Source organism: Myotis myotis, unplaced genomic scaffold (genome assembly GCF_014108235.1).
Source record: "Myotis myotis isolate mMyoMyo1 unplaced genomic scaffold, mMyoMyo1.p scaffold_m19_p_6, whole genome shotgun sequence".
Classification (NCBI taxonomy): domain Eukaryota; kingdom Metazoa; phylum Chordata; class Mammalia; order Chiroptera; family Vespertilionidae; genus Myotis; species Myotis myotis.
This window is the reverse complement of record NW_023416368.1, coordinates 85293257-85568891: the sequence shown is the minus strand read 5'-3', so window position 1 is coordinate 85568891 and position 275635 is coordinate 85293257. Positions and strand designations below refer to the sequence as shown.

The window sequence follows — 275635 nt, the reverse complement described above, 5'->3', positions numbered from 1 at the left end:
TGTATGTTTGATGTATGCTCATGGCAGGGGCCGACCCCATCACCATCTTGGACTCCAGTTTGTTTATATTAAACAAGAATCTAGCCTAACCTGGTTTGACTCGTTGGATAGAGCATCAGCCTGAGGACCAAAGGGCCCTGGGTTCAATTCTGGTAAAGGGCACGAACCTTGGTTGCAAGAGGCAACCAATCGATGTGTCTCTCTCACATCAATGTTTCTGTCTTTCCTTCTCTCTTCCACTCTCCCTAAAAATCAATGGAAAAATAGCCTCAAGTAAGGATTTAAAAAAATGTTTTTATGAGGAAGTGAGTGTGTTCAATAAATAATAGTTCTGACAACAAAGTTATAAAATAAATGTTGGGAAACCGCAGTGTCATATGTGAACTTGTTATGAATTAAGTGTCAATTGCTAGTGCTGTTCATCTCACCCATTCTTCTGTATACATATTTGGGATGTTTTAGGATTCTGTGGCCTTTGAGGATGTAAGTGTGAAATTCACCCTGGAGGAGTGGGCTTTACTGGATTCTTCACAGAAGAAACTCTACAGAGATGTGATGAGGGAAACCTTCAGGAACCTGGCCTCCATAGGTAAGGATGACAACTTCTTTCTTACTTGTCGGGAGCCAGTCCATGCTTGCTGTTACAAGGGACCTGGCATATATGGCATACTGTTCTTAATACGTTTGCTCACCTTCTTGGCACTATGTGTTTTAACCAAGGTCTCTGAGAAAGGTTGTTTCCCCAGGTAGGGATTTTCCCCTGAAGTTAGGGAGGGAATAAAACCTCTTAACTAAGTGCCAGGTGGGTAATTAATCACTTTAACTGGGAATAATCATGCTTAAGCTACATAATCTTTACTCCCTGGAATGGAGATAAGAAATGCCCTAACCTTTGTAATAGAGATTGATAGGATTGAATCAACTGGTATAAATACAGATGTAACAAGACAGCAAGAGTCAGAACTTAGAATACAGAGCTTAGAACACAGAACTAAGAAGACAGAACCTACACAGAACCTACAGACAGAAGAACTTCGCTGGAGAGAACATGGCAAAAGATCCTGGACTGAACCTGACTACAGAAATTGGCAAGAGAACCTGACTAGAACCTGGTGACTGAACCTGGCCAGAACCTGGCTGGAGAACCTGAAGAACCTAGCAAGAGAACATGGACACAGAACCTGGCTGGAGATCTGAAGCAGAACTTCGCTGGAGATCCAGACCAGAACTTGGCTGGAGATCCTGGCTGGAGATCCTGGATGGGCTGCTGATCAGCTGAACGCTGTCTCCGTGTCATTCCTTCTTCGTCGACTCCGTCCACACCTTTGGGGACCCCTGGACCCGCTGGGGTTGGACCCCGGCATATGGCGCCCGAACAGGGACCCCTAGGTAAGCCCCACTCTCGGGATGGATAGGACTCCACCGTAGGAAGAGGGTGGATAGTCTTCGCCGACTCCGTCCACACCTTTGGGAAGCCCTGGAACAGGATTCCCCTAGGTAAGCCCCTCCCCCCCCCATTGAGAATCCCCACACTCGGGACGGATAGGACTCCACCAGGGTACTGCAGACCCCCCTACAGAGGATAAGTAGGGTAAGAAGGTGGATAGTACAGAACTTAGATTGAGAAGATGTGCCATACTGAGTCCAAAGAAAGAAGACTCTGTATTGATTCTTAGATTGAGAAGATGTGCCATACTGAGTCCAAAGAAAGAAGACTCTGTATTGATCTTTACATTAAGAAGATGTGCCATACTGAGTCTAAAGAAAAAAGACTCTGTATTGATCTTTTAACACATATGCTTGCTAGCAGAGGAATTAAGGTTACTCCCAGTCAGACAGAACGTTTTATTTAAGAAGTATGTCCATGCTTTTCTGAGGAAGGAAAGGTAAATGTAAAGGCATGGGAGGAGGTAGGCCCAAGGAGCCTTATCCTTAACCCCACTGCAGCCTTTCCACCCTGGGAAAGTGCAGGATTGGCAAGCTCTCCCTGGGGTGATAGATCAGGACTCAGGTAATAGCGGAAAGCGCCAATCCTACTCTTAAAATGGATACAAGAGAGCATTTGGGGCTTTTCTTTTTAATGCCTGCTTTTAAAAAATAAAAAAGGGGGAATTTGCCGGGAGCCAGTCCATCCTCGCTGTTTCAAGGGACCTGGCATATATGGCATACTGTTTTTTTAAATATATTTTATTGATTTTTTACAGAGAGGAAGGGAGAGAGATAGAGAGTTAGAAACATCGATGAGAGAGAAACATCGATCAGCTGCCTCCTGCACATCTCCCACTGGGGATGTGCCCGCAACCCCGGTACATGCCCTTGACCGGAATCGAACCTGGGACCTTTCAGTCCGCAGGCCGACGCTCTATCCACTGAGCCAAACCGGTTTCGGCCATACTGTTCTTAATATGTTTGCTCACCTTCTTGGCGCTGTGTTTTAACCAAGGTCACCTCTCCGAGAAAGGTTCAATCCCCAGGTAGGGATTTTCCCCTGAAGTTAGGGAGGGAATAAAACCTCTTAACTAGTGCCAGGTGGGTAATTAATCACTTTGACTACGAACAATCATGCTTGAGCTACATAATCTTTACTCCCTGGAATGAAGATAAGAAATGCCCTAACCTTTGTAATAGAGATTGATAGGATTGAATCAACTGGTATAAATACAGATGTAATAAGACAGCAAGAGACAGAACTTAGAATACGGAACCAAGAGAGACAGAACCTAGGCACAGAACCTACACAGAACGTTCTCTAGAGACAGAAGAACTTCGCTGGAGAGAACATGGCAAAAGATCCTGGACAGAAACTGGCCTCAGAACCTAGAGACAGAACCTAGGGAGAGAACATGGCAAAAGATCCTGGACTGAACCTGACTACAGAAATTGGCAAAAGAACCTGACTAGAACCTAGTGAGGGAACATGGCTACAGAACCTGGCTGGAGACCCTGGAGAACCTAGCAAGAGAACATGGACACAGAACCTGGCTGGAGAACCTAGCAAGGGAACATGGCTACAGAACCTGGCTGGAGAACCTGGAGAACCTAGCAAGAGAACATGGACACAGACCCTGGCAGGAGATCTGAAGCAGAACCTCTCTGGAGATCGAGACCAGAACTTGGCTGGAGATCCTGGCTGGAGATCCTGGCTAGGCTGCTGATCAGCTGAACGCTGTCTCCGTGTCATTCCTTCTTCGCCGACTCCGTCCACACCTTTGGGGACCCCTGGACCCGCTGGGGTTGGACCCCGGCACTTACTTGCTTAATCGATTAGAAAAACAGTGTTGCCAAAACCGGTTTGGCTCAGTGGATAGAGCGTCGGCCTGTGGACTGAAAGGTCCCAGGTTCAATTCCGGTCAAGGGCATGTACCTGGTTGCGGGCACATCTCCAGTAGAAGATGTGCAGGAGGCAGCTGATCAATGTTTCTAACTCTCTATATCTCTCCCTTCCTCTCTGTAAAAAATCAATAAAATAAAATTTAAAAAAAAAGAAAAGAAAAGAAAAACAGTGTTGTTTGCTCATCAGTGGATTTCCAATGAGTAGAATGTGGAAAGGAGATGTATTGGTAAATAAATCAGGCATGGTCACAGCTCATCATGGATTTATTATGTAACAATTTTTCTGTAAGTTATTTTTCTTTGATTTTTTTAGGTGTGTGTTATTTTTTTTTATATGAGGTTTTATGTTTATAATTTTTCCTGGTCTGCATTTTAGGAGAAATATGCAAAGACCATGACATTGAAGATCAATATGAAAATCATGGGACAAATTTAAGGTGAGTCACACTGACATGAGAAGCAGTGTTCCATGAATCTCAGTAAATCTTGAAATATTTAAAACTGCACATAAAACAAATCAGCCAAGTTTTTTTTATTCTTGCAATATTTTCATCATAATTTTTTCTCACATGTGATTTAGATGTTTAGTGTTTCAAAATTAGTACATTTGGAAATAGTATTTTGAAACTCCATTTATGAATAAACTGTTTTAATAATAGCTATGATTGAGCTCTCTTGCAAAACATTTAGAACTTTCAAACAATCAGAAAGCACTAAACACTTATAGTTTCCTTAATTATGGTTAAAAAAAGTCATTTAATAACTATTAATATAAACACATTAATAAATAATATGCTTTTCACTTTTTACAGCACTCATATAGTAAAGAGACTGGGTAAAAATAAACAAGGTAGTCAATATGGAGAAAACTTCAGCCAAATTCCAAATCATAATCAGAAAAAGAAAACTTCTTCTGGATTAAAACTGTGTGAATGCAGTGTGTGTGGAGTCTTCATGAATCATTCATTCTTTAGTAGGCATATGAGATCTCACACTACACCCAAACCATCTGAGTATCAGGAATATGAAGAAAAGCCATATAAATGTAAGGAATGTGGGAAAGCTTTCAAGTATCGCCAATCCTTTCGAAGGCATGAAAAGATTCACACTGGAGTGAAGCCCTATATATGTAAGCACTGTGGTAAAGCTTTCAGTTGTCTCAGTTATTGTCGAACTCATGAAATATCTCACACAGGAGAGAAACCGTATAAATGTAAGCAATGTGGTAAAGCTTTCATTTGTCCCAGTTACTTCAGAAAACATGAAAGAACACATACGGGAGAGAAACCATATGAATGTAAGCAGTGTGGTAAAGCCTTCAGCTGCTTTACATCCTTTCAAAGCCATGAAAGGAGACACAGTGGAGAAAAGCCCTATGAATGTAAAAAATGTGGCAAAGCCTTCACTTGTCCAAGTTACTTTCGAAAACATAAAAGAATTCATACAGGAGAGAAACCCTATGAATGTAAGCAGTGTGGTAAAGCCTTCAGTTGTTCCAGGTCCTTTCGAAGCCATGAAAGGAGACACAGTGGAGAAAAGCCCTATGAATGTAAAATATGTGGCAAAGCCTTCAGTTGTCCAAGTTATTTTCGAAAACATGAACAAAGTCATACTGGAGAGAAACTCTATGAATGTAAGGAATGTGGGAAGTCCTTCAGTTGTCCAAGTTACTTTCGAAAACATGAAAGAAATCATACTGCAGAGAAACCCTATGAGTGTAAGGAATGTGGGAAAGCTTTGAGTTCTCTTACCAACTTTCGAAGACACATGATGAAGCACACCGGAGATGGGCCTTACAAATGTAAGGAGTGTGGGAAGGTTTTTGACTGTCCAAATTACTTTCAATATCATGAAAGCACACATAGTGGAGAAAAGCCATATGAATGTAAGGAATGTGGTAAATCCTTCAGTACTCCCAGATCCCTTCAAAATCATGAAAGAACTCATACCAGAAAAAAACCCCATGAATGTAAGGAATGCGGTAAAGCCTTCAGTTTTCCCTGTTCCCTTCAAAAACATGAAAGAAGTCATACTGGGGAGAAACCCTATAAATGTAAGCAATGTGGGAAGGCCTTCACTTATCTCAGTTCCATTCAAAAACATGAAAGAGCTCATAGTGGAGAGAAGCCCTATGAATGTAAGGAATGTGGGAAAGCCTTCATTTCCCTTTCCAGTGTTCAAAGACATATGATAAAGCACACTGGAGATGGGCCTTGTAAATGTGAGGAATGTGGGAAAGCCTTTGATTGTCCTAGTTCATTACGAACACATGAAAGAACTCACACTGGAGAGAAACCCTATCAGTGTAAAAAGTGTGATAAAGCCTTCAGTCGTCCCAGTTCTTTACGAAGTCATGAAAGAGCTCATAACTAAGAAAAAGTCTGAATATAAGGAATGTGTGAGAACCTTTTGTGGACACGTAAGAATGCACACTGGAGAGATACCCTATGTGACAAGCCTTTAGCTATCTCATTTCCTTGGGAAGCCACACCCAAAAACAGACAAACAAAAACCTCACAGTGGAAAACGTTCTAAAAGTAAACAATATAGGAAAACCTTCACTTGTCTCAAATCCCTACAAAACCATGTGAGAATGAATACTGGGTAGAAACTGTGTAAGTGAAAAAAATATAATTTTTAATTTTAATATATTTTCAAAGTGGTGTGAAAACTGCATTGGAAATAAATCATATTAATGTAACTAATATGGGTAACCTGTTAAAATGAGGTTACTATAAAATTTTCATGATATGAAATATTATAAAGGTTATACATATATGGTCTTATTATTATTAACTTATTCTTTAAGTAATACTCTGTAGTATGGGGTCCTACTTGTGTAAGTAAATATTGAAGTGAGGTAATTCTGTAGATCTGTGGGTGAATTGAAGTGTATTTCTAGCATTCATGTAGGTTAATTTTTATATAATTTTGTAATTGATCCATAAGAAAAGGACCATTGAAAAAAATGACATTTGGTATTTGTTTTTTGTTTTCCTACTTGCCAATGGTGACAAGTACTGGATATGTTTTACCCTTTATATACGTGTGTATTCCACCTTTCTTTCTTAATAGAAAACTATTTTTCATTTGCCTGAAGAGCCTTATTGTTTTTCTTGCCAATAAATACATATGTAAGTGTGCAAAGTTCATCGTGGAGTATAGTCTCATGAATTATTTTCATCTGTTGTTCCTCGTTGTTTATGATTCCTTCTGTTTGGGCTATGGAGTGTGCATTAAGAAAAGAGATCTGTGATAAGACAATAAAATCTAGACTTTGAAATAAGCCTTCTTAACTGTTATAACAACATGAGTAATGTTGTGAAATACAAATGTTGCCTTTCTGGTTCCATGTTAGAATTCACCGAAGATGCAACTTGGAACACAGAAGTGAAATAGGATTAGGCAGGTTTTGGAGGCACCTGTATAGATAAGACAGACAGATGCATAGGGCCTTTGTGAACATTTGCTTCCAGACCATTTTCTTCATTCTTTGCTCTGCCAATCAAGAATATCCTCCTCGGCCATAAAAAGGAATGAATTGATACCATTTGCTATAAAAAATGGAGGGACCTACAGGGTAATTTGTTAAATGAAGTAAGTCAGTCAGAGAAAGACAAATATTATATGATTTTACTGATAGGTGGAATCTAAAGAACAAAAGAAACAAACAATATTGAAGCAGACTCTAGATAGAATAGACTGATTGTAGCCAGAAGGGAGGGGAATTGGGGATCTGGGTGAAAAAGATAATGGGGTTAAGAAGTTCAAATCGGTACTTACAGAATAGCATGGGGATATAAAGTACAGCATAAGAAATATAGTCAATAATATTGTAATGATTATGTATGATGCCAAGTGGGTACTGGAAATACTGGGGGAGACACTTTATAAAGTATATGACTGTCTAACCACTGTGCTGTACACCTGAAACCAATACAAAATAATCTATAATAGCAGCCTAGGTGGTCGGCGCACCCTCACACATCACACCCTAACGTCGTCACAAAATGGCTGTCACAAGATGGCCGTGCGCATTGCAGAGGCAGGGTCCGGCAGAGGAGGTGGGTTGCAGCAGGGGAGGGCAGTTGTGGGTGATCAGGCTGGCAGGGGAGGGCAGTTGGGCATGATCAGGCCGGCAGGGGAGGGCAGTTAGGGGCGATCTGGTTGAGCAGTTAAGTGTCAATCAGGCCAGCAGGGAAACATTTAGGGGGCAATCAAGCTGGCAGGCAGAAGCGGTTAGGGGCAATCAGGCAGGCAGGTAGGTGAGTGATTAGGTGCCAGCGGTCCCAAATTGTGAGAGGGATGTCCAACTGCCGTTTAGGCCTGATCCCTGTGGGACATCCCCTGAGGGGTCCCAGTTTGGAGAGGGTGCAGACCAGGCTGAGGGACACCCCTTCCCCCATGCATGAATTTCATGCACTGGGCCTCTAGCATTGAGTATAGACTAGTTGGGAAAAAAAAGAATATCCTCAAAACCACCAGTGGCCGCTTGACTTCCATTTGATTTCAGCTTTTGGCTTCTACAGTTGTCTCCAAAGTTCAAAATCAAAGATCCAATGCATTTGGATTCTCCTACAAGCCTGCATTTTTTTTTATAAGGCAATAAATGTAGACTCTCATCATTGGGAGTGTTCTCTGAAACACTAACTCCACTCCAGCTAGGGCTATTCAATTATTTTTTATTGTACATGATTGAGAGAAAGTTTGTGCTTTTGCCCAAGTTGGTTTGGCTCAGTGGATAGAGCATTGGCTTGCAGACCGAAAGGTCCTGGGTTCCATTCCAAAGGCATGTACCTCAGTTGCAGGCCCGACAGGAGGCAACCAATCAATGTGTCTCTCACATTGATGCTCTCTCCCTGTCTCTTCCCGTTCCTTCCACTCTCTAAAAATCAATGGGAAAATGTCCTCTGGTGAGACTTAACAAAGAAACAAACAAAAAGTTTGTGCTTTTTTTTCTCCGGTGAATGCTTCTGTAGTTTTTCTTAAAAACATTTTACTAACTTTTTAACATTCATATGCTAAGACATATGATTGTGGTTTTTATTTCCTGAGTGTATACATTAAAATTCCATTGTAATTATGAATTTTTAGGTCAATGTGTAATTTTATCTATTTAACCTTTATATATTCTGAATCAATATTATAATGTGCATACAAATTCAGGTATTTTCTCTCAAACAAATTATTTTTATTGTTATAATTTTTGTCACGAGGCTAGTTTCTTATTTATTCGTAATACCCAAATATTTAACCATAATTGTTTCAATCCCCTCCTGCCAAAGACCACCAGATCACATCTGTAGTTAAGAGAGGTGTTTGAGTTTTAGTATGAGTAGTCCCCCTTATCTTTGAGGTGGATGTTCCAAGACCCCCAATGGATATACCAAACCATGGATAATACCAAACTATATATATATTTACTAATGTTTTTCTGTACAAATATACCTTTAATAAGTTTGTTTATAAATAAGGCATAGTAAGACATGAACAACTAATAATAAACTAGAACAACTATAGGAATACTAGAGGCCTGGTGCATGGATTCGTGCACCGGTGGGGTCCCTCAGCCTGGCCTACACCCTCTTGCAATCCAGGACCCCTCAGGGGATGTCACTGCCAGTTTCGACCTGAGGGCCTGCAGGGATCCCACTGAAACTGGCAGTCCAACATCCCCAAGGGATGTAGTAGTGCGTGAAGTGACAGGCTGCCAGGGAGGAGCCTGGACCAGGTGCCACACTGCTCCCGCTCATCCCAGCCCCACTTCACCTGCCGCTGCTGCTCAGTAGCGTGCTGCCGTGGAGGCAGGAGAGGCTTCTGCAGCCGCAGCTGTGCTCCCCAGCCGTGAGCCCAGCATCTGGTGCCCATCAGGCAGCTGAGCATTGCTCCCACTGTGGGAGTGCACTGACCACCAGGGGACAGGTCCTGTGTTGAGCATCTTCCCCTGGTGGTCAGTGTGCATTATTGCAACTGGTCAAACAGTCATTCATTTGGTTGCTTAGGCTTTTATATATATAGATACTGTAATAAAAGTTATGTGAGCCCTGGTCATGGTTCAGTGGTTAGAGCATCAGCCCACCCACAGAAGGGTATTTGGTTTGATTCCTAGTCAAAGGCACATACCTGGGTTGCAGTTCCCTCCCCACCCCCAGTCGGAGCACCTGCAAGAAGCATCCAGTCAATGTGTCTCTTTCACATCAATGTTTCTCTCTCCCTCCTTCTCTTCCCTCCACTCTGTCGGAAAAGCAATGAAAGAAATATCCTCAGGTGAGGATTTAAAAAAAAAGTTATGTGAATGTGGTCTATCTCTCTAAATATTTTATTGTATTGTAGTGACTCTTCTTGTGATGATGTGGGTGACAAAATGCCTACATGAAGACATGAAGTGAGGTGAATGATGCAGGCATTGTGGTATTGCGTTAGACTACTACTAATCTTATGACATCATGTCAGGAGAATCACCCGCTTCAGGTGATCCTGGATTATCAAGCCATGATAGTTTGATGGTTGGGTGTCAGGAGCAGAAGATGATGGTGATGAAGGGGATATTTTTGCGGGGAGTGGGGTATTGGTTTGTTTTGTGGGGGGTTTTGACTAATGTCTTTTGGAAGAACAGTGTATTCAGAAGTTGGTGTCTTTTTATTAACTCATCAAAGTGTTGCTTCAGAGGTTGTGATCTTTGGTGATCATACAGGTGATTTTAAAGATGTGCTTTATCTGAGGATTGTGTTTCATAATTTTTTCCTTTAATGTCTGCACAATTCAAAACACTTCGGCAAATTTCAGTAATACCCACATTGCTGATTCTGCTTCCGTTTTTCTTTTTCTTCTTTAGATAACAAGTTCTCTTTATGTTTTATTATTTTATTTTTAAATTTACCTTTATTGTTAAAAGTATTACAGGTCTCCCACTTTTTTCTCCCATTGACCCCCTCCACTCAGTGATTCTCTCTCAGCATGGATGTTTCTATCTCCCTCTCCCTTCCCCTCTGAAATCAATAACTATATATTTTTTTTAAATAATAAAAACACATTACTTCAGAATGTGCCTGTATTTGGATTAATGGTCTTTAAAAAAATAATTAAGGTTAAGTGAGTTCATGGGGTGGGTCCTACCTAATGTGAATGGTATTCTTACAAGAAGAAGTCAGGTCACAGAGAAGCACAGAGGAAGCACAGGTGAAGACAGAGATAAAAGGCTATCACCTACTGCCCTGGCTGGTTTGGCTCAGTGGATGGAGTGTCAGCCTGTGGACTGGGGGGATCCCGGGTTTGATTCCAGCCAAGGACACACGCTTGGGTTGCGGGCTCGATCCCCCCGAACCCTCAGTGGGGGCCAGGCAGGAGGCAGCCACTCAGTAGTTCTCTCTCATCATTGATGTTTTTATCTCTCTATCCCTCTCCCTTCCTCTCTGAAATCAATAAAAAAATTTTTAAAAAGACTACCACCTACAAACCAGAGAAAGGAGACTAAGGAGAAACCAATCCTGCCCAGACCCTGATCCCAAACTTCTAGCTACCAGAATTGTGAGAAAATAAATGTCTGTTTACACCACCTTAATGTGACACCATGTTTTGGCAGTACAAGGAGACTAATACCATCTATCAGGACACACTTTAGATGTTCCTGACAGAACGGACAGAACTGCTCACATGGCAACTCAATTGAATCATGTCGAGGTCCAACTGCCTTGAAATATTGTATCACCCTGGCTGGATAGCTCAGTTGGTTAGACCATCGTCCCTATACACCAAGGTTTCAGGTTTGATCCCTGGTCAGGGCACATATAAGAATTAACCAATGAATGCATAAACAAGTGGAACAACAAATGATGTTTCTCTCTCTAAAATCAATAAATAAAAATTTTTTTTAAAATAGAGCCGAAACCGGTTTGGCTCAGTGGATAGAGCGTCGGCCTGCAGACTGAAAGGTCCCCGGTTCGATTCCAGTCAAGGGCATGTACCTGGGTTGCGGGCACATCCCCAGTAGGAGATGTGCAGGAGGCAGCTGATCGATGTTTCTCTCTCATCGATGTTTCTAACTCTCTATCTCTCTCCCTTCCTCTCTGTAAAAAATCAATAAAATATATTTTAAAAAATAGAAAAAGAAAGAAAATTGCATCACTTTGGCAAATGACTTTCCTTATGGGACATTTTGAAAACAAGTGAACCCTAGGTCCTGATCTGGGGAGTCCTGGTTTGTGAGGTGACAAGTTGCATGGAAACCTGCAGAATGACTTAATCTCATCCCCCCTTTCTGTGTATAAACCATCCTATTAAGTGTGATAATGGGTAAGGTCTAGACTCTAGAGCAGCCGTGGGCAAACTACGGCCCGCGGGCCGGATCCGGCCCGTTTGAAATGAATAAAACTAAAAAAAAAAAAGACCGTACCCTTTTATGTAATGATGTTTACTTTGAATTTATATTAGTTCACACAAACACTCCATCCATGCTTTTGTTCCAGCCCTCCGGTCCAGTTTAAGAACCCATTGTGGCCCTCGAGTCAAAAAGTTTGCCCACCCCTGCTCTAGAGCAAACATGTCAAACTTGCGGCCTCGGCATGCGGCCTGCTGGCCACAAGTTTGACATGCTTGGTCTAGAGACAGTGGATCTGACTGCTACACAAGATACCTGGGGCAGGTAGTTCAATCAACCAAAACAACAGCAAGCCCTGGCTGGTGTGGCTCAGTTGGTTGAGCGTCATCCTGTGCACCAGATGGTTACCAGTTTGATTCCCAGTAAGGGGTGTGCAGTAGGCAGCCAATTAATGTTGTGCTCTCACATTGATGTTTCTCTCTCTCCTGCCCCCTTCCTCTCTCTAAAAAAATCTATAAACTACTCTTTTAAAAAAACACACAGCAAAATACAAGATGCTCATGGCCTAGTGTGAAGTCAAACAACATACTCTTTTCTCTAATATTCCCACAAAGATGGGAGGACTGACTTTCATGTAGCTGGTGGTGGGGAGAGTGGAGGTCCGGATTCCTTGGGGAGTGGGACATTGGGACACTAGTGGGAAAGCCAAGGAGTTCCACGATTGGAGGCCAGGTCTTGGCCTGCCCAGGTCCTCTTGGGATCCTGGGGGTACAGACCTCTCTGTGCCCACTCTCACCTTTGACCAGCTCAGACTGTTGGTGGCCTGGTGCACCTGCCTCTGTCCAAGGATGTGAAGAAGTTATACCTGTCTGCCTGCTCCTCCAAGATCTCCTGGGTGAAGCCAGACAGTGCCCAGTAATCAGGCCAAAAGACATCAAGTGCCTGCCTGGGCATCACCACAGGGGGGAACCCCACCATAAATTCTGATCCTCCAATCTGGTGTAGAGGGGCATCTGCATAGACCTCCAGCCAGGGAGGGAACAAAATGACACATCAAGGTCCCAAGGAAACTTGGTGCCCCTCACTCACTTTTCCTGCCAGCTGTGGCCTGGAGTACACACAACAGTCCCACCCACTCCCAACATCTAACAACGGTTCCTGCCCATGAAGGGCCCCACTGCACTCCTGCCGTTCACCCAAATCCCATGCACACACGAGAAGGGACAGGGGTGTAAGGCTGCCCACCTGTGGTCACAGTTGTGGCCTTGCCTGGACTGGCCTGCCCTGGGCTATCATAAAGTTACCTGAGGCTACACACGGCCGAATGACTATAAGCGTTGGAGGGGAGGTCGAAGCCACTGTCTGCAATGAGTAACACAACTTTCCTTGTAGGCTTTGCAAAGCCACAGCTTCGGAAAGTCAGGAGAGAACTGGGGAACATCCTTCTCTCTCAGCTGTCTCCAGTCAAGTGAGCTGCATAGGGGCTGTCTCTAGAGTGTGGGTACCTGGTAACCAGAGCTCTAACTTCTGTTTTGTTCTGTCACCAAGGAAGTGAGGTCACTTCTTCAAGGTTCCATTATGTGGGCCCCTTCCGTCGATCAGACCCACTGAAAGCTCTTACTGGGCTATCAGCTGCTCACACTCCTTACCCATGTAATCTTCATAAGGGTACACAGATATCCAACACAGCCCTCCCCACAACTCCCTGGGAATGTAAACCAGGGTCTGAGCTTTGAGGAAATAGAATTGAGTTCACATTTTTTGTTTTTTTCCAGTTCTGTATCCTGGAAAAGCCTTTGCCACCTCAGGGCCTCCCCTGTCTCCAACATGCACAGTGGGGTTGATGCTGGAAACTACTTCCTAGGGACATCAGCAGGTATCCTACATAATAAAAGCCTAATGCACAAATCTACCGAACAGCGGAACGACCAGTGGAACGACCGGTCACTATGATGCACACTGACCACCACGGGCAGACGCTCAACGCAGGAGCTGCCCCCAATGCAGGAGCTCACCAGGACAACCAAGGTGAGTGCCAGCGGCATACTCCCGCCCCCCCGATCGCTCCACCAGTCGCTCTGCAGATCAGCCCTGATAGCCGGCCAGGCCTAGGGACCCTACCCATGCATGAATTTCATACATCAGGCCTCTAGTATATGACATAAAACCTACAACATCTACACTAATAAAAGAGAAACATGCAAATTGATCGTCCCTCTGCTATGCCCACCAGCCAACCAGAGTGATATGCAAATTAGCTCAACAAAGATGGCAGTTAATTTGCATACACAGGCACGGAGCCTGAAGACTGAAAACAGCCAAGAAGGAAGGAAGCCAAGCACTGCAGAAGGGAGTGAAGCAGTGGAGAAGGGAACGGAGCTGAGGCAGCATACACGGGAGGGAGCCAAGGCAGCAGACATGGGAGGGAGTGAAGCGGCGGCGAAGGGAGGGAGCCAAGGCGGTGGAGACGGGAAGGAGTGAAGCAGCGGAGATGGGAGGGAGCCGAGGCAGCGGAGCGGGGAGGGAAGCCCACCAAGGCGGCTTCGCTCCCTTCTCTGCTTCCCTCCGGCCTCAGGAAGCCCTATTCTTGCAGGAATCTTCCTGCAGCGGGCCTCTAGTCTAGACATAAAACCTTCCATCGAGCCCAGTATCTGTGAGCTGGTGGCACGTGTCTGATGCAAAATTTCAGAGATGTCAGAATTGCAAAAAACGTGGGATGGAGCCTGGAATACCACTTAAATCAGGCCTGGGTTTCAGCCATGTGATCTTGGAAAGTCATACCCCTCTGGGCAATATTTTTTTAAATATATTTTTATTGATTTCAGAGAGAAAGGGAGAGAGAGAGAGAGAGAGAAATATCAATGATGAGAGAGAATCATCGATTGGCTGCCTCCTGCATGACCCATACCAAGGATCATGCCCACAACCCGGGCATGTACCCTGACCAGGAATCGAACCATGACCTCCTGGTTCATAGGTCAATGCTTAACCACTCAGCAGCACTAGCCAGGTTGGGCAATATTTTAAGGTCTTCACCTTTAAGGGGTTAAAGTTAGTAAAATTTAGTTGTCATCCATGCCATATAGCCTTCTATGAAACAGATCTGTGCCTCATGTGGGCCTACATGGTGGGAGTCTCCACAACAGCTCCAATGGTCCTAGTTTCCTGGTATGCATATCTTTGTGTCGTCACTAAGGACTTAGCAACTGGCTTCTGAAGAACAGAATACAACCAAGGTGATGGGATGTTATGTCCAAGTTTCACTTACAAATAATTTGTCACTTTCCTTATTCACTTCCTTGAGTTCTCTCACTTTTCTTTTTTAAGTATTTTTTTTTTTTTTACAGAGAGAGGAAGGGAGAGGTAGAGTGAGAGAGAAACATTGATGTGAGAGAGAAACATTAATTGGCTGCCTCCTGCACGTCCCCCACTGGGGATGGAGCTGGAATCCTGGGCATGTGACCTGACGGGGAATCGAACCTGGGACCTCTTGGTGCATGGGATGATGCCCAACCAACTGAGCCACACCGTCCAGGGCTCTTTCTCTTTTTCAGTCTCTCTTCTCTGCCCTTAGTTTATGAGAGTGACCATGGGATGTCCTCAGAGCCCTCCCAGCCTAAATATGATGTTTTGGAAGGTTATCTGTATTCATTTTCAGGAACAGGAGATCTGTGAGAAGAGATTTGGGTGTGTATGTGCCGTTGTTTCTATGCAGGGATTGTTTTTCAGATGCAGGTAAAGTAGTTTGGTTATTGGGTAAATCAAGAAAATGAATAAGTTGCTCTGGCCACTCAAGATGAAGACATAGGTAAACACAGTACTCCCACAACCACATCAAAATTCCAACTAGCCCTAGCCGGTTTGGCTTAGTGGATAGATCATCGGCCTGTGGACTGAAGTGTTCTGGGTTCGATTTTGGACAAGGGCACATGCCCGGGTTGTGATTCCCAGTGGGTGGTGTGCAGGAGACAGCCGACCAATGATTGATTCTCTCTCGTCATTGATGTTTCTCTCTCTCTCTCCCTCCCTCTCTAAAATAAATAAAAAATTAAATTTATGGGGGTTGGGAGTGGCTAGGGAGAAAGGGGGAAAAGGAAGACTCATGTAATACTTTAAACAATAAAGAATTTAAATTTAAAAAATTATTTTAAAAAATTCCAACTAAACTATAGAACAACCATCATTTAGAACCACCTGAAATCTAGCTGTATAGAAGTCCTACAACTAGGGATTTAAAAAAGAAACCACACTGAGACTAGTAAGAGGGGCAGAGGTGCGGAACGGGCTGGTCCTACACCCACGTGTGGCAGCTAAAAATTGAGAGGGATATCTCCCCTGCGGAGGTCCCCCCTGAGGAGTGAGGTGTTCCAGGCCCCCCAGCCCTGCGTTCCAGGGCAGGAGGAGAAGTCCCAATAGCTTCTGGGTGTAAAAACCAGCAGGGATGGTGGCTGAGGGAGACAGAGTCCTTCTGAGGGCCTAGGCAGTTTTTCTTAAAGGGCCTGTGCCTGGACTTACTCGGACTCACTGCCTCTGAGTTCCAGCATGGGGGCAGCAGCTCGAAAGGAGCAGGAGACATACAGAACTGAGTTCTCTGGCATCAGGGCAAGCGCTGGGTGACAACTCAGCCATTGGAGAGATGGCAGCTAGACCGGCACAGCTGGGATTCATTAAAAGACAGAGTGCTCCTCCGGCAGACACAAAATCCACACTCCCAGTGGCAGAGAGGCAAAAGCCTTTCTCAAAGGACTCTGTGATGGGAAGGCCCAAGGAGAGTCTGAAGTCCAGCCAGAACCTGCTTCCATGGAGCCCATTCAGTGGGAAGGAGGAGGCCCACCCACCCCTCACAGCCCCTCACCAATGATGTAGATGCTGACATCACAGAAGCTGTGAAGAAAACACCCAATTGCTTGGGTTAAGGAGCTTATCATCCCAAAGCTGGCAAAGAGCAGGTGACTGTCTAGGGCAGTGGTTCTCAACCTCGGCTGCACATTAGAATCACCTGGGAATCTTTTTAAAATCCTGATTTCTGGGCCTCATCCTCCAGAAATTCTGCTTCTTTGTTATGGGGTGAAGCCACAACATTAGTAACAAAGAAACAGAATTTCTGGAGGATGAAGCCCAGAAATCAGGATTTTAAAAAGATTCCCAGGTGATTCTAATGTGCAGCCAAGGTTGAGAACCACTGGTCTAGGGTTTTATGGGAATTGGCACACAGTTTCCAGAGGCTGGAGGGAGGCCGGGTGGATACCTGAGGCATTGGGCTCCTTCCCTCTTCCATTACTATGAGCTGGGACCTACAGAGTCCTAGAGACTTCTAACGCCTTAGAATACTCACTGCTGGGGGAGGGGGTGTGGTCAGGATCTGGTGGATAAAACTTGCAGAGGTAGAGGGAGTTAGGATGAGGAGGGGACAGGGACTGGGCCGGGGAAAGGGAGAAGTGAAAGAAGCAGGATATGTGACCTGCTGAGATGCTAAATGAGATGGCAGATTCTCACCGATAATGTAGAGACTGTCCTGGCCCAAACTATGGGTCCAGCGAACTGACACAATATGGGTCAGCTGGCTTTAGCTCACAGTACCACTCCCTGTCCAGCCTGGGAACCACGGAGTCAGAGTGGAGGGTGCAGACTGGGGCCACTCTGGTGGCTGTCCCATCCTCCTTGTGCCTGAGGAAGGTCGGTACAGGAGATGACAATAAATGGGATGCCTAGGGAGGTGCCTTGAGACCTCTGGGGCCAGAACAGAATGGGTCCAATAAAACGAGGAGGCTGGTAGAGAGGTGAGAAGCCAGACTTAAATGCCACGGGTGCACTGGCTTCCAGCCAGGCTGGGACTGTGAGCGGAGTCAGTGGGTGGGAGACTTCTTATTAAATTGGAGTCACCTTCATGCTCACAGCATGGGGACAGGAGAGCTCATACTTGGCGACACATGAAGAGCTGGAATTTGGGATTAAAACAAGTGAAAAAGGGGCACTTGTCTTAAAAGAAATCCTGGGAACAGAATTGAAGACAGTGAAGGAAATGCCCTCTTTGATTAAATGGAGGGGGAAAAAGGATTCAGAAGGATGGCCAGGGGTGAAGTCCTATTCTGCTGATGGGCTCTGCAGAATCTGGGGACAACTGGGGTAGGGGTGGGGTAATAATGAGAAGAGGCCTTATCCTGAAGCCACCTCCTCCTGAATGCCACCTCTGCTAAGAGCATGGACTAACTGAGCCACCTGGCCCAAGAACCACATCTTTGTTTGTTTGTTTGTTTGTTTGTTTGTTTGTTTGTGTTGTTAATCCTCGCCTGAGGATATTTTTCCATTGATCTTTTAGAGAAAGTGGGAGAGAGAGGGAAAGATGGAGAGAAAAATCGATGTGAGAGAAAGACATTGATTGGTTGCCTCCAGGCCAGGGAGAAGCCTGCAACCAAGGTACTGCCCTTGACTGGAATTGAACCTGGGACCCTTTGGTCCACAGACTGACACTCTATCCATTTAGCCAAACCAGCTAGGGCTTGGTTGCTTCTTGGTATGTGCCCTGATGGGAGATCGAACCCACAACCTTGGTGTATTGGGACAACATTCTAACCAACTAAGCTACCCAGCCAAGGCACAGAAGAACATTTTATCCTAAGAATGTACCAGTAGTTGTTTATTCATTTGCCTATTGAAACTATCCTTGTTACATCTAAGTCTTGAAAATCCAGTATAATAAAAGCATATTATGCAAATTGTCCCCTGGACTGGGAGGTTGTCAGGGAGTTCGACCAGGGGGCAGGACCGGTGAAGGGAGGGAGGCCCTGGCTGGTAGCTGGCAATGCCTCTAGTTATTAATAAAGTTCCTATAAACATTCATGTGCAGGGTTTTTTGTGAAAGTAAGTTTTTAACTCATTTGGGTAAATTTAAGGAAGCATGATTGCTGCATTGGATAATAAAAGTAGGCTTGGTTTTAAGAAACTACCTTTCTTCCAATGTGGGCATACCATTTCCCATTCCTAACAGCAATAAATGAGGGTTCTCCATTTTTGGTGTTCTCAATGTTTTTAATTTTAACCATTTTAATAAATGTCTGGTGATAATCTCATTCTTTTATTTGTTTATTTCCTGGTGACATATGATTTTGAGCATCTTTTCATGTATTTACTTTCTGTATATATTGGTGAAGTATGGGTTTATATTTTTTGTCTGTTTTTAATTGAGTTGTCTATCCTCTTTTTGTTGAGTTTTAAATGTTTTTTAATGTTTTGGATGGAATTCTTTATCAGGTATGATTTCTAAAGATTTTTTGTCAATCTGTGGCTTGCATTTTTAATCACTTATTTTTTCTTTCTTAGATATTGCTTTTGTTATTGTATCTAAAAATTAATCACCAACCCAGTCACCTAGATTTTCTCCTAGATCTTTTTAGAGTGTTATAGTTTTACATTTTATACTAAGATTGTAAGATCTATGATCCATTTTGAGTTAATGTTTGTGAAAAGCGTCTGTGTAGTTTATTTCTTGAGGGATCTGTAAAAAGCAATTTCCTTTTGTATATTAACATTTATCCTTCAACTTTCCTCTACTCTCGTATTTGCTCAGATTTCTTTGTTATTGTGGATTCTTTGAGGTTTTCTCCTTAGACAGTATTGTCATATGCCACAAAAATAATTTGATTTCTTGCTTCCTATTCTGTACACCTCTTACCTCCTTTTCTTGCCTAATTACATTAGCTGGGAATTCCTTATGTAACTAGACAAGAAAAGGAAGTAAAGATATGTATTTTAGCCCTAGCTTGTTGGGCTCAGTGTTTAGAGTCGGCCTGCGGACCGAAAGGTTTCGGGTTCAATTACTGTCAAGGGCACATATCTCAGTCGCAGGCCTGATTCCCGGCTCCAGTCAGAGAGCATACGGGGGGTAACCAGTCAATGTGTCTCTCTCACATTGATGTTTCTCTCTGTCTCTCCCCCTCCCTTCCACTCTCTCTAAAAATCAATGGAAAAATATCCACGGGTGAAAAAAAAACATTTTATACTAGGAATGGTGAGAGGAGACATCCTTGCCTTCTTCCCAATGTTACCAGAAAGCATCTAATTCTTTTAGAGGAGTCCACTTGTATGGACAAGAGCCCACCAGGTGCAGAGGTAGGTGTGGGCAGTGGGAAAGCATTTTCTAGTCCAATGACTTGGTGTCAATCTTTTATGAGCCTGTGTTCCTGGGCTTGACCTTCTGTGAGACAATAAGAAAGAGGTGTGGTCTTTGTCTGCTTGAAGCCCTTGGGATTACTTGAGTGATAAGGGTGACAGTGTCTTCTGTTGCATGAGGCAGCTCTGGGGCAGCTTCTAGATAGCTTCAGGATGGGGACTGGAAAGAGGAACACCAAGCCTTGATTAAAGACTTGGAACTTTCAGCCCCAGCTCCCAGCCTCTTGGGGAGAGAGGGGGTCTGGAGGGTGAGTTACTCACCCGTGGCCAATGCTTGAATAAATGGTGCCCATGTAGCCCTAACCGGCTTGGCTCAGTGGATAGAGTGTCGGCCTGCGGACTGAAGGTTCCCAGGTTCGATTCCGGTCAAGGGCATGTACCTTGGTTGCGGGCACATTCCCAGTTGTGGGTGTGCAGGAGGCAATTGATCGATTTTTCTCTCTCATCGATGTTTCTAACCCTCTATCCCTCCCCCTTCCTCTCTGTAAAAAATCAATAAAACATTTTTTAAAAAAAAATGGTGCCCATGTAATGAAATCTCCATCAAACCCTTAAAGACAAGACTCAGAGTGTTTCTGGGTTGGTGACCACAAGGTGGTGCTAGGAGTGCCCTGTCCTTGGAGGATGTGGGAGCTCTGCAGGCCCCCTCCACCTCCACCCTCCACTGCCCTATGCATTGCAACATTTCATCTGCTCCCGAGTTGTATCCTTTATAGTAAACCAACAATAGTAAATACAGCACTCCCCTCATTCGTGTGGGATACATTCCAAAGTGGATGGTTAAACCACAGATAGGACCTGGCCAGTGTTGCTCGGTGGTTAGAACGTTGGCCTTCGTACTGAAGGGTTGAACATGTGTTCAGTTCCCGGTCAAGGGCACATACCTGGGTTGCAGATTCATCCCTGCCAAGGTCGGGGCACTGCAGGTGGCAATCAATCAATGTGTCTCTCTTACATCAATGTTTTTCTCTTCCTCTCTCTCTCCCTTCTTCCCTCCCTCCCTGCCACTCTCTCTGAAAAGCAATGGGAAAAATATCCTCAGGTGAAGATTAACCAAAAACAAATAAATACATTAATTAATTAATTAATTAAAACCACAGATAGCACTAAACTTGGTACTGTATGATTTTTTAAGTTGAGAATTTTCACCTTTTCTCTTTTAAAAAAGCTCTTTATGCAGTAACTCTTTGCTATGTCTCTTAGTAGGGAATCAAAAAGAAAAAATAAACAAATGGAACTACATCAAACTAAAAAGGTTTTGCACAGTAAAAGAAACCATAAAGAAAATAAAAAAGACAACCTTCCTACTGAATGAGAGAACATATTCACCAATAATATATCTGATAAGGGGTTAATATTCAAAATTTATAATGAACTCATACCACTCAATACCAAAAAACAAACAATCCAATTAAATAATGGATAGAGAACCTGAATCAACATTTCTCCAAAATGGAAATACAGATGGCAATAGACATAGAAAAAGATGCTCAAAGTCACTAATCATCAGAGAAATGCAAATTAAAACCACAATGAGATATCACCTCATACCTGTCAGAATGGCTATCACCCATAAATCAATAAACCAGTGTTGGCCAGGATGTTGTGCACTGTTGGCGGGAAATCAGATTCATGCAGCCTCTATGAACAACAGCATTGAGTTACCTCAATAAATTAAAAATGGAACTGCCTTATGATGCAGCAATTTCACTTCTGAGAATTTATCCAAAGAAACCCACAACAGTAATTCGAGAGAATATTTGTACCCCTATGTTCATTGCAGCATAATTGACAATAGCCAACATATGGAAGCAACCTAAGTGTCTGTTAATAAATGACTGGATAAAGAAGTTGTGGTACATATATGATGGGGGAAAAGCACGTAATAAGACTAGAACCTCAGTTGTTTAATGATAATTCACCTTACTAACTATAGATCCGAAGTTTTCTTATAGACCCTGGGAACCTGGAGGATGTGCTATACGTAGGAAACAGGGCTGTAAAGAGATAAGACCCCTCAGAGCCCAGATGGGTCCATGACTCAGAAAAGAAAATACTTTTAAAAGCAGACCAAGGACAGGACATGCTTTGATTTGGTTGCTGTGCCTGGACCCTGACCCCCTCCAGGAGTTTGCTTCAGGAATGCTGACCATTCTCTGGTCCCAGGAGGGCTGAGTTGTTGTAACATTCAGAGAAAATTAGCCATGGTGTTATCAGACTTTGAGCTCACAGCTGCATGTAGTTATCTTATCCTTCATCGATAATCAGCCAACTGGCAAGGGGGAGGTCAGAGCAGAATTTTCAGGATGACCTCTGCTCTCCCCATCCTGCCGGCATTATTGGCATAAGCACTCATATATCATTCAACCCTGTCTGCTTATTTGGGCTCAAGGAGTGACAGGCAACCTTGGACTGGGACAGTGTCTGGTATCATATATACAGTGGAATATTACTCAACCATAATGAAAAAATGAATCTTACCATTTGTGACAGCATGAATGGATCTAGAGCAGCCGTGGGCAAACTACGGCCCACGGGCCGGATCCGGCCCATTTGAAATGAATAAAACTATTGAAAAAAAAGACTGTACCCTTTTATGTAATAATGTTTACTTTGAATTTATATTAGTTCACACAAACACTCCATCCGTGCTTTTGTTCCGGCCCTCCGGTCCAGTTTAAGAACCCATTGTGGCCCTCGAGTCAAAAAGTTTGCCCACCCCTGATCTAGAGGGTATTATGGAAATGAAATAAGCCAGACTGTGAAAGATATGTGGAATCTAAAGTACAAAATAGCCCAGCTGGAGTGGCTCAGTGGATTGAGCATGGTCCCATGGACCAAGAGGTCGGGGGTTCCATTCCAGTCAGGTCACATGCCCTGGTTATAAGCTAGATCCACAGGAGGGGGCGTGCAGGAAGCAGCCAATCAATGATTCTCTCTCATCATTGATGTTTCTATCTCTCCCTTCCTCTCTGAAGTCAATAAAATTTATGTATTAAATAAATAAATAAATAAATAAAACACAAAATAAACAGACAAAGTTTAAGCAGACTCAAACACAGAGAGCAGACTGGTGGTTACCTGAAGGGAGGGGGTTGGGGAACTGGGTGAAAGAGATGGGAAATAAGATGTACAAATTCGCCCTAGCTGGGTTGGCTCGGTGGATAGAGTGTCGACCTTCGGACTAAAGGGTCCCAGGTTCGATTCTGGTCAAGGGCACATGCCCGGGTTGCAGGCTCGGGAGCGTGTAGGAGGCAGCGAATCAATGATTCTCTCTCATCATTGATGTTTCTATCTCTCTCTCCCTTCCTATCTGAAATCAATAAAAATATAGTTAAAAAATGGGCAAATAAGCAAAACATATTTAACAGAAAATAAAAGATCACATATGAAAAAAATGTCCATCACCTTGGCAATGAGATGTCCTAGTTATGGGATCAACTGTTTATATACTGCAGTGCTTATGTTCAAGTAACGCTTATTTTACTTAATCAACGGCCCCAAAGCACAAGATTAACAATATGGCAATTTGTATATGCTGTATTTTTTTCTTTGCTTTCAATGTTATTTTGTATTAGTTCCAGGTGTACAGCATAATAGTTAGATAACCATATACTTTACAAAGTTTCCCCCCTAATGTTTCCAGTACGAACCTGGCACCATACGTAGCTATACATAGTTACTACAATATTATTGACTATAGTAGGGGCCCAGTGCATGAATTTGTGCACCTCAAAAGGAACTGTGGGCCACCAAGCTGCAGTGGGCACAGGGGCAGGTCTCAGCCCCTCCCACCGAGGCCCCCAGTCCCCTGTCTGCCAGCAGCCCCACTCCTGCCGCCACTGCTGCCCTGATCACCCTTCAGGAGCTGGGGGAGGTGGAGAAGCATGCTCCCTACTGGCAATCAAGCCTGAAAGCTGAGCATGTGCCCTTGACCAGAATTGAACCTGGGACCCTTTAGTCCGCAGGCCAATGCTCTATCCACTGAGCCAAACCAGCTAGGGTTTCTTTGCCCATTTTTTAAAAATTGATTTCAGAGAGGAAGAGAGATAGAAACATCAATGATGAGAGAGAATCATTGACCCACTGCCTCCTGCAGGCCCCCCACTGGGGATCAAGCCTGCAACCTGGTCATCCGCGCTGACCAGGAATCAGATGGTGACCTCCTAGTTTATAGGTCGATGCTCAACCACAGAACCACACTGGCCAGACTGTAGGTTTTTATAAAAGAAATATTATATTAACTATTTTCCAAGCACTTGTAAGCTAAGAAATATTACTGTTTGTTTATTTCCTGAGAGGATATATCAAATATCTCATTATAATGATGTATTTTTGAAACTGGACAACCAATGGGTCTGGGTTGCCTGTCACTACTTGAGCCAATTAAGCAGAGGCAGGGTTGAATCATATATGAGCATTTATTTTAATAATGCTGGCAGTATGGTCATCCACAAAAATCTGTTCTGCACTCCCCCCTATCTCCCCCCCGCCCCGTCAGCTGTGTATACTAGTATGGGATATAAGGACAAATATTACATGGGGAAGTGAGCAAAAGGAATAAAAAATGGGTATGCAAAAATAAAAATGGGTATTACAGGAATGGGGAAGTGGGCAAAAGAAATAGGAATGGGTATAATTGTTACAGTTACAGTTGTTAACGTAAAAAAACATTGAAACCTGTAAAGAATTTTTGTGAGTTTATTTGAGCCAAACTGTCAACATATGCCGGGAAGCAGAACCTCGATGGACTGAGATAATGCTCCGGAGAATGGCGGGTTACATCTGTATTTATACACTGCAATCAAAGGAGGGATGTAGGTGGGTTACATGAAATCCATTGGTGATAGACTAGAGAGGTGGGAGAAAGCAAAGGAGGGGGAGGGAGAGAAACCCTGGGATTGGATGAAAAGTAAAATGATGGACACATACTAGGGTGGCTGCAGGAACAATTAACATGATAATGAAGGAATTTGTGGTAACTGTCCTGGCACCCAACAAATTAGGTTGTTCCCCAAGGGGTCCAGAAAAGGGGAAGTTACAAATTATCCAGACATTTCAAAGGGTATATTATCATAGATGCAAAAAGGCACATAGGCTCAGTGAAGGTAAAGGTTGATCTTGTCAGTGAAGATACCTGCCTAGAACATAACTACCCACCATAACTGCTTTTAGTTGAAGTTTAATTTCAGACCATCCTTTGTGGTACCTTTGGGTCTCTGAGTTTGCAAGACTGCCATGCAGGCCTCCCCTGAGCTTCTCAGGTTAGCATGTGGCCCCTTTCGTCCACACAGGCAATGTGGCCTGGGGGTTTGCAAAGGGCAGGGGGCATCTGGGACTATATTACTTCCTTTCTGCAACATGGTTGTTAGTCTTTTCATGATAACGGGCAGCTCAGAGATGGGGAGGATGGGCTGAATTTCCAGGTGAGCTCCCAGGTCTCACGTGCAACTCCCAGCCAGATTAGAAAGTGCTTTTAAAATATATGTGTGTGTGTGTATGTGTGTGTGTGTGTATAATTGATTTCAGAGAGGAAGGAAGAGGAATAGAGAGATAGAAACATCAATGATGAGAGAGAGTCATTGATCGTCTGCCTTCTGCACGCCCCGCACTGGGGACCAAGCCCGAAACCCGGGCATGTGCCCTTGACTGGAATCGAACCTGGGACCCTTCAGTCCGCAGACTGATGCTCTATCCACTGAACCAAACCAGTTAGGGCTAGAAGGTGCTTTTTAAAAATCAAAACAAAACAATTACAGTTAACAGAGCATGATTAATTTTTCTTATTTTATTTTTTATAACTAAGACCTGCCTATTGATCAGTGATGCTTTCAGAGAAAGAGCTCCCCCACCCTCCCAGGAAAAGATTTTGATCAGAAGGGAGAAATGATAAAGATTATGATGAGACTTTAAACTTTTGAACTTTAAAGTTTAAGAGAACATGATCAGTCTGGAGGGTCTGTGGAAGGAGTTAGGGTTTATGGGAGGAGTTATTGCACTCTCATCCTGAGAACCCTACAGGAAGAACTCTATGCTTACAACAAAGTTCTATGTTTGTAACTACCCCTTTCCAATAGAAAGGAAAAGGGAAGTTAAGGGATGCTGGGCAGTATGTGCACATGGCTTGCCATGCCTGCATACACTGGATTGCATTTCTTTCTTTTTCCCAAATAAATCCTTTTTGGTGACAAAATGAGATAGGCAAGCACTCCACAGGTCCAGCTGTCAGGAGCCAAAAACTCATTAATCGATCCTTATATCCTTATATCATCCTTTCTTTTTACAGTCAATTAGCTGCTAGACTGAAGGACCCTGCCGTCTGCAAGTTTTACTTTGATGGGCTTACATTTTGTGCCTTCCAGTCATACATGTGCACTAGCAAAAAAGGCTGTCTTCGCCCCTTCCCTCCCTCATGACCCTCCCTTATTTAAATGCTAAAAGCCACACCCCTGGGTGGAGATTTAGCATGCTGATTAGACATGCCCTCCTGGAAGAAGCTTGTAGTTCCAGTGCAGGCCCCAAAATTCTCCACCACTCTATACTGAAATGTCACACTTAGATGTCATCTTTTCCGCCTCAAATTCCTTAAAACTGTTCCCTGGCTTTTGTTCAGAGAGCAACATTTCTCCTTTTCCCTTTAAATGTTGTCTCCCTTGGTGTACAAGCTATTTAATAAACCTCCACCTGAGCCTTAATTCTTATGGTGCACTTTGTTCATTTCTATCTTGGGATTTCCTAAAAAGCTAGGATGGGCCCTAATTCATTTGGCTCAGTGGATAGAGTTTCGGCCTGCGGACCAAAGGGCTCAATTCTGGTCAAGGGCACGTACCTCAGTTGTAGGCTCCTCCCCAGCCCAGGTCCTGGTCAGGGCACTTGCAGAAGGCAACCAATTCTGAAAATCAATGGGAAAATATCCTCACTCTAGCCCAGTGATTCTCAACCTTCTGGCCCTTTAAATACAGTTCCTCACGTTGTGACCCCAACCATAAAATTATTTTCGTTGCTACTTCAATAACTGTAATTTTGCTACTGTTATGAATCGTAATGTAAATATCTGATATGCAGGATGGTCTTAGGCGACCCCTGTGAAAGGGTCGTTCGACCCCCAAAGGGGTCGCGACCCACAGGTTGAGAACCGCTGCTCTAGTCGGTTTGACTCAGTGGATAGAGCGCTGGCCTGCAGACTGAAGGATCCCAGGTTTGATTCGGTCAAGGGCACATGCCCGTGTTTCAGGCTCGATCCCCAATAGGGGGCGTGCAGAAGGCAGCTGATCAATAACTCTTATTGATGTTTTTCCATCTCTTTCCCCCTCTCTCTTCCTCTCTGAGATCAATAAAAAATGTATTGAAAGAAAGAAAGAAAGAAAGAAAGAAAGAAAGAAAGAAAGAAAGAAAGAAAGAAAGGAAGAAAGAAAGAAAGAAAGAGGCTCTTGGGTGAGGATAAAAAATTTAAAAGAAGCCAGGATGGTTTAGTGGTAGAATTCTCACCTGACATACAAGAGCCCCTGTTTTAATTTCCAGCCAAAATTCTATATTGATTTTGGTGATCTCTTTTGACTTCTATCCTGGGAGATCACAAGAACCCAGGGTGCCGATAACAGAAACACCTGGTCAATACTGATTTCCAGTGGACGTAAGGGAATATTCTTCAACCATAAAAACAAATGAAGTATTGATACATGCCACAACAGGAATGTGCCCTGAGAAGAATGATGCTCAGTGAGTGAAGTCAGTCATGAAGACCATATATTATATAATACCATGCATATGAAAGACCCCAGTAGTAACTCTAAGGTAGATTAGTGATTGCCCAGGGGTGGGGATTGGAGAAGGAAGATGGGAAGACTGAGAGTGATAGATAAATTGTACAATGCAGTATATGTATATCAAATCATCTTATTGTAATCTTTGTAAACCGAGAAAGAAGTTTTCAAGTGCATCCCAAAGTTACATGACAATTTCTAAAAGTGTTGCTTATATCAGTAATTAAACCTTCGGGATATTAAACCCGTTGACGTGTTGGAGTTTTCTAGGGTCGCATGGAGAAACTGACTAAATTTCCTTTAGTGCCAAAGGAAATCATTCCTCTCCCTTCCTCTCTGAAATCAATACACCTGAAAATGTAATGAACACACCTCACACCACCGTTAGACTGAGAAAGTCCTTGTGTCCAGCGGGGTTCCATTTCCCACCAGCGCCAAGTGCTCTGGCTTCTTTCCCTTAAGGACCAAATGAGAGGCGGTGAGAAAGGCATAGGTGGAAGGTTCAAGGCTTGCAAGAACCAAAGACCCAAATGGAGCCAGACTCTATTACAGAAGGTCGGATTGTCTGTGTTTCTAAACCAGGGTCACAGTTCTACGAGTGAAGTCGCAGCCTTACGCCAAATCCTTGACTCCCTGCAAGACATCAAACCATCTTGCGCCAGGGCGGTCTGGCCGAACCTACTCTCTTGTCTGTACTTGCTCCATCTTGAAACTGAATCACGAATTCTCGGCGCACACCTCCGACCACGCCTTCCCACTGGGACGCTGTGGAAAAGACAAAGGAGTCAGCCCCCGGCCAGGAAAAAAGTTCTGTTTGAAGCCAATGTTAGTGGGGTAGGATGGGGGTGGGGGCGGGGTGGGGGCGGGCGTAGACTCCCGGCCCCAGACAGAAGCTAGGTCTGCGGAACCCCAGGTCCTCCCGGCGGTTGTCACTCAGGCACGCGGGGGCGCGGCCTTCTACACCGACCAATCGGAGGCCTCCCTGGAACGGATGGGTGGGGCGACGGCCGGCCCCGGCGTGGAGGTCGTTTCTCCCCTGGCAACGCTCTAGGTCGCTCCTCGGCTGCCTCACGCCGTCCCCGGTGGCTTGGGCACGGCCGGTGTCGCGCTGTGGTCTGTGCCGGTGGTGAGAGTCGTAGGCCGGACTCGGGGAGACCCAGGAAGCCTAGCCATGGTGAGTGTGCGGGCCGGGTACGGAGGAGGAGATATGGTGCGGGTCGGTACCGCCGGAACCGCCGGAACCTGCCTGGCCGGCCGGCCCCCCCAGGATCAGGTCCGAGTCCGCCTACCCGGGTGCCCCGGCCCACCGCTCGGACCCGTCTTCTCTGGCTCGCAGCGTGGGGGCTGGACCGGCCGCCGGGACCCCGGGCGTCCCGTCAGGTCTCCGCGGGACCAGTTGGGCCGGGCCTGGAACCTCCGTTGGCAGCTCTGCGCTCGCTGCCCGGCGTCTCCCCAGACGGCGCCGCAGCTGGGAGGGTCGCGGGGAGGCCGTCCGACTCCGCTCCCGAGTTTGTCTGTGGGAGGAGCTGTGGAGTGTGGCACCGGAGTCCCTCATTTCTCCCCATCGGTACTTGTTTTTTCCCTGAGTTTTGCAGATGTTGGGGGAGCAGGGTGTCAGATCCACGTCCCGGGCCCCCAGCCAAGCTCTTCCTGGGGCTGGCAAAAAAATAAATAAAAATTTAAAAAATCCCCCAATTTCCAGGTCCCTCCCCTCGTTCCCAAATGCGCTTCCCCTCTCGGATTCACTGCGTCATCATCCACTGTTTGTCATCGGTGGTGCAGCGGAGACAGCCCCAGTATTTCTCTTTTTTACCCGTTTTTCACATAGTCATGAAGATGTGTTGTTGTTTGGTCTGAATATTTTACGTGAGAGGAGGTCCGAGAATACCCACCCGGAATACGTTGTATGAAATGCCCGTTGCTCCGCCAGGAGCTTGGCCGGGCACAGGCACCTCCTGGGAATCCTTCGGATGGCGGTTCTGTTGTTGTTGTGGATCCTCTGGTGAGGCTATTTTCTCCATTGATTTTTAGAGAGAGCGGAAGGGAGGGGGAGAGACGGAGCGAAACAGGCACCTGAGAGAGACACGTCCAGTCCATCGGCCGCCTCCCGCACCTGCCCCACCCGGGGCCGGGGATCGTGCTGGCGACCCTGCAGCCCGAGGGCGGACGCTCTGTCCACTGAGGCAAACCGCTTAGAGCTGGAGGTTCTTCTTTGTTTTTTTAATATATTTTTATTGATTGAGAGAGGGAGAGAGAAATATCAATGATGAGAATCATTGATTGGCTGCCTCCCGCACGCCCCCTACTGGGGAGCGAGCCCGCAACCCAGGCATGTGCCCTTGACCGGAATCGAACCTGGGACCATTCAATCCGCAGGCTAGCTAATGCTCTATCCACTGGGCCAAACCGGCCAGGGCTGGAGGTTCTTTTTTTTTTTTTTAATCTTTTCTGGATGACCTGCTTTTCCCCAGGTTTGTCACCCTGATGAGGTTTATTGATTTATTTGCTTTCGTTTTTCAGTGGGGATAGAATGTATTTAGTCAATAGAGCAAGAAAGGCTGTAAAATAGTTCTAAAGTGGCAAGAGAGTGGTGACTTTCAGAAAAAAAAAATCCAGTATTCCCAATTTGTAAAAAATTCTGATTTCACTATTTTCTTCCCTTCAGCATGTGTAGTAAGTCCCGAGGTCTCCTCTTTACTTTTGTATGTTTTCAAATGAAATTCCAGAGCTTAGACTTGGAGAGCAGATGTGTTCAAGTGTGATTTATTATTACAAAACAATGTGTTGCCATGGAAATCATAATCAACTGACAGCTTTATTTTCTGAAGGGAACAGATACTTGGGCTTCTCTGGTTTAACTGATAAAAGTGAGTTACAGTTTTCTTTCCCCTTTCCACATTATCACTGGATTTGAGTGATTTTGCTGTATTGTTCAGAAATTGGTTTATGTAATTTAAATATCAGTGGTGGTACCAGGCGTCTCCGGTGGGGAGCAGAGACCTGTAGTCAGTAACACAATCTAAGGCCTCGTTGAGCCTGCACAAGGACTTACTAGTAATTGAAGGCCCAGTTGTTCTTCCTGGGGAGCCTCCCCTGCAAGTGTCCTTCCTACCTGCTCACACCCACCACGGACAGAGCGGTTACACTGAGAAGCAGCCCTGGAAAGCTGCGGGTGCAGGTGCACAAGGAGGGGGAGTGGGGATGGGGCTCTTTCTGAGGCTGTGGTTTCTTAAGTCTAGACATTTTTAGATCCTATGTTTTAATTTTGCAGCCACAGTATAAGTGCACTCAAAGTATAATTTTTGCACATAGAGAGTCTGTGAAGATCAGGTGGACAAAGGGTTTATGATTTGGGGACCTCATCTGGGTCAAAACATTGAACAATATCAGGCTGAGAGTTGCCTGATGTGAATGGAAGCCTGGGGGAGGGGAGCTCTTCTATGCTTATTTTAGTTTGGTGGTATTCTATCATTTTTTCCCCCTCTGTCTTCTCTTTTAGTTGTTGTTAATCCTCACCTGAGAATATTTTTTCCCATTTTTTTTTTCTTCTTAGAGAGAGAGTGAAAAGGGGAGGGGGAGAGGGAGAGAGAGAAACATTGACGTGAGAGAGATGCATTGATTGGTTGCCTCTCACTCCTGCCCCTACTGGGGCCAGGGATCAAACCTGCAACCCAGGTGTGGGCCCTTTACTGGGAATAGAGCCCGAGACCCTTTGGTGCTTGGGCCTGCACTCTAACCCAGTGGTTCTCAACCTTGACTACAATTTGAATCACCTGGGAATCTTTTTAAAATCCTGATTTCTGGGCCTCATCCTCCGGAAATTCTGTTTCTTTGTTACTTAATGTTGTGGCCCCACCCCATAACATAGGCTTTTTTAAAAAATATTTTTAAAAATACATTTTTATTGATTTGAGAGAAGAAGGGAGAGGGAGAAAGAGATAGAAACATCAATGATTAGAATCATTGATCAGCTTCCTGCATGCCCCGCAATGGAGATGGAGCCCGCAATCCGGGCATGGCCTTGACCAAGAATCAAACTGTGACCTCCTGGTTCATAGGTCGATGTTCAACCACTGAGCCACACTGGCCAGGCTTTAATAATTTTTATTTTTATTTTTTAGTGTTAAAAGTATTACGTATGTCCCCATTTTCCCCCCCATTAACCCCTCCAGCCTGCCTCCTCCCCCATCCCCAACCTAGGCCCTTATCATTGTCTGTGTCCATGGGCTATGCATATATGCATACAACGTCCTTGGTTGGTTACCTCCCACCCACCCACCCTCCCCCACTTTCCCTCCAAGATTCATAGGCTTGATGCAAGAAGCTCTACACACTATATACCATTAGAGCTGTAGCTATGATTACCTACGGATCTCTCTTGAAAATAGAGGCTCTTGTGAGTACTGAGCATGTGATTATCTGCCCAGCTGCCCATTATGCTTTTGTTCCTGGAAGCAGAACCCCATCAGATCAACACACTTACCAACACCTTCATGTGACGAGATGGAGCCAAACCTTGACCCTTTGGGCTTAAGCCACCTGTAGGAAGTTAATCTCTTCTTTCTTCAGTCCATTGAAAGTTGCTATGGTGTTGGATGAGGTCACCATTCCCCCCAACATTTCCCTCACGAATTCCTTGGGGTTAACTGAGTGTACAGCCCTGGCGAGTGCACAGACTTTAAGGACAAAGTTGCACATTTCTACATGATAGTGCTCAGTGGAGAGTTGCTGCTCTTCATCAGTTACAGAAGAACGGAGAAGAACCAAGCAACACTTAGAGAGATGGAGTTACATTTATTATTACACGTGGGCCCAGAGAAAAAATGTCTCTAGAATTCTGGGCGAAGTCACACAGGAAGTTTCCTGTATTTATACCTTTTTACCCTCTTGGTCTCCCAAATATGGGGTTTTCCGGTCCACTTTGCAAGTTCTTAAAGAGCCCCTATGTGCTGGGGCTTTGAGACGGCAACCAAAGGCTTGGCCTGGTGCCAGCACTGATAACTTCGTCTGGGGAAGGTTTAATGGCCTCTCTGAAATGGGAGTAGTCTTATTTTCCTTTTTATTTAAGCAAGCATTTATAGAAGCCAAAACGCAGGGTTAAAATTTCAAACAGCAGTTTTTATATAAGATGGATGCTTTACATCCATTAATTTGGACATTCCTGATAAAGGACCAATCCCAATGTCACCAAACATCAGGCAGTCATCTTACTAGTGGCCAAAAATTGCCCCATCTACATGTATTCATAGTTAATTTGATGATTGACTTTTAGAGGGGCCCCTTTGTGATAAAAGAACTGCAGCAATCTTTTGACTCACAGATGCCCAAATTATAAATCAGGGTAACACTTATCTCTACATGTACTAGGTCCACAATACAAGGACTCAAAAGGACACTCCTCATTCACATTGGAGTTCCAGAATATACAGTGCCCCGCGCTTTAACAGGGCTGTCAATGGAATTTTCACCCCCCTTACTGGTCTAGATTCATATAGTACCATACTGGCTTATTGAAATAAGTTCAAATGAGTTGAATGGAAAATGCCCTATTTCAGTGATAGTATCAAGGTGAATTGTAATAATTCTATCTTCATTTTTTTTCTACCACAGGTTTTTGTGGGGTTGTTGTTTTTTTTTAGAGCAACTTGAGTATCCACACAGTTTGCACGCTTTTTAAAAAAAATCTTTACCTGAGGATATTTTTTCCCTTGATTTTTAGAGTGACGGGGCGGGGGAGAAGAGAGAAACATCAATGTGAGAGAGACACATTGACTGGTTGCTACAGACTGGGGCCAGGGATCGAACCTGCAACCAAGATGCATGCCCTTGCCTGGGAATCAAATCCAAGACCCTTTGGTCTGCGGCCGATGCTCTAATCACTGAGCAAAACTGGCCAGGCAATTTTTTTTATTCTTGTATGACTGTGGTACATTTGTAACAATTGCTCAACCAGTATTGATAAAGTGCACTATTTATAATGGCATTGATTTGTTTTATCAATATGTGGGTTTTGGCAGATGGTTTTTTGTTTGTTTGTATTTGTTTTTATACCCGAGAGTGCTGGGGGCAGGGGGGAGGGGAGGGCAGGCAGCCCCTTCGCTCCCCGGCCCTCTCCCCCTGTGTCCCCTCCATGCCACTTGGCAGATGTTTAATGACATGTATCCTGTATTTCTGTATCATATCCTTTCACTTCCCAAAAAATGTCTTAAGCCCTATCTATTGTTTCATCCCTCCCCCTGACCTCAAGTCCTTTACAACCAGAGATCTTTATATTCCCTCGTAGTTTTCTTTCCCAGAATGCCCTATATTTAGAATCAAAAAGTGCGTAGCCTTGTCAGATTGCTTTCTTTCTCTTAGCAATAATAGATATCCACATACAGTACTAATAACTGTACTTTTAAGTTCCTTCATGTGTTTTCATGGCTTAATACCTCATTTCTTATCACTGAACAGTATTTCATTGCATGGATTTACTACTGGATGTTTGCGTTTTGAAGGGTATCTCACAACTCTAATCCTTGCTAATACTAATATATAAAAACCCTGGGTCTTAATGACCTGTCACAACAAAGGTTCAACTGGAAGTCAGTCCTATAGTCAGCGCTGACTGCTTCCACTGCAGGCATGGTGCCCAGCACTGGCTGCTGAGGGGGCTGTGAATCAGGGCCAGAGAGAGGCCTGAAAAGAGAAGCAGGGACTGATCCTTTGCCTCTGTGGCAGCTTTTGATCAGCACTTACGCCTGCCTCTCTCTCTCTCTCCTTCCTCTCTCTCTCTCTCTCTCTCTCTCAGTCTGGCCAGCAGCCACACCTCCATTTCTCTCCAGGCCTCCACAGGAGCTGCTGATCAGCTCTGCCTTTTTGGTCAGGCCCCATTGATAGGCTCAGAAACGCTGACTGGCATAGGAACCAACCAATCAGAACGGAATCTGGGTGCTATGAGGAGCGAATGGCAGCCTAGGAGATGGAGCTTTTAACATTGATTGACATAGGAACCTACCAATCGGAACCAGATGTGGGTGCTGTGAAGAACCAATGGCTGCCTAGGAGGCAGAGCTTATGACATTGATTGGCATAGGAACCGACCAATTAGAACCAAATATGGGTGCTGTGAAGAAACAATAGCTGTCTAGGAGGCAGAGCTGTTGACGTTGACTGGCATAGGAACCAACCAATCAGAACCAAATCTGGGTGCTGTGAGGAGACAATGGCTGCCTAGGAGGCAGAGCTTTTGATGCTGACTGACATAGAAACTGACCAATCAGAACCAAATTGGCCAGCAGAGGAGGGCAGTTGGGAGCGAGATCAGGCTGGCAAGGGAGGGCAGTTGGGGACAACCAGGCCAGCAGGGGAGGGCAGTTGGGTGCAACTGCACCTGCAGGGGAGGACAGTTGGGGGTGAAATCAGGCTGGCAGAGAGGGCAGTTAGGGGTGATCAGGCTGGCAGGCAGAGGCAATTAGGGGTGATCAGGCAGGCAGGCAGAGGCAGTTAGGGGCGATCAGGCAGGCAGGCAGGTGAGCAGTTAGGAGCCAGCGGTCCCAGATTGCCGGCAGTCGGACATCCCCCAAGGGGTCCCCAATTGCAGAGGGTGCAAGCTGAGCTGAGGGAACCCCCCCTCCATGCACGAATTTTGTGCACTGGGTCACTAGTTATGAATAAAAGGCCTACAAACATTGACGTGTAGGTTTTTGTGTAAACATAAGGTTTCAGTGCATTAGGTCAATACCAAGGTATGTGATTGCTGGATTTTACTATATGTAGTAATTAAAGCTGGGGACAGTAAAACAAGGAAGGGCTTCACATAGAAGAATCAATAGAGAGCCTAGGCAAGGCTGCTTTGACTCGTTGAGAAGTCAAAGAAAGGAGACTTTGGAGACAGGGTCAGGGGGTTAGCCCAGGATGAGCTGCTACTGCCCATTGTTCCCCTGGTTGTAAATCTGGTGGGGTCACTTAGAGTTTAGGAGATGCATGCCTGTGGGGAAGAGAGGGAAGGGCAAAGGGCAGGCATGCTCCCAGGAGGGAGAGCTCCATATTTAGTTTTGACAGAAAGTTCCTTTCTCCCACAACCTAGGTATGTGCCCTGACTGGGAATCAAACCCGGAACCTTTTAGTTTTCAGGAATATGCTCCAAACCAATTGACCCATCCGCTAGAGCAGGAGTTTTTTTTGTTTGTTTGTTTTTGTTTGTTTGTTTGTTTTTAGGAGTTTTTGATTTTAATAAAGTGAAACTTTTTTTTTGGTGTCTTATCTAAAAATGTATCACAAACACAAAGTCACCTAGATTTTCTTATATTTTAAATTCTAGGAATTGTTTTTACTTTTGCATTTTACATTTAGATGTATGATCTATTTTGAGTTAATTTTTGTGCAAAGTTTAAATTCTGTACGTACATTCATTTTTCATGTATGTGTGTGTTGTATGTGGATATCAATTATGGTTTATTTAAAAGACTTTCTTTTTTCTTATAATTACCTTTACTCATTTATCAAAGATCAGTTTACTATGTGTCTATAGGGAACCAGTTGACTTGTATATTCCTCAGTCTGGCTATTCCAGGCATTATCTCTGTTATTGTGTTTTTTCCCCAGATGTTTTACATAGACAGTCATGTCAAATGGAATAAAGACATTTTTGATTCTTGCTCCCCAATCTGTGTACCTTCTATATTCTTTGCTTTTAAAAAAATATTTTTATTGATTCTAGAAGGAGTAAGAGATAGAAACATCAATGATTAGAGAGAATCTTCGATTGGCTGCCTCCTGCACACCCCCTACTAGGGATTGAGCCCGCAACAGGAGCATGTGCCCTGACCAGAAATTGAACCATGACCTCCTGGTTCATAGGTCGATGCTCAATCACTGAGCCACTCTGGCCAGGTATATTCTTTTCTTTTAACATGGCTAGGGCTTCCAGTACCATATTGAATGGGATGGTGAGAGGATACCTTTCTCTTCTCATCTTACCAGAAAAGCATCTAGTTTTAATTATCTATAATAATAAAAGGGTAATATGCTAATTAGACTGGACGTTTTCCAGACGTCCTTCCTGATGAAGCCGGGGCCTGAGGGAAGCCAGGCCAGATTCCAGATGCCTGCCGGAGGCTGGAGGAAGGAAGCCCAGGTCCTGGGTGCCGGAGGGAAGCCGGTGCCAGCAGCTGGGTGAAGGAAGGCCTACTCTTGCACAATTTTCATGCATCGGGCCTCTAGTATTAAATATGTTAACAATAGGTATCGTGATGTTTTCTCAAGAGAGAATTTCCTCTATTACTAGATTATTATCATAAACAGATGTTGGATGGAATAAAATACCTTTTCTTGTTCGTTTGCCCTTCCTTTCACTTCTAATAGTAATTTCTATATTCCCTCTTTTCAATTATCTTGACTAGATGTTTATAAATTTTTTTCAGTGGACCAACTTTTGGTGTTTTTTTCTTTCATACTTGAAACATTTTACTCCACTTTCTTCTTGTTTGCATGGTTTCTGAGAAGAGGTCTGATTTAATTCTAATCTTTTTTTTTTCTCTATACTAAAGGATGTTTCCCCTTCTGACAAGAAGAAAGATGTATTTTTTCAATGTATTTTCATCTTTGATTTTTCTCTAGTTTGGACATGATATTCTTGGTTTGCATTTCTGGTATTTTTCATGCATAGCTTTCACTGAGCTTTTAAAAAAATTTTATTATTTCTTGATTTGAGAGTGAGAGAGAAACATCGATTTATTATTTCACTTATTTATGCATTCATTGGTTGATTCTTGTATGTCCCCTCACTGAAGATTGAACCTGCAACCTTGGCGTATCAGGACTACACTAACAAACTGAGCTACCCAGCCAGGGTAGTTCACTGGGCTTCTTAATTGTACAATTTGCTGACTATGATTAATTTTAGTAGGAAAATCTCAGTGATTACTACTTAACTATTTTTTCTGTTTGTCTTTTCCTTCAGGTATCCCCATTATGTGCATTTCAGTCTTCTGTAATTGCTCCAACGGTTCATGGATATTGTGTTTTGTGATGTTTGTTCTTTTTGTCTTTGCATTACAGGCCCTGACAGAATATTGGGGCTATATTTTAAAATGCTGTTTTATTTTCTCTTTTGCAATGTTGAAGAGAGTGGCTTGATTTTTACCTCAGTCCTCTGATAGATCTAAGAAAAGTTGTTCATTACTAGTTTTTGTTTTGTTTTGCTTTTTCTACGAGGTCAGTAATGATGGCTTCCAAGTTCCTTAAATGTCTGACCAGAAACTGGAATTCTCTGACTCCAGTTGATGATTGACAGATGACAGCTTTCCAGTCTCATCCCTCCTCATTCCCCTTTGACTCACATCTACACAAAGTGATAAGAGTTCCTTGGTGCTCCTTTCTTTAAAGGTGGCAGGAGATTTGGTTCTCTAAGGTCCTGCTCTCGTGTGTGAACCATAACTCTAACTCATCCACTAACCTCAATTTTACAAACGATCCAGGCATCTCTTTTTGCTTTCTTCCGCCATCTCATGACTACTAGAGAGGCCTGCCTTGCTTTTTCCACAGGCCTCAAGTATGGGAGTAATAAACTCATTGTACATTCTTTGCAATATGTGGTGTCATCAGCTATGGGATTTGAGATGTGCTCAGCGTTCAAGACATCATGCTGCCTTACTCCACGTGGGAGCTTGGGAATTAGAGAACTTGGGAGTGTACCCTCTAGGGTGGCTGGTCAGGAAACACTTTCTTCTGCAATTTAAAAATGGAGATTATATGACCCAGCAAGTGTTGCTCAGTGGTTTAGCGTTAACCCATGAGCCAAGAGGTCACAGTTCAATTCCCGGCTCATGACTGGGTTGCAGACTGGATCCCCAGTAGGGGGTATGCAGGAGGCAGCTGATCTATGTTCCTCTCATGTCTATCTCTCTTTCTGTCTCTCTCTAATCAATAAAAACATATTACATATATATTTTTTTAATGGAGATTACATGTTCTTTTGAAGGAAAGCACTGCTGAATCCTTCAATGTATGTTATGCTCATGGGCAAATTTGCAATCAAACCTTTGTGTATTTCACTGAATGCAGTTGCAGTTGGCAACTCTCAGTCTGTTCCTCAGGGTCAAGAAGGTGCAGGGCAGTGTTCTGTTTCTGCCGTAAAGAGCTCTTCTGGCACATTTGTTATTGTATGTTCCCATGTCTGCCAAAAATTGTCTCCATGCAGCCCTGAGGCACATGAGTATAGGGATTTCTGGTCTGAGTTAGGTCCTTTACCTAGTGTCTGAACTCTGGCTTCCAATTAATTTTATAGCCCATCAAATTGAATGGAGAGAGAAAGGCAGAGGCCAAAGCAGTACTTCTTCACAAAAATATTTCGATTTTACGAGCTGTGCCTGACTACTTCTAAAGGCCCGGGATACTTTAGGGATGATAATGGCCAGCTGTACCTTATTAAAAGTTGGATTCCCACTGGTCTCTTAGACTTCTCATGTTTGGAGATGAGAAAGGGATTCCTTCCCCCCCCCCCCCCCCCCCATTAAAATTGTGTGCAGATTTGACCTTCTGCCTCATGGAGGGCTGTAAGTGATTGTAATAATAAAGGAGATGAAGAGTTTTTCTCACAAGGTATTGATGGTCTTAAAATGATAATTTTGTTTTATTTGTATAGAATTTCTGTCACTGCTCAACATTCTCTGAACTCTGCCATTACAGAAAAATAAGATGTAATGTGATCACAGTAAAAATGTGTAAATCATTTCCATGTGCTCATCATGCTGTTAAATTTATAAGGAAGTATATTCATGTTAACCAAAGTCATCCCAATAAATTTAATAAAAATGTATAAGGAAGTGGGTATGGATAGAGAGTAAGTTTCTGATGATCAAATCATGGCATGAATGTTCGGAGATGATAAAATCATACATAAGCTTCCTATAAATGGAATATAGATGTCATGTGCAGTCTCATGCATCCTACTTTAAACATACTTGGGATGTTTTAGGATCCTGTGGCCATTGAAGATGTGGCTGTGAACTTCACCCTGGAGGAGTGGGCTTTACTGGATACTCCACAGAAGAAACTGTATAGAGATGTGATGAAGGAAACCTTCAGGAACCTGGACTCAATAGGTAAGGATGAGGACATTCATCAGTTGTCACTAGAGAACAAATACTTTTTGATCACCATCTTTTTCCCAAGGTGCAGATTGTGGAAAGGAGGACATTGGTTAATAAACTAGGCATAGACACAGCTAATAATGAACATAGAATCTAACAATTTTTTATAACTTATTAATATTTTGGAATCATTTTTCTGGGTTTACATTTTAGGCCAAAACTGGGAAGATCATTACATTGAAGATCTGTACAAAAGCCAGGGGAGAAAACTAAGGTGAGTCACACTCACAATAGAAGATAGTATCATGTGAGAATCCTGGTGTTATGAATTTTTAAAAGAAGGAAACAATAAACAATTCCTGCTTCAAATTTAGTTATTCTTAATTTTTTTTAACCAGAAACACTTTCTTTATATGTGACATAAATATTCAGTGTTTGCAAAAATAGTTTACTTGGAAACTGTATTAATAAGTCCTATATATTACTGTTTTGGTGAAATCCTCCTGAAGAACATTCACTATATCCAACTTCAGAGAATTCAGACAAGGCAGGAAATTTACACATTTCATATAAATCCTAATAAGTAATTTGAAAAGTACTGTATTAAAAAATCATTAGTAATGTGCTTCTCATTTTTTACAGAAGTCAAATGGTAGAAAGACACTATGAAAGTAAAGAGGGCAATCAACATGGAGAAAATTTCAGCCTTACCCCAAATCTCAGTCTGAACAAGAAAACTACTGGAGTGAAGCCGCCTAAATGCAGTATATGTGGAAAAGTCTTCATGCATTATTTTTCCCTTAATATGCATATCCGAGGTCACAGTGGACATAAACCATATGAATATCTGAAATATAGAGAGAGGCCATATAAATGTAAGGTGTGTGGGAAAGCTTATATTTCTTCAAGTTTATTTCAAATACATCAAAGGAAGCACACTGAAGAGAAAACATATACTTGTAAGGAATGTGGGAAAGCCTTCCGTTTTCTCACCTCCTTTCAAATACATGAAAGGGTTCACACAGGAGAAAAGCAATACGAATGTGAGGAATGCGGAAAACCCTTCATGTGGCTCACAAGCTTTCGAAGACACATGGCCATGCATACTGGATATGGACCTTATAAATGTAAACAATGTGGAATGGTCTTTAGATATCATCAGGCTTTTCAAACACATGAAAGGACTCACACAGGAGATAAAGCCTATGAATGTAAGCAATGCGATAAAGCTTTCAATTCTCAACGAGGTTTCCAAATACATCAAAGCTATCACAAAGGAAAGCACCCCTATGTATGTAAACAATGTGGAAAAGTCTTTAGATATCATCATACTCTTCAAGCACATGAAAAGATTCACACAGGAGAGAAACTCTATAAATGTAAGCAGTGTGGTAAAGTTTTCAATTCTCATCGAGGTTTCCAAGTACATGAAAGATATCACAAAGGAGAGAAACCCTATGAATGTAAGAAATGTGGTAAAGCTTTCAGTTCTCACCAAGGTTTTGAAATGCATGTAAGAAATCACAAGGGAGAGAAGCCCTATGCATGTAAGGAATGTGGTAAAAGTTTTAGTTGTTATCGAGGTTTCCAATTACATGAAAGAAATCACAATGGAGAGAAACCCTATAAATGTGAATGTGGTAAAGCTTTTGTTTACTACTATGCCTTACAATTACACAAATCAACTCATACTGCAGAGAAATCCTATGAATGCAAGGAATGTGGGAAAGTCCTCAGTAACCACAAATGCTTAAAGAGACACGAGAAATTGCACACAGGAGAGAAATCCTATAAATGTAAGCAATGTGGGAAAGCTTTCATGCATCTGTCAGGATTTCGGACACACATGAAAATGCATGCTGGAAATAGACCTTATCAGTGTAAGGAATGTGGGAAGGCTTTCATTTACCCATCAGGTGTTAGAGCACACATGATGCAAGTACATGTTGGAAATAGGCCTTATCAATGTAAGGAATGTGGGTTAGCATTTTATTTTCCCAGTACATTACGCAGGCATGAAATGACTCACACTGGAGAGAAACCCTGTGAGTGTAAACAATGTGGTAAAACCTTCAGAGATCACAGTTATTTAAAAATACACGAAAGAAGTCATACTGGAGAGAAACCCTATAAATGTAAGCATTGTGGTAAAGCTTTTATTTCTCAGCTAGGTTTCCAAGTACATGAAAGAAGTCACACTGGAGAGAAACCGTATGAATGTGAGGAATGTGGGAAATCCTTCGGTTATCCCAGTTCCTTCCGAAGGCATAAAAAGACTCACAGTAAAAGTCCTGCTGAATGTAAATAGCATAGGAAAGACTTCAGTCGATCCACATCCTTACATGTGGGGTGGGGGTAGCTATAAATATATGAGTAACATGAGAAAGCTCGATGGAAATTAATCCATGTGTAATGTTCTAGAAAACTTTTAACATGAAAGTTATAAACTAGAGGCCTGGTGCACAGAGTCATGCACTGGTGGAGTCCCTTGGTCTAGCCTGTGGGGATCGGGCCAAAATTAGCTCTCTGAAATCCCTTGAGGAGTCCCAGATTGTGAGAGGGCAGTTCTTGGGTGACACACCCCAGAATCAGGCTCCCTTCTCTCTGGATCCAGGTGCGTCGCCCGAAAAACCTCAGCTGCCAAGTCACCACAGCTTGGCAGCTCCTGTGTTGAGCATCTGCCCCCTGGTGGTCAGTGTGCGTCTTAGCTGCTGGTCGAAAGGTCAGCCAGTCACTTAGGTTTTTGTATATATAGATGTAAGTATATTGTGTTTATCAAGCCTCCTTAAAGTGCATTGTTGGACTATGGATTTCTACTAATTATTTTCCAAGCTGAATATTCAGATAACTCTGTAGCATATCATTCAGCAATAATATATAAGATTATAGGTAGTGCTTTCTCCCCTCCCTTTAAATCAGTTAATATTTCCATTTTGAAACTTGATGGATTCATAGATGAAGTGTATTTTTAATATGGAGTTGGGTTTAATTTTTTCATAATGTATTTGTTGTGTATTAAGGGAATATTGAAAAATTGAAAGTTTGGTTTTGGGGATTTTCCTATTGATTTTGTGACAGTTCCTGGATGTCCTTAGTCTATTATATATATTCTACCTTTCTTAATGAGAAAGCTCCTTTTGAGGTATAGGAGTCTTTTTTCATGTTCCACATCAATAAACCATTGGAATACATTTTATGTTAAGTATATGATAGTTTCATGTGAATTATTGTTTTCATGTGGATTTCTCCTTGGCAACACCAGGGTGTTGTGAGCTAAAAGGATGTCAGAATCAGTGGCAGAACATATATGATGAACCAATTCCCCTTAGTCACAGCTGTCACATTTTATCAGACCTGCTTTCTTAATTATTTCTACAATACTTAAAACTTGATTTACTTTAAATGAAAAAACAAATGACTCTAGAACAGGGGTGGGCAAACTTTTTGACTCGAGGGCCACAATGGGTTCTTAAACTGGACCGGAGGGCCAGAACAAAAGCATGGATGGAGTGTTTGTGTGAACTAATATAAATTCAAAGTAAACATCATTACATAAAAGGGTACGGTCTTTTTTTTTTTTTAGTTTTATTCATTTCAAACGGGCCGGATGGCCTGCGGGCCGTAGTTTGCCCACGGCTGCTCTAGAATTTGTTGAAATAAGTCACTCCATTAGTGTCTTTCTCCCCACACCCCTTTACTATAGAGGCATCCAAGAGTCTCCAAACCCATGGTGGACATAAATTCCCCAGGGCATTCTCATTCAAGAGACTTTGCTGTATACAGTAGAGCAGCCATTGCTGGCAATGACAAAATCCTTTTGTAATGGAGGCCCTCCCAGGCCTTGAGTTAATCTTGTTCTGCAGTCTGCTTCTCCTTTTGCCTTAGGTCGTGAATGGGGGACCCTCGGGCTTTCTAGCTATAGTTCTCATTGAAGAGATACTAGTACTTACAGCACAGAGCTGAAAATGGTGCCCCTGGTATATGCCACCTATAAGAGGAAGTGTGTTTCCTTAACATTAATTCAGTCTGTTTTGAAGAAGGTAACTTTTCTAGACATACTGGCCACTTTGGGAATCTCTTAGGAGCACATGAGATTCATATGCTTTATCGACAGCATGCCTGCACCACACCTGGTGGAGTCCCCTGCAGAGATGCTGCATTTTGTCGTCAGATTGAACAGGCCTGATTAAAGACGGGACACCAGCAGCAGATCTGTTAAATGCCAGACAGTTATGTTAGCATTAGAGAACATCATGGCCAGAATCGAACTCATTTACACATTTTTTGGCACTAGCCAATATCTAGCTGTCTCATCTTACCAATAGCAGTAACTCCTTATCCAATGTCACCCTTTGGCATAACAAACTCGGAATATCTTGCTTCACAGTAACCAAGTACAAGTCAAGTAATGGGTGGAAGCCTCAACACTCTAAGCAAAGATCACAATAGAGCTAGACTCGGTATTCCATATAATGAGGTCATGTTTAAATGCGCTTGTAAACCAGGATTACAGTTCCATAAGTGGCTTTGCAGCCCATGCCAACCCCTCATCCAGAAAGGACCTCAGACCCTCTCGTCCCAATCTGGCCTGGGCGCCCCTCTTGTTCAGGACAAGGGAGTCCCTCTTTCTGGAAACTGAGTCTGGAATTTCCAGCGCACACATGGTCCCACTTCAGGAAGAGCTACCAATACAGGAAGACACCACTCCCCCTCTAAGGCCACGGACCAGTTTGGGTAAAAAGGGTCTTGGGGGATGGGGAGGACAATCTCGACTCATTGGGGGGGGGGGGGTATGCCTGGGAGGGACTGTGGCCTGTGGTGTTCCCAGTCCCTCCTTTCTCCCTAGGGGACACATTTTCTCCTGAGTTTTTCCAGTGTGTGGGAAGCTAAGTCTTTAAGTCTACGACCCATTAATACTAAGATGGCCAAGCTGAGGATCCTTCATGCTTATAAATTTACTTTTGCATGCACAATTAGAAAAAGCTGCTATAAAACTAGGCAGAATGAATGGAAAACATTAAATTGGCCTCTGCTTCCATTTAGATAAATGGACCAACCTATGATGCTGTTTAAGTGCCAACTCATTTGTGTGTGTGTGTGAATCCTCAAGGATAGCAACCTAGGTACCTGCCCTTGATCGGAATCAAACCCAGGACCCTTCAGTCCATGGGTTGATGCTCTATCCACTGAGCCAAACCAACTAGGGCTCAACCCAATTTTTAAGGTATTAAAAATGACTGTCCTTATTTTAAAGGGGGGAAAGTCATGTCCTGACCGGTGTGGCTCGGTTGGAGCATTGTCCCGTACACCTAAAGGTCACCGGTTTGATTCCCAGTCAGGGAAAGCTGGGGGTGCAGGTGCATCTGGGCGAAGGGGCGAAGTAATGCCAGTGGTCTTAATCCATCACCTAGAAAGGTTCAGGAACCTGGAGAAGGTGCTGTGGGTAAATTAAATAAGAGTCCAGAGACAAAACATAATTTTGAAAGGCATTATAGGGAGTCAGAGAAGACTTAGCTAAAGGGATTAAGTTCTCCTTGTCTCAGGACCCCTTGCTATTTATTAACACAATTTGTCCTAATGCAAGGTAGATATACATCGAAGGCCAGGGTTTGTATACAGAAGCATTGTCAGATTGGGGAATTGCCTTCGGCTGTTCAGGTGTTTGGCCAGTAGGAGGCAATAACATGTAGATTGAAATGCCCTTAGCTGTCTGACAGCAATCATTTTATGCATCCTTTTCAGGTTTGGGGAAATGCCCTCAGCCACCTCCAGATTCAGCCCTGCTGACATCCTTGAATTGACTTCCAGCAGCGAAGCCCCTTCTGAGGTTTTAGTTATGCTTCCCCTGCGCCTAATTCTAGGCATATAGGTTGGAGTTTTGCATCCACAATGTGGGTGCACTCAGAGTGTCATTTGTGTACGTTGAGAAAGTGTTAAAGTCAGGAGTGTGTCCTGGGTTAGGGATTGTGAATTTGGAAGTTCATTTAGGTCAGAACCTTCAACTAAATCCAGCTGAGCACTTCCTTGCTGTGAGCTGAAGCCTGAGAGAGGGAGCGTTTCCATTATTCCCTGGGGAGAGGAGGGTGTAAGCTCCCAGACTTTATTCCTTGGGCTGCTCAGGTGTCCCTCCTCACCTTCCCCAGGGACAGGTCCACTGCAGAGGTTCTTTCTGTCTCAACCTGGAGTCTAGGATGTGAACCTTCTGAAAGTGGCTCTCCTGTCCTGTGGGAGGCAGGCTGCTCATCTGAGCTGATTCCAATACTGTGTTTCTTTCCTTTGGATCCTTTATCCACTGAATAGTGCAGGCCTTTGGCTCTAGTTTCCCTGAGAACTTGGACTCTGAAACTGTAAGATGACAAAGAGGTGAGAAAAGCAAGAAAACTGTGGAACCAAGTAGAATTTTGATCCCTTTATAAGAGAACCTGAAGAAATGAGTTGAGTTGCCCCATGTCCTTTTAGTCAGCAAGAGATTTGAAATTTTTCTTTGTATGGTTTGTACTTTTGTAACTATTAGTGTTTAAAGAATTTAAATCTTAGAATGGTTAGTAAATAGTACTGGGCACAACAGTATGTATAAATTTTTGTGTTTATTTTTTAATATATTTTTTTTTATTGATTTCAGAGAGGAAGGGTGAGGGAGAGCAAGCTAGAAACATCAATGATGAATATCATTGATTGCTGCCTCCTGCACGCCCCACACTGGTGATTGAGCCTGCAACCTGGGCATGTATGTGCCCTGAACCGGGAATCGAACCGTGATCTCCTGGTTCATAAGTCGATGCTCAACCACTGAGCCATGCCAGCTGGGCTCTGTGTTTACTTTAAATAAATCTGTAAGATAGAAAAGTCTAAGGTAAGACGACTCCCTGCAAATAATTTCTGGCCCCTCCAGCACTCTTACTCCAGCCACCCCCAAAAACAGTTTTGATCCTTTCTTGAGCCTCCTGTTCGTGTTTCTCTATATAAAACAAGCCATTGCAAGTACATATTTTCTTATGTATGTTTTTCCTTGTAATAAGCTATTAGACTCCACATTTTTTGTTGTTTGCTGACAGCTTAAGCCGCCCCCTCCCTCTTCTCTTGTGTCCACATAAGGGAATAATGGAAACGCTCCCTCTCTCAGGCCAATGAGAAAACCTGGGGCTTCCTCCTCTGGCACTGGCTTCAGATTCCAACCACACAAGCCCCGGCCTATGTGCAGAATCTTGCTCAGGCCCCACCGAACCCACAGCTGACACCCACACCAAGCTCCTTTCCTTGCTTCCTGAAGCCATTTCAGAGCTGCCGGAGAGGCACCCTGCCCTCTCCGAAGACCTCTATTATGTCCGTTGTAAGCCTTTTCCTGCCTACCTTCTGGGCCACACTAGAATCGGTCTCAACATGAGGACCACACCTCTGCAGGTAAAGGTACCATTGGGTATGTAGGCAACATGTCCCCACATGCCCACCATTGTTCATTTGTCTCTTGCTCTAACTTGCTCACCTGCTCTGCTGCCTGCTGCCTGCACTGTGGCTGCTGGGTTCTGGGGAGCTGTGCTGCCCCGTGTGGCATTGCTGAGCCTACCAAGCCTCAGTTCTATGTGCAGAGTGGGCAGTTTTGAGAAATTCTAGATATTTGGGAGCAGGAGTGTGGGGTTGAGACCCTCCTTAAAGTGGTCCTGGGTTGTTGCCTTTGCTGGAATGTATCTGTGTGTTAGAGAGAAGCTGTGACGGAGGCTGGGTTGGCCCCAACTTGCCCTGGAGTCAAGGGTCAAGGGAAAGACTACACCCTGTACGAGAGGTGGGTCCATCTCATGGTCACTCCTGAAACATCAGTTATTTATAAAGAGGAAGAGAGGGAAAAAGGTAGTCAGTAGGTGGCCAACTGAGCCCACCCCCGCCCCACCCCCACCACCACCCTTCAGTACCTCTACTGCAACACAGAACCTGCCCTTGGGGTTAAGGGGACAACACCCATGGCACCCTGTGGCACAGCCAAGCGATTAGTTCAAACCTGATTTCAGCTTAAGTCCTTGAACTCTATAAAGTAACCAATTATGGTGGAAAGGCTTCTAAACCTGACAGTGCTGGTTAGAGGCTCTCTGGAAGGAAAAAAATGATCAATGCTAGCATGCCTCGTTTATTTGGACTGCTTTATTGGGCTTTGCTTTATTGCACTTTGCAAATGTTGCATTTTTTACAAACTGAAGACAAGACCTTCCACCAGCAAAAAGATTACAACTCACTTTATTGCTATACTCACTTTCAGTGTGGTGGTCTGAAAAAGAGAGGGCACACCCTTTCCTGAAGTAGAGCAGATCTTCAAATAATGTGGTTTCCTTCAAGGTCATCTTGCTATAAAGTTGATGAGGGGAAAAGTGAGACAAAGCCGCGAGCTTCATGGGCACTGGCTCACACCACTGGAGAAGCCAAATGCTGGGTCACTCTGCTCTTTCCCGAGGGGGAGGAATCCCAGGCCCGCAAGGAGTCTCTTTTGGCAGTGAGGCTGCTGCTGCGGAGAAGGGGTGATGTGGGTAAAATGAAGCTGTTAATTCTTACTGCCTACAGTGTGTCTGTCCTCCATTAATTTGCTCAGTGTGTGCTGCAACTTCTCCACTGGACTCTCAGAAAGATACTTTCATCCTTGTGTGGTTGTCAAAATCAGTGCACTGGGGGAGATTTTAGTAGAAAACTCATATTCCACCATCTGCTGACATGTCTTTCACTTGTATTGATACCATTGATGTTTAAAGTGACTATTGAAATAGCTGGATTAATACCTACCATATTTTTATCATTTTTATTTGTTGCTCTTGTTATTTCTGATCTTCCACTTCTACCTTTTCTGTCCTTTTGTTTTTTGTGTGTGGTTGGTGTGTTTTTTTGAGCATTTTACAAGAATATATTTTTATCTTCATTTAGCATATCATGCTGTTTGGTTTTTTTACTTTCTTAGCCATTGCCCTTGAGTTTGCAATATACATTTATAACTAATCCAAGTCCTCTCTGAAGTAATACCATAGCACCTCACTGGATGTGCAAATTTCTTAGAGTGTTCCCAATTTCTCTCTCCCTGTCGTTTGTAACATTGCTATCATTCATTTCACGTATTCAAAAGCTATAGTTACTGAACATATTGCTGCTATTATAATTTTCAACAAAATGTTCTCTGTTAAGTTAGTTAAGAATAACAAAACAAATTATCTTATTTTACCTTTATTTATTCCTCCTCTAACACTCTACCTTTCTTCATCATCCACCTTCTTCCTGATGAATTTCATACATAGCGGGGGTATTGGTGACAAATTCCCTCAAATTTAGTCTCAGAAAGTCTTTATTTCTCCCTCACTTTTGAAAGATAACTTGGCTTGATACAAAATTCTAGTTGGATGGTTTCTCTTTCAACACGTTATTTCCCAAAACTCTCTTCCTGCTTTCATTGTTTCTAAGACAAAGTTCAATTTCAATATTATCTTTGTTTTTCTAAGGTTCACTCTCCCACCCTTCTTTTAGATTTTATCTTTGACTTGCTGTTCCCAGACACTTCCATTATGTCATAAACCCTTTTATATATTTCTGGCAGCATCATGTTGTCAGCCCAACCTAGAGTGGGGGCTCACCTGACCCTGCAGGTGAGCATAACAGTTTTAGAAGAGGTAACATGCTATATATTCTCTTGACAAGTACCCCAAATCTTTACATATCAATACATATAATCTGTTCTTAAAAGGTACATATGATGATACATTTATGTAACCCATTTTTCTAAATGGACACATGACTTGTGTCAGCTGCCAAAACCATCAATGAAAACTCAGATTGCCAATTTACAGGACAAACCTATGCAAATTATATTATTTGAAAAACTGAATTTCTTTTTTGTTGTTAATTCTCAGCAGCGGATTTTTCCCCCCACTGATTTTTAGACTGAGTGGAAGGGAGGGGGAGAGACAGAGAAACATTGATGTGAGAGAGACACATTCTTTGTTTGCCCCCCACCCTCACCCCCGCCCTGCCCACAGCCCAGATTGAGCTTGCAACCTAGGCATGTGCCCTTGACTAGAATCCAAATAGAACCCTTCAGTCTGCCAGGTGACAGCTTCAACCACTGAGCCAAACAGGCTAGGATAGGGCCTCAATTTCTTCTTAAAATTTTTATCATCAAATATATTCGGATAAGAACATACAAAATGCGTTACAGTACAATTTAGTCATAACAATATTAACACCCTTGGGATCAAGATTCACAAATGGCCTGTGGCAGTGGGGAGGGTCTCCTGGTGTTTCTGCCCTGATTTAGCTCTGTTATGCCCCACAGATGGCCACTGTCCTGATTCTTTATTCTTTGCCATCTATTACTTTTCACTAAGCAGTGCTCTATCAGTTTTGCCTCCTTTGACCTTTCACCAAATGGGTATGAATGGGGTTCCTAGAACAGGTTTCCGGTGGTTACTTTGCCTCATATGTTTCACACATGCTGGCATCTGGGGCTTGGGGCCTGGTCTAGGACTGTGGGCTTCAAACTTCCCTCCAGAGCCAAGTGCCCCTGACACCACAGGATTCTGTAAAGTGCCAGATGAGTGGGGGTGGGGGTGGGGGACCCAAGGGCCGACCTTTCCCCTCCGGAAATGGCCAGATATCAAAATGGACCCAGACTGATCTTTACCTATGGCGAGGTCATTTTAAAATATATATATATTTTATTGATTTTTTACAGAGAGGAAGGAAGAGGGATAGTTAGAAACATCCATGAGAGAGAAACATGGATCAGCTGCCTCCTGCACACCCCCCACTGGGGATGTGCCCACAACCAAGGTACATGCCCTGGACCAGAATCAAACCTGGGACCCTTCAGTCCGCAGGCCGGAGCCCTATCCACTGAGCCAAACCGTTCAGGACGCGAGGTCATTTTTATCATTTTTAAGAGAATGTGAAGAAGAGTCACAGTTCCTGAACGGCCTTAGGCTGCGAAGGGCAGATTGTGACCCGCTGCCAAGACAACCTGGGCTCATAGACCTGGCCTGCTGTCACTCAGTCGTGGTAGGGCGGGGCCTTGCAGCTGTCCAATCAGGAGAGTCCTTGGTAACAATTGTGGGCGTGGCGCTTTGCTACGCGGGTGGACTGCTCGCCGGTAGCTCCCAGCCCCGGCCACGTCGTGGGTCCTCTCGCTCCGCCGAGGGCCTGAGGGGGCTGGACGCGTCCTCTGTGGTGGTGGCCAGCGCTCGCCGCTCGCCGCGGGAGGGAGTCGGAAGGTGGAAGGCAGGCAGGGGGCTCCGGGAGCCGAGAAATGGTGAGTGGGCGGGGCGGGTGGCGGGAGACCCGGATGGGGAGCTGGGGATGAGGAGCTGGTCGGCACCCGCCGAGGCGGGCAGCGCCTCCCCGAGGTCCCTTCGGCGTGTGCGGACCGGACCCGAGTCGCCGGGACATCGGTCCGCTCCGGCGCAGCGCGGGGCCCGGCGGCAGCACGACCCGGCGAGTCTTCCCCTCACTGCCTCCCCCTCCACCCCCCCATTGCGCGGGGACCACGGGAAGGGCCGCCAGGGCCGATCGTGACTCAGTCCCAGGGCTCTGCGTGGCGGAGCCGTGGTGTGTGTCCCCTCCCTCTCTCTCCCCCGGGGCCTTGTCTTCCCCTCACTTTCCAAATGTTCGGGAGGCAGAGCCGCAAACCCACCCCCCTGTCCCTCAGCCACCTCCTCCGAGGGCGGGCAGGAAATCCCGACATTTCCGATCACCCCCGCCCGCCCCCCATTCCAGAGGCCGGCTCACCCCCAAGTCGCGGCCTGTTATTAACTAGTTGTCTTCCGGGCGCATTTCACACGGACGCGGTGTGGTCTTCACCCACCGGGCCGCGGGGGCTCTTCGGGAACTGATTTGTGAGTGTATTTTACCGGAGAGGAGGGTGGGAGTGGCCTCCGGGATGGGTTGGAGGGAAGGCCCGTTCCTGAGGGAGCGACAGGCTGTGGAGGCCCTCGGTGACTGCCGCGGAGACGCCTGTGGCGGGTGCTTTCGGCGCAGCCCCGGCCGCGCTGCCCCTCCCTAGGTTTGTCACCTAGAAAAATATTCACTTGAAACAGTTTTTCAATAAATTAAACATTTTTCAAATCACTCGAGCTTGGGATACGGTAAAAGTATTTACAAAGAGGCAATAGAGAGGTGAATATCAGGAAAAAAATAAAATATTTCATTGTTACATATGAGTCAAAACTTTTGTTTCCCTTCCCCTTCCTGCCCCCTACCAAATGGGTGTAGTAATATTCTGATGTCTGTTATCTTTTTTTGTTAATCCTCACCCGAGGACAGCGGTTCTCAACCTGTGGGTCGCGACCCCTTTGGCGGTCCACCGACCCTTTCACAGGGGTTGCCTAAGACCATCGGAAAACAAATACATAATTACATATTGTTTTTGCGATTAATCACTATGCTTTAATTATGTTCCATTTGTAACAATGAAATTGGGGGTCACCACAACATGAAGAACTGAATTAAAGGGTCGTGGCATTTGGAAGGTTGAGAACCACTGGCCTAGAGGAAGGCCGATGGAGGGCGCAAAGATGGTTACCTCCAGCCTTTGTTCCTAGAGAATATCTCAGTAGGCCCCTAGATGTGTGCCTTCTGGCCAAAGCTCCTGGACAAGCAAATAAGCCTCTTTCCCAGAGAGACTGGAGTGTTTTAGCCTGCTGTCGCAGCGCTGTGCCAAGACTAGTTTCTCCTTTGTGGTTCATGGGACCCAGGAACGAAAGCCCCACGAGTTAACCAGAGCTAGACAACTGGTGTGTCTCCTGGGCAGCAGCCAGAAAAACCGGGGCACCAAGTATAAAGCTCTGCAGGAGATACTGGTAAGCTAGAGCAAGGCAGAGGTAAAATGTAAGTATTGCACCTGCTGGGCTCAGTCTTTGTAGAGTATGTCAGTAGGCCCCACATGTATGTTAAATTAGATGCCTGCCTTTCAGGCTGCAACTATGAAGATAAGTTAATAGGCCTCTTTCACAGAGAGACTGGGTATGTCAGTCTGTTGCCTCTGCTGTACCCTCATTGTGGTAGCCAGTTAAGAACTCTTTCTTGATTTGTTACATTCTTTTGGGATCCTCAAGCATAAGCCCCAGAGCCAGGTAATCTGTCCACCAGAGCCAGGTGATCTAGAGTTGTTTCCCGGGTGATAGCTGCAAAATTAGGGCACATGTCCAAGGGCACAAGTCCTGCAGGATGTTGGATTGCAGGAGAGAGGCAGAGGAAGAGTGCAGACATTGCACCCACAGACCTCTGTCTTTGGGGACTATTTCAGAAGGTCCCTAGATTTTTATTAAAGTAGAAACCTGCCCCTCAGGCCAAGGAGATTTTATATATATATACATATATATATATATATATATATATATATATATATGGCTAAGTATAGCCCTAACTGGTTTGGCTCAGTGGATAGAGCGTTGGCCTGCGGACTGAAGGGTCCCAGGTTCGATTCCGGCCAAGGGCATGTACCTTGGTTGCGGGCACATACCCAGTAGGGAATGTGCAGGAGGCAGCTGATCGATGTTTCTAACTCTCTATCCCTCTCCCTTCCTCTCTGTAAAAAATCAATAAAATATATTAAAAAAATAAAAATATAAAAAATAAAAGGCTGTGTCTGTCCAACTGGTGGCTATGACGCACACTGACCACCAGGGGGCAGACGCTCAACGCATAAGCTGCCATGACGCACACTGGCCATTTAAAAATAAACAGCACCAAGGACCTGGCCCCAGCAAACCAACAGTCGGCTTCCCCCAAGTGGAACACAGGCCCTGCCACCACCCTGGAGTGACACCCCACCAAATCTCAGCCAACGCTGCCCACACCCATGGCGCAAAGTGCAACCCACAACCCAGCCCAGCCAGGAAACAGTGGCTGTGGGCACCGGGTAATGACATCACATAGCAACGCCTTGCTTCCTCTCCCTAGCAACTAGCATCTTTGGAGTTTGCTTTATAGCCAGGTGCAAACATTTCACAGTTTAACCAAATGTTTGTGAATCGTTTTCCCATGCCTCATCTCATTTGATCCTCACAGAAGTCCTGGAGTAGGTAGATAGATGTGGAATCCTATTTTCTTTTCATTAGCAAGACGCGAATAGCAATATTAAAATATTTCTTCTAATGTGCACGAATCTGTGCACCGGGACACTAGTTTAAAATAAGCAAGTAAGCCTCTTTACAGAAAGTCTGGGCAGTTTTCAATTGGCTGCTGGAAAATGCTGGTGAGTCCCCACACATGAGCCCTTTAAGAACTGTTTCTCAGTTTGCTGTAGCTTTGTTGATCTCCTAGATGCAGCCCCATTAGCTTTCAAAGGGGCGCATCTTCAGGTGCAGGCGTTAAAAGTTGAGGTACCAGATATAGGGTTCAAGACCTTTGCTCCTGAAGGAGAAGTTTAGGGTTTTCAGTTCCATCCCAATTATGGGTTTCTACAGCAGGAGTAGGGTTCATGGCAAGTTTGTATCTCAGCCTCTCCTACCTGCTCTGATGTGTTTTATTTCAAGGAAATTGTTCTGTGTGTACCTGTAGATTTGGTTGTATCTGTGGGAGGAAATGAGTTCAAGATTTCTCTTACATCACACTTTGAACTGGACTACAGTGGGGCCTTGACTTACGAGTTTAATTCATTCCGAGACCGAGCTCGTTAACTCAAATTACTCTGTCAACTCAATGCAAAAAACCAGCGAGAGACTGTTAGTATCTCAAAAAACTCATTAGTTGGGACTCTTGTAAGTCAAGGCCCCACTGTATTTTATTCTGCTTACTTTGGGTTTAATTTGATCTTTTTTATTGTTTCCTCAGGGAGATGCTTACTTCATTGATTGTAGATCATTGTTTTTCTCTAGTGTATTTGTTCAGTGCTATAAATTTTTTTCTAGGCACTACTTCTACTGCATGCAGGCAACCTCTGATATGTTCTACTTTCATTTCATTTAGAGATGGTCTCTGACTTACATATTTTCAACTTTACACTGGTGTGAAAGTGATACCCATACAACGATTTTGTTTTTCACTTTCAGTACATTATTCAATAAATTACATGAGCTATTCAATACTTTATTATAAAATAGGCGTTGTATTAGGTTATTTTTGCCCTAGTGTAGGCTCATGTCAGTGTTCTGAGCACATTTCAGGTAGGCCAGGCTAAGCTATGATGTTTGGTAGGTTAGATGTAGTAAATGCATTTTTAATTGCCGATGGGTTTATTGGGACGTCACCCCTTCATAAATCAAGGAGCATCTGTAATTCAAGAGAAACTATCATTTCTCTAGAGACCTGTTCGATCCTGTGTGTTATTTTTAGAAGTGTTGTTTAGTAGCATTCTTCCTCCGGGGAGCACGCCCACACCATTCTTCCCTCTCAGGTGTGCATCTTCTATCTAAACCCGAGGTCCCCAGGAGACTTGCCACCAGGGGAGCAAAGGGCGGCAGCAGCTTGTCCTGGGCTAACCCCCTGAACCTGTCTCCAGGGCCCCCTTTTCTCTGATTTTCAGTGAGCTGACAGCAGCCCCACCTCGGCTCCCTTCTGTCACTGTGACCTGTACTTCTCTGTGAGCCAAAGCAATCCTGCCCAGGCTCATTTCTTTCCTGTAACCTTTCTAGGGAGCCAAAGCAGCCCTGCCTAGGCTGCTTCTACCCTAGGCCCTCCCTTATTTCACTGTCCCCAGCTTTAATAAACATACTGTCAAAGTAAAAAGTAAAAGTGTTGTTTCATTTCCACGTGTTTGGGGGTTTACCAACTCTTTTCCTGTTACTTACTTCTATATTATTGCCACTGGGATCTAAAAGCATTATTTTGTATGATTTCTGTGCTTTCACATTGGTTAAGGTGTACTTTATGTTCCAGAAGGTGGTCTGTCTTGATGAATGTTTCATGTGAACTTGAGGAGAGTATATATTCTGCTGTTCATGGACCAAGTGTTCTATGGACTTCATTTAAACCAGTTGTTTGATGGTGCTGTTTGCTTCAACTACAGTCAAGCACCACATGATGACGTTTTGGTCAGCAACTGAGTTCATGTATGACAGTGGGCCCCATAAGGTTATAATGGAGCCGAAAAACCCCAATTGCTTAGTGGCGTCATAGCTGTCATGATGTCATAGCACATGTTACAGTTACGATTGCCTAGCAGTGATTGGCAAACTGTGGCTCACGAGCCACATGCAGCTCTTTGGCCCCTTGAGTGTGGCTCTTCCACAGAATACCGACTTCTGCGCATGGGCCACGAAGTTTCAGTCGCACTGTACATGCACGCCCGCATGTGGTATTTTGTGGAAAAGCCACACTCAAGGGCCAAAGAGCCGCATGTGGCTCTCGAACCGCAGTTTGCCGACCATGGGCTAGGCAGGGGTCCTCAAACTGTTTTTTTTTTTTAATATTGATTTTTTACAGAGAGGAAGGGAGAGGATAGAGAGTTAGAAACATCGATGAGAGAGAAACATCGATCAGCTGCCTCCTGCACACTTCCTACTGGGGATGTGCCCGCAACCCAGGTACATGCCCTTGACCGGAATCGAACCTGGGACCCTTGAGTCCGTAGGCTGACGCTCTATCCACTGAGCCAAACCGGTTAGGGCGGTCCTCAAACTTTTTAAACAGGGGGCCAGTTCACTGTCCCTCAGACCATTGGAGGGCCGGACTATAGTTTAAAAAAAAAACTATGAACAAATTCCTATGCACACTGGACATATCTTATTTTGAAGTAAAAAAACAAAACGGGAACAAATACAATATTTGTATTTGCATGTGGCCTGCGGGCCGTAGTTTGAGGACCCCTGGCCGCTAGAGTGTCTAGTAAAGTAGCACAGGCTTTAGCGTAGGAACAATGGGCTATACTTCATAGCCTGGATGTTCAGTAGGCTGCACCATCTAGGTTTATAAGTGCACTCTGATGGCCACACAGCAACAAAATCACCTATTGACACATGACTGTATGCCCTTCCTGATTTTTAAATTTTTAGTATTTTTCTGATTTCAGTGAATTTCCTGATTATCAATGACATGATTAGAGATCTAATTACAATACAGTTGATAAAGAAATGTGCTTGTCTGTGCATGTCTGAACATTTTAAGGTGACAGCTAGAATTATAAATGATAACATAGAACATTTTAGATCTTTAGAAATTTTATATAATTTCTAGGGCATATTATTTTGGGAGTAATAAATGCTTACAAATACAACATAATTATTATTCCTTATTTGACAAAGCTTCCCTTGTATATTAGCATGTCAAACAGGCCTAATTTGCCCTAACTGGTTTGGCTCAGTGGATAGAGCGTCGGCCTGCGGACTCAAGGGTCCTGGGTTCGATTCCGGTCAAGGGCATGTACCTTGGTTGTGGGCACATCCCCAGTAGGGGGTGTGCAGGAGGCAGCTGATCGATGTTTCTCTCTCATCCATGTTTCTAACTCTCTATCCCTCTCCCTTCCTCTCTGTAAAAAAAAAAAAAAATCAAAACAGGCCTAATTATTTTCATTTCCCCCATTTAGAAAGAGAGAAAGATCATTTTAAATGTTTTTTTTTAATTAAATCTTTATTGTTCAGATTATTACATTTGTTCCTCTTTTTTCCCCCCATAACTCCCCTCCTCCCAGTTCCCGCCCCACCCTCCGCCCTCACTCCCCACCCACTGTCCTCATCCATAGGTGCACGATTTTTGTCCAGTCTCTTCCCGCATCTCCCACACCCCTTTCCCCCCCAAGAATAGTCAGTCCATTCCCTTTCTATGTCCCTGATTCTATTATGATCACCAGATTATTTATTCACTTGATTCTTAGATTCACTTGTTGATAGATGCATGTTTGTTGTTCATAATTTGTATCTTTACCTTTTTCTTCTTCCTCCTCTTCTTAAAGGATACCTTTCAGCATTTCATATAATCCTGGTTTGGTGGTGATGAACTCCTTTAGCTTTTCCTTATCTGTGAAGCTCTTTATCTGACCTTCAGTTCTGAATGATAGCTTTGCTGGATAAAGTAATCTTGGTTGTAGGTTCTTGGTATTCATCACTTTGAATATTTCTTGCCACTCCCTTCTGGCCTGCAAAGTTTCTGTTGGGAAATCAGCTGACAGTCGTATGGGTACTCCCTTGTAGGTAACTGAGTTTCTTTCTCTTGCTGCTTTTAAGATTCTCTCTTTGTCTTTTGCTCTTGGCATTTTAATTATGATGTGTCTTGGTGTGGTCCTCTTTGGATTCCTTTTGTTTAGGGTTCTCTGCGCTTCCTGGAGTTGTAACTGTATTTCTTTCACCAGGTGGGGGAAGTTTTCTGTCATTATTTCTTCAAATAGGTTTTCAATATCTTGCTCTCTCTCATCTTCTGGCACCCCTATAATTCTGATGTTGGTACGCTTGAATCTGTCCCAGGGGCTCCTTACACTATCTTCGTATTTTCGGATTCTTTTTTCATTTTGCTTTTCTGGTTGGGTGTTTTTTGCTTCTTCGCATTTCAAATCTTTGCCTTGATCCTTGCACTCCTCTGGTCTACTGTTGGGAGTCTGTATAGTATTCGTTATTTCAGTCTGTGTATGCTTAATTTCTAGTTGGTTCTTTATCATAACATCGAGGGTCTCATTAGATTTCTTTTTTTTTTTTAATATATTTTATTGATTTTTTACAGAGAGGAAGGGAGAGAGATAGAGAGCTAGAAACATCGATGAGAGAGAAACATCGATCAGCTGCCTCCTGCACATCTCCCACTGGAGATATGCCCGCAACCCAGGTACATGCCCCCGACCGGAATCGAACCCGGGACCCTTCAGTCCGCAGGCCGACGCTCTATCCACTGAGCCAAACCGGTTTCGGCCTCATTAGATTTCTTGAGGATCTCACTACATTTATCGGTGGCTTCTAGACAGTTCTTAAGAGATCTTAAAAGTGTGGTTCTGAACTCAATATCCTCCATTGACAGTTTTGTCCTGTTTCTTTGTCTCCGCATTTTTTATGCTTTCTTGGTGCACCCCCTAGTGGTCTTTGTGCGCAGTCTTCTTGTAGTTAAGCCTTGATTGTTGGCAATCCCGGGGGTGATTTGACCTCCAAGCTAACTGGCTATGAGAGTCCGCTGTGTCTGCAGTGGGAGAGCTTCTGTGCTGGATCTCTAGGGCGGTGCTAATCTAGCCTTTGCCTGAGGCTATCCGGCAAATGGCTCTGCGCAGGGCTTGGGCAGGGCGGGTCCCCGGGGATCTACAGGGCGGGCCGGAGGGAGCAGTTATGGCTGCTCTCAGTTCCATCCCTAGGGGCTCTGCCTCACAGAGTCCCAGCAACTGCTGCAAACCTTGGAGAGAAAGCTGCCTTCGAGTTCCGACCGAAGCCAGACAGTCCCGCTTCTCCCGTTTGAGTCTGGGTCCCTAGAGACTCGCCAGGATCTGGAGCTCAGAGTCTGAAACTCCCTCCCAATTGAAAACAACAACCGCGCCCTCCGCCGCCAGCCCGCTCCGCGCGCACTCCGCACCTGAGTATTTCACTTCAGCACTGTGCCTCCTCTGAGTCTGGGTATGATATTCTCTTTCCTCCTAGTTGTAGAATTTCCACTCAGCCAGTCTTCCTGTGGTTCTGGATGATGTCCGTTCCGTCGTTTAGTTGTTTTTTGAAGTGGTTGTTTGAGGCAGCAATCTCCGGCGTTAACCTATGCCGCCATCTTGGTTTCTCCCTCCATTCCTACCAATCTTGATGTGCCTTCTGTATATCCTTAGTTGTAGGACTTCTTTACAGCTAGATATCAGGTGGTTCTAAATGATGGTTGTTCTGTAGTTCAGTTGTAATTTTGTGTGAGGATGCAAGTACTGCATAATGCTGTTAAATTTATGAGGAAATAAGTATGGACAGAGTGTTTCTGTTCACCAAGACATAAATAAATGTTGAGAAACCACAGAATCCTATGTAACCCTTCTATAAATTGAGTGTAAATGCGCAGTGCTGTCAGATTGATGCAACCTACTATATAGATATTTGCAATGTTTTAGGATTCAGTGACCTTTGAGGATGTGGCTGTGAACTTCACCCTGGAGGAGTGGTCTTTACTGGATCCTTCACAGAAGAAACTCTACAGAGATGTGATGAGGGAAACCTTCAGGAACCTGGCCTCCATAGGTAAGAATGATGACTTTGTTACTTAATTTGTCAGTTAGAGATCAAGTTTGTTTTTTGGTTTTTTTTTTTTTTGCTTTTACTGCATCCCAGAAGTTTTGACATGTCATATTGTCATTCTCATTTGTCTCTTTTGATCTCACCTTTTATTCTTTGACCTTGTCAATTTTTTAGCAGCATGTTGTTTAATCTCCACATATTTGTGGGGTAGGTTTTCTTGCTTTCTTTTTGCAGTTGATCACTAATTTTAAAGCATTGTGGTTGAAGAATATGTTGGTATGAGTTCAGTCTCTTTTTTTTTTTTTTAAGGTTTTGTATTGATTTTTAGAGAGAAGAAAGGGAGAAAGGGACAAACATTGATGTGAAAGCAAAATATCAATTGGCTGCCTCCTGCCCACCCCCAACTGGGGATTGAGCCAAAACCTGGGCATTTCCCCCAACCAGGAATTGAGCCAGCATCCTTTCCGTGCATGGGACAACGCCTAATCAACTGAGCCACATTGGCTGGGGCGAGTTTAATCTTCTTAAATTTGTTGAGGCTTGTTTTGTGACCCAACATATGGTCTATCCTTTTCTTTTCTTTTTTAATATATTTTATTGATTTTTTACAGAGGGGAAGGGAGAGGGATAGAGAGTTAGAAACATCAGTGAGAGAGAAACATTGATCAGCTGCCTCATGCACACCCCCTACTGGGAGTGTGCCGCAACCAAGGTACATGCCCTTGACTGGAATCGAACCTGGGACCCTTCAGTCCTCAGGCTGACGCTCTATCCATTGAGCCAAACCAGTTAGGGCATGGTCTATCCTTGAGATTCTTCCATGTGCACTGGAGAAGAATGTATAAGCTGATGTCCTGGGATGAAAGGCTCTGGAAATGTCAATTATGTCCATGTCATTTAAGGCTGATATTTCTTTATTGATTTTCTGTTTGGATGATCTACCTATAATTTTTATTGATTTCAAGGAGAAACATCAGTGATGAGAGAGAATCGTTGATTGAGTGCCTCCTGCACGCCCCCTACTGGGGATTGGCCCACAACCCAGGCATGTGCCCTGACCTCCTGGTTCATAAGTCAACACTCAACCACTGAGCCACACCAGTCAGGCTATAATTGTGTTTTTTACAGTTTCTCCTTTTAGTTCTCTTAGTAGTTCCTTTATATTTTGGTGCTTCCCTAATTGGGTGCATATATATTGAAAAGTATTGTATCTTCTCTTTTAAAATTTCATTTATTTACTTTTTTTTTTTTTAATCCTCACCCAAGGATATTTTTTTCATTGATTTCTAGAGAGAGTGAAGGGAGGGAGGAGATAGGGAGAAAAACATGGACATGAGAGAGAGACATCTGTTGGTTGCCTCCTGCATGCACCTTTATTGGGGCTGGGGAACGTGCATCCAAGGTAGGTGTCCTCGACCAGGAATTGAACCCACAACCCTTGGGCCCACAGGCTGGTGCTCTAACCACTTAGCAAAACCAGCCAGAGCAAGAAGTGTTATATATTCTTCAGGTAGTTTCCCCTTTCTATATATATAAAAGGCTAAGTGACCGGCCGACCGGCCAGTACATATGATGTGCACTGACCACCAGGGGGCAGACGCTCAACGCAGGAGCTGCCAAGCTGTGATGACTTGGCAGTGGCGGTTCTCAAGTGACAAACCCCGGAACCAGAGAGAAGGGAGCCTGATTCCTCACGGGGCTGCATGATTCCACCTTCGGCCATGGGTTACTGAATCTGGTTTACTGCCGAGCTGCAGTTCTTCTAATTAATTTCCTTTCAATGTGCACGAATCTATGCACGGGGCCACTAGTATCATTATAAAATGTCCATCTTTGTCACTCATTGCCTTTCTTTTTTTTTTTTTTAATATATTTTATTGATTTTTTACAGAAAGGAAGGGAGAGAGAGAGTTAGAAACATCAATGAGAGAGAAACATCGACCAGCTGCCTCCTGCACATCTCCCACTGGGGATGTGCCCGCAACCCAGGTACATGCCCTTGACCAGAATCGAACCCGGGACCCTTCAGTCTGCAGGCCGACGCTCTATCCACTGAGCCAAACCGGTTTCGGCAACTTATTGTCTTTCTTATCTTGAAATCTATTTCGTGAGATATAAGTATGGCTACATCTGCTTTTCTGTGGATGCCGTTTGCTTAGAGAATCATTTTACACCCTTTTACTATGAGTCTGTGTTTGTCTTTGCAGCTTAGATACTACCTAAAGGTAGTATAAGGTTGGGATTTGTTTTTTGATCCTCTGCTACTCTGTGCCTCTTAATTGGTGAGTTCAGTCCATTGACATGTAGGGTAATTATTTATTGTCTGTGGTTTTCCTGTAGCCATTTTATCCTTTGTTTTCTGGTAGCTCTGTGCCTCCATGGGTTCTTTTTACTTTTTTTATTCTTTATTGTTGAAAGTATTACATGTGTCCTCTTTTTCCATTGGTTCTTTTCCTTTGTGTTTCTCTGTTGTTTTTGTTCGATGGTATTTTATATTTTTTTTCTGTTTCCTCTTTTTTTAAGTTATGTGTCTCAGTTTTGTTTTTTGCTTTTTGGTGTGGTCACAATTAGGTTTATGTAAAAGAAAGTTTCATATATATAGTAGCCCTTTCTCTTCTGAATGCATCTAATCTCCACCCTCTTTGCAAATTCAGACCTTACCATACCCCTTTGTCACAAATTATCCCTATTTGCTCTGTGAGTTCATTTCTGAATTGCAGTAGATATTGCCTTCTTTCTCTATTTTAATGTTATTTCTTCCTTTAACCTTTATGTAACATTTAAGTGTATAATACCCTATTCTAAAAAAGGGTTGTAATATCCTGCTTCTGTGTGCCTGTTGGTGATCTTACTCGTAGTTTTGTGACCTTTTGTTCTTTGTTTCAGGTATTATAACCCCTTGAGTATATCCTATAACACGGGTCTTCTTGTGGTTTATTCCCTCAGCTTCTGTATGTGTCTGGAAAAGTCTTTATTTCTCCTTCATATCTAAAGGATAACTTTGCTGGATATATTATTCTTGGCTGGTAATTTCTCTCTTTTGAGAAATTGCTGATTACCAGACAACTGTGGCCATACCTCTGTGCTATGTCCTTGCACAGGTCACTAGCTTCAGCCACAGCACACACTGACCACTACTGCAGGAATGCTCATTGTATCTCTCTGCTCCTCTCTGCTGAAGGGAATGTCTGTGGCCACTTGATTCCTCCCCTCTCTGGGCTGAGACCTGCAGCGGGCTTCAGGCTGTGAGCTCCAGGCTCTGTCTCTGGCACCATCTCAGCTCTTGTTTCTTCCCACCTTTCCAGTTTGCTCCCACCTCCCACCTTCATATGTTTCATTGTTTGATCTCTCAGACATGTTTATGCATTGAGCAGGGAGTCCTTTGTTGAATGATAGCTGTTCAAATTGTGGAAACTTTAAGGGGAGAAACCAAGGAGACCTCTCACACTGCCATTCTTCTGACCAAGAACAAGTATTTCTTGCATATCAGTGTTGTTTCAAGATGTGGAAAAATGAGTATATTAGTAAATAAACTAAGCATGGTAACAACTCATCATGGACTTAGACTCTAATAATTTTTCTCTAACTTCTAATAATTTGGAATTGTTTTTTCTAGGTATGCATTTAGAGAAAAAATGGGAAGATCATAACATTGAATATCAGTACAAAATCCAGGGGAGAAAACTACGGTGAGTCACTCAATAAACAGCATTGTTCTACATAAGAATTCTAGTATGGCTCTGATTGGTTTGGCTCAGTGGATAGAGCGTCAGCCTGCAGACTGAAGGTCCCGGGTTTGATTCCCATCAAGGGCATGTACCTTGGTTGCGGGCGCATCCCCAGTGGGGAGTGTGCAGGAGGCAGCTGAATCAATGTTTCTCTCATTGATGTTTCTACCTCTCTATCCCTCTCTTTCTCCCTTCCTCTCTGTAAAAAATCAATAAAATATATTAAAAAAAAAGAATTCTAGTATGTCATGGATTTATATTTATTTTATTTATTTTAATTTTTTTGTTTATTTTTTATTATATATTTTTATTGATTTCAGAGAGGAAGGGAGAGGGAGAGAGAGGTAGAAACATCAATGATGAGAGAGAATCTTGCATCGGCTGCCTCCTGCATGCCCCATACTGGGGATCGAGCCCGTAACCCAGGCATGTGCCCTTGACTGAAACTGAACCTGGGACCCTTCAGTCCACAGGCCGACACTCTATCCACTGAGCCAAACCAGCTAGGGCTGTCATGGATTTTTAAAAACAAGCAAATGAAACAATTTCTACTTCAATTTATTTACCATTAACCTCATATATTAATATCACTGTTTTCATAATAACCAAGGTTTAGTCCTTTTACAGAGCATTCAGTATATTGAAACAATTCAGAAAAGACAAAAAAACTTCACTTTTGTTATAAATTATAAAAATGTAATCCAATACCCTACTAATAAATAGGAAATTAACGAAGAAATCACTAATAATGCTTCTCATTTTTTACAGAAGTTATATGGTAGAAAAACTCCATGAAAGCAAAGGAGGTAGTCAGTGTGGAGAAACCATCAGCCAAATTCCAAATCCTGATCTGAACAAGAGAACTACTTCTGGAGGACAATCACTTAAATGTAGGATGTGTGGAAAAGACTTTGTGCGCCATTCATCCCTGAATATACACATCAGATCTCACACTGGACATAAACCTTATGAGTATCACAAATATGAAGATAAGCCATATAAATGTAAGGAATGTGGGAAAGCCTTCAGTTACCAGAAATCTGTTCACAGACATGAAAGGACTCACACTGGAGAGAAACCCTATGAATGTAAGGAATGCGGGAAAGCCTTCATGTGGCTCCCAACCTTTCAAACACACATGATAACACACACTGGAGATGCTCCTTTTAAATGTAAGGCATGTGGGAAAGCCTTTAGTTCTTCGGCTTCATTTCGAGCACATGAAAGAATGCACACTGGAGAGAAACCCTATGAATGTACACTGTGTGGTAAATCCCTGAGATCTCTTCTAGGTTTGCGAATACATGAACGAAATCACACTGGAGAAAAACCCTATGAATGTAAGCAATGTGGTAAAGCCCTGAGTTGCCCCAGTTCTTTTCGAAGACATGAAAGGACTCACACTGCAGAGAAAAAATATGAATGTGAACATTGTGACAATGCCTTCAGTTCTCCTCTAGGTTTACGAATACATGAAAGAATTCACGCTGGAAAGAAGCCCTATGAATGTAAAGAATGTGGCAAAGCTTTCATTTCTCTCTCAAGCATTCGAACACACATGATAACACACACAGGAGAAGAACCTTATAAATGTAAAGAATGTGGGAAGGCATTTGTTTGTCCCAGTTCTTTTCGATCACATGAAAGGACTCACACTGGAGCAAAACCATATGAATGTAAACAGTGTGGTAAAACCTTCAGTTGGCCCAGTTCCTTCCAAATACATGAAAGAACACACACTGGAGAGAAACCCTATGAATGTACAGAATGTGGAAAAACCTTCATTTACCGCACAACCTTTCAAGGACACATGAGAAAGCATACGGGAGAGAAACCCTACAAATGTAAAGAATGTGGGAAAGCCTTCATTTCTTCTTCAAGTGTTCGAACACACATGATAATGCACACTGGAGATGGGCCTTACAAATGTAAGGTATGTGGGAAAGCCTTCAATTTTCCTAGTTCATTTAGGGTACATGAAAGAACTCACACTGGAGAGAAGCCCTATGAATGTAAAGAATGTGGTAGAGCCTTCAGTTGTTACACATCATTTCGAACACATGAAAATACTCATACTGGAGAAAAACCCTATGAATGTAAAGAATGTGGAAAAGCCTTCATTTACCGTACTACCTTTCGAGGACATGTGAGAATGCACACTGGTGAGAAACCATACCAATGTAAAACATGTGGGAAAGCCTTTAGTCGTCCCAGTTCCTTTAGAAGGCATGAAAGATCTCATACTAAATAGAAACTTCTTGAATGTAGCAATGTGGACAAAGACATCAGTTGGCCTTCATCCTTACATGTGAAAACTCCCACTGGAATGAAACCCTGTAAATATTAGTAATGTGAGAAAGCCTGATGTAAATTAATCCATACATAATGTTCTGGAACACTGTAATGTGAAAGAATTATTATAGAAGTTACAAATGTATTGTCTTTATCAGGGCCTCATTTTTAAAGTGGACCTCTGAAGTGTGGAGATTTACTGCTTCCAAAAATGAATACTGAGGCAATACTCTTCAAGCAATACTACATAAGATTAATAGGTATTTCCTCCTTAAATCAGTTAACATTTTTCTCTTACCATTTTGGAGACTATTTGATCTATGGTTAAATTGAAGTGTATTTCTAATATACAGGTAAGCTTAATTTTTGTTTCCATTGTTTTGTAAATAAGCAATTAATAAATGATATTTTGGTATTTGTTGGGATTTACCTACTGGCCTCCTGTGCCAAGTACTGGATATTCCTTGCCCCTTACATATTCCATCTTTCTTATGAGAAAGCTACTCTCTTTGTTTTGGCCAGAAGACCCTTATTCCATTTTCCTTGCTAATAAAAGGTGGCATAAATTATAAATATTGAAAAGTTTATCATAGAATACAGTCTCGTGTGAGTGACAGTTGATCCTTGAACAATGCAGGTGTTACAGGTGCTGACCTCCCACATAGTTGAAAATCTGAGTATAACTACAGTCAGCCCTCTATAGTCAGCCTTGGAGCTGATGTTTGGGCTGTGTAGGTCAATTGAAAAAAAAAATCCATGAATAAGTGGATCTACAGAGTTCAAACCCATGTTGTTCAGAGGTCAACCCTACATTGCTGTTTGTCATTCGTCAGGCTAGGACTTAAATAATAGACTTTGCATTAAGACAGATCTGTTATTGGACAATAAAATATAGAATTGGAGATGACTCTCCTAAATTGTGTTTGGCACTGGGTAATGTGACAATTTCTAGAATCTGTATCTTTTATGGTTCCATGTAAGCTGCAGCTGAGGAGAAGAAAGAGGAGAAGGAGGAATCGAAGGAGTCAAATGACGACATGGGATCGATATGATTTGAAATTGTTCTCTTACCAGTTTTAGAGAGATGGTTACAAAAGACCCTTAATTTTGTCACTGAATAGCTTTGTCTGATGATGGAAGTGATTGACATTTTAATCTCAACACAATAAGAGATTGCAAGGCCAGCTCCCAGTCCATTGGAACACCTTCCCTAGTCATGATCTAAATACTGTCATATTTCCTACAGTGTATTAGACAGACACTGTTTATTATAAAGTACATCAGTGAAAATATATAAATTCCCTTAGTAAAGTACATAAAAGTTTTTGTCTCCTTTATAACTCAAATGAGTCCTATATGTTTAGGTAACTAGTGAAAGAATACAAACCTAGTAAGGGAGAAAGACATGACCACTATTCCAATCAAGCCTTTGTTACTAGAGATCATACTCTTGATGCTAATTTCTTAACATGCCTCATCTAGATTCAAAACATACCTAGTTTAGCACTGCTCATCAAGGCACTGTGGGTCTTGGGGCATGAAACAAATGTCTTGCAGTCCTGGTGCTCATATTTTTGTGAGAGAAGGGAGATGGTTAACAAATGGTAACAGTTTGGTTTAGAAGATGAATATAAGGGCTTGGGTAGAATATAAAAAATGTGAGCCCAGCTGGCGAGGCTCAGTGGTTGAACATCGACCCATGAACCAGGAGGTTGCGGTTTGATTCCTAATCAGGGAACATGCTCAGGTTGTGGGCTCGATCCCCAGTGTGGGGTGTGCAGGAGGCAGCCAGTCAATGATTCTCATCATTGATGTTTCTATCTCTCCCTCTCCTTTCCTCTCTGAAATCAATAAAAATATATATTTAAAAAAATAATGTGAGCTATTAGGGCATCTGGGAGAAACACAGCAATGGAAATAAATGAGCCGCTTCTGCTCTTACAAGAAAAAAGCTGAATGAACTAAAAATTCATCAGAGATTTGAATTTATAGGCTAAACCACTGCCCTGAAAACTGGTGGGACAAGAGAATATCGAGAATGGACACTGACTGGGAGCAAAAGCTACCGGAGCCAGCAAACTGTGGTAGCAGGAATAAATGAACTGCTGGAGACACAGTATGGACGAGCTTGAGAATATTCTGGGGCCCCGTCATAGGGTACCCCCTCTTAAAGTTTAACTCAATGACCCAAAGCCTCATGCTTAATACAGTCAAAGGAGAAAAACATCTTGAAACATTCTGTTCTCTGTACCCTATGCCATCCCTCAAAGAAAATTTATTTGCCAAAGCCTTATCTGACCTGGGGAAAGGGCCATTAGCCACCTCCAACTGTTTGTTTTTTTTTTTTTTTAAATATATTTTATTGATTTTTTATAGAGAGGAAGGGAGAGAGATAGAGAGTCAGAAACATCGATGAGAGAGAATCATCGATCAGCTGCCTCCTGCACATCTCCTACTGGGGATATGCCTGCAATCCAGGTACATGCCCTTGACCGGAATCGAACCCGGGACCTCTCAGTCCGCAGGCCGATGCTCTATCCACTGAGCCAAACCGGTTTCGGCGTTTTTTTTCTTTTTTAAACATTTTTATTGACTTTTTTTTTAGAGAGAGAGGAAGGGAGAGGGATAGAGAAATAGAAACATCATTGATCTATCAGCTGCCTCCTACTGAGGATTAAGCCTGCAACCCAGGCATGTGCCCTGCCCAGAAATAGAACTGGTGATTATTTGGTGCATGAGACTACATTCAACCATTGAGCCACACCAGCCAGGCCAGAACATGTTTTTAATGTTATCTTCTGTGCTGTTCCTAAGTTTGCTATTAAAATACATTAAACTGCCCTAGCTGGCTTGGCTCAGTGGATAGAGTGTCAGCCTGTGGACTGAGGGGTCCCAGGTTCAATTCCAGCCAAGGGCATATGCCTGGGTTGCGGGCTCAATCCCGAGGAGGGGGTGTGCAGGAGACAGCCGATCAGTGATTCTCATCATTGATGTTTCTATCTCTCTCTCCTCCCTTCCTCTCTGAAATCAATAAAGAAATATATTTTAAAAATACATTATATAGCCGAAACCGGTTTGGCTCAGTGGATAGAGCATCGGCCTGCGGACTGAAAGGTCCCAGGTTCGATTCCAGTCAAGGGCATGTACCTGGGTTGCGGGCACATCCCCAGTGGGGAGTGTGCAGGAGGCAGCTGGTCGATGTTTCTCTCTCATCGATGTTTCTAACTCTCTCTCCTTTCCTCTCTGTAAAAACTCAATAAAATATATTTAATATATTTAATAAATATTTATTTATTAAAAAATAAATAAAATAAAATAAAATGCATTTTAAAAAAATACATTATATATAAAAAATATAACAAAATACTTAGGAACAAATTTAACCAAGGATGAGAAAGAGATGTGTACTGAAAACCACAAGACATTCATGAAACTGAAAAACACAAGTAAATGAAAGGGTATCCATTGTTCATGTACTGGAAGAATACTGTTAAAATGTTCATACAAACCAAAGCCATCTAAAGATTCAATGCAATCCCTATTAAAATTCCAAAAATGACATTTTTTACAGAAGTAAAAGTAATCCTAAAATTTATATGGAACCAGAAAGACCCTGAGTAGCCAAATCAATCCTGAGAAAGAAGATCGAAGTTTCCTGATTTCAGAAACCCTTCCTGCCCTGGCTGGAGTGTTCAGTAGTTAGAGTGTCAGGCCATGCACCAAAGGGTCACCAGGTGGATTCCCAGTCAAGGGCATGTACCTGGGTTGCAGGCTCCATCCCCAGTCCCAGTCAAGGTACATGCCCAAGGTTGCAGGCTCTATGCCCAGTACGGGGCATGCAGGAGGCAGTGATCAATGATGTTTCTCTCATTGATGTTTCTATCTCTCTATCCCTTTCCCTACCTCTCTCTCTATAAGTCAATAAAAACACATTTAAAAAAAAAAAATGGGTTAGCCCAGCCAGTGTGGCTCAATGGTTTAGCATCAACCTATGAACCAGGAGGTCATGCTTCAATTCCCAGTTGGGGGCATACCAGAGGCAACCAATCAATGTTTCTCATCACTGATGTTTCTATTTCTCCCTCTTCCTTCCTCTCTGAAATCAATACAAATACATTTTTTAAATAAAATATTTTAAAAATGGATTAAAGACTTAAATGTAAGACCTGAGCCCTAGCTGGTTTGGCTCAGTGGATAGGGTGTCAGCCTGCAGACTGAAGGGTCCCAGGTTAGATTCATGTTAAGGGCATGTGCCTGGCTTCTGGGCTCAATCCCCAGTAGGGGGTGTGCAGGAAGCAGCCAATCAATGATTCTCATGGATGTTTCTATCTCTTCCCTCTCACTTCATCTCTGAAATAAAATATAAAAGTAAGACCTGAAACCATAAAACTTTTAGAAAAAACATAGTCCATAAGTCTCTTGATGTAGGTCCTGATATGATTTTCTGAATCTGAACAAAAGCAAAGGTAACAAAAGCAAAAGCAAAGCATAAACAAATGGGAGTACATCAAACTAAAAAGGTTTTGTACAATGAAGAAACCATCAACAAAATTATTTTTTTTAAGTATAAATAGACTTTATTGAAGTCAGTGCCTCTGTACTGAGACAGAAGATTGTATCTACATAAGCACAAGTTGTAACATTTCACAACTTCTAAAAAGGAATGCCAACAATTACAACGATCATGCATACCATGGTCGATAATCACATTTTAGAAGCATTTTCAACCATTTCTAAAGAAATGCTTATAACATTGTTATATATAGAACTACTTTCAATAAACTGCAAAACATTGACTTTTCCAGTATGAGCTACAGTGTCAACACAAAAGGGAGGCATAAATGTTTAATTTATGAAATCAGAATGGAATATTTAAAGAAAAATTAAAAAGCTGTCAAAGGCCATTATTGAACCAACGTGAAGAGCACAACTTGAACTTTTCAGTTCATTCATCTTTTAAAGCTGTCCTCTGAATAACTTCAGTTCTAAGCATTGAATTCAGTACTGTGAATATTCCTTGGATTGAAGTTTGGCAATGATGCGGTCCAACTGTCTCTTTGCTTCACACTGTGGAAAATTGCTCATGTCATAATATTGAGGGGCAATTTTCACCAACCATTCTGGCTTGATATCTGTACACGTCCGAATATAATTCATTGTTGTAAGAACAAACTCATTAAAAAGCACCCATTCAGGCTTGTGGTCAAGAACAGTAGAGGGATGTAACTGAACCAGCTGGTTATCTTTCACAGTTAAGTAATACCTTGTTCGTTCTAAATGTGCCACCTGCATAACATAACCAGCAACCAAAGCTTTTCTTATCTATAATAATAAAAGCGTAAGAGGCTAATTAGACCAGACAGCCGAATGACCTTCTGGACATCATTCTGGACGTCATTCCAGACGTCATTCCGGACATCCTTCCGGACTAAGCCACAGTGGTGGGGGCCGAGGCAGAGGCAGTTAAGGGTGATCAGGCAGGCAGGCGAGCAGTTAGGGGCCATCAGGCAGGCAGGCAGGTGAGCAGTTAGGAGTCAGCAGTCCTGGATTGCGAGAGGGTGCAGGCTGAGCTGAGGGACCCTTCCCCTCCCCCGTGCATGAATTTCATGCACCAGGCCTCTAGTATTAACATAATAGTCCCTGCTTGTAAAGTCAGTACTTCAACAAGGCAAATTAAATCTGTCCATAATTCAAGATAGCTGCTGGCGAACATTGTCTGCTGACATCAGGGACCTGTAGTTAATGAAGTTGTCATAACACTACTGAACCGATTCATGATTTTGTTTAAAAGCGTGGTATACATTAAGCAGTGTCAGATGATCTCCATCTATGTGGGCAAATCTCATCTTGGCCTCATCCGCAGCTTTCTCGGCCTCCGTGGGGTGAACAAAACACTGTGGGACTGACAACATTGCAGTAACAGATAGGACCTCATTAGAACAGTTGTAGTCACAACTTGCAATAACCATTTTAGCGAGCTGTGGATCTAGAGGAAACTCTGCCATCATGGATCCCAATTCAGTCAGATCTCCATCATCATTTAAAGCAGCCAGATAATTCAAAAGTTCTAGGGCTCTCATCAGAGTTTCAGGAGATGGTGGATCCATAAGATCAAAATGCACCAAATTATCAATACCAAGTTTCTTCAACTGTAACACAACTGATCCTAAATTAGAACACAAAATCTCAGGATAGGTATTATCCTGCATTTCTGTTTTATAAGCTTTCTCTGTGTAAAGTCCGAAGCATTTCCCAGGTCTGGTACATCCAGCACGACCAGCCCTTTGTTGGGCTGAAGCTTTACTAATAGCTGTCACCAAAAGGGATTCAACTCTGATTCGTGGATTGTACACCTTTTGTTTGGCAAATCCAGGATCAATCACAAATACCACACCATCTATTGTCAAAGATGTCTCTGCAATGTTAGTTGACACAACTTCCTTTCTTCCAATTGCTCCATTCTGGTTTTTTGGAGGCAGAGGTTCAAAAATGCGTTGCTGCTGCTGAGGTGGGAGTGTAGAGTACACTGGAATGATTTTTTTTTTTATAATATATTTTTTATTGATTAAGATATTACATATGTGTCCTTGTCCCCACGTTACCCTCTACCCCCCCCCCCCCCCGCTCATGCCCTCACTCCCCCGTTGTCCGTGTCCATTGGTTAGGCCTATATGCTTGCATATAAGTCCTTTGGTTGATCTTTCCCCCTTACCCCCACCCTCCCCTACCTTCCCTCCAAGGCCCGACAGTCCAATCAATGCCTCTCCATCTCTGGATCAGTCCTTGTTCATCAGTTTATGTTGTTCATTATATTCCACAAATGAGTGAGATCCTGTGGTATTTATCCGCTCTCCAGTTCCATCCATGCTGTGGCAAATGGTAAGAGTTCCTTTTTCTTCTTCCTCTTCTTAAAGAATACCTTTCAGCATTTCATATAATGCTGGTTTGGTGGTGATGAACTCCTTTAGCTTTTTCTTATCCGTGAAGCTCTTTATCTGACCTTCTATTCTGAATGATAGCTTTGCTGGATAAAGTAATCTTGGTTGCAGGTTCTTGCTATTCATCACTTTGAATATTTCTTGCCAGTCTCTTCTGGCCTGCATGGTTTCTGTTGAGAAATCAGCTGACAGTCGTATGGGTACTCCCTTGTAGGTAACTGACTGTCTTTCTCTTGCTGCTTTTAAGATTCTCTCTTTATCTTTTGCTCTTGGCATTTTAATTATGATGTGTCTTGATGTGGTCCTCTTTGGATTCCTTTTGTTTGGGGTTCTCTGCGCTTCCTGGACTTGTAAGTCCATTTCTTTCACCAGGTAGGGGAAGTTTTCTGTCATTATTTCTTCAAAAAGGTTTTCAATATCTTGCCCTCTCTCTCCTTCTGGTACCCCTATAATTCTGATGTTGGTACGCTTGAAGTTGTCCCAGAGGTTCCTTACACTATCTTCATATTTTTGGAATCTCTTTTCTTTTTTCTTTTTCGGTTGGGTATTTTTTGTTTCTTTGTATTTCAAATCTTTGACTTGATTCTTGGGATCCTCTTGTCTGCTGTTGGATCTCTGTAAATTATTCTTTATTTCAGTCAGTGTATGCTTAATTTCTAGTTGGTCCTTTTTCATGTCCTCCATGGTCTCACTATACTTATTGAGGGATTCATTAAATTTATCGGCGGTTTCCATAAAATTCTTGAAAAACCTTATAAACGTGGCCTTGAACTCTATATCCAGTCGTTTGCTTTCCTCCATTTCTGCCATTTGTGACCTGTTTCTTTGTCTCCGCATTTTGGCAGCTTCCCTGTGTTGATAGAGTGGCCCTGCGTGCCAGGTGTCCTGTAGGGCCCAGTAGCTCAGCCTCCCCAGTTACCTGGGGTGGACACTCTTGGTGCACTCTTGGTGCCTTGGTTGTTGTAGGATCACTGGGAGGAATTGACCTCCAGGCCAATTGGCTGTGAGAATCAGCTGTGTCTGGAGTGGGAGAACTTCTGTGCTGAAGACACCCTTCTGGGGCAAGACTTGCTTCAGTGGGGCTTTGGTGCTCACTGAGTCTGCTCCCTGAGTGTGTCCCTTATGGATCTGAGGAACTGCAACCTGGATGGTCCCCCTCTGACCACTGGGTACAGTGGCTCCTGGATCTAAGGAGGTGCTAATTCAGCCTCTGCCTGAGGCCACACAGCAGGAGCCACGAAGAGGCTCAGCTGTGAAGCAATGCAAGCGCTGCGGGGCCTTGGGCCTTCTCTTGGAAGTTCCGGGTCTGCCTGGTTCGGCTGCAGTTAGGTACATTCACATGCAAAAGCCTCTGCCGCAGCCTGGGTGGGGCGGGGTCTCAGGGAGTCAAAGAGCAGAGAAAGCAGCTATGGCCGATTCTCTGCCCGGAGTCGCGCGTCTCGGAGTCGCGCGTCTCAGTGTCCCGTTAGTGGCTGCAAGCACCTCTGAGGGAAAGCCGCACTCAAGTTCGCCCGCTGCCCGAGAGTCCGCTCCTCCCCGTATGAGTCCTGGGTCCCCAGAGACTTCCCAGAACCGGAGTTCAGAGCAGTCAGGAGCTTGTGATTCAAAAAAACAGCCGCGTCCTCAGGTGCCACCCCCTTTCCGCCCGCGCGCGCGAGCCGCCGTACCTCTGCACTTCACCTCCGCAGCGCCTCTCGGTGTGCTTTTCTTTCCTTCTAGTTGTAGAATTTACACTCAGCCAGCTTTCCTGTTGTTCTGGGTGATGTCCACTCTGTCCTTTAGGGTATTTTTCAATTGTTGTGGGAGCGGCAATTTCCCGGTGTTTATCTATGCCGCCATCTTAGTTTCTCCTCCACTGGAATGATTTTAATGTCACCAACTTCAGGGCCCAAATCATCAACCTCACGTTTTATTCTCTTGCAGGCTTCATCAATTTCCTCTTGATCAGTTAAGAAAAGTAGATCTCCCTCCTCTTCTTCACACATATGAATTTGGATCACTGTTCGAATTGCTGCTTCAAGGTAATCTCTCTCTGGTTCAGAAGTATAAAAGATCTCAACAGGATGCATATGTCCAGGAATAGTTAAGAGAGGACAGTTATTAAAATAAATCTGGAATTTTCCTGCATCTAGAGTAGCACTCATAACTATAACCTTTAAATCTGATCTCTATCTTACAGCTTGCTTCAGAACACCCATGAGAATATCTGTAGCCAATGTCTTTCCATGCGCCTCATCGAGAATTATTACATCATAATGCTCCAGAAGGGGATCATTCATAGCTTCACGAAGTAACATCCCATCAGTCATGTATTTAAGAATGGTTTTTGCACTACTGCAGTCTTCAAATCGAATGGAGTAACCAACTTCCTGGCCCAACATCACATCCATTTCATCAGCAACTTTCTGAGCCACACGCATTGCAGCCACTCTCCTGGGTTGGGTACAGGCAACTCCTCTCTTGGGTCCTGGTAATGATCGCATGTACCCCACACACCACTGTGGAATCTGTGTTGTTTTACCAGGCCCAGTTTCACCAACCAGTACAAAGGACTGATGTCTAACCAGAATATCTGTAAACCTATCCTTGTATTCCCAAACAGGGAGCTGAAGCCGTTTCTTTAAAATATTTTAGTATCGAGGAGTATGGGGCAAATTGGTCAATGGATTAATGCACTGTGGAAGTGATGTGTGTCCTGCATGTCCGGTGTGTGTTGAATGTGCTGAGTGGGTTGAGTGAGCTGAATGGGAAGCTTTTAGAGATGGTAATCCAGCACTGATAAGCATAGCATTAGTGGAAGCTCGCAATTCCTTCTCTTTTTCTTTCTCCCTCTCCCGCTCTCTATCTCCTGTATCACGTTCTCGGTCCCGATCTTTTAGACAGATCTTCCCGATCCCGGTCACGATCTCGATCCTTTCCATCGGTCCCCGCACGCTTCTTGCCGGAGGGGTAATCCTCCCCCAGGTCTACCCGGCGCCGCTTGGACATCTTCGAGCGTGCGATTGCGAAGGAAGTGACAAAGAGAAGCCAGCGGCCTTATCGGCGCAGTCGACCGCAGCTACTTACCTCTGGAGGGCACCCACCCCTCCCGCTACAACAGCCTACACCATGCGGCCGGAACCAAGAGGTAAAATGGCGGCGGCGACGAGGGCTGGGCCTGCGTACGCGCTTACGCAGCGTGCCGTGCGTGTGCGTGCGTGCGTGCGTGCCATGCGTGTGCGTGCCTGCGTGAGCGCGCACGCTCCGGAGGCGGGAATTCCAGGCCCGCCCTGCTTCCTTCCGCAGGCCTCCTTCTCTTCCAGGCTCGTATGGCACCGGAGCGGCTGCTGGGCCGGAGGATCCCCGAAGGCCTTCACGCCCCTCTGATCAGGAAACTGAGAGAGGAAAATGGTCAGTCCCAGCTGGGAAACCCTATCTATCAGGAGTAGCCTGGCATTAGGAGAGTTTGAGGAACCAATCGAGATCATGCAGCTGGTAAGGGGCAGAGCCGGGACTGGAACCCAGCTATTTTATAACTCCAGGTCTAGAACTTGAAGCCGCCGACGAGACACTCTCAATTGCAGTGAAGAAAATGAATCATCAACAAAATTATTAGCCAACCTACCGAATGGGGTAAAATATTTGCAAATCATATATTCAATAAGGGAGTTAGTAGTCAACATATCTAAAGAACTCATGCAACTTTTTAAAAACACACAAAAAATACAATGAAAAGATGGGCAGCCTTAGCCGGTTTGGCTCAGTAGATAGCGTGTCTGCTTGCAGACCAAAGGGTTCCGGGTTCGATTCTGGTCAAGGGTACCTTGGTTGCAGGCTCCTCCCAGGCCCGGGCGCTGGTCAGGAGCATGCAGGAGCAACCAATCGATGTGTTTCTCTCAGATTGATGTTTCTGTCTATCCCTCTCTCTTCTACTCTCTCTAAAAAGGTCAAGGGAAAATATCCTCGGGTGAGGATTAACAAACAAAAAAAATTGGGCAGAGGCCCAGGCGGCGTGGCTGGTTGTTTGGGGGTCATCCCTGCACCCGAAGGTCACTGGTTCTATTCCAGGTCAGGGCACGTGCCCGGGTTGCTGGCTCCATTCCCAGTGGGGAGCTTGCAAGGGACAGCCAATTAGTGTTTCTTATCGATGTTTCTCTCTCTCTCCCTCTCCCTTCCTCTCTCTGAAGTCAATAAAAAGCATTTTTTTTTAATGGGCAGATGACCTGAATAGACATTTTTCCAAAGTAGACATACAGGTGGCCAACAGACATATGAAAAGATGCCCCACATCACTAACATGAGAGAAATGCAAGTTAATACCACAATGAGCTATCACCTCACACCTATCAGAATGGCTATCCTCAATAGATAAATAAGTGCTAGTGAGAATGGAGAAAAGGGGCCCCTCATTCACTGTTGGTGGGAATGCAGACTGGTGCAGCCTCTGTGGAAAACAGCATGGAGGTTCCTCAACATTTTAAAACTACATCTGCCGTATGATCCAGCCCTTAAGATGAGATAAATGCTGGTATTTATCTGGAGAAAACAAAAACACTAATTTGAAAAGATATATACACTCCTGTGTTCATTGCAGCAATATTCACAGTGGCCACGATTTTCAACCTAGGTGTCCAACAATAGACAAATGGATAAAGAATATGTGATTTTATAGATATAGATATATAGATATAGATATAGTCACAATAAAATATTATTCAGCAATTTATTTTTAAAAAAAGAATGAATCCATGGCTGGTTTGGTTCAGTGGATAGAGTGTCAGCCTGAGGACTGAAGGGTCCCAGGTTTGATTCTGGTCAAGGGCACATGCATGGGTTGAGGGCTTGGTCTCCAGTAGGGGGTGTGCAGGAGGAGGCCAATCAATGATTCTCTCTCATCATTGATGTTTCTATCTCTCCCTCTCCCTTCCTCTCTGAAATCAATAAAAATATTTTTTTTAAAAATGAAATCTTGCAATTTGCAACAACATGGATGGACCTAGCGGGTATTATGCTAAATGAAACAAGTCAGAGAAAGATAAATACTGTATGATTTCACTTATATGTGGAATCTTAAAAAGCAGAAAAAATGAAAAAAAAAAAAAACATAAACAGACCCATAAATATAGAGAACAAGCTGATGGTTGCCAAAAAGGAAAGGAGAATGGGAATGTAAATAAATAAATGGCAAAAAAAAAAAGCAAAAATAAACAAATGGTTAATTCTCACCTGAGGATATTTTTCCATTGATATTTTAGAGAGAGTGGAAGAGAGAGGGAAAGACAGAGAGAAATAGTGATGTGAGAGAAACAACACATCAATTGGTTGCATCCTTTAACTATCATACCCTAGTACAGGGGTGGGCAACCTTTTTGTGAGTGCGTGCCAAAACCAGCAAAATCTCTGACTCAATATTCTTCTGCTTGCCAACCCTAATTTTTTGAGAACATGTTACACCTACTTGATATCTCTTAAGGTGTATGTATGTGAAGAACCTTGAAGACATAATAAAATTCATTCAAGCGACAAAAACACAGTATATGATGATGAAAAATACATTTATTTTTAAATATATATTTTATTGATTTTTTTACAGAGAGGAAGGGAGAGAGATAGAGAGTTAGAAACATCGATGGGAGAGAAACATCGATCAGCCGCCTCCTGCACATCTCCTACTAGGGATGTGCCCGCAATCCAGGTACATGCCCTTGACCGGAATCGAACCTGGGACCTTTCAGTCCGCAGGCCGACGCTCTATCCACTGAGCCAAACCGGTTTCGGCTGCATTTATTTTTTAATGTGTACATGTACACTGATAGTCCGACAGAAAACTTTATGACTCCGTTTGATATTATCAGTGGGACTTTTGCTGCTGCATCACTGATGACAGAGATTTTACATCAGGTTTATATTTCGTGACCTTCAGAGATATGCACGAGCTACTACTTTCATCCGTCAGGCTACTCCTATTATGAGACTTAACAAAATTCATCACTGAGAACAAAGATTCACAAGTGCATGTGGATGAAAACATGGAGAGTAACGCTGTTGCAAAGTTTTTTAAACAGAAAAAATTTCTGGAATGGCATTCCAAGTCCTCAATAGTTCATTTTCGACACTATTGAAATTGCTCTTCCCCTCTCTCGTCAATCCATGTCTATGGTCTTTAAGATAACTTGTTATGTAAAATTATTTATTTATCCAAGATGCACCTACATGGAATTTATCTGAAAAATAAAAAAGTCAATATTAAGAAAAAAAATTGTAAATGGAAGATTATAAGAGAGGGTTTCGCGTGCCAGCAAAAGTTACTGGCGTGCCATGTTTGGCACGCGTGCCAGGGATTGCCCACCCCGGCCCTAGTACCTCTGTCCCACCCACCAAATAGCTTTAGGCATCACTAAAATACTTTCTAATAAATTTGCCCATTCTAGGTATTCCATGTAAATGGACTTTTACACTATGTAGGATTCTTCCACTTAGTATATTTTCAAGCTTCACCTATGTTGCAGCATGTATCAGTATTGCATTTCTTTTTATTGCTGAGTAACATTTCATTGTACGATACACTATGTGACATTCTTAAAATGGCAAAACTATAGCCCTAGCTGGTTTGGCTCAGTAGATAGAGCGTCAGCCTGCGGACCAAAGAGTCCCGGGTTTGATTCTGGTCAAGGGTCCATACCTTTGTTGCAGGCTCCTCCCCAGCCAGAGCCCTGGACAGAGTGCGTGCAGGAGGCAACAAATTGGTGTGTTTCTCTCACATCAATGTTTCTCTCTGTCTTTCCCTCTCTCTTCCACTCTCTCTAAAAATAAATGGAAAAATATCCTTGGGTGAGGATTTAAAAAGAATAGGGGGGGGGGGTGACAAAACTATAGACATGTGAGGACATAGCAAGAGGTTGCTGTCTGTAAGCCAGGAAGGGAGCCCTCACCAGGAACTGAACTGGCTGGCACCTTGATCTTGGACTTCCCAGTCTCCAGAACTGTGAGCAATAAATGTCTGTCACTCAAGCCACCTTGTCTGTGTTTAGACTCCTGAGCTGACTAAGAACGATAGCAAAGAATTAAACCCATCACTTCAGAAATGTGTCCCGGAGGCGACAGGGTGCTGGGGTTAAGCCGGAGCCTTGGAGTTGGAAAGAACTGAGTTCACCTTGGACAAGCCACCTGAGCTCTCTGAACCTGTGTGCTCCTCTGTAAAATGATAAGGCTGTGGTGAAGCCACCTTCAAACTGCATGACACACGGACTGGCATCCGGGGAGCCCTCAGTAAGAAGGGCAGGTGCTGTTACTGCTTGTGCAGTTGTTCATGCAGTGACACTGCGGGGTAGGCAGGGTCGGGTCCTCCATGACGGCAGGTGGCAGGCTGACGGGCTTGGGCTTCCTTCCAGAGCCGGGAGCCATGGGAGAAGTGCGGGCAGGGGAGAGGCAGGGAAAGAGAACCTTGAGACCGGGATGGAATTAAAGGCCGGGTGATGGGTGTCTGGCCCTGGGTGGTGGCCATGGGGATGGCAGGCCTGAGAGGCAGAGAGGTGTTCAGGACAAGTATAGGCGTGGTAACTCCAGGACCCAGGTTGGGAGGAGCAGTTTAGGGGATAAGGAGTATGTCAGGAGTTCAGTTTTGACCTAGCTTTGTAAATAAATGGCAAAAAAAAATCCCTTATTTTCTGCCCAGGATGACTTTTCTTTCCTTTTTTTTTTTTTTTGGTTCTCACCTGAAGATACTTTTCCACTGATCTTTTAGAGAGAGTGGAAGAGAGAGGGAAAGACAGAGAGAAATATCGATGTGAGAGAAACGCGTCGATTGGTTGCGTGAGTCCTGACAAGGGCCCTGGTCGGGGAGGAGCCTGCAGCCAAGGTATGAGCCCTTGACGGGAACCGAACCTGGGACCCTTCAGTCCGCAGGCCACGCTCTATCCACTGAGCCAAACCGGCCAATAGATGGCTTTTCTCACTGTACTTTCCTGAAAACTCCTACTGGTCCTTGAACGCGGACCAAAGCCGCCTCCTCCGAAAACCTCTCTCTAGAAGCCAAGGCCATCTGCACTTTCCTGAGAAGAGCGGGGTTCCTCGGGTTACCCGGCAAACATCTGACTCCCCACACATTCACTCCGCGCTCCTCTGGGAGAGCCTCGAGGACAGGCCTTGGCCGAACCATTGCGGGGCCCTCTGCGCGGCGCAGGAAGGGCTGGGAAGAAGCCTTTGCTCGCCAAAAAGGACGAGCGGCCAGCCCATGTCGCTGCAGTTCAGGCTGTAGCCACACGAGGGCAGCAATGAACAGGTCAAGGATCCGAAAGGTATTCAGGCTCCGGCGTTCCGCTCCTTTTTTTAAAAAAAATTAATGAGTAAAAGGGGTATAACCCAACGACCCAGTGTTTTCCTTCCGCTCCAGGCCCCCAGTGGCGGTGCCCCTCAGTGCAACAGCAAGTGGAAGTTATACAAAACCTAAATTAGATCAGTCCCTGCTCTAGGAGTTCTCCACTGAGCCCACCTCACTGGGGATAGAAGCTCCTCCTCCGGCCCCCACAGCCCCTCGCGATCTGCCCCCCCACGCCCTCCTTGCCTCCCCGCCTTCCTGTCCTCCCACTGTCCCCTTCGCTCCCTCTGCTCCAGCCAGGTTAGCCTTCCGGTTCCTAAAAGCAAACAAACTCATTAGTGTCTGGGTTTGGGGTCAGCTTTGGTGCCTCGAATAATCCATCTCTGTAGTTACTTTGTTAATGTGTAATCCGCTTAAACGACACCGTGAGAAACACGGTTTCCCTTCCCTGTGGTTAAAGCTGCAGCTGTTCTGTGGCTTTTACACCTGGCCACGTGGACCATCGCTTTCCAAGAGGCCATTGGGTCCGTATTTGGGTCCATGTAGAAATGCAGTGGGTTAAACATTTTATTTTATTTTTCCCCTTTAGTATGAGCACTGAAACACTTTATTTTTATTGTTTAATATCTCAAGAAAAATGATTTTAAATATAATAATGTTACATGCAACCAACATTAATATTTCAAGAATAAAAGGATTTTAAGTATAATATTACCAAAACTGTGCTAACATAGCATGATATCACAGAAGTTGTAGGAAATATTAAAAATCTGCAAATAACAGGATTACTTCTATTATATTCTAAAACATTTTCTCCTCTGGTTCTATGTTTGTTCACCAGTTTATGTTGTTCATTATATTCCACAAATGAGTGAGATCATGTGATATTTATCTTCCTCTGACTGGCTTATTTCGCTTAGCATTATGCTCTCCAGTTCCATCCATGCTGTTGCAAATGGTAAGAGTTCCTTCTTTTTTACAGCAGCACAGTATTCCATTGTGTAGATGTACCACAGTTTTTTAATCCACTCATCTGTTGATGGATACTTAGGCTGTTTCCAGATCTTAGCTATGGTAAATTGTGCTGCTATGAACATAGGGGTGCATATATCCTTCTTGATTGGTGTTTCTGCTTCCTTGGGATGTATTCCTAGAAGTGGGATTATTGGGTCAAATGGGAGTTTCATTTTTAATTTTTTGAGGAAATCCCATATGGTTTTCCACAGTGGCTGCACCAGTCTGCATTCCCACCAGGGGTTGGAATTCCCACCACCAGTGCAGGAGGGTTCCTTTTTCTCCGCATCCTCTCCAGCACTTGTCGCAGCTGCTGCCTCAACTGACATAACAGTAATTCCTGGAAGTCTTCATGGTTCAGAAAGCATCCCCAGGACTTTTGGACGATGGCTATGTTCTCTACGGTTCTTTGTTGATTTGTTGATGATAGCCACTCTCACAGGCGTGAGATGGTACCTCATTGTCATCTCTCAGATGATTAGTGACTTTGAGCATGTTTTCATATGTCTCTTGGCTTTCTGAATGTCCTCTTTCAAAAAGTGTCTATTTAGGTCCTTTGCCCATTTTTTATTGGATTGTTTATCTTCCTTTTGTTAAGTTGTGTGAGTTCCCTATAAATTTTGGAGATTAAACCCTTATCAGAGATAACATTGGCAAATACGTTCTCCCATGCAGTGGGCTTTCTTGTTGTTTTGTTGATGGTTTCTTTTGCTGTACAGGGCTTTTTATTTTGACGTAGTCTCGCTTAAACATTTTAGATGGCCTTTATTAAAGTGATACATTTTATTTTTTAATCTGCTGAATGCCACCACCAAGCAAGCCCTTCTGAGGTCCTTATCAGTTATTATAAATTTGAAAATTAAACATATTGATAGGGGGCCATGTGTTATCTTAAACATTCTGTACTGCTCCTAAACTCAAATTATCACATACTCTTCAACTTGAAGTTATCAGCCTGAAATCAATTAGTCATCTCTGGAAGGAGCCACAAAAACCTGGTAAGCTTGTTCCCTCCAAAGTGGTGGCTGGGGAACCAGAGTAGGAGGGAGGCTTCTCACTGTGAACTATTTGGGATTTTTAAAATTGAGATTAGGGGAGGGGGCTTCAACTTAATATACATAATAGCCCTGGCCAGCGTGCTCAGTGGTTAGAGCATTGGCCCGTGCACCCAAGGGCTGTGGGTTCCATTCCAGATCAGGGGTACATGCCTTGGTTGCAGGTTCAGCCGCAGGATGCCTGCAGGAGGCAACCGATCAATGTGTGTGTGTGTGTGTGTGTGTGTGTGTGTGTGTGTCCCTCTCCCTCCCTCCTTCCCTTCAACGCTCTCTAAAAATCAATGGGAAAAATATCTTCGGGTGAGGATTAACAATAATAATAATACACATAATTGTGGTGGTAATAATATTAAGCAGTGGCAGCTGGCTTATAGTGAGTGAGTGCTCTAGGCAAGGTGTCATTCGCATGTTCCATCTGTGGCAGGTCGTTTGGTCCACACAACATCCTGAATGGAGTGACTGTAACATCATCCATGTTAAAGATGAAGAAATGAGGCACAGGAAAGTACAGTCTCCAGCCAACAGTCCTACAGGCGAATGCCATCAAGGGGCTGGAGCGTGGGCGCAGGCAGACTGCGAGCTCCCAGGCCTGGCCACTTTGAGCAGCCGTCCAGAGCGCCAACGCTGGGTCTCCCCGACCGCGGGCTCATCTCCCTCAGCAATCGTCCACGCTTTCGTCAGCCTGACTATTTAGGTAAATATTGTTTTCCTGGTTACAAAAATATTACCAGCCCGGCTGGCATGGCTCAGTGCTTGAGCGTTGACCTATGAACCAGAGGGTCACAGTTCGGTTCCCAGTTGGGGCGCATGCCCAGGTTGCAGGCTCCATCCCCAGGAGAGGGCTGAAGGAGGCAGCCGATCAATGATTCTCTCTCATCGTTGATGTTTCTATCTTTCCCTTCCTCTCTGAAATCAATAAAAATATTTTTAAAATATATATCACCAGCTTACAATGTTTAAAGAGGAATGAAGTAAAGAAATTAATAAAGTAGAAATTAATAATGTCCCATATCAGCTCTCCCCAAAGGATACCACTCTTCATTTGGTTCCTGTTGGCACTAGAATTTCTTCTTTGTGTGTAGGACTGAGTACGTGCAGTTTTGTATCAAGATATAGTGTGACTGCCCTGACCGGTTTGGCAGAGTGGATAGAGCGTGGGCCTGTGAACTGAAGAGTCCCAGGTTCGATTCTGGTCAAGGGCATGTACCTTGGTTGCGGGCACATCCCCAGTGGGGGGTGTGGAGGAGGCAGCTGATCGATGTTTCTAACTCTCTATCCCTATCCCTTCTTCTCTGTAAAAAATCAATAAAATATATTTTTTTAAATTTAATTTTGTTTTCTTTCTTAGAGTATTACAAAGAGTATTACACATGTCTCCTTCCACCCCCCGTGACATTCCCCCGGCCTCCCCTACCCCCCAGTGTCTTGTGTCCATTGGTTATTCTTACATACATGCATACAAGTCCTTCGGTTGAGCTCTTCCTCCCCCCCCCCCCCCCCGGCAGGCTTCCCACTGTAGTTTGACAGTCTGTTCAATGCTGCTCTGCCTTTGTATCTATTTTTGTTCATCAGTTTATAATGGTCTTTATTATCCATACATGAGTGAGATCCTATGGTATTTTTCTCGGCTTCCCAGGAGCCGTCTCAGCCTCGCAGGGACCGTCTCAGCCTCACAGGGGCCGTCACAGCCTCACAGGGGCCGTCACAGCCTCACAGGGGCCGTTTCAACCTCATAGGGGCTGTTTCAACCTCATAGGGGCCGTCCCAGCCTCACAGGGGCTGTCTCCCGTTCCAACCTCACAGGGGCTGTTTCAACCTCACCAGGGCCGTTTCAACCTCACCGGGGTCGTCCCAACTTCACAGGGGCCGTCTCAACCTCACCGGGGCCGTTTCAACCTCACCGGGGCCGTTTCAGCCTCACCGGGGCCATCCCAGCCCCACAGGTGGATAGCCAGGTAGGTAGATAGATGTAGACACTGATAGATAGGTATTGGTATCGGTAAACAGAAATACAAAGATAGATAGAAGTATAGACAGACAGATGGTATAGATTTGTCTTTGACTTGCTTTGTTCCAGACTGATCTTTTTAAATGTTTTTATTGATTTCTGAGAGGAAGGGAGAGGGAGAGAGAGACAGAAACATCAATGATGAGAGAGAATCATTGATCAGCTGCCTCTGGCACACCATACACTGGGGATGGAGCCTGCAACCTGGGCACATGCTCCGACCAGGAATTGAACTGTGACTTCCTGGTTCATGGGTTGCTGCTCAACCACTGAGCCACGCCAGCCAGGCAAGACTGATTTTAAAAACACAGCTTGGGCCCTAGCTGGTTTGGCTCAGTGGATAGAGCATTGGCCTGTGGACTGAAGGGTCCTGGGTTCAATTCCAGTCAAGGGCACATGCCCAGGTTTCGGGCTCAATCCCCAGTGGGGGGTGTGCAGGAGGCAGCCGATCGGTGATTCTCTCTTATCATTGATGTTTCTATCTCTTTCTCCCCCTCCCTTCCTCTCTGAAATCAATAAAAATATATTTAAAAAGAAAATAATTATTAAAAACAAAAACAACAAACAAACAAACACAGCTTGGACCCCATCCTCCAAACCTGTTCCTCTCCAGATCAAGCGCCCACTCCATAGCTCCAGGCCCTTGTTCCTATGGCCCCGTTAGCCTCTGCTCCCCACCTCCTGATAACCTCCCACTGGCCTCTGCCCTGCGGCTCTCCTCATACCACACTCATGCCAGTCTGGTGCCCACCCCCCTCACTGGCCGGTGCTTGTCAGAAGTAACGTTAGCCCAGTGCCCACCCTGCCCCCACTGAGTGTACATTGGGTGGTCACTCAGACCTGCATTAGGGAACTCTTGGTGGGAGGATGGGGAAAGGGTGCTTGGCAATGGTGGACACTGAGAAGTGGGTGCTGGGGTGCATCTTGTATCAGGTAGTCAGAGGAGGTGGCACTTTGGCCAAGTACTCCATGACAGGAAGGTGGGGGAAGCGCGGCCCAGTGGAGGGAACGACGAGGGCAAAGGCCCGGAGGTGGGAATGAGCTGTCCTTCGTGTGACCTGAGCGCTGTGACCAGGACGTGAGGGAGAGGCCAAATCTAATCAGGGTCACTGAGGTATCTCTGAGATACTCCGGGGAAGATTACCAACCACAACACCACTGACATTAGAACCGAAGCAGCCGGAACGGAGTTGGTGGAACCCACTCAAGGCATGAAGCCAGGAGGGGCGTCCGGGAGGCTGCACATTCAAACCAGAGGGAAGTGGGGTCCTGAAGGGCACTCCTTTGCTCCAACCCCCCCCCAAAGGAGCAACCGCCTTTGTGCGCCTGGATTCCAGATGCCAGGGAAACACAACAGGGAACCAGACCAAGACGTTCTTATCCCAGAAGAGATCTCTCTGGTGGGGAGACAGACCAAAAGCAAGATGTGTGACTTGTCGGGTCATGATAAGGGTGACAGAGGAAAATGCCGCAGGAAGGGAGCCAGATGGGGGTGGAGGGTGCATTTTACATACAGAAACTTGAATACAATGGGAAAGGAGGGGGGGCGGGGAGGGTGATCTGGAGAGGGAAGAGCCTTCTAGGCAAATGGAACAGCACGTGCCAAGGCCCTGAGGTCAGAGTGTGGCCCTGTTCCAGGAGGGTAGAAAGGCCAGAGAAGAGCAAGGGAGAGGGGAGGAGTGGGCAGGGCACAGAGGTGCCAAAGGAGGAACTCAGCCACGGACCTGACATGGCTGTTGGGACGCCAGGCAGGACTGGAGGGGAGGGAGGCTCTGAGCCCAACCCTGACCCACCCTCACAGAAAAGCAGCACAGCAGGGACCCCTGGGCAAACGGAGGGAGAACAGCATATGCAGAATCTGGGAGATGACGGAGCAACAGCCAAGAATCCACAAGTTTCACTGCACACGTTGCACAAGTCTGATTTGTTTCAGTCATGTGCACAAGCTTTTGCAAATTTTTTAATTAAAAAAAAATATATAAAATGTTAACACTTTAAGACTTTATAAAATAGTATTATTGGGAGAACCAAGATGGCGGCATAGGTTAACGCCGGAGTTTGCTGCTTTGAACAACTACTTCAAAAGTGAAACCAAAAAACGGAAGAGACATCACCCAGAACCACAGGAACGCTGGCTGAGTGGAAGTCCTACAACTAGGAGGAAAGAGAAACACATACGGACACTCAGAGGAGGCACAGTGCTGAAGTCAAATTCTGAGGTGTGGAGTGCGCGAGCGGGCTGGCGGCGGAGGGCGCGGTTGGCGTTTTCAATCGGGAGGGAGTCGCAGACTCTGAGCTCCAGATCCGGGCGAGTCTTTAGGGACCCAGACTCAAACGGGAGAAGCGGGACTGTCTGGCTTCGGTCAGAGCGAGTGCAGCTTTCTCTCTGAGCTTTGCAGCGGGTGCTGGGACTCAGAGAGGCAGAGCCCCTGGGGACAGGACTGAGAGCCGCCATAACTGCTCTCTCCAGCCCACCCTGTTGATCCTGTGCGACCAGCCCCGCCCAAGCCCTGCACAGAGGCATTTGCCGATAGCCTCAGGCAAAGGCTAGATTAGCACCTCCCTAGAGGACAGAAGTTCTCTCACTGCTGACACAGCTGATTCTCATAGCCACTTGCCCTGGAGGTCAAACCCTCCCTGGAATTAGCTACAACAATCAAGATTTAACTATAAGACTTCGAACAAAGACCACTAGGGGGTGCACCAAGGAAGCATAACAAAATGCGGAGACAAAGAAACAGGACAAAATTGTCAATGGAAGATATAGAGTTCAGAACCACACTTTTAAGGTCTCTCAAGAACTGTTTACAAGCCGCCGATAAACTTAATGAGATCTACAAGAAAACTAATGAGACCCTCGATCTTATATTGGGGAACCAACTAGAAATTAAGCATACACGGACTGAAATAACGAATATTATACAGACTCCCGACAGCAGACCAGAGGAGCGCAAGAATCAAGTCAATGATTTGAAATGCGAGGAAGCAAAAAACACCCAACTGGAAAAGCAAAATGAAAAAAGAATCCAAAAATGCGAGGATAGTGTAAGGAGCCTCTGGGACAGCTTCAAGCGTACCAACATCAGAATTATAGGGGTGCCAGAAGATGAGAGAGAGCAAGATATTGAAAACCTATTTGAAGAAATAATGACAGAAAACTTCCCCCACCTGGTGAAAGAAATGGACTTACAGGTCCAAGAAGCGCGGAGAACCCCAAACAAAAGGAATCCAAAGAGGACCACACCAAGACACATCATAATTAAAATGCCAAGAGCAAAAGAGAAAGAGAGAATCTTAAAAACAGCAAGAGAAAGAAACTCAGTTACCTACAAGGGAATACCCATACGACTGTCAGCTGATTTCTCAACAGAAACTTTGCAGGCCAGAAGGGAGTGGCAAGAAATATTCAAAGTGATGAATACCAAGAACCTACAACCAAGATTACTTTATCCAGCAAAGCTATCATTCAGAATTGAAGGTCAGATAAAGAGCTTCACAGATAAGGAAAAGCTAAAGGAGTTCATCACCACCAAACCAGGATTATATGAAATGCTGAAAGGTATCCTTTAAGAAGAGGAAGAGGAAGAAAAAGGTAAAGATACAAATTATGAACAACAAATATGCATCTATCAACAAGTGAATCTAAGAATCAAGTGAATAAATAATCTGATGAACAGAATGAACTGGTGATTATAATAGAATCAGGGACATAGAAAGGGAATGGACTGACTATTCCTGGGGGGGAAAGGGGTGTGGGAGATGCGGGAAGAGACTGGACAAAAATCGTGCACCTATGGATGAGGACAGTGGGTGGGGAGTGAGGGCGGAGGGTGGGGCGGGAACTGGGAGGAGGGGAGTTATGGGGGGGAAAAAAAGAGGAACAAATGTAATAATCTGAACAATAAAGATTTAATTAAAAAAAAAAAAGGAAAAAAAAAAAAAAAAAAAAAGACTTTATAAAATAGTATTATAGCATCCCATTTTTCTGTGTCTTGTTTTTTGTTCAATCTCACCTGAGGATATTTTTCCATTCATTTTTAGAGAGAGTGGGAGGGAGGGGGAGAGACACAGAGAGAGAACCACTGATGTGTGAGAGAGAAATCAGCTGGTTGCCTCCTGCATGTGCCCCGATCAGGGCCGCCAGGGATCAAGCCTGCAGCCAAGGTAAGTGCCCTGGACTGGGATCGAACTTGGGACCCTTCAGTCTCAGGCTGACGCTCTCCACTGAGCCGAACTGGCAGGGCCATCCCATCTTTCTGAAGACAAATGTAGGCATAGAAAAATCAACGGAAAAGAAAAATGAATGAATAGACTCTCCAGGCAGAGAGATTACTGGAGAGTGTGTCATTGTTTCTTTGTGCTTAGTATTGTATTGTCCAATTTTTCTATAAAGACCACGTCTTACAATAGATAAAAAAAAATACATTTTAAAAAATATTTCTTAAAATATATTTTTATTGCCGAAACCGGTTTGGCTCAGTGGATAGAGCGTCGGCTTGTGGACTGAAGGGTCCCGGGTTCGATTCCGGTCAAGGGCATGTACCTGGATTGCGGGCACATCCCCAGTGGGAGATGTGCAGGAGGCAGCTGATCGATGTTTCTCTCTCATCGATGTTTCTAACTCTCTATCTCTCTCCCTCCCTCTCTGTAAAAAATCAATAAAATATATTAAAATATATATATATATTTTTATTGATATCAGAGAGGAAGGGAGAGAGGAATAGAAACATCAATGATGAGAGAATCACTGGTCGGCTGCCTCATGCACGCCTCCTACTGGGGATAGAGCCCTTGACCAGAATTGAAACCAGGACCCTTCAGTCTGCAGGCCGACGCTCTATCCTGAGCCAAACTAGTTAGGGCTAAAAAATATAAATTTGCGTGGTGTTAAAAAAAAAAAAATACAGAAAGCATAGATTACTCCTAAAACATTCCTGTACCAACCATGTGAAGAAGCAAATGTTAACATTTGGTCCTAATTGGTTCTGATCATTTCTTTTTTCCTTTTTTGTGAAAACAAACAAACAAACCAAAAACCACACAAAGAAACAGTAGGGATGGAGTGGAAGCCTCTGCCCAACCTCTTTGTCCCCCCACCCCGATTCCACTCCCCTGCCTGTCTCCCCAGAAAACAGCCCCTTCCCTGACCCGGAGTGAGGTCCGTTTCCTGCGTTTCCATTTGACCACAGATATGTTAAAAGGAAGTCTGTGTTTGTTCTGCGGGCAAAATAATTAACAGGGCTTTTAAAGCAACACTCCATACAGTACATCCTAAATAATAAAGAGCTAATAAGCAAATGGTTATCATGCCCTCACGCCATCACACCGTAAAGGCTCAGACACTCAACACTGCGGAGAGAGGAATGGGGACCAGCCAGGCTGCGGCCCAGGAGAGGGACAAGCTGCCTGCCCTGCGGTCCTGGGCGCCTGCGGCTGTGGCCTGGGCAAAGCCACCTGCCCACAGTTCCCTGCGGCTGCAGCCAGCCCGGGTCCTGGGTGCCTGCGGCCAGCCAGACGGCGGGAAGCCCGGGTCCCGGGTGCAGGGCAAGGCAGAAGCGGTTAGGTATCCCGAGAGGCAGTCGGACATTCCCTGAGGAGTCCTGGGTTGAAGAGGGTGCAGGCCGGGCTGAGGGACCCCCACCCCCATGCACGAATTTCATGCACCGGGCCTCTAGTAAATTATAAAATGGAAAGAGAACGCCCACCCCCAAAGAAAGGAGAGCCATTAATGGCTAGAATGTAAGTTTCTCCAGCATGTCAGCCCCAGCAGGGTGGGTTTTCCTGCCTGTGCTCTCACTGCTGTGTCAGCCGGTACTGGGCAAACAGTGGGTGCTTAATACATGTTGAAAACATTCTTAGGTTTCTTGGATTATACCCATTTTCAAAGTAAACTATTTTAATTTGGAATATTTTAGATTTATAGAAGAGTTGTAAAATCTAATGCCAAGCAAGGCTTCACTATGTCCTCAGTGTTCCCCCTGTAGCCATAACCACCTGTAACTACTAAGAAATTGTGTTTCTTGCTTGTGTTACAATTCACAAACCTGCAGGCTTTGGTTGGGTGTCACCAGTTTTTGCACCAATGCCCCCTTTCTGGCCCAGGATCCCACATATCATTGTGTCCTCACGCCTGTGGGGTCTCATCCAGTCTGGACACGCCTCAGACCTTTACCTTTTTCATGACTGGGACATGTTTGCAGAGCCCGGATTCTTCTGTAGAAAGTCCCTCCATCGAAGGTATCTGGTATTGTGCTCATCATTAGCCCGAGGCCACGGGCTGCGGGAAGAAACCCCAGAGGTCGGGCGCCCTCCCCGCTACATCCTATCAGGGCCGTGATATCAGCGCTTGCGGCTCGGAGTTAGCCAGGGCCGTCTGGTTAAGGTGGTGTCCGCGGGGTGTCTCCACTGTGCAGTCCCAGCTTTGCTTTTCCATGCTTTATTCACTGGATGAGAGTCAATAACTTTTGAGCCCTGTCCACACTCAAAAGGAGGCTGAGCCCTAGCTGGTTTGGCTCAGTCGATAGAGCATCAGACTTTGGTCTGAAGGGTCCGGAGTCCCATTCTGGTCAAGAGCACATGCCCGGGTTGCCGCCTCGATCTCCACTTGGGGGGGGAGGGGGGGGGAAGAGCGTGCATAAGGCAGCCGATCAATGATTCTCATCATTGATGTTTCTATCTCTCCCTCTCCCTTCCTCTCTGAAATCAATAAAAATATTAAAAAAAAAAAAGAGGCTGGGCCCTGGCAGGTTTGACTCAGTGGATAGAGCAACGGCCTACAGACTGAAGGGTCCCAGGTTCGATTCCAGCCAAGGGCACATGCCTGGGTTGTGGGCTCGATCCCCAGTGGGGGGCGCGCAGGAGGCAGCCGATCAAGGATTCTCTCTCCTCATTGATGTTTCTATCTCTCTCTCCCTCTCCCTTCCTCTCTGAAATCAATAAAAATATATTTTAAACAAAAGGAGGCTGGAAGGACTGAGTTCTGGCTCCTGGAGGGGCCTTTTACTGACATGACCTGGAATTCTTTCTAAGGAAGATTTGACTCATTTGCCCTCACGCCCATTTTAAAGACCAGAAGACTGAGGGTGGAGACTTCCTTACTAGACGGTGGCCCAGCCCAGGCCGAGGCCCCACCCAGCGCTATGGCGCCCCAAGTGTGAAGGCAGGTGGGGGAGCGGGGAGGAAGCCGGGCCCGCAGCCGCCGTCCGGCCCCCATCGTGTTTGCGCTGCCAGCGCCGTGCGGCGGGGCGGCCGGGCAGGATTCCGGGCGGGGCTCCCCGGGCCAGGTGCGAGCGCGGGGCCCCAGACGACACCTGGGCCCGCCCGGGGCCGCGGGCCGGGTGGCCGGGAGGCTGGGCCGCCGCCCCCTGAACGCGAGGCAGCCCCCCACGGCGAGCGCCCCCACTTCTGCAGCGCGGCTCCCCCAGCGCCTGGCGTTGACCTTGACCCGGGCCCAGCCAACCACAGGTGAGACCCGCCCTGCAGGTGTGGACGTGCCGGCCGACTCCCTTGGGAGGGGTCTCCCCGGGTCCTGGTGACCCACTTCCTGTTACCCTGGGCTGCGGCGGGGACGACCAGCCGTGCGGGGTGACCCAGGGGCCCTGTGCACCCTGCGGGGCTGCAAGCAGCAGCCCGAGTGTGCAGGTACAGATCCGGCCAGAAGAGGGAGGCCGGGAGTGAGGGTAAGTCAGCCCGGCCACACGTGCAGGGGCCCCGGCGCCTGTCCCAGGGGCTGGGGTTGCTGGGAGAGCCTCCCGGCCCGGCCCGGCTGCGGGGGTGAGGGTTAGGAGCCCGAGGTCACATGCAGCGCCATCAGCTGCCTCCGCCTGGGTTCCTCCTGCAGGATTGGGGGCGGGGAGGGGAGGGGAGGGGAGGGGAGGAAGGTGTGGGCAGGACTTCCTGGAAAAGGGCGACCCTGCTGTTGGGAGGCAAAGGGGGGTGACCCTGGGACACACACTCAGATGTTATCAAACACACCACACACACCACACACACAACTCACGTTAGAGACACAGTGCAGGCACACACCACCACCCAGGCACAAAACAGGGACTCCCAAGCCATCCCCCCACAGCTTCTGGCACCTCACAGACACCTGGGCCTCGCCTGCTGGGGGACACGGGACTCCAGGCACAGGGCAGACGTGTGACCTCGGCAGCTCAGACACGCCCAGACAGGGCAGGACGCGGACACCCAGAGGTGTCTGGCTGGGGCACACACAGCGGGCAGTAGCGGCACCTCGGGCCCACAGCACAGACAAGCTCCCAGGTCCGAGGCCGTGACGCCGGTGGTAGGTGGGGCTACACTGTGTGCCAGACCCCCACCCATCCACCGCCCGTGGCTGGGGAACTCCAAGGCTCACATGACCCAAGGGGAGGGCTTCTGGAACAGCCCTGGAGAAACTGCCTCATCCTCACGAATGATCCATTTCCGCCCCAGAGAATAAAGGCTCGGTGGCCTGGCCAGTCCTGCCCTGTAACGCAGCTGCCCCTTGGACTGTGCCAAGTGGCTGGCCAGTGCCTCTGCCAGGGTGAGTGCTGGGTCCCGGATGAGGGAGGGCAGAATGGGCCTGCGTGGCCTCTCCTCCCTGCGGCCCCTGGCCGGATGCCACCTACCCGCTCACCCTCCCAGCCAACTTTGCCCTGAAGTCCAGGGAACTAGGGCACCCGGGGGGTTCCCGCTGGGCCACAGCAGGGCAAGGGGCTGTCTCAAGAGCCTACTGCCCACGCCTCAGCCCAGGTCCCCAGACACCTGTCTCTCGCCTCCCAGATGGATACAAGGACGGTGCTGCTCGTCCTGCAAGCCTTGCTGGTGCTGCCCCTGGCTGATGGCACTGCCCCCATCCTGCGCTTTGTGGCTGTGGGTGACTGGGGCGGGGTCCCCAATGCCCCGTTCTACACAGCCCGGGAAACGGCCAACGCCAAGGAGATTGCCAGGACGGCGAAGATCCTAGGCACAGACTTCATCCTGTCGCTGGGGGACAATTTCTACTTCACTGGCGTGCATGATGCCTACGACAAGCGGTTCCAGGTGTGTGGCACTGGAGTGGGGGCGGGGGGCACGTGGAGAAGCCGTGGTCAACTTTTCGACTCTGAAGGAGGCAGAGGGAAGCCGACACCTGTGGGGACCTAGAGCTCTCGGGGTCTCTCTTGTCCTCGGCTCCTGAGTTGGAGGGGGCATTGGGGTGGCTGCTTGACCCCCGGGTGGGGGTGCCCTTTCTGTCTGCTGCAGGAGACCTTTGAGGATGTGTTCTCTGACCCCTCCCTCCGCAATGTGCCCTGGTACGTGCTGGCTGGCAACCATGACCATCTGGGCAACGTCTCGGCACAAATCGCCTACTCCAGGATCTCCAAGCGCTGGTGAGCCTGCTCCCCACCCATCCCCCAAGCCTCGCTCAGGGGCACGGAGGGGCCCACTGGCCTGAGCGGACCCTGGGGCCTCTCCACCCGACGTGTGTGCACCCCACCCCTGTGCCCTCCGCAGGAACTTCCCCAGCCCTTACTATCGCCTGCGCTTCAAGATCCCACGGTCCAATGTGACCGTGGCCATCTTCATGCTGGACACCGTGACGCTGTGCGGCAACTCGGACGACTTCCTCAGCCAGCAGCCGCAGAGGCCCCGCGACCCACAGATGGCCCGCACGCAGCTGTCCTGGCTCAAGAAGCAGCTGGCGGCGGCCAAGGAGGACTACGTGCTGGTGGCCGGCCACTACCCGGTCTGGTCCATTGCTGAGCATGGGCCCACCCACTGCCTGGTCCGCCAGCTGCAGCCACTGCTGGCCACGTACAAGGTCACCGCCTACCTGAGTGGCCACGACCACAACCTACAGGTGAGGGACCTGCAAGTGGGGTTGGGTGGGGAGCCAGGTCAGGGGCCACCTCCCCAGTGGATGTGCCACATGACACATTGGGATCCTCCTGCTGTTTGGGGTTCTCCCAAATGTCACTCTCCCTCAAACTCTATGGTCTTCAACCAGGGAAACAGCCCACAGTTCCCCAAAAGCTATCATAATAGCTACCAGTTGCCAGTCGCTTACTCAGTGCAGACTTGTGAAGTAAGATCAGTACACTCCTACAGGTGGGGAAACTGAGGCCCACGGGGGGGTTATGTTGCTTGCCCAAAGTGACTGGAGACCCTGGACTCACGAGCGGTGGGCACAAAGCCCGTGGCCGGCCTCCCCGAGGGGCTGGGGGCTCCCCTGACCCCGAGTCCTCCACCCACAGTACCTTGAGGATGAGAACGGCATCGGCTACATACTGAGCGGGGCTGGCAACTTCATGGACCCCTCGAAGAGGCACTTTCGCAAGGTTCCCAGCGGCTACCTGCGCTTCCACTACGGGGTGGAGGACTCCCTGGGCGGCTTCACCTACCTGGAGATCAGCCCCAAAGAGATGAGCATCACCTACATCGAGGCCTCGGGCAAGTCCCTCTTCAAGACCAAACTGCCCAGGCAAGCCCGGCGCGAGCACTCCTGAGGGGCCCGAGGCAGCGAGACCTCCCTGCCTGGGGGGTGGCGGGCCCCCCTGGGACCCCCGCCCCCTGGGCAGGACTTCTCAGGGGCCTGTGGTTCTGCTGAGCGGGAACTTGACATCCTTCCGTCACTGCCAAATATTCAATAAAAGAATAGACGTGCCCTGGCCGGTGTGGCTCAGTTGGTTGAGCGTCGTCCCACGCACCAAAAGGTCGCCAGCTCCGTTCCTGGTTAGGGCCCACGCCGGGGGTTGCCTGTCCTGGTGGGGGAGCATGCAGGGGGCAGCCGATGAATGTTTATCTCTCATCAATGTTTCCCTCTCTCTCACTTCCTTCCCCCCACTCCCTTCCTCTCTCTTCCTCTTTCTCTAAAAAAAAAAAAAATGTTACCAATAAAAACATTAAAAAAAAAAAAGATGCAAGACTGCAAATGTCCCTTTCCTGACCCTGGCGAGTTGCATCACCTGGGTTCTAGAGTGTCTGCTCCCCACCCCTTGCTGGCCTGTAACTCCATCTCTCAACCCCATCCACAGCCAGCTGGCCCCCTACATGGATATGATTTTAAGGAAGGCCTGAACAGGGCGCACCATTCCCTCCCTCCTCTTCTCCACAGATATGCTTCTCCTAAACTCTAAGGGACCCCACAAGACTTGCAGCCGGGGGAGCAACTAGCAGCAGCTCGTCCCAGGCTAACCCCCTGCACCTGTCTCAGTCCCCTTTTCTCTGCCTTCCCAGTGAGCCTTGCAAAAGTGCCTCCTCGAGCCCCTCCTTGTTTCACTGTCCTGGGTGTGCTTGTGCTGCGGTCAATAAATTCTTGCTTGCTTTGCTGCACAAAAAAAAAAAAGACCAAACAGGGAAAAAAATGGTACAAAACAAGCCTTCCTCTCCCAGCCACCTCCCTAGGGACAGCCACCCCCGCCACTGGTGCCTCCACCAGCAAAACATCCCTCTTTATGCAAGACAACACCGCGTTCACACAGTTCTGCACCGCTTTCTAGTTAACCACGACTCTTCTTTCTACCTAACCACAATTCAGCCGTCCGTAACAGAGCGCTCATTTTGTCCATTTCAACATGAAACGGCTAATACGGTCCTATGCCTCTAAAACCTAACGTGTATAGCAAGGAGAAGTCGCCATCCCTCCTCCCTGTCTTTCCTGCCCCCTCTCCTAGAAAGAAACAACTTTTTATAAAGGCTTTGTTTCCTTCCGGATGTCTCTATGCAAATAAAGGCAAATGTGAATGTTTTTGTCTCCCTTCTCACTGATCTGCACCTGGCTGTTTTGTGTGGTTTTTTTGTTTTTTGTTTTCAAACCAACTTTATTTAGGTGGAATTGACACATTTAAAAGCATACAGTTCCAGTCGGGCTGGTGTGGCTCAGTGGTTGAGCATCCGCCCAAGAAATAAAGAGGTTATCGGTTTCCGAGTCAGGGCACATGCCTGGGTTTGGGGCTCGATCCCCAGTAGGGGGCCTGCAGGAGGCAGGATCTCATCGATATTTCTGTCTCTCTATCCCTCTCCCTTCCTCTCTCTAAAAAAAATAAATTAAAGCATACAATACCATAAACACCTACCACAATTTAGATACAGGAATAAGCATGTCCCATATCCCAAAGGTTTTCTCTGCACTTTCGTGTCCCTGCCTGTTACACCTGGAGATCTGCCTATCTGCTCTCCGTGGCTTCCGGCTCTTTCTGCGGCTACGGAGGCCCAACTGTGTGCCTGATCCACTGCCTATCTGACCAATCATCTCCTAAGCTAAGGGTTGCCAGGATCACATCCAATTGCCCTCCTCGAACAACGCAATGACCCTGCCCCTGTTTCCTGCATGAGCAGATATGTTTGTAGAATAAACAAGACACATTCCGAAGAGCAGGACTGCTGTTCTTTTTTTGTTTGTTCTTTTTCTTTTTCTGCAGCTGTTCCTTTTAACAGGCATGAAGCTTCCACTTAGGTCACCAGTTCCTTGCTGGGGCCCCGGTGAAATCTCCAATCTTTTCCTTTTACCAACCTAGCTGTGGAACTGTATGCATTCCTGGACCCAGGCTTTTGTAGATCTGTGCAAATATGTATGTAAAAAAAAAGTTCAGAAGTGGAATTGTTTGAGGGCCTGTTTCTTTTTCTTTTTAAAGAGGATTTAGCCGAAGCCGGTTTGGCTCAGTGGATAGAGCGTCGGCCTGCAGACTCAAGGGTCCCAGGTTCAATTCCGGTCAAGGGCATGTACCTGGGTTGCGGGCACATCCCCAGTAGGAGAGGTACAGGAGGCAGCTGATCGATGTTTCTCTCTCATCGATGTTTCTAACTCTCTATCTCTCTCCCTTCCTCTCTGTAAAAAATCAATAAAATATATTTTAAAAAAAGAGGATTTAAAAAACATTTTTCATTGATTGATTGATTGGTTTTAGGGAGAGGGAGAGAGAGTGGGAGGGAAGGAAGGCGAGAGAGACATCAATTTGTTGTTCCAGTCATCTATGCAGTCGCTGGTTGCTTCTTGTATGCCCTGCCCTGAGATCGAACCCACAACACTGGTGTATTAGGACGACACTAGCCATTGAGCTACCCGGCAGGGCTCAGGCCTGTTTCTTATGGTGAGTGCTGAAAGCTGAAGGCTGCAGAGAAGCCCAGTTCCCCTTTGGGGAGAGTTGAGTAACAGCCACCCAGAGACAGCCGGAGCCATCCAGCTCCAGGCCAGTCACCGAAACTGCTTTGGTCTGCCCTCAACTGCTGCTTCAGCTACTACAGGGCAGGGACGCCAACAGCCTCCAGTGGTTCTCAACCTTCTGGCCCTTTAAATACAGTTCCTCGTGTTGTGACCCAACCATAAAATTATTTTCATTGCTACTTCATAACTGTAATGTTGCTACTGTTATGAATCATAATGTAAATATCTGATATGCAGGATGGTCTTAGGCAACCCCTGTGAAAGGGTCGTTCGACCGCCAAAGGGCTCGCGACCCACAGGTTGAGAGCCACTGGCCCTAGAAAAAAGGTAACTGAGGTCACTGCTGGGAGAGGACCTCGGGGAAGGGGCACCTCCCATGGGCTACTTAAGAGTTGTCCATAGTGTTGAATTTGTTACAAGGTACACGTGTTACTGCTAAAATTAAGCAAAGCGACCTTACCCAAAGACCAGCCCTAAGTACTTCCCAACTGAGTTTACCCAGCTGGCATTATTACCAGACAAGCTTTATGCCAAAAAAAAAAAAAAAAAATCACTTCCAATCCTGACCTGCGAGGGAAGGGCCATAATCAACCTTGCTTCTCAGAGGACATTACAGAAACTGAACGGATTCCATGCCCAAGGTCATGCCTAGGAGTTGGCAGACTCTCAATCGTAACCGTGACAGTCCGGGCAGCTCACAGCCACCCTGCCTCTTCCACTGACTCAGAGGCTCTGGGCAGGAAGGGGTCTGAATCAGAGGTCAGCCCAGTGTCCTGTTGGCAGGGCCTGAAGCGTGGAATTAGCCCGATGTCCTGGTTCACAGGGCCCAGAGCTTGGAAAGGAGAAGTGACACATCCAAGCTGACACAGGGAGTGAGTGGCAGCGGTGCGGGTGCCCCCTCCTCCACAACAGCCAAGGACTTCTACCGAGCGCCAAGACCGAGTCCTCCGCAGAGAGCTGGGGGCACCGGAGCGCCCAGAAGAACAAGGCAGGGCAGACGGTCACGCCCAGGCAGCTTCGGTCCGGCTCCGGGAGCAATGCCAGTCAGCACACAGCCATGGTTAGAAAGATGCCTTCTCATCTGCAAGGATTAAGATGACAGAGCTCCAAGGGCAGTTGCAGAAACTACTCTTCTCACTCTTCTTAAGAAACCACTTCTGATTCAATCATCCCGGATATTATCAGGCCCCTCTCCGCTCTGCACGCAGAGTGCCAGAACGGGCACCATCACCCTCAAGCAGCAACAGGTTGTCTCCAGAGAGTCAGGCCACACCCACCCCCTCACCAGCTTCCAAGAATCATGAATCAGAAGGTGAGAGACCTGCCTGACCACACAGCAAAACGCACCGTCATCAAAACAGCACAACACTGCCCTGCTAAAATTAAGCACAGCTCTCAGGTGGTCTGGCTCAGCAGTTGAGTGTTGACCCAGAAACCAGGAGTTTACCAGTTCAATTGGTTTGATTCCAGGTCAGGGCACATGCCCGGGTTTCGGGTTCGATCCCCAGGAAGGGTATGTGCAGGAGGCAGTCGATCAATGATGTTCCTCTCTCCCTCTCCCTCTCTCTCTAAAAATAAAAAATATATATTTTAAAAATATTAAAAAATATAAAAACCAGCCCGACATTGGCTTCAGGAAAATGTCCAGAGGGAATCCAGAAATTCCAAGAACACACGAGAATGTGATGTAGGTTGAAGGTGGTATTGCTACTTTACAGAAAATGTATAATTTGCCTTGTTGATTTGCCCAGAAGACAGAGCCTGAACCCTACTTCCAACCATATACTAGAATAAATGCCAGAGGGATCACATATTTCAGTGTAAAAATAAAAAAGTAGAAGATGAAAATGAGTATTCCCACAAATGAATGAGACGATTCATAGTAGTTCTATTCATCATTGTCCCAAAATTGGAAACATCCCAAATGTCCAGCAGTAGTTGAAAGGATAAACAGGCTGGTATCCTATATAATAAAGAGATAATATGCAAATTCACCATCACACTCTCGCACAAGGTGGCCACCCCCATGTGGTCACAAGATGGCTGCCCTCATGTCATCACAAGGTGGTCAGCAGGAGAGGGCAGTTGGGGGCAATTGGGCCAGCAGGGGAGGGCAGTTGGGGGTGATCGGGCTGGCAGGGGAGCACTTAGGCGTCGATCAGGCTGACAGGGGAGTGGTTAGGGGGCGATCAGGCAGGCAGGCAGGCGAGCGGGTGGGAGCCAGCAGTCCTGGATTGTGAGAGGGATGTCCAACATCCCCCGAGGGGTCCCAGGTTGGAGAGGGTGCAGGCTGGGCTGAGGGACACCCCCCCGTCCCCAGTGCACGAATTTCGTGCACCGGGCCTCTAGTATCTTCATAAGAGAATACAACTCAACATAGAAAGGAACAAACTGCTGATAGATACAACATAGACTCGAAGGTAGTAAACTGAGTAAAAGAAGCCAAATCAAAAGGCTACGTATTGTATTATTCTGTTTATGTGACTTTCTGAAATAACATAAAGCTATAGGAAATAAAAACAGATCAGTTGGTGCCAGGGGCTAGGGCAGCCGTGGGCAAACTACGGCCCGCGGGCCAGATCCAGCCCGTTTGAAATGAATAAAACTAAAAAAAAAAAAAGACGGTACCCTTTTATGTAATGATGTTTACTTTGAATTTATATTAGTTCACACAAACACTCCATCCATGCTTTTGTTCCGGCCCTCCGGTCCAGTTTAAGAACCCATTGTGGCCCTCGAGTCAAAAAGTTTGCCCACCCCTGGGCTAGGGGCAGGGAAGGAACTGAATACAAGGAAACAGGAGGAAACTTCTTGGGGTGATAGAAACGTTCACTATCTTTTTTTAAAAATATATGTTTTATTGATTTTTTACAGAGAGGAAGAGAGAGGGACAGAGAGTCAGAAACATCGATGAGAGAGAAACATCGATCAGCCGCCTCCTGCACACCTCCTACTGGGGATGTGCCCGAAACCAAGGTACATGCCCTTGACCAGAATTGAACCTGGGACCTTTTAGTCTGCAGGCCAACACTCTACCCACTGAGCCAAACCAGTTAGGGCTCACTATCTTGATTGTATAGTTTCACGTGTATATGCATATGTCAAGACATAAAATGTCAGTTTAAATACATGCAGCTTATGGTCTGTCGATTATCCTATATAATAAAAGGCTAATATGCAAATTGTCCCCTCCATGGGGGACAACTGCCTGCAGCCTCTCCCCCCAGCCAGCCCTGCTCCAGATCAGCCCCCCACCCACCCCATAGGGACTGGCAGGCCAACCTCCCATGCCCTCCCACCCCCAGCCCCATCCACCTGACCCCACCTGTGCACGAATTCGTGCACAGGGCCTCTAGTATCTCAATAAAGCTGTGAAGGCAGGGAAGGGGGCAGGGAAAAACTACCCTTCCGCAAATAGAGCATTGTCCATATGCCATGGCAGAGTGGCACCACGAATTATGTAGCTACTGAAAACAAGCGCTATTTGTATGTGTACTGACCATTCAGTGGAAATAGCAAGTTGCAAGGCAGCGGGTCATTGTACGACCCCACCTGTGTGTGTTCAGGTTTGTAACCTGCACTGAGAAGGGGGCTTCCAGAAAGGCACTTCCAGGAGTAACACTGCCCCCTCGTGGAAACCTTGGAGATAGGTCCATTTGACATACATATTGCAAGTTATTTTCCTGAACACTCCAATGAAACAGTCCTTATCAAGGTCACCGATGATTAAACATCAAACGCAGAACTGTAGCAAGATCCAAAGGTTCTTGTTAAAGTTGGAGAACAGCGTCTTACAAGCTCCCCCCTCCCCCTGATCCAGCCATGCCAGTATTTGCAATTCCTTAGCTCCGGGATATTTTATTTTGTTTTATTTTTTATAGCAAAGGTGGAAATTGATTGAAGAAAAGCATAGACTCCCACGTGGGGAGGGGGAAAGAGTCCCCAGCACCAGGATAGTTTAATGTGTCCCACGTGGGGAGAGCTGGGTGGGCTGCGAGGGGCTGGGGCTTGAATCGGGAAAGGCAAGCGAGACACCCCCAGGAAGATACTGCGACCGAGGACAGGAGACCTTTCCAGCTCAGGGCCAGCCGGCCCCAACGCCCCCGAAACGCGGGAAATGCAGAGAAGTAGTACTCGCTCGCGCTCGAACCCACGCGCAGGCGCACTGCGGAACTCCCGTGAGCTCCCCTCCCCTCTCCTCCCCTCCCCATGAGAGTACGCATGCGCACAGAGATGTTGGAGGAGGAGGCGGGTCCTGCTTATTGGGCTATCCCGCTGCGGGTGGGCGGGACGTGAGGGGATAAGAGGTTCCGCTTCCGCTGAGAGACGGAAGTCACTGTCTCCCGGGTGAACGAGGCTGTCGCAAGGAGGGAAGGCTCGTGCAGGTGACGGTTCTCGCGGGAGGGCGTTGGAGCCGGGCGGGCAGGGTGCTCTTCGACTCGGGGCCGCTCACGGGGTACCGGAGGAGGCGCCGAGGGCCCGGGGGTGGGAGCGTGGCCCGTCAGGGAGCTTGAGTCCCCCGGGTCCCAGCCGGCTGAGCGCGCTGCTCGGAGGCGCCGCCGAAGCCTGGGTAAGCCTGGAGGGACCGCCCACCCTCCGCCTCTAGAGTCTCGGCGGGATCGGAGGCCGACTCCCCACCCCCCACCCCATCCCTCCGTCGGCGCGTTTGGTCGTCGTCACCGAAGGACCGGCCGAGACCCCTGGGGCTCTGGCAGTTCAGCCCCCAGTTCTGTGGTGGGGTGGGTGGGTTACTGTAGTCACCGGGTAAAATGAGATGCGGGGGGCGGGGGGCGGGGGGGGCGGGGCATGTGTAGCTTCTGATTTGGGAGACTCATTTATTCATTCAGCACGTAGTTACTGAGCGCTTAATGCGCACCGGTCACTGCGCCTGCTGGGCTTCAGCAGCGGGCGGATCACGGCCCGGCCCCCCCAGAACTGACATCCTAGCGCGGGTGGATCTGGGCGAGGCCCAGAAATCAGCCTTTTCTGAGGGCGCCCGGGTGGTTCTGTTGCAGGTGGTACCCAGGGCTGGACTTTGGGGGAAACTGCCCTGGTAGGTGAGAGCATGGGCTGCAGAACCGACCGCACCTTCCTGAAGTCTGCAGGGCCTCGTGGGGTCTGGCTGCTGCTCTTCCGCTTCTGTCGCATCTCATACCCATCTCCCCGCATCTCCCCGTTGTCCGCCGAGCTTCAGCTGTACCAGCCTCTCTCTCTCTCTCTCTCTCTCTCTCTCTCTCTCTCTCTCTCTCTCTAAGCGTCTGCCTCGCAGCCTTTGCAGTTGCTACTCCCTCTGCCTAGACTGCCTTGTGTGGTGACTTCTGGTCATTCAGGTCTCATCGGAAGTGACCTACCAGCGGGTGCTTCCCACTCTGCCCTCATCTGAAGCAGCCCCCGTTCCGGGAGTGTTTCACCTGCCCTGGGGTTAGCCTTGCAGGGCTTAACAATATTTGGAGTCATTTCCCTCATTAGTTAACTTGTTCAGGGTCTGTCTTCGTCCACGACCATAGAAGTTTCACAAGAGCAGAAACCTTGCCTGCCTTGATTGCAGCGTTGTGTGGTGTGGTGTCGGGCCTGGCATTCGTTTGTTCACTCATTGGCTCAGTAAGTATCTGTTGAGCGCCAGCTCTGTGCCGTGAACAGTTCTCAGCTCTGAGGATACGAAGAAAAGCCAAAAGTCCCTGCCCTCCTGGGATTTGCATGTGGAGATGCAGGGAGACCAGTGAGGAGGCTGTTGTGATCATCCAGGCCAGAGGTGACCGCGACTCTGGACTCAGACCAGGACGGTGGCCCTGGAGGTGGTGAGAGGTGGTCAGGTTCTGAATGTGTTTTAGAGGAGCAGCAGCAACAGGATCAGATAAGAGCTGGGTGTAAGAGAGAGAGAGGGATCGAGGATGAGCCCGGGGTTTTTGGAAAGATGGGTTTGCTGTCTGCGGAGATGGGGAAGACCGGGAGAGAGCAGGTTAAGGTGTCGGGAGCTCAGTTTTCGACAGGTTGCTTTTAAATGTTTATTAGCATCAGATGGAGGTGTGACCAAGACAGGTAGAGGGGCGAGTCTGTGGGTCAAAGGACACAGCAAGGCCAGAGAGGCAGGTGGCATCTGTGTAGAAGGGGCATCTGAAGCCTTGAGGCTGGGTGAGATCTCCATGGAGGTAAGTGTCGGCAGAGGCAGGGGCCCAAAGATGGAGCTGGTGGGCTCCTCATTAGAGAATTGGGGGTGAGGGAGGTCAGCAGCCGCTGAGAGTGAAAGGAACTGCCAGGGAATCAGGGGTGTAAGAGTGCAGGTCTGAGGGTCCCATGAAAGGGCAGGAAGAGAAAACCAGTTTGTCCAGTGCCCTGAGGGGTGGGGACTGCCCCAGCGTGAGGCAGGTGGGAGAGAGAGAATGGGAGGGAAACAGACAGCTCTACTAGAAACGCCCGCCCGCAGAGAAGGAGGTGTTTTGTTTTGTGGTGGTTTGTTTGTTTTTTAATGATGGGAGTGTGTTTGTTAATGATCTAGTAGAGACACAAATTGTTTTTTTGTGGACATTCGTCCAAGGCAAAGGAGGGAAGCCGCATGGGTGGTCCTGGGGACTTGCTGGTGTTCTCTGCCAGCTGTTTTTGTTTACTCAGTGACTTGGACGCATCCTCAGTTAAGATTGAGGATGTTGCCACAGCGTGGATGGACCTAGAGCAGCAGTTCTCAACCTGTGGGTCGCGACCCCTTTGGGAGTTGAACAACCCTTTCACAGGGGTCGCCTAAGACCATCGGAAAACACATATATTACATATTGTTTTTGTGATTAATCACTATGCTTTAATTATGTTCAATTTGTAACAATGAAAATACATTTTGCATGTCAGATATTTACATTACGATTCATAACAGTAGCAAAATTACAGTTATGAAGTAGCAACAAAAATAATTTTATGGTTGGGGGTCACCACAACGTGAGGAACTGTATTAAAGGGTCACGGCATTAGGAAGGTTGAGAACCACTGACCTAGAGGGTATTATACCAAGTGAAATAAGTCAGAGAAAGACAAATACCATATGATTTTACTTAATATGTGGAATATAAAGAACAAGATAAACAAGCAAACAAAACAGAAACAGACTCATAAATGCAGACACAGACTGATGGTTGCCAGAGGGGAGGGGGATTGGGGCTCGGTGAAAAAGGTGAAGGAATTGAGAAATATAAATTGGGAGTTACAAAATACTCATGGGAATGTAAAGTACAGCCTAGGAAATACAGTCAGTAATACTGTATGGTGCTAGGTGGGCACTGGAATATCGGGAAGACTTTGTAGAGTATATGATTGTCTAACCACTATATTGTACACCTGAAACTAATACAAAATGTTGAATGTAAACTGTAATGAAAAGTTAAAAAAAAATTTTTTAAATATATTTTTATTGATATAAAATATCAATAAAGAGGAAGGGAGAGGGAGAGATAGAGACATCAGTGATGAGAGAGAATCATTGATTGTCTGCCTCCTGCACCCTGGGCATGTGCCCTGACCAGGAATCGAACAGTGACCTCCTGATGCATAGGTTGACACCCAACCACTGAGCCTCGCTGGCCAGGCTTTAATCATTTTTTTTAAATGAATGAGGATGTGCCTTAACCATTTTGGCTCAGTGGATAGAGCATGGGCCTGCTGACTGAAGGGTCCCAGGTTCGATTCTGGTCAAGGGCATGTACCTTGGTTGTGGGCACATCCCCAGTAGGGGGTGTGCAGGAGGCAGCTGATCGATGTTTCTCTCTCATCGATGTTTCTAACTCTCTGTCCCTCTCTGTAAAAAATCAATAAAATATATATTTTTAAAAATGGAGAGGATGTTACATAGAAAGTGATTGCTAAATATGAATGAGACTCTGGTCTTTCTTCTGGCAGATTGCCGACCTCCCCTGTCACGGAGGAATGATCCTAGAACCAGCAGTGGAGAGAGAGAGAAAGAGTGTGATTGGGAGGGAGGGGGAGCTCCTTGGAAGGCTCAGGAATGGTGAATGCGGAGCCCTGAGCCCAGCGCCTGGCGTGGAGATTCGTTCAGTGGTCTCTGCCTCCAAGACGTATGTCCCAGTGGCACCTGACTCATTTTTAACAACACTGTTCTTTTGTGTTCGACACAACCCCGCCCATCACAACCTTGGAGGTCCTTCTGGACTCTTCCGTCCTCGCATACCCACTCATTGCACTGATTTGTCTCCTCAGTCTTGCCAGCTGCTCTCTCCTCCCCAAACAGCCCTGTCCCAGTTCTGACTTCCATCTTTGTCCAGACTTTTGACCCGTATTCCTCAGTCCCTTAAAAGCCCAGGGTGAGGCTGTTGTTTCTCTCCCTGGCGGTCAGGATCCAGCTAAACACTTGAAACTTTCCCGTCTGTTCCCTCCTCAGCCTGCCCCTCCCCCACTTGCCTGGTGCCCAGCCGCTAGCCCAGCACTCAGATACCTGCCCCTCAGCCTCCTACATGGCGTTTCTCCGCTTGAAACACTTCTCTGTCCAGTAGCCCCTCTTCTGCCCAGGGAGCCTGTCGGAGGCTCTGTCAAATCCCTTGAGTGTCATTCCTCCTGGGGGGTCCTTGCATGTCCTTTGATAAGAGGAGCAGCTGCCCCTAAAATCATGGGCTCCGGAGCACTTCAGCTCTGCCCAGCCCTGGACACCTGGCCTGTCAGTCACTCGTGTTACCCTCACCGGGAACAGCGGCCTCCTGTGTAGGTGCCAGCGATGGATGGGCCATATACAGTGCAGTCTGTGAGTCCCTCTGAGGTAGCAACCTCATCTCTATCTTATATATAAGGAAACTGAGGCACAGGGAGATTAAGTAACCTACGTGAGGTCATGTAGTAAGTGGGGCTGGGGCAGGGTTAGAATCTAGAACCTGCTCTCACCCCCTCTACCCAGAGTGCACTGGAACTGTCTGATGTCCTCAGAGAGAGCCATTGTGCAAGTCCCCCTTTCACTGTGGCCAGCCCCTGCAGGGCCTCCTGGGTCCCGTGAGTCGTTGACATCTTCCTCCTCCCCCCACAGGTTCACCCTCCTGCAGACATGGGGCGCAGAAAGTCAAAACGAAAGCCACCCCCCAAGAAGAAGATGACAGGCACTCTAGAGACCCAGTTCACCTGCCCCTTCTGCAACCACGAGAAATCTTGTGACGTGAAAATGTGAGCGTGGGGTGGGGGCCAGGAATCCTGCCTCACGGGGCCTCCCCTGCCCTCAGGTGGGAATTGGCTCCCCCTTAGATACAGGCCTCTTTGCTTATCAGTCCCTCCATCTCCTCCCATTCCAGGGACCGTGCCCGTAACACCGGAGTCATCTCTTGTACCGTGTGCCTAGAGGAATTCCAGACACCCATCACGTGTATCCTTGGGAAAATGGGCTTTATCCAGGGGGTGGGGATGGGGTGGTCAGGGCTGCCCTGCGCAGGGTAGAATAAGCCCTTGCATCTCGGGCCTTGTTGTGTATCTTGTGCAGGGCCTTGGCCACCCAGAGGAATGGGTGCTACCTGCTTGCTTAAGCGGGTGATAGTGCACAGGGTAGGGGTCTAGCTGACATCAGCGTGAGCAACAGAGGTGTATACGGGAAAGGGGAGGTGTCGGATGCTGGCAGTTGCCCTTGACTCCAACGGCTTAGATCTGTCAGAACCAGTGGACGTGTATAGTGATTGGATAGATGCCTGTGAGGCCGCCAATCAGTAGCAAAAGAGAGGACCCACCCCCTTTGCAGACTCGCTGCCGAGGACCAGCCCGCTGGGTACCAATCCAGAGACATTCCTGAGGTCCAGGGTGTGGGTCCAGGGCCTTCGCAGCCCCCTGCCTGTGTATGGAGTGAATGTGGATGTGAATGTGTGACTGCAAGTGTGGCCATGGGGGTGTGCTCATGGGCAGGGGGCTCCAGAGGTCTGAACTGCCTCCCTTGGCTCCAAAAGCCCTTTGACTTGCTCCCTCTTTTGGCCCCTGACCCCCTGGCTCTGGAGCCCTGGCTTCTCCGGGGGCCAATGTCCTGACATCCTGGGTGAGAGCAAGCCCAGCAGAGACAGCCTCAGGACTCTCCGCCTCCTCACCCACCTCCCCAGCACCTTGCCCGTGTGAACTGGACCGCACGCCTCTGCCTTCCAAGGACTGTGGCCTGAGATTCAGCACCACTGGCCCCCTGGCTGGGCCCTGGCAGGGGGGCCCCGGTTCATGTGTAGTTGCTTTTATAGAGAAGGGAGGGGCTGGGTTGGGGACTGTTAGTCACCAGTCCTTAAATAAAGCAGCCGACGCAGACTCCTGTCTGATTTCTTGGGTTCTGGTCAGCCCCCCGGGCCCAGAGAGGGGGGAGAGGGAGGCCTGGCACGTCATTGGAAATGTGGTATGGTCAGTCCTTCCAACTGTCCAACATTTGTCCACTAGACAAGCATCCAGGGTAAAGCCATGGCAGTGCTGGGCGCAAGGAACTCCGATGACCCCACAGACGTGGGCAAGAATTTAGTTCAGTGAGAAATAAGGCAACAGAGCTGGGGTGCGTGGAGCAGGGGGTCAGGGAAGGCTTCGTGGCTGACGGAGGTAACTCAAGAGCCACCCTCTGCAGTGGCTTCTCTCAGGCTTGCCTGCCTCACCCCCTTGTCCCGACAGCCACCCTGTGAGGCAGGTGCCCCAGGCTTGCAGGTGAGGAAACAGGCCAGAGATGGGAGGTCACTGGCCCAAGGTCCCACAGCCAGAAAGCAGCACAGCTGGTCCTTAAACGCAGGACATCTGGCTTCACCACCCAGGGTGCAGGCTGAGAGGACAGCTCGTGGTTTTGTGGGGCTGGGGAGCTCTGGAGAAGAGTAAGGGTCCTAAAGGGAGCCTTGTCCCAGGCTGGTGAGGAGTCTCGAAGGCTGGAGGTACTAGCCAGATGCACGGGTGTGGTCCAATATGTATTGATCTTTGTCCCTGTTCATGCCTCAGAGCTACTAAAACTCTTGGAATTTCCAGTGCGATCACCCAAGATGGGGCTGGTCACCAGAAAGATCAGGTGATTACTGAGGGGAACTCCCAGCCACCTCTGGGAAGGTCAGGGAGAGACTACAGGTTAAGCTCTCTAAATCTTCAATAAGATTTGGTGAACAGTTGAAACCTATATAATTTTTTATTTTTATTTTTTATTGCTTAAAGTATTACAAAGGGTATTGCATATGTCTCCTTTTTTCCCCCGCCCTTGACAATCCCCTGGCCTCCCCTACCCCCCAGTGTCTTATGTCCATTGGTTATGCTTATATGCATGCATATCAGTCCTTCAGTTGATCTCTTTAATTTTTTTAAATATATTTTTTATTGCCGAACCGGTTTGGCTCAGTGGATAGAGCGTCGGCCTGGACTGAGGGGTCCCGGGTTCGATTCCGGTCAAGGGCATGTACCTTGGTTGCGGGCACATCCCCAGTAGGGGGGGTGTGCAGGAGGCAGCTGATCGGTGTTTCTCTCTCTCATCGATGTTTCTAACTCTCTATCCCTTTCCCTTCTCTATAAAAAAATCAATAAAATATTTAAAAAATATATATATTTAAAAATATATATATTTTTTTATTGATTTCAGAGAGGAAGAGAGAGAGAGAAACATCGATGATGGGAGGGAATCATTGGCTTCTTCCTGCACTTTGGAATGTGCCCTTGACCGGAATTGAACCTGGGACCCTTTGGTCCACAGGCCAACGCTCTATCCACTGAGCCAAACTGGCTATGGGGAAACCTATGTAATTTTATCAACCAATAAATTCAATTTAAAAATTTAAATAAAAAGGTTTGATGAGCTTCCAGGTTGGTGAACTGGGGAGGTGCTGGGCATGGAGCGCATGGCAGCTCCGCTCTCCTTCCCCAGCCTTGCCCTGTGCAGCTCTTCCATCAGGCTGTTCCTGGCTTATGCCCTTTTATAATAAACCTGTAAGCAACCTGTTTCTCTGAGGACTGAACAATCTATAGCCAGTTGGTCACAAGCACCTGGGCTTGCAATTGGCAGCTGAAGTGGGGGAGGACCAGCTTGTAGGACCGAGCCCTTATTCTATGGGATCTGATCCTATCTCCAGGTAGTGTCGGAACGGAGTTCCTTGCTTGGTGGTGTTGGGAAAGCACACATCTTGGCACGGCTGATGGTGAGCACCTGGGCACTGCACAGTGCCCTCGGATGGCCTCCCGGTTGTGAAGGTTCTGACTCTCAGTAGCCTGCAGCAGGTCCAGCTCTGCCTCCTGAGCCTGAGCAGCAGGGCCCTCTGCTTTGGATTCCTCATTGGTGCAGTGGGAAGGATGATGGAGCCTTCCTCCAGGGGCCACACTGGATGGAGGTGCCTCGTTTGGTTTGAGCGACTAGAATCCACCCTGGATGTTGAGGGATGTGAACAGTCAAATGCCGAGCTGGCAGGAAGCCCTGACCACCCAGGCCCAGCTACTGGGTCTGGCATGTGCCCCCGGAAGTCTACCCTGCCCTGAGATGCTCCTTCCTGGTGCGCCCACCTCCCCGCCACGGCCCCAGGGAAGGTTTGGTCCAGACAGGAGACAGTGGTCATGGGCCAAGTGGTGGACGGGCCTGGGTGGGATTGCCTCGGGTCCAGGGAAGGGGGGCTCAGTCCTCTGGCATCCAGGGCCCGCCCACCCCAGTCTCACAGACCAAGTGCTAATATGGTGCTGTTTTCCACAGGAGGCAGGGCCCAGAGCCAGGCGTGGATCCTCAGCGTAGCTTCTAGAGCTGGCCCTCGGGGAGCAGGACTCACAGTAGCCAGGCCAAGAGTGCCTGGAATCCAGTTTACAAGGCCCCAAGGGCTAAATCATCTGCATGTAGGTCTTCTGATGTCTGTCTGCAGATCCCCCACGTTCCAGCCTCATCCCCTGCCCTGGGGAGGGGAGGCGAGAAGGCTGCGCTGTGACCCCTGCATGGCTGCGTCCTCTCCTTGGAACCCTGACAGTTGGTGGCTTGCAAGAGGGATGACTGGGGCCGACATCACAGAACAGGGTCCCCTCTGAAACAGGGAGGTTGGGGCCTGGCCACAGACTTTTAGGGTCCTGGAATGGCAGGCGAGACTGGGGGATCAGCCGTAAGAAGAGGGCAGAGTGAGCCTGGCGCAGAAGACAGCCATGCCCTCAGTCAGCTACTCAACTGCTCTGACAGTCAGTAAAAGGCCATTGCCCTGGGCCCACAAAATGCCCATCCTCGCCCACTGCCCTGTCCCCTCTCACCCTCCACACATTGCAATCTAGGAGTAATGGGGTCCCCCTGCCCACAGGGGCCTCCAGGACCCAGCTTGTCCATTGGTTGGTGCCAAACATCCTATTTGGTATAGTAGTCATTTAAGCTTCCCCATGAGCCTTGCTGTCCCCATTTTCCTGATGGAAAAACAGACCTGAGGAGGGGAAGTGACTTGCCCAAGGTCACCTGTTCCGTCTAGCCCATCCCAGCACTTGGGTTTTTCCTCACAACTCACAGGCCCCCTGGCAAAGTACATGGATACTGAGCATGTGTGTGTGGGTATTGTGTGCATATGTGAGAGGGTGTGTTGTGACGTGTCTTTTTATATGGGAGTGTGTACTGCATGTGTGAGTATCTGTAGGTGCCTCTAAGGCTGCAGCAAGTGTGTGCACACCATACCCACCAAGAGGTGTGTGTGTGTGAGTACATGTCCGTGTCCGGGTCCAGCCGAGTGGCTGTGAGCCTGTGTGTATAGAGTGTGTGAGAGTATGTGTGCCTGTGCAGAAGTGTGTTTGGTCAATGCAGGGTATCTGAGCAAGGCTGTTTGTGCATATGCAGGAGCCATACAGGCTCCAGGACAGAGCAACCTGAGTCTTCAGATGATTTTATAGCCATTTATTGTGCTCCAGTGAAATAGAAAAAGAAAGTGCTCGCATTACAAACACCGCTGTCACATCCACATACGCCAATCGCTGCAAACCAAACCGCGTGTGTCCGCTGGGTCTCTGGGCATGCAGTTGGCTCCCATTGTGGGAATGGGGTGGAGGCAGGCTGAGCCTGGGCTCTGGGGGCTTTGCTTGGGGGGGGGGGGCTTCTTGTCCTGGGGGGAACCCACCTGTGAGGGAGTCAGGGGCAGCTGGAGTAGCTTTGCTCAGTGCGTCCTTTGGATGCTGTTGGGAACACCTGGCTCGATGTTGGACCCTGCAGTGCTCCGGGGAGGAGAGCCCCCTCCCCCCCCACAGGCCCCCCAGTCTGCTCTTCCCCCCAATGCTAACCCTGTAGGCAGGTGCCAGGGGCTGGAGGGCGCCATGCAGGGGGCAGGGGTTAGCGGGGCCGGGCTAGGCCCTGCCGAGCAGCAGCCAGCTTCCCTGGGGGGGGAAGGCGGGAGACCCAGGGCCCTAGGCAGAATTGTAGTAGTTGTGTGGGTGGTGGTTGTGGGCAGGCTCGCCCAGTTCGGGGTAATCGGTCGTCAGGCAGTACTTGGGGTCGTAAACCTGGCGCGGCAGCCCATACACTGTCATGCCCCGCTGCGAGGCCCCCTTATTGCTGCCCATCTGCAGGCTGACGTTGAGACTGTCGCAGTGCTCCATGCCCAGCCCCGGCTCGAAGATCTGCCGCTTGGTCCCGGGAGCCGTCATGCCGGCCTGCGGAGGCAGCGCAGTCAGCGCAGTCAGCCCGTGGGCATGGCGAAGGGCAAGAGCCCCACCAGCCCACCCCATGGCCCCCCACACACCTGGCTGGCTCCCTTGTTGGTGCCCATCTGCAGGCTGATGGTGGCCTGGTCCAGGGGTTGGTCCGTGCCCAGCTTGGGGTCATAGAGGTGGCGCCGGGTACCATAGGCCGTCATGCCCTGCTGGCTGGCAAACTTGTTGGTGCCCATCTAAGGATCCAGAAGGAGAGGCACTTCAAGGTTACAGAGCCTCAGCACGGATGCCCGTGGACACTCACAGGGCCTCTAACAAGGCACTGTTTCCACTCGGGCTACAGACAGGAAGCCGAGGCCCAGAGAAAGTGTCACAGCTCAGTGAGTGGCTCAGAGCACCCAGGCCTGACTGACAGCTTCAAGTCCCAGCGTGGCCACTCGTCACCTGGGAGAGCCTGACGGCTGGGCCAGCTCCTCCAGGCCTGTTTCCATATAAATGGTCTGACGGTAACAGCCTGCCTTCTAGAGCTGCTGCGGGTGGGCGTGGGTCAGGTGCAGAGTTAGAGCATCAAGGCCAAATACGCTGTCCCCAAAGCCCACAGGGACCAGGATGCCGTCCCGCCTCCACCTCCAGCCGGGCAGTGCGCCTCGGGTGGGCAAGGGCAGTACCTGCAGCCCAATGATGTTCCGCCCCTCTCGAAGCTTCTCCGGCTCAAACTTCCGCTCCTGCTTCTCGGCATACTTCACACCCACATTCACCTTGTTCCCTTTAGTCTTGGCCTGGGGAAGGGAGGGAGGGGGGCAGGGACTGAGGAGGGGGCCTCGGGCTGCACGGGTACCCTCCCACCCATGCTGGGCTCAGGGACGTGAGTGGCCCCACCTGAATTCCAGCCCAGACTGCCCACAGCCCCTCCGGCCCATGCCCACCTTGGAGCCACACTCACCATACTGGCCAGAGCCAGGAGGGTGGACTGCACCTGGGTGTAGTTGGTGTTCTCGAACAGGTCATTGGCCTCAAAGATGTCGTGGGGCCTCACCCCGTACTTGGTGATGGCTTTGATGAAGTTGCCTATGTTCTCCAGCTGGAGAGGCAGGGGGCAGTCAAGGCAGGGGTGAGGCAGAGGGTGGTACTGAGGGGCTGTGGCGAGGGGTTGAAAGCGTTAAGAGTCTGGGCTCACCTGGTGCCAATTTTGTGTCGATTCATTGACCTTCTTCACGGAGCCTGGCTGGAGCTTATTGATGAACCTACAAGGAGTAGGGGAGAGGAGTGACAGGGTGACTCCTGCTGCCCCACCCATGCCCAACCCAACAGGACAAGGGGTCAGGATGACAGTCCGTAGGTGACATCCATGTTGCTGTTTCCCACTGCAGTCATTCTCACCTGGATCCCTCACCAAAATACACCCCCAAAACACAGGCAGGACCAAGGTGGGAAACCAGCCTGGCTGGTGTGGTTCAGTGGTTGAGCATCGACCTGTGAACCAGGAGGTCACGGTTTGGTTCCTGGTCAGGGCACATGCCCGGGTTGTGGGCTCAAGCCCCAGTGTGGGGCGTGCGGAGGCAGCCGATAATGAATCTCATCATTGATGTTTCTATCTCTTCCCCCTCTTCCTTTCTGAAATCAATAAAAATATTGGGGGGGGGGGGTGACGGGAAACCAAGCACAGGAGCAGACTGTCCGTCAGTCTCCTTGTCGAAGGTGGGGGTCCCCTGGTGCGCCCCACCTCCTGGTGGTCTCCGTGCGGTCTCCTTCACTCCTGTACACCAAGGACAGCCTGCAGCTCAGGCCTCACCTTCTCTGCAACACTGACCCCTTGACCTCATCCAGTCTCTTGACTTCAAATGCCACTGACATGCCAGCCACTCCCCAGCATCTCCCTGGAGCCCCGGCCTCTCACTCTCCAACCCAGCTCCATACACAGATGTGTCAAATCAACGCACCCACCCCGGACCCCTGACACCCGCCTCTGCCCACAGAACTTTCTCCTTCCCAGTTCAGGAAACCCACCCTCCCAGGGCACAGGCAACACCCTCAGACTTGTCCTTGACTCTCCTCTGCTTTCTGTCCCCCCACACCCAGCCCCTCAGCAAGGCTCTGGTTCTGCCTTCCCAAGGCCACAGCTTCCCACTGCCCTGCACGGAGTCCCCAGTGGCTCCCTGTGGGCTCCCAGCTTCCACCTCATCCCCTATAGACCCTTCATCTGGCAGCTAGAATGGCCTTTTAAAAACAATTCCAGTTACTCCCCACCTCAAGATGCTCCCATGGTTTCCTAACTCCTTAGCATAACTACCAGGCCCCATGTCACCCGGCCCCCGACCGACCCCCTCCGCTTCCCCAATCCTCCTGTGCCAGCCACTCCCCTCAGGGCCTTTGCACTGGCTGCCCCCTTGCCTGGCCCACTCTTCCCTCAGACACCCGCCTGGTCTCCTCCCTCACTTCACCCAGGGTTCTGCGCAATGTTACCTCTCAAAGATCTCCCAGACCATTCTGCACAAAGCAGCTGCCTTCACCCGCCCCGGCCCCCATCCTCCCCACGACTCTTCCCACGTCACTTCCCACCATGAGCAAGTATGTGATTGTCCCATGGATTGTGGAACCCATCTCCCCGCTAGGACTAAAGCTCCCTGTGCGCTCGAGGCTGCCTTGTTCACTGTCCCAGGGCCTAGACCTGACACACAGCGGAGGCTCCATCAATGCCGGTGAGCGGGGACCGAGTGGGTGAGTGGCTCTGCACTCTTTCTTTGTTTGTTAGTCCTCACCTGAGGATATTTTCTCCATTGATTTTTAGAAAGAGGGAAGGGAGGGAAGGAGGGGAGAGGAGAGAGAAACATCAATGTGACAGAGACACATCGATGGTTTGCCTCCCGCATGCCTCCCAACCGGGGCCGGGGAATCAAACCTGCAACCCAGTTACATGCCTTTGACCTGGAATTGAACCCACAACCCTTTGGTCCAAGGGCTGATGCTCTAACCATGTAGCCACACCAGCCAGGGCGGCTCTGCACTCGTTAAGGCCCAGCAGCCCTGACTGAGCTGGGACACCAGGCTGTCTCCCTACTCCTTGTCCCCAGTGGATATTGTAGAGCGAGAGACTCCTGTCTGCCCCCTTTTCAGCACTAGGGCTGGGTCAGGAACATTCCCAAGGGCACACGCTGGTCCTCACAGTCACCTGCCCTGGGTCAGACTCAGAGATACAGACAGCACCGCCCAGCATTGGAGCTGTTGCATCTGGAATCAGCTTGAGAGCTGTGAGGGCTTGCATCTTTTTTTTTTTAAGGTTTGTATCTTTCTCAGTGATTTGAGTTCTGAGAAGGGTAGAAAATCAGAGCCTACTTAAATTACCGTGGCACATCCCTCTGTCACCAAGACAGCGATGTTGCCTGTTGTCTTTTAGCTGTGACCTCTCTTTCTTGGGACGCTGGAGGCCATAGATGGGCCTGTGCGCGTGGTGGTTAAGATGCTAGAATCTGGAGTCATTTCCGTTGGAGGTGCATGGGACTGTGGGTCAGGTTTTACCTGACTCAGCCTCAGTTTTCTTTCCTGTTCAATGGGCACAATGACTATTTGCCATCTAAGAGGAGGGCTGTTTCAAGGTCTGAGATAGGAAGTGCTCAACCCAGCTCATGGTCGGTGAAGGGGTTGAGGCGGAGAAATGAATACCGGTTCGGGGTAAGCCCGAGGCAGAGTCTGGGCCAACAGTGCCCCACTTACTCGCAAAGAATGATGCCATCTTTGAGGCCGTCCATGAAGTTGGGGCCTATGCGGCGTCCTGTCACCCCCTCAATCCACTCTCGAAGCTCCTGTTCCCGCTGGAGGTCGTACTTCTGGGCCAGCTGGGGGTGGGGGGCACGGAGATGATGGTGAGGATTTGGGGGGCAGGCTTGGCTCCCTAAGCCTGATCTCCTTCCCCATCCCTTCCCAACTAAGGCAATTCTGCCAGTGTCCATGGGTGGGGGTGGGGGGTGCCTTAGGGGGCGGAGGGCCAGGGCTGAGGTGGCACCTGCCCAGGGGGCCATTCCGGGCATTCTGAGGTTTGGCACCAAGAATTCAAACGGGTGGGTGGAGAGGGGGATACTCTGAGTTGGGGGTGGTGCCTGGCCTCCCGGTTTCCCCTCCAGGCCAAACTTGGGGCTTTGCTTTCCCTGGCCCTGCCTCCTCTCCGTCACCCCCTCCCTCCTAGCCCCCCCCCTTCCTGGAAGACTGGGAGCCTCTGGCGAAGGGGGAGGAGCCCTGAGGAGGTGCCCTGAATGCTGCCTTGCAGGGGACGGCTCTGTCTTGCATCTCTGTCTGTCTCCAGGTCGTCATCTGGGGCTCCAGCTCTGGCAGAGGGTCGGGCCTTGTCTCAGTCTTGCTTCTGGCTCGGAGCGCGCACCGTGTCTGTTTCTCTGTCTCTCTCCCACTCCCGGGGTCCTGCGTCTCTCCCCAGCTGTGTCTGTCTTTACTTGGCCCTGTAGCCTGTCCCCATCTCTCCTAGTCTGGCTGGGGGTGGGGCCCACCATCCATCTGTGGATCACTCTCCATTTCGGACTTCAGGTTCCCTGCCTCTGGTGGGGGTGGGGCTCGTCTGTCTCCCCGCTCTACCCCTCCATCCCAGTCTCAGTCTTATCTCACCCCTGGCTCGCCCTCCCCCATCTGTCTCTCTCCTGTCTCAGGCTCCCAGAATCTCCGTTTCTCTAGAATCCTCGGCCTCCAGCCCAGACAGGCTCCCAGCCCCTGGGGGACCTGACTGCCCCTTCTCCTGGGGGCGGGGGCGGGGGAAGAGAGTGGACCCCTCACCTGGCCCAGGCCCGGCCACCCCCCTCCCCACCAGCCTGGCTTTATAAAGCAAACCGGCCCTTATATAGCACGGCCCTGGGGCTGGGCTCCCTGAGGCCTCCTTATATGGCGTGGCGGCTCCTCTGGGCTCCTGGGCCGGCGCTGGAAGGGGGGGCAGAGGCGGGGAGCACTGGGATGTGTCTCCCCCATGAGCACCCGCCCCCCCACCTGCTCCCTTCTCCAGCCACGAGGATCCCCAACCGAGATTCCAATACTAGCTCCACACTTCCTCGCTCTGCTCCCTGGCAAAAGCCATCCTGCGCCTCAATGTTCCCCTCTGTGGAATGGGGCTGGGACTCCTCCCCTGGCAGGCCTCATGGGGGCATTCCAGTGGGCTGGAGACTTCAAGTTCGCTCCCTTGGAGAAGCTGACCCCATCCTGGTGTAGAAGGGGGGCGAGGCCAAGGGCATAGCTCTGCACCTCCCTTCTGTAGGACCCTAGCTACTTGCCTCTCCACTTGGAACCTCAGTTTACCCATCCATAGCATGAAGGTCATGTCTCAATGCCTTCCTAATGCCGAAATTAGGAGACCCCTACCTTGTGCCTAATGCCCACTCTGCCCTTCTCAGCTGCCTCCTCTCCCTTCACTTTCTAGGCTTCACCTCCCAGGAACCCCAGCTCTCAAGTGCTCCCCAACTTCTTCGTCAGCCTGGGGGAGTGGGGACGATCAACAAGTGTCCCCCAGCCCCCCAGGAAAACAAAGGGTTCACGGGGGACTCTGATGAAGTGGGGTCTTCACAGTGGAATGGCCGCTCTGTTTGCCTGCGGTTCCCTGCGTGCCCCCCCCTCCCCCCTCCCCCCAGCAGCAGCTGTGGGCTCTGGGATGCTCAAGAGGGGGAGGAAGGCAACCTCTATGGTATACTTGTCCCTCTTCCCTCTCAGGTTCCAAGTCACATGGGACAGGCAGGAGGGCGTCCAGGGAACCCCAAGAGCGGGCCCTCTGGCCTGGCAGGGTGTGTAGGCCAGACCAGGGGCGGCCCTTTAGCCCTACCTTGTTCTTGACCTCGGCTGACAGACCGTAGGCGGGGCCTCGGTTGAAATGGGCAGAGGACATGCTGGCCGGTGGTGGTGGTGGTGGCGGCAGCAGTGGCTCTGAGGACGCTGCAGCAGCTGAGGCTCTGTCTGCACCCTCTTCCCTCCTCACACGTTTTTGAAGCTACGGAGGCGGCCCGGGCCTCTTCCAAGGCCCTCCCATTGGCCACAGGGGCCTGCCAAGGGGCGGGGCGCCCCCCCCACCTTGGCCACCCCCCTTTCGTGATGTCAGGGCCTTGGTATTGGGAGCTGATTGTGTCATTGTTTCCACCTAGGGGGGCGGCCTGGGTTATTTCGTGGGGGGCTTAGCCAGACAGAGGCCAACCTTACCCCACTCCTCCCCAACCCCCACTGTTCACCGGGCCTCTGGCTGGGTCTCCCAGTCCCTGTGTCTGTCTCAGAGGCTGTTGGCCTCTGACGCCATCTCTCTGTGTCTCTCTCCAGTCCTGAGGCAGAACTGCCACTCGTGGTAGTTAAACCGCCCTCGGTTTAACTCCAGAAACCAACAGCCCTTAACTATAGACAACTCCCTTCTCTCTGAGCCTCTGTTATCACATCTGTAAAATGGGCGAATGGTAATGCCTGCCTTGTGAGAATCAGCAGAAGCAAGGCCTCTGCCGTGACCAGTGCAGTGCCTGGCACAGGGGAGAGCTCAAGGAATGGCAGTCCTTTCTGCTGAGAATCTGGCAGCCCACCTCTGTCTCCGCAGCCACTCATAAGACCCTGGGGGGGAGCAAGAGCCTGGATCTCACCCTCCCCATCTGGGTTGAATGTGTTAGCAGGTTTCTGGCCATGGACATCCCCATACATCCCTGTCCCAACCACGATGACCTGGAGGGAATTCCTGCAAGCAGCCCCAGCTAGCCAGCTCTCACCCCTGGACCACAGGGTGACATGCCCACAGCATGCCACGTATGTCAAGGCCAGATTAGTGACACCTGGCTGACATGCCGGCAATGTACCATGTTAAGGACATCCCATTGGCTGGCCATATGCTAAAGGCACAGCTGTGATATACTAATATGACAACAGTCCTTATGTCAGGCCCTGTTGCACACACTGTACATGTGTCAACTCAATGCTCACAACACCCTCAGAGTGGGCATTGTTATTATACACAATCTAAAGATGGGGAAACTGAGGCACGGAGTGTGGAATCACTTCCCCAGTGTCACACAGCTTGCCAATGGCAGAGCAGGATTTGAACCCAGGTCCCTGCCCTTAATGCTAAGAGGCAAAGGCTGGTTTCTCAACCTCGGCGGGCACTGTTGTCATCAGGCTGGATAATTCTTCCTGGTGGGGCGCATCCTGGGCAGCATCCCGGGTTTCTGCTACCAGATACCAGTAACACTCCCTTAGTCTTGACAAATAGCAATGTCTCCAGACATGGACACATGATCCTGGGGGAGGGAGGACAGATCTGCCCCGTTTGAGAACGGCTGGGCTAAGGCAACTAGGGACCAGTCGTGGCATGTGGGAGGTACACTAACATACATGAATGAACTAACAATTAACTCCTGGTACGTACTAAGTGCATTGGATCTGTTAACTCATTCCTCACAACAGCCTGACGAAGTGGGGTCGAGAGGAGGCACCGAGAAGAGAAGCCGACGGCCCGGGGCACCCAGCACGAGGTGGCAGAGCCAGGATTCGAACACGCCACGCCGGGATCCCGCCGGCGCAGAGCGGCCCTCGGCCGGCCACAGGTCGCTACTGCGCATGCGAGGACCCGCGCCCCGCGGCGCTGGCGGCCGGCGCCCCCTGGCGGCCGGGACGGGCGGGCGAGCCTGGCAGGGACGCGGCGGCGGTGACGCGCGCTGACTCACCGCCCGCCGCCGGCGCGGCCGCCTGGCCATTTATAGCCTCGGCGCGGGCCCTGAGGTCACGGCCCAGGCGCGGCGGGGGCGGGGCGGGGCCCTCGGCGCAGCCGACGGGGCAGCCCGGGTGTCCCCGCGGGCGGCCTTTCCGGGCCGGCCCTGCCCTCCGGTCCCGGCCCGCGTCTCTGTGTCTTCCTTTCTGTCTCCAGGCCGTTCCTCGTCCGTCCGCGCCGCCCAGCCTTCCTGTCTCGCGGGGGTCTGCGCGTTCGCCTGCCTCTGTCTCTGTCCTCGTGTCCTCTCTCCTCTCTCCGTCCCTGTGCCTCTGGGTCACGCTGTCTCCGCTCCCTCCCTCCACGCCTCCGCCCGGTCGGTGGGAGTAGAGAGACGGGAGCCGAGCCCCCCCCTCGGGACCCCCATCACTCCGCTCCTCGGGAGCTTTCCCGCCCCGGCCTCGGGCCTCCGTTTCCCATCGAATGAGAAGATGCGATCGTGTAAGGAACAGGGTTTCCCAAAGGGCTCATTCAGGTCAAAGCCCTGGCACTTCTCATCCCGAGGGAGCCACAAACCTTCCGACCCTCAGCGCACACACACACACACTCACACTCACACACACACACACTCACACACACACATGCACTCAGCACACACACATACACACACACACCATCCCAACCACCACACACACTCACACACACACACACACACACACACTCACACTCACACACACACACTCACACTCACACACACACACACTCACACACACACACTCACACTCACACACACACATGCACTCAGCACACACACATACACACACACACCATCCCAACCACCACACCCACACACACACACACACACACACACACACACACATGCACTCAACACACACACATACACACACACACCATCCCAACCACCACACACACACACACATTCACACACACTCACACTCACACACACACACACACACTCACACACACACACACACACTCACACACACACTCACACTCACACATGCACTCAGCACACACACATACACACACACACCATCCCAACCACCACACACACACACACTCACACTCACACACTCACACACACACACTCACACACACACACACATGCACTCAACACACACACACACACACACACACACACCATCCCAACCACCACACACACACACACTCACACTCACACACTCACACACACACACTCACACACACACACACACATGCACTCAACACACACACACACACACACACCATCCCAACCACCACACACACACACACACTCACAGCACACTCACACGCACACTCACACACACACTCACAGCACACTCACACGCACACACACACACACTCACAGCACACTCACACTCACACACTCACACTCACACACTCACACACACACACTCACACACACACACTCACACACACACACACACATGCACTCAACACACACACATACACACACACACCATCCCAACCACCACACACACACACACACACACACAGCACACTCACACGCACACACACAGCACACTCACACGCACACACACAGCACACACACACAGCACACTCACACACTCACACCCTCTGCACTCGCCTGTCTCCAGATTCCACCCAAAGCTCCTGTCCCCCTTTAACCGCCTATCCTGGCAGCCCCACTTGGCCAGCCCCCTCCTCACCAGCGTTCCCTCCTGAAAACAGGAAGAGGCTGTTGTCCATCATGGCTATTGTTTTGGGGGGCTCACTCCATGCCAGGCACAACCTCCTCTAATCCTCACCACCACCCTCTGAGGGTGGAAACTCTTAGGCCCCATTTATAGATAAGGAAACTGGAGGTTCAGAAACTCCATGGGGTGGGGCTCTGCTTGTTCACTGCTCTATCCCCACTACCCCACCGTCCGATGCTCCTACAGCTCCCCGTCCTCCCGCATGTCTCCCTTCAGTGCCCAAGCGAGCTCCCACCTCAGGACCTTTGCACTGGCAGTCCCTTCCATTGGACACATGTCCACAAGAAGCCTTTCCTCGCTTCCTCTGCTCTAACGTCACCTTGTCCGAGAGGCCCTCCCTGACCACTTGCTCTAAAATAACAGCATCCCCTGCCACCAGACCGACTGTGAGTGGGCGGGCACCGGGGAGGGGAGCTGTTCACTTTAAGTGTTTGCACCTGGATTAAAATGTCTACCTCCACAAAAACTTTTATTTTACCAAGTGATCTTAAAGCACCTCCCCCCTCTAGTTCCTTTCCTTGCTTCCTTTTTCTTATCGTCTCCTATTTGCTTATTATCTCATCCAGCAAGAAACTCCTTGGTGCGGGACTCTGCTTGTTCCCTGCTCTATCCCCAGTGCCCGGTACAGTGCCTGTCCATAGCAGGTGCTCAAAAAATGCTCAGTGTGTAAATAGAATTAGAGTGAGCGAGCCAGGTCCCTCAAACCCATGTCTGTCTGAAATGTTGCTACTTAACTACACACAAAGAACTGGCACAGATTTATTATATTGATTTCAGAGAAGGAGAGAGAGAAACATCAGTGATGAGAGAATCATTGATCAGCTGCCTCCTGCACACCCCACACTGGGATGGAGCCCGCAATCCAGGCATGTGTCCTGACCCGGAATCGAACCCTGACCTCCTGGTTCATAGGTCGACACTCCACCACTGAGCCACGTCAGCCGGGCAAGGGCGGGCACAATTTCCCAGTACCTCCTGGATGTAGGACAGTTGAGGTGGGGTCATCTTTGTGTTTGCATTCTAACCCTCCTGAGAAGACCAATTGGAGGGCAGGGAGGAGGTTGGTTCACAGGCTATGGCTTCAGTTATTCCAGGCCATTCTACAGCTGCCCATTCTCTGGTCCAGCCTTGACCTTTGCAAGAAGTTTTGCAGGAAGAGCATCTAGATCAAGAGAACTTTTTCAAAAACAGTGGGTAGATGATAAGACTGGCAAAAATCGGAATACTTGACCACAGTGCCTGGGAGGCTGTGGGAACATTGTGGATGAGAGAGGGCAAAATGACAAGTATCCTTATCTTTTCTTTTTTTTTTTTTTTTCTCCCGAGATATTCCTTCGTTTATTAATCAATTCATTAAAACTCCTACGGGACTCATTTTTTATATAAATATATACTTTTATTGTTTTCAGAGAGGAAGGGAGAGGGAGAGAGAGATAGAAATATCAATGATGAGAAAAAAAAAAGCCTTATCTTTTCTGATGGTTAATGTATGAGTCAACTTGGCTGGCTACACAGGGTGTCCGGGTATTTGGTCAAACATTATTCTGGGTGTTTTGGGATGAGATTAACATTCAAACTGGCAGACTTAGGAAAGCAGGCTGCCCTCCTCAATATGCCCCCCTCTTCCCATTCAAGTTGGAGGCTTGAATAGAACAAAACGACTGAGCCCCGGGAGAAAGAATGTCTCCTGCCTGAGTGCCTTCAGTGGGGCATTGGTCTTCTCCGCCCTCCCACCAGAGCTGAAACGTCAGCGCCTGGGTCTCAAGCCTGTGCCAGCTTCCAGGCTAGAGCTCATACCATTGGCTCTCCTAGGTCTTTAGCTTGTCAACTGCAGATCTTGGACTTCTCAGCCTCCACAATCAGGTGACTCAATTCCTTAGAATAAATCATTGTTATAATAAATATATTTTGTTATAATCATATATAACAAATCATATATATTCTATATTCTATATAAACTAGAGGCCTAGTGCACAAAATTTGTGCACTTGGGGGGGGGTGTCCCTCAGCCTGGCCTGCACCCTCTCACAGTCCAGGAGCCCTCAGGGGACGTCTGACTAAGCCCGCAGTTGGACATCCTTAGCGCTGCCATGGAGGTGGGAGAGGCTCCGGCCACCACTGCACTTGCCAGCCATGAGCCCAGCTTCTGGCTGAGTGGTGCTCCCCCTGTGAAAACGCACTGACCACCAGGAGGCAGCTCCTGCGTTGAGCACCTGCCCTCTGGTGGTCAGTGTGCGTCATAGCATCAATTTGCATATTAGCCTTTTATTATATAGGATCATATATACAGGATAGGGCAAAAGTAAGTTTACAGTTGTTCATATGGAAAATATGGTAACTCATAAGTAATATTACAAGAATAAACTTTCTCATACTCACAGCTGTAAACCTACTTTTGCCCTATGATATATATATATACATATATATATACACACACACGTATGTGTGTGTATGTATACTAGTGTGTGTGTGTGTGTGTGTGTGTGTGTGTGTATAGAACCTGGGACCCTTCAGTCAGCAAGCCGATGCTCTAGCCACTGAGCCAAATCAGCTAGGGCAAGTCTGTAGTTTATTAATAGTATCATGCCAAGGGTCCCAGGTTATATATTTATATACATATTTAGTCCCATTTCTCTGGAGAACCCTGTCTATTTAGTACACTTTCTGAACCAGCTTTTTTTTTTTTTTTTTTTTAGAATAGTCCTTAGAAGTAAAGTGTAGGGATGAAGAATGAGCTAGGTGCAAGAACACTGATTTCAGTGGCCTTTTTAATAACAAGTCACCCTATAGCTCTGTCAAGGAACAAGTGAGATAGACAAAGATGAAGGCAGAATACGCAGTGTTTTGTTTAAATAAAGGCACTGTGGTGCTGTGGTTAAGGGTAGGGGCTCTGGATCCATATTCCATGGGTTTGAGACATACCCTGGTGCTTCCTGGCTGTGTGACCCTGTACAGGTGGCTTAACCTCTCTGTGCCTAATTTTCTCCTCTGGAAAATGGGCATATTAATAGTACCTGCTTCATAGTTTTATTTATTTATTATATTATTATTTTTTATTTTGAGATAAGACTTACACACCCAGCCAGCACGGCTCAGTGGTTGAACATTGACCTATGAACCAGGAGGTCATGGCTCAATTCCTGGTCAGGGGATATGCCCTGGTTGCAGGCTTGATCCCCAGTAGGGGGTGTGCAGGGGGCAGCTGATCAATGATTCTCTCTCATCATTGATGTTTCTGTCTCTCTCTCTCCCTTCCTCTCTGAAATCAATAAAAAAAATGTTTTTATGTCTTACAGAAAAGCTGCAAAATAGCATAAAGAGTTCTAATACACCCTCACCCAGTTACCCCTACTGTTAACATCTTACATAACCATAGTAAATTTATTAAAACTAAGAAATTAACCTTGGCACGATACTATTAATAAACTACAGACTTGCCCTAGCTGGTTTGGCCCAGTGGCTAGAGTGGCGGCCTGCTGACTGTGGGTCCCGGGTTCGATTCTGGTCAAGGGCATATGCCCACCTTGTGAGCTTCATCCCCAGTAGGGGGTGTGCAGGAGGCAGCCGGTCAGTGATTCTCTCTCATTGATGTTTCTCTTTCTCCTTCTCCCTTCCTCTCTGAAATCAATACAAATATACTAAATAAAATAAAATAAAAAGTAAATAAACTACAGACTTGATTCAGATTTCTTGTTTTCCTATTCATGTTCTCTTTCTGTTCCAGGATGCAATCCAAGGTCCCTCATCACATTTACTCATGTCTCCTTAGACTCCTCCAGTCTGTGACAGTCCCCCAATCTCTCATAACCTTGACACTTCTGTAAAGTACTGGTCAGTAATGGTGTACATTGTCTCTCAATTTGGTTTGTCTTGATTAGGTTGAGGTTTTGGTATGACTGGGAAGGATCCCAGGATACCAGAGAGGTGATGTTCTCGTGCGGGGGGAGGGTGGTGGGGTTATGATGTTACTATGACTCATCGCTGGTGATGTTAACCTCGGTCCCTTTGATAGGTGGTGTCTGCCAGGCTCCTCCACAGTGAAGCTGCTGTTTTCCGTAGGGTTGTTTTGAGGACTGCGTGTTAAAGAGTCTGCATAGTTTACACATACCATTGTGCTCTGTGTTAATAAATACAAAAAAATATGTAAATGCTTGTGTTTGTACTTCTGCAAAGTAAATAACATGGCTCTGTGGTTGAACGTTGACCTATGAACTGGGAGGTCCCTGTTCAATTCCAGGTCAGGGCATGTGCCCAGGTTGTGGGTTTCCCGTGTGGGGCGTGCGGGAGGCGGCCGATGGGTGATTCTGTCTCATCACTGATGTTTCTCTCTCTCTCTCGCTCCCTTCCTCTATGAAATCAATAAAAACATATTTAAAAAGGAAAAGAAAACAAAGAGCTGTAACTGCCTCAAGAGGGAAATGGGCACTGGAAGCTCTGAAGCCAGGTTTTCAGATCAGCTGCCCCATCACTGCCCACATGTGCCCTCACCCACGTCCCAGCTGAGCAGAGCTAACTGTGCCTGCAACTTAGTGAGGGGTGCCCAGGAGAGGGCAGTAGTGTCCCCAGCAGCTGCCCAAATGGCTATCAACGTGCTGGGAAGGGGGTGTGCAAGCCATCCTGGACCAGTAGCTGATTGGCTGCAGCGCTTCTCAGATCGGCCAATCACAGGAAACTTGATGGGACAGATCTGCTGTGGCTGCAGAGTCTGTGAAGCATCCCAAGGGTGGCTGCGTCTCCTTGTCAGCACCCTGCGTCATGGAGGCCAAGGGACTGCAGAAATGGCTTTATGGGGGAAATAACCATCCTCGCCTGGAGCCATTTCCAAGGCCCCATTGTATGCAATAACCCACTCAGGTTATTAACAGCTTATTTGGGGAGCTCAGGAGCCCCCCTCCAATCTAACCTTATCTTTTTTTAGGAGACTGAAAAAATTGTAGTAAAATATATAACATAAAATTTACCATTTTAAATGTATAGGTTTGTGCCCGACCAGCATGGCTCAGTGGATAGAGCATCAGCCGCAGACTGAAGGGTCCCAGGTTTGATTCCAGTCAAGGGCACATGCCTGGGTTGCAGGTTCAATCCCCAGTGTAGGGTGTGCAGGAGGCAGCCAATCAATGATTCTCTCTCTTCATTGATGTCTCTCTTCATTGATGTTTCTATCTCTCTCTCCCTTCCCCTTCCTCTCTGAAATCAATAAAAATATATTTTTAAAGAAAAAGAAACTACTCAAAAATCTATCTATATATATAAAAGCCTAAGCAACCATTATGGCAAAACAACTGGAATGACCAGTTACCATGATGCGCACTAACCACCAGGGGGCAGACGCTCAACGCAGGAGCTGCCCCCTGGTGGTCAGTGCACTCCCACAGGGGAGTGCTGCTTAGCCAGAAGCCAGGCTCACGGCTGGTGAGCGCAGCTGCCATGGTGTCGGGAGCCTTTCCCGATGCCACAGCAGCCCTACTGTGTGGCAGCAGCAGGCACAACGGGCCGGATGAGCGTGAGTGGCACAGCACCCGGCCTCAAATTCAGGCTCCTCCCTGACTGCCTGCTGCTTGGCTCACTGCTACATCCCCCGAGGGGTCCTGGACTGTGAGAGGAATGCCTGACTGCCAGCTTAGGCCCAATCCCTGAGGGGTACCTAAGCCAGTAGTCAGACATCCCCTGAGGGGTCACGGACTGCAAGAGGGTGCAGGCCGGGCTGAGGAACCTCCCCCAGTGCACGAATTTCGTGCACCGGGCCTCTAGTAAATAAAATATTTATTTGTGGTATGAAGTACAATTATGTTGTTGTATACCACCATCCACCTCCAGGACTTTTTTCATCCTTTAAGGCCAAAACTGTCACTATTAAACACTAATTCCCCATCCCCTCTCCCTCAGTCCCTGGCACCCACCATTCAATTTTGTTTGTCTGATAATGTGACTACTCTAGGGTCCTCATGTAAGTATAATCCATACAGTATTTGTCCTTCTGTGATTGGCTTATTCACAAAATGATAGAATTTCCTTCCTTTCTAAGGCTGAATAACATTCCATTGTATGTACATACCACATGTTGTGTATTAGTTCATCTGTCAATGGACACTTGAGTTGCTTTCACAATTGTGAATCACGCTGCTGTGAATATGGTGGGTAACTATCTGATTGAGTCCCTGCTTTCAGTTTTTCTGGGTAAATACCCGGAAATGGAATTGCTGAATCATATGGTAGCTCTATTTCTATTTCTATTTTTATTTTTTTGAGAAGCCACTATACTGTTTTACATGGTGGCTGCACCATTTTACATTTTCACCAACAGTATACAAGAGTTCCACTTTCTTCACACCCTCATTAGCACTTGTTAGGTTCTGTTTGTTTTTTATAATCGCCATTCTAATGGGTGTGAAGTATTTAAACAGGCTTTTAAAGTATATCATGCATACAGAAAAGTATACAAATTACAGATCAGTGAATCAATTATCACTTTTTAAAACTTTTAAGTTGAGATATTAAAGTAAAATGCACAACTATTAATAGATAGCTCAATGAATTTTTACATATACATGCATATGTAATTGCCACACAGCTCAAGCTATAAAACATTTACTTTTTAAAAACGCCTATTCTATTAATATCAACCATCTTGTTAATCACATGTAGCATTTTACATTTCTTTTTGAATATATTTTTACTGAGAGGAACGGAGAGGAAGAGATAGAAACATTATTGATGAGAATCATTGATCAGCTGCTTCCTGCATATCCTGACAGGGGATGGAGCCCACAACCAGGGTATGTGCCCTGACCTGGAACTGAACTGTGACCTCCTGGTTCATAGGTCAAAGCTCGACCACTGAGCTACACCAGCTGGTCACATTTTACATGTTCACTTCATGAATTTGAAAACAAATTCTAAGCACTTGAAGAACTTAAATTTATTTTCCTGTTTCAAGTTAATTTTATACTTCCATTTGGATCTAGCATAAAACCCGTATTTGTTTTAAAATATGTATAAATATTTGTTGAATTAATGAATGTATTTTGATGTTTTGTTTGAGAAGGCAGGATGACAGAAGACATAAATAAAATCCCTAAATTAATACACAGAACACAGAGAATCAAGCTCTACACAAAAGGGACTAAAAAATGTTATTAATTACAGAAAGTAATATGTTCAATGTTCAAACGTAGATTAAGGTTAACAAGATGACAAACAGTTTTACCGTTGCACTTAAGTTTTTATAAGCTACAAATAGTTGTAAAATATTTCTATTGAACTTGGGTCTTTGTCTGCCCCACTAGAATGCAAGCTACCCAAGGTCAGGAATCTTTTTCTGCTCCCTGCTGTTTCTCCAGGGTTAGAACAGTGACTGGTGCAAAGGAAGCACTCAATAAATGCTTGCTGAGCCCTGGCTGCTTTTGCTCAGTGGATAGAGCGTCGGCCTGCGGACTGAAGGGTCCCAGGCACATGCCCAGCTTGCAGGCTCGATCCCCAGTGGGGGGTGTGCAGGAGGCAGCCAATCAATGATTCTCTCTCATCATAGATGTTTCTATCTCTCTCTTCCTTTTCCTTCCTCTCTAAAACCAATAAGAAAAATTTTTTTTAAAATGCTTGTTGAGTGAATATGAGCCTTTTGGCTGTGGGATGGGCACAGCCTCAGGCTCCTCTGCACAACCTCCACCACTTTGGGCCTGAGTCCAAGTCTGCAGCAGGGTTTAGGGGAGCTCTTCCACATCTCTTCAATCCCTTCCCACCGGCTCTGGGGCGTGAGGGCTCCCCCACCTCACGCCCTGGACAGCGTGACACGGTACACCCATAGAATGTTGAGGATGTCCAGGTCCAGCAGAGCCAAAGCCAAAACCCCTCAAGCTTTAAAACAGCGTCACAGTGATGCCAGCTGTACAACAACCATGGGCACACCACTCAGGAAGGCCACTAACAAGTTTCAGGGGCAGCTTGCTTACTCAACAACCAGTTTTGGAGAGGAGAGTGGGAGTCAGGGTGAGGGAGGAAAAGGAGAATTGCAGGAAGACGCTCACATGTCTCCAGACCCAAGCACCCAAAATTGGCAAAGGGCTGAGAGCAGACACAAACTGGCATAGAGGTCTTCAGGTAGCAGTGCAGCCTACCCTGGGGCTGGGGAAAGATTGGGGGCGGGCAAAGGTAGGGTAAGTAGTCAGGTGTGTGGAAGGCAGTCACATGAGGCCGTCACAAGGGACAGTTTCTAGGGTTTAAATATTGGGATGAGCATCAGGAACATTCATTCATTCATACATTCATTCATTCATTTTGTAACTAACATCTATTGAGCACCTACCAGGCCCAGTCCCCAATGCTAGGGACAATATATACAACAAACAAAATCTTCCTCTCCTCATGGAGCTAATATTAACAGCGCACAGGAGATGTTCAATGGTGGGGAGGGGGAGAGAGGTAGCGTCCCAGGGACCTGAGGGAGGTGATGAAAGCTAAAGAGAAACTGTATGTTAACCCAGGAACAAATGATGTCACCAGGTGCGGAGGGAGGTGGGCAGGGGGTTGAGTGAATGTGACCCAGGGCCCACCCAGCTGGACCCCATCTACCATGGAGCAGGTTACCAGAGGCATCAGCCACAGTCTGTGGGTCAAAGGGAGCATGGAGCCCACTGACCACCCCCACACTCTGGACCTCCCTGTACAGGGTAGCTGGGGGCCTGGCATGGAGGGGTCAAGGCCCTGGGTCACCTTCTGCCCGGGGCTGGGGTGAGGAGAGAAAGCAGGCTGGCCCAGGAGGCTCCGTAGCTGTGCCATCCTTACTCAGAGAGTCTTCCTGGAGGGGCTCCTTACTCACCTGAAGTCCTTCAGCAGTGTCCACCCGCTTCCCCATGTTACCGGCTCCGTCCCCGCCCCCACAGGAGCTCAGAGGAGGGTGAGAGTGAAGTGGAGAATAGCCACCTGGGCCCAGCTGACTCACGGAGTGAGGCTGATGTTTAGTCTCCACCGAGGGCAGGTGGTACCGCCCGAGGGCGCTGATGGCCAGCGAGAGGAGGATGGACAGGCACCAGGAGAGGGAGGAGGGGTCTGAATGAGGGCAGAGGGGCTACCCCGCCCCCGCACTACCTGGAAGCCTAGGCGTGAGTGCAAGGCGCCCCGAGGCCGGCTCGAGGCTGTGGAGCGCGCGCTGGATGAGCGCCAGAAGCGGGCACAAGACGAAGTCAGGAGGCAGAACCGCGGGAGGGGGCACCACGGGGACCAGCAGGGAGCGTCATTGCTCTGTAGCCATGTCCCCGCCCCAGGTACCTCCTCTGTCCGACTGCCCAGCTCCTGCAGCCGTCGGGGTGGATGCCAGCTGCACCCTCTCTGCTGTCGCCATGCCCGGAGGCAAAGGAATGATCCCGGGATCATGAACCTGCCGCGCAGAAGGGAAAGGTACGAATCCAGGGACCCGGACGCTGCATTTCTCACACTGGGAGGACGTCCACCTTTACTATTTCATTCCCACCTGGATCAACAGGCTCCCCGCCCAGGAACGACCCCGTCGCTCCGCCCCGGGCCATTCCCAACCCCCAGGCCCGGGATGCGGTTTGCCTTATACGGGACGAGGGGCTGGCTCATTATGAGGCAGCGCCCATGCCGTCCTCCCTTCCTATTGGTGCTCCTCCCTTTGGGGCGGGACCTCCCTAAACCCGCGTTCTTGATTGGCTGTCTTCCTGGCGGCCCGTGACCCGGAAGCCCTCTGGGCAACATGGCGGCGCCCAGCGGCCAGATGGCCGTGGCTCAGAGTCGGCGGCCGCCCGCGTTCGTAGGTAGGTTGTGGGTGGGGAGGCGAGCGCGAGCTGCGGGGCTCCGGAGCGGCCCGTTCTGGGCCGGCGGCGCGGGAGGGCGGCGCCAGCGGGACCCGGCGGCTGGGCCAGGGCACCGTGACCTCTGCGAGGCGGGGCGGGCGGAGACGCGCCGGGGAAGGCCGCTTGCTCTCCGTGCGCTGCCTGCTCAGGTCTTGAATTTTCCGTTTTGCAGATGAGACAGCCGAGGCTCCGAGAGGGTGAGGCTGTCTCCAGCGCGCACGCCGCAGGGGGGCCGCTCGGCCGGAACTCGAGCCCGCGTGCGCCTGTGTCTCCCAGCGACCCCCGGCTCCCGGCGGCCCGCCGCAGAGCTGCTGTAGGTACACCCCGCCGCGGGCTTCAGGTTTACAGGTTAGAGTTTGTGGAAACTTGGTTCTGTCCGTTCCGGTGGCCTTGTTAGGCACCTGCCGTAGACCAGGTGTTGTCCCCGGTGCTGGAGCCGCAGCAGTGAGGAAGGCAGGACAAATCCTCCATCTCCTGGGGAGCAGGGTGGTTTCCGATGCCAGTAGTTGCTAAAAATGCATTCATCGGGGTGCGGGGGCTTCGAACAGGGAGTGAGGCTGCTGTCAGGACAGGCCTTTCTTTCCTTAGAACATAGGCCTGAATGACCGCAGCGAGCTGTGGCCTGACCTGGGGGAAGAAATGTCCAAACAGAAGGAAAAGCAAGCGCGAAGGTTCTGAGACCAGGATACATTTACCTTGTTTAAGAAACAGTGTAGCTGGGGTTGTAAGAGTTGAGTTTGGAGGAGTGGTCCCTGGCAGATTTTATCTTACGTGTGATGTATCATTAATTTTAGGCAGAGAACACTGAATTCAGTTCACGTTTTATTTTATTTACTTTTTATTTTTTTAATAATTTTATTGATTTTAGAGAGGAAGGGAGAGAAAGATATAGAAACATCAATGATGAGAGAGAATCATTGATCAGCTGCCTCCTGCTCGTCCCACACTGGGGATCGAGGCCACAACCCCCGCGTGTGCCCTGACCGGGAATCGAACTGTGACCTCCTGGTTCACAGGTCGATACTAGGCCACTGAGCTACCCTGGCCAGGCTAGTTCACATTTTTTAAAGCTCCCTATGGTCAAGGTGGGGAGAACTGACTGGGGGCGCATAAGGGAAGACATGGGAGGCTGGGAGAGAGGTCGTGGGGGTGCTGGCCTGCAGATGGAGGGAAATGTATGCACTTGGGGTCGGTGTGGAAGTAGTCACCAGAATTACCTAATGGATTAAATGGGGGCATGAAGGGTACAGTGGATTCAGCAATGACTCCTAGGTTTTAGGCCTGAATGACTAGGAATTGGTGGTGTCATTGGCCAGGAATGGGGAGGAAACAAGTTTAAGCAGGGATATCAGCTTGGCGCAAATTAAGTTTGAGACAGCTGGGTATATGCCAGAGTGGCAGTTAGGTATGAAAGCTGGAGCTTAGGCGATAAACATTTGGATCCATCAGCACGTAGATCATCATTTCTCAGAATTTAACACACAAAGAAACCTGGACACTGGTTAAATGCAGACTCTGATTCAGTAGGTCTGGGTTAGGGCTGAGATTCTGCATTTCTAGTAAACTCCCAGATGATGATACCAATGCAGCTGATCCCTGAAACACACTTTGAGTGGCCAACGTGTATATTGGGGTCTTGCCCTAGCTGGTTTAGCTCAGTGGATAGAGCGTCAGCCTGAAGGGTCCTGGGTTCAATTCTGGTCAAGGGCATGTGCCCGGATTGTGGGCTCGATCCCCAGTGTGGGGCTTGCAGGAGGCAACCGATCAATGATTCTCTCTCATCATTGATGTTTCTATCTCTCTCTCTCTCCCTTTCCCTTCCTCTCTGAAATCAATAAAAATATATTTAATAAAATAAAATAATAAATTAGGGTCTTAATCTTAGCTGCGTGTGAGAGTCATTGGAGTGTGCTAAAATGCTGGTGCCTAGGCCCTGCCTCTAGGTATTCTGATTTAATATATCTGGGCATGGGGATTTTTAAAAGCTTCCTAGATGACTCTAACGTGAACAAAGTTTGGGAACCATTAGAGCTGCCTACAGGAATACAAAGACGAGGAGAGGAGCAAGCTGAATGACACCTCAGGGTAGTAGACAGACAAATCCGGAATGTGGGATTCTGCAGCCCGGTTACTCAAAGTGTGGTCTCCAGACCGGCAGCACCAGGCTCTCTGGGGAAGCTTGTTAGATAAGCAGCCGGAGTCTGGCTCCCCCCCAGAGCTGTTGATTCAGAATCTGCCTTTTAACAAGATCCCAGTGATTTGTCTGCCCAGTCACGTTTTCAGACATTGCAAACTTTAGAGAAGGAAGTGGGTCTTGCTGACTAAGTGAGAAACAGGCCTGGGTGCTCGGAAGAAAATCAATAGTGTCAAGCAGGTGGGAGGAGGGTCTCACCAGTGCCACATGCCTCTGAGAAGTCATCACTGGCTTTGGTAAGTATAAACCATCAAGGGTGGGGTTAGTGGAGTGGTGGGGGCAGCGGCCAGGTTGGAATAAGTGGAGTATAGTATGTAGACACCTCTCAGGATAAAACTTTTTTGTAAAGGGAGCAGAGATGTGAAACAGGCTGGAGGGAGACTTCATGTCAAGATGGGAGATGCTAGAGAAATTTTAATGCTGAGGATGATCTAATACTTCCCAGTTCATTTTATGGGGCCAGCATTGCCTGATACCAAACCAAACAAGCACGAAAAGAAAACTACAGACCAGTATTTCTTATGAATATGGACACAAAAATCTTCAACAGAATACTAACAAACCAAATTTTAGTAACACATAAAAAGGATTATATGTGGAATTTATCCCAGAAATGCAAGGTTAATTTAAAATCTGAAAATCAGTTAATGTATAAAAGACAAAAGTCACACGATTATTTTAATAGATGCAACAAAAAGCATTTGACAAAATCCAATACCCTTTCTGATAATAACACTCAATATTTCCTCAACCTGATAAAGGACGTCTATGAAAAACCCACAGCTCACATTGATGAAAGACTGGATGCTTTTCCCTTAAAATCAAGAGAAGCACATGGAAGCGGCTCTTGCCACTTCTATTCAACATTGTACTGAAGGTTCCAGCAAGGGCACTTGGGCAGGAAAAGGAAATAAAAGACATTCAGATTAGAAAGAAAGAAGTAAATCTGTTTCTATTTTCAGAAGACATGATATTGTATATAGAAAATCCTAAGGAATCCAATAGAAAGCTATTAGAGCTAATAAGTGAGTTGTGCAAAGTTGCAGTATACAAGATCAAAGTAAAAATAAATTTCATTTCCCCCTAGTTGGTTTTGCCTAGTACACAGAGCATCAGCCCTTGGAGTGAAGAGTCTCAGGTTTGATTCCGATCAAGGGCACGAACCACAGTTGCAGGCTTGATACCAGGCTCTGGTCTGGGAGTGTGCAGGAGGCAACCATTCCATGTATCTCTCACATAGATGTTTCTCTCTCTCTCCCCCCCTCCCTTCCACTCTCTAAAAATCAGTGGTAAAAAATATCCTCGGGTGAGGATTAACAAAAATAAATAAATTCTATTTCTATATACTAGCAATGAACAGTACAGAAACAAAATTAAGCCCAGCCGGTGTGACTTAGAGGTTGAGTGGTGACCTGTGAACCAAGAGGTCAGTGGTTCCATTCCAGTCAGGGCCCACGCCCAGGTTTGATCCCCAGTAGGGGGTGTGCAGGAGGCAGCTGATGTGTCACTCTCGCATCCATGTTTTCTAAAAATAAAAAAATACATATTTTAAAAAATGAATGAAATATAAATAAATTTAACAAAAGAAATACAAGACTGAAAACTATAAAACATTGTTGCAATTAAAGATCTAAATAAATGGTGATAATAAATAAATAAATAGAGACATAGCCCATGTGTGGATCAGGAGACTTCACATTATTATTCAGCTACAATAGTCCCCAAATCAATCTACAGAGTCAGTACATCCCTATCAGAATCCCTCTGGCTTTTCACAGAAATTGACAGCTGATTCTAAAACCAGGAATAACCAAAACAATCTTATAAAAGAAGGACAAAGTTGGACTTACAGTTCCTGAGTTAGAAAACTATAATAACCAAAACTGTAGTACTGGTATAAGGTTCAACATGGATCAGTGGAATAGAATTGAGAGCCCAGAAATAAACCCTTACATTTATGGTCAATTGATTTTCACCAAGAGTGCTAAGACAATAAAATGAAGGAAAAATAGTCTCTTCAACAAACAGGCCTAGGACAACTGGATATCCACATGAAGTGAACCCCTTTGCCACACAATTCACACAAATTCCAAGTGGATCATAGACCTAAATGTAAGAGCTAAAAGTCTTAGAAGAAAGAGAGAGGTAAATCTTTATAACCTTGGTTCGGCGTGTTTTTTTAGATACAACATCAAAAGCAGAGCTATAAAAGAAAAACGTTAATTGGACTTCATCACAATTTAAAACTTGTGCTGCAATGATAACAAGTGCAAAGAAAACCCAAAGAATGGGAGAAATTATTTTTAAATCATAAGGGTCTGTTATCCAGGATATTTAAAGAACTCTTACAACTCAATAATGAAAAAGAGAACCCATTTTTTAAAAATGGACAAAGCATTTAAATAGACATTTCTCCAACGAAGATACACAATGGCCAATAAGCACATGAAAAGATGCTCAGCATCATTAATCATTAGGGAAATGCAAATCCAAACCCCAAGGAGCTACCACTTCACACTCACCAGGATGTCTAGTCAAAAAGACAGTAAGTGCTGGCAAGGACGTGAAGACATTGGGACCCTTACACAGTGCTGGTGGGAATGTAAAATGGAGCTACTTTGGAAAAGTTTCAGGGGCTCCTCAAAATGTTAAGTAGAGTTACCATATATCCCCGCAACATGACTTCTAAGTGTAGACCCAAGAGAAGTGTAAACACATGTTCACACGAAAGCTTCTACATGGGTGTTCATAGCAGCATTAGTTATAGTAAAAGAGTGGGAACAAGCCAAATGTCCATCCGTTGATGAAGGGATAAATAAAACATCTAGACAATGGAAATGTTTTGGTAACTAAAAGGGATGAAGTCGGATACATGTTACAACATGGATAAACCTTGGACACATGCTAAATGAAAGGTGCTAGCCACAAAAGAACATACGTATATCGTATGATTCCATTTATATGACATGCCCAGAGTAGGCAAATTTATAGAGATGGTAGATTATTGGTTGTCTAGGGTTGAGGATGAAAGGAAATCAGGGTGATAGTTAATGTTTTTGTTTTCATTAGGTTTTGTTTTCAGCGTGACAAGAATGTTCTAAAATTACAGTGCTGATTGCACAACTCTGAATATACTTAAAAAAAAAAAAGATTGAACTTTATACTATTTTAAAAATTAAAACTTTACTGTTGAAAGTTTTACATATGTTCCCCTTTTCCCCCCAGAACTTTATATTTTAAAAGGGTGGACTGTATGGTATGTGACTAAAGTTAAGAAATGACCTCATAGGGCCTTTCCCAGATTCTAGTCAGGGCACATACCTAGATTGCAGGTTCAATCCCCAGTTGGGACATGTACAAGAGGCAACCGATCAATGTTTCTCCTACATCAATGTTTTTCTCCCTCTCTCTCTAAAATCAATAAAAACATATCCTCTGAAGAGGATTAAAAAAAATAAAATTAATAAAAAAGACCTGGGAGGGAGGGTGGGGAACCATTGCAGCAAATTTCTCTAGATAGTGAAGCAAGGACCCTTGATTATAACAGTCATTTAAGCTCCATCCTGTGGATGAGGAAGCAGTGGGGCTGGTGAGTTAGCTATGCAGTCTGGAATGTGGCCTCTGCCAAGAGTGAGGTCTCATCTCCATTAGCAGGTGGGGTGCCAAGCTGATGCTGTCTCTTCTCCCTTGTCCAGGTGGCTGTCCAACAAGCAGAGGCAGGAGCTGGGCCCAAGCCATCATGCTGGCTCGGGGCCTCTCTCGGGGCTGGAGAGGCATCTGTGGTGCTGCCCTCACGGGAGCCCCCTTCTCTCAGGTAACTGCCAACCAAGCAGTCATCAGGGTGGAGGGAGGGAGGGACGGAGGCAGGCAGGCCTAGGATTTGCTCCCAAGCCCTTCAGAATCCACCCAATGAAGGCAGCTGGCGGGTAGGGGGGGGGTGGGGGGGGTGGGGTGGGGTGGGGGTGGTGTCTGGGCTGGCCTGTCTGCTCTGAGGGCCAATTGAATGTTTCTTATTTATTTTAAAAAGTGCTGGTGCCCACAGGTATGAGGGGGAATTTGAAAATAAGGATGTATGAGCCAACCAGATTTGAGTGGTGACTCTGGATACCTCCTACATCCACCTATAAGGATGTGGGCAGAAAATTGAACTTCCATCCCTTATCCAAAGTGATGACCCAAGGCAATCAATGGCCATAGACTGAAACAACAATGGTGATGGTGGTGATACTGTTAAAAGCTCTCTTACTGAGCCCTTTCTCTGTGCCAGGCCCTTTGCTATGCATTTAATTTAGATGATCTCCTTTGCGGTTACACTTCTTTGGGTATTCTAGAGCTTCCTTTTCGATTTTTTCCTGATGCACATACCACTTGTAGTACTGTTTGCCTACACTTTCACTTTAAATGAATGTCTGTTTATTTGTTTTACATCACCTTATGTAAGCAAGACTTCAGGATGGCTGTGGGGGCGGCAGAGAAGAGACTCCAGGCCCAGCTCTGCTGCTCGGCAGCTGTGTGACACCAGCATCCCACTTCACCCCACTGGGCCTCAGTTTCTTCATCTGTAAAAGGGTGCAGTCAGTGCTCAACAATGCCTGGAACATAAGAATACTCAGTAAACATTCAGTCCAAATAAAAATAAGAAATTTGTTGTTTATCATCTAAAGCAGGGTTCGGCACAATTTTTTGTAAAGGGTCATAGAGTTAAGTATTTTTGGCTTTGCAGGACACAGAAGCTTCATCACAGCTGTTCAACTCTGTCACAAGCCAGACATAATGAATGAGCATGGCTGTGTTCCAATAAAACTTTACTGACAAATGTAGGCAGCTGTCCACTGTTGAATCCCTGTAAATTATTCTTTATTTCAGTTAATGTATGCTTAATTTCTGACTGGTCCTTTCCATGTCTTTGACATTCTCACTAAGATCCTAGAAAGTCTCACCAAGTCCCTTGAAGGTTTCATGAAGATCCTTGAGTAACCTTATAACCATGGTTTTGAACTCTGTATCCAGTAGTTTGCTTTCTTCCATTTCTTTCATTTGTGACATGTTTCTTTGTCTCTCATTTTGGAGAGCTGCTATGTCTCCTGGAGTTTTCAGAGTGGCCTTGTGTAGTGGGTGTCCTATAGGACCCAGTGGCTTAGCCTCCCCAGTGACCTGATCTGGTCATCTAGGTGCACCCGTGTGGGCTGTGTGTATAGCCTTGTTGTAGTTGAGCCTTGATTCCTGTTGGCGTCACTGGGAGGAGTTGACCTCCAGGCCAATTGGCTGTGGGGACCAGCTGCGACTTCAGTGGGAGAGCTGCTGTGCAGGAGACACCCCTGTGGAGCAGGACTTGCTTCAGTGGGGCTTTGGTGCTCACTGAGTCTGCCCCTTGAGTGTGTCGCTTATGGATGTGTAGAGTTGTAATCTGTATGGTCAGAGCTGTCTACTGGGTGCACTGGCTTTGGGGCCTCCCAGGAGGTCAGTCACTGCCTGGGGCCACCTGGCAGGAGCTAGAGAGAGATCTGCAGATTTCTCCTATTTGTTTTGGGTTTACAAGTGTCCAGGTGAGGCCCAGCTGTGAAGCAAGGCAGACTGGTGCTGGTGCTGAGGCTTGGGCCTTTTATTGATAGGTATGGGGCACTCTGACACCAGCTGTGGCTTGTTTGAGATATTTCAGCAGAGTTCAAGCTTGAGCCAGGACAGACCATTCATGTGGAAAAGCTTCTGCCAACGGCTTGGGTAGGGCTGCCAATTGGATGGGGCCAGGTCTCAGGGAATCACCAGGGTGAAGCAAACAGTGTTGGGAACTCAGATATGGTTGCCAGTCAGCCCTGGGACGGGGGAGGTCTTGGCATAGGAATAATGACCCCTGTGAGCACCTCCGTCTGATAGAAGATGCCAGACAATCCAGTTCCTCCCCATATATATCTGGGTCCCCCAAAGCCTCCTGGCACTGGAGCTCAGAGGTATCGAGTCCAAGTAAGTTCATGCCCGGCCCTTTAAGAGGGACATCTGGGTCTCCGGCAGCCTCCGTGTCCCTCAGCCACAATCCCTGCTGGTTTTTACAGCTCAAAGTTACAGGGACTTCTCTTCCGAGCTCTGGGACCCTGAGTCGGGGGGTGTGGTGTTGAGCAGGGACCCTTTGCTCCTCACAGCGGCCTCTGCAGGGATGATCTCCCTCTGGAATAAAAAAACGCCACATGTGGGTGTTGGACCAGCCCATTCCACACCTCCACCCCTCCTACCAGTCTCAACGTGCTTTCTTCTTTACTCTCTAGTTGTAGGACTTCCATTCAACCAGCTTTCAGGCGGTTCTGAATGATGGTTCTGTATTTTAGTTGTAATTTTGATGTGGTTGTGGGAGGCAGTGAGTACCAGCATTTACCTTTGCCGCCATCTTGGTTCCTCCCAAAATTCTAAAAGTTCTGAGGCTGCATCACGACAAGGGTCTGTCTTCCTGTCTGGCCACCACTTAGCTCTAGAGCAGCAGTTCTCAACCTGTGGGTCGCGACCCCTTGGGGGGTCGAACAACCCTTTCACAGGGGTCGCCTAAGACCATCGGAAAACACATATATAATTACATATTGTTTTTGTGATTAATCACTATGCTTTAATTATGTTCAATTTGTAACAATGAAAATACATCCTGCATATCAGATATTTACATGACGATTCATAACAGTAGCAAAATTACAATTATGAAGTAGCAACGAAAATAATTTTATGGTTGGGGGTCACCACAACATGAGGAACTGTATTAAAGGGTCGCGGCATCAGGAAGGTTGAGAACCACTGCTCTAGAGGCAAGAGATTTCACGTGTTTATTATATTTCCTCCCAAACATATTTCATAGATGCAAAGTATGTATATCCATTTAGTTACTTCTCATTACTCACAGTATTATGGTCTATAAAATTGCTGCATACATTGAATTAGCGATTACTAAACCTTTGCTCCCAGGTGAAGTATGAGGTAGGGTTCCTGTGAGCCTCTTGTCACATTTTCCTCAACCAATCATTACGTAACCTTATTGTATGCATATTTCTGTTTAAAGGGACCTTATTTAATATATATTGTTGATTAATTAACATTGAACTCACAATCAACAGCACTATAACTTATGCCTAAATGAAGCTTATCTAACACATGTGTTTTTTCTGTAAGCAACAGCAAAGGCTTCTTGTATGTAGGAGCGCTAAGCAGCACTCTGTGCCACGTTTGGGGACCATTTTCAGTAGCAAAATCACCAACAAAAAGATGTGAGAAACATGCACTAAGTAAGCCTCTGAAAGGACTCGTGACAGTATGAGAGCCAAGACAAGAAGGCAGAGCATCATCTTGTTCAACCTCAGCCACATATGTCCACGAAAGACCAGGAAAGTGCCATGAGGGAGTACTGACTTGGGGATTACACATCAATTTTAGCAAGTAGGCAAATTCGGAAATATGGAATCCACAAATAATGATGATCTACTGTATGTAAGTTTGGGGATTTTTTAAAATATATTTTTATTGATTTTAGAGAGGAAGGGAGAGGGATAGAGAGATAGAAACATCAATGATGAGAGAGAATCATTGATAGGCTGCATCCTGCATGTCCCCTACTGGGGATCAAGCCCGCAACCCAGGCATGTGCCCTTGGCCAGAATGGAACCTGGGACCCTTCAGTCCGCAGGCCAACGCTCTATCCACTGAGCCAAACTGGGTAGGGCAGGGATTCTTTTTTTTTTTTTTTTTATGCATATGGGAACCTACTCTAAAACAGTTTCATACTCTGCTTTTTTTTTTTTTTTTTTTTTTTTTATTGCTTAAAGTATTACAAAGGGTATTACATATGTGTCCATTTTATCCCCCCGCCCTAGACAGTCCCCTAGCCTCCCCTACCCCCCAATGTCTTATGTCCACTGGTTATGCTTATATGCATGCATACAAGTCCTTTAGTTGATCTCTTACCCCCCTACCTTCTGCCCCGCAACCCTCCCCGGCCTTCCCGCTGCAGTTTGACAATCTGTTTGAGGCAGCTCTGCCTCTGTATCTATTATTGTTCAAAAGTTTATAATGGTCTCTATTATTCATGAATGAGTGAGATCATGTGGTATTTTTCCTTCATTGACTGGCTTATTTCACTTAGCATAATGCTCTCCAGTTCCATCCATGACGTTGCAAATGGTAAGAGTTCCTTCCTTTTTAGAGCAGCATAGTATTCCAAGCTTTTTTTAATTTAATGATATACCTTGAAGATCATCCAAGTAACACAAGACCTCCTCAGCGTGTCTTAGAGCAGCAGATGTGCTTCTTGTCCAAGTTCATAGCCATTTGCTTTAACATTTCCTTGCTGATGCACACTGGGGCCATTTCCACTGACATGGCGGATGCACAGTCGTGTGGTGCAGGTGTGTTTAGAGATGTCAGATTTAAATAGCAGGTGCAGGATTGCTGTGACAGAAGGGGTGTGTTTGTCCTCGTGAATATTGTCAAATTGTCTCCGAGGAGGTTTTCCCATTGTGTTCTCATAGTCTGTGATGGTGGTTGATCTTGGATTTGGAACCACAGCTTACCTCCTCAGAAGCCTTTAGGGATGCCCACTGGCATCTTCCCCAGGAAAGAGCAAGCCTGGCATTCCCCGAGGGGCACTGGGAGGTAGCAGATTCCAGCAGTGGTTCTCTGTCCCCAGGTACCCTCCCAGGTCCCTCGAGGCCTCCACTGCAGTGTAGCCACCCACAGCTCTGACTCATCTCTGGTCCCGAGGCCACCTGAGCCCCTGCGGCAGCCTGCCAAGCCCCTGTCACCCCACGAAGAGCTGTTTAGGCCAGCGCCAGATGGGGCCCGGGACAAAGCCAGCTTTGTGCGAGCTGTGCAGAACTTTGGGCAGCACAACGTGCACAAGCGGGGCCACGTCGACTTCATCTACCTTGCCCTGCGCAAGATGCGGGACTACGGCGTTGAAAAGGACCTGGCTGTCTACAACCTGCTGCTTGACGTCTTCCCCAAGGAGGTCTTCCGGCCTCGCAACGTCTTCCAGAAAATCTTCGTCCACTACCCACGGCAGCAGGAGTGCGGGCTTGCTGTCCTGGAGCAGATGGAGAACCACGGTGAGGCCAGCAGGCCCAGGGTGGGGGAGTGGCTGCCTCCTGCTGCTGGGTCTGGGCCCCTACATCCCTCTGTGGCTCTGATGTGTGTCCTGTCTGCCTGCCTGCTCCCCTCCCCCGTCTCTCTCAAATCTCTCTTTGGCTCTCATCCCTTTCCTCTCTCCCTCTGACTTTTCCTTTAAATTCTCTCGGATTCTGCCCTCTGGCATCAATTCCCTGACGTCTGTTCTCCCTATTTCTTGCTCTTTCCATCTGGTCCTTGCCATAATTTCCTCTTGGTCCCGGGCTCCTCTACTGGCCTCTGTCTCCCATGTCTCCCCTCTCTGCCCTCTCCCTGAGGCTCTGCTGCCATCCACCTGGCACAGGGGTGATGCCCAACAAGGAGACCGAGTTCCTGCTGGTTCAGATATTTGGGCGCAAAAGCTACCCCATGCTCAAGTTCGTGCGCATGAAGCTGTGGTTCTCCCGCTTCAAGAACATCAACCCCTTCCCTGTACCCCGGGACCTGCCCAAGGACCCTGTGGACCTGGCCGTGTTGGGTCTGCGACACATAGAGCCTGACCTCAGCGCCAGGGTCACCGTCTACCAGGTATTCACCCCTGTCCATTCCACCCTGGGCTGGGCTCCCCCTTTACTCCTTACCGCAGCTTGACTCTGACCTCTGCTCCTCCTCCCCTCCCCACATGCACTATAATCCAGGCATCTGCCTTCCTTTCTGTTCCTTGAGCAACCTGCCTGTTCCCTCCTTGGGTCTCTACACTTTACACTCGCTGTTTGCTCGGTCAGGAACACGCTTCCCTGGGGACTTCACATTCTTCCCGTCTCAACAGCACTGTCTCTTCCTCAGGGTCCCCTTCCTGACCACCATGTCGTACTGAGTTTGGCTGCTCAATTGCTGACTCAGTTTCCCCTGTGTCTCCCAAGGTCCAGCCCAGGGTCTGTCACAAAGCTCAGCAGTTGTTTGTTGAATGACTGAATGAAATATTCTATATCCCCACCCATGTCCCGAGGGCCCCACTCATGCTAGGTCACATGGGACCCAAAGAGAGCCCCTCACAGCATTGGTCTGGTCATGGAGGCCAACCCTGGATAACAGCTTCCCTCAGAGCCACTGGTTCTAAGATAGAGAAATCCTGGGGGCCATGGTAGCCCAGAAGGGACAGGGAACCAGGAGGGCTTCTTGGAGGAGGTGAAGGTGAGCTTGGCTTAGGCAGGACAGGAGAGGCGAGAGTATTCCAGGCAGAGGGAGCAGCATGGGGCAGGCTTTAAGGTCAGGGAGATGCTGAAAGGTCTTCCTTTGGTGCAGAGGCTCTGGGTTGGGGAGAAGAGGCCAGGAGGACGATGGGTTAAAGAGCTTGTTTTTGAACCTGTTGGTGAGGAGAGATCCTGGAGGAGGGATGGTGTGGATGTCATGTTTCTGGAAGGAGTTGCAATTTCAAAAGTGCCCTCTAGTAGCCAGGTGGATGGAATTGGGTCGTGGGGGGAGAAGACAAAGGGAGTAGGATAGTGGGTGATGCAGCATCCAAGTGAGAGAGGACAGAGGTAGTTTTTAACTCGTTTCTTAATTTTTTAAAAAGCCAAACAGTAAATAAGAACACAGTGAAGAGATCTCCCCGTTTCCCCCAGAGGAATTAACTTCCATGTCCCCTTCCAGAGAGATCCTGTGTGTTTGCAAGCAGATCTATCTTTTTGCATAAGCTGTGTACATAAATATCCCATTTCCCCCTGCCTCATTATGAAAAATACATACAGAAAGGTGGAAAGCATGATAAAATCACTGACACTACCCAGATTTAGAATGGAAACAATCCAAGTATCCATTAAGAGCAAATTGTGCATGCAGACTGTGGCACCTCAGTCAGAGATTTGGGAAAAAGGCAAAATGAAAGGATGAAGTATGCACAGTGGTATAGTCAGCTGTCTTCAGTGAGAGAGAGGGGATATAAAAGTGCATATACCTATTTGCCTATTTTCACAAAGATAAGTCAGAAATGGGTAGAAATGATAATCTCTGGGCAGGCGAGGAGATGGGGTAGAGAGAACTGGAATGGAAGAGAGACGTGGATCTATTTAATATGGATTGGCTTTTTACCTATGCAAATGTGTAAAAATAAAATTTAAAAAGGGGGGGAAAACTACCAAAATTTGAAACAAAAATGGATATAGCTAAATATCTAATTGATAGCATAACTTAGAAAAAAAAATCTTCTCAGTCACAGTCATCTGACTGTCCATCTTTAGTGGCATGTATTCTAAGAAACAAGATCAGCAGAGAAATCCTGAACTTGATCCCATAGCATTATGGTAGTAGTAATGTCAAAACTATTTATGTAAAAAAACCCCACTATATATTGATGGGCAAGTCAAATAAGTGCATGTATTACTGCTGATAGGAACCAAGATTTTTAGCATGAGAGAAAAAGATATATAATCAAATGTTATTTTTTAAAAACTCCATGGTGTTAAATTTTGAAAACTTTTAAAATTGATTTTAGAGGGAGGGCAGGAGGGAGGGAAAAAGAGAGAGAAACATCTATTTGCTGTTCCACATATTTATGCATTCATTGGTTGAGTCTTATATATGCTCGCACCGGGAATCAAACCCCTTTACCTTGGCGTATTGAGACAGCTCTAACTAACTGAGCTACCTGGCCAGGCATGATGTTAAATTTAAAATGAAAAATCAGTATAAATACAGTCAAACCTTGTTTCTTGTATGTCTCCCATCTTGAACAATTTGATTCTCAATCTAGTTGTTCATAGAATAAAAGTCTCGATTGTTGAACGAAACTTCGAACCAAACTTTGGTTTTTGACCTGACAGTCCCTTCATACTATTACCTCATCATGACAAAAAGCATCTCTCCGCAACAAACAAAGGAGAGAATGCAACAATTTTAGCACAATTTTAAAACATAAAGAGGCCATCAAGAGAGCTAATGTTGCTAAGGGTGCGAAAGAAACAAGGATCACAGGCAATTGAAGATAGGAAAACTTGTTGATTTGGATAACCAAAAAGCAATTAGCCAGTCACCGCATTTCAGAGGCCGTGATGTATGAACAAGCAAAGATGCTGCATGCTGACTACTTAAAAGACACCCCGGGAACAAGTGCTGAAAGTGACTCCTTTAAACCTAGTAGGGAGTGGTTCGATAAGTTTAAGAAAAGTAGTGTTTATTTATAGATTAAACAGTACGTTAGACATGTACTGTATACAAGAAAGGTTAAAACAGAATCATTTAGGGGTCTGGAACAGATTAATTCAATTTTCAAACAACAGCTTCTCAAACAGCCTTCTGGAATGAATTCAGTTCTAGAACCAAGGTCCCACTGTATGTTGTCCAGTAAGAGGGCCCAAGAGTAAAACATTTACTTTTTCCACCCCCAAAAAACACTTTTAAAAGCATTTCTCCTGCCCAGGAGTATAGCTCAGTTGGCTGAGCATCGACCCATGCACCAAGAGGTTGCAGGTTCAGTTTCCAGTCAGGGCACATATCTGATTTGCAGGCTCAGTTCCCAGGCAGCCAATGTTTCTCTCCCTGACTCCCTCTAAAACTAAAAACTAAAAATAAATAAATAAAATAAACTTTAAAAAAATTTCTCCTAAAGGGGGTCAAATATATGGTGACAAAAGATTGGACTTTGGGTAGTAAACAGATGATGTATCACAGAATTGTACACTTGAAACCTATATAATTTTATCAATGTCACTCGATAAATAAAATAAAAAAAGAAAGTGTTTCTCCAGTGGCAGAGCATTACACACTTTCTGCATCTTGCCTTTTCCCATTTCACTTAATAATACGCTTGGTGGTTCTTCTATGTTTGTGCCCACGGATCCAATGAATTTTTAACCTGAAAGGATGGATGATGTGTACCAACAGTTGTCTACTCTCAGATACTTTAGTCAAAGCATATGTGCCCTTTTTTGGTTTGTTTATCCTCACCTGAGGATATTTTTCCATTGATATTTTAAAGTGAAAGAGGGGGTAAAGACAGAAACATTGATGTGAGAGACACACATTGATTGGTTGCCTCCTGCACACTCCTGACCAGGGCCTGGGCTGGGGAGGAGCTTGCAACCAAGGTACGTGCCCTTGACCAGAATCGAACCGAGACTCTTCGGAAGACAGGCTAATGCCCAATCCACTGAGCCAAACCAGTTAGGGCTACTCTTGGCATTTTAGAACCATCTGAAGTGAGTGCTGTTATTACCCCTATTTGAATGGGAGAAACGAAGGCACAGGTACAGCAAGTTGGCCATGGTCACACAGCCCGTGGCAGAGCCCAGATTTTAATGCAGGTGGGTGGCCTCCAGGGTTCCGGCTGTGTGAGCATCTGAAATGTTAGTGGCTGAATTGGATACAAGTGAGGAGGGGTTAGGCTTGAGTGACATGTAGGAGGCCCAGAATTCGCTGGGGACCCCCTTCCCCATTTCTCCCCAGTTCCTTGTAGGGGCTGGAGCCCCAAAGCTTCCACTCCTATTCTTTTTTGCAGACGGCTTCATCCAAAGACTCCACGGGCACAGCAGATCCCACCCAGCAGCATATTGTAGGTAAGGCCCTGCGTGTAGAGCAGCTGGGTTCTCACTGGGCCTGCGGGGTGGGCTCCTGGGCTTTTGGACTCAGCCAAGGCCCCTTGGGTATGCGTGTTGCCACACCAGGTATCCAGAGTCCCGATCAGCAGGCTGCCCTGGCCCGCCACAACCCCGCCCGGCCTATCTTCGTTGAGGGCCCCTTCTCCCTGTGGCTTCGCGACAGATGTGTCTACTACCACATCCTCAGAGCAGACTTGGTGCCCCCTGAGGAGAGGGTAAGGGCCCAGATGGTGAGGGGTGGGCTGGCACTGCCCTGAGGGCTAGTGAGGGTTCACAGATTGGGGTGGGAGTGACAGTTTCTGCTGATGGTAGGGGGGGAGGCTGCAAGATCCTGAGCCTCTGACTCTGTCTGTACCCCCCGCCCCTTCCTGGGGTAGGAAGTGGAGGAGATTCCAGAGGAATGGAACCTCTACTACCCGATACAGCTGGACTTGAAGTATGGGAGAGGCGGCTGGGATGACTACGAGTTTGACATCGATGAAGGTAAAAACTGGGATGAGCAGGACTCCAGATACAGCATGGGATGAGGTGTGGCCTATGGGGTTGAGGCAGACCTAGCAGGTGCCCAAATACACACACACCTGAGGGGCTCCGGGCCTGTCATTTCTCCATCATGGAGCGCCTCTGTGCTGGTTACCCAGTGTGACCAGGGCAGGGCCAGACGGGGAACAGGCAAGTTATACTCTGGGGAGGAGCAGGTGGGAAGCGGGAGGACTTTCCGGTGGAATCTTGAAGAACCAGGAGGCATCACACAGGTGAAGCCTGGGCTGGGCGGCTGAGGCAGAGTGCATGTCCTGTGCGGAGACTTGGATACACAAGAAAACCAACAGGCAGCTTCCAGTCCCTGCCCTTGGCCTGGAAGGGGTGTGGGCTACAGTCCCCCTGCACAAACTGAGGGCCTGTCTCTCCCAACAGTGGAAGAAGGCCCTGTCTTCGCCATGTGTATGGCAGGTGCCCATGACCAGGCTACACTGGCCAAGTGGATCCAGGGCCTGCAGGAGACCAACCCCGCCCTGGCCCAGATCCCCGTGATCTTCCGCCTGACAGGGTCCAGTGGGGAGCTCCTGGCGTCCTCCTCAGGACTGGAGGAGCCCTCCCCGCCACCACCCCAAGAGCAGGAAGAAGAGGAAGACCATACGCAGCGACAGCAGCAGGGCCAGAGCTGAGGCCTGAGCGGGCTCCGGGGCACGGGCCTGGACTGGTGTGGAAGCATGAGATGACCTTTGAATGTACAGCAAATAAAAGTTTCCTGGTTGAGGGCTGCCTTCCCTCCTATCCGGCGGTGGGGCATTCCTGCCCTTTTAGTGCCTGGTGGCAGGGCTTCTCAAGGGCTCTCCGGGTCCAGGACTGACAGAAAGGTCAGATCCCTGGCCTCCCCTCTGCCTTCACCTGAAACTCCCGCCCTCACCTGTCATCGCCGGCAGGCGTTCAGGGTCAAGACGCAGAAGCCCCACCCCCAAGGTCTACGGGGTCATCCGCCTCTTTCTTACGGGGCTGCCTTCAAACCTTCAGCTCCTCCCTCCATCTCTATGAAGTGAGAAGTTGAACAGAAAGAGATTAGGTTGTCGCGCATGCTTGTTGGGCGCATGCGCAATTTCCTCTGTCTCTCTTTGGCGCTGCGGGGCGGTGAGTCCAAGAGAAATTTCCCGGCGGCGCGGAAGATGCGCGCCACTTCCGGCCGGGCTCCTAACAACGGGGGAGGCTGGTAACCAGGGAGGGGGGGATGGCGGAGCTGGCGCCCGAGGCGGAGGCGGAGGCTGAGGCGGGCGCAGGCGGGGAGGCAGCGGCCGAGGAGGGCGCGGCGGGCCGCAAGGCGCGGGGCCGGCCGCGACTCACGGAGTCGGACCGGGCCCGGCGGCGACTCGAGTCCCGGAAGAAGTACGACGTGAGGCGCGTGTACCTGGGCGAGGCGCACGGGCCCTGGGTGGACCTGCGGCGCCGCAGCGGCTGGAGCGACGCCAAGCTCGCCGCCTATCTCATCTCGCTGGAGCGCGGCCAGCGGAGCGGTCGGCACGGGTGAGGGGCCTCAGCCCGAGGGAGAGAGGGCGGGAGGGAGGGAGACGCCCCCACCCCCGCTGAGCCTGGTCCCGCCCCCTCCGCCCAGGCTCTGCCCCTGGCACCTCCGAGCTCCGCCCAGCGGCCCGGCCTGGGTCTCCGACTACCGGTCCTGGGACGTGCCTCGCTCGCGGCCCCGCCTCCCGTCGCTCTGACCGCCCAATCCTAGGATGCGTCCAGCCTCAACCCGCCTCCTGGGCGTTTGGCCCCGCCCTCTAAGCGCTGGCTGACCAATCCTGGTACGGGCTCCACCTCCAAGCGTTCTAACTGTGCAGTCCCTAGAGGGGCGGCCCCGCCTCCTGAGCCTCAGTGGCCAGAGGTCCCGACTGTCCCTGGTGTTTCCCAGGCCTCGTCCCCTACAAGGTAGCCTGAGACTGGACTGCGTGACTGCACACCCTGGGCCACCCAGCCCTGCCTGTCATGAGGCTCCGACGCCCCAGCTGGGACAGAATGGTGCCATCCCACAATCCTAGACCCCACCTACCTTGAGGACCCTCACAATCCAGATCGCATTCCCCTAAAGCTCTTGGCTCCTAAGGAGCAGTCAGCCCAGGGAGACTCAGGTGAACAGGAAGCCCTGAGTTAGCCTCACAGGTGCAGGCAGAGGCCTTTGCAGTCTCAATTTTGAGATGAGCAGTGTTAGTGGAATTTGTCGCTTCCAGCCTTATAGGTTGATGTGATGATTAAATGAGTTAAACTGCAGCGAAGGCCTTAAGACAGTGCCGGCACTTAGCGTTCCAGGTATTACCTGTTAGGATGATGTTTGTTCTGCATTACAAGCAGTTCTGTGACAAAATCCTTGTTCTGCCCAGTGTTTATTTGCACGCGTTTGCATGTTTCTCCTGGGGAGGCGAGATTCTGAGGGTCAAGAAACAACCTGCCTCCTGCTGAAATTGTACCCACCTCTTCTTAGGGTGGCAGGCTGGTTTATGTGCCCAAGAGCAAGGCAGGAAATGCTGGGTGCTTAAAAAATCTCGAGCCAGTGTTCCACTATTGGAATTTCTGATTCAGTTAGTCTGATGGAGCGGCAGACCCTGTGTTTTTTTATGCAAAGCTTCCAAGGAGACTTGATGTGCAGCTGGAGAACCACTGGCCAGAGGGAGCCCTAAACTGAAAGTGGTATTTGCGGAAGCTTGGTTTGGCTGAGCAGGAGCTGTGTGTGCAGGACTAGGGCAGGGGCACTGAGACAACCCGGGCAGTGTGTGGCAAAAACTTGGCCCAGGGCCCATGGGTAGTTGGGAAAATACACTAACCTGGGTGAGGGATATCCTATAGGGAATAGCCATGACCAGAAGTAGGAGGTCAAATTATTTCAGTTGTTCAATTATTTATAACCTATCTTGTACCTGGAAGGATTTCAGTTCAAGGGATGTGAAACATGAACACGAAAGCAGAAGTTAAAATCAGGGTGAAAAGAGAAAGAAAAATGAGTGGCATAGTGAGGCCATGATCAGTGCTGTTGGATTGAAGCATTAAGTCACAGGGGACATGACTAGGGCAGTTTTGTGGCATGATGAGATAGAAATCTGACCAGAGGGGTTCAAGAGGCATGAAGTGGGAATGGTGAATAGAATTTGCCTTGGTGCTTTCTAGCAGCTAGTGGGAAAAGGGAAACAGTGGTCAGAGTGGAATTTTAAGTGTTTCTTCATTTGTTTAAGGAACATTTAATGAGCACCTACTCTGTGCCAGGTGCTCATTAAATGCCAGGGTACAGCACTGAACAAAACAAAGATAACTGCCTCGTGGAGTTGACATAAAGGGCAGAGGGTAGAGGCTTTTCTAGTGTGTAAAGGTTTGTCTACTGCAGATAAGAAACAATAAATTATGGAGCATGTGAGAGATTGATAGAAGCTATGGAAAAAAACAAAAGTGAAATAAGGGAAGAGGAATCAGGAGTGTGAGCTGGAAGTTTAAATACGGTATTAGGGTGGAGCCACCTTGAAAAAATAGCATTTAAGTATACAGCTGGAGGAGGCCAGGGCGAGCCGTGTGGATATTCAGGGGAAGAGTGTTGGAAGAAGAAGGAATAGCAAGTGCAAAGGCCCTGTCTGGTGCCCTGATATGTACATGGTACGGTGAGGGGAACGTGTGGCTGCAGCACAATGAGGAGTGGGAGAAGACGAAGGCAGGGAGGTGCAAGGAGGACTGATTTTTTTCTTCTAGTGAAAAAAACCTGGTGGGATTTATTTTTGCCTTTGTTAAGTGCAGAATTTGAGTTCCCTTTATAAGTGCAGAGAAGTCATGTATCCGGCTTAGATGTTTAAAGAAGCACTCCTCAGGGTGTGTGTGGTGGGAGGAATGGGTGGGGTATGAGTTGAAAGAAGGTTGGCCAAGAGTTGACAGTTATTAAAGCTGGTGATGGGTTCAAGGAAGTTCACTCTCCTCTTCTCTCTAGCTTTGTATGTGTTTGCATTTTTCTTTTCACATCTTAAACTCCTACCAAGAAAATCAAAAGAATCATCCTGACTCCTATGTTGAGACTGTGGGAGGGGGGGGAAGGAGGAAGAAGATGACTCCACTGGTCCAGGTGAGCCAAGATGGGGCTGGCCCCAAGCAGGGTCATAGGGAAATGGAGAGAAATGGTTGAACTTGGGACCAGCAATGTTCTCTGATGGGTGTGGATATGAAAGATGCCCCGGGTTTGAGCCTGAGCACCTGGAAAGTTGCAGTTGCTGTTAACTGAGAAGGACTTTGTTGGGGGACAAAATGACAGCTTGCACGTGAGACCCCTACATGGGGTGTCAGGAAGGCGGTGGAGGTGCTGTTGTGGTGGGGAGAGAGCCAATCAGGAGATGCAAATGTGGGAGTCACCAGGGTGGTGATGGATGCACATGGACCGAGCACACAGGTCTGAGCCCACTGCCATTCTCTGTGCTTCCGGAAGACAGGGAGATGCGGAAGAAGCAGCAGCCTGGGAGGCAGGTGTAGGAACAGGTGGGGTGGTGTCCTGGAGGCTGAGGGTCCAATACTGGGGGGCTGAGTGAGGCGCCATCCCTGGTGGCTGTAACGGGGCCGTTTGTGGCATGGTGGGGAAAACGCTGACCAAGGGCTCATGGAAGATGAAGGAGCAGACATGGAAACCAAGAGTGTAGACAACTCAGTCAAAGAGGGGTCAAGGAATGGGGCAGAAGTTGGTAGTGAAGGGGCTCAAGGTCATTTTAACCCAAGATGTTAGAAATACCAGCTTGTTTGGATGCTGGTGGAAATATCAAGTCAAAAGTGAAATCGAAGGGCAGAGGAGAGCAAGGGACTGTTGTTGCTGGCCACCATTTGGTTGTGGCCACTGAGAGGAAAGTACAGCCAGGCCCTGCAAAGCCTCAACAACTGTTGTCCTCAAGTGCAGGTGGTGGCCACTGCAGGGAGTCACGAAGATGGTAGAACTTGGAGAAGCAGGCAGTGGGGGAACGTAGTTTGGGTTGAAGGAGAAAGCGCTGTGTTAAGGTCAGAATGTGGCCTGACTTCCTGTAATCCTCACAGCAACTCTGTGTGGGAGGCACTGCTGTTATCCCACTTCACAGATTGAGAAACTGAGGCTCAGAGGGGATGGCACTGCTTGGGATTACACAGCCAGTCAATAACAGAGATGCAACTTGAACTGGGATCTGACCAACGCCAAGCCTGTTCCCACCACAAACACTTGGCATTCTCAGCACCCCAGTCATGGCAAGGCCTTGAGTGATTGTAGGTGGCATGGTTGTTTGGACTTGGGTTTGGGGAAGGATCTGGCAGCCTGGCCCCTTAGAGGGGGTAGAGGCCCCTCAGATGGGACAGAGAGGAGCAGATCCCAGGGCAGAGGTCAGAGCCTGGGGCAGGAAGGACAAAGGAGCCCTGAGGAGCTGTCCTGGGACCAAACTTGAGGTGTGGGGGCTGAGAATTGTTATCAAGCTGGATAGGGGACTGAGGGGATGGGCAGTGGAGCTGAGGAGAGACCCTGGGTTGGCTGTCGGGATATTTGTGGTAAGAGCAGGGCGGTCAGTGTTCCAGGGCCTGGTCTGTGATAATATTAATAATCATAATGATCATTGCCACCATTTGCTGAATGATTACTAATTGCCAGAGCTGCACCAAGCTTTTTACAATGCATATAACCTCATACCAACCTCACGAGGAAGTTGCTGTTATGATTCCATGCTCCAGATGGGGAAACTGAGGCATGGGGCAGCAAGGTCACTCACCCAGGGTCACAAAGCTTACTGCTGCAGTTTAGAAGAAGAACAAGGAAACAGCCAGGGTGAAGGGAGCAGACCTGGAAGCCTGGTGGCAGGAAGGCAGAGGGAAGCCCCTACCAGGTCTGAGAGAGATGGCGCCAATGGACCTGCCCTCAGTCTGGGTCGAGCCAGTGGTGGGCCATAGCCACGCGGCCCGAGTGGAGTCAGGAACCCACCCAGCAATCTGATGGCCATCCCGGTGTGGGAGGCCAGGAGAGCCTGGGCTTTGGGCCTGGCCCTGCCAAGGCATTAGGGGTGAGCTAATTAAATGTTTGACCAAATATAGCAGGCTAATTTTTAAGTTGATAATTTTGTATGGCCTGTGAGTGATGTTATAAATATCCAAATGGCCTTTGGCATATAAAAGGTTCCCCACTCCCAATCTAGAGGTTCATCTAGGGAAGGGTCTCCCAGACTCCCTCAGTGTTGGCAGAAGCCACGTGCTCGTGGTTGTAGGACTGGGGTCCCTGCAGCCCTGCTGGCTGTCGGCAGGACTGCTCTCAGCTCCCGGAGGCCATTTGTTCTCAGGTCCTTGCTACACAGCCCCTCATAGTCCCCCTCACATCCTCAGCCTCTGATTTTTGACATCAGCTGGGTCTTTGCAAGGGCTCTCTGATTAAATCAGGCCCACCTCAGTAAGTTCCCTCTTGATTAATTCAGTCACCTAGCCACGGGAATGGTGTCCCTTCATATTCACATGCGTGCCCTACTGGTGGGGAGAGGGTTATACTGGGTGTGTGATCCTAGCGGGTGGGACTATGGGGCCATGAGAGGTCAGAACGAGGTACTGACTTTATACCCTCTTCTGACCTCTCCACTCCCTGGCCACGGGACCCTGGGCTTGTGGTCTCACCTCTCTGAGCCTCAGTTTCCCACTCTGTGAGGTGGGTGAGGATACTAGACTCCCCTCTAAGGGCTGTTGTCCATGTGGGAGAGAACCCAAGTGAAGGGCCATGAGAACAGACTCAGGAACCAGAAGCAGGATGCAGGATAGCTGTCATTATCTCACCATCAGTCAGGCACTGCGTCACTCCCCCTGCCTCTCTCTGTTACAGGAAGCCTTGGGAGCAGGTCCCCAAAAAGCCAAAGAGGAAGAAAAGTAAGTGGGGCTGCAGCCAGGGGGGAGGGGTGGGTGTTGGGCGTTCCTGGCTTTGTTGTTCCCTCCCTTCCTGCCTCCCTCGCTCCCTCATTCTCTGAGGCCATTTGTGGAGAGCCTGCATGTGCCAGGCACTGTGGAACAGGGCAGACCCAGCCCTGCCCTCACAGAGCCCACAGGCTCCTGGGAAACACAAGGGACAGGCTGAGCAGGGCTGTGACGGAAGGGGGAGGTGGATTAGGGCACTGGGGCCCAGAGGAGGGGCCCCACCCAGCCCGGGGTGGGACCCACCGAAGGAACCTGTGCTGTGCCCAGCAGGGGTGCCCTCGTCATCTCTCATCATCCCCATCTTACACATATAGAATCCAGGAAGACCTAGTCACTGCCCCAGGCTGCACAGCTGGCAAGTGGCAGGGCCAGGCTGCAAGCTCAGGTCCTCATGTCTCCAAAGTAGTCCCCTGAGCTCCTCTGCTCTCCTGCTGGTGTGTGGGAGTCAGCCAGGGAAGAGCCAGGCAGAGCAGAGGGAACAGCTTGTGCCAGGGCCTAAAGGGCATATCATGTGCCAGGCTCAAGGGGAGCTGGGCGTGGGCAGTCAGAGCATGTCCCTCCTGCCCCTGAGCACTGGGGCTGTGGGTCTCGAGCCCTGTCCAACAGGGTGAGAGCCAGCTGTCCAGGGACAGCCTTCTGGTGGCAGTGAGCCCCTCCCACTGTCAGTTCTCAGGCACCATATGAGCTAAGACTGTGACCCCAAATCCCAGAGGGGTGGGGATGAAGATAAGGAGGCAAGTGCTAGGCTAAGGAGGTGGCTTGCTGGTAGTGTCCTCATGGCTGTCACTGTGTTGGAGGCCCAAGGACCTTCCCCGGCCCACTCCTCATCTAGCCTGGAAGGTCAGAGGCTCACCTTCTTCCCACTGGCTTGAGGGACCAGGATCATCACACATATCGCTGGTACCAGTTCTTAGGCACTCACAGCCCCTTTCTGTGCCCTGTCAAGGTCTTCACTCTCTAACCTCCTCCCTGTCAGCCTTCAGAAAATGGGGACCCTTATTCTCCCCTGACCAGAGGGGTCAGCTGAGGTTCAGAGAAGCCAAGTCACTTGCCCACAGCCCCCGGGAGTGGTAGAGACAGGATTTGAACCCTGGTGGTTTGGCTCCACTATCCTCCCCTTTCCCCCCCCCCCGCCCCCACACACACAATATGCGCTCACCTAGCACCTGCTATATGTAGGTGCTGAATATGCAGAAGGAACCACACAGAGAAGTGGCCCTGTCCTTAGGGAGCTGACATCTGGTGTGGGAGATGAGCAAGAACCATGAAAACAAATAAGCGTAGATAGTATCTCAGTGCTACCTGGAGAGAAGGGAAGCAGGTCAGGTCCGCTAGAGGGACAGGGAAGAGAGGATGGCTGACCAAGGGAAGACCTGAGTGAAGGTGGAGGCGGCAGGGCCGTTATCTGGTGGCAGAGGACACAGCCAATGCAAGGGCTCTGCGGCTGGACCAGGGAGAAGGCCCTGAGGCTGGGGGGAGTGAGCAAGAGGGAGCGTGTGAGGAGGTGAGGACAGGCGACCGGGCGGAATGTGCAAACCCCCGGGAGGAGTGTGACTTCACCCAGTGAGGGGGGCGCTGAGGAAAATTCTGAGCACAGGGATGTGACCTGACGCAAGTGTTGACAGGCGTCCACTGGTGCCTCTGGAAGGAAGAGACTGTAGGAGGCCAGGGTGGGCGCAGGGGCAGGCGGGGGACTGAGTGTGACAATAAGAAGCAGCTAACAATGACTGCACCTGCTATGGCCACGCCCCACTGTTGATGTGACTGTTCATCCAGTGAGGACAGTCTCTGTTATCTCCAGGGTGTCTCATCTCTCTGAGCCTCAATTTCTTTACCTGTAAACGGGACAGGCCTGGACAGGGTTCAGGACGTTGTCTCAGCCCCCAAGAGCCAGAAGGCCCGGGTGGTTGTAGGGGCCACACCGCCCTGAGTGGCCCAGCCATACTCCTCATGCCTGACCGGCCCTGTGTGCACAGGACGTCGGCGCAACGTGAACTGCCTGAAGAATGTGGTGATCTGGTACGAGGACCACAAGCACCGCTGTCCGTATGAGCCGCACCTGGCCGAGCTGGACCCCACCTTCGGCCTCTACACCACAGCCGTGTGGCAGTGTGAAGCCGGCCACCGCTACTTTCAAGACCTGCACTCACCCCTGAAGCCACTCAGCGACTCAGACCCCGACAGTGACAAAGGTGGGTCCGCAGAGTGAGGGCATATGGTGGCCTCCGGTGCCTGGGGGTTCACAGCTCCTCGTGGAGAGTCACCCTGGACTGCCCACCCTCTTGGGTCTTGCTAGCCTTAGGCCAGTATCATAAACTTCTCAGTAACTAGATGGCACAGGTGCTGGCTTCAGGGACAGAGTGCAGACTCAGTGCAGCCTGCAAGCTCAGAGTCCTTACAGATCCTAAGACACAGTTCCCGCTTTACAGAGACAGCTGAGGCACAGGGCGGTTTGCCCACCTGTGCCCAAGGCCAGGCTCAGGCAGGGCTGGACGTGGGGTCCAGGAAACCCGGCTCAGTAGTGGGAGGGAGGGATGGGTGCTGGGCCTCAGACTCCCCAGGGCGGCTCTTCTCTCCTGGCCTCTTCCTCCTCCTCTATTTTCTCCAGCCCTTTCTCGGGTTCAAGGTCTGTCTCTACCAGTCTCATCCTCTTTCCCTCTCTCCACCCTGCTCTCCTTCTCCTCACTTCCTGTTCTTTGCTCTCTGTCCCTCTCATCCTGTCCCTGTTTTGTCCTCTCTCTCTCTTGCTCTGTCTTCAGTCTCCTTCCTTTCCTTGCCTCCCCACATTGTCTCTCTCTGTCTCCCCTCCATCTCACACCCTTTGCATCTCTCATTCTCTACCCTCTGTTGCCCTGCCTTTCCCATCTCTGTCCCTGCTCCTCTCCTGCCATTCCACATTGGTCACACCCAGGGACTGGCTGCCAGCTCAGGACTGGGAGGGACTCAGTTACGAAGGTCCAGGAAGACCTGGTGGAGGAGCAAGGGTATGCTCTGGGTGGTGAGAAGGAGTGTGAGGCCCGTGAACAGGTGCCCTGCCAGGGCTGAGGGTGAGGTCAGTCACCAGGGCTGAGTCCGAGCTGGCAGGCATTTGGAGCAGATGGCATCCCAGCTGGTGAGGGGAAGCCGTGGGCGAGAGGTGTTCCAGGTGGGCACCCTGGCCAGTGGCCATCCCGTTGTGTGTCAGTCAGGTTCCCAGTGTGAACCTGCCCCTCAGCCACCCTGTCCTGTACTCAGCTCCAGGCTCACCCCAAAACTCCCCGAGTCCTCCCCACAGTCCTGTCATTAGACCCACTGAGCAGTCGAGGAAACTAGGGTTTGGGAGTAACGTGACTGGCCCATCTGGTAATGGATCCAGCTTGGATGGGTGACACCCAGAGGAGGTCCCTTGCACCCCAACCTAACTTTTACACTAGCAGCTTCTGGGGCTGGGCCCTTGGGAATGAACAAGGGGATCAGTTCCCGGTCTGCTGTGGTTGCTGGGGGCCGGCGAGAGAGTGCTATGCCCCAGGCCTGCCCTCTTCCCTCAAGCAGCACTCTTACCTGCTCTGCGCCTGGGCAGCCTGCCACCTCTCACTCAGTAAAAAGGCCCCCCACCCCCAAGGGACTGTGGAAAGCCAGGCGTGCACGGTCATTTCTGTTGTGAATGTTATTGTCGTCTTGAGCAAGATCCAGTGTCAGCCTTAGCAGCCAGTGCTGCACTCAGGGACCCAGACACCCAGCTATGCTCCCAACTCATTAGGTGGTTGCCCCTCCTTCAGGGTGCAGCCAGGGCTCATCCCATGACAGGGTGTCGGAAGGAGGGGCTGATCCCCTACTGTTCCTGTTGCCATCCCAGGGCCTGCCTCATGGACGGGGCAATTGGGTATTAAAGATAGTGGAAAACATTGGTAGGGTGCTTTCTCCAAGCCTGGTACTGTCCTAAGTCCTTTACATGTATTTACTCATTAAATACCCAGAGTACTCCCTGAGGTAGGTGCCAAGGTATCTCCAGGCCCAGATGGGTTGCATAAGGCGCCTATGACCACACAGCTGGAAGAGCAAGCACTGAGACCCCTCCCCCTGCTGCCGTCTGGCTCCAGAGCCTGCATGCTCCCTGTGACCCTCTGGGGGTAGAGAATGGGTGGTTCCCAGACAGCGTGCCCCAACGGTCACGAGTGTGTAATCTAAGGGACAGTCACTCATTTTTCCTGTCCCCAGCTTCTCCCTGTGTGGGTACATTAGCACCAAATGCTTGAGTAAGATGTTATCCCCCTTGGCCTTCATCACAGCCTTGAGCTGAGAGTCATTCATTTTTGCAAACGTGTGCTCATTGTGTACCATATAGCCTCTGGGCACTGGGGACTGTGCACAGGGACCCATGTCCTTGTGGAGTTTACGTCTAGAGGGGAAGCAGACAATAAACTAGGTAGACAAGTAAAATCCAGAGCACACTGGAATATGGGAAGTATTTGGGGGGGAAATAGAGAGAAAAGGGTGCTATTTGAGATAAGGTGGCCAGAGGCCTCCCTGAAAAAAACACCATTGATGAAGGATCTGATGACGATAAGGAAGGGAGCCCGTACAGGTGTCTGAGAGAACAGGGTTCAGGTAGGAAGTGGCAAGTGCAAAGGCCCTGAGGCAGAAACCTGTCTAGTGTCTCAGAGCACGGGAGGAGGTCAGTGGGGCTGGAGAGGAGGTGCAAGCCCTGTTAGCTGCAGCAAGAGCTTTGGCGCTATGCCAAGTGAATTGGGAAGGTTATTTTCTTTTTTTTAATGATAAGCATTGTATGATAGTTTGACAGCTTTTTTTCTTTCTTTTTTTTAATAATATATTTTTATTGATTTCAGAGAGGGGGAGAGAGATGGAAACATCAGTGATGAGTGAGAGTCATTGATTGGCTGCCTCCTGCATGCCCCCTACTGGGGATTGAGCCTGAAACCTAGGTATGTGCCCTTGACCAGAATCAAACCCGGGACCCTTCAGTCTGCAGGCCAGTGCTCTATCCACTGAGCAAAACTGGCTAGGACTGGGAAGGGTATTAACTGAAGTAAGGCCAGCTTCTGAAATATACAAACCTGCAAATTACCTTCCATCCCAGGACCCAGGTTATTTCCGTCCTGTGGCTCCAGCCTCCACTGAGTTCTGGCTGGCTAGTGGAAACAGAGGTGGAAGTTCATGAACCACTCACATTTCACTGGGACTCAGCCGTATGGCCACAAGGGATGCTAGGAAATGTAGTCCACTTGGGTGCCAGGAGAAAGAAACTCAGGTTTGGGGAACAGCTGGCCTCTCTCTTTCACAGAAAGTGACGAGCATATTCTCAAAGAAGGATATGACCTAAGCAGGTGTTCACAAACTCCCTCTGGCCACTGTAGGGAGGACAGAGTGTGGGGGGTGAGGGTGGGAGCTGGGGGACCAGGGAGAAGGGACTGCATGGTTCAGGCAGGGGATGCTGGGGCCATGACCAGGCGTGTGCAGGGGAGGTGGGAGAAGCTGTTGGCTTTTGGATGTATTTCGGATGCAGCACCAATAGGTTTTGCTGACAGATTGGAAGTAGCTGTGAGAAAGGGAGAAGTCAAGGATAGCCCCAGGACTTGGCCTGGGCAACTAGAACAGAGCTGCCCTCTCGGGGACGGGGACACCCAGGAATGCTGCAGGCTTTTCCTGATGGGGCTCAGAGCCCAGAGTTGCTGAGAGGAGTGTGAGATGCCTGTGAGATCCCCTGGGGGGTGGGTCAGCAGAGAAGGCAGTGGCAACACAATAAAAATAGATACTTGATCTTGGTTCTGGATTCCTGGCACAGAGCTCCTAAAACCCTTGGAATTCCCTGAGAGAGAGGAATGCTTTTCGTTATCATGAGTACCATTTGGGAAGGAGCCCCTTTGAAACACCTGGGCTCTATGCTAATGAGGTGACTCAGGGAGGGACCCGTACGTAGTTAGCTTCAGGAGGAGGGCTGGTCACCAAAAAGACCAAACACATGATTACAGGAGCAGTATCTCTCAGCCCCACACCCCATCCCCAGGGCTGTGGACAGGGCCTGGAGGTCGGATTATTAGAAACTCTTGAACAGTGTGATTCAGAGAGTTTCCGGGTTGGGGAACGTGTGGAGGCATGGAGAGGGTGGCACACCTGGAGAGGGCATGGCAGCTCCGTGACCCCGCCCCTGTACCTTTCCCTGTGCATCTCTTCCATCCGGCAGTTGCTGAGTTTTGTCCTTTATAATAAAACTGTAATTGGAAGTGAAGCATTTTCTTGAGTCCTATGAGCCATTCTAGCAAATTATCAAACCTGAACATGGGGTCGTGGGAACTCCGGGTCAATAGCTAGGAGTGCAAGTGGCCTGGGACTTACAGGTGGCCTGGGGCTTGCAGCTGGCATCTGAAGTGGGGTCATTCTTCTGGGGTCTGACGCTAACTCCAAGTGGGTAGTGTGAAAATTGTATTGAACTGTTGGACACCCGGCTGGTGTCAGAACCAGGGCAGGATTTAACACCATCAGCCCGGCTGAAACCCTGGGGTGATCTGATCAGAGCACTCAGGAGAGGCCCCAGCTAGAAGCTTCCAGACCTTTAAGAGCAAAAGAGGCTGAAAAGGAGCCACCAAGGAGGAGTCAGGAGACTGGAGCGGGCCAGAGGCAAAGGGAGGAGAGCATCTTTGAGGAGCGGGGGTGATTGAGGAGGATGGGGACTGAGAAGTGACCACAGTTCATGCCAGTGAGGAGTCGCAGCACCCAGCCCCTTGTGAGCCCTCAACCAACACCAGCTGCTGCTGCCACTATTGTAACCCTCCCTTTCCTCTGTCACCACAGTGGACAACGGCCTGGGGGCTGGCAGCTCCAACTCGTCCAGCTCCTGCTCTGGCTCTGACTCTGAGGAGCCCCCTGGAGGCCAGCCAGCCAAGGCGACAGTAGCAGCCGCTGCTGTTACCCCCACCAGCCCAGCGGGCAGCAGTGGGCTCATCACGCAAGAGGGTGTGCACATCCCTTTCGACGTCCACCACGTGGAGAGCCTGGCTGAGCAGGGCACCGCACTGTGCCCCAACCCAGCAGGCAGCGGGCCGGAAGCCCTGGAGACCGTGGTGTGTGTGCCAGTGCCCATGCAAGTGGGCCCGGGCCCTGGCACCCTTTTTGAGAACATGCCCCAGGAGGCACTGGGCGAGGTGGTAGCCAGCTGTCCCATGCCAGGCATGGTGCCTGGCTCTCAGGTGATCATCATCGCAGGCCCAGGCTATGATGCCCTCACGGCTGAGGGCATCCACCTCAACGTGGCAGCAGGCAGCAGTGCGCCCAGCGGGGCCCTGGGTGACGAGGTGCCCTGCACCATGATGGAGGGTGTGGCAGCCTACACGCAGACGGAACCTGAGGGCAGCCAGCCCAGCACTATGGACCCCACCACCATGGCAGGCATGGAGACCAAGAAAGGTCTGGGGGACCATGCTAGTCTGGGGGTGTTGGGAGTACCTGGGAGGGGGAGGGCAAGGAGGGGCCCCAGAGTGGGCTCCTCGAAAGCCTTAGTCCCCACGGACACCTGCCCTGTGTCACCCCGTAGAGAAGGAGGACCTGTACATGCTTAAGAAGGAGGAGAAGGAGGAGCCAGTGGCTCCAGAGCTGGCAGAGCTGGCAGCGACAGTGCCTGAGAGTGCAGAGCCAGAGGCAGAGGCAGACGGGGAGGAGCTGGACGGCAGTGACATGTCAGCCATCATCTATGAGATCCCCAAGGAGCCTGAGAAGTGGGTGTCAGGTGGGCGGGGCAGGGCGAGGACTGGCTGGTGTGGGAGCCCTAATGCCATGGGCCTTCCTCTCCAGGAGGCGGAGGAGCAAGCGGTCACGGGTGATGGACGCCGACGGCCTGCTCGAGATGTTCCACTGTCCCTACGAGGGCTGCAGCCAGGTGTATGTGGCTCTCAGTAGTTTCCAGGTGAGGCCACCCCCCCAAACGGCTGGGCAGGGTCTGCTTCTGTGTTCAGCGGCCTGTGGCTGGTGGAGGGCCCCATCAGCCCCCAGCAGGTGCCATAGGCCTGCCTCCCATATGCCCACCCGCCTCCAGCATACCTGTCCTGCCTCACCAGCCACAGCCTCTCTGCATCCCCAGTGGCTGCCTGCTCCTGGCCTGGAGGCGCCCCCCTACTCTTGCTCTTCCAGCTGCCCAATCTCCTACTACCTCTGCCCACACCACCCTCTTGGCTCAGAATGCCCTTCTACCAGGAGGCCCACCCTGGTCTCCCAGGGTGCTAGGGCCTGCAAGCCTCAGGTCACTGTACCATCAAGACGTACCTGCAGGTTGCCCACTGGGTCTGGGACACCCTAAGGACAGAGACAGGGCCTTATCATATCCCCACTCTGGGCAAAGGAGGTGTCACAAGTTGGTCCTTGAATTTGCCAAATCATGTTTTCATTAAGCACATATTGAACACCTACCATTGCCAAGCCTGGTGCTGGGCACTGAAGCTACAGGTGTACTAGTGAGCTAAAGAACAAACGAAGACCCAGCCAGCGTGGCTCAGTGGTTGAACATCGACCTATGAACCAGGAGGTCACGGTTAGATTCCCAGTCAGGGCACATGCCCGGGTTGCGATCCCCAGTGTGGGGGGTGCAGGGATCAATGGTTCTCATCATTGATGTTTCTATCTCTCTCTGTCTCTTCCTCTCTGAAATCAATAAAAACATATTTTAAAAAAACAAAGGAAGGAGTGATTGAGGGCTTTCTGCTCCAGGCCCTGGGAGCAGTATAGCACCGTGGCAAAGGAGCCTGCTGTGGACTGACAGCCCTAGAATCCAGTCCCAGCCCTGCCACTGCCCAGCTGTGAGACACCAGGCAAACTACTGAGCCTCTGGAGACTCGGTTTCCCCATCCATAAACTGGGCTAATGGCAGGGCCCCTCACGGGGTTATGACAAGATTCACTGATGCCCTAACCCAGAGCCTGGCTGGAGTAGGTGCTCAGTAAAACTGATCCCAGCGTCCCTGGACTCCAACTCGAAGCTGGCACCCCTCTTCCCTCCTCCAGTGAAGTTGCCCCAGCCTGCCTCCCAGCAGCCCTCACCTGTCCCTATAGCACCCTCAGCACCACTCCTGCCCCTCTCGTCTCCAGAACCATGTCAACCTTGTGCATCGAAAAGGGAAGACCAAAGTGTGCCCTCACCCTGGCTGTGGCAAAAAGTTCTATTTATCCAACCACCTAAGGCGACACATGATCATCCACTCAGGTAAGGCCCTAGGGCACAGGGGCCTGGGCCTTGGAGCCAGAGCGGGTTCAGGCAGGGTCAAGCCTGGGCACAGAACTGCCTTTCTCAGTTTTCTACCTGTCCCCCACATGGACTAGCTTGAGATGGTGGAAGTAAAGCACTTAACCTGGAGCCCACGGGCACCTCCCTGAGGCTGCACTGCTGGAACTGTCAAGAGAGCAGAGCGAGATTAAAGAGTGAGCTGCACAAGCCACAGTGACACGGACTGTCACAGCTCATGTGGAGCTAGGCCCATTGGCCGCCTGACTCCTGCAAGCAGATCTCATGCTGGAGCAGTTCCAGGGCTGAACCACCCTGCAGGGGCATCAGGCTAGGGACAGGGCCTCTGTTCCTTCTGCTCCAAACACCTCCTTGACCCAGAGTGTGGGCTGCGACACAGCGGCCAGCGCTGGTGCCTGTGCCCAGCAGGAGGGCGTGGATTTGGATTTTTTTGAGACCAGAACTTTGGATTTTTATGTGAAATTGCTCCAAAGTCCAAATATTGGGGTCAGATTCAAACCCATCTGCACCCTGTGCTCCTCAGGAACCGGAGTTCACATTCCATCTCTGCCTGGGGCGTTCCTGGGCAACGGCCATGAGCCTCCCCTTTCTTAGTCCCTCTGGTTATTAGACTTGACATTCAGGCCTGGAGAGTGGGGGGGTTTGGTTCATCTGCGCCCTCCCTGGTCTCTCTAGTGCAGCGGAGACACTCCACAGCCCCCTCCCCAAGGGCGGAGTCCTCAGCCTGTGTTTCCCCCAGGTGTCCGGGAATTCACCTGTGAGACCTGTGGCAAGTCCTTCAAAAGGAAGAACCACCTGGAGGTACACCGGCGCACACACACCGGGGAGACACCCCTGCAGTGAGTGACAGGCGTCCCAAGAGGGTACTAGGAGGGAGGAGATCCAGGCCTGGACCCGCACAGAGCAGGCCCCACAGGCGAGCTCCACCCTGGGGTTGCCATACCAAATTCCATCTGCACTCCAGTCCCAGATGGCGCCAGCCCTTTCTGGGGCCGGCCCTGCCCTCTCTGACTGTGCCCTGACTCCTGGCAGGTGCGAGATCTGCGGCTACCAGTGCCGACAGCGTGCTTCGCTCAACTGGCACATGAAGAAGCACACAGCAGAGGTGCAGTACAATTTCACGTGTGAGCGCTGCGGGAAGCGTTTCGAGAAGTTGGACAGCATCAAGTTCCACACTCTCAAAAGCCACCCAGACCACAAACCCGCCTGACCCACCCTACCACTGACCGTCCCTATTTATTTGTCCACTCTGATGCCACTCCTGGGCCTCCTGGGCCCGGACTACCATGGGGGCCACCCCGCAGGCCGGAAGGTGATGCCCCTGCCCCACCCCAGGGCTGGGCCCGCCCCCCCGCCCCCCTTCTCTGGAGCTGGCAATTGGGGCTGCACTGCTGGAACTGTGTCAAGAGCAGAGTGAGATTAAAGAGTGAGAAAGTAGATGCCCTCCCCCTAGACCTGGATGATTTGGGGGTGAGGGAGGTCTCTTCTTCAACCTGGTCCCTTCCTGAGCAAGGCCTGGGGTAAGGGTAGGAGGTAGGGGAAGTCATACGGGCAGACCAGGGACCTTTCCCTCTGCCTCAGTTGCCTGGGCAACCCTGAACACTTCCTCCTCACAGGGTCAGGGCTGGGGGTTTGGGAACCCAGGGAAGCCACTTGACATCTCCCAGGACTCGATCCTGACTCAGTGCTAATTTCTCATGGGTCACTCATTCCCCACCCTAGAGAGGTCAGGGACCAGTTGGGGAGATGTTCAGTAAACCCTTAAGACATCTATGGCTGAGACAAGCACCATGCAGAAAATAGTATGTTAGTTTTTGGGGGTGCTGTTTAGGTCAGTGGTCAGATGGTATTTGAACATAGATCAGAATGACAAAAAGGTTCTATCCCAGAAGAAAGCTGAGGAAGGCAAGTCCCAGGCTGAAGGAACAGCCGGTGCCAAAACCCCGAAGTAGAATGGGCTCGGAGTGTTCCTGGAACAGGAAGCCGCGGGGGAAGGGAGTTGGCATGGGCAGGGCGGCTGCTCTGGTCCCATTACCTGGAGGAGGATACTGAGGCCACCTCCTCATCCCAGGGAGAGGGGTGGGGAGTGAAATCAGGCTACACAGCCGCCAGGTGGCGCACAAGCTGCATGGGCCAGTATGGCCGCAGCCACGTGACCCGGGGGACCACAGCCGCGAGCAGGAAAAGTGCCCTGGGGGAGCCCCCAGCAGCTCCTCACCAGTTCTTGGAGCTGGGCCGCAGCTAAAGCCTCATTTTACACTTCTCATTGGGGTCTACTCCAGCCAGGGACAGAAGTGTCGGCGCGGAAGAGCGAGTCCCCTCTCCCCCCAGGCTCAGTCCTCTTAGTTGTCTCCGCACAGCGGGAGCCAGCAGTTTCCATGGGAACCGCAGTCGGGTCTGCGGGTCCAGGAGTAGCCCCTTACAGGCCAAGCCCAGCTTCTGATCTCACTGGAGTCGGGAGGATCATGGGGTGGGGAACAAGCCCATGATCGCTTGGGGTCTCTAGAGTCAGCAGCCACATTGCCCTGCCAAACCCTAGAAGGGCCACTCGGCCCGCATCGCCACCGCCCAGGCTGTGCGGGCCACTATGATTGGCTTCCCTCTCCATCAGCGTGGCCTCGCGCTCTGCTGCTCGGGTTCTCATTGGCTCAACCTCGAGGGTGTCCTCCTGCAATTCGTTCTTGTGAGGGCCGTCCCTGATTGGTCAAAATGGGCTCTCCTCGCTGGGTTTGACGACACGCTGGGACAGTCTGGAGGCTAAAAGGAAGTGCTGGGACGAGATTAGGGTGGGGGCTGCCACTCTGGTTTAGCGGGTCGTGGCTATCCAGCCCACAAGAGCGCTGGTTGGGGCCATCAGGCCGCTGTCTGTGGTGCTGAAGGCCGTCCGACGTAAACATGCACAAAAGGTGATGTGCCGCCTTCTATCGCCTTAGTAGCGTCCAGGTTCCCCCAGCAGAGCGGGAGATGACTCCGCGGGCGAACCAATCGTGAGCTCGGAAAGCCAGGACATTCACCTAGCAGATCAGCCCACCCCAAGTTTATGTTGTCCCAGGGCTGCAGGGCACCAGCAAGGTTTGCCTCAATCCTAAGTCCCAAACCTCGTTCCCCACTTTGCAGCAGTGCCAAGTGCCCCTGCATTGTGGGGTGCCAGTCCACAGTCTTTGAACCCTAGAGACACCTAACCCACAGGGTCCCAGTTCCTTCTGCAGGCAGACTAGGACCCCCAGCCATCCTCACCTTCCTCCCTTGGCATTAAGAGGCTACACCTGGTCCCTCCAAATCTGGGGACCCAGGCCTTTGCCTATTGAAGTCTTGGATCCTTGTCCCTTTCCAGTCTTCTTGTGGACAGCACCTCGGGAAGGTCGTACAATGGGCCACAGATACCTCCTCTCCCTCTTCGCTCCTCCAGCTCCAGGTGCTGGACAGAGGAGAGCCTGCCCTGTCTTCCGGTTAGAAAGCCCTTCCTAAAAGGGGTGCTCGGGCAGGAAGTAGGGTTCGCGGAGTCAAAAGAGCCGGAATCTGGCAACACGAGTCCCCAGAAAGCGAGTCCGGGCCAGCGCGCGCTCGCTTCCACCTGCCGCGCCGTCGGGCGCCGCGAGGAGGTGGGGCTTGGTTGCTGCAGCCAATGAGCGACGCCGGCGCTGGCAGCTGCAGATATAAAGGGCTGGGGGCGGCGGCGGCGCGGCCCAGATCGCGGAGCGCGCAGCGCGGGCCGGAGGGTGGGAGGGAGGGCGGGCGAGGGAGAGGACTGAGCACCCAGAACCCGACCGGCCGGGCTGAGGGGCAGCGGCGAAAGGCAGAGCGCCGCGATCTCTGTTGGAAAGCGCAAACTCCCCGGGCCCCGCGGGGCCGTGCAGGGGGCCTTCTCATCCCGCGCCCGCTCCCTCTTTTCATCCTCTGCCGCCCGCAGACCACTCCGGGCTCGGTTATCCGCGCGCGCGCCCCCGGGCTCGGGCCCGCCTCCGGCCTCGAGGGAGCCGCCGCCTTCACCGACACCTCTGCAGCGGCCGCGCCTGAGGCCGCCCGGGTAGGATCCGGGCGTGAGCATCGAGCGCCCCACGAGTGCGCGACCCCCGGAGCCGCCCCCAGCACGGACCGCGCCCGCCGGGCACACAAGAATGGTCACTGTAGGTATCCCCTGTCGCCGAGAGGGAACCTCGTCGGGAAGGGGCTAGGCTCGGGCTCCGCGGAGATGGAGGTTGGGGGGGGCGGGGGTAGGACCAGGCCTCGCTAGGCCCGGTTGGGTGGGGGGGGTAGGACCGGTCCTCGGAGCCTGAGAGTGGGCAGCGCCGCGCCCAGAGTGCTGAGGGCGCTTAGAATCTGACCGAGAGGCCTCGGGGAGCCAGGCTGCGATTCGGGGCATCCTACGACGCCCTGGGGGCGGGATTGCCCCCTCCAGCATGCCGGATGGGGGAGGGGCCGCCGCGGTGGCGGATTCCTCCTCCATCCAGGCCTGGACCCCGCAGGCCGCCCAGGCAAACGCAGGGCCCCAGTCACGGATGCTGGGCCAGGACACGGCGTCAAGGCAGCCCCGAGAGCCCCGGGAGGTGGTGGCGTCGGATCGCGCGCCCCCGGCCTCGGCCGCGCCCGGGATCCGGGCATCTCGTCCTCGAGCCCGTCGACCTTGCGGCAAGCGGGGAGGGGAGAGGAGGGGGCGCGCCCGGAGGCCCCGCGGGCCCGCCACCGCCGCCGCCGCGTCTCTTTGTTTCTCGGCGTTTCTTCGCGGGCCAGAGCATCGCGCGGGCGCTTCAGGCTGTGGGAGGGGGAGGGGAGAGGAGGGCCCGCGGGGAGGGCTTCCCGGCTGTTGGGTCCTCTATCCCGCGGAATGGGGTAGGGGACGTAGGCAGGCCCCCTAGACCAGGGCCGGGCGCCGCACCCCGCCAAGGCTCTGGGCCGCGGGGTGACCTTGAGCGCGCCCGCCCGCCCGCTCCACTCGCCCGGCTCCCGGTGTTTTCAGCAGCCAAGGAGCTGGTCAGCTCCCCAGCGCGCGACCACGCCCGACCACACCCGACCTGGCCCCGCCCCCGCCCCGCCCATCTATGCCCCGCCCCCAGGGCCCCGGGGGGCCCGGCCTCGCCCGAGCCCTCGGATTTCCTGTAGGCATCCCAGGCATCTCCCGGGGCGGGGCTGGCCAGTTCTCGCCCAACCCCGACTCCACCCCCGCCACCGTGGAGCCACTGTGCTCCCGGTGCTGCCGCGCGTCCTTTGTCTGGTCCCAGCGCCCTGGCCGTCTTCCGCCCTTCCAGTCTCGGCTCTGTGTGTGCTGTGCATATGGGTGTGCATGTGCCTGGGCCTCTTTCAGTCCTGGCCAGCACAGTGGGTAGGGGGATGCTCAGCACTCCCCGCTGGGCCCTGGGGCCCGCCCACCTGCCTCTGAAAAATAAGGCTGGAGAGTCCACACTTTCCTGCTGTGTGACCTCAAGCCAACGCCTTCCCCTCTCTGGGCCTCACACTGCTCATCCAAGTTCAGGAAAGTGAATGTGGCTTCCTGGGGACCCTCAGAACCCCTACATCCATTCTCCTCTGATCTGTTCCCTCTTTTGAAAAAGGGAAACATGCACAAAGAGGAGAGGGTGTGGTCAGAGGTCACTGGAGGGCCTTGGAGGCTCGGTTACTCCAATAGAGGGCACTCAGGCAGAGACCCGCCATAGGGACAGGCTGGCAGGAAGTGAGGGGATAAATTGAGACAGTGAGGGCCCTGCATGGAGAGAGAAAGGCCCAGAGTGGGAGGCTCAGTTAGCACCACGTGGTGGCTCAGCCTCACCATGCATAGCCACTCAATGCCCTATTGTCACCGGTATCCAAGCATCTGTCACTGTGACTGGGGCCCCGGGGTGCAGCTGGGGCCAAGGGGGTCAGACACTGGAGAGTCTACACAGCAACTGACCGCAGGTGTGTTCACTGCGTAATATGTATGTCAGATATATGTGCAACGGTGCAAAAAAGTTGGAGAAAGATTGAGAGAGAGGGATGGGGAGACAGCTGTTCAGAGAGGAGAGGTGAACAGAGGGTGGGAAAGGCGAGAGAAAGGGAGAAAGATCCCCAGAGGAAGAGCTGGGGAGAGGAAGGTTCCGTTGCTCCCAGTGGGCACCTGCCTCCCCATCCCAGGCCCCCTCCCTCGTTAACCCCCACTTCCTGACCTGGAACAGCCCTCCGAGGCCCCTGTGACCCCCATGTCATATCAGACCGTACATTTGCCGCGGACTGGAGCAGGGTGGGTGTGACCTCCACCAATCTGATCCCCATTAGCAGCTTAGCCGGCTCAGCCATGGAGGAAGCGCAGGTGACACTGATCCCACTAAGCTCGGGCACAGACGGGAGGGAGATGTGGTGGTGGTGAGATTCACAGGCTGAGGCTCAAGATCCGAAGTAGAAATCACCCAATCGCCTCTTTTTTTTAAAAAAAAAATATGCTTTATTGATTTTTTACAGAGAGGTAGAGAGAGAGAGATAGAGAGTTAGAAACATCAATGAGAGAGAAACATCAATCAGCTGCCTCCTGCACACCTCCTACTGGGGATGTGCCCGAAACCCAGGTACATGCCCTTGACCGGAATCGAACCTGGGACCTTTCAGTCCGCAGGCCGACACTCTATCCACTGAGCCAAACCGGTTTCGGCCCAATCACCTCTTTTTTTTTTTTTTTTTTTTTTTTAAATATATATATATTTTATTGATTTTTTACAGAGAAGAAGGGAGAGGGACAGAGAGTTAGAAACATCGATGAGAGAGATCGATCAGCTGCCTCCTGCACGCCCCCCACTGGGGATGTGCCCGCAACCAGGGTACATGCCCTTGACTGGAATCGAACCCGGGACCCTTGAGTCCGCAGGCCAACGCTCTATCCACTGAGCCAAACCGGTTCGGCCAATCACCTCTTTTTAAAATTGATTTTAGAGAGAGACATTAATGTGAGAAAGAAACATTGCCTCCTGCATGCACCCTGACTGGGGATCGAACCTGCAACCTGGGTATGTTCCCTGGCCAGGAGTCAAACCCGCCTCCTTTTGGAGTACAGGATGACACTCCAACCAACTGAGCCACACAGGCCAGGGCCCCAATCACCTCTTAATCCCCTCCAAGTTGAGTACAGCATTTGGGGTGGGGGGGAATCTGTAACCCAGTAGGCTTTGGGGTTATCTGGTCAGGAGTCAAATCGTGACGGTATCACCACCACCTCCCCCAGTCACCCTGGGCAAGTCACAGGTCCTCTGTCCCTTGTTTTTCCATCTGAGGAGTAGAGACAATGTCTCCTACTTTCTGTGTGGTTGTGGGAAGTCAGTGAAAACTTTGCAGTTGTTTAGTGTCAGACACATAGTAGGGCTTCCAAAGCTGGAACCTGGAATGTCCTGAAACAGGGCCGTGTACTGCTGAATGCTCATCCAGCTCCCATAGGCATTATCAACTGATTGCAGAACCCTGTCTCACTGAGCCAGGGCAGAAATTCAGAATCTATCTCCAGACACGGGGACCTCCGTTCCTTTAGTGGAGGGACAGAGGTCCAGAGAGGCAATGTGAGTGTCAGAGGACACACAGTGAGGAGGGGGGGGGGGCAGCAGGTGGCACCCAGTAAATATTTGTTGAATTGAATGAGTAGTAAATGCAGCCTACACAGCGGATTTCTATGTAGTGATGCCCGGGCGTGGCAGAGAGTGGGTGCTCAGCTTCACTTTACGTTATTATTTTTACTATTATTGGCCTTTTCATTAGGAAAGTGGGCTCTGGAGTTCAAACCCTGGATTTGAATTCTTGGTCCATCATTTGCCTGCTGTCCAACCTTGGACAAGTCCTATCCCTTCACTGATGCTGTTTCCTCATCTGTTACATGAAGAAAGAGTCCCCTAACATTCAACATTGGGAAAATTGCATGGAAATTCTCACAAAGAATTTTGTCTGGCACATAACAGGCACTCGATACATGGCCATGTTATTCGTAAAGTGTTAATGTTAGGAAGCGGGATGCAGGTCCATGGAGTGTGTGTCACTGTTTACTCCCGGTGCCTATGGCAGACATTGCTAATCACCCCAGTATGTGTTCCTGTTCAGCCCAGATGTGGCTTCAGAATAATCCTCCCAGCAGCCCCAGGCAGCCAATCTCAGCCCCCTGGAGATTCAGAGGGCTCGATCTTCTGTGCCACCCTTTTTTAATAAGAATCAATGGAAAGGAAGGAGAGGCCCAAAGAAGAGCTAAGATGATCCCTGAGGACACACAGTTCCCAGGTGGCAGAGCCGCCCCACTGGATTGGCCACAATCATTAAAAACAGCTTTGAAGCCGGCTGGCGTGGCCCAGTGGTTGAGCATCGACCTATGAACCAGGAGGTTAGGGTTTGACTCCCGGCCAGGGCACATGCCTGGGTTGCCGGCTCAATCCCCAGTGTGGGACGTGCAGGAGGCAGCTGATCTATGACTCTCTCTCATCTGATGTTTCTGTCTCTCTCTTGCTCTCCATTCCTCTCTGAAATCAATAAAAAGATATATTTTTAAAAAACAGCTCTGAAGTCTGACACAAGGAAGTTTGAAATGGAGTCCCCCATTTATATCACTCAACACCTCTGAGCTCAGCTTCCGTGCTTGTAAGATGGAGAATGTGTTGCTGTCTTTCAAACTTGTTGAGAGCCTGGCTCAGCAATTGGGCATTGACCCATGAACCAGGAGGTCACTGGTTTGATTCCAGGTCCGGGCACATGCGGGGGCAGGGGTTGCAGGCTGGATCCCCAGTAGGGGGTGTGCAGGAGGCAGCCAATCGATGTTTCTTTTTTTAAAAAATCTTTATTGTTGAAAGTATTACATACGACCCCCCCCCCCCCCCGCCATTAACCCCTTCCAGCCATCCCCGCACCCTGTCCCAGGCTTTCACCACCTAATTGTCTGTGTCTATGGGATCGATGTTTCTCTGTCTCTATCCCTCTGCCTTCCTCTCTCTCTAAAAATCAATAAAGGGAAAAAGAATGGTTGAGAGAAATAAATGAAATGATGCCTTGAAGTGCATCACACAGTGCTTAACACATGGTAGACGCTCTGTGGAGCGGGATGATTATTAATAGCAGGATCATGAGGCATGGGTGGCAGACATGGCTAACTGGCCCCAGAATGCTTTCCAGCCGCACCCACATGTAGCTTAGATCCTTCCCAAGCCGCTGGGACAGTCATTTGAAGTTTTTGGCGAAGCAGAGAAGAGGCTCAGAAGCCATAGTGGCATACCTGAGGACGCAGCTGGGAAGTGTTAGAGCAGCGCTAGGTTGGCAGTGGGTTTGGAAACACAGACTCTGGATCAGAAAGGCCCATGTGCAAACCCCGCCTCCCGCTCCATCACTTATAGGCTGCAGGGCCTTCGGTAATTTTCCAAACATCACTGATGCCCGCTTTCTTTCTAATATATTTTTATTGGTTTCAGAGAGGAAGAGAGAGAGAGAGGCATCAATGATGGGAGGGAGTCATTGATTGGCTGCTCCTGCACGCCCCCTACTGGGGATCGAGCCCGCAACCTGGGCATATGCCCTTGACCGGAATTGAACCCGGGACCCTTTAGTCCGCAGACCAACACTCTATTCACTGAGCCAAACCGGCTAGGGCGATGCTCACTTTCTTTATCTGTTGTCTTAGCTCAGATCGCTATAAAAACATGGCATAAACTGTGTGGCTTAAACACAAACATTTATTTCTCCTAGCTCTGGAGGCTGGGTAGTCCAATTTCAAGGTGCCAGCGGATTCAGTTCCTGGTGAGAGCTCACCTGCTGGTTTGCAGACAGCTGTCTTGCTGTGTCCTCACATGGTGTAGAGAGAAGTCATCTCTCTCCTGTCCCTTTGTGTAGCACACAAATCCCGTGCATGCGGGCTCCATCTTCATGACCTAATTACCTCTAAGGCCCCACCCCTAAATATCACCTTGGGGGTTAGGGTTTCAACATAGAATTGGGGGGGGGGGCACAGCATTTAATCCATAACATGTTAAGCAGAGGGAATAAAACCCTCCTCTTTTTAGGGCAGTTGTGAATAAGAAAAGAAAAACTGCCTGTAGAGGGCTTTGCTTTTTGCCTGGCATAGAGGGAATGCTATTTGGGAACAATTACAGTATTGTATTTTGGGTCAGGGATGACTGAGATGATGTGTACCTGCTGACTGAATTCATCTAGCAAGACCCTGCCAATCAATTTGAGTTTTCAGGGGCGGGCAACCTATTCACCAACTGCGTCGTAAGAGAAGACCTACGGAATGCTGGCCACTTTACCTTCCCGTGCCCATCACAGACACCACCCGTCAATCCAGCACTCTTCCCTTCTGGGCCCAGATGTGGCTTTAAAGTTCTTGATGTGGGCCTTAGATATAAAATAGATGTAGAATATATTTTAAAGTTGTTAAGAGAGTAGGTATTAAAAGTTCTCATCACAAAAAAAAAAATTTGTAGCTATGGATGGTGGTGGATGTTAACTGGACTTACTGCGGAGATCATGTTGCAATATATACAAATATTAAGTCATTATGTTGTATGTCTGAAACTAATATAATTTTATATGTCAGTTATATCTCAATTTAAAAAAAGAGATGTAGGAAAAGAACAGTAAAATTTAACATCCATTATATTTATTTATTTATTTTAACATCCATTATATTTAAAAATATATATTGTTCGGATACTAGGAATAAAATTAAACATTTATTTTTTAAAATTAAAGATCCTTGCCGAAACCAGTTTGACTCAGTGGATAGAGCGTCGACCTGCGGACTGAAAGGTCCCAGGTTCGATTCCGGTCAAGGGCATGTACCTGGGTTGCGGGCACATCCCCAGTAGGAGATGTGCAGGAGGCAGCTGATCGATATTCCTCTCTCATCGGTGTTTCTAACTCTCTATCTCTCTCCCTTTCTCTCTGTAAAAAATCAATAAAATATATTTAAAAAAATAAAAAATAAAAAAAATTAAATTAAATTAAAGATCCTTAACCTGATAAAGGCCATTTACAAAAAAAAAAAAAAAAAAACTACAGCAAAGGTCATATTTAGCTGTGAAATGTTTAAAACATTTCCTTTAAAATCAGAAATAAAGAAGATATTATCACATTGTAACCCCTGCACTAAGACAAGAAAAATAAATAACAGATTGGAGATAAATAAAACTGTCATTGTTTGCGGGTGTTAAGTTTATACTTTTTTTAAAAAAAAAAGCTAATCCCAGCTGGCATGGCTCAGTGTTTGAGCGTTGACCTATGAACTAGGAGGTCACGGATTCCCAGTCAGGGCACATGCCCAGGTTGCAGGCTCCATCTCCAGTAGGGGGACCTGCAGGAGGCAGCCGATCAATGATTCTCTCTCATCATTCATGTTTCTGTCTTTCTCCCTCTCCCTTCCTCTCTGAAATCAGTATATATATATTTAAAGCTTAGTGGAAAAACTGGGGGTGCTCTGGCTGGTGTGGCTCAGTGTCATTCAGTGCATCAGAGGGTCCCTGGTCCCATTGCTGGTCAGGGTGCAGGATGCAGGAGGCAGTGGATTAATGTTTGTCTCTCCCGTCGATGTTCTCTCTCCTCCCTCTCTCTCCCTCTCCCCCTCTTCCGTCCTCTCTTTAAAATTAATAAAATGTATTTTTTTTTAAAAAAAAAAGAGGAAAAACTGGGTGTAAATGCCTAGCAGGAAATTTATGCACAAAATGTCAACACATTTGGGATAGGAATTACCTTCGGTGGGAGAAGGAAAGTACAGGGGCAGGGAGAAACTTGTGAGAAAGGGCTGCAAAGCTAATAAAAATGTTATATTTCTTATTCTGAAGACAAAGGTGTTCATTACAGGCCTAGCCAGTTTGGGTCAGTGGATAGAGCCTCGGCCTGCAGACCGAAGGGTCCGGGGTTTGGTTCCGGTCAAGGCCGTGTACCTCGGTTGCAGGCTCCTCCCCAGCCCAGGCCTTGGTCCGGGCACATGCAGGAGGCAACCAATCGATGTGTTTCTCTCACATTGATATTTCGAGCTGCCTTTCCGTCTCTCTTCCACTCTCTCTAAAAATCAATGGAAAAATATCCTCCGGTGAGGATTTTTAAAAAAAGTGTTCAAACATAGGTTGGCTTTAGACAAACAGGGAAACATATATACAAAGAGCCATATATGGCATTTATATGTGGAATTTTTTCACAGTAAAACCATATGTTAAGTGCTTTGCTCGGTGCTCAGGGAGTGGAAGGGGTTATTAGAATAATGTGACGCCCTCTCCCCATGTTCAAGCCCATGTCAGACGTGAGTGATCCATCGCCTCCGAGCCCCTCCTCACTCCCCTGGTCTCCTGGGGACTGGGCCGTGAGTGGGTGTGGCCTGTTGTCTCCAGCAGATACTCGGGGCCATGGAGTCTCAGGTGGCAGGGGGCCCGGCCGGCCCGGCCCTGCCCAATGGGCCACTCCTTGGTACAAACGGAGCCACTGATGACAGCAAAACCAACCTCATCGTCAACTACCTGCCCCAGAACATGACCCAGGATGAGTTCAAGAGCCTCTTCGGCAGCATTGGTGACATTGAGTCCTGCAAGTTGGTTCGGGACAAGATCACAGGTGTGGCTGCTGGCAGGTGGGGAGATGGACGGGGGAGGTGGTAGCCTCCAGGACAGGTGTGATGGGGCCAGTGGTGCTCTGGAGATTTCTGAGGTGTGGCTAGGAGCCAGGTGTGACCCCAGGTGGGGACGAGGAGGGGGTGGTCGGCCTCTCACACCTGGGTCAGGGAGGATCCTGGCAGGTGCAGGGCGGTGGGTCATGGACCTGGTCCTGCACACAGGGCAGAGCCTCGGCTACGGGTTTGTGAACTACTCTGACCCCAACGACGCAGACAAAGCCATCAACACCCTCAACGGCCTCAAACTACAGACAAAGACCATCAAGGTGGGTGCCCTGTCCCCTTGCCGCCTGTCCCCCTATCCCGTTAGTGCCCATCCCAACTGCCCCATGTCCCCTTTCCACTGCCCACAGGACCACCCTGTCACTGCCATCCATCCATCCTCCCCGCTCACCCCCCGAGAGGTTTAATCTCCCCCAAGGCTTTCTGGTTAGCCAGCCCGGGGCCCAATGCCTTTGCCTCTCTGAACCTCAGTCTCCTCGCATGTCAATGGGGAGAATATTAGCCCCCATATTCTGTGGGGGTTCACAGAGGTGCCCTCCAACTGGCACTAGGAGGGAATGACAGGGGTCCAGTGGGCAGCCCCCTCCCTGCCTTTGTTAGGGAAATGGGGGAAGGGTGGGGATCCATCTGCCATCTGGAGCCTAATTAGGGTCTGGGAGGGCGGGATTAGGGGCGGGCCACTCCCCCACCTTTGTGCAATGCCCCTCCCCCCACGACCTCCCCTCTCAGCAGCTGCAGCTGGGACCCTGGGAGCCCAGGTTCCCTGGGGGGGTTGCCATGGAAACTCCTCTCTCTAGGTTGCCTGGAGTGTCTGGGCTCCACCCCACAAATCTGCTCCTGAACCCTGGGGGAAGGCGGGCCGGTGGGGCACCCATCTGGCCCCCAGTTCGCCATGGAAACAGAGGTGTGGGAATCTCTTCCTCTCCCTGGGGTGGGGCAAGGTCGTGACCTAATGGCTCTCTCTCTCTGCCAACTAGACCCCGAAGCCCCCAAGCATGAGGGTGGACTCTATAATGAGCTGTAAGACCATGTGTGTGTGTGACCCTCTGTGAGACGGTGTTTGTTGGACACCGTGGCGATGTGAGTGGCTGTCACATAGGCCCAGCTATTGTAGACTTCGGGTGTGTTACTGCGTCTATGGGACGTTTCCTATTTGACAGGCACTTTGTCTCACACTGCCACTCCGGCTGTGGCCTGGTGGGGCCTCATGGGTGTGTCTGGCTGTGATGGAGTGTTTGTATGTCACAGTGAAGTGTGGTTATGGCTACCGGTGCCCCACTCAGGGTGGAACACGTGTGATGCTATAGGCTGGCGCGGTGGTATGACAGGCGTGTGCAACTCTATCCTTATCCAAGATCCTCAGCGTTGCCATGAAGGTGGCCAAGGCCTTGTGTTACCCTCTGCCTGTACACTGGCTAGCACACTGGCCCTGTGTGTGTGTGTGTGTGTGTGTGTGTGTGTGTGTGTGTTTCTGTCTGTCTGTCTGCCAGAATGGCTGTGTTGTATGGTCAGCCTATGTGTTCCAGCAGATTCTGCCCAAAATAATTCCAGCCCCCCACTGTGTGCCAGGCACCGTCCTAGTTGGCGGGGGGAGGGGGGGAGACCCAGGTTAGCTCACATGATGGAAGGACCTACTCTGTTCCTCAGATGACACCTGACCAGGAGCTCAGACCCCTCTTCTGGTCAACCCAACTTCAACCCATCAACAAGTCCTCAACCCGTCCTCACCCCTCAAAGTTCACAGACCTGTGGTGGGGGGAGTAAAAATTGTAAAATACATGGCGGGCGTGATTTTTAGTTATCATTACAGAAATAATAGCAGCGGATGTGTTTCCTTTTTTTTTTTTTTAAGATTTTTGATTGCCTTTTTTGGGAGAGAGAGAGAAACAGTGATGCAAGAGTGGAACATTGATCGGCTGCCTTCTGCACGCCCCCAACTGGGGATCGAACCATGCAACCATTAGGTGCACGGGATGACACCCAACCAACTGAGCCACACTAGCCAGGGCTGATGTGTTTGTTTTTTGTTGTGGTGGTTTTTTCTGGAGAACCCCAGGTGTGCACAATTCATTAGAATGCCCCCACCCCACCCCATGAGCACCCTCACCCTGATCCACCCTCAGCCCAATTTATTCATTTTGTTAGTTTTTAAATTAGCTGTTTCTAATGAAGTAGCCCTCACAACTCACAGCCTCAAACAAAAACCAGACCCTTGACAATGACCCCTATCTTCCCTGAGGTTATTTTAGAAGCAATAGAAATATAGATATCGGCAGAAATCAAGGGAGAGGAGTCACGGCACTCCCTGCCCCCGCCAGCTATGGGTCACCCTGTTAGCACTGGGGGTGGGCCCTCTGGTCCACGTTCCCAGGACATTGATAGACACACAATGAGATGGGGTCACACAATCCTCGCTGCTCTATAAATGGACTTTTTCTTTCCTCCACTTCACAATACTCACCACTGTTTCAGGAAAATCAATATCCACGTCCCCCGTTTTTTGAATAGCTGCAGAGAGTTTCATTGTTGGGCCGGACCCATTAGTGACACGAATCTAAGGATCCTGCTCACGTGTGTCTGATTCGCAAGGAGGTTGTACTAAAATGTGTCTAATGCCAAGAGAAGTGCTGTGAGAGAAAGTAACCTGGGTAGGACATTTCAACGGAGACCTAGAGAAGAAGACAAAGGAAGAGAGTTCCAGGCAGAGGGAACAGCCCATGCAAAGGCCGCGAGGCAGGACCATGCCTGGTGTTTGGGGAACAGGATGAGGCCTGTGTGACTGGAACACACGGGGGAAGCGGGTGGAGATGAGGCTGGCGGCGAGGCGGTAGATGGCCTTGCGGACCATGGGGCGGACTTGAACTCCGAAGAGCAAGGGAGCCATGGATGTTCTGAGCTGAGGAGTGAGGTGACCTGGCTCAGATGGTCATGGTGCCCTCTGGCTGCTGTGTGGGGATCGGAGCGGGGACCAGGGCAGAAGACTACGTCCTGGTAGGGTTAGCAGTGGTGGATACCGGTCCAAAGCGGGGAGATGCAAGTGGGAGGAAGGCCCTGCTGGGTGGCTCAGTTGGAGTGTCGTCCCATACACCAAAAAGTGGCGGCTTGACCCCCGGTTGGGCTGCATGCAAAAGGCAACCAATCGACGTTTCATTCTCGTATGGATGTTTCTTCCTCTCTCTCAAATCAGTTTTTAAAATAATCTATGTTTATTGATTTCAGAGAGGAAGGGAGAGGGAGAGAGAGATAGAAACATCAATGATGAGAGAGAATCATTGATCGCACGTCCCCTACTGGGGATGAGCCCTGACCGGAATCGAACCATGACCTCTTGGTTCCTAGGTCGGCGCTCAACCACTGAGCCACATCAACCAGACTCTAAGATCAATTGTTAAAAAGCATGTCCTCGGGTGAGGATTTAAAAAACAAAGCAGGAGGAAGTATACAGATTCTGGATCATGAGAAGTAAAGTCAGCAGGACTGACGGTGGATCAGATGTGGGTGTGAAGGTCAGAGAGGCATCACAGACAACTGAGGCTGGGTCCTGAGCTGCCATTAGAGTCAGGCAAGTTGGGGGGAGTCGGGAGCCTGGAGGCAGGTGTCACAGGTGTAGAGAGGAGGGGCCAGATTTGTGCTGGGAACAGACATTTGCAAGTCGTCAGGTTTGAGGTGGTGGCTAAAGACCTGAGTGACTCAGGGGCCCAGTGCAGTCAGGAAAACAAGGGTCAGTGTCCCAGGCTCACTTTACAAGGGAGTGGGAGGCATTGTTGCTGACTGACGGGGTGTTCAGCGTGAGGGCATGAGCTAGGATGCAAGAGTCCCTGAGGTCTTGAGGGAGATGGGACCCCAGGTGTGTGGCTCCTTTGACCTCAGGTGTCAAGTCCCCCCATCACTAAGCAGACAGGCCCATGGCCAGGCCTCCCCCCCAAGTCCCGGTGGCCACAACCACGGTGACTCCTCAAGAGATATTTGTTGAGTGAACAGATGAAGCGTTTCTGTGACTCGGTGGTGGTTCTGACGGGGCCTCTCTCCCCCTTTCTGCGAAATGGGTCTTCCCCTCACACCTGTCGCCTGACCCTCCCCAGGTGTCCTATGCCAGACCCAGCTCTGCATCCATCCGGGATGCCAACCTGTATGTCAGCGGGCTCCCCAAGACCATGAGCCAGAAGGAAATGGAGCAGCTCTTCTCCCAATACGGTCGAATCATCACTTCCCGGATCCTGGTGGACCAGGTCACAGGTCAGGCCGCCGCGGAGGGTGCACCTGGTGAGGGCGCTGGGTGGAGGCACCAAGGCGAGACCAAAACAGAGAAATGGGGAATGGCAGGGCGGGAGTCAGGGGAGCAGGAGGGGCTCGCATGGGAGGAGGCCGGGTCCTCGTGACACCCTGGCTTCCTGCAGGTGTGTCTCGGGGTGTGGGGTTCATCCGCTTTGACAAGAGGATTGAGGCCGAGGAGGCCATCAAAGGACTGAATGGGCAGAAGCCGCTGGGTGCAGCCGAGCCCATCACGGTCAAGTTTGCCAACAACCCAAGTCAGAAGACGGGGCAGGCCCTGCTCACGCACCTTTACCAGTCATCGGCCCGGCGCTATGCAGGCCCCCTGCACCATCAGACACAACGCTTCCGGTGAGCCCCCCTGTCACCCCCAGTCCTGGGCACCCCAGGCCTGCAGGGCTAGGGACACCAGCACAGGCCCACATGCTGGGGCCCCTGAGGGCAGCAGAAGGGCAGCGTGGGGGCCTGCAGGTGTGAGGCCAGGCCCTTACAAGCAGCAGGTGCTCAGCGAGCGCAGGTTTAGAGTCACCTGGTCAGGTCCAGCTCCAGCTGCCCGCTCTGGCACGGGACTCGCACTGTCTGCCTCCGTTTCCTCATGCACATTTCGTGAGTGTGTACTGCAGGCCAGGCCCACGCCTTTGTCCTGCGCAGCAACCCCGTGAGAATGCAGCCTGTCTTGTCCCAGGCGATGGATGGGGCTCTGAAGTTCAGAGAGGCATGGTCACTGCCCAGCCCAGCCATTGTGGTGAAGGGATCAAACCTTCATGTCTGGGGACCTGAGCCCTACAGGGTGTGGCGGGCGGCTGAGAGGGAGGGTGAGGATGTGGCAGGGCAGGCAAGAGGCGGTGCCGGAGTGACCACGGTCCGTGCCAGGCGGTGTCCAGCCGGGCAGGCGGTGGGGGCAGGGCTGGCACTGTGGGCCTGCGGGGTGGGGGCAGGGAGGGCAGGCTGGCCGGCCTGCATCACAGCCGGGAACGCGCCTGGAGGCCACCGTGACCACCCCTTCTGCTCCACAGGCTGGACAACTTACTCAACATGGCCTATGGAGTCAAGAGGTAACAGTGCCCCCACCCCACTGCCCCCAGCCCCTCGCTGTCCCCTCTCAGACCCTTGCCCTGATGGACACCTCTCCACCTCCCCCCAGGACTGCCAGCTTAGTCCTGTCTGCACTGTCGGGGAGTAGCGTGCCCATTAGGAGATGCGGGGGCTGTGGAGCCCAGTAAATGCCCACAGAGAGCTACTATAGAATCTGGGCCCAGGGCCCTCCAGCCCAGTGAGGGGTGGGCAGTGCTGCCCGGGTCACAGCCACGCCCCCTGGTGCCCACGTCCAGCGGGAGTTCCACCTGCACTGTTGGTGGTCCTTGCTGAGGGTCACATCTGCCCCTTTTGCCCTGTGGTCAAGGAGGGCCCCCATGACATTGTCCACATCCCTGGCCCTGCGAACGTCCTGCATTTATTGCATCATGAGCTGCTGAGTGCACGCTGAGGACTGGCCCTGGCTGGTGGCTGGGTCCCCGGTGTGGCCCCGCCAGACTCGGTCCCCATGGAGATGAAATGATATTGAGCACAGTGCTTGGCACATAGTGAGCGCTCAATAAAGGTAGCTGCTCTGAAGATCATTGTTACTGTTATTAATTATCTAGTCTAGTGGGAAAGGAGACAGGTGCACAGTGACCAGGGAGGTGGAGGGGGTGATGGGACCCAGAGGGGCCCCAGCCATCGGAGGCAATAGCGGGGAAGCCGAGTTCCTGGCAGCAGGAATGGCCTGGGCGAGAGAGGGAGCAGTTAGTTCCAAAAGCTCAGAGTGGATGGCTCAGGCTCCGGCCCCACCCGGTCGAGTGGAACCAGGTGCCCACTGTGTCCGAAGCCCTGTTCTGGGCGGGGGCCCCACAGAAAACAAAACCTTTTAGGGAAGAGGGAGCCGATAGCAAATACACAGTTTACCCAGGAAACGGCCAGAGCGGGACAGGGAGCAGGTGGCCTCCTTATGGCTCAGAGGAGGCTCCGAAGGAGGTGACGGTGTGCTTAGCCCCGAATAGCAGTGGGCAGGCGCCTAAATGGCCACATCACACCTGGGCTCCCAGCGCTGCCCTTCTGGGCGGCCAGCAGGACACATGGGACAACGTGGCAGGGTCGGGATGGGGTCAGAGAGGGAGCCAGGGCAGGAGCTGGGTGGGAAGATGTGCCCAGGGTGTGGGGAAGTAGTCAGGGTCAACAGAGCCAAGGACCAAGTAGGGCCAAAGGTCATGGGGTCAGGATTCAGGGCTCAGGGCAGGACCAGAGGTGAGGAGAAGGGACAGGTCAGGGTGAAGACGGGGATGGGGCTGAAGGTGGGATTACAGGTGGAGGCCACAGCAGGGTCAGGACAATGCAGGGCTCACCAGAGTCCCAGGGCCAAGGCCCCATCAGAGGTCGCGGGTCGGGGGCATGCCGGGGGTCAGGGCAGAGCCCGCGTGACCCCCAAAGTAGTCCCCTGTCGCTCATCGCCAGGTTCTCGCCCATCGCCATCGACGGCATGAGCGGCCTGGCGGGCGTGGGCCTGTCGGGGGGCGCCGCGGGCGCCGGCTGGTGCATCTTCGTGTACAACCTGTCTCCGGAGGCGGACGAGAGCGTGCTGTGGCAGCTGTTCGGGCCCTTCGGGGCGGTCACCAACGTCAAGGTCATCCGCGACTTCACCACCAACAAGTGTAAGGGCTTCGGCTTTGTCACCATGACCAACTACGACGAGGCGGCCATGGCCATCGCCAGCCTCAATGGCTACCGCCTGGGCGAGCGTGTGCTGCAGGTGTCCTTCAAGACCAGCAAACAGCACAAGGCCTGAGCCACCTCCGCCCTCCCCACCTCCCCGGGCAGCAGAGAGAGAGAGAGAGAGAGAGAGAGAGAGAGAGAGAGATTGAGAGAGAGAGAGAGAGAGGGAGAAGGGGCCCGAGAGAGACAGCGCAGGCAGACCATGGACGGCACGAGGCCCACACCCCTGCGAAGCCTCAGGGTGAGCACTCGGGCTGGGAGGGTCTGCAGGGAATGGGGGGTGCCTGGGGTCCCCCACCCCGTCCTCCTGCCCCTACCCCAGGCTGGGCTGTTCACTCTCTCGTCTTGGTTTTGTTCATGGAGATGGTTTTTGTTTCTTTTTTCGGCTGAAAAGAAAGCAGAGATGTGCCCCCACCCAACCGCCAGCCAGCTGCACAGGATGGTTTGGGCGGGTGCTGGGTGCCTGCCCTCCAGGCCTCCCCACGCTGAGGTGAGCCTGAGGCGGGGAGGAGACAGGTTTAAAAATCCCCAACAAAGCGAAACATGAGGGGTGTGGGCATCCTGGCCCCCTCGGTGCATTGTGAGGAGCAGGGTGAGGGGCTGGAAACAAACAAAATGGAAAAAAAAGGGGGGTGGGTGGGAGGGGGAGAAAAACTCTATTTTTGTAAAAAGGGGAAAAAGACCTCGTGGAGAATTTTTACTGGGGATTCTTGAACTTGAAAAAAAAAACACACAAAAAAAGACCAAAAAAAAAAAAAAAGAAAATATTTTGACAGGTTATGTTTACCAACTGGGGCAAAGACGGGAAGCAGGGCTTGGGGCCGGGGCCCAGGGGCCACACAGAGACACACGCCCCACAGGAACACACAGCACTAACAGACGCAAGACAACCCTGACACACAGGAACTGGCCGACTCAGACACGGAGACGCACAGAGACCGGAGTGGGAGCCCTGTGAACGTGGAGCGATCAGACACGGACGTGGACAAACGTATCACAGGCAGACGTGGACAGAGGTGAATGTGGACAGCGGACGTGCAAATATTTCCCTGCGCTCACGTGAATACGTGAAAGTGGAGACATACATTTGGAGACACAAATCCAGACACCCAGTCGCAGACATAACACCCAGGAACACACAGACACGCCCACAGTTCCCTCGGACCCGGGCGCCCAGCCCTCCCGGCACCCAGCCCCGCTCGCCCCTGCCCCAGGGTCTCTGCAGAGCTCTCTCCGGCTCATCAGTGGTCCGTGCCGCCCGTGAACACAGGCGTGCACACAGCATCCTGCATCCAGACACACGATACCTCGTTCACTTTTGGCATCATGGTGGGCTGGAGGCAGCACCCCCCAATAATTGAGGCCAAAGGACCCCTTGTCCCTGGGGCTGAGCCGTCTCTGGGGCTGAGCCTCCCCCCGGCCCAGGCCCTGGCCCATGAGGCCGAGGGCGAGGCCAGGCCCCGAGCCTCCCCCGACCGAGGGCCTCCCCGTCAGGCCCAGGGGCCCAGCCCCGCTTTTCCTCCCCACCCACTCGTCACCCCTTTTAATTTGTTGGGGTTTTCCATCTTTCCGATGAGTGAGGGCAGTGGACACAGCTCCCATCCCAAGCCCCAGCCCTGGCTTCTGTCTGGACTTTCCATCCCCCTAGTTTTCATTCTTTGTAACAAAAAATTCCAACAGAAGCCCAAGGCGGGAGCCCCTGGGAGCCCCTGCAGCCCCCACGCCTCGCAGTGGGCCCAGTCAGAACTGAAAATTGCAAACCCCGATTTTAGATTCAGTTGACCTTTCTCCGGTGTCCTGCTTTGGTGTCTGGCCATGGCCCCATCTGACTGCCCAGCTCTCTCTCCCCACCCTCCCTGGTGTTTGTTATTAAACGTCTGTGGAGCTTCTGCTGCAAGGAACAAAAAGAAAAAATTTAAAAAGCAACAAAAAAATACAAACAGAAGAGAAAAACAAAAAACAAAAAAAAAAGAAGAAAAAAAACACTGAAGAGATTTTAAAAAAAGAAAAAAAAAAAAAAAGACATAAACTGGCACCAGTTAACTTTCTTGTACTTTTTTGCCGAATTTAGCTTCTTGTAGTTTTAACTTATTGCTATGTTAACTATTTATTCTTGTTGCCCTGTAAGGACATTTGTGTATGTTTCTGTTCCTTCATCCAGTTTGCAAGTTTAAAGGAACCACGATGTTCTTTGTTTCTTTAAGTTTTGCTGAGACGTGGTTATGCCTAATTTATTTATAAAGGGGAAGTGGAATCATTAAAGTAATAATTATTAATAACAGTAACGGCAGCGGTGGCAGCGGTGGGGCGTGTGCGCTCTCCGGGGCGGCCCCCACTTGGCCAGCGACGTCCGGTCTCAATGGGATTCTTTTTGCTCGTCTTGAGAATTTTTTCAGTCCTATTTAGCTGGTGAAAACCCTAGCTTGTTCTTGATACACGAACCTATTTATTCTTGTGGTTTTAAGTCCTGATCTCCCTGCTCCCCTCCAGCAGGGCAGGCCCCCCGCGGGTCCCTCCCTCTCCCTCTGTTTCTTGGGGCTTTCTCCCCTCTGCCCTCCCTGCACGCAGGGACACGTGTGCACACGTGGGCAGCGTGCCGGGGGCATCCGTGAGCAATAAGGGCTGGGTTTGTCCCCCACCTGGGGGTGCTGGGTTCTGGAGAGGGCACCTCCCCACACAAACCCCCCACACTGAGGCCTAGGCCCCTGCTACCCCCAGACTGGGAGTGCACTTCTTTTTCTAAAACACAGAACTCAGCCCAGCCAGCCCCTACCAGGAAGCTGGCCCAGGGGAGGAGCCTGGGGTCTTCCATGTCCCTGGGGGGCAGGGGCAGGGCCCTTGGGGAGGGGCTCAGCCCCGCAAGCCCTCCCTTCATCCTGTTATTTATTCGGAAGGTTTCACATCATGACAGTCCGTATGTTGGAGATGATAAAGAACTGCAAAAAAAAAAAAAAAAAAAAGACAAAAAAACACTTTGCGTTGCATTTAGACTATTTATTACCGGATTACAGGCCTGGCCGCGGTAACAGACTTTTACATGGAATTGTTTAATTATTTGTACTTTTCATGCCAGAAAATAAAAGTTCAGAATCTTACAGCCTTGGCTGGGTGTCTGTGTGCCAGTGGGCGGGAGTGTTGTGTGCCGTTGGCCCTGGCTGGGCGCCTGGGTCTCATCTCAGCTCCTTGGCTGACCCACAGCAGACACACTCTGGAGGGCGGGCGACGGCTCCGGGAGAAATGCGACGGACACGGCCCACGGTCCATCTGTCCCTCGGTGCCCGATTTTGCTGTCTGTGCATCTCAGGTTTGGTCATCTCACCCGTGGAGCCAGCCTGATGGGTCTGCAGACAGCTGTGGCCCCTGCCTTCTGCCCTGTGCCCACCCTTGGCCCAGCCAAGCAAAGGAGACACACATGGGTTGGGGAATCATTTATTGTTCAAGGTCACAGTCTATTCAGTCCCCACCAGCAGGGGAGGCAGACACCATGGGCAGGGGCACGGGGGTGGGGAGTGGGAACAGGGGGGGGCGGAGGGCGGGGGAGGGGGAGAGGGGAGAGGGGAAGGAGGGGGGAGGCAGTGAGTCACCAGGCTATGGCCTGGGGAGGGTGCACTCCTTTAGTCCATTTTGGAGGCCCACTGAGGCCTGGGCAAATGCTCTGCCCAGCCTGACCCCCCAAGAGCAGGGCGGGGGGGGGGGCCCGAACGGTTCCTGCCTGTGGGAGGGCAAGGAGACTCAGAGGGGCAGGCCTTCGTCCAGATGGGCGGGTAGGTGGCACCACTGAGGCTCGTTCCATGCCTTGAGGTTCTGGGGCCAGAGAAAGAGACGATGGAACACAAGTGGGCAGAGGTGGTGCCAACCCAGATCTGTCTTCCTTAGACCAACTGCACCCCCCCCCCCCCGGCCAGGCGGGCAGACCCACGCCCCCGTCCACCTTGGCGGGGCAGGGCTAGAGCTCATCGTGGTCGCTGTCTGCAGGTGGCTCGGGGGGTGGCTCTTGGCAGGCAGCAGGCGTCATCAGCTCCATGAGGTACTCGCAGCGACTGGGCTCCGTGGTGCTGGTCACCATCGTCTCCTTCCCACACAACAGGCGCACCTGGGGGGGCGGGCAGGTGGGGCTCGGGTGGGCTCAGCCAGGCCTGGGTCCCCCACACCGCCCACCCCATCTCCCACCTTCCCCCACCCACTCACAGTGGTGGAGCGGTTGGGGCCCTGCCAGCAGCCAGTGCCCTGTTCGTACTTCATGGAGCTGAACTTGTCGTGTTCAGGGCCAGCCCACGAGCCCCAGGTGCTGTGGAGAGTGGGTGCTGAGGGTGGGCTGGCTAGGGTTTGGGGGTGCCAAGGGGGAGGGAGTTCAGCCTAAGCCCACTCACCCGAGGTTGGTGGGAGAGCCGCCGCCAAGCTTGGGTTGTTGTGAGACATGCTTGAAGGGACAGAGTCGGTAGACATACCTGTCATATAGGACAAGACTGGTGGGTGGGGCACACAGGACCCCAGCCCCCCGACACCCCCACACACGGGGTGGGGGAGGGTGTGCACCCCCGTGGCCTTGCTCAGGCTCAGACCCTCCAAGTCCACCCGCCCGCCCGCCCGCCCGCCCGCCCTGGGGGTGGAAGGGGGACGCACTCATTGGTGGTGAGTTCGTAGCACTGCTTGTACAGGTAGGCAAACTCCCCGCTGGGGCCGAAGTCAAAGGAAATCTCCTGCTCCAGGTTCCTGCAAGGGAAGGCCACGTGGCGAGGGGCAGCAGTGTCCACACCGACTCAGGACCGCGCTGGGCGCCCCATGATGAGTGGAGGGCTGTGTGGGCTGGGCTCCGGCTCCCTGCCACCTGGGGACCCCCCTCAGGAGCCAAGCAGCCTGGTAGCAGCAGTTGCCTCGGCAACCACCTGTCGTCACCACCTCTGGGGAGCCAGCCCGCGCTCATACCTGATGGCCTCCTCCATGTCCCTCAAGGACCGCTCGGCCTCCTCAAACTTGTTGCGGGCCTCCTGGGCAGCTGGGGGGGCAGAGGGGGTAAGGTCAGGGGCCCCTGCCCAAATCCAGGAAGAGGGGGTGTGGTGGCTGGACACGCCCGCTGCCCCGCCCCCAGGCCTGCTCTGGGGAAGACCGCACCAGGAAGGCCCTGCGGGTCTCGCCAGCTGCAGACCCCACCCCGCGCCCAGGCTGGTGGCTCCCAAGGGATCATGGCCAGGGCTCCTGGGGCGCCAACGGCTCCCCACCCATGAGGGTGGCACAAGTAAGCAGCACCCGGTGAGGAGGCAGGGAGGCCCTGGGGCTGGCCGGGGTGGTACTGGCCTCCCCAGGCCCCAGATGCCCCCTCCAGGCCTGGTTCTTGGGTGTCTACAGGTGAAGGCAAGGGGAACAGGTATGGGCAGCATCCCCTCCCGCCCAGGCCCAGTGAGCACTCACCGTCAATCAAGGCCTGCGTCTGCTCATCATAGGGCGGCATTTTGTCCTCCGTGGGGCTGGCTGGCTGGGGGGGCGCGAGTGGGGGTGGGGCCTCCTGGGGAAGGGGCAGGGTCAGCGAGTGGCCCTGCCTCCAGCCCCCACCCCTTCTCCCCGACACACACACCTTGGGCTGCTCCCCCTGCACCTGGAAATCCTCCTCCTCCTCTTCCTCCTCCTCCTCCGTCTCTCCTTCTCCCTCCTCCTCCTCCTCCTCCTCCTCCTCCTCCGTGGGCTGTGAGGGTACCGGGGGCTGCTCCTCCTTGGGCTCCGTGAGGTCAGGCACCGAAGGCGCTGGTGGAGTGGTGGGTAGAACCTGGTGGGTGTGCACGGTGCTTGGTGCTATGGACTGGGGTTCTCCCTCCATCCCCCGGGGCAGGGTCCACACTCACACCATGGCCCCAAGGGTGGCTTCAGTGCCTCCCCCTCCTAAGGGGCCTGGAGGGAGGAACAGACAGCTGGGAGGGGGTTGGGTGGCCAGCTGGCCAAGGTGGCCCAGTGCCAGAACTGGAGGCAGTTCCTTTGTGAGGCATCAGGGGGCTGGGGAGGGAGGGCGAGGGCAGGACTGCATCCCCTCCCCCACTGACCTCAGACCGGTACTTGTCCCTGATGGCAGCCCAGACGCGGTCGTGGAAGGAGGTAGGGTCCATCTGCGAGTCTCCCCCGAGCAGGGTCTGTGTGCGTGCGTTGAGGTGGCATCAAGATGGGGGCCTCCAGAGCCCCTCCTGTGCCCCAGCCACTTATAAAGGGGGACCTCGGGCTGCAGTGCCAGGGGCGGGCGAACTGACTGCCAAGGCCAGGCCTGGGCCAGGATGAGTGCAGTGCAGCCACCAGAAGGGGGCAGCGCAGGCCGGTGGGAAGAGGAACCCATCACCAGGGGAGGGCCAGGGGTACCTACTGGACTCGGGAGGGAGGAGGGCCAGGCCTCAGAGGGAGAGCCGAGGCCGAGGAGGGACAGAGGGACCCAGCAGGGACAGAGGTGGACAGAGGGCGGAGGAGCAGGGTCCACACTGTGCAGAGCCAAGAGCATGAACGTGAGGAGCGCACACTGGGTACACACTTGGAGCCAGTGGGACCACGTGGAGGAAAAGCTGGCTCTGACCTAACAGGACACCCGGTGGCACCCACGTGACCCAGGCTCCAAAGGGCAGGGAGAAGTGACGCTGGCGGCTGCCTTCCTGGCTCCCACCCGAGGCCAGGTGCCCGCAGTCTTGGCCTGGCGCCAGGGGGCAGCTTTCCGTGGGAGCAGCCCACAGCCAGCCTGGCCCCCGCCCCTGGCCCTCACGTCACGTGAGGCGATCCCCTCCAGGAGTCCCAGGCCAGGGGGCAGGGGGGTACCTGGGCTTCTCCTTCGGATAGCACCCCGTCCCCATCTGTGTCCAGCTCTGGGTGGGTCTGCAGCTCGGCCACCGAGACCCTGCAGGGGTGCAGGCAGAGACCGCCGGTGAGCAGCAGGAAGCTGGAGGTGAGCTCTAGGGTGGGGACCCCTCCAGCCCCCACCCCTGGGATCTCCCCTGCGTCCCATCCCTTCCTTAAGTCTCTACAACGTTGAAGAGGCTCCGAGGAGGGACAGAGACAGAGATGGGATGAAGACACCTGGACCCGGGTCTCCCGAGACCCTCTCCTCACCACCAGCAACATCCATTCCTTCCACCCTCAGCACCAGCACATCCACCTGCCCTCCGCCCAGGGCCCTCACCCCGAGGGGCCCACACCCACTATGGCCAGTCTGCCCCCACAGTCACGTCACTACTACCAACCAGGGAAGGGCTCACCCGCCCACTCTGCTCCCCTGTCCTCACCAGGGCGCCTGCCCAGCCTCCCGGTTCCCGGCAGCCCACCCTCCACTAAGCCATTAGCCTGGGGTCAAGGGCACAGCCGGGGTCCAAAGGGTCTGCCTTTGACCACAGAGGAGACCTGGAAATAGTGGGATCGCTCATCACCTCACTCAGCTCCTTGGGAAGTCAGTGAGGGCTCATTCAGAGAGAGCCTGGGACCAGCTCAGGCCCATGGCCAGGAGGTGGGGGGCTGCCTGGTTTCTAGGGCAGGTGGGAGGGAGGGACCCAGGCCGGGGCAGGCGGGGACACTCACACCCCGTCCATGTTGTCGTCCAGCTCCTGGAAGGCACCGGCCGCCAGCTCCTGCTCCCGCTGGGCCTTGGAGGCGGCCTGCTGCTCTGTGGACGGGCCAGCTGTCACCCTCCACTCTGCCCACTGGCTCCCCCCACCCCGAAACCTGCCCTCCCCCACACCCCACGCAGCTGACTGTGTGCCTGGCCCGATGCTGGGCCCTGGGGCCGAGCCAGGCCACTGTGGGGGGCAGCCCAGGACAGCCCTGGGATGCGGATCTAAACAAGCAGGGGCTGCAGAGACCACGTGAGGGGCGGCTGGGGACCAGGCCACAGGTTTGCCATGTCTGGGAGGCCCCCGCGACAGAGACCCAAGCACGCCACCAAGCTCTCTCTCCGACATGGAGGGTGGGGAATGGAGGCTGGGGTGGGAGTGTGACCAGGCAAGGGTGGTGACCTGGGAGTCTGGGGGCCGAGACATCTAGGGGCAGTTACATCCGGTACAGCTGGGTTTGTGGTTGGGGAACCAAAGAGAGAAGAAGCCAGAGGTCAGGGTCCCAGCCCCGAAGAGGCACCAGGTCTTGGGCCCACTGAGCAGGAGCGTGTGGGCCGCCAGGAAAAAGCAGGAAAACCATCATCTGGAGCAGAGGCTGCCAGGGAGGAGGGGGAGGAAGAGTGCACAGACTTAAGGAACAGGAAAGCCAGGACAGAGTAAGGAAGCCAGGTTCACTCGGGGCGGGAGAGGCCGCCTGGCTTCCCGGCACTGGAGGGGAAGGGGCTTGGGCAGTAGAGGTCTGGGCGTATTTCTAAGCAGAGGGAAGGTGTCAGCCAAAGACCACCCAGGAGAGGAGATGACTGGAGGCCAGAGCATGGGGACACGCCTCCACTGAGGAGAGAAGGAGGAGGAGTCCCTGCAGGCGTCTCCACCCAACAAGCCCCTGGGACTCGGGCAGGGGCCTCTGTAGGCGCTGCCCCGATTTCCTGGCTCCCACCTCACTTGGGGTAAAAGCCCGAGTCCTCTCCCCGGTCCCTCAGGCCCTGTACGGCCGCCCCATCAGTCCCCGCCCTATCTCTCCCTCCTGCCACATGGCTGCCTGCTGCTCCTTAAAAACCAGACACGCTCACTCGGGCCTCTGCACCTGCTCCCCTGCAGGCAGCGGCTCCTCCATCTTGTTCAATGCGGCGCTGCTGGCACCTGGGCTGTGCCTGGCACTCTACTGAATTATTGATTATGACAAATCAGGGTTGAGAGAGGGGGAAGGAAGAATGCAGCAGATGCCCAGGGAGATGGAGGACATCAACAGCTTGGGGGCTGCCAGTTCCTGGCTACCAGCGTACGAACAGCTGGAGCCGCACCTCCGAACCTCGCAGCAGTGCTCTGTCCTTTGACTAGTCTGTCCCACCGCCCCCTCCTATGCTGCTTCCACGGTGTGTCCCCCATGGAGCTGACTGAGAACAAGGACCAAGGCTTCCAATTTCCCGGAAGGGTGACATGACCTGCCAATGGCAAGAAAATGCTGAACACAGCATAGAAACATCTTAAAACCAACCAAGCCAGGAGGAACTGCCAGGGCAACGAAGCACTTGGAAGGGTGAGATGCGGAGGCTGACTTCGCCCTAAAGGACTTGCCAATTCTGGATGTGTCTGTCTTGATGAGAACTTGTGGGGCCAAGGAGATGGAAATCACAGTCCAAGGTGGGGAGAATAATAGCAGACACGCCACTGTGGCCGCCATGGGGCTGCCCACTCGGGGGGGCGAGGCTGGATGGGAAATCACCCAGCCTTCGCTCAGATCTGAGCTCCAGCCTGAATCTGGATTTGGGAACCCACGTGGCTGGCAGGAAGAAAAGTCCCTTCTATCTGGAGAAGGACTCCTCATCCTGGGCTACAAATTATTCCTGTAAATGACTGTCAAGTACGGTGGCCAACACACAGTCGAAGATAACTAGGCACGTGGGGAACCGAGGCACCGTGATCAAGAAAGTCAGCAGGAAAAACAGACAAACGGACGAGGAGCCAGTCTCCCGGGCCCGGCTCGTCCTGGCCACCCCGTGACATACCTTCCCACAGCTTCTGGTGCTGGTCTTTGGCCTCCTTCTCTGGCTTCTCAGCCTCCTCCTTCACCGTCCGCAGCATCTCCACCTGGTCCTCCAGGGACTTCTTTCCGGTCTGTAGCTCAGTGAGCTTTTGCTGGATGGGGAGAAGGCAAGGGGCCAGCTCTTCCTTCTGTTCTACCTTCTTCCTCACAGACTTCGACCTCCCCGCCTCTACTCCAGGGGCAACTGCAGGATCTTTCCAAAACTCACACCCTCCTGGGTGCCCCGCCTGCTGTGGTTCCCAGCAGCCCACTCACCTTAATGCAGCTTCGAGGCCCCATGTGACCAGGCCCCGGCTGCCTCTCCAGCTCCACCTGCCCCAATGCTACCTTTTTTTAATTTTATTTTTTGGTTAATCCTCACCCAAGGATGTTTTTCCCATTGATTTTTAGAGCCAGTGAAAGAGAGGGAAGGAGAGAGAGAGAAACGTCGAAGTAAGAGAGACACTGCAACTGGTTGCCTCCCGCACGCGTCCTGACTGCAGCTGGGAATCAAACCCACAACCCAGGAATCGGATCCATAACACTTCGTTGCATGAGCCAACGCTCTGACCAGTGGGAACAGTGGCCAGGGCCCTATTGCTATTCTAAATATACATATTTCTTATTGATTCCAGAGAGGAAGGGAGAGAGAAATATCAATGATGAGAGAGAATCATCAATTGGCTGCCTCCTGCACGCCCCTCACTGGGGATTGAGCTGGCAACCGGGCACGTTCCCTGACCGGGAACTGAACCATGACCTCCCGGTTCATAGGTCAACGCTCAACCACTGAGCCACACCAGCCGGGCAATTTTAAACTCTAGGCTCCAACTGTCTCAACAACCAACATTCAGACCAGAAATGCTCTCTGCCTCGTTCTTCACACGTGCGTCCCTTCCATCTGGAGCACGCTACCTGGCTGCCCTGAACCCCCTACAGATTTCAGCTTGGAGACCTCATCCTCCAGGAAGTCTCCCTGCTTCCTGCCGTGAAGACCAGGGACCAGGCAAGAGTGTCTTCTTTTTTTTTTTTTTTTTTTTAATGTTTTATTGTTTTCTTTCAGAGAGGAAGGGAGAGGGATAGAGAGTTAGAAACATCAATGACAGAGAAACATCGATCAGCTGCCTCCTGCACACTCCCCACTGGGGATGTGCCCGAAACCAAGGCACATGCCCTTGACTGGAATCGAACCTGGGATCCTTGAGTCCGCAGGCCGACGCTCTGTCCGCTGAGCCAAACCGGTTAGGGCAAGAGTGTCTTCTTTTTGCCCAGCAACCCTGGGCACCATGTTCTGTCCGTCTGTCCCTCCCACTGGACAATGCACCCTTGAGGCAGTTCCTGGTGAGCTTCCAGCCGCATGCCCAGTGCCCAGCACACCTGGGCCTCTGTGGATATTTCAAGAAGGACTGAGTGCGGGACGGGCTCCAGCCTAGGAACAGGGTCCCAAGCTGCAGGGTCGTGGCCCGAGTGCCCACAGCACCACTGTCTCCCGAGACCTCGGCGGGCACCTCAGCGTGGACTGCTGCTCTGACCCTCCCAACTCGCCACGAGGGCACAGGTCGCCTGGACACACCCTCACCATAGTTCCCCCCGACCCCGAGCTTAGGACGGAGCTATGGCTCCAGGGTCCTCCGTAGCCAGGCCCTGGGGATGGGGGAGAAAGACCTGGAACCTTCCCTGGGCTGGAACCCTTGCTCAGTGGGCCGAAGAGGAGCCCAGAAGCAGTGCTGAGAACTCTGACCCATCAAACAGCCAAGGGAATGGAAGGCAGGGGAGGGAGACACACACTTGGGGGTACACCCTCCTCCGGCCCCCAAAGCACACACCCTACTGAACCAGCCCAGCTGCGGCTGATTGACACCGTCTTGAGTCCTCCCCAGTCACACAGTCATCAGCCCCATCTTACAGACGACAGACCCACAGACCCGGGTGCAGAGGCACCCCTCCTGTTCCGGGGGGCAGCGAACTCCGCCAGCCCCCCTCAGGCTGCCACCTGACGCTCCACGCCTGTGCTCACCACGGTGGACCTGGTAACGACCTAACCAACAGCTTCACGCCAAGTGGACAAACGAGAAAACGAAGGTGCAGACAGGAACTGGCCTCGGACACCATGCCCCCCGGCCTCTGGTCAGCCCCGGGGCCCCCCCCTCACCTGCTTCTCTTCCCGGGCCTTCTTCCAGTCCTCGATGAGGATCTTCTTCAGGCGGAAGCCCTCGCGGGTGACCTCTGCCATCTGCTGCAGCGTCTCTCTCTCCTTGCGGCCCTTCTCCCTGGCGAGAGGGGACACACAGGCACCACCAGGGGGCACTTAGGACCCATCAGATCTGCTCTTCCAACTGGGCTCAACCCCACCTGTCGCCACCATATTGGGAAAGACAAGAGAGCGAACCCTCCTCCTCCATCTCCCAGACGCTCTTGGCCTCGGAGCCCCAAGTCCTTGTCCTTGGGAGGAGACAGTGGACAGGGTTCGCCCACCTCAGGGTCAGGAAAGGGAGTAGGGAATGCTGGGACGTGAGGCTGGAAGTTGGAGAAAAGCACAGAATCACAGGCTCCCGGAAAGTCTGGCTGTAAGCATGGTGTGTGATCAACCCTCTGCTTACATAAAAGACCTTCAATCAGAAGAGTTCACACACATAAACATTCGGTTTCGTTGAAAAACCAATCAGGCCCTTATCACCTGCCCTCACTGACAGGAGTCGAGGGCAGCTGCCCCTTTAGATGCCACCGTCCCCACCACTCCTGCCGCCTTATGCTCAGCCTGCTTCTGGCATTCAGTGACCTGCCTGCCACTTCAGTTTCCAGGTCCTGCTCCAGTGCAGCAATGAAAAGCATGGAGTCTCAAGTCAGGCTGTCCTGGGTTCGAGTAGCAGCTCTGCCATCTCCTAGCTACGTGACCCTGAAGAAGTCATTCTCCTTCTAAACTTGAGCTTTTTGACCTGTTGAACATGCACATGACTGCCCCTGCTTCCCGGCCAGAGGGAGCCTTCACAAGGCACAGACCGAGCGCTCGATGCTCAAACACAGAAAAGAGAGGGGGCCTGATTCACCGGCAGGGCAAGGCAAGGTCTGGGGGTTGGGGGGGGCGCCCCCGTACCTGCAGGTGTTCTCACAGACGACCCCACTATTGTACTCGTCCGTCCCGTCGCAGCAGTCTTAGGGCAGAGGAGGGGGCACCGTCAGGCGTAGCAGTGTCTCCTCCTCCCCCCCCCCCCCCCGCCCTTCCCCAACGCCAGCGGGATCTCACTTACCACAAACTCCATCGTTGACCCATCTGGAGGAGATGTACAGAGGCTTGTAGCCAGTGTTGGTGCAGTGGAAGCTGCCGTTAGGGCAGGCAGCCGTGCCTTGGGGACGAGGGAAGAGGGAGGGGCATTTTCCGAGTGCGCAGGCCTGACCCCTTCACATCCACCCGACAGAAGCCCCGACACACACGCACACACAGAGCACAAGGAGACCAGTGCCGGGTAAGGGGAAGAGAGACAGCTGCACACTCAGGGTCTGGGACGAAATTCTCCCAGGCCCCCTCCTGACTCTCTTCACCAAGACCCTCGGAACAGGCCCACCAACTCCCCCTCCCCCGCCCTCACCTGTCCCTGTCGCCCACAGGCCCCGCCCTCACCTGTCCCTGTCACCCACAGGTGCTGCAGGAGGCCACCGCCGAGCCCTCAGGTCGGGTGGGGGCCTCTCTGAGCTCCCACCATGCCTGTGGCTCTCAGCACCAAACCAACGACCACTTGCTTCTGTGCCTGCTTTCCCCATTAAGTCAACAGGGAGCAGTCCTGTCCTAGTCACCACACAGGGCCTGGCACTGCCCTGGCGCTCAATACCTGTGCAATGAATGGATGGATGGTGGATGGATGGATGGATGGATGGGGAAACACTCACCCGGCTCATCCGAGCCGTCCTTGCAGTCACAGTAGTCATCGTTGACCTGATCAAAAGGGATGGTGACCGAGCCGTCCAGGCAAGTGAAAGGCTTGGACTCATCGTAGAAGTGATGGTCTGGCGGGGGGGGGGAGCAAGAGACTCAGCCCAGCGCAGGAAGAGGCCCCCCAACCTAAGGGCACCTCTGCTTCCATCCATTGCTGAGCGCTGCCACCTTCCCCACCCAGAGGCAGGGACACGGAGGCCAAAGGCTGTGCCTCCCCGAGGAGCCACAGCGGCCCCTCCAACCCGACCCCCCACGCGGCGGCGGACTCACTGGTGAGGGAGACGCCCCGAGGCCGCCGGACCTCCACGGCCCAGCACGCGGGGAGCAGCAGCACCAGCAGCAACATCTCGCTAGAGGCTCGCGGGCCGGAAACGGGCTCGGGGGAGGAAGCCGGCTGCGGGGAGACGCGCTGCAAGGAGGGAGCTGCCGGTCAGCGGCCGAGGGCTCCCTCCAGCCAATTGGATTCCTCCATCGCTTCCGGGCAATGGGGGCTCATGGGAAAAGATATCGGACGTTACCTTTCCAACCTGGCCTGTCTCAATGGTGGGATCTCGAAACCTCCGCTCCCCAGGGGGGGAGAGCGAGCCAACCAATTCCCGCCAATAGGCCGAAGGAGTGAAGAGCCTCCCCCTCGGCCGACGCACACCCTCAGGTACCTCAACAGGAAATGGGGGTTCCCACCGGCCCGCTAATGCATCACTTACACGAAGCAAGGGCAAAGGTCAGTATTTACCGCGCCCCCCCGGCCCAGCAGCCCACAGTTCTTCCAGCAGAAAAAAAGCGGAAGTGTGTGGATGCGTCACTTCCTGTGACACGCTGAGCGCCAGGACGGCGGCTCGGAGACGCCATGTTGGGAGTGGCACGTGAGATGCCGGAACCCGGACGGCCATCTTGGATAGGACTACGAAGCCTTAGAGTTCTGAAGGTTTGCGCTTAATGGCGGCGCAAGGTGCCTCCATCTTGGGAGTGGCGGGTTCTGCGATCGCAAAAGAAAGTGCCTGAAAAACGCGCGAACACCCGGTGGGTTTGGGGTGGGAGGAGGAAAAAAAAGACGAACACGTGACTCCAAAGAACCCTCCCCCACCGTGTAGCGGCGCGACTCTGCTCCGCCCCCTGTTGGGCCCGCCCCTCCGCAGCACCAGCCAATGAGAGCAGTGGTGCCGAACGCCGACGGTTTCCATGGGAGCGCATAGGAAAGCGGGGAGGAGGTTACCTAGCAATCCGGAGATGCTGCTCGGCCCAGCCAAACGGTAGGAAAGTGCTTTTTCAGCCACAGAAACCCGAACCGACGGATCCCGGACAGAGGCGACTCCCCGGCGCCCCCCCAGCCCCCTGGAGCCTTTGTCCCCAACCCAATCATGACGTCTCCCCTGTGCTGGATGGCCGCCACCAGTGCCACGGTGCCTTCTCAGGACCAGATTCCGACTTCTTCCAAGTCCAAGCGCAGTCAAGATCAGGCCAAAAGCCGCCCTAGAGGCAAGGTCGCGGGGCAGGCCTGGCCTCCAGTCCATTCCAAGGGACCCATCTATGCCAGCCCCGGGAAGGTCGCTCTCCAAATGCAGATGGCTGAGATACAAAAGAAGATACAAGCATTAGGTAAGAGGGCTCCAAAGGGCATCAAATGGCCCCTAGTCAGCAGTGTCCACCCAGCCCTCTGACCAGGCATGGTGTGGCAAGGGTGCTTCACAGCATTCATCCAGGTGATCAGTGCTGGCGGTAAAAACTCATCTCATAAAACTTCCTGGCCCTGGCTGGTTGGCTCAGTGGATAGAGCATTGGCCCTCCGACTGATGGGTCCGGGGTTTGATTCAGGTCAAGAGCATGTACCTCAGTTGCAGGCTGGATCCCCAGCCTGGGTCGGGGCATTTGGGGGAGGTAACCAATTGATGTGTCTCTCTCACATGTTTCTCTCTTTGTCTGCCTCTCCCCCTCCTTTCCACTCTCTCTAAAAATCAATGGAAAAAATTTCCTTGGGTGAAGATTAACAAAAGCAAAAGCTTTTCCTGGACTCGGGAGTCAACTGGATTGTATTTCATACTTTTGTGTAATTTCAGCTATCATGTGTGGAGTGGTGAAAAACATAGATCCTAGGGACAGACATTCTGGGCTCAAACCCTGGCTCTGCATATACTAATGGTTTGATCTTGGGCACTAAGAGTAACCTAATTGCTCTCAGTTTCTCCATCTGTAAAATGGGGATAATAGTACAACACCATAGGTAGTTGAAATGTGTTAAGTGCTTAGAGCAGTGGCACATAGTAACACACTATAAGTTGCAAACCAGTGGTTCTCAATGGAAGAGGTCCATTTTGCTCCCCAGGGGACATTTGGCAAAGTCTGGAGGCTTTTATAATTAATTATTTACTGAGAGAGAGAGAGATATCACACCGATTTGTTGTTCCACTTATTTATACATTTGTTGGTTGATTCTTGGATGTGCCCTGACCGAGGATCGAACCCACAACCGTGGTGTATTAGGACAATGCTCTAACCAACTAAGCTAACTGGCCAGAGCTAAAGACATTTTTAGTTGTCACTTTATTAGGGGTGGGAGGGTGCTGTTGGTATCTAGAGGGTGGAGGTCGGGAATGCTGCTCAACATCCCAAAATGCAGAGAGCAACTAACCACAGTAAATAACTGTACATCCCAAGTATCAGTCATGCTGAGGTTGGGAAATCCTGGTGTAAACCATTATTGTTTTATTATTAATAGGGGAAATCTTGCAGAGTGGTTGAAGGTCAAGAGTCAGACTGTTTGTGACCTTGAACAATCTAATAAGCCTGAGCCTCAGTCTTCTCATCTATAAAATGGGTATGATGTGGATATGCACCTATTGGCATACTGTATTTTATACCTGGAAAGTTCTTAGTTCAGCATCCAACACATAATAAATGCTCCAAGCAAAGTATTATTATAATATTAAATTGATGACTGCAAAAAGGCTATCCTCTGGGAAGCCTTTCCCACCCCCATGATGCTCTGCTTGTACCTGCCCACATCACTTGACCCCAGAGAGTGATCGGAAGGCCTTTTATGAGAGCACCCAGTGGAACATCAAGAAGAATCAGGAAACCATGAACCAGCTACATGAGGATAACAGGGTGCTGCAGCTACAGCTGAGGGACCTGCTCCAGGTGAGGGTGCAGCAGTGGGCGAAGAGGTTCCAGGGGCAGCACCAGCACTCCCAGCACAGGCGCTGCCTCAGGTAGAGGTGGCCTGGGTAAGTGGTGACTGGGTCCTCTCCTTGCAGGGAGAAGAGAAAGTGGTCCAGGCAGTGATTCAGGACTGGAAGTCAGAGAAGCCATACCTGAAGAACAGGACAGGACAGGTTTGCCCCAGCCCTACTCCACTGACAATCTCCTTCATTTCCAGCCTGGGTCCCCTCCCCACAGGACTCCCTCCCTTCTCCCCCTCCCCCTCTAGTCCTTTCTCCCTACCATCCGCCACTCATGTATTCACACAATTAATTTTTATCACATGTCAGCCATGTGCCTGGCATGGTATTAGGTATTGTTGATCGTGCAGTGAAAAAAAACCAGACCAAGTCCTCACTGGGACAGGAATTTGCACTTTTGACTGTGGGGTGGGAGTCAGCAAAGACCCCTCTCTTTCCGATGTGATGCTTGAGCTGAAAATGGGCCAGGCAGGAGATGATCTGGGGGTAGGGTCCGGGGGGAGGGAGGGGAATGCCCCAGGCAGAGGGAACAAATGCCAAGTCCCTGGGGTAGGAACAAGTGTGAAGTGTTGGAGGCCAGTGTGGCTAGATGGGAGGGAGGGAGGGGAGCCTGGTAGGAGCGGGGTCAGGGAAGTCACCAGCAGCCGAATCTTGCAGCAGGCCATGATGAAGAGAGCGGATTTTATATGCTAAGGCTCAGGTAAGTGGGAAATGACTGAGAGAGAGCGAGAGCGGAAGCCAGGAGGAAGTCATTTTGGTGAAAGATGGTGTTGGATGCACTAGGGTGAAAGCTGTAGACAGGAAGAAAGAATCTTGGGGGCAACCTTGGAAATAGAACAGATGACTGCTAACAACTTGTATGTAGATGGAAGAGAAAAAGAAGTGGGGTGACAGTTTTCAGTTTTGGACTTGAGCACTTGGAAGGAAGGAGAGCGAGCATGAGCAGAGATGGGAAGACAGAAGGGCAGGTTTGGAGAAAGATCAAGTGCTCAAATTGGTCACAATGGTGTGAGGTGCCTGTGGACACATCTGGAAGGCAGTGTAGATGTGGACACATGAGCCTGACTGTCCGGGGAAGGCTAAATTTGGGTGTCTTCAGTGTACAGGTGACCTTTAAAGCCCTGAGACTGGACAAGAGATCATGATGGGGGTGGGTGTAGACAAAGGAGAGAAGAGCCTGGGGCTGTCTCTCCAAAGGCAGAGGACGGGGAGGTGGGTGGAAAACCAGGGAATGGGCTTCTGGAAGCCACCAAAATAGAAAACCTGCAGGAGGAGGGTCAGACGCTGTTCAGAGACGAGAGATAGATGGGAACCAAAACATGGAAAAAGGTAGCTCTGCAGGAAGGACCTGGCGGGGTTCAGACCCCTGCTCTCTCTCCCCTCCCTCCAGCAGGCCCTGGAGCTCCTGGACCACCGGCTGAGTGAGAAGGTGAAGCAACGGAATGGTCTGCGGCACCAGATGGGATTGCGGCAGAAGTGGCTGGAGGAGCTCCAGCTGCAGCACAGCCTACGTGAGCTGGAGATGGAAGAGGTGCAAGATAGCAACACTGAGATGGCTAAGGTGCGGCCGGTGAGGTGTGGAGGGCTGGGAGGTGGACAGGTAAAAAGGGGCTCTTGATCTAGGGAGGAAGAGGAACTAAGGGTGGAGGGGACTCAGCCCAGCCTTGTTTCCCTCTAGACCTTGCGGAACCTGGAGAACCGTCTCGAGAAGGCTCGGATGAAGGCGGAGGAGGCGGAACACATCACCAATGTGTACCTGCAGCTCAAGGCCTATCTACAGGTAGGGACCAGAATGGCTGGGGACGGGGAGGCAAGTGGGAGGGCCAGCCTGGCCCAGGACAGTGGTTACAGGCCTGCCCCACTCCTCACACCCCAGGAAGAGAGCCTTCACTTCGAGAACCGTCTGGACTCCATGGAGAGTGAGGTGGTGAAGACAAAACAGGAACTGGAGGAGATGCGCGTGGTGAACCAGGAGGCACTCAACACCCAGAACACTGCCAAGGTGCCAGCTCACTGGTCCCTGGGAATCCTACCCAGACACCATGGTCTCCTGGCCCCAGCATCTGAACCGCAGCTGTCCCAGAGCCACTCCTATTTGTCTCTCAGGACCCTGCAACCTGGCCCAGTTGGGCCTGTGGCTCTGACCCTGAGCCATGGTAGATGCCAACTGGTCCTGCTGTCCCCCTGCCTGCCCTCCAGAATCAGCTGCAGTATCTGGAGGAGACTGTGTTCCGAGAACGCAAGAACCGCGAGCACTATGTAACCGAGTTCAAGAAACTCGCAGACGAGAAGAAACTGCAGAACGAACGCATGGAGCGCAAGGTGGGTGCACCCGGGGGTGCCAGGACTAAGGCCCTGTCCCGCACTCCTGATCCCTGCTTGGCTGCCCTTACCTGACCTAAGCCTTTTCCCGGGACCACAGACTGGACCCCACCTATTCCCTGACCCCTGTCCAGATACCCTTTCTTGGCCTCTGTCCTAAGCCCTTGTCCACAACCTGACCCTGGACCTGACCTCAACCTGGAGCAGACCCATCGAGAGCATGTGCTGCTGCAGTCCGAAGATACGATCCAGGACAACCGGAAGGCCAAGGAGGAGGATCTGCAGCTGCGCTGGAGCATGTACCAGTTGGAGATGCTCTTCGGCAAGGTCAAGGACGCCACTGGCGTGGCCGAAACGCATGTGAGTGCTGCCCGCAGCCCTGTGCCGTGGATCAACTCCTCAGCACACAAACGTGCTCCCTTAAAAGACAACCCTTCAGCTACCGCTCCATTTCTCTGCTGCCCCTTACAACAGAACCATGCACACCATCTGTACTCACATTTCCTCTCCTTCTGTTCAGTCTTACACCTTTGACACTGACTTCTTTGGCCTGGAGGCCCTGTGAAAGCTGGGAGTTTTGTCTCTCCTGTGTCTCCATCACCTGTAACACGGTCTAGGGCCCAGCAAACTGCCCAGTGCCACCCTAGGTCCCCCTGCCCTGCCCTGGTCCCCCTTTTTGCAATGTCTTGCTTGAAATTTTCTAAGACTCTATGTTCCCTGCTGGCAAACAGTGATCCTGCTGGACCCCAGTCTGTTTCCCCCACTTTGGGCACTCCCCAACCCTCCATTCTTCCCATGGGATGACCCCCAAGGGTTCCAGGACTTGGCTCTATGGTGTCATATGAGGCACTGTGTCCAGTTCCTTTTCAGAAATTGGCCTGGTGGCAGGATTGCTCCCACAGCGGGCCAGTATTTCCTCATGGGATTGGGCGAGATTCCCCCCCACTCCCCAGAATGTTGCTGGCACCTTGATTTTGGAAAGAAGTTATGGTCACTGCTACCCTGCCTCACATGCTGATTTTTGGCTGATTCAAATTCCTGATATAGAGAGGGAAGGGCTCAGCAAATATTATTTGTCCCAGGCTACCCACCTGTGAGGCAGCCCTGAGTCCTATTCAGAGTCCCTATGCATCACTGTGCAGAAGCTGTCAGCTCAGCCACCTGCTCTTCTTAAGGAGGAGGGTGGCAGCTGGCCCTGTCCAGGCCCCTGCTCTGACTGGGGTTGGGTGGGCCCTAGGCGGTGGTGCGGCGGTTCCTGGCGCAGAGCGACACCTTCACGCAGTTGGAGATGCTCAAGAATGAGAACATAGAGCTGCTGCTGAAACTGAAGCAAGAGAAGGAGCAGCTGCAGCAGGAGCTCGAAGACCACAAGTACTCAGGGGAGGCCATGCTAGTGAGGTGAGGTCCCAGTGCCGGAGGGAGAGGGTGAGGGCCCGGGGTCCTCTGCACTCCCCCAGCTCTCTCTCCATTCTCTGCAGTGAACAGAGGCTGCAGGCCGTGTTGCAGAGTAGCCTCAATGCAGAGCAGCAGCGGAAGGCCAAGGCCCAGGCCGAGCTGAAGCAGGCCATATGGGCGATGCAAATCCTGAGGGAGGGCCTGGAGCACCTGGCGGGCAAGCTGAACCACCTCCCAATGGGCAGCCAGGGCTCTGAGGAAGAACTACCCAGAACCACCCAGGACTTAGCCCCTCAGGTGGGGGGTCCGCCCCATAGCCCCATTGATAGGAACCCCCCCTCCATGCCTCATCCAGGACATCAGAAGGCCACTTAGAAGGGAGTCCTTACCCCATGTTCCTGGGGTAACCCCCTTACTCCTAAGTGGCCCAAGACTTCAGAGACGCTGTGCTGCCTCAAGACGCACCCCCAGAGGAAAGTCCCACTTTGTCCCCCAACCCAAAACCTCAGCGACCCAGCTGCAATACTGGAGCACCCCGAGACAGGAGAAGCCCCCCCTTGTCTGCAGCAGAGTGCCATTGCTTCAGGTCATCCCTGCAATGGCTTCTCTCTGGTTATTTTCCTCTCCCCTCAAAAAAAGACCTCCCCCACCCCTTGTCCAGCGTCTGAAGTTCCAAGGCCCTAGACAGCGGCAGCCCGGCCCTACAGATGATAGCACCACCCCTGTGGGTGGCCCCTCACCTTCAAAGGCTTGACCCCTGGAAGCAAAAGCCCTTTCCGGGTGGAATCTGCCCGAGGCCCGACCCCTCCGAACTGACACAGCTCCTCCCCCGCCGCAGGAGGCCGGGGGCTCCGCTATGAAAGAGCTGGATCCCAAGGCCAGCGACTACCTGCCCAAGCTGCTGGGCCTGGTGGAGGAGAAGCTGCTGGCGCTGCAGGCGCAGTTAGACAGACAGGACATTCCGGAGATGCTGCGCCACATCGCGAATCGCGAGGTACCCAGGGAGGGGGTGCACTTCGGGGAGCCGCGGCAACCCCAGGGAGACCCGGGAGAAGGCCGCTGGCCAGGAATGGGACTGGGAGGTCAGAGGGCAGAGTGGGGTGGGGTGGGCATCAGGGGTGGAGCCTCGAGACGCCAAGGGGCGGGGCCCCAGGGACCAGGGGCGGGCCTGGCGGGAGGACAGGAGGTGGGACGGCATCAGGGTGCATGCTGAGAAGGAAGGCCACAGCTGGGCCCGAGTAAAGTTAAACAGGAGTTGGCAGAGGGGCTGTACGGAACCAGGGTATATCTTGGGATGGAGTGGGAGGGAGGGGTAACAGGATATCCCGGTAGCCCCTGCCCCACTCACAGTCTTCTCTCCCGCCCCCCTCCTCCCCAGTTCTACTCCAACCTGGAGGGAAAGCTGCCGGCGTACAACACCCGCATCACCTTCCCCCTTGCCATTCCCAAGGACAAGTTCTTTGGTCAGTACGGGCGGGGAAAAAGGGGGGGGGGCGGGTGAGGGGGCCCGGGGACCCAACAGAGCAACGGGCTGTGGGAGGGGAGGTGGGGTCTAAAAGGCTGGGTAGGGAAATCTGAGCAGGGCTGGGAACCTGGACCCCTCTCCCGCCCCCCAGACGAAGAGGAGACCGAGGACGATAACAACGACCTGGTTTCTCGTACGGAGCTCAAGATCCGCTCCCAGAAATTAATCGATTTTCGCAGCAAGAAGCGCAACCGCTCTCGGAGGTCCTAGACTCGCCCTCGTACCCACCTGGCCTCTCCCGGCCCCGCGGAGCTCCCAAGCCCTCTGGGCTCAGCCACCGGCCCTCGGGGCCGCTCAAGGGCCGAGCGGCCCGACCGGGAGCGAGCCGGCCATCGGCGCCCGGAATAAATATCCCCAGGCGGCCGCGCTGGCCTCGGAATCACAAAATAAAGGTCACCGACCAGCCTCCTGGTACTCGCCTCTCCTTGACCCTGCACCTCCCCGAAGACACCGCTCCTCAACCTCGGGGCCACAGGCTCTGCCCCTCCCACCAGCGGGGAACACAGTGGCCCAGAGATTGGCCCACACCGGGAGGACCCCCCGCCGGGCACACAGCCCCTCGCCCGCTTGGCCGTCCGGAGTCCCGCACCCCAGGGCGCACGCCAGGGGCCTCCCTGGAGAGGGGCCTTTCCCTGGGCACAGGTTCACACACACCTGTAGGGGGACCGGGGCCTCACCCGCGGGTCTGGATGGGTGCTGGGGTCCCGCTGGGGGCATCCGAGAGCCGTGGGTCCCCCGCCCCTTCCCGCCCCGCCCCCGCGCGGCCCGTCCGCCCCGCCCCGCGGCCCCCAAGTGCCCCGCCGCTGCCCGCCGCCGGCGGCCCTTCCGCCTCACTCAGCCGCGCTGCGGAGCGGACGGGCGCGGGCCATGCTGCGGACGGCAGGGAAGGAGCTCGCCCTGGTAAGGGGACCAGGGGCCCCGGGACCCCCATTCCTGGCGACCCCCGATGCGGGCTCCAGGAGCCGGTGCCCAGGACCCTCTCTCTCGGCGAGCCGGACCCTCGGACTCGCTCGAGATTCCCTACCTCCGGCCTCGCGTCCCCCGGCTCAGTGAAGTGGCTCCTCGGAGGGATGGAGGCTGGGCTCCGAGGCGCCCCCACAGGCCACCCCATCCTCCCAGGGCCGGGAGCGGGGTGCTCGCAGCGCCGGGGGACTTGCCCAGCCCGAGTTACACACACTCCGGCGAGGCCCGGCCTAGCCCCAGCGGGAGAGGGGGGCCCGGCCGGGACCGACCTCCCGCGCGCCCTGAGCCCCCCTCCCGCGCCCAGGCGCCGCTGCAGGACTGGGGCGAGGAGACCGAGGACGGAGCGGTGTACAGCGTCTCCCTACGGCGGCAGCGCAGTCAGCGCCTGAGCCCGAGGGAAGGGCCCGGCGACGGCCAGGTGAGCGGGGACTGGAGGGCGGGGCGGGGCAGGTGAGGCCGGGGCGGGCGGGTGGAGTGGAGAGCCCCGCTGGGGCCCAGGGGCGGGCGGGGCCTGGGCGGCCAGGTAGGGTGGGCGGCCAGGTGAGTGGGTAGATGAGTGAGGTGAGCCAGGTCGGACCGCTTCGTGAGCGGGACCTGCGGGCAGCGGCCAGGTAAGCCGGGTTAGTGCGGCGGAGCTGGAGAGGGAGGGCTGGTCTCTAGGAGCAGCCGGGTGAACGCGGGTGGGGCGGAGGGCAGGGACCGGGACGGCCAGTGAAGCGGAGCTGGAGAGCTGAGAGCAGCCTAGGGGCGGGGCAGCGGGCAGGGCCGGGGCGGCCAGCGGAGTCCAGGTCATTTGTGTGAGGTGCAGGGTAACTCTGGGGGCCAGATTCCGAGGAGTGGGCGGGGTCAGATGCAAGAACCCTGCTAGCAACGGGTGTGGCTGGAAAAGGGGTGCTCCAGGGGCTGCCACTCTGAGGCATCATCACCCCTCTGCCTCGCAGACCCCCGGCCCCCATGCCAGCACCTTCCTCCATTACCGCACCAGCAAGGTGCGGATGTTAAGGGCGGCGCACCTGGAGCGGCTGGTGCGGGAGCTGGTGTCTGTGGACCGTGAGCAGGACCCGGGCTTCGTCCCTGCCTTCCTGGCCACCCACCAGGCCTTTGTGCCCACCGCTCGGGTTTTGGGCCTTCTCCTGCCACCACCTCCGCCGCCCCTGCCCCCCTGGTCAGTACCAATGGGGAAACCTCCACGTTCCCACCCCAGACCCTCACTGGGCCCTCCCTCGGGTTTAGAATCAGGAAATCCCCCCACCTCAGAACCCTTCTCCTAAGCATCCCCCCTCTCCCGGACACCCTTCTTCACCTGACTGGGGGGCTCCTTCCAGGGTAGAGATCAAGAAGACAGAGGGACAAGATCTGAGCTTCAACAAGAACCTGAGGTTGGTTTCCCACGTGGGTAGCTGTGAAAGGTCCTAGAGGTCAAAGGACGGACTGAGGTGTGGGGGCTGCAGAGCTCCCAGCTGGCCTCTGAGGCCTTGCCCCTCTGGCCAGGGCTGTGGTGTCTGTGCTGGGCTCCTGGCTGCGGGACCACCCTCAGGACTTCTGGGACCCCCCTGCCCACTCGGACCTGGGCAGAGTCCGAACCTTTCTGGGCTGGGCTGCCCCACTGGGGGCTGAGGCCCTGGAAGCAGAGAAGCTGCTGAGAGACTTCCTGGAGGAGGCTGAGCAAGAGCAGGACGAGGAGGAGCAGCCCCAGGCTTCCGCAGGTGAGGGGTTTGGGGCAATGATAGTGTCCTGAGCAGGCCTTTCCTGATTCATACCTCCCCCAGGGGGCTCCTCCCCTCAGGGAGCTACAGATCTTAGGCAAGGTTCTTTTTCTTTATTTAAAGAATATATTTTTTCTAGAGGCCCGGTGCACAACATTCATGCACTTGGGCAAGGGGGGAGGGCTCCCTTAGCCCGGCCTGCCCCCTTTCGCAGTCCCGGAGCCCTCGGGGGATGTCCAACTGACCCCTTAGGCCCACAAGCAGGCCTAAGCCACAGTTGGACATCCTTAGCGCTGCTGGGGAGGCGGGCTGCTCCGCTGGTCCGCCCCCATCTGGCTTCTGGCTGAGCGGTGGGAGTGCACTGACCACCAGGGGGCAGCTCCTGCACAACCAGTTGTCCCCGTTTGGTCTATTTGCATATTACCCTTTTATTATGTAGGATTGATTTCAGAGAGGAAGGGAGAGGAAGAGAGAGAATCATTGATCAGCTGCCTCCTGCATGCCCCCCACTGGGGATTCAGCCCACAACCCAGGCATGTGCCCTGACTGGGAATCAAACCATGACCTCCTGGTTCATAGGTTGACACTCAACCACTGAGAAACACCAGCCAAGCTTTTTTTCTTTATTTTTAAAAAATATGTTTTTATTGATTTTTAGAGAGAGGGGAAGGGAGAGGGATAGAGAGATAGAATCATCGGTTGGCTGCCTCCTGCACACCCCTACTGGGGATTGAGCCCACAACCTGGGCACAACCTGGGTGTGTGTACTGGCCTGGAATCAACTGTGAACTCTTGGTTCATGGGTTGATGCTCAACCTCTGAGCCACACTGGCTGGGCTAAACAAGGTTCTTAATCTTGTCTGAGCTTTAGTTTTCTAACCTATAAAATGAGGAAAATACCCTTTGTCTAACCTACTGGCACTTATCTAGCAGCTCCCTCCCACTTCTATCCTAACTACAAAGATGCTCCATCATTGGTTCAGAATGCCCTGCATTTTAACTACAAATCATTCCATTACTACTTACCTTAGGAGCCACAGAAATCTGGATTCAAATCCCAGTCCTGCCATTTGCTGACTGTGTGACCTTGGATAAGTCACTTCACTTCTATGAACCTCAGTTTCCCTACCTGTGAAACGGGGGCGATCACAGAACTTACCTGATTGCCTCTTCATTCATTTAGCTGATATTTAGCCACTGGCCTCTATGCACATAACAGTGGACAGCAGCTCTCAGTTCCCTGGGGAAGACAATCAGTAGACAAGTAAACATACAAACAACAAGGGCTTGGCAAAGAGTAATACTTTCATTATTATTGTTATCAATGATTCTTATTAGAATGTACCACTTGTAATGAAATATGTATAAGAAGCCATACTGATATTTTCTTGTATAGTAGGGGTCAGCAAACTGTCTGGTCTTTTATAGAAAAATCTACCAACTTCTGATGTAGAGAGCTTTGGGGGACAGGAGGGAAAAAGATCCATAGACTTCATTCAAGTCTTTGTTCAGTTGTCACCTTTCCAGACATGCCTTCTCTGAACCCCTCCCAACAAATTTATTCTCCCACGCTGTGCCCTTTGAACCTGCCTTATTTTCCTGCATAGTGCTCATTGGTTTTGTGCCCACCTCTGTCCCCAGGGGCAGGAACAATGCAGATTTGTTGACTGAATAATTATATATCCTGCTTATAAAGTATCATCTTTCACCCATCTGTGTTCCATCTGAGCCCTGTCACGAAAGCATCTGTATCCCTAATCCCCATCCTGTAATCCGCAGGTAATGGCTGCATTTCTCTCCTCTTTACAAAGTAGCAGCCACTTCTCCCACCTGATGAAACACTCAGTGATTTATATACAGGGCTGGGCAAAAGTAGGTTTATAGCTGTGAGTTCATGAAACATGGAGTTTATTCTTGTGTTATTAATTATTGTATTATTTTCCATATGAACAGCTGTAAGCCTACTTTTGCCATACCCTGTATATCTTATTCTTCCATCTTCTGGTTATTAAGTGTTTTTCTTCCTCCGCTGTCAAGATTTCACCAGCTGCCTTAGCCAGTTTGGCTCAATTGATAGAGTGTCAGCCCTCGGACTGAGGGGTCCTGGGTTTGATTCTAGTCAAGGGCAATTGCCTCAGTTGCAGGCTCAATCCCCAACCAGGTCGGGAATTGGGGGTCAGGAGTTGAGGCTCCTGTGGGAGTTGACTGGTCGATGTGTCTCTCTCGCATTGATGTGTCTCTCTCTCTGTCTCTCCCCCTCCCTTCCATTCTCTCTTTAAAAATCAATGGAAGAAATATCCTCAGGTGAGGATTAACAAAAATAAAAAATATATAATCTTCATGCCCACAATCATTTCCAACAAAATCAGCAATAATTACTTAATATCAAAACATGGCCAGTCTCTAGTCAAATCCCCGTATTTGTCCCTACATTGTCTTTTTTACAGTTGTTTCTTTAAAACCCAAAGATCCATTTAAGGCATTCAGTTGTGTTTCTTGGGTCTCTTTTAGTCTATGACAGTCCCCTTTGCCTTTCATGTAATGACAATAGGAAAAAAATGGGTCATTTGTCCTGAGCAGTGTCTCACATTCTTCTGCATTTGCCTGTTTGCTTTCTCATGGTGGCATGTGGTATGTTTCTCTATCCCCCATATTTGCTATAAGATCTGAAGGTTTGATTAGATATAGGTGCAATTTTTTTCCCAATGCCACTTAAAATATATATACATACATACTCTTGCTTTTATATGTGTGTGTGTGTGTGTGTGTGTGTGTGTGTGTATGTATTGATTTCAGAGAGGAAGAGAGAGGGAGAGAGAGATAGAAACATCAATGATGAGAGAGAATCATTGATCGGTTGCCTCCTGCACGCCCGTTACTGGGAATCGAGCCTGAAACCTGGGCATGTGTTCTTGACTGGAGTCGATCCTGGGACCCTTCAGTCCACAGGCCAATGCTCTATCCACTGAAACAAACCAGCTAGGGCCCAATGCCACTTTTAAAAAAAATGTAGCCCGGCCAGAGTGAGCCGGAAACCCAGGCATGTGCCCTGACCAGGAATCAAAACATGACCTCCTGGTTCATAAGTCGATGCTCAACCACTGAGCCATGCCAGTCAGGCCCAATGCCACTTCTTAAAAAACATATATTTTATTGATTTTTTTTTACAAAGAGGCGGGAAGAGGGATAGAGTTAGGAACATCACTGAGAGAGAAACATTGAACAGCTGCCTCCTGCACACCTCCTACTGGGGATGTGCCCGCAACCAAGGTACATGCCCTTGTCCAGAATCAAACCTTGGACCCTTTAGTCCACAGGCCGATGCTCTATCCACTAAGCCAAACCAGTTAGGGCCCAATGCCACTCTTTAAACTAATATTTTGCAATGCCACCTGTCTTTATTTGAAATGAAAGACAAGTAAGCAGACTTATTCAGATAATCTTAAAATAATAATATGATGTTGTAACTGTAATACCAAGGAAAAAGAAAACGAACGCAATTTGCACAAGGAACTATGCTCATTGCTGTGCTGGTGCTTGGGCATGCCTCACTAGAGGTCCTGTTGGAATCTCGCCGGTCGTAAGATCATGGTGAACGTGAGGCAGAAACACCTGCTAATGCGGGAGAGTGCACTGGCCACGCGGGCGCAGTAGCATAGATGTTGTGACATCATTTCCCAAAATGCTGAGCAACACTTGCAATTTCCAAACAAAACAAAGTTAGGGCTTTCACAGTCCTTGCATTCCTGGAGCCAAAATAATTAGTGTTTATGAGCAAGATAGTTGGGTGCAAGGTGCAGATTACTATAAACAGGGTTTTCAAGGACACACATGGACAAAAAGAAAACGTAGAATAGACAAAAAAGAAAAACAAGCAAAAGAAACAAGGACAGCAATGCCTCGGAGGGACATTTGGAGGCTGGGTGGCACAGTTCTCCACCTGCAGCGAGAGTCCAGCTCCTAAGGTGTCCCCTGTACTTTATAGCAGCCCGGTATGCGTGGTCTCATTTGATTTTTTTAAAAAGAAATGTGGGAGGGGGGGGGTCAAATAAAAAGAAATGCAGATGAAGAAAAGAAAGCGCAGAGAAGTTTAAAGGCTTGTTTTAGTTCCCACAGCAAGCCCAGTGGACAAGTTTGAATTTGAACTTGGCATTTTCTGACAATAACCTTCCCCAACCACCAAGTTATACCATCTCTCACCAAAAGAAAAGGGCAAGCCCTGCTGGTGTGAGCTTCAGCCTAGGAAGCAGGAGGTCATGGTTGGATTCCTGGTCAGGGCACATGCCCAGGTTGAGGGCTCAGCCCCAATGTGGGGCCTGCAGAAGGCAGCCGATCAATGATGCTCTCCTCCCTTCCTCTCTGAAAGGAATATATATATATATATATGATTTTTTCTTTATTTAAAATATATTTTTAAATATATTTTATTGACTTCTACAGAGAGGAAGGGAGAGAAGTAGAGAGTCAGAAACCTTGATGAGAGAGAAACATGGATCAGCTGCCTCCCGCACACTCCCCACTGGGGATGTGCCCACAACCAAGGCACATGCCCTTGACTGGAATCGAACCTGGGACCCTTGAGTCCGCAGACCAACACTCTATCCACTGAGCCAAACCGGCCAGGGCTGATTTTTTCTTAATAAAGTCACAAAGCTCTATTTTCTACGCTAGTCTTTGAGCACCTGGCTTCAAATCCCTGCCCTGTCATTTACCGAACTGACTTAAGGCAAATTGCTCCTCCCTGCCCCAGGAAGGTGGGTAATAGGTAGTACCTGGCTCACTAGTAAGTGTGCTAAATTACCGGGTTAAACCACACTACGTGCTCAGTGAACGTTACTGTTGCTTCAAGTCCTTACAGACATTCAGGGAGGTCTCCATTTCCCAGATGAGGACAGTGAGGCTCAGAAACGCTTAGGGACTTGCCCTGGGTCCCACAGCCAGTCCGGCATTCACCCTGGAGAGTTTTAACCCGCTCTAATGTTCCCTTAGGGCCTCCTGGGACTGCCCGGACCCCCAGCCCAGACTCCCCCGAAGGCTACTTGGAAGAGGAGGAAGGGCTGGTGCAAGAAGGCCCTGAGCTGCTGGACTTCAGTGTAGACCAAGTGGCTGAGCAGCTGACTCTGATGGACGTGGTGAGGATGCAGGAGGGGCGCCGTGGGGGTGGGGAGAAGGGGCAGGTCCGGCTGAGGACAGATCCTACCCCCACCCCCTTTCAGGAACTCTTCTCCCGCGTGCGGCCCTGCGAGTGCCTGGGCTCCGTGTGGTCCCAACGGGACCGGCCAGGGGCCGCCGGCATCGCCCCAACTGTGCGCGCCACTGTGACTCAGTTCAACCTGGTGACCGGCTGCGTGCTGGGCTCTGTGCTCGGGGCGCCAGGCCTGGCTGCCCCGCAGAGGGCGCAGCGGCTGGAAAAGTGGATCCGCATTGCCCAGGTGCCTGTTCGGGGGCGGGGCCCAGGTACCTAAGAGAGGCTGGCATGGGCGGAAGGCTCAAGCCTGGGGTCTGGGGGTGTGGACAGCATTGAAGCTGGAAGGTGCCAAGGGAAAAGCCGAGGACAAGGCTGTGCCAGGCTGGGGCCGGGGTCGCCGAGAAGCGGGGTAGGCCTTAGGATAAGTGGATGGGATGGGTGTGACCGGGCGGGTACAGGACTGGAGGAGGGACCAAAGCCCAGAGAAGGGGACAGGGGTCCCGATAAAGACTAGGTAGGGGCGGGGCAGGAACCTCTGGTCAGAGAGGAAGAGACAGAAATGAGGGCCCTGGAGAGGGAAGGCGCGTGGCCAGAAGAGGGAGTGGAAAGGTTGAACCTGGCCTGAGACTTGGGTTCCCAGATTAGGGGTCTGGGCTCCGGAGAGATGCCGCGGGCGCCTCTAGTGCCCACAGAGAAGTTAGAGCTCGAGACAGAAGCCAAGGTCAGAAGTAGGGGCTGCAGGGGGAGGGGCCGGGCAGCAGGTGGGGAGACGGAGGGACTCCGGAGAGGGAGACGGTCCTGGCAGCCTGCCTGTCCGATGTGGGGCCAGTCGTAGAGGTCGGACCTGGGGTGAGAAGTCAGGAGACCATCGGAGGCGGATTATAGCTGCTCAGGCTTGGGGTCTGAGCGGCGCCCCCCCCTCGCCCCCCCAGCGCTGCAGGGAACTGCGGAACTTCTCCTCCCTGCGCGCCATCCTGTCCGCCCTGCAGTCTAACCCCATATATCGGCTCAAGAGCAGCTGGGGCGCTGTGAGCAGGTGAGCAAGGATGGGGAGAGAGGCTTGGGCGAGACCTCCCTACCCTCCCAGCCCTGACCCTCCCAGCCCTGACCCTCTCCTGTCCCCCACAGGGAACCGTTATCCACGTTCAGGAAACTTTCGCAGATTTTCTCAGATGAGAACAACCATCTCAGCAGCAGAGAGATTCTTTCCCAGGTACAGAGGCCTGCCCCGGGACCTGGGGCAGGCAAGGCACAGGCTGTCCTTGTCCTAACGTTCAGCGTCCTTCCCTGCACCCCAGAAATGACCTTGTCCTTGTGTGTGGGCAGCCCGAGTTTTTACTGCCTCTGCTGCCCTCATGATAGTTCACACTTGCTAACCGCCTTATTTATTCATTCAACAAATACCAGAAGTTACAAGGAAAAGGTCACTCAAGGCTAGAATCACAGCGAAGAGTGAAAAAAAAAATTGACTTTAATAAGCAAAACTAGCAAACGTGTGCCCACAGATCAGACTTACTGTAGGCAAGATCGAGGTTCTAAATGCAGTTAGGTTGTTAGGGTGAGTCCAGAAAAGATGGGACAGTCCTCACATTCACCTCCTGCAGGTCCCTACCCAGATGTTCCCTCCGAGATACCCTCCCTGTGCCCCCCACATCTCATTCTTTTTAAAAAAGAATATAATTTTGTTGATTTCCAAGAGGAAGGGAGCGGGAGAGAGAGATAGAAACATCAATGATGAGAGAGAAAATCATCAATTGGCTGCGTCCTGCAGGCCCCTCACTGGGGATCAAGCCCCCCAACCCGGGCATGTGCCCTGACCAGGAATTGAACTGTGACCTCCTGGTTCATAGGTCACTGCTCAACCATTGAGCCATGGGGCTGGGCTCTATTGTTCGTTTCTTATCTCTGAGTATCCTTAATTACATGTTAAGTTTGGTTGTTGCTCTCTCTTCCTCCCTGATGTCTGCTCCGTGAGGCGTGTTTTTGTATGTTTTACTCACTACTGCTACCCCAGGAGCCAGAGCAGTGCCTGGCCCAGAGCAGGCTCTCAATTAATATCTGTGAGTGAATGAATATCTCAAGCAACAGGAACTCTGCGTTAAGCACCTACTGTGTACTAGGCACTATGCCAGGAGGCTTGGCCAGGAACTAGAGAGACACAGCTCCTGCCCTGGGGGTGAGGGTGGGTGGGAATCAGGCCCCAGACAGGGGGGGCCCACAGGGCAATGATAGCTGCCCCCGCAATGATGTAATTAACCAGGCAGAACGATGCCGTGAAGGCAAGTTCAGGGCATTCCCAGGGGATTGCCTGAGGGCCTGGTCCCTCAGACCTGGGACAAAGATTCTCACCTGTGCTGAGGCTGTCCTCGGGGGCCATGGCACCCTCAAGCCCCACCTCGGGTCATCCTCAGTGGGGCCTACCCCCTGCCACTAATCTGCTCCCTTCCTCCCTCCCCCTGTTCACTTTCCTTGGAGCGTGACCTTTGCAACTGGTTTGTAATTGCAAAATGGGCCTGGCCGGCATGGCTCAGGGGTTGAGCATCTACCTATGAGCCAGGAGGTCACGGCTCAATTCCAGGTCAGGGCTTATGCCAGGGTTGTGGGCTCGGTCCCCAGTGTGGGGCATGCAGGAGGCAGCCAATCAATGATTCTTGATGTTTCTCCCCCCCCCCCCTCACCCCCCCATCCTCTTTGAAATTAATAAACATATATTTAAAAATAAAAAAAAATAAAAGCAAAATGGGTGTGTATTGAGGCTTCTTCCCTGAAGGAGAGGTCCAAGAGACCCCAGATCTCAGTTCTTCTCCTGCCCACAGGAGGAGGCCACTGAGGGACCCCAAGAGGAGAATACGCCCCCAGGGAGCCTGCCTTCAGTGAGTGGTGGTAGTTTGGGGTGGGGGACAAGCAGGACCCTCATGGAAGGGGATGGAGCGTGATGGGGTCTGTGATGGTGGAGAGTGACTGGAGCTCTGGGGGCCACAGAAACTGCCCCCAGGCCCGGTTCCCTACCTTGGCACCTTTCTCACGGACCTGGTTATGCTGGACACAGCCCTGCCGGACATGCTAGAGGTCTGACTCCTGACCCTTGACCCCAGTACCACTTGCCCTCAGCACAGTGGGCTCCTGACATCCCACCTTTGACCCTGCCTGCAAACCCAACCCCAGCTCCCTTAGTGCTGTAGGGCTCCTGACATCCCAACCCTGACCTTGACCCTCCATCAGTCCTTAATCCTGGAGACTCCAATTCAGACAAAGTTTTCCCCCAGGGGGATCTCATCAACTTTGAGAAGAGGAGGAAGGTGAGTGGGCGCTGGGGCGGGTGTGGGAGGGGCCAGGGTGGGGTCAGGGCAGGGATGAGGTCTCAGAAACCATACCCTCAGGAGTGGGAGATCCTGGCCCGAATCCAGCAGATGCAGAAGCGCTGTCGGAGCTACTGCCTGAGCCCCTGCCGGCCCATCCTGGCTGCCTTGCGAGCCCAGCGCCAGCTCAGTGAGGAGCAGAGGTGACCACCCTGTGGCCTGGCCCAGCCCCAGCTCGACTGACCCTGATTTGCTTACCTTGTACACCTCTCCACATCCTTCTAAGGCCACCCGCCTCCTGAGCCTTGACCCCCAACCTGTGTCCTTGCATTATCTACAGCCCAATTGAGGGCCCCAAATGACCTCCAACCTTAAATTTGACTCTATCTGACTTTCTGACTTCAACTCAACCATCCCTTCTGTTTTCTTCCCTCCTCTGACTTTATCTGACCCGAGATCCCATTCATGACCCCCATCTGACTCCGAGCCCAATCAGACCCGCAATTTTGAGTAATTGACTCTGACTTTGATGTATATTTGACCGTCCAACTCAACTATCCCAATTATTTCCTTCATTCTGGGGAATCCATGACTCCTGTGATTGATTACCTGACCTTGAATTCTATTCTTGCCCCAATTTGACTCCTCAGTCCCACCTGTGAATCCCTGTGTGACCTGCCAGCCAAGCCATCCCATCTCATTCCGAATAAGACCCAGTTTCTTTATGACCCCATTTACTACTCTGACCCTGGTATTTGGTGCTAAGTACTTGGCTGTTCCCCACAATGTCCAAACCCAGCTCCCAACTGATTCTAACTCTCGTCTCCCAATGCCCCCATCTGCACCTTGACCCCTCAGCTACCGTGTCTCCCGTGTCATTGAACCACCAGCCGCCTCCTGTCCCAGCTCCCCACGTGTGCGGCGACGAATCAGCCTCACCAAGCGTCTCAGTGCGTGAGTCTTGGGAATGTGGGTGGGGTGATATGGGCAGAGACAGGGGGCTGCTTCTGGCTCTGAGTTTGGCCTCATCCTCATCCCCTGTCCCATCCTCAGGAAGCTGTCCAGAGAGAGAGGCTCCTCTCCTGGTGGGAGTCCTGGGGACCCCTCATCCCCCACCTCCAGGTGAGCATCCTGTTTAGTGAAGGAATTGGAGATGCAGGGTCAGAGGTCGGGGTAGCCACACCACCTCAGGCTCTGTGTCTCTCCCAGTCTGTCCCCAGGGTCTCCCCCATCCAGTCCTAGAATGAGGGACCCCCCTCCTGGAAGTCCCCCAGCCTCTCCAGGGCCCCAAGGCTCCAGCACCAAGGTACCAGTTCTGCCTGTGTGTGCATTTGGGACTGTGGGCACCCAGGGCTGTGTGTGTGTGTGTGCGCGCGTGTGTGATTTGAGGCCAACATACGAGATTGTACTCATGCTTGGCTCAGCACTGGAGGTGTCTGTCCAAGGGACCATGTACATTTTCATGGCCCTGATTGAGAAATTGTCCCTCCATCTGGCTTGTGCTAAAATCTGGACCTGTGTGTCTGCTCGCCCATGGTGCAATCCCACGTTTTGTTAGAACTGGTGTGTCTCCAGGAATTTGCATTCCTGAAGCGGAAATCTGGGCATGAATATCAACCATATCCACAGGCCCATGTGCTGGCTGTTCATGGATATGGACTTATATGTGTGCAGCAACTGTGAGCATATGTATGTATTCCCTGTTCTGTGTACATAGGATATTTTGTGTCTGAACATGGGTGTGTGTTTATCAATCGTGTAAATGTGTGTAACAGGAAATGAAGGTTTGTATGTGATGGGATTGCACAGATGTGGACTTGTGTGTATGTGCCCTAATTGTGTGTCCCCTGGCTTTGGGTGTGTAGGGGCATGTGTTGAATGCATTAATAAGGAAGGGGCCTAATGTTCTCCCACTGCTCAGCTCCCATCCCCCACTGCTTACAGCTGCCCCTGGCTTTGACCCTGAGCTGTCCTGGAATCCCCCACGTGGGGCAGCAGGGCTCAGAGGCCCGGGTCATCCGAGTCAGCATCGACAATGACCATGGGAACCTGTATCGGAGCATTCTGGTGAGGAACGGGGCCAGGGACCTGCTGAGGGCAGCCCTGCCTTTGGGGCTCAGACGGTCACATCTGACCTCCCGCTTTCTTTCCCCAGCTCACGAGTCAGGACAAGGTCCCCAGTGTGGTGCAGAGAGCCTTGCAGAAGCACAATGTGGCCCAGTTCTGGGCCCGTGACTACCAGCTCTTCCAAGTCCTTCCGGGGGAAAAGGGTGAGCAGGGACAGCTCGGAGCCTTGGTTGGGGGGCAGCTGGGAGATGGCCCTAACAGGGCCAGGAGGTGGTACAGGCACAGGGCAGGGATAAGATAAAACTGAGTGGGGGTAAGAAGCAGTAAAATATTTGTTCCTCAATTATATGAGTCATGTGGTTATCCTGGCTCAGTGCAAGGCAAGAGGGCACCTGGGATTATGGGGAAATGAGATTGCCCAGGGTTAGACAAGAGGGACTGTAGAAGCTTGTCTGGGCTTAAATGTATAGGATCACGAGGTTGCTCAGGCTTAACGTGGTGGGGTGCAAGACTGAAGGGGCTCTGGGCTTTAATTTGAGGGGAAATGAGTTTGTCCAGGCTCAGCCTGGGGAATCTGAAGGTGTCTGAACTTGGCACAGGAGAAGGCCAAAAGGTATTGAAATTCAGGGTAAGGGAGCATGAGGTTGTTCAGTGTAGGAGGTTGTCCAATTTTTGCAAGGGAGAGTCAAGAGGTTGCTATATTAAAGAACACGACATGAAGTAGGCTGGACATTAGGAAGAAAGGAATATATGAGGCTCAGGTGTCAAGGGCCATAGGTTGTGCAGGCTGGCAGTAGGAAGTCAGAGTTATCCAAGTTCATGGTAATAGCAGCATGAACTTGGCTGGGAATTGGCTATGAGGAGAGGGTGGGGTAGGAAGGAAGTTGTTAGGGATGGGTGGCCTGAGTTTGCCCAAGCTTGTAGTACAGGTTGTCTAGACTCCAGGGGAAGTGGCGGGAAGTTGCCAGGCTTGTGGTGGGGAGGAGACATGACGTTGTGCAGGCTTTGAGTGGGAAGTTGTCCAGGTTCCCAATGAGCGGAGAATGAGGTTGGCTTAGCACTGGCTGAAGGGACCCAAGGTTGTTCAGGCCTCAGGGTGAATGGCAGAAGGTTACCTAGGTGCCTTGTGGGGGGAGTATGCGGTTGTGCGGACCTTTCATGATTATGTCCACACCTGGCCAGAGCTCCTGATTCCCGACAACGCCAATGTCTTCTACGCCATGAGTCCAGCCGCCCCTGGAGACTTCATGCTGCGGCGGCGGAAGAAGGAGGAGGCCCAGCACACAACCTCAGTCTCCCCAACCTGAGCTGGCTCTCTCCTGCCTCCAGGACACAGGTCCCATGGGCAGCTTCTATCACCATGGGGGCAGGAAGGGCACTCCTCTCCCAGAAAGCTCCCATTCCCCAGTAGAGTCCATTGTGCCCCATACCCTGTGGCCCCCTCCCCCAACTTCACTGGGCCCCATCCCACTGACCCTCTTGGCACTGGATCCCTATTCCAAAGTCTTCTGCTCACAGGGTGGCTGGTGGAGAGCTCTATTGCGTACTGGGGGTCAGACCTTCCCTAGAGAAATCTTGTAAGTGTTGGAGATGCATCACAATGGACAGAAGTAGATGAAAACAGTGACCAAAGATATGAAACAGGAGTCAGTCTTCTTTGTTTGATGCCTGTGCCTCATGTTCATTCTTCATTAAGATTAAAAAATGTAAAAGAACCAAGAATCCTAAGGAAAGGATTGGGTGAAGCATGACCAGACACTGGGGGAGGGTGGCTGTCATACACACAGGTTTCAGGACTCCCCCAACATTTTTGGGGTAATATGCTGCTTTTCTGCTGTGTGTATGGGAGATGAAGAAATGAAATTCCATTGGAATCAGAGACAAAAACATCATCACCCATGAGTCAATAAGCTGTGAGGACAAAAGGTGAAGCTGAGTTCTCTCTCAGTACTGGGGTAGGAAGGAGAGACAGGTAGAGCCCAGCTGGCATGGCTCAGTGGTTGAGCATCGACCTATGAACCAGGAGGTCATGGTTGGATTTCCGGTCAGGGCACACGCCCGGGTTGCAGGTAGGGGACGTGCAGGAGGCAGCTGATCAATGATTGGCTCATCATTGAAGTTTCTATTTCTCCCTCTCTTTTCCTCTCTGAAATATATATGTAATTTTTATTTGTTTAAAGAAGAAGAAACAGGTCAAGAAGGCAGAGATGGAGTGAGCTATAGGGCATCTACAACAGTCACAGCAAGAGCAATAATATGCCCTCTTATGAACTCTGCTCTGTGCTGGACAATAACTAGGGGCTTTATATTTCTCTGTATTAATCAAGATTCTTTATGTTTCAAGTGGTCAAAAATCCAATTCAAACAGGCGTATGCATAAAGGAAATTAATGGCTTGTGTAATTTGAAAAATTTAGTGGGTCCACTTCAGGTACAGTTGGATCCAGGGACTGAAAAGATGTCAGGATTTTGTTGCTGTCTCTTGGCTCCAATTTTGCTCTAAGAATGAGACTGTCTGTTGTCCCCTCAAATCCAATCACCTCCTATGGTGATAGAACTAGTGACTTTTACCTGGTCACCCAGAGTAAAAACTGCCTTTCCAGTCTCCTTTGCAGCAAATGTGATCATGTGACTAAGTCCTGGCCAATGAGATGTAAAAGGAAAGGATGTGGGCAAATACAAGGTCCTGCTCTTAAAGGGGTAGTCCTCCCCTTCCTCCTCTTCTACCTCCCGCTGTGTGGAGTGGATCCTGTGGAGTCAGGTGGGTCACACCCTCTAAATAACTGAGCAACAAAAGGAAAGGAGCATGGAACCGCCATATTGTATTGCTGCTACTTGGATTGTTGCATAAGAGAGAAATAAATGTCCATTTTACTTGAACCACTATTATTTGGGTTTCTATTATAGTAGCCCGAAGAACATTTTAAGTAACATAGCCCCACTCCAAGGCAGGCTCACACCTCCTGGGAGCATTGCCAGGCTTACATCCCACCATCTCCTTCCTCCTATGCAAGGAGAACAAACCCCTTTCTCCCATCAGGCCCAGCAAAAGGCCCACAGCAGATGCCCATTGGGCCAATTGAACCAATAGCAGCGGTTCTCAACCTGTGGGTTGCGAACAATGAAAATACATCCTGTATATCAGATATTTACATTACGATTCATAACAGTAGCAAAATTACAGTTATGAAGTAGCAACGAACATAATGTTATGGTTGGGGGTCACCACCACATGAGGAACTGTATTAAAGGGTCGCGGCATCAGGAAGGTTGAAAACCACTGGAGAGGAATGAGATACTAATTAGCCAGGCCTGGGTCCTGGGCCCATCCTTTGAGCTGGCAGAGGAATTTCAAACCACAGGAGTCAAGTCTGGGAGGGCACAACAATTGAAATTCCATTTGGGTGTTGTTACTAGGAGAAGGGAGAATTCTGGTGAATGGGCAATAAAACAAGCCCTAGGGTTCTAAACATTGTCTTTGGAGCAATAATGGGGGATGCTCAGGCCCTGTCTGGGGTAAGAGAGGAGATAGAAGAATCTAAGCATCATGTAGGGTCTGTTAAAAGACAGATTACAGCTTTGGCCGGTTTGGCTCAGTGGATAGAGCATCAGTCCTCAGACAGAAGGGTCCCGAGTTCCATTTAGGTTAAGGGCATGTACCTCGGTTGGTGTCTCATATCATCCATGTTTCAGTCAAGGCACATGCCCGGGTTGTGGGCTCAATCCCCAGTAGAAGGCGTGCAGGAGGCAGCCGATCAATGATTCTCATCATTGATATTTCTATATCTCGCTCTCTCTCCCTTCCTCCCTGAAATCAATACAGTACACAACATGCTACTCTACAGGCTTTTTAAGGGGGAGGGGTTACTATGAGTATTAAGACCTTAGTACTAATTGGGTGTAAATAACAATATCTTGAACTAGCTTAAGCAAATAATAATCTATATATATAAAAGGCTAACATGCAAAGTGTCCCCACGGGAGTTCGACAGGGAGACCGGGAGTTTGATTGCTCGCTATAATGTGCGCTGACCACCAGGGGGAAGCGCAGAATGAAGGAAGGCCCCAGCTGGCAGCCGGAAGGAAGGCCCCGATTAGCCCTGATTGCCAGCCAGGCCTAGGGATTCTACCTGTGCATGAATTTCATGCACTTGGCCTCTAGTTGCTATATAATGTAATATGTCCATTTTATCTCAATAAAAATAAAATAATTGTTATTCTTATGGAGTGCTTACTATGTACCAGGCTCTGTTCTAATAATCTATCTCATTTAATCCTCATAATAACACTGTGGAGTAGGCACTATTATTTCACCCATTGTATACATGAAAAACTGGGACTAGGGAGGGTTAAACTATCCAAGGTGACAGGGTAGGTGGCAAGGCTGGGGTGCGATGTGCTAGAACATGTGCACTTAACAACTGGCTGGTTAGCCTCTCAGAATCACAGTTTACAGTTTCTGTCTTTCTTACACACACAGTCCAAATACAATTTCCTGAGGAAGAGATTCTCTGACTCACCTTGTTTTTTGAAAGTGCACAGGCAGCCCTGGCCGGTGTGGCTCAGTTGGTTGAGTGTCTTCCCTTGCACCAAAAGGGTGCCAGTTCGATCCCAGGTCAGAGCACATGCCCCGGTTGCAGGCTTGGTCCTGCAGTCCAGGTGTGTATGGGAGGCAACTGATCACCACATTGATGTTCCTCCCTCCCTCCCTCCCTATCTCCCTCTGGCCCTTTCTCTCTAAAATCAATAAAAATATTAAAAAATAAAAGTGCAGGGTACTCAGGCATAGCTCTACCCCATAACTAACAAGATCTGTATCTTTACATCTCTTAGTGGGGCTTTTCTCTAATCTTTGCTTCACAGATATTCCGCCCCTCCCCCAACAAATATTTCTTGAGCTTCTACTGTGTACCAGTCTTTGTTCTATGTGCTGGGAACACAAAAATGAACAAAACAGACTACTGAGGGCAGTGAATCAATAACAAAACATCCTACACATTAGATTATATTACCCACAGAGGATGCAAAATCTATACTAATAAAAGGGTAATATGCTAATTAGACTGGGAGACCTTCCAGGAGACCTGGACAAAGCCATGGTGGGGAGGCCGAGGCAGTTAGGGGCAATCAGGCCAGGAGGGGAGGGCAGTTGGGGGTGAGCAGGCTGGTGTGGGGGTAGTTGGGGGTGAGCAGGCCAGCAGGGGGGGCAGTTGGGGGAGAGCAGGCTGGTAGGGGGGGCTGGTGGGGGGCCGTTGGGGGCAATCAGGCTGGCGTGGGAGGGCAGTTGGGGTGAGCAGGCCAGTGGGGAGGGCAGTTGGGGGGCAAGCAGGCTGGTGGGGGGGCCGGGGGGACCGTTGGGGGCAATCAGGTCGGTGGGGGGGGCAGTTGGGGGCGATCAGGCCAGCAAGGGGGGACAGTTGGGGGTGAGAAGGCCGGCAGGCAGAGTGGTTAGGGGCAATAAGGCAGGCAGGCAGGTGAGCAGTTAGGAGCCAGCAGTCCCAGATTGTGAGAGGGTGCAGGCCAGGCTGAGGGACACCCCACCCCATGCACGAATTTTGTGCACCAGGCCACTAGTATATATATATAAAAGGCTAATATGCAAAGTGTCCCCTCAGGAGTTCGACCAGGAGACCAGGAGTTTGATTGCTTGCTATGACATGCACTGACCACCAGGGGTGGCACAGAATGAAAGAAGGCTCCGGGACAGCCTGAAGGAAGGGCCCGATCGGTCCTGATCACCTGCCAGGCCTAGGGACCCTACCCATGCATGAATTTCGTTCACCGGGACTCTAGTAATAATAATAATAAGCCACTTAAGGGCAATGGGGAGTGTGGGATGATAGGGCTGCTGTTTTAAATAGGGTGATCAGAGAGGACTTCATTGAGAAGGTGACATGAGGGCAGAGGCCTGAATAAAGTGAAGGAGTGATCCCTGATATTTAGAGGAAGAACCTTCAAGGCAGAGGGAACAGCTGGTGCAAATGCCCATGTTATCTTCACCATCTGCCCACTTCTTCCCTCCAGGCAAAGGTGTTCCTGGCTACTCCATCTGACCACCTTGTTGCCCAATAAAAAGCTGCACCCCCTTTCCCGGTAAGGCCCGGTCAAGTCCTAGGATGGGAGCTCAGCGATTGCATTTGGATCACATGCCTGCCCTGAACCAATCACCGTGCTCTGGGGAATGGAGCGTTTAATGGGCTAATCTGGGGCTGGCAGGAGCAATCAGGCAGGTATCACCCCTCCTCAGGCATGTGCCTTTGTGGGGTGTTTACCCCCGTTTAAGCTCAGGCCAAGCAAATAGCTTTTATGGTTTGTTCTAGAATTACTTGCCACATTATTAAAAGAACTGCACACTCCTTATAAAATGCCGAATATACAGATGTAAACAGTACATTTTTTACAAAAAGCAAAATCACAAAACCTCACACTCCAGAATATATGCCATTTGACCAGTACAGAGTCATTTCATACATGCTGTCTGGCGGCACTGCCTCGCATTGTGCAAACACTCAAGAGCGAGTCACTATGACGATTTTATTTTACTCCTACCCAGACCGGGATGTGTTAATTCACGCGATAATATCAATAGCTTGCATTTTTGGAATGTTTGCTATACGCCAAGCCAATTCTTACAGATGAAAATGCTGACGCTCAGATAAGGTCGGCACCTGCCCAAGGTCACACAGCAAGAAAGTGTTTCCGATACAGAAACCCCGAGGGGTTCCCGCCCCCGCCCCCAAGCGGCAGCAGGGCGAGAGGGCCCCTGCCTCCTCCCGCGGGGCCTGGCGGGGCTGCCGCCTCCCCTTATCTCAGTCCAGGCTGCCTGCTGGTCCCGCCCCCTCGGGGAAGCTGCCACTTGGAGGCGCCTGGCCGGGAAGGGCCTGGTCAGCTGTGTCCGGTGGAGGCAACTGCTGACCCAGCTGTGGACTGTGCCAGAGGTGGAGGAAGTTTGGAGAAGGAGCTCTGGGCCCCCCGCGGCGGGGGCTGCATCATGGATCACCTCGGGGCGCCCCTCTGGCCTGGAGTCGGCTCCCTCTGGCTCCTGCTCACTGGAGCCGCCTTGGCTCCCCCTCCTAACTCCCCGGGCCCCAAGTTTGAAAGCAAAGGTAAGGAAGGATGGAGCTGTGGACGGACCCCGACACGGTCCTGGAGGGCAATGCAGGGGCCGGAACTGTCAGCCTCGGTCCTGAGGACCGAGCTGGTGTCTGAAGCCCCAGGGCGGTTCTGCGGAGGCCTGCGGGGTCTAAGTCCCCGGGCTGGGTTCTCGGGGGTACCGCTGGAGAGAAACGCAAGGCTCCTGTTTTATCTTTTCAGGGAGCTGGGACATGCTCCATCCTAATGGGTCTGGGCTCCGCGGTCTGGAGTCCCTGGGGGGAGAGGACCTAGCGGACCTCCGGCGAGGGAGGGAGGAAAACCCGGGTCCGAGGCACAGGGGCCGGGCCGCAGGCGACTGTAAACACGGTTTGCGTGCGGGCACCAGATCCCCTGCGACGCTGGGTTGAGGGAGGGGGCGGGGGGCACGGTTGGCGCTATCGGGAGGCCAGGAGCCTGCCGGGTCCGATAGGGGGCCCCGCCTCCTCCATACCCACCCACCGGCTGGCTGGTCCTGGGCCGGGGCGGCGGGTGGGCTGCGGGAGACCGGGGCCTTGAACGCTGCGCTCAGTTCAGCGGGTGGCGGGATGGATGGGTATGTGTGGGGCAACAATAAGGCAAGTATCCTGGGCCCGGGAGTTCGGGAGGCACCACCTCTGCGTACCCCTCCAGGGCCCTGCTGGGGTGGAGAGCTGGGTGGGGCTTTTGTCTTATCGGTCCGCACAGGCGACGGGAAAGAGGGGGAGGGCGCTGTGGTCCGAAAACTGGGCTCGGCTCGCCTGACCCTTCCCCTTGCCCCCAACTCCCCGCCCCCAACCCCCCCCCCCCGCCCCCAGCGGCCCTGCTGGTGGCCCACGGGCACAAAGAGCTCCTGTGCTTCACCGAGCGGTTGGAAGACTTGGTGTGTTTCTGGGAGGAGGCGGCAAGCGCGGGGATCAGCCCCGACAACTACAGCTTCTCCTACCAGCTCGAGTAAGTCCGACGGGCAGGCGGAACGCCTCCAAGGGTGGCGGGGCGGGCGGGGCTGGCACCTCCCCTGCCGGTGGGAAGCCCGGGGTATCAGCACGGACACCTCCCCTAGTGGCCGGGGCTGGAACACTTCGGTGATCACCGGTTGAGCGGGGCTCCAAACCTCAGGGCTGGGACAGCAGCCTCTCAACCAGGTCCAAGGTGTCGCCTACCTGGGTCTGGGACGCCCCCTCGTGGTAGTGACCAGAATAAACCTGGCCGGGTCAACACCCCCCAACTTGCTCCCTTCCCTCCCGGGTCCCGCCTCACTCAGGGGTGAGCAGTGGAAGCCGTGCCGCCTGCACCAGGCGCCCGCGGCGCGCGGAGCGGTGCGCTTCTGGTGCTCGCTGCCCACGGCCGACACGTCGAGCTTCGTGCCCTTAGAGCTGCGCGTCACAGCGGCCTCGTCCGGTGCTCCACGCTACCGCCGGGTCATCCAGATCAACGAAGTGGGTAAGTTCGCCGGCAATGGGCGAGTGGATGGAGGGAGGTCTCTGTCTCCGCCCACTGGAGCCGCCCTTCTCGGCAGTGCTCCTGGACCCCCCAGCGGAGCTAGAAGCGCGGCGGGCGGACGAGGGCGGCCACGTGGTACTACGCTGGCTCCCACCTCCTGGGGCCCCCATGGCGAGCCTCATCCGCTACGAGGTGAACATCTCCGCAGGCGGCGCCGCAGGGAACGCGCAGAAAGTGAGACTCGCCCCTACTGCCCACCCCCAGCTCTCCCAAAGGTCCAGCCCCTCTAAGTCCCGCCCAGACGGTCACCACGGCCTCGCCCCTCCAGGTCCGCCCCTGACGCCCGACATCCCATTGCCCTGGGGCCCCAGACAGCTCCACGCCCACGCACAAGACCCCTTTCTCCAAGCCTCCCCAGCCCACCTAAACCCTGTCCCAAACCCTAGATCACTTTCAGGGCCCGCCCCCTCCATGCTCTGGGCCCCTGTTTACCGGCCCCCATCCTGATTGGCCCCGAGCCCTCCTGGAGCCCCACCTCCTACTCTCATTGCTCCTCGGGCGCCGTCCTTCCTTCCTCTGATTGGCCGCCCCACCTGCCTGTGTCCTTTCGCGCGGCCAGGTGGAGATCCTGGACGGCCGCACCGAGTGCGTGCTGAGCAACCTGCGGCGCGGAACGCGGTACACCTTCACGGTGCGCGCGCGTATGGCGGAGCCGAGCTTCGACGGCTTCTGGAGCGCTTGGTCGGAGCCTGCGTCGCTGCTGACAGCTAGTGGTGAGGCCCCAGGTAGGGGTGTAGGGGGGTTGGGGCTGAGCTTGGGGCCAACCCACTGCCCTGACCTATTCCTGGCTCTCCAGACCTGGACCCGCTCATCCTGACGCTCTCCCTCATCCTCGTGCTCATTCTGCTGCTGCTGGCCGTGTTCGCTCTCCTCTCCCACCGCCGGTGAGCACCCCATTTGGCCACCTGATCCAGACCCCTCCCCACTAGGTCCCCCCTTTCCTTGTGGAAACCTAGGCTCAGAGAGGTAGGCACCTGCCCGAGGTGAACAGTAAGGAGTCAGTGGCAGGGCTGGGATGCAAGCCAGGCTCAGACTCTTAGTTAAAATATGCTGGGGGACAGCCATCTGGTTTTTCCCTTTTAGATTCCTTTGCAAATTCCTTTACTTTTGTAAAGTCAACGAGATGGGCTTAAGGGAAAGAGGTAAGCCCTGTGTTCCTTCTCTTCCGTTAAGCTCTTCAGACACTTTATGATATGACCATTCCTCTGAGGGTGGTTGTAACTCTAAGCACATACCATGTGGTTTCACACCACCAAGCTTTGGCACATGCGATTCCTGCCTTGTCTGCTTGGCAATCTCCTCGTTGTCTTTTAAGGCTCTGTTCATTTATTGGGTTAGAAAATACATATTGAGTGTCAACTATGTATTAGGCACAGGGAAGAGGAGTGGAGACCAAGCCAGACATGTCCCTGACCCGGTGGATCTCATAGTTGAGTCAGACAACAAACAAGGGAACCAACAGATATTTGATTATAAGTTATGATGAGTGATATCACAGAAATGGGATATGGGGACATGACAGCATGGATAGGGAGGGAGGTGACCTTAGAGTAGAAATCTGAAGGTTGGAAGGAAGCAGCCATGAAAAGCAGGGAGCAGAAACAATTGTGCAAAGGCCCTGAGGTGGGAATGAGCTTGGCACAATGAAGCACCTTCAAGAGCTCTATGGCTAGAACAGAGTGTGTGAGGAGGGAGTGGTGGGTGATGAGGGGAATGAAGTAATAGGGGTGACAGTAGGCAGGGTTGCCTGCAGGGCTGTAGGGAGGAGATAATGCATTGGGGAACCAGGGGGAAGAGTGGGAGAGGTGACACGATGGACCTCCAGGCAAGCCTGGGCCAGGTTTAGGGGGGCATGGGGCACTGTGTATTGAACTCCTACACATCCTTCAAAACTGTTTCAGTTGCCTTCCTGTATGTCTGTCTCTATAGATGCTTCAGCCAAAGCCCCTGCTCCCCATCCCCTGTGCACTCCTCTGCCTTCATCAGGATCACCAGGAGCGAGGAGTGTCTGTGCCCCTGCGACTGGATACGGAGGGGATATAGGTGTGTTCAACGACACATGCCCATGTACTTGTTTCTTTTGGTCTCACCAGGGCTCTGAAGCAGAAGATCTGGCCTGGCATCCCAAGCCCCGAGAGTGAATTTGAGGGCCTTTTCACCACCCACAAGGGTAACTTCCAGGTAGGTAGTCTGGTTGTCCCCTCAGGGCCTGTGGCGTCCCTGCTCCTGTGGCCAAACTCCAGGTTTCTGAGCTGGCTGGTACTGCTTCCCCAGCTGTGGCTGTATCAGAATGACGGCTGTCTGTGGTGGAGCCCCTGTACCCCCTTCGCAGAGGACCCACCTACCCCACTGGAAGTCCTTTCTGAACGCTGCTGGGGGGTGACACAAGCAGTGGAGCCAGGGACAGATGATGAGGGGCCCCTGCTGGAGCCAGTGGGCCGTGAGCATGCCCAGGACACCTACCTGGTGCTGGACAAGTGGCTGCTGCCCAGGAGCCCGCCCAGCGAGGACCCCCCACAGTCTGGGGGCAGTTTGGACATAGCAGCCATGGATGAAGGCTCAGAAGCATCCTCCTGCTCATCGGTTTTGGCCCTGAAACCAGAGGGGGCCTCGCCGGCCAGCTTTGAGTACACCATCCTGGACCCCAGCTCCCAGCTCCTGCGCCCAAGGGCATTGCCCCCTGAGCTGCCCCCCACCCCACCCCACCTAAAGTACCTGTACCTCGTGGTGTCGGACTCTGGCATCTCAACTGACTACAGCTCAGGGGGCTCCCAGGGCATCAAGGGGGACTCATCCAATGGCCCCTATTCCAACCCTTATGAGAATAACCTTGTCCCAGCCCCCGAGCCTTCACCTCCCAGCTATGTGGCCTGCTCCTAGGACTCTAGGCCTCAGATGCTGGGGCACCCAGCATGACCTCAGTGCTAGTCTAGGGCCAAGGCCTATCTGGCAGGGTTGGTGAGGCCTCTCTCAGGACCAGGGGCATTTCTGACCTGGCTCTGAGCCTAATCCATCCTTAGGAAGGCACAGCCTTGCAGTATTTCTAAATGTACAGGTGTATTTTTTTGTTTTATATATCTATATCTATAAATATATGTATAGATATGTAGATATAGATAGATATATTGCTGCTCTTATGGCTTGGGCTATAGGGGGAACAGTATAAAAGGCTGTGAGCTCCGTCTGAAATTCAGGACTTGGAAGTCTGAATAATAATCATAATAAAATGAACTAACCACTGTAAGTTACACTAGCTGCCATAACAAACAACTTCTAAATCTGAGTGGCTTAACACAGTTAGTTTCTCTCATACTTCAATTCAAACAGGTGGGCAGCCATCCCTGGGATGAGTCAGAAGCTGAGACTCTTCTGGTCTCTAGCTTCACCATCCAGGGTCACCCTGGGGTGTTTAGTTAGATCCTCAGCATCCAACCAGCCAGCAAGTAAAGGGAGAGAAAGAATTCTGTGGGCCATTTTAAGGATCTAGCCTAGAAGTGGGCTCCAGTGGCCAGAAATGGTCACGTGACCTCAGCTAGAGCCATGGATGGCTGGAAAATGTAATTTAGCTGTGCACCCACAGAGAGGAAAGCTGTTTAATGGGCCTCTAGCTTGTCTCTACCAGTAACAGTAACAACATTAATTCACAGGGCTTTATTCTATATCAGGCCCCATTCTAAGGAAGCATTCTGATGACGACAAATGTTATGAAGTGGGCTCAATGGGAGTTCAAGTTTAAACACTTTTTATTATTATTATTATTATTATTATTATTATTATTTTTTAATCCTCACCCGAGGATATGTTTTCCATCGATTTTAGAGAGGAGGGGAGTGGGAAAGAGCTACATTGATGTGAGAGAGAAACATTGATCAGTTGCCTCCTGTACCCACCCTGACCAGGGATCAAACCCACAACCTGGATATTTGTCCTGACCTAGAATTGAACCTGACTGTGACCCTTTGGTGCACAGGAAAATACTCTAGCCAGCTGGGCCTCACTGGCCAGGGCAAGTTTAACCATTTTTTAAAAGTTTGGCATAACTTACGAAAGCTGGACATATGCATACCTTCTGCTGCAGCAATTCAATTTCTAGATATAGAGCCTAAAAACCCTCACACATACACCAGGACCTGTGTACAAGAATGCTCATAGCAGTGAATAAGTCAATCTGATCTATACATTGGAATTATATACAATAGAGAAAAAGAAATTAACTAAAGCCCTGGCCGGTGTGTTCAGTGGTTAGAGTGTTAATCTGCCCACTGAGGGAGTCCCGAGTTTGATTCTGATCAAGGGCACGTACCTGGGTTACAGGTTCAATCCCTGGCTGGCCCTGGTCAGGGTGCATGTAGGAGGCGACCAATCGATATGTTTCTCTCACACAGATGTTTCTCTCTCCCCCTCCCTCCCTCCCACTCTCTGAAAATCAATGGGAAAAATATCATCGGGTGAAAATTAAAAAAAAAAAAAAAAGAAAAGAAATGGACTAAAAATGTGGCCAATTCATAGCAACAATGTTGAGGGGGAGAAGAAGTCTCAAAGATTGTATTTCTAATAAAACTCTTTTTATAAAGTTAAAAACAGCAAAACTAAACAATATGTTGACAGGGTACAATATATACATGATAATGCTATTTTGAAAAGAGAAAAGGCACTTTACATTCTTTAGGTTTTTAAATCTGTACGTGTCCGTGAAACAGGCAGAGAGAGGTGGTCACACACCAAAGCTCAAGGCTGGCCTCCAGAGCTTGGACCCTGGTTTGAGCTGGGGTCACCAGCCTGGGTAGGCCATGGGGTGATGGTCATCTCTCCATCAGGTTGGAAAGCCACACGCCACTCTGCCCTGGGTCCCAGCCCGCCGGGCTCCAGGCAGGCTCTGAAGCAGCGCTGTCCTGAGCCTGGTGCCACTGGCTGCAGCCAGCACTGGGCAGGGAAATACCTCTGGAGAAGCGACAGCTGCAGGGGATCACCACTGTCTCCTTCCTCCTGGGTCTGTAGGGCCACAAGGAGCCCACAGCCTCGGCCAGGCCCAACCTGGTGGCTGAAGTGGGCAGCTGTGTCCAGAAGCAGGGCAGCCAGGTAGGCAGCTTCCTGGGGCTCCGGGTCTTCAGCGAGGTACTCCTCCAGACCATCAAGCAGCAGAAGGAAGGGGGCTGGTCCCCGGGCCTCATGGGCAGAGCACAGGAGCTGAAGAAGGTCATGGGTTGAGGGCGGGTATTGGAAACGGATCTTCTAGAGGAAGAAAACAAGGCAAGGGCCAGATTCAGCACAGCAAGCCAGGCTCCCGCTTCCACAGCCTGCTTCCCTGCATACTTTCCTGGAGGAGGCCCTCCACTCCCAAGACAGCTGATTCCAAAGTGAAGCAGCTTAGAGTGGTCGAATATATTCTTCTATTGCCCCTCTCCCCCCCCCCCCCCGCCTTTTTATTTTTTATTTATTTATTTTTTTAAAAAATATATATTTTATTGATTTTTTTTTACAGAGAGGAAGGGAGAGAGATAGAGAGTTAGAAACATCGATGAGAGAGAAACATCGATCAGCTGCCTCCTGCACATCTCCTACTGGGGATATGCCCGCAACCCAGGTACATGCCCTTGACCGGAATCGAACCTGGGACCTTTCAGTCCACAGGCCGACGCTCTATCCACTGAGCCAAACCGGTTTCGGCATCTTTTTAAAAAATTATTTATCACTCGTTACTGTTCGGTATTAGTTCAGAACAGGGTGTATCTTTTTTTTTTTTTTTTTTTGAGCGATAGTGGCAAGCTTACAGTGAAAAGAGATCGTACGCCCTCAATGCAAGGTATTGTCTTCCTGCCAAATCTCGAGGTCAATCTTTCTGCGCAAAACCCACCCCCAGCCTTGCCTCTGGCTTCCCGGGGACCAACTCGTGTCCTAACAACAACCAGGGTTAGTCCGGCTCCTAACCAGCCCTGATCCCACCCTTTGGGCCCCGCCTTTCGCTAACTCCGCCTCCTCATTGGACAGTCTCTCACTCAATTTTAACAAACCTCACAAGTCCCACCCCCCTCGGCCCCCCACTCATTCGTGACTCCGCCCTAGAACGGCCGTCTGGCTCGTCCTTCCTTTGTCCCCTTCATTGGTCTGTCTAGTTGTCACTCAATCCTCGATCCGCCTTGCCACTGGCTGGCCCGTCTCAAGTCCCGTCTCCCTGGTACCTGTAGCCGCAGGGGGTCGAGCGCCGCCGGCGTCCGGCGGGGTAGGCTTTGCAGAGGCCTCCGTGTCAGGAAGAGCACGGGGCCTCGGCCCTCCCCTGCCGCCTCCAGGGCCGCCGCGAATAGCAGCGCTGTCTTTCCGGACCCTGGACCGCCGAGCAACAGCAAAGGTGGCCCAACCTCCGCGGCCATATCCTCCCGGGGCCCGGCCGCCCTACCGGGGCTTAGCACCCGCTTCAGCGTCTCCGCCATCCACAAGTGCCTCTCTGTCCAATCGGCGGCCCCTTCCTGCCCTTAATCCCGCCCAGTCCGAGGTCTCTGGTTACAGTGCACTTCGCTTCCCCATTGGTCTATGGATCTATCCATCAAGGTTAGATCCGCCTTTGCTAGCTCCAGCACTGGTGAAGGGATGATTAACCTAGTTGAGGGAGGAATTAGGGGCATTTGAGGGGGGAAAGGCCCTTCCCTTGGTTGAGTCTGCTGAGGAGAGCAGCACGAATACTATTATTGTGAGCCCATCAGCTAAAGAGACAGATGTAAGGTTGAGAGTTGAAGGGAGCAGACCCTACGGAATCGGTGACACACTGGTCTCCTAGTCTGTTTGCTCACGTGTAAAATGGAACCCATGGTGTCGCAGAGGAATATTGCTATGGGCATGTGTCTGTGGTTTTGCTGATGTCACCCGATGACAGTTGAGAAGCAGAGAGATGGAGAGGCTGTGTACTTCTCTTTCTGGGTCTGAGTACTGGCACCAGTGTCTGTCAGGGGCTGCACACTCAGGGACATTTGTGTGCAAAACCGAAGACTCTGTCCCCGAGGGTCTGCGAGGAGTTCCAACTGCTTCCCCATTGGCCTGGGGGATCCTGGGTCCTGCTAGAGGCAAGGGGGTAGGGGGCAGGCAGCTTTGTTCACTCGGTAACTCCAGCGCCCAGAACAGTGACTCGCTTATTGCAGATTCTCAGTATATAGGATGGGGCAAAAGTAGGCTTACATTTGTGAGTACAGGAGACAGTTTACACTTGTATTATCATTTATTAATTATTGTATTATTTCCCATACGGACAACTGTAAACCTACTCTGGCCCCACCCTGTGTGCTCGTTAAATAAATGAATGAAAAAAGGAAGGTAGGATTGACGAGAAACTGGGAGAGAAGGAGGAACAAGGTGAGTGATCAAGTGATCGCAGGCTGGGACTCCTCACCCAGACTTTGCCCCAGAGCTGCCACTCACAGCCCTGTTGCCCTAGCAACTCTGTCTCCTGGTAACTTCAAAGTAGTGCCGTTGCCAGGAGACCCAGGGGTAGGGCGGAACTGAGATTTCCGGGCCTTTCTCTCTCCCTCTGGGACCAGAACACAGTTCCACAGCATCCCCCAATATACCCACTCACACAGTCGGGTACCCCCACACCCCCCCAACACACACCATGGCATCTCTGCATATGTTCCACTTCCAGAATCCCCATCACCCACATGCTCACAGACCTACCCTATTCTGACACAAAGCATCCTATCCACACTCTCTCCTACCTTCACACCCCCGCACCCTTCCCTTGCACACACACCAGAACACACTGATACAACCATACCATTGCCGCCACACACAGACACGTTTCCTTTTAGCTGATGTACCTGTAGCTCTGTCTACACACACAGAGATGAGGTACACTGTTACACTGCCTTGTCGAAAGCACCACTCAGCCCCTCCCAACAACAAACCATGATTCACCTCACTTGGCAACACTACAAATGCACAAGCACCCAGTAGTGACGACTGTATCGCACAGCTGCATACATGGAAGCATGCTGAACACAGCCCACCTCAGGTCTTTTGCATTTGCTGTTCCCCTGCCTAGAGCACCCAGCTTCCAGATAGCCCGGTGACTCATTTTTCTACTCCATTCAGGTCTCTGCTCAAATATCACTCAGGCTTTCCATGACCAGGGAAAGATTGCACACACTTCATTGTTTTTCTTTTTAAAATATGTTTTTATTGATTTTTTTAGAGAGAGAAGAAGGGAGAGGGAGAGAGAGAGATAGAAACATCAGTGATGAGAGAGAATCATTGATTGGCTGCCTCCTGCATGCCCTCTACTGGGGATCAAGCCCGCAACCCAGGCATGTGCCCTGAGCAGGAATCGAACCAGTGACCTCTTGGTTCATGGGTTGCCGCTCAAGCACTGAGCCACACTAGCCAGGCCATGCTTCACTTTTTAACTGCGTATCCGTCTTTATATATCTTCAAATAACATATAACTTCCAATATTACGTACTTATTTTATTGCCTCTCTCCCCACTAGAAGCTCAGCTCCACCAAGGTAGGGTCTTTCTTTTTGTTCACTGCTGGGGATCTAGAAGAGCTACTAGTGAGCACTCAGCACACAGTAGGTGCTCATAAATGTAGGCTGAGTACATTGGCAGAGATGCAGACGTTTGGCATACCTCTCATGCACACAGTACTTCTTTCTCTCACTGCTTAGAATCCCATCTTCCTGTTCTGACAGACGAACAATTAACATAGAGGAGCTACCTGGAGGACTGATGGGTGAGGGGATGAGGACGTGGACAGTCTGTGTTTCTCCCTCACTTAATTAACCCTCAAGTTAATTTATGTAACAACTATTTATTGAGTACCTGCTGTGTGCCAGACCCTGTTTTGGGCACTGGGAACTCAGTAGTGAACAGTTGACAAAATCTTTGTCTGAGCTGACATCCCTTTGTGAGGGAGGCTGAGGAATTTAAATAGTCTACGAGCAGATGTTAAATTCATGCAAAAAAAGTTTGCACAGGGAAGGAAAGTTTGGAGGACCGATTATTTGGCTGTTTTTGCAGTTCTGAATAGAGTGGTAGGGGAAGATCTCAATGAGAAGTTGACAGTAGAGAAAAGGCTTGAAAGAGGTAATGGGGTGGATCATGCAAATATGGGGGGGGGGGAGGGGAGAGGACATTCCAGGTGGAGGCACCTGCACCTGCAAAGGCTCTGAGGCATCGGAAGAACTTTGGCTTTCACATCGAGTGCCATGGGGATCCACAAGAGGGTTTGAGCAGGGGAGGGATATGATCTCATTTACATTCTAAACCACAGCTCTGCCTTTTGTTGAGCTGAGTTTGAGATGCTGTGAGACCCACGGGAGGACGTCGAGAAAGCTCTTGAATAAGCGGGTACATCTCAGTATGGGTTCTTTACCTAAGACTATCCATCATGGGATGGGGACGTGGGAAGGCTCAGGCTACTGCCACCACCCTCTCTAGCCGGCCCAGACACTTTGTATCCTGCAACCCCCTTTTAACCTTTCTTGTGTTGTGCTCCACATCAGAACCGTGGACAGCACCAACTGGGTTGGTAGGGGTGCTGTCCACCGTGCTGAAAACTTGCTTCCTTCCTGTCCTGCGTGAAGGCAGCTGTGCAACAACGGGTGTGAGCCCTGGAGACCGGAGCTCTGGTCGGGGAAGCAGGGGTGTCCATGGTTCTGTACCTCCTCTGATTTCAGCCCTTTCATGCTCCCATCTCATTCCCTGTGGTCCCCAACAGGCCCACCCCCTCCCCCTCACTTATTCCGCTCCAGCCACCCAGGTCTCCACATTGTTCCCTGAACGTAACAGGCACCCTCCAACCTCAGGGCCTTTGTGCTTGCTCTTCCCTCTGCCTGGAGTGCTCCTCCCACCAGCCCTGGTATGTTAATGGACCCCTCGCCCCTCTCCTTCGCACCTCGTCTCCAGTATCATCTCCTCAGAAAGAAGTTTCCTGACCACCCACTTGAAATTGCAAACGGTGTCTCCATCCCACAGTTGTCCTATTGTCTTCCCTAGTTTGAGTTTTCTCCTGATCACTTGTTAATATCTAACATATCAGAGGCCTCACTCCCTAACCTAAGTCTGTGGTCCTAGAGTTTGGAATTCAGAATTTTTCAGATTTTTGAAAATAACTCTGGTGTAAATACTGTGTGTTGCATAACACCCCTGGTGGAGTCTGGGATAACATCTCAAAATCAAACACTTTATCATCAATGAAACATAAGAATATTCACACCAAGTTAAATAAATGAAAGCTATAGTAACCTCATGTCAGTTCAGGTCAGGTTTTTGCCACAGATGAATTAAGAAAAAAATTTTTTTTTGGTTTTCAGATATTTTTGAAATTTGCAATTGTAGTTCTGGATATAGCTTATACATCTTGTTTATTGTCTCTTAAGTCTGAGAATGTGAGCTCCATGAGGGCAGAAATTCGTGTCTGTTCTGTTAACGGTGACAGCCCCTGGGTCTAATCACACAGTACTTGGCATGCAGTAGGTGCTCCCTAGTGTTTGATGAATGAATGAGAGGATGAGTTAGGGGAAAGCAGCTTCCCTTTTCCTAGTCCCTGGATGACTTCATGCCCTGAATGGCCTGTCTGAAGCCCTGCAGAGCCGGTGTGTGTGTGTGTGTGTGTGTGTGTGTGTGTGTGTGTGTGTTTCCCTGCCCCTCCTACACTTCCTGGTCTCCATTGGGTCTTCAGCACAACCTCACAATCAGAACTCCTGCTTTCATCCGAGCATCCAGGGGTTTGGCTTTGAGGTTCCTACTGTCCTCAGCATCCCCTTTCACTATCAGGCCCCTGAATCCACTCACCCTATTTCCTGTGCCTTCTACACCCTGGCCATGGTAAAAACAAAACACAAACAGGCCAGCTGCCCGGGGAAGACAGGCATGTGAGGCCCCTCACTGTGGGTTTGTGGATCTGCATTTCACACGAAGACACAAGGGCACAGAGAGGTTAATTAACTTTCCCGAGGCCAAGAAGCACTGAGCCAAGATTTAAACCCAAGTTGCTGGCCCACAGCCCCACACTGTCTTTCCACAATTGCCCTCAGAAACACTAACAATACACCCACACCCAGCCTCACTGACACCTAGACCCACAATAAAAGTCCTCCACACTCCAATACTCAGGGAAGGAAGGCATGTGGCCAAACTTCTGTTACAAACAGGTCTTTATTAAAGATGAGGGAGGGGCAGGAAAGGGAGTCAGTGTCTCCTCTGCCCACTGCCTTTGGCTGCCCTCCTGGATGGGGAGCCCTCTCTGCTCCACCCATGCCCCCATGATGGCACATCCTCATGAGGCTGAGGCATGGGGGCAGTGTGAAAAACAGGGAACAGTGGGTTCCAAGGAAAATAAAGGCCCTTTCCCACAGCCCTAATAAATAACAGAAGGGTTTGGGGTGACCTGGGCACAGGCAAAGGGAGACAGCACCCTGAACCACAAAACTTTTGAACTGGACAAGCCCTGCATAAGTAGGGAGTTAGGAGGGTCTGGGCGGGAGGGTGCACATGGTGGAGGGTCTGAACGGGGAAGGGGTGAATCGAGGACCCTGCCATGGGGGAACCTGCCCCCACCCTCGGGTTGGATTCTGATCCTGAGGAGAGAGAACCCAGTTACAAAGGATGGTCCCATCTCCCTCCTCAATGTTGCACATACTTAGACATGGGCGGTCCCCCATTGGCTGGAATCATACCCACCCTAGAAATTCTGGAAAACAAGGGCTCCTATTGGTTGTTCATTTGCTGAACACTGGCTGGAGTTGCCCTCTTGCCTGAGGATTCTAAGTGAGGAGGAGGCTCCCATTGGCTGGAGTAAACTCCTTTTGGTTACAATTCAAATAACTGGAGGCTCCCATTGGCTGGCAATAGCCAATGGGGTCAGGATTTGGCCCTCAAAAGGGCAATCCTAGGGGGCAAGGGCCCACCTCCCAGTTATGCCCACTTGGATGTCCCAGAGGGCAAGAGAGGCAGGGGGGCCCCCCAAATGTCCTTCCAGCCATCCTCTGCTGTCTGGACCTGGCTGGTTTGGGGACAGGGGGCTTTGGCACTCACACGGCGCACGCACGCACACGTGTGGCAGGGAAGAAATGAGGACTGGCAGATTCTGGGTGAGTGATTGGGCCTCACAGCAGGTGGTCACGGCTAGCAAACAGGTAAGGGCTGAAGTTGTCCCGATGGAAGGGGGAGGGATAGAGTCCACTAAGGGTGTACAGGTCCCGCAGCAGGGGTGTGGGCAACAACAGCTTCCGGCCACGTCCACCACCCCCTCCTGGCCCCCCAGGCCCAGGAGAGGAGGGTGAGGGGCCCTGGCTGGGGGTTGGTGCTGGCAGGGGCAGGGGCAGAGGCAGGGGCGTTGGCTCAGATCTCAATCGAGGGCGGGGCACACGGGGTGATGAACACATGGCTGGAGCCCTGGAGGACGTGCAGCTTGGGATCAGGTGGCCACGGCGGGCGCAGTTCTGCGGCTCTGGGGGTCAGAGGTCATGGAGTTAGAAAGCTTGGGAGGAGGTATGACCTCTGTGGCAGTCACCACCATCTGGAAGTCCCCTCATTTATCCCCCCCGTTCCCCCGGACACTCACTGGATGGGGTGAGCCGTGCCGGTGTCGAATGCGGCCTGCAGGCCTCGGGTTCCTGAGACAAAGAGGCAGAGGGATGGGCTAGCGGTCCCCTGAGCCCCGCGGGCCACAGCATGAGGGCCTCATTGGGCAGAGAGCCCAGTGGAAAAGACAACCAGGTTATCAGGATTAACCATGTCCCCTTGGCAGGGAGAGAGGGTCTCACCCTTCTATTCTGTGGGACTGTCCCCCCAGGTCTTATGTTCACAGAGATGAGTCGTCCCCCCACATCCCCATGGCCCTGAGGACCCCCCTCCCCGATCTGTTGCCTGACTCCTTGCACCCTTGGTCCCCCTTCCACCCACCACCCTCTCCAGCCGGGAGCAGTCCCCGGCCCCCCTTACCTGGGCCACACTTAACTTTTCGAGGGGACTGTCCATGGTGGGGGCTTGGCCCAGGCTCTCCCAGGGGGAGAGCCTTCGGCCGGAGGGTGGCCGGCTCTGGAAGTTGTGCACGACACAGGTGACCTGGTACAGAGGCGTATTGAGGCTAATAAGTTAAAAGTGGTGTAAATGCCATCCCCGTTTTTCAGATAAGGAAACTGAGGGTCAGGTTTTCAAAGACAGCTAACATTTTTATGGTGCTTACTATGTTCTTTGCCACCTTACTAAGAGGCTGCTACTATTATAATTAACTCCACAGGGCTGGGACTAGGAGGAGGCAAGTAAGGCTCTGTTTCGTTTTTGCACTAATTTTTTTATTTTAAAAAATATTTCATTAAAATTTGATTTATCTGAATCACTGAGTGTAAACATCCTTCAAATTTTGCACTCAAAACAAGTACCTCACTCACATCATCCTGATCCAGGTCCTGCCATCCCATTTCACAGATGCACATCCAGGCAAGGTGAGGTCAAAGATCAGGTCCCAGGCCTCCAAGTCCATCCCCTTCACAATCATGCAGCCCTCCCTTTCGGGTCAAGGAGCCGATGGAGGGTCTCCCATACCAGAATGGGTGCCCAGGGGGCTCACCAGAAAGGTGGCGATGGCCGCTCCGGTCAGGAAGCCGGCCAGCACGTCTGACCAGTGGTTGCGGTACTCCGCCACGCGGACCACGCCCACCAGGAAGGCGGGGCACAGCAGGGCCAGGCAGAGCGAGGGTTTGACCAGGCGGGAGCCCTTTACGCGGAACACCAGTGTGACGTACATCTGCGGAAAGGAAACCCGACCGGTCAGGGGACACAGGTAATGCGGCTGCCGAACCCAAGTGGCCGCTGCGTTTGGGGCTGGGGGCACGGCCAGGATCCCATTGGGGCTGGGGGAGGTGGTCAGGGGCTGCAGGGAGGAGCCAGAAGACAGGAGCGCAGGGGGTGGAGGCGTGCACCCCCAGGGGGCCCTACTGGGGTGGGGCGTGGGCAGACCACCAAAGAGCGATGGCGCTCTCAGGGGCAGGGTCTCCCCGGGACCGGTCACAGGTGGAGACAGGCACTTGCTGGGCGAGGGCGTGGCTACAGAACCAGAGGGCGGAATCAGGACCTAAGGGGCAGGTCCAGGAGCTCCAGGAGGTGGAATCCCCAAACGCCAGAGGATCACTGACCGGAGTCGAAGCTGAGATCCAAACTCCAGGAAAAGGAGTCAAAGCAACATGGGGTGTGACCAGGGAAAAGAAGGGAGCGTCAGCAAGTCCTAGCAGAGACCAAGGCAATAAAGGGGGAGGGACCGAGGGCTCCAGGGGGTGAAGGCCCGGTCTCCCAGCCAATACCCAGGACCTGCCGCACCCTGGGGACATGGCTGGGCTCCAGGCACAGTGTCCTGCTCCCTCGGGGCGGAGCCAACAGCTTCCAGTGGGTGTGGCATTACCGGGTCAGGAGGCAGGGCCAGGCACCTAAAGGCAGCCAGTCAACAACAGCAGATTCGGGGCGAGACTAGGGCCCAAGGGGAGGAGTCAGAGCTTCCACGGGGTAGACCCTGCCTTCTGGGCGGGGTAACAGGGCCAGGGCGTGGCTTCCCCTGGGTGAGAATTAGAGGATCCAACCCAGGTGGCCCTGCCCGCTGGACGCCCCCCCGCCCTCCACTGCCGAGCTCCCATTTCGGGGCTCACCGCTGTGTAGGTGACGGCATAGGCGCAAAGGGCGGCATCCTTGCAGGGGAACGCGCGGCGTGCAGCGGCCACCAGGTTGGGGCTGCCAGCGCAGGCACCCAGGTCGGTGACAAAGCGGTCGGGCCCTGGCCGGTCCGGCGAGGGCGGCTGGCAGCCCAGGGCCGTGTAGTTGGGGCGGCACACGGACAGGAAGTGCGGTGTGGGGTTGCCAGTCACCACCTGCCCCGCGTTGGCGAAGATGGTCGTGGTGAAGAGGCCAAAGGAGTAGACCCCTGGGGATGGGGTGGGAAAGGGTTCAATGTTAGGGTCCTGATGCCGCACTGTTAAGGCTCCCCTGTGAGCCTCCTTGGGACTCATCTGGGCCCCTAGCTCCTTGTTCCTGTGACCACCATTTAATCCCCTTAATAGCATACCCCATTAGAGCCGGCCACCACGATGGCACTCCGGCCCTCCTGCCTCTGTCCCTCTGGGACTATCGCTATGGCAGCAGGGGGCCTCCCCTGGGACCCCATTAGACCTGGGTTTCCTCACCAGCATTACATCAGCATTGGACCTATGCCTGGGACCCCTGGAAGCCTCCTGATGGCATTTCTGGGCCTCTTTATATCTGCCCTGGACTCGCTGTGACCGAGTTGCTCACTTTAATGAGCCAGAGCTGAACCGCCGGCCCTCTGCCACGGGGACCATCGTCATGGATGAGCTATGCCGCCTCTCGTCCCCACAACCACCCACTGTGGCTGGGACTACATTTACAGCACAGCTGAGATCTCATCTCCCTGGGGCCTCATGGTGTCCCCCTTTTCTGACTGAGAATCTCCCTGTGGCAATTTGGGGCCCCCTCTTACAGTTGCCGCCATTGGCTTAGGCCCCATCCATGTCCCTAAAACCTCCATCATGTCTGGCCTGGGCCCAAGTGCCTTTTGCCTCTGACCATCATGACAGTTCTAGGCCCCTTTCCCGCTGGAATCCTGATGATGGCTGAGCTTGGCCCATATCCCTTTGCCTGGTTGAGCCCTGGCCCTGTCACTCACCCAGGAAGCGGACCAGCCTCCTCAGTGGGGGGCTGAAGCGGCAGCAGGCCCCAGACACGATGGTGCTCTCCCCGATGATGGGGATGGCTGAGGGTGGTGCGGGGAAAAAGGCACGAGCCAGCTCCCCCAGCAAGATCTGTGGGTGAGACCAAAACAGGGTCTTCCTGGCCTCCCAGCCCAAGCCACCTCCCCCTAACCCTCCTGCCTCCTGGGAGGGCCTCCCACAGTCTACCAAGGCTACCCCCCCAGTCTCACCGTGAGGGTGGGCCCAGCGGTGACCAGAGCATAGATAAGTGCAGGAGGTGCCCGGCTGGCAGCCTCGGGCCCCGGGTAGGGCTTGGCATAAGTACTGTCATAGCAGAAGAAGCCCTGGGTGTGCACAGGGAAGGTGTCCGTGAACTCCAGGCGGTACGCAAGCAGGACCACCACGCCCAGCAGCACAGACTGCCACCCAGCCAGAGCGGAGAGAGAGACGGAGAGAGACAGAGAGAAAAAGAGAGAAGGTGAGGCCTGAACTGGGGACATGGAGACACACACACACACACACACACACACACACACACACACAGACAGAGCGAGAAAAGGGGGAGAGACAGAGAGTGACCAAGACGAGGGAGATGAAAAGAGTGAAAGAGAAAGAGGTGGGGAATGGGGCCAGAGAAGTGTCAGGGTTTGGGAGACAGAGAAAAGAGATGGAGATGGAAACAGAAAGAAAGAGAGAGAAGTCAGAAATGGAGGGGAGAGGAGAGAAGAGGGAAGAGAAGGAGAAAGAGAAAGAGAAAGAGAAAAGGCAAAGAAGAAAAAGAGAAGGGACTAGAACAGTAGACTAGAGAGAGAAGAGGGAATGGGATTTGGGAGAGAGAGTGAGGACACGGCTAAAATCTGACCAGAGAGATATAGAGACTGGGTGGGGGAGTGACAGATAGATCACCAGGGAGAATTAGTACTACGGGTAGGACTAGCAACTACCACAGGTATAACTCTTCTGTCAGTGAATAAATTTTACCTTCTAAATATGCCCATTTGACAGAAGAGGAAATTGAGGCTCAGGAGGATATGTGAGATGCCCAGAGTCCAAAAGTAAGGATGTGAAGAGTGCGATTGGAACCCTGGAAGTGCTACTTCTGAGTCCAAGCTCATAAACACTTCTCAAGAGAAAGGGAATAGTATTCTCAACACCCCCCCCCCCACTTCCGCCCCCCGCCCCAAGACAGGAAGGAGGAGATGGGGAGAGAGAAGGCAGGAGGCCTGGAACCAGGTAGATGGAAAATCAGGGCCAGGTAGGGACCTGGCCAGGATGAGGGACAAGGAGATGGGACAGAAAGACAGGTACACCCCCTCCCCACGGAGGGAAGGAAGGAGGTACTGGACGCCTCACCTCCACGAAGACAAAGCAGGGAATGATGGAGAAACTCCTCTTGAGCTGAGGTCTCCCTCCCGCCATGGTGAAGGCCTGGGCCTGTGGAGGTGGGAGGAAATGGGGTGGCCAGGGTGGGGCCTAGGGGGACGCTCAGGTCACAGGCCCTGGAGTCCCCTGGCCATGCCTCTGCATATCCAGGGCTCAGCCCTGCTCCTGCCATTGGAGACACTAGCCTCCTCTGACAACACGCTCAGCTCAGCCAGCTGGCGGGGGAACCCCAGAGATCCTCTAGTGGTCTTTACTCCCTATAACCTACATAGGAGATTCTGACCCCATACCTTTGAGGAGGGACTCTCCTCCTTACTAAGCAGGATACCCCCCCTCCCCCGCCGGCCTTGAGAAGAGAATTCTCCAACTTAACAGGGATACCTCCACGATGGAGAAGGATCCATTTAGAAGGGTTCTCACACCCACCAGTTTTTAGGAAACCCCATCCTCTTTCCCCACATGCTTTACAGGGGACCCCATGCTCCATGTCCCTCACTCCTGCCAGGCCCTTCTCCTGAGCCCCGTCTCCCATGTGCCTGTGGTTTGTGGCTGATGGCCAGGCCCTACTTCTCTCCCAGTTGCCTCTCCCTCTCTACTTTCTTCCAGCCCATCACCTCCCTATATCATTAGGGCGCTATCTCCCACCACATGCTCCCACTACCCCAAGCAGTGAAGCACTAACAGGGTCACACCTGCTTGACCCATTCTCCCAGGCGGGCCTCACCTGTGAAAGAGCCCTATGACTTCCCACAGGTGGCTGCCACGTCCGTGGACTCACAGCCGTTCCTGGCAGCCAGCAGGGCAGTGATGGTCACCCCCATTGCACAGATGTGGAAACTGAGGCGCAGGCAGGTGAGGGTAGGCACTCTGGGTCCAGTGCTCCATCCACAAGGCTTGCTCTTCAGTGTAACATGTGGGATGAACGTTGCTAGAGGTCCCAGATGTCTCTCTGGCCACAGCCCCCTCACCCTCCCAGAGACATAATCAACCACATCGCACCCCCAGAGTACACAGCTCAGCCACAGCCTCCATCCCACCCCGCACCCCCACACACCATGGCCCAGCATTCGCCCATGTCACCAACATGGACCAAGTGCCTGCTGCGTTCCAGGCACTGTACTGAGTGCCAGCCTTGTGGTGAACAAGACAGGCCCACTCATTCAGGCAGGTGCCCAACACCCACCACAACCCACCACACACATAACTGCATGCTCATGCACACACTCCACACACGCACACGGCACAATGTGCACACAGCCTGTCACGGACACCCACACAGATCAAACAACTCCCCCCCAGCACAGGCACAGGGACACAACGGGAGGCTCCACACGCCTCACAGCCCCTCAGCCCCACGTGAGCACTCGCCCCTCAGGGCTGTGGGCTCAGGGTTGCCAACACACTTAGGAGCAACATCAAAAAGAGAGTCACCATACACAATGGGGGGTCACTGAACCGGTCAGTGTCACACCCCCAGTTACATGGAATTCAGTGACAACCACACACGAACACTTCTCATCCACGTCGACTGTCATGGGAGATACCATGCTATCCACAGCCACAGCCACATGGCCACACCAGGGCACATACATGGACCATGACAGACTCACACAGAGCCACAGCCACACAAGAAAGATGCACGATCACAGCCACACATTAGAATGCAAAAATGCCCCCCACACCATTAAAAGGAACACACAATGACAGTCACATACACACAACCACACGGACTCACAATCACAGTGACAGCCATCACAACAAAGCCACACACACACCATCAGTGATAGCCACGATGAGAGCACACAATGACAGCCGCAGGAGACAGTCACACACACACCACACACACTTCAGAAGCCACACAATCACAGCTATACAGACACAAAATGACAGTTATACAACCACACACTGACAATCATTACAGCCATACAATCCCAGTCACCCTCACCACCACCTCTTGGCTTCTCAAGCCCAGATCCCCTCCCATGCCCCCTCCCAGCCCCGTCCCCAAGCTCCTCGCTTCCCCTCCCCCTTCCCACGCTGGACCCGCAGGGGACCGGACCCACAGGATCCGAACCCGGACCAGACAGAGACCGAGGGTCGAAGCCCGAAAGAAGGGCTACAAGGGACACTTCAGGTCCCTCCCCCTCACCGGTAGAGGCTCTGCCACCTGAGCTCGGGGTCCGCCTAGACGTCACCAGCGCGGCCGGACGGACCGATTGCTGGCCTGGCGGGCGGGCGGGTGGACGCACAAATGGAGATGCTGTCGGCCCCGGCTCTGCGCCGCGCAGACTCCGCGAAGGAGCGAGGGGCGTGGCCTCGGGGCGCCTTATTTGCATAACACAGTGGGCGGGGTATCGAGGCGTCTTATTAGCATGATCTGGGCGGAGCCTCGGTTGTTCTTTGGGGCGGGGCGGGGCGTGTTAGAGTAGATTGAGGGGGAAAGAAGGATGGAAGTTAAGAGGGAGGACCCTGGCCCTGGCCGGTTTGGCTCAGTGGATAGAGCATCTGCCTGGGGACTGAAGGGTCTCAGGTTTGATTCAAGTCAAGGGCACATGCCCGGGTTGCGGGCTCGGTCCCCAGTAAGGGCATGCAGGAGGCAGCCAATCACTGATTCTCTCTCCCTCTCCCTTCCTCTCTGAAATCAATAAAAAAATTTTTTTTTAAAAAAGAACAAGTACCTTAATTGTAGTGTACAGTAAACAAAAAAAAAAGAGGGAGGACTCTGGGTGAGGGTAGGCGCTGAGCGGAAGAGGAGGGCGGAGTGTCAGAGCATGACCTGGGCCACCACACTCCCTCTCTGGGCCTCGGTTTCCCCATTTGGGCAGTAGGGCCAGATCGCCAAAGCCCCCTGGAAAGGAAGGCTGGTGACTAGTGTGAAACCGCCTGCCTAGCCACTCATATCTGGACAGAGCAACCCAGGACTTGTCCTATACTAATCTGGCCTCGCACTGTACTCTGACCCTAAGTTCATACATCCCCAGCAGCCCCTGGGATCTCCATGCCGCCCCAACACTGGCGAGTAAATGGGGGTGGCTCATTCTCAGGCACGGAAGCAGCAGGAGCAACAGTCCACAGGTGGAGGAGGGTCTCGGCTAGTTTATTTTCTCTCTGGAGGGGTCTTCGTGGAGAGCAACCCGGCTGCTCAAGCTGTGGGGAGACAGGATGGGTAAGGGCCAGGTCTGGTCCAGGGGACCCAGGGGTGGCAGTCAGAGTGCAGGAGCCCAGGTTGGGAGCTGGGAGGGTCCATCCTGTGGGATTCCAGGGCTGGTCGGGAGGGGCAAGGTGGGCGGAGCAGGGGAGGAGCCACACCTGGTGGGAAAGAGCGGCTTTTGTTGAAGGGTGGCTGGGAAGGGTTCTGGTCCGAGTCCGAGTCCGAGTCCCAAGAGTGAAGCGGAGGACTCAGGCATCTGTGCCCCTTGTAGCCTGCAGGGACAGGTGCCATTCTGGCTCTCCATGCATGAACCCTGAATGTGATCCTTGAACCAGGGTCCCTTGATCATGTCCCTTGAATGTGACCCTTAAATTTTACACCAATGATCCTTGAAAAACATCCAGGTGACCCTGAGTGACCCCTAGAAGAAACCTCCAGGGACTCCTTAATGTGACCCCAGATTAAAATCCAACAGATGTGGCCCGGCTGGTGTGGCTCAGTGGTTGAGCGTCAACCTATGAACCAGGAGGGTGGCAGTTCCTCCTGGGTTGCTGGCTCAATCCCCAGTAGGGGGCATGAGGAAGGCAGCCAATCAATGATTCTCTCTCATCACTGATGTTTCTATCGCTCTCTTCCTCTCCTTTCCTCTCTGAAAGCAATAAAATATAAATATAAAATGAAACCCAACAGATGTGACCTCCAAATATGGCCTCTGAACATGAGCTCCATGTGTGAAGCTGGAGAATGACCCCACCCACCCTGGAGCATGGCTCAGTCCCTCTCACCCCGGAGGCTCCCAGTCTTGGGGCGCATTCCCGAGGACATGGTGAGGCCATCAAAGGAGTTCTGCAGCGTATGCACGGCGGACCTGCAGGAAGATGGGGAGCTGGGGCCCCCAGGTGACTCTGGACTGCCTGAGGCTGGGGCACAGGGTTGGTAGGGGGGCAGAGGAGGAAGGGAGTCCTGCTTGGAGATGGAGGTCTGGACTCAGATGGCTTCTAGGTTCTGGTGGTCACTGTTTGATCAGATTGGGGCAGGGCAGGGCAGATGAGGCAGATGAGGGTCAGGGGTCAGAGGTTAGAGTAGGGGCTGGGCATCACCATATGTCACTCAGCTCCTTCTGGAGGTCACTCCTCCAAGAGCCATTGCCTCCTGATGGCATCTCCTCTGTCTCCAGCCAGTTGGTTGTCTCACACCCCTGTTGTTTCATCTTGGTCAAGACCTGGGGCTCCGGCAGGAGTAGGGGGGGAAAGAGAAGAGCAGTAGTAATAAAATGACGGTGCAAGGTGACCATTACATGCTAGGCTGTCCTCAGTTCATGCAGCTACCCCTTCAGGTAGGGATGTGTGTGTTTTATCCATTACACAGAAGAGGAAAATGAGGCCCAGAGAGGTGAAGAAACTTGCCCACAGTCACACAGCAGTAAGTAGCAGAGCTGAGATTTATGTCCAGGCCTTCTGGCTCCAGTCCAATGGTGGAGGCCGAAATCCCCATGTCCCCAACCCATGTGGGGTCCCTGTCCTCCCCTCTCACCTTACGGCACTTCGCCTGGGTCTTCTGCACCTTCTGGATGTTCACCAGGTTCTCAGTGATCTCTTCCTCCTGTGCCTCTGTGAGGGGAGGGGGCTCAGGGAGGCCAGGCAGCAGAAGGACACCCCCACCCTTCCCCCCACCCCTGTGGGCTCCAGGCACTCACGGAGCTTCTGATAGATGAAGGTCACCTCCTCCCGAACCAGCTCCAGCTCCTCCCACAGGAATTTCTTGCTGAGGGGATAGTGCAGCCTAGGCCCACAGCCCGGGCCCAGTCCCTGGCCTCCTGGTTTCACAATTTGCCCACCTGCCTCTCCAAACCTCCTCCACCTCCCATGTTCCCATCTGTTCAACCACCCATTTCCCCCAGGCCCTACCCCTCCCCAAGTTGCCCACCCACCTTTACCCTCCAACTACCCCTCCTCTCCTCCCCCAGCCCCTGTCCTCTCCTCCTGACCTCCAGCCTCTCATTCCCTCAGCTTCCTATATCCTGGCCTCCATCTCTCTACCTTCCTCACCCCTGGCCTCCCATATTCCCAGCCTCAGCCCCCATCAACCTCTCCACCCCCCAGTTCCCTGATCCTCCGACCTCCTTCCCATCCTACCTCCAGCTTCCTGTCTTCCCTGCCTTCTGGCCTCCCAGTCTCCCCACACACAAACACTGCAACCTGTCTTCGCCCCTATCATCCGCTCCTCTTGTCCTCTAAGCCTTCCATGGCCCCCCCATCATCCTTACTCAGGCCTCCCCTATTTTCCCCATCTTGGGCTTCCTTCCCTCCCACAGCCTCCAGGCCTCCCCCCTTGGCACACTCACCTGTCTCGGATCTCCTGGGCCAGCAGCTGCAGGTAGCGGATAGTGCGGGTTTTCTGCACCTCCTCACTCTCCCGCACAGTCTTCTGGAGCCCCTTCAGGCCTTGCGCCAGGGCCCCATACAGCTCCCGCTGTCCCTGATCCATGTCCCACTTTTTCCCCTCTGTCTGCTGGCTCGTGGGGTTCAGGACTCCTTCAGTAACAGCGGGAGCTTGATTGAGGCCCAATCACACCACGCACAGCTTTGAACCCACTCGCCCTAGCCTGGCTGGATCCCAAGCCTGAATCCAGACTCACCCACTTCTCTCACTCTGACCCAGCTGACCCTGACAGCCTCCGGCCTGACCTTGACCTCAGGCCAGTCCTCACCTTCAAGCTGTTGGATCTTGATTTGCTGCAGGCAGCTCTCTTTCTCCAACATGGTCACTGAGTGATTGAGGAACTCAAAAGCCTGTCGGGGAAGAGGTCATGCCTGGAGGCAGGGTGGGGAGGAGAAAGGGACAGAGTTTGCTGGGCCCAGGGTTGGCTGAGGAGGCTCACCTTAGTCTGGGCCTGTAGCTGGTTCTTGAGTGACTCCAGTTCGCATCGCAGGAGCTTCTGGGTGTCAGGAATCATCATGGTGGACTTACCTATGAGCAGAAGTGTGGGTCAGCCAAGCTGGGAAGGGTGGGGGCAGGGGCAAGGTTGGGAGCAGGGATCACAGAGCCTGAGGTAGAGGCTGGAGTAGGGGGTCAAGATCAGGGACTGGGATAGAGGGCAAGGTCAGGGGCAAGAGGCAGCTGATGCTGGGGCAGGGTTGAGCGGGCAGCAATGGCAGGGTTCCACAGAGGCTGGGGCAGAGGGTGGAAGAAGGAAGCAGCAGGTCTTGCACACACAGTCTTGTTAGGAGGGAGGGCTCTCACCTTTGATTTTGGAAGAGCTGGTCTCCAATGGTTTCTAGGATAGGGGAATATGAGGGCAGTAGAAATTCATCCCTGGGCTGCCTCCTTGCTCCCCCCAACCCAGTGTTTGGACTTGAGTTGAATCTGCTGAGTTCTGGGTGTCCCAGACCCTGAGTGCAGGCATATCCGCACATGCTCAGAAGTGCACTTCTGTGGCTTGTACCCTACATGGGTGGGCCTCTGGGCTGCCCCTGATAGCAGGTACCTGCAAAGTCCTGTCTCTGGACTGGGCTCAGAAAATGGCCCTCCTCTTCAGGGGCAAACGACATTGACAGTGTCTGCAGGCAGCACCAATAGCACAGACACATAGCCATGCGTAATCCCAGAACAATCACAGCTACATAAACTCAAACACAGTCACGCACGCCAAGTCATAAGACGCAGGGCATCCATGCACACTCATCTCAGATACATAACCAGACACAGACACACCGGCAGTCATACCCAGAGACAATTACAGGAAAGACTCCACTAAAACACACAATCCCTCATCCATTCCATTCATTCCCTCGTCCATTAAGACATATTCATTGCAGGCCTGCTGAGCACTGGGAGGTGTTCTGGGTGCTGAGGACCTCCCTGTTCCCCCCCCCACCAAGCCCTGCAGCAATAGATTGTGGGGCAACAGGGAGGGGGTTCCAGGGTGTGGGTAACCTTAGTGATACTCGAATGCTTCTTCACAAGTTCCTGGTCATTACAGCATTCCTGTGAGTCTGAGTTGGGGGAGTGGGGAGACCCATGCGACTGAGGCCCTGAGTCCCTCCCTGGCTTCCAGTCTGTAATTGTCACTGTGTTCTCTGAAGCAGCTGGCCCCGAGGTCTCTGGTTCTGGAGTGCTGGACCAGTGAGTCGTATAGTCCAAGTTCTTGTCTGAGGAAGTACCTGGGGGTGGGTGAATGCGGGGTTCCTGAGGGCCAGCCCCGAGCACTCAGCCCCTCCCAGCTTCCCAGCTCTGGAGCAGCCCCTCAACGAACCCCAGTACTTGTCACACTTGCTGTGATCAAGCAAACACAAGTTGGAGGGCGACGGAGATGAGCAGTAGCAGGGCAGAGAGTAGTCAGAGTCCCGGGGCAGGCCGGCCAGAACAGGGTCGCTTCGAGTAGGAAGGACAGGTCAGGGGGCTGCACTGAGACCAGCCCCCATGTCCCGACACTGCCAGACCCTCCCTGACACCTCACAGAGGCCTCATCCCTGAACACAGGGCCTCCAACTATGGTAGGAACAGGATAAAAGATGATCCCAGCCCCAGGGATTGGGATGGGCAGTGAGAAGGACCCAGAAGACCCCACAGGAGAAAGTGAGGTCTCAGAAGAGTCTAAAAGAAAAAAAAAATCTTAACATTGGGTCCTGGTAAGAAACAGCATGTGCAGCCCTAGCCCGTGTGGCTTAGTTGGTTGGGCGTTGTCCCTGCACCAAAAGGTTTCTGGTTAGATTCCTGGTCAGGGCAGATGCCCCGGTTGCAGGTTAGATCCCCAGTTTGGGGCATGCAGGGGGCATGTAGGAGGCAGCCAATCAACGATTCTCTCTTATCATTGACTAGTGGCTTGGTGCACAAAATTCGTGCACATTAAAGGGAATTATTAGAGGAAATATTTTAATATTGCTATTTGCCCTTTCTCTATAATAGAAGTGTCAGAGATGAAAGAAAATTAGTAAAATGTATATGAAAACCTTACTCCTGTCAGAGTCCGGGGCATACCACAGGACCCAGAGTCAAGTCCCTGCCCACCTGTGTGCACCCTGAAATTGCAAGAGATCCAGACCTGGCCAGCCCCACCAGGCGGGGGATGCAGCCTCAGTTCCCCTGTCAAGCCCCGCCGGGTAGGGGGTGCAGCCTCAGGGCCCCGTCAAGCCCTGCCAGATGGGGGGCACAGCCTCAGGTCCCCTGTCAAGCCCCGCCAGGTAGGGGGTGCAGCCTCAGGGCCCCGTCAAGCCCTGCTAGATGGGGGGCACAGCCTCAGGTCCCCTGTCAAGCCCTGCTGGGTGGGGGGGTGCAGCCTCAGGTCCCCCAGCCTGGTGCCAGGTGGGGGGTGCAACCTCAGATCCCCTAGTTCCCCCTCAGATCCCCTGACCTGGCGCCGGGACAGGGGGTGCAGCCTGAGGTCCCTGTCAAGCCCCGCTGGGTGGGGGACGCAGCCTGAGGTTTCCCTTCAAGCCCCTCTGGAGCCGGGGGCGCGGTCTGAGGTCCCCCATCAAGCCCTGCCAGGCAGGGGGTGTAGCCTGTGGTCCCCCATCAAGCCCCACTGTGCAAGGGGGCACAGCCTGAGGTCCCTGTCAAGCCCCACCAGGTGGGGGGGCACAGCCTCAGGTCCTGTGCCCCGGCCTGGTGCCATGCAGCCTCAGGTCCCTGCTGATCACTCATTATGGCTCGTTATGGGAACCCTGCCTCTACTGTGGGCGCAGCCATCTTGTGATGGCATGATGGAGTGAGGGTCAATTTGCATATTGCCGCTTTATTATATAGGATGTTTTTTTCTCTCTCTCCCTCTCCATCTCCCTCTCTGAAATCAATAAAAAGTAGATTTATAAAATATTTTTTAAAAATCAAACTATTCTTTAAAAAAAAAGAAAAAGGAAGAGCATGTACCAAAGCTTGGAGGTGTGGAACCATGTGCTCTGTGATGATAAATTCAGGCCGGTTAGAGGCAGAGTCCAAGAGGAAACAGTAGGAGATTAGCAGGGCAGCTCAAGCAAGGAATTGAAAGCCAAGCAGAGAAGTTTGGACTTGGTTCCCCAGATAAATGGGAGCCATAGTGTGTGAACAGGAGAGGCAAGGCACATCTATTTAGTAAGTATTAGCTGAATGGGGGCCCGGGCCCATGCTAAGTGGGGCTGGGAACGGATGGAGTCATGTGGGACAGAGCTGTCTGGAAAAACTTCCAGGTGCAGGGGATCTTGCCTTGGGTCACACTCAGACAGAAAGGCCACGCTCTAGAGGCCTTTCTGAGTCCTCTAGTGTCCTTCCTCTGCCCAGTCCTAGAAGACTGCTGTGCACCTTTCAAAACCCTATTTAGCATCTGTTCTGTAAAAGTTTCCTTAATCCGTTTTTTTTTTTAAATGCCTTTACTGATTTGAGAGAGAGAGGAAGGGTGAGGGAGAGAGAGAAACACCAATGTTACAGAGAAGCATCGACCAGCTGCCTCCTGCATGACCCCTAGCGGGGATCCAGCCCACAACCCCGCACGTGCCCTGACGGGGACCGCTGACTTTCTAGTGCATGGGACATGCTCAACCCACTGAGCCACACCGACCAGGACCCTTAATCCTTTTTAATAGATTTTTAGAGAGAGAGGAAGGAAAAGGGAGAGAGAGAGAAACACTGAAGTTAAAGAGGAACATGGATCGGCTGCCTCCTGCATGACCCCTACTGGGGATCAAACCCGCCACCTGGGCCTGTGGCCTGACAGGGAAAACCCCGCAACCTTTCAGTGCCCGGGAGGATGCCCGCCCAACTGAGCCACACCGGCCAGGGCCCTTGATTCATTTTTAAGCTCCTATTTTCTGAGTACCTCACTGAGCGCGGGGCACCACCATCAGCACTCATTCGGTCTTCACACAAGAGGCAGTGGACACCCTCTGGCTGGATGGTGTGGGCTCAAGTCCTAGCCCTGCCCCTTCCTAGCTGTGTGGTGTTGGAAGAGTTACTGAACCTCCCCATGCCTTAGTGTCCCCAACTCTAAAAACGGGATATCACTACCACATCATGGAGTTGCTGTGATTAAGTAGATTAATCCATGCCAGTGCTGAGCACACAGTAGTGGGAAACTCAGTGTATGTCCTTGAATGTCACACTGAGAACTTGGGACCTGGGAATCATATAGGAGCCCTGAGAGAATTGGAGGAGAGGGAAGACCCGTTTCTGAGTGCCACCTGCAAGCAGAGCCCCCTTCCCCTCCCACATCAGTCGTTCCTCCCGAAGTTCCTCCAGGGAGAATTCTTGGGAAGAGGGCGGGGTGTTATTAACCTGGGCCCCGCCCCCCGGGCCTTGAATCCTGCGCCCCACAGGCTTCCGACCCCTTCCCACCCCCACCTACCACATAGCACCTGCTCATGCTCTCCCATCAGGAACCGCGAAGCCAGTCCCCAGCTGTGACGCTGAAATTTGATCCTGTGGGGACACCATCACTTTAAAACGCGCGGAGCCTAAACGCGGAGTCACAGAGAGGGGCGTGGCTGGCACGTTAGCCCCGCCCCCTCCGTTGCAACCCACGGCCTCATTGGCGCCTTCCCGCTTCCGCAGATCTTGGGAGCCGCCGCGTAATTGGGTAAAATCCCAGAGAGGGGGCGGGGCTTCAGGCAGGTTTCTGCTAATCGATTAGTCCATAGCCAATGGGGCGGTACAGGAGGCAGCAGATTACGATTAGATTGGCTTCGGGTTCAGCTGGGAGGCGGGACGAGTTCTCGGTCCCACGAGGAGAGGTGGTGGGGATCCCGGGAGTGCAGTACTGAGCCCAGCCCGCTGGCCCCCAAGGTCGGCCTCGGCGCCTCTGGTCTCGGACGCCTGGGTATTGCGGGTTGAAGTCCGATTCCTACTGGCGGGATGGTGTCTTCGGGATGAGATTTGGGGGTTTCCCAGCATTAGATGGAGCCGGGGTGCTTTGGGGACCTTCATATAGATATCTGGATCTTGTTATGGGAGCAGGAGTCTTTGCTGTTAGAACTGGAACCCCGAGGTGATATTTGAGAGTCACGGAGGTGATCTCAGAAGCTCTTGGACTACGAGCTTGAGCTGGTGGGGCTGAAACTTGGGGGTGTCGCAGGTGGCATGGATGTTGGGGTCCAGAGAGTCTGAGAGCTTGAGGGCTGACATTGAGAGAGATGGGGTCGGGTTGTCGCAGGGCCGACCCCTATTCCTGGGCTGCCATCCCTGCATATCTGCTGGATTGGCGGTGACCCCGGCCTTGCGCAGGCTCCCAGGGGCTGAAGGCCAAAGGTAAAAGCTCTGAGCCACCCGGTACCTCCTTCCCAGGCCTGCAAGATGGAGGAAGGCGGGAACCCAGCAAGCCTGACTAAGGTGGTCCATCTGCTGGTCTTGTCCGGGGCCTGGGGCATGCAAATATGGGTGACCTTCGTCTCAGGTAGGGACCCTCGTTCTGGACGTCATGGATACCCAGGGTGGGGACAGGAATGAGAGCGGGACCTGGAGTATCCTAACGGATGTGTGGTCCCCTGCACTCCACAGGCTTCCTGCTCTTCCGAGGCCTTCCACGACATACCTTCGGCCTCGTGCAGAGCAAACTCTTCCCATTCTACTTTCACATCTCCATGGGCTGTGCCTTCGTCAACTTCTGCATCTTGTTTCCACAACACCCCTGGTCTCAGCTCACCTTCTGGGAGACCAGCCAGGTATGCAGACTTGGGCCTCACTACCCTCTGAAGACTTATTCCCAGTACCCCACTGAGCACCGAGGGGCCCTCCGTTGTGAGAACTGAACAACAACAAAACTGTGCCTTCTTCCTGGTGGATACAAAGCTGGGCTCTGGATACCCTTGAGCAGTACCCAGCCTGCACAGCCATCCCCAGCAGCCCTGTCTATCCTAATCCCCCTGTCTGTCTGCTGGCTGCTGCGCCCTCTCCTCCTTCTGGTTGGGCCTGCTGCCAAGCTGTGGTGACTCAGCTGGGCTGGGGCACTGACCCCGGGTCATTGTTTAAAAAACGAGCCAGACTGGGAATTTAAAGTCCCCCACCCCCATCCACACATTTTCCCAACTACCAGGCAAGCGACCATCTCTGCATCTCGTATTTCTCTATCCCGCCCTCCCACTGCCCTCATTGTGTCCCTCATATGTGGGCAGGTAAAGCCTGACAGTGGTTTCAAGAATAATCCCATAGAGACCAGAGAGTATTATGGGTAACTGGAACTTTAAGGGCTTTTTATTCACTCCCTGTGGGCCCAGTGTTAGCTTCTGGGATCTGGGCTGGGGCCACAGAGGAGATGGACCCTGTCTTAGGCTCTCTCTCTCTTTTGGGGGAACGAGGGGACAGTTATTGTGCTGTTCCAATTTGGGGAAGAGAGGTTCTGCTCTGAGATACCGTCAGTTTGTGGGAAAAGGCTGTGTTCTGGAAACTTCCAGTCTGAATATCAGAGAAGAGGAGACTCAGAAGGTTTTGGGGGGGATAAAGCAGGTGCTGATATGGAGCTTTTCCTGCCAGCTTCAGGTTATTAGAGCTGGAGCTCTGGTTGGGGGCCCTAATCTGGGTTGTGGGAGCAGGGGGAGGCCTGGCTTTGACCCTCTGCTGTCCCCCAGCCCCTCGGGACTTTGAGGGTGCAGAAGGACCCTCTGCAGGGCCCCTCCTGCCTTTCCGGCACGGCTCACCTCCCACTACTTCCAACAGCTCTGCCTGTTGTTCCTGAGTCTCACACTTGCCACCATCAATGCCCGTTGGCTGGAGCCTCGCACCACAGCTGCCATGTGGGCCCTGCAGACCGTGGAGAAGAAGCAGGGCTTGGGTGGGGAGGTACCAGGCCGCCACCAGGGCCCTGACCTCTACCGCCAGCTGCGGGAGCAGGATCCCAAGTACAGTGCCCTCCGCCAGATCTTCTTCCGCTACCATGGCCTGTCCTCCATTTGCAACCTGGGCTGCCTCCTGAGCAACGGGCTCTGTCTTGCTGGCCTTGCCCTGAATCTCAGGAGCCTGTAGCACCCACTGCTTCTTTGTCTCTGCTGGCGCCCCAAATCTCAATAAACCCATCTTTGGAAATGGCTGCTGTGCTTTTTCTCCAACTGGGAAGCAGGGGGAAAAGTGGACAAGAATGGAAGCGAGGGCCTCTGTTTCTCCGTTCATACTCCCCGTGATGATTTGCAGTGTCAGCTATTGCAGCCCCTAAGCTCTTCCTATAACAGTGCCCATTTATTGAGCACCCACTGTGTGCCAAGCATGGAGCTAACCATTGCACATACTGGTGCCATATATTATTGCAACAATAGCTGGTTCTGATCCCTAGGGGACAAGCATATTTCCAACCCCATTGAATTGGGGGTGGCCATGTGTCTTGCTTTGGCCAATGAAATGTAAACAGACCCCAATGGTCATTTCCAAAGAGCAGGGTACACCCTAGCCCGTTTTTCTCAGTGTGGAGAGCGTCAGCCCTTGGACCAAAGGATCTTGGGTTCGATTCCTGGTCAATGGCATGAACCTCGGTTACAGGTTTGATCCCCAGCCCTGGTCAGGGCATGCGTGCAGGAGGCAACCAATTAATGTGTCGATGTTTCTTTCTCTCCCCTCCTCCTTTCCTTCCACTTTCTTTTAACATCAATGGAAAAATATTCCCGGATGAGGATTAAAAAAAAAAAAAAGAGGGAGAAGGGTACAATGGTCCCCTCCTTATCCATGGGGGATACATTCCAAGACCCCATGATTGCCTGAAACTATTGATAGTACCAAATCCTATATATATTATGTTTTTTTCCTGTACACACATACTTTCAATTAAAGCATTTTATGGCTTCTCTACTCTTGTGCTTTTGGGTCATTATTAGTTTTTAAAATTTTTTAAAAATATATATTTTATTGATTTTTTACAGAGAGGAAGGGAGAGGGATAGAGAGTTAGAAACATTGATGAAAGAGAAACATTGATGAAAGAGAAACATTGATCAGCTGCCTCCTGCACACCTCCCGCTGGGGATGTGGCCGCAACCAAGGTACATGCCCTTGACTGGAATCAAACCTGGGACCCTTCAGTCTGCAGGCTGATGCTCTATCCACTGAGCCAAACCAGTTAGGGCTAAATTTTTTTTTTTAATTTCTTTTTTTTTAGAGAGAAAGGAAGGGAGAGGGAGATAGAAACATTCATGAGAGAGAAACATCAACATGGACTGGCTGCCTCCTGCACGCCATCCACTGGGGATCAAGCCTGCAACCTGGGCATGTGCCCTGACCGGGAATTGAACTGGCAACCTCTTGGTGCATGGGTTGACACTCAACCACTGGACAACAGTGGCGGGGCTGGGTTACTATTAAGTAAAATAAGGGTGACTTGAACACAAGCACTGTGATACCATGACATTTGATCTAATACCTGAGATGGCTCCTAAGTGACTAATGGGTGGGGAGTGTCCACAGCGTGGATATGGTGGACACGGGTGATTCACGTCCAGGTTGGATGGAACAAGATAGTGCAAGATTTTATCATGCTATTCAGAATGGTACACAATTTTAAACTTAGAAATTGTTTAGCCCAGAATTTTCCTTTTGATATTTTCTTTTTTTTTTAATATATTTTATTGATTTTTTACAGAGAGGAAGGGAGAGAGATAGTCAGAAACATCGATGAGAGAGAAACATCGACCAGCCGCCTCCTGCACATCCCCCACCGGGGATGTGCCCGCAACCCAGGTACATGCCCTTGACCGGAATCGAACCTGGGACCTTTCAGTCCGCAGGCCGACGTCTATCCACTGAGCCAAACCGGTTTCGGCTTCCTTTTGATATTTTCAAACAGTGGTTGACTGTGGGTAACTGAACCCACAGAAAGGAAGCTCTGGGTAAGGGAGGACTACTATACAAGCCAGTGCATGGTTTGCCACATTTTCCCTTCTCCACAATGACCAGTGTGAGAAGAAAACCTCAAATGTTGGGTGCCATTGAAGTTTCGGGGCTGTTTGTTACTGAGCATACGCCACTCCTTCCTGACTGATGCATGCCATTTTTGTTCATTCTCCTAGCAGTCCTTAGAGGCACCTGCTGTTCTCATGAAGCAGTGGTACTCAGAGATATTCAACAAGTGGCTTCAGGTGGAGTTGTTGGAAGTTGAACACCAGTAAAGCCTAAACTATTGCAACCGCATATCCTCGCCTGCTGGCATAAAGAAAACTCTAGGACCTCAGTTAGGGCTGGATGTGCCAAATTTCCATACTGTGTGGCCTCCGCCAAGGAGCTGATCCTTTCTGAGACTCAGTTTCCTTATCCATAAAGTGGAAATTAATTCCAAGGGCCCTTAAGAGTATTTGGCCAAGGGATTGAGCCCAGTTTAGGGTCAGGCGTGCTGCAATTACAAACACTAATTCAGGCCAGAACCCATACAAAAAAAACCCTATGAGGGGGAGACTCTTGTCATCAACCATTTGACTGTTGGGGAAACTGAGGCCCAGAGAGGTTAAGTAACTTCTCCAAAGTCACAGGGATAGAAAGCGGAGGAGCTGGGATTCGAACCTGGCTCCAGAATCCGCGCGCTCAATCGCTCTGCACATAGTAGGAGTTCTGTAAGTAGTTCATTGTTGGGGGGTGAGCTCCAGACCTCTGAACGCGCGGGGGCAGCTTCCAGCGGCTATCCCCGCTTTCCACAAGTCCCGCCCCGGACTCGGCCCCGCCCCGCCCTGCCCTCCCCCGGGAGCGGCCCCTCCCTCCCCGCCTGGGCGGAGCCGGCGCGGGATCCGGGTGGCTGCGGGCTGCAGCGGCGGTGGCAGAGGCTGCGGGGTCGGGGTCGCGGTCGCGGTCGAGGCCGCAGCGAGTTCGGAGGCGGAAACCCCGCGGGCAACGACCCACTCGAGGTGACCCCCTCGGAGGGAGCGCACCCCGCCCCGCACCTCCGCGTCCCATCAGGTCTGGGGGGACCAGGGGGTTGGGGGAGGCCCCGGGGGAACAGAGGCGGGCAGCGGGGGACTCCTCTTCCCTCGCCCCCACCCAGCTGGGCTTCTCCGAGGACGAGAATGGGACGCGGGCGGCTCCGAGAGCCCCGCTGGGAACGAGAGATGGGACCATATGGTGATGGGAGGACGCTCCAGAGCTACCCTGCACCGGCTGGGGCCCCCCAAACCCAGCGGAGAGGGAAGGGGCCAGATCCCGGGACCCTTACCAAGTGCGGGGCGAGGGAGGATGGGGCCGGCTGACAGGTGGGCTGGGGGTGGGGCGGGGACGGGGCCCCAGCCTGGCAGCCCTGCCCAGCTTGGGGAAAGGCTTCCTGTCTCTTGTCTTCCCCTCAAACTCGTTCTCCCGGAACACGGGGTGGGGCTGAGGGCTGGGCAGAAAGGGGGGCCGGCTGTGTCCTCCTTTAAAATGGAAAGAAGCCCCACAGGCAGTTGAGAAAGAGCTTTGCGAGGTGTGTCCCCCGCTCACCCAGGTCTTCTGGAACCTCCCTGCGTGGCTCAGGGGGCGGCGGTAGACAGCTGGGGCAGCTGAGATCTAGGGAGGCCCCGAGGGCTGAGGGGATGTCCAGGGCCCAGGTGAGGCAGCCCCGCTGTGGGGACACAATGCCCGGGAAGACAGGACCAGGAGTGGGGGTCCTGGCAGAAGGGTTCCTGATTATTAGGTGGCTGGGGTGGTTTCCTTCTATTTGAGGACCATCACCCCAGCCTCCCTGGGCTGGGGCTGGACTGAGTCAGCTCTATCCAGAACGAAATGGACCCGGCCCCTTTGACAAATAGGAGGTGGCAGTACCCGCTGCGGGGGCGGAGCTCGGCTTATCGCTGGGCTGAACCTACTGAAATCCCCTCCCCTGGGGATCAGGGAAGGGGTTAAGCTCAGCTTGGATGGGGGCAGGGCAGGCACCCTGGTGGTGGCTGACACCTGCCAAAGTCAACACCCAGCCTGCAGGGGGAGGGGGGCTCTATCCAGCTGGCAGGCCCCCTCCCCCAGCTCACACCTGGGCCACACTGGCTGCTCACCGGGGGCAAAGTCCACACCTGCACCTTCTCAGGGTCTGGTTCCTCAGCCGCCAGAGGAGGCCCCCATGCACCCCCCAACCTGGGCCCTTGCATTTGCCAAACATCCCCCTTTTCTGAGTCCTGCAGAGAGCAACTGATGCATCCTGAGTCCCTTGGCCTCCAAGTGGCAGAAGCGGGATTTGAACGCAGGTTACTTGTCTTTTGTTTCCCTGCAGGAGGCTTCCCCCCAGGATGGCATCAGCTGGAGACCCCCCCACCAGCCCTCGTGATGCAGCAGACCAGAACTTCGACTACATGTTCAAGCTCCTGCTCATTGGCAACAGCAGCGTGGGCAAGACGTCCTTCCTGTTCCGCTACGCAGACGACTCCTTCACCCCCGCCTTCGTCAGCACCGTGGGCATTGACTTCAAGGTCAAGACCGTCTACCGCCACGACAAGAGGATCAAGCTGCAGATCTGGGTGGGCCCTGCCGCTGTTCCTGGGTCTGTGGGACGCCCACGGGAAGGTGTAGGGCTGTGGGAAGGGGTCCCGAGTGAGAGAGGAGCCCAGAGTCGGGGAGGGGGCGTGGAGTAGGTGTGAAGAGTAGGGGGGTATTATCTGTGAGGCGAATTCATCAGGACGAGAGGATGCGCCCTGCCCTGTGAGATCTGAGGGGGAGTCAGCAGTAACCCAAGGCAGTTAGAAGTCCTAGTGACTAATGGGAAAGGGATTTAGGTACGGCTCAGGTGTGAGCCCACTGAGCCTGCCAGGTGTCAGAGCCATCCTCACCCCCCACCCCACCCCCTGGGTGCAGCCGTTGGTAACAATGTCAGGGTAACGAGCGCCAGGTGTGTGCATCAAGAGGGTTCCCCTCTAGCCCAGGTGGCTCCTGTTTGTGGTCATTACGTGGGTTCTTGGAGATGAGGTCCAAGGGGCTTATAAGTCTGTGAGAGGCACTGACCCCTCCGACTGGGAATTCCTCAAGCTCAGGGTCACGTCTCTCACATCAGACATGGAGGCAGGCCAATGTTTCTCTCATCAGACTGGGGCAGTGGGGGCAGGACCCGCAGGGGTGCGGTGACCCTTCCCTAGTCGGCTGACCCCACTGTTTCCCCAGGACACGGCAGGGCAGGAACGCTACCGGACGATCACCACAGCCTACTACCGGGGAGCCATGGGCTTCCTGCTCATGTATGATGTTGCCAACCAGGAGTCCTTTACCGCCGTGCAGGACTGGTGAGTGCTTGCTGCCTACTGATCCCCTGACCTTTGCCCACTCCCCTAACCCCAAATCTCTGGCCTCACAGCCCTCAAACTCCACAGGGCCACCCAGATCAAGACCTACTCCTGGGACAACGCTCAGGTCATCCTCGTGGGGAACAAGTGTGACCTGGAGGATGAGCGTGTTGTGCTTGCGGAGGACGGCCAGAGGCTCGCCGATGACCTTGGTTAGTGCCCAGCCGGGGCTGCATAGGCCCTGGACTTCCCAGAACAAGCCCCCCTCCTCACGCTCAGATCCCAGGTCCAACCGCAGTCTCCAACCCTTTGCTCTTTGAGGATCTGGCCAGAAAAATGCCCACATGTATGCCACCTTCTCCACTTAATTCCAGGGGGTTCACCCATTGATCCCTCTCCCTGACCGCTGCCCCGCTAGGAACCCAGACTGTTTCTGGACATTTATCCCACAAACATCCTCACCCACGTGAGAAGCGGCGAGTGTGTCAAATTGCAGTTCTGCTAGTGGCAGGGGCATCCTGGCAGCCGCCCAGGCGTCTCGCAGTGGAGGAAGCAGCAGCACCTAAAGCATATTCACGTGGCAAAATGCCGTGCGGCCGTGAACATGGCAAGGTTTCTGGGTTATGTGGCGAAGAGGTAAAAGCAAACTGCAGAACAGTGGCTGTGGCTGCTTCCTTTAATTCAGGCAGCGGTCAGCAGACATTTGCTTAAAGGGCCAGAGAGGAAATGTTTTTGGTCGTCGGGCCTCTCACAACTATTCAATTCTGCCTGAAAGCAGCGGTAGACAATACATCAAGGAATGAGTATGACGGCCAGGAAAACGTTATTTACAAAACAGGCCACGGGCCAGATTTGGCCTGCATCCTGAAGTTGGCCAACACCGGCATTCGTGTATAAAAAGGATGAGAATAAGAGCATATACTTCAGTTTGCCTAAAGCAGCGGTTCTCAACCTGTGGGTCGCGACTCCTTTGGCGGTCGAACAGCTCTTTCACAGGGGTCGCCTAAGACCATCCTGCATATCAGATATTTACATTACGATTCATAACAGTAGCAACATGACAGTTATGAAGTAGCAACGAAAATAATGTTATGGTTGGTCACAACATGAGGAACTGTACTTAAAGGACCAGAAGGTTGAGAACCACTGGCCTAAAGGAACTCTGGGGGGATACGGAAGGATCTAGTCACAGACGTGACTTTTGTGTCTGAACACTGGGTGGCTGGAAACCAGGGTGGGAGGGGGACTCTTCAGTTTATCTCTTTGGAGCAGGTGATGAATGAATTATCTATTCAAAACTTAAGCTCAATGAAAATCTTGTCCTGGAATATTCTAGTATTCTAGACTCTCCCAGGACTTTCCTTAAAGGGACATGGTATAACTACTGTAGGGTAGGGCGCGTTAAGGACCCAGAGTCAAGCTAGAATCCCAGTCTGCAACCCACTGCGGTGTGACCAAGGGCACAGGGCCTCCCCGCGGTGCTTCCCCGTCTCACCTAGGAAACAGGTGAAACCGTGTCTACTTCATAGGCTATTCGAAGGATTAAATAGGCAAACGCTGGCCTCAGTTGAACATTAACTTGTATTATTTCTCAGTCGCTTTGTGATCTGGTACCGGTGACTCCAGCTCTCTGGGTCTGCACTTCCCTGTGTGTCAAATGGAGACAGTAACAGTCCCACCTCACTGAGGTATCGTGAGGACTCAATGAGTTACACCATGTGAAGCAGTTATAGGCACATCTGAGTGTTAGCTGGCGTGACGTGAACGACTGTTGATGCTTGCATAGAAAACTCTAGGCACCTGATGGCCCACGAAGTCGGAAATGTTTACTCTCTGGCCCTTTACAGAAAAAGTCCTAGGACCCGTGGACTGTAATGGTCCCCTTTCTCTTTTTTCTTGCCATCAATTTGTTGGAGAAGCCGGGTCTTTGTCCTATGGAACATCTTCCATTTGAGGTCTGGCTCTTTGCTCCCTCGTGGTGTCGCTTAACCTGCTCCTCTGTCCCTCGTGTTTTCTGGGAACTCTAGCTGGGGCTCACTCCCTGGGGAGTCCCATCGTGGGCTAGGGCACTTGTGGGTGTCGCCCACACCTTCTTCCCGAGACATCTAGTGACAGGGCTGAGGGGAGACTTCCCACCCTGTCATTAGGTTTGAAATACCAGAGTACAAAGCAGAAGATGGAATTTCATCTCAATTTTGTAAGAAAACAACAACAACAAAAAACCCCCACCACCACCTACAAACCCAAACCCAACAATTATGAATTAGTATTTTTTAAATTAATTTTTTATTGTCTTCAAAGAGGAAGCGAGAGGAAGAGAGAAACAGAAACATCAGTGATGAGAGAGAATCACTGATTGGCTGCCTCCTTCAGGACTCCTACTGGGGATCGAGCCTGCAACCCAGGCATGTGCCCTTGACCGGAACTGAACCTGGGCCCTTTGAGTCTGCAGTCTGATGCTCTATCCATTGAGCCAAACCGGCTAGGGCTATACTTGTATTTTTAAAATTAGAAAGCTACATATCAAACACCAATAGTAATTGTCTTTGGGTGATGAAACTACAAATGGCTTTCATATTTGTCTTGATACTTTTCAGCAGTTTCTAGCAAATATTTATGATGAAGAAAAAATATATATAAAAAAAGAACTCAGATTGAGAGAAGCCACACATATTTGAAGGAAATGCCAGGTTTGCCCAGGAAGACAGTGGGGTGCCATTGATGGTCACTAGGTTCAGAGTAGAAGGTCTGAGTTCATATCCTGCCTCTAGCATTCATTCATCATTCATCCAGTCATTGAGCAAGTAGTTCCCCTAATGCCTGCTCTGTGCCAGGCTCTGGCTGCGGAGTGGACAAGGCAGACAGAAGTCCTGCCCTCTTGGAGCTGGTGGTCTAGTAGCGGAGACGGATAGGAAACCTATAGTCACACACCTGACTATTTAATTACAATTACATTTTTATAGAGCAGCATGACATGCCGGGGCGGAGGCCCACTTACCCTGTGCTGTGTGTAATGCGGTGGGTGTTTGCTTGGATTCCTGGCCCACCTTGGCAGGTGGGGACACATCGGGGACCTTTCAGGGATAGTTCCCTGCAGGCAGATTCTTAACCAAACTTTTAGGGGTGCAGGAAGGATCGTCTTGTACACCCTTATTTTCAGGTTGACTGGTACTTTTTGTAGCTGAGGGACCTTAAGCAAAGCATTCCTTTCACCTCCCACCTTTGGGAGGGCAAACAAGTTATGATGGTCACTAAGAATATACTCAAAGCTACCTCACATCCTCCACCCCAGGAGTCAGCCAGCCAAGACCCAAGGTGGTACAATAGGAATATTTATTATTCTTTCTTTCTTGAGCCAAACCGGTTAGGGCTTTCTTCATATTAAAAATATTTACTTAATATTAACTGTTGTTAAGCAAGGCAGCCTGGGTGTGAACCCTGGCCCTGCCACGTGTTACCTGTGTGAATTTTAAATGAGTGACTTTCCCTCTCTGTGCCTCAGTTTCCTCATCTATAAAATGGGTTATAATAGGATGAACCTCAGAGCATCATTAAAGATGTTTATTTATGTAAAGCGCTTAGAAAAGTGCCTGACACATAGTAAACATGATATAAGCCCTTATTATTATTATTAATTATTATTATTATCACCATTACCATTTTTAGTGCATTCTATAGGCCTGGAACTACTTATCACACACTCTCCACAAACACTGGGGAACCCGACAGAGACTGCAGACTGGTAGCCCCCCAGGCTGAAGCCAGTCTTCAGCTATGTTTTACTTGGTCTGAAGCACATTTCCCAGAACATTTCCAAAGTCCATATCAATGCCTACTTTTGTGGGCAGCCTTGCGGTACCTTCCTGTGCAGTACAATTGCATGGAAGGTCAGTGGAAGCCACCCGTGGGTACCCATCCCTCTAGGCACCAGGATGTTACTACCTGGACTCTAGCAGCCACTGCCCTGGGACAAAGAGATTCTTAGGGTAGCTCAGAGCAGGGCTTCTGTCACAGGTTTTTTGTTTGTTTGTTTTTTATTTCAGAGAGGAAGGGAGAGGGAGAGAGAATCATTGATCGGCTGCCTCCTGCATGCCCCCGACTGGGGATTGAGCCTATAACCTGAGCAGGCGCCCCTGATGGGAATCGAACCCGGGACCCTTCAATCCACAGGCCTACACTCTACCCACTGAGCCAAACCAGCCAGGACTATCACAGGTTTTTATTAACATGGTTCCCAGTTTATAGACAAGCCCACTGAGGCTCAGAGAGACTAAGGCACTCAGCCAGGGTCCCATAGCTGCATAACAGACAGAAGTGGGCGTGGAACCCAGGTTTGGATGATGCCACAGCCCAGCCTATGCCTTTCAGGGTCTCACAGGTGTCCCCACTTATGTTCATCCAGGTTTCGAGTTCTTCGAGGCCAGTGCCAAGGAGAATATCAACGTGAAGCAGGTCTTCGAGCGCCTGGTGGATGTCATCTGTGAGAAAATGAATGAGTCCCTGGATCCAAGCTCCAGCCCGGGCAGCAATGGGAAAGGCCCTGCCTTGGGGGATGCCCCACCCCCCCAGCCTAGCAGCTGTAGCTGCTAGAGAGGGTACCCAACCCCCACCCACCCCCTCCTGCCTCGGCAGGGAATGTGACTGAGGCATGAGCCACAAGGGCTATTTTCAAGCTCAGGGCGCCCCCTTCCCTCCTGTCAGCTGTCAACTGCCCCTCACTGCCCGCATGGCTCGTTTCCTCACTATAGCCACCAGCTGCCCAAGCAGCCCCTGTCGCAAGCTCCAGACCCCAGGACTCTGCACGAGAGGCAGGGTCTGGGGCTGTTGACATGCACGCGCTTGCTGCCTCCCGGTGTTTCAGTGGGCGCACATGGGCAGCCTGTGGGGGGGCTTCTACAGTGCCTTCTGGGTTCGAGCCATTGTCCACATCTGTTCTGTGCTGGGCCTTGTCTGGAGTTCACGAGCTGGCTGAAGGGGGTTAGCCTTCTTCCTCCTGCCATGCGGCTTCTCCGAGTTCATCCTTGGAGATGGGGAAGGAGGCTCCTTGCTCGGGGTCCCCTCCTCTGATCCCGAGCCTGCCCATCGGTCTCTGATCTCAAGGCTCCAAGGTGGGGCGGTGACTTTGGCCCTGGTAGACCCCTCCCGTCTGGCCTGCAGATCCTCTGTGAGAACAGTATTAAAGCAGCTTTACCTGTTGGGAAGGGATAGGGGGTCAGAACCCCCTGGCTTCGGGGACCCCGAAGTGCCTTCTGAGTTTCCCCAGAATTCTGCATCACCACGACCCTGCCACTGTTTTTGGCTGATCCATGGTGCCCCTGATCCGGGATTGAATTCTGGAATGAGGCACCGTGTTAGGCCAAGCAGAGAATCGCCAACCCCCTGGCCTTACCGTTTGGGGCTTTTTGCCAGGAGTTAACCTCAGAGCCAGGAGCCCCGGCCCTCCTGCCCAAACCTGCCTCCCTGGGCCCATTTGGTGATGTTTTAAGCAAAGTCTTTCCACATCTCACATCCGGCTAGAGAAGGAAATTGAGCAACGTCCCCATGGCCCTCCCTTGCTGGTGACTTTCTGCTGTAAGGCCTTGGGCGTCTTTCACCTGAGCACGGTGGAAGACCCGGGGTCCGCGTCCTGAGCCATGTCATCGGTGGGGCCCAGAGATGGGACCTGTTTTTGCTAATGGAGGAGTCACTCTCAGGAATGTTTGGGGTTTTGGCTGGATGAGGGAGAGGGTAGGGTTGTGTAACTGCTACTGCCTCTTGCACTTCATGATATAGCTTGGGAGTGGCAGGCTGGTGGGGGATGGGCTGGGGTCAGTCTCCCTGCTTGAGGCTTGGGTTCCCAGCTGCCCCGGGCTCCTGCTGTGGGAGGTTATGTGCAGTTTGGGGATCTACCCTCTTCACATGCACCCCGTACAGCTCAGTGGCCCTTTCTGCCCTGGAACACCAACCGACACCCCATAACTTGATAGACACTGTGAGGACAGCCTATAGCCTTAAAGGTCTCCACCTCCTCTGCTGTGGTATGGGGAAGGCCTAGTTCAAGTTTAAGATTAGCTCCCGCCTTTCTGGAAACTCTAGATTGAACCCGTTTCTAGAGGGCCCTACGTGCCCCGTATCAGGGTCTGCCCTGAGACTTTCGGAGTGAGGATGTCTTTGTACACAACAAGTGAAATGACTGGTGAAAGGACCAGGTTTTGGGAGACACACAAAGAAGATCTGAAATCAGAAATGTTCATTGCTTTAACATAAAAGTGACATTAAATTAGTTAAAAGTCTTCTTAAGTTGCACCACGGGTTGACAAGATGTCACTGGCCAGTCCATTCTCCCTGAGCTGCTGCCAGAAAAAACGGTGGGTCAAGAGGGACCAGCCTATGGCCACAGCCCGTATGATGCAGCGATGGCCGCATCGTGTATCTGACTCGGTCTAAGCTTTCTGTGTGCACAGAGTTCTTCAACCGTTCAGCTTCAGGTAACAGCCGAGACAGCTGCCGCCGGGTTCTCTCAAGACTGGGACGCATGTAGGAGCGGAATATGTATTTTTGTTTCTGCTAAAAATAATGCAAGTTTTTATTTCATGACGTTTGGGGGGGAGGGTGTTTGCTCAAGATAGTCTCTGGGGAGCAGAAATTGATGTCCTCCCGGGTCACTGAGGGGAGGGAGGCTTGTTGAGTTTACAAACAAAAATAAACCAAAGGCTGTGGGAAAACCACCTCCCAGCTGCAGGGAGCCGGGCCTGGAGCCCTCGCCTGAGGCTGGGTCCTGCCTGGGTGCTGTCCCTTCTTACCATTTGCTTTTACTTGCCTTTCCACAGGCAGTTCGGTGGGAAACTGCCATGATTGCTGTGGTTTAGGGTTCTGCTTGCTTGCTTTCTTTTTCCTGGCTTCTCTGAGGGTCATATTCTTGTGTCATTCTCTCCAACTAAGAAAAACAAGCAAAGGGTGAAATTTGGTCTCCGTGTGGAAGCACTAATTCTGCTAACTGGCTTCTTCTCCCCCATAATCCCAAAACACTACGGAGAGAGCCCTCGGCCTGCTCATTTCTGCCCTGGATGTGGCTCTCCTGCGTAAGCGAGTCTTTGATGACCATTGGAAAGACGTGGCACTTTTCTCCACACGAAAAAACAATTAAAGCCATTGTGCCCAGATGCAGTTGTTTTTTTATTTCCATTAGTGAAATGCGACTTCCAGGAAGAGGGCAGTTGACTCACAGCCAAGCAGAGGGTCGAGGGCCATGCGGGTTGTAGCAGATGCCGTGTGAGTCCAGGGAGGCTCGGGCCTGGGGCTGTCTAGCGGGAACTCCTGGCCACTGCTTTGCCCTGGAAACTGCCTCTGCCTGGAGGGCAGGTAGGATAATGTTGCTCCAACTAATTCAACTGGGAAGGTCTGTCCTCCACCACAGCCGCCAGGGGCGCCTGTGAGCACACATATCCCTCTCCTCAGAACCCTCCATGGCTCCCACCTGCCTGGGAGTAAATGCCAAAGTCTCCCTGTGTCCTACAAGGTACTGCCTGACCTCATCAGCCACCTCCTTGCTCTCAACTTTTCCCACTTGCCCCCTACACTTGCTTTGCTCCGGTCATATTGACCTCCTAGCTGCTATTTGAACACACCAGGCCCCTGCCTCAGGCCCCTTGCATTCGCTGTCCCTCTGCCTGGAACTCTCCTACCCCAGGTAGTCACAAAGCTCCCCTCTCTCATTTCCTCTTTCAGGTCTTTCCACAAATTTCACCTTCTCATTCTGCACCCCTCCCCCTACTTCCCTCACAATTTAGTACTTTAGTACTGCAACCCCTCCTTCCCATAGCCCCTAGAATATAAAATACTATTTCATTTTCTCATTTAACTTCAATAAGTATCTCCTCCAATAGTGTCAGCTAAACGTAGGGATTTAAAAATATTTCACTGCCACCCCCAGCTCTGTTCCTGTCTGCTACAATAAAAAAGAAATACTTGGTCTTTGTCCCTGGTTCCTAGCAGCATCTCTTAAAACCGTTATCTCGGAGGGACGGCTAAGTGTCTTTTGTATGTTACCCAGAGGACTGGGGGAGGGGGTTGGTAGCTTCAGGATGGGAGTTGGTCTCCAGAAAGACCAAGCCATGATTAGAGTGTTGGCACGGTCAGTCCTGCCCCCTGACCTGGGAGGAGTGGGGCTGGAGATAGAGTGAATCGCCAATGGCCAAAGATTTAATCAATCATGTCTTTGTAAGGAAACCACCATGAAAACCCTAAACCGGTGGTCGGCAAACATGCGGCTCTTTGGCCCCTTGAGTGTGGCTCTTCCACAAAATACCACGTGCGGGCACGCATGTACAGTGCGATTGAAACTTCATGGCCCATGCGCAGAAGTCGGTTTTCGGCCTGGGCGAGTCTATTTTGAAGAAGTACCGTTGATATTTGGCTCTGTTGACTAATGAGTTTGCCAACCACTGCCCTAAACTATGGACAAGCTTCCGGGTTGGTGAACAGATGGCCATGCTGGGAGGGTGGTACGCCCAGAGAAGGCATGGAAATCCCACACCCCTCCCCCATACCTTGTCCTGTGCATCTCTTCTGTCTCACCGTTCCTGAGTTATAGCTTTTATTTATATTTTTAAATATGTTTTTATTCTGAGTTGTAGCTTTATTTTTAATATATTTTATTGATTTTTTACAGAGAGGAAGGGAGAGGGATAGAGAGCTAGAAACATCGATGAGAGAGAAACACCGATCAGCCGCCTCCTGCACACCCCCCACTGGGGATGTGCCTGCAACCAAGGCACATGCCCTTGACTGGAATCAAACCTGGGACCCTGCAGTCCGCAGGCCGACGCTCTACCCACTGAGCCAAACCAGTCAGGGCGAGTTGTAGCTTTTGTAATAAATGTAATAACGGGTCAAATGCTTTCCTGAGTTTTGTGAGTCATTCTAGTTATCAAACCTGAAATGGAAGGAAGATGGCGGGAAACCTCTGACTGTAACCAACTCAGAAATGTGTCTCACCTGGGGACATGATTCTTGCCACTGGCATCTGAGATGGCGGCAGTCCTGCGGGACTGAGCCCTTAAACCTGTGGCTTCTGATGTGGGCTCTGGGTAGTTAGTTTCAGAATTGAATTGAACTGTAGGACACCCGGTTGATGCCTGCAGATTTGCTTCATATGGAAAATCCCCACATATTTGGTGTCAGAAGTGTGAGTAAAAACAGTTTGTTTCTGACATTCAGCAGGCACTGTACAGATGTTTGTTCAGTGAATGAATGAACTGCAGAGCCGGAGTGAGCTAGGTCCAAAGACTTGCATATGGTACCAGGATTCTCATCCCTGCTCTCTGTGCCTTCTCTCTGTAGCCTCGCCCCTGTGAGGTGGCCCCCTCTGAACCATGTGAGTTGTGGGGGGCTGTGGAGATGGTAGAAGCTGCTCTTTCCTGATAACCCTAGTTAACTTCCCCAAACCAAGTCTCTTGGCCGCCTGGGTCCCAGTCCATGCCTGAACCAATGACTGAGGTCAAGACAGATGAAACGTGCTGATTGGCTGGCTGGGAGTATTTGCCCGCCCCTTACTTAGGGACAGAAATCTGAGAGGTGGGCTGGTTCCAAAGAAAGCTAGGTGTGTTTTAGAGAGTGGCAGTTGATTGCAGCATTAGCAAATAGGACTGTGCCCATTTTATTATCTTCCCCAAAAGAAAGATGGTAACATTAGATAAATTACCATTTGCAACCCCCAGTGGAAGAATCCATTCAGTCTGCTATGGTCACTGGATGAAATCCTGGTTTTATTGATGCTCAGCAGTGTCCGTGGCCACCCCTTAATTGGGTAAATGTAATAAGTCCCATGCCCAGGCCACAGCCCAGTCCAATTAAATCAGAAGATGGAGAGATGGCGTAAACACAGAACCAGCTCAAACGGTTCCTATCCTGTTTCTAATCTCAACTGATGGATGTTGGTGTCAATTCAACAACAATAGGAATCCCCAGTCGGGGTGTGGTGAAGAATGAAATTACACAGTGCAAAACACCTCAGTTGTGATACAGCACAGCTGTGAGGCAGCCCTGGGGCCAGGCCACCCTCCAACTAGGCAGCTCCGCCCCTGGCTGGTCTGCACTGGTCTGCTGTGTCATCAGCTCTGTGCTGCAGTGACCTGCTCACTGCCTTCTGGCCTGTTCTGTTCCTTTCAGCCTTAGGTGGAAAGAAGTGCTCCCAGAGCCGCAGGAGAGCTGGCTCATATAGACACAAGTCCCCACGCCTGGTCCCTGATTGGTGTGTCCTCATGCAAATGAGGGCTCCACATCCTCGGCCGTTTGATTGGTCCAAAGGCACTGTCCTAATTGGTCAGAATAGAACTGCTCCAGCTGACCGGACCTTTGCAGCTCCGGTTGGATGGGGAAAGCCTCAGTCCTATGGGTTGAAGTAGGATTTCAGGCACTCCTTCATCAGGGCTGGCTCAGGTGGCGGGAGCAGTGCAGGCAGGCGAGTCAGTGCAGAGGCAAGCAGTTCAGTGCAGACGTCTCCCTGGAGTGCAGTTTGTGTGAGAGGCCCCTGTGTAGAAATGGCTGCCAGGCTCTCTTTTTAAAAACTTGAGCCCAGTTAGTCACCAGGAACCCTTGTCAGTAGGTATCTTCGTTCTCAGGGTTCGCACCAACAGGACCCAGACCAAAGTTTAAACTTCGATATTCCCCTTGTGAGTAGCACTTGTGAACCCTTCGCTGCTCCCCCCGCAGAAACAAAGGACCAGGACAAGATCGGGACCTGGTGAAACCCTTTCAGAAGCAAAGGGCCCGTTGTCCAGGAAGATCCGGTGTTGAAACCCCTTGCATTATTTATTAGTTTTTATTTATTGATTTTTAGAGAGAGAGAGGAAGGGAGAGAAAGAGAGTGAGAGAGAGTGAGGGAAACACCAGTTTGTTGTTCCACTTATATATGCACTCATTGGTTGATTCTTGTGTGTGCCCTGATTGAACCCATAACCGTGGTATCTCAGGACGACCCTCTAACCAACTAAGCTACCTGGCCCCAAGCCCTGGAAGGAGGAGACAGGCTTGAGCCTTGCCTCCTGTCTCTCTGCAGGTTGACCTCACAATAAAAGCTTTTTTTTTTCCTCCTCAAAAGCTAGTGCCATAGCCCGGTCGGCATGGCTCAGTGGTTGAACATTGACCTATGAACCAGGAGGTCGCAGTTTGATTCCAGGTCACATGTCCGGGTTGCAGGCTCCATCCCCAGTCTGGAGCGTGCAGGAGGCAGCTGATCAGTGATTCTCTGTCATCATTGATATTTCTATCTCTCTCCCTGTAATCAATACAAATATATTTTAAAAAGAAAAAAGAAGCAGCTAGTGCCATAGTATTGGCTTCTGTGTCCATTAGGCCTTGCTTGGTAACCCTGGGGTGCAAGCTTGAGTATTTTGTTAAATTCCCAGGGGGTTCCAGTGTACAGCCAGGGCTGAGAACAAGTGATTTATAGGAAATACAGGGGAGAGAGGAACAAGGTAAAGGCACCACAGAGCAGACACAGCAAAACCAGGAGGTGTGGAATTCCCAGCATTCCACACTCTTCCTGCAACAAATCCAAGGTAGGTGGGGTTGGGGAAAAGGAGGAAATCTAGAGCAGCGGTTTCTCAAAGTGTGTTTCCTGTGTCTGCAACGTTGTCTGGGAATGTGTTAGGAATGCAGACCCCTGGGCCCTCAAGGTCTCCTGAGTCAGAAGCTCTGGTAGAGGGATTGGGACTTTAACAAAACCTCTAGAGCAGTGGTTCTCAGCCTTCCCAATGCCGCGACCCTTTAATACAGTTCCTCATGTGGTGGTGACCCCCAACCATAACATTATTTTCTTTTTTTTAACAATAAAGCTAATTTTTTTTATTATTATTGCTTAAAGTATTACAAAGGGTATTACATATGTGTCCTTTTTTTTTCCCCGCCCTTGACAATCCCCTGGCCTCCCCTATCCCCCAGTGTCTTATGTCCATTGGTTATGCTTATATGCATGCATACAAGTCCTTTTGTTGATCTCTTACCCCCCCTCCCTCCTGCGCCCCAACCCTCCCCGGCCTTCCCGCTGCAGTTTGACAATCTGTTTGAGGCAGCTCTGCCTCTGTATCTATTATTGTTCAAATGTTTATAATGGTCTTTATTATCCATGAATGAGTGAGATCATGTGGTATTTTTCCTTCATTGACTGACTTATTTCACTTAGCATAATGCTCTCCACTTCCATCCATGCCGTTGCAAATGGTAAGAGTTCCTTCTTTTTTACAGCAGCATAGTATTCCATCGTGTAGATGTACCATTAAATTATTTTCGTTACTACTTCATAACTGCAATTTTGCTACTGTTATGAATCGTAATGTAAATATCTGATATGTAGGATGTATTTTCATTGTTACAAATTGAACATAATTAAAGCATAGTGATTCATCACAAAAACAATATGTAATTATATATGTGTTTTCCAATGGTCTTAGGCGACCCCTGTGAAAGGGTCGTCGATCCCCAAAGGGGTCGCGACCCACAGGTTGAGAATCGCTGATCTAGA

The 275635-nt window shown here is 50.9% G+C and overlaps 18 protein-coding genes and 1 pseudogene across 52 annotated transcripts in view; 13 read left to right on the top strand and 6 right to left on the bottom strand.

Moving 5' to 3' along the window:
• Positions 1-5692, top strand: part of LOC118659338 (zinc finger protein 709-like) — an 18618-nt gene extending 12926 nt beyond the window's left edge. Inside the window, 4 exon segments of the mRNA XM_036315623.1 lie at positions 463-589; positions 3710-3770; positions 4146-5559; positions 5562-5692. Coding sequence (XP_036171516.1) covers positions 463-589; positions 3710-3770; positions 4146-5559; positions 5562-5579 — 1620 coding nt within the window. The 3' untranslated portion in view covers positions 5580-5692.
• Positions 5693-28562: 22870 nt separating this feature from the next.
• Positions 28563-42863, top strand: LOC118658693 (zinc finger protein 709-like). 4 transcript variants are annotated; one of them, XM_036314242.1, is made up of 5 exons: positions 28563-28756; positions 29411-29584; positions 39542-39668; positions 39870-39930; positions 40299-42863. In XM_036314242.1, exons 2-5 carry the CDS (start codon positions 29489-29491, stop codon positions 41962-41964), a joined length of 1950 nt encoding a protein of 649 aa, XP_036170135.1. In that variant the 5' UTR covers positions 28563-28756; positions 29411-29488; the 3' UTR covers positions 41965-42863. The 4 variants fall into 4 exon arrangements, with proteins under 4 accessions (XP_036170135.1, XP_036170137.1, XP_036170136.1 ...); XM_036314244.1 differs by lacking the exon at positions 29411-29584 and adding an exon at positions 36617-37779 and having other exon boundaries at positions 28564-28756; XM_036314243.1 differs by lacking the exon at positions 29411-29584 and having other exon boundaries at positions 28564-28756.
• A 7600-nt stretch (positions 42864-50463) lies between these two features.
• LOC118658765 (zinc finger protein 709-like) lies at positions 50464-66163 on the top strand. 2 transcript variants are annotated; one of them, XM_036314410.1, is made up of 4 exons: positions 50464-50925; positions 59605-59731; positions 63345-63417; positions 64225-66163. In XM_036314410.1, exons 1-4 carry the CDS (start codon positions 50923-50925, stop codon positions 65705-65707), a joined length of 1686 nt encoding a protein of 561 aa, XP_036170303.1. In that variant the 5' UTR covers positions 50464-50922; the 3' UTR covers positions 65708-66163. The 2 variants fall into 2 exon arrangements, with proteins under 2 accessions (XP_036170303.1, XP_036170304.1); XM_036314411.1 differs by lacking the exons at positions 50464-50925; positions 63345-63417 and having other exon boundaries at positions 59604-59731.
• Positions 66164-70347: 4184 nt separating this feature from the next.
• Positions 70348-75709, bottom strand: LOC118658766 (annotated as a pseudogene).
• A 16482-nt stretch (positions 75710-92191) lies between these two features.
• Positions 92192-95695, top strand: ACP5 (acid phosphatase 5, tartrate resistant). Of its 5 annotated transcripts, none has more exons than XM_036314771.1 (6): positions 92193-92523; positions 93496-93586; positions 93826-94086; positions 94288-94415; positions 94540-94885; positions 95280-95695. In XM_036314771.1, the coding sequence occupies exons 3-6, from the start codon at positions 93826-93828 to the stop codon at positions 95529-95531; spliced, it is 987 nt and encodes a 328-aa protein (XP_036170664.1). In that variant the 5' UTR covers positions 92193-92523; positions 93496-93586; the 3' UTR covers positions 95532-95695. The 5 variants fall into 5 exon arrangements, with proteins under 5 accessions (XP_036170667.1, XP_036170664.1, XP_036170665.1 ...); XM_036314772.1 differs by lacking the exon at positions 92193-92523 and adding an exon at positions 92586-92738; XM_036314773.1 differs by lacking the exon at positions 92193-92523 and adding an exon at positions 93148-93324.
• Positions 95696-102467: 6772 nt separating this feature from the next.
• On the top strand, positions 102468-108439 carry ELOF1 (elongation factor 1 homolog). Of its 5 annotated transcripts, none has more exons than XM_036314298.1 (4): positions 102468-102573; positions 107202-107335; positions 107461-107531; positions 107805-108439. In XM_036314298.1, the coding sequence occupies exons 2-4, from the start codon at positions 107220-107222 to the stop codon at positions 107867-107869; spliced, it is 252 nt and encodes an 83-aa protein (XP_036170191.1). In that variant the 5' UTR covers positions 102468-102573; positions 107202-107219; the 3' UTR covers positions 107870-108439. The 5 variants fall into 5 exon arrangements, with proteins under 5 accessions (XP_036170191.1, XP_036170193.1, XP_036170195.1 ...); XM_036314300.1 differs by lacking the exon at positions 102468-102573 and adding an exon at positions 102627-102758; XM_036314302.1 differs by lacking the exon at positions 102468-102573 and adding an exon at positions 103671-103789.
• Positions 108440-111968: 3529 nt separating this feature from the next.
• CNN1 (calponin 1) lies at positions 111969-131636 on the bottom strand. 2 transcript variants are annotated; one of them, XM_036314389.1, is made up of 8 exons: positions 131210-131636; positions 126105-126242; positions 116444-116565; positions 113910-113976; positions 113676-113813; positions 113401-113511; positions 112822-112968; positions 111969-112732 (listed from the first exon to the last, which is right to left on the bottom strand). In XM_036314389.1, the coding sequence occupies exons 1-8, from the start codon at positions 131492-131494 to the stop codon at positions 112487-112489; spliced, it is 1254 nt and encodes a 417-aa protein (XP_036170282.1). In that variant the 5' UTR covers positions 131495-131636; the 3' UTR covers positions 111969-112486. The 2 variants fall into 2 exon arrangements, with proteins under 2 accessions (XP_036170282.1, XP_036170283.1); XM_036314390.1 differs by lacking the exons at positions 126105-126242; positions 131210-131636 and adding an exon at positions 118539-118837.
• A 125-nt stretch (positions 131637-131761) lies between these two features.
• Positions 131762-149052, top strand: ECSIT (ECSIT signaling integrator). Its single transcript, XM_036314387.1, is given in 10 exon segments — positions 131762-131895; positions 132107-132262; positions 132264-132282; positions 137824-137942; positions 142785-143202; positions 143565-143788; positions 147696-147753; positions 147862-148010; positions 148173-148278; positions 148711-149052. Coding segments are annotated over 9 exon segments (1500 nt in total). The 5' UTR covers positions 131762-131895; the 3' UTR covers positions 148962-149052.
• A 414-nt stretch (positions 149053-149466) lies between these two features.
• On the top strand, positions 149467-168455 carry ZNF653 (zinc finger protein 653). 4 transcript variants are annotated; one of them, XR_004968356.1, is made up of 10 exons: positions 149519-149811; positions 155114-155157; positions 157179-157394; positions 161992-162603; positions 162731-162911; positions 162988-163099; positions 164274-164388; positions 165167-165266; positions 165460-165739; positions 168338-168455. XR_004968356.1 is itself a non-coding variant. In XM_036314377.1 (9 exons), the coding sequence occupies exons 1-9, from the start codon at positions 149519-149521 to the stop codon at positions 165635-165637; spliced, it is 1851 nt and encodes a 616-aa protein (XP_036170270.1). In that variant the 3' UTR covers positions 165638-166451. The 4 variants fall into 4 exon arrangements, 3 of the variants coding, with proteins under 3 accessions (XP_036170273.1, XP_036170271.1, XP_036170270.1); XM_036314377.1 differs by lacking the exon at positions 168338-168455 and having other exon boundaries at positions 165460-166451; XM_036314378.1 differs by lacking the exons at positions 165167-165266; positions 168338-168455 and having other exon boundaries at positions 149469-149811; positions 165460-167972.
• On the top strand, positions 168426-187129 carry ELAVL3 (ELAV like RNA binding protein 3). Of its 5 annotated transcripts, XR_004968358.1 has the most exons (9): positions 168441-168554; positions 176736-176955; positions 177176-177279; positions 181099-181252; positions 181414-181639; positions 182305-182343; positions 183758-184277; positions 184431-184526; positions 185809-187129. XR_004968358.1 is itself a non-coding variant. In XM_036314392.1 (7 exons), the coding sequence occupies exons 1-7, from the start codon at positions 168546-168548 to the stop codon at positions 184107-184109; spliced, it is 1101 nt and encodes a 366-aa protein (XP_036170285.1). In that variant the 5' UTR covers positions 168426-168545; the 3' UTR covers positions 184110-184659. The 5 variants fall into 5 exon arrangements, 3 of the variants coding, with proteins under 3 accessions (XP_036170285.1, XP_036170286.1, XP_036170284.1); XR_004968357.1 differs by having other exon boundaries at positions 183758-184526; XM_036314392.1 differs by lacking the exon at positions 185809-187129 and having other exon boundaries at positions 168426-168554; positions 176739-176955; positions 183758-184659.
• Positions 187130-187449: 320 nt separating this feature from the next.
• Positions 187450-198375, bottom strand: PRKCSH (protein kinase C substrate 80K-H). 4 transcript variants are annotated; one of them, XM_036314386.1, is made up of 18 exons: positions 198292-198375; positions 197829-197967; positions 197513-197629; positions 196876-196971; positions 196722-196779; positions 195780-195897; positions 193611-193740; positions 191573-191657; positions 190820-190898; positions 190069-190155; positions 189609-189797; positions 189446-189539; positions 188963-189032; positions 188660-188749; positions 188407-188484; positions 188225-188324; positions 187968-188129; positions 187450-187840 (listed from the first exon to the last, which is right to left on the bottom strand). In XM_036314386.1, exons 2-17 carry the CDS (start codon positions 197902-197904, stop codon positions 187983-187985), a joined length of 1614 nt encoding a protein of 537 aa, XP_036170279.1. In that variant the 5' UTR covers positions 197905-197967; positions 198292-198375; the 3' UTR covers positions 187450-187840; positions 187968-187982. The 4 variants fall into 4 exon arrangements, with proteins under 4 accessions (XP_036170279.1, XP_036170277.1, XP_036170278.1 ...); XM_036314384.1 differs by having other exon boundaries at positions 198263-198350; XM_036314385.1 differs by lacking the exon at positions 198292-198375 and adding an exon at positions 198077-198211.
• On the top strand, positions 198252-206620 carry ODAD3 (outer dynein arm docking complex subunit 3). 2 transcript variants are annotated; one of them, XM_036314381.1, is made up of 13 exons: positions 198252-199154; positions 200572-200693; positions 200810-200887; positions 202125-202295; positions 202413-202514; positions 202611-202736; positions 202934-203056; positions 203264-203416; positions 204294-204454; positions 204535-204748; positions 205290-205445; positions 205830-205914; positions 206068-206620. In XM_036314381.1, exons 1-13 carry the CDS (start codon positions 198917-198919, stop codon positions 206184-206186), a joined length of 1848 nt encoding a protein of 615 aa, XP_036170274.1. In that variant the 5' UTR covers positions 198252-198916; the 3' UTR covers positions 206187-206620. The 2 variants fall into 2 exon arrangements, with proteins under 2 accessions (XP_036170274.1, XP_036170275.1); XM_036314382.1 differs by having other exon boundaries at positions 199017-199154; positions 200272-200693.
• A 158-nt stretch (positions 206621-206778) lies between these two features.
• Positions 206779-220649, top strand: RGL3 (ral guanine nucleotide dissociation stimulator like 3). 3 transcript variants are annotated; one of them, XM_036314376.1, is made up of 19 exons: positions 206779-206876; positions 207244-207357; positions 207881-208104; positions 208265-208318; positions 208431-208645; positions 213635-213777; positions 213862-214077; positions 214766-214869; positions 214962-215046; positions 216650-216706; positions 216816-216902; positions 217100-217132; positions 217214-217335; positions 217991-218086; positions 218186-218254; positions 218342-218438; positions 219077-219199; positions 219288-219402; positions 220382-220649. In XM_036314376.1, exons 1-19 carry the CDS (start codon positions 206844-206846, stop codon positions 220504-220506), a joined length of 2112 nt encoding a protein of 703 aa, XP_036170269.1. In that variant the 5' UTR covers positions 206779-206843; the 3' UTR covers positions 220507-220649. The 3 variants fall into 3 exon arrangements, 2 of the variants coding, with proteins under 2 accessions (XP_036170269.1, XP_036170268.1); XM_036314375.1 differs by having other exon boundaries at positions 217100-217335; XR_004968355.1 differs by lacking the exon at positions 220382-220649 and having other exon boundaries at positions 217100-217335; positions 219054-219199; positions 219288-219304.
• Positions 220650-225940: 5291 nt separating this feature from the next.
• On the top strand, positions 225941-231648 carry EPOR (erythropoietin receptor). Of its 2 annotated transcripts, XM_036315062.1 has the most exons (9): positions 225941-226304; positions 226513-226659; positions 227127-227262; positions 227573-227751; positions 227828-227985; positions 228371-228524; positions 228608-228695; positions 229905-229992; positions 230086-231648. In XM_036315062.1, the coding sequence occupies exons 1-9, from the start codon at positions 226190-226192 to the stop codon at positions 230689-230691; spliced, it is 1671 nt and encodes a 556-aa protein (XP_036170955.1). In that variant the 5' UTR covers positions 225941-226189; the 3' UTR covers positions 230692-231648. The 2 variants fall into 2 exon arrangements, with proteins under 2 accessions (XP_036170955.1, XP_036170956.1); XM_036315063.1 differs by lacking the exon at positions 226513-226659 and having other exon boundaries at positions 225949-226304.
• A 604-nt stretch (positions 231649-232252) lies between these two features.
• Positions 232253-234240, bottom strand: SWSAP1 (SWIM-type zinc finger 7 associated protein 1). 2 transcript variants are annotated; one of them, XM_036313737.1, is made up of 2 exons: positions 233991-234240; positions 232253-232998 (listed from the first exon to the last, which is right to left on the bottom strand). In XM_036313737.1, the coding sequence occupies exons 1-2, from the start codon at positions 234237-234239 to the stop codon at positions 232540-232542; spliced, it is 708 nt and encodes a 235-aa protein (XP_036169630.1). In that variant the 5' UTR covers position 234240; the 3' UTR covers positions 232253-232539. The 2 variants fall into 2 exon arrangements, with proteins under 2 accessions (XP_036169630.1, XP_036169629.1); XM_036313736.1 differs by having other exon boundaries at positions 232257-233043.
• A 4696-nt stretch (positions 234241-238936) lies between these two features.
• PLPPR2 (phospholipid phosphatase related 2) lies at positions 238937-247422 on the bottom strand. Of its 4 annotated transcripts, none has more exons than XM_036315403.1 (10): positions 247029-247422; positions 245604-245778; positions 244850-244930; positions 243727-243840; positions 243472-243607; positions 242441-242712; positions 241372-241548; positions 240744-240866; positions 240364-240415; positions 238937-240249 (listed from the first exon to the last, which is right to left on the bottom strand). In XM_036315403.1, the coding sequence occupies exons 3-10, from the start codon at positions 244913-244915 to the stop codon at positions 239906-239908; spliced, it is 1284 nt and encodes a 427-aa protein (XP_036171296.1). In that variant the 5' UTR covers positions 244916-244930; positions 245604-245778; positions 247029-247422; the 3' UTR covers positions 238937-239905. The 4 variants fall into 4 exon arrangements, with proteins under 4 accessions (XP_036171296.1, XP_036171295.1, XP_036171297.1 ...); XM_036315402.1 differs by having other exon boundaries at positions 243727-243915; positions 247029-247421; XM_036315405.1 differs by having other exon boundaries at positions 240099-240249; positions 240760-240866; positions 243727-243915; positions 247029-247421.
• A 538-nt stretch (positions 247423-247960) lies between these two features.
• On the bottom strand, positions 247961-255661 carry CCDC159 (coiled-coil domain containing 159). 2 transcript variants are annotated; one of them, XM_036314839.1, is made up of 12 exons: positions 255346-255661; positions 252286-252404; positions 251967-252193; positions 251274-251307; positions 250912-251000; positions 250741-250822; positions 250375-250564; positions 249727-249794; positions 249564-249640; positions 249131-249252; positions 248816-248916; positions 247961-248302 (listed from the first exon to the last, which is right to left on the bottom strand). In XM_036314839.1, the coding sequence occupies exons 1-12, from the start codon at positions 255348-255350 to the stop codon at positions 248022-248024; spliced, it is 1395 nt and encodes a 464-aa protein (XP_036170732.1). In that variant the 5' UTR covers positions 255351-255661; the 3' UTR covers positions 247961-248021. The 2 variants fall into 2 exon arrangements, with proteins under 2 accessions (XP_036170732.1, XP_036170733.1); XM_036314840.1 differs by lacking the exon at positions 252286-252404.
• On the top strand, positions 255643-258016 carry TMEM205 (transmembrane protein 205). Of its 2 annotated transcripts, none has more exons than XM_036314842.1 (4): positions 255643-255782; positions 256281-256389; positions 256494-256657; positions 257649-258016. In XM_036314842.1, exons 2-4 carry the CDS (start codon positions 256290-256292, stop codon positions 257952-257954), a joined length of 570 nt encoding a protein of 189 aa, XP_036170735.1. In that variant the 5' UTR covers positions 255643-255782; positions 256281-256289; the 3' UTR covers positions 257955-258016. The 2 variants fall into 2 exon arrangements, with proteins under 2 accessions (XP_036170735.1, XP_036170734.1); XM_036314841.1 differs by having other exon boundaries at positions 255681-255816.
• Positions 258017-260673: 2657 nt separating this feature from the next.
• RAB3D (RAB3D, member RAS oncogene family) lies at positions 260674-270275 on the top strand. 2 transcript variants are annotated; one of them, XM_036313970.1, is made up of 5 exons: positions 260674-260805; positions 262134-262377; positions 263015-263133; positions 263221-263345; positions 267536-270275. In XM_036313970.1, the coding sequence occupies exons 2-5, from the start codon at positions 262150-262152 to the stop codon at positions 267721-267723; spliced, it is 660 nt and encodes a 219-aa protein (XP_036169863.1). In that variant the 5' UTR covers positions 260674-260805; positions 262134-262149; the 3' UTR covers positions 267724-270275. The 2 variants fall into 2 exon arrangements, with proteins under 2 accessions (XP_036169863.1, XP_036169862.1); XM_036313969.1 differs by having other exon boundaries at positions 260674-260857.
• The last annotated feature ends 5360 nt before the right edge of the window (positions 270276-275635 follow it).

Bases quoted from the DNA above. Each gene is read 5' to 3' on its own strand.
- LOC118658693 (XM_036314242.1), top strand. From the start codon at position 29,489: ATGAAATGCCCGTTGCTCCGCCAGGAGCTTGGCCGGGCACAGGCACCT. The intron at 39,669-39,869 runs GTAAGGATGAGG...TTTACATTTTAG, and splicing joins CAGGAACCTGGACTCAATAG to GCCAAAACTGGGAAGATCAT. The intron at 39,931-40,298 runs GTGAGTCACACT...CATTTTTTACAG, and splicing joins AGCCAGGGGAGAAAACTAAG to AAGTCAAATGGTAGAAAGAC.
- LOC118658765 (XM_036314410.1), top strand. The intron at 59,732-63,344 runs GTAAGAATGATG...TGTTTTTTCTAG, and splicing joins CAGGAACCTGGCCTCCATAG to GTATGCATTTAGAGAAAAAA. The intron at 63,418-64,224 runs GTGAGTCACTCA...CATTTTTTACAG, and splicing joins ATCCAGGGGAGAAAACTACG to AAGTTATATGGTAGAAAAAC.
- ACP5 (XM_036314774.1), top strand. From the start codon at position 93,826: ATGGATACAAGGACGGTGCTGCTCGTCCTGCAAGCCTTGCTGGTGCTG. The intron at 94,416-94,539 runs GTGAGCCTGCTC...TGCCCTCCGCAG, and splicing joins TCCAGGATCTCCAAGCGCTG to GAACTTCCCCAGCCCTTACT. The intron at 94,886-95,279 runs GTGAGGGACCTG...CTCCACCCACAG, and splicing joins GCCACGACCACAACCTACAG to TACCTTGAGGATGAGAACGG.
- ELOF1 (XM_036314297.1), top strand. From the start codon at position 106,899: ATGGATGGGCCATATACAGTGCAGTCT. The intron at 106,926-107,201 runs GTGAGTCCCTCT...CTCCCCCCACAG, and splicing joins GGCCATATACAGTGCAGTCT to GTTCACCCTCCTGCAGACAT. The intron at 107,532-107,804 runs GTATCCTTGGGA...CCAACGGCTTAG, and splicing joins ATTCCAGACACCCATCACGT to ATCTGTCAGAACCAGTGGAC.
- CNN1 (XM_036314389.1), bottom strand. From the start codon at position 131,494: ATGATCCCGGGATCATTCCTTTGCCTCCGGGCATGGCGACAGCAGAGA. The intron at 126,243-131,209 runs GTAGTGCGGGGG...TTATTAACACAG, and splicing joins ACTCACGCCTAGGCTTCCAG to AGCACAATGGTATGTGTAAA. The intron at 112,733-112,821 runs GTGTGTGGGGGG...CTGCCTCCGCAG, and splicing joins CCAACAAGGGAGCCAGCCAG to GCCGGCATGACGGCTCCCGG.
- ZNF653 (XM_036314377.1), top strand. From the start codon at position 149,519: ATGGCGGAGCTGGCGCCCGAGGCGGAGGCGGAGGCTGAGGCGGGCGCA. The intron at 155,158-157,178 runs GTAAGTGGGGCT...CTGTGTGCACAG, and splicing joins AAAGCCAAAGAGGAAGAAAA to GACGTCGGCGCAACGTGAAC. The intron at 157,395-161,991 runs GTGGGTCCGCAG...CTGTCACCACAG, and splicing joins AGACCCCGACAGTGACAAAG to TGGACAACGGCCTGGGGGCT.
- ELAVL3 (XM_036314391.1), top strand. The intron at 181,640-182,304 runs GTGAGCCCCCCT...TCTGCTCCACAG, and splicing joins CATCAGACACAACGCTTCCG to GCTGGACAACTTACTCAACA. The intron at 182,344-183,757 runs GTAACAGTGCCC...CCCCCAAAGTAG, and splicing joins ATGGCCTATGGAGTCAAGAG to TCCCCTGTCGCTCATCGCCA.
- PRKCSH (XM_036314386.1), bottom strand. From the start codon at position 197,904: ATGTTGCTGCTGGTGCTGCTGCTCCCCGCGTGCTGGGCCGTGGAGGTC. The intron at 190,899-191,572 runs GTGAGTGTCCCC...GCACCCCTGCAG, and splicing joins GACGACAACATGGACGGGGT to GGTCTCGGTGGCCGAGCTGC. The intron at 188,130-188,224 runs GTGAGTGGGTGG...CCGCCCCCCCAG, and splicing joins GCCCCAACCGCTCCACCACT to GTGCGCCTGTTGTGTGGGAA.
- ODAD3 (XM_036314381.1), top strand. From the start codon at position 198,917: ATGACGTCTCCCCTGTGCTGGATGGCCGCCACCAGTGCCACGGTGCCT. The intron at 203,417-204,293 runs GTGAGTGCTGCC...GGTGGGCCCTAG, and splicing joins CTGGCGTGGCCGAAACGCAT to GCGGTGGTGCGGCGGTTCCT. The intron at 205,915-206,067 runs GTCAGTACGGGC...CCCGCCCCCCAG, and splicing joins TCCCAAGGACAAGTTCTTTG to ACGAAGAGGAGACCGAGGAC.
- RGL3 (XM_036314375.1), top strand. From the start codon at position 206,844: ATGCTGCGGACGGCAGGGAAGGAGCTCGCCCTG. The intron at 207,358-207,880 runs GTGAGCGGGGAC...TCTGCCTCGCAG, and splicing joins AAGGGCCCGGCGACGGCCAG to ACCCCCGGCCCCCATGCCAG. The intron at 213,778-213,861 runs GTGAGGATGCAG...ACCCCCTTTCAG, and splicing joins AGCTGACTCTGATGGACGTG to GAACTCTTCTCCCGCGTGCG.
- EPOR (XM_036315062.1), top strand. From the start codon at position 226,190: ATGGATCACCTCGGGGCGCCCCTCTGGCCTGGAGTCGGCTCCCTCTGG. The intron at 226,305-226,512 runs GTAAGGAAGGAT...TTATCTTTTCAG, and splicing joins CCCCAAGTTTGAAAGCAAAG to GGAGCTGGGACATGCTCCAT. The intron at 226,660-227,126 runs GTTTGCGTGCGG...CCCCGCCCCCAG, and splicing joins CGCAGGCGACTGTAAACACG to CGGCCCTGCTGGTGGCCCAC.
- SWSAP1 (XM_036313736.1), bottom strand. From the start codon at position 234,239: ATGGCGGAGACGCTGAAGCGGGTGCTAAGCCCCGGTAGGGCGGCCGGG. The intron at 233,044-233,990 runs GTACCAGGGAGA...TTCTTCCTCTAG, and splicing joins TCGACCCCCTGCGGCTACAG to AAGATCCGTTTCCAATACCC.
- PLPPR2 (XM_036315402.1), bottom strand. From the start codon at position 244,915: ATGGCGGGAGGGAGACCTCAGCTCAAGAGGAGTTTCTCCATCATTCCC. The intron at 240,867-241,371 runs GTGAGCCCCCTG...CCTCTGTACCAG, and splicing joins CGGCCATCGCCACCTTTCTG to GTCACCTGTGTCGTGCACAA. The intron at 240,250-240,363 runs GTGAGTGTCCGG...TCTGACCCCCAG, and splicing joins GGCACGGCTCACCCCATCCA to AGCCGCAGAACTGCGCCCGC.
- CCDC159 (XM_036314839.1), bottom strand. The intron at 251,308-251,966 runs GTTACCCACACC...CCCCTATCCTAG, and splicing joins AGCATTCGAGTATCACTAAG to AAACCATTGGAGACCAGCTC. The intron at 251,001-251,273 runs GTGAGAGCCCTC...TTCTGCTCATAG, and splicing joins CAGCTCTTCCAAAATCAAAG to GTAAGTCCACCATGATGATT.
- TMEM205 (XM_036314842.1), top strand. From the start codon at position 256,290: ATGGAGGAAGGCGGGAACCCAGCAAGCCTGACTAAGGTGGTCCATCTG. The intron at 256,390-256,493 runs GTAGGGACCCTC...TGCACTCCACAG, and splicing joins ATGGGTGACCTTCGTCTCAG to GCTTCCTGCTCTTCCGAGGC. The intron at 256,658-257,648 runs GTATGCAGACTT...TACTTCCAACAG, and splicing joins CCTTCTGGGAGACCAGCCAG to CTCTGCCTGTTGTTCCTGAG.
- RAB3D (XM_036313970.1), top strand. From the start codon at position 262,150: ATGGCATCAGCTGGAGACCCCCCCACCAGCCCTCGTGATGCAGCAGAC. The intron at 262,378-263,014 runs GTGGGCCCTGCC...CTGTTTCCCCAG, and splicing joins GGATCAAGCTGCAGATCTGG to GACACGGCAGGGCAGGAACG. The intron at 263,346-267,535 runs GTTAGTGCCCAG...ATGTTCATCCAG, and splicing joins GAGGCTCGCCGATGACCTTG to GTTTCGAGTTCTTCGAGGCC.